We start from the raw sequence: 286591 nt of genomic DNA, 5'->3' as shown, positions 1-286591 counted from the left end.
TGATGTTGGGTTTGCAAGATAATATTACTGAGCTTGAAATGAAAATGCATGCTCATTCAAGCAATGTTTTTTGCCCAGAAGTGCCTATTATTTGGAACAAATCATTCTCAATAATATTCAGTATTTAAATTAACTCCTAAATTTGATATGGATAACAAACATTCTCCAGATTGGATCATTCCTGATGTGTGCTTCTCTTGCGGCCAATATGTCTTTTCATTGCGTTGGCTCAATTGAAATTCAACGGGTTGTCAGCAGAATATTGGGCGGCAAAGGTACACTCCGAGCCAGCCAACTCTGGTTACGAATTGCTTCAGCATTTCCCCCAAAATAAATTGAAGCAATGTATTTGACTCCTCTGAAGTTTGCAGATGATGCAAATGTTTTGCTTTGCATTTTCCTGGGAAAAAAAAGTTGATCAAATCGGATAAATCTACTTAAAAAATACTGGTACTTGTACGTAATTACTGAACTCATAGCAGAATACAGGGTTAGTTGTTCCACTTGGAGATTTATACATGGAATAGTGATGCAAGTGACTTGAGGACTACATGTTTTTCATACATATATCAATATGGATGTGTCAGCAAAATGGTAATTAGTGATTGTTGACTTTAAATGAGAATTGATATTGCGCTACAGCTAATCGTAACTGTTAACTGTTAGCATAGGCAATTTTTGATGGAGGATAATAATGAGTAGTTGTATCCTTTTATTGACAACAAATTAGTAGTTGTATTCATGTTCAACCTAAGTAGATTATTTTTCAAAAATTGTTGGGGGTGCGGGGGTCAATTGCTCGACTGTTTGATGGAACAAGCAATAGGATAATCAATTTTCTAAAGATTTGTTGAAGGCAGCCTTACTTTGCACAGTGTATTGTCACTGTCAGACTTTTTTTTTTTTTTTTTTTTTTTTTTTTTTTAACTCAGTAGTTGGATACCAACAACGAAGCGGGCAGGTACTTGAATAATTACTGACAATTCGATGTCATAACGCAGAAATCAGATTTGCCTTTATAAGTCTATTTAATGCAAATAATACCTTGTTAAATATCAGCGGACCAGCTTGAAACCATTATGTGTTAAAACAAACATCACATGGCTACAGTGCTCCTTAAAGCAGCTATTACAGTTGTTGCCATGGCAACCACAGATCACTTGCTATGGCCCCTTAAATATAGATGGACCAGCCTAATTTTTTTTTTTTTGGTCAAACCTAACCTAATTTTTAGCTTCAGTGACCTTTGAAGCATATTTTTGTTTGGAATTGATGTTGAAATCCTTATAGGAGCCATGATGCTTCACTTGTTGTTGCCATGGCAATCCCTGCTTTTTAGCATTCTTTAATATTAGTGGACGAGCCAGGACACGTCTTGTAGTGAAAAAACATCAGCGTTAACTTCACTTTATAACTACCAGTACTTTGATCATTAAAGCAGATGACAACAAGTTTGAAGACCCCATGTTCAACATATTTGCTGCACCTAGTGTCTAGTACAATATTTACAGTATAGTGATCAACAAAGACATACAAACCAAAATGAAAGCTGGGTGTTAATTTGTGGATGGGTCAGTCGAGTGAGAACAAAGACAACTGAATGTTTTTACATGTGGGTGCAAAAGAGGGAATAATGACGCTATTACACGCCGTAGCGCAAAACATCCAAACAGCTTGAAAGCTTGTAATCGTGTCTTGGAGACCTCTCGTTAAAAGCTGTTTCCATTCAAAGGATTCCAAAGGAGTTCCGCATATTAAAGGGGGAAAATAGAAGCACACGCACACACTATTATTGCTGTCTGCGTCGGGCTTATTAATGGCCGCCATAGAACGGTCGCCTCCCTCCTCCTCCGGGTTTGCGCGACACTTCATTTTACGCATGAGATCTCATTGCTGTCTCCGGCGAGACGGATGATGTTACGGCAGAGCGCAAGTCATCAAAAAATAAAAAGTATCACCCACTGCTTCTATTCACCAGTGTTACTGATCAACATTCAATTGGGTGGATGTGTCTGTCATGGAAAAAGGCACGAAAAACTCTCAAGGACCAAAGTACAAGATCAAACAGGAAGTCAGATATTTTCACTGAAAAAATTCTGAAGGAACTGACCCCAAAACTTAACAGGAAGTCAGCCATTTTAGTAGCCACATTTGATGAATTCCAGAGCTCCTTCTTTGACGGACTCCGACCACAAAATCTACCCAGATGAGCCTAAATTGGAAGCGGGTACCCTGAAAATAATTTAGTGACACCAAATTACAAATTCCCGTGTCATGATAAAGTTTGATCACCATTTCTGGGTTTCACCATGATGTCAAAGCATCACAAATAATGAATTGGAAGACCTTTCGGCATCATGGCCTCCTGCTGCCGGGGCCACTCTAATGGCATCTGTGAATGAACATCTTCGTTCCCCAGAATTCCCTGCACACGTCAGCAGAAAATGTGCAAGCAGCGTTACTTGTCAAAGCGTGTGAAAGCAAACGGTCGCGACGGCTTCTCTATTCTCAGGAATTAAACTCTTGCGAACGATGCTCACTTACTTGGTTTCATCTAATCCACCAAGTTTGGCGGCGGTGCCTCATGAATGCAGAGGGACAATTCGCAAACGTTGCGGTCGATAACAATGTCATTAGTGCACTATTAGGTGTCAGACCCCAGATGCGGACTGTTGTTTGAGTTGCTTTGCTTAAACAACAGTCCTCCCACTTCTTTGCAGTTTCACTACGCCTCTGGGCTGAATTGGATTGTCACAGTTTGATAGGATGCGAAAGAGACCAACGTGTTATTATGTTATCATTTTATATGATTTTAATTTATGGTCTTGTTATTACGGCAAATAGCTATCAAGTTCTTCCAGGTAAAAATATATGTATTTTTGCCTTTTAATGAGCATTGTCTTCTAAATCTGGCTTAGTAAAATCTCCTGGAATCTTTTGAAAGCCCCTGAAGGCAGTTTCATTTGGCAATGAAATATTTGCTAAGACATTTCAGTCCTGAGTGGACCCAATAAAAAGTATCAAGAAGCCATTCTGGCAGAGACACAAAATAAACATTTGTTGTTTTGCCCATTCAGGTAAATTCGAATTTAGACCCCAAAGCTAATTTAACAGAGCAACAAAAAATCTGGTCTATCATAAATTACATCCATTAAAAGAAGCATCATGATGCAATGTCTGGGAAAAAAAAACACATGATCTCGGTTAGTTTACTTCAAAATGAGCTATTTCAGGGTAACCATTTCCAGGGATCAATCATAGACACAGTTGTCCTTGAGATTTTGCCCGATTGCTCCAGGATTTAACCGTCACACTAGAAAGGCACAACATCAAGACAGTTTGGAATTTTTATCTTTGAGTGTTCCTGGATCATAACAGCAAAATTGAATGATTTGTTACAAAGACATGGTCTGTATAGAAATTATTAATCGCAATAGTGTGTGAATTGGCTATAACAAACACAGCAAGTTGAAGTTAGATAATAATGTGTAAAACATTCTTGTGCCTGAGGGCACACCTAAGCATTATCTCCAGAAATAAACTTCATAGAATTAACACAAATAATAACCTCACACTGTGTGTTCGTGTAATAATTTCCCGAGGCAAGCATTGGCGGCTAATAAGATAGCGGCCAGCGCTCCGGACGTCTTTGTTATAGTTGCTTCTAATGATCCATTCCAGCTTCGCTCGTATTGTTACTACATTACATGCACGTAGGCAGTACAGGCCAAAAGTTAGAATTCAACTTCTCATTCAATTTATTAAAGTTAATGGACTACTACTAAAATACAAAACATGTTTTCTGAAACTGTATTTCACCTGGGCATAAGTTTCCATGTGTTCATTCATATTTTTGATGCCTTCAAAGAGAATCTACAATCAGCCATATAAATACAGAAAACGGGTTAGCTGCTCGAAAAGTAGATCTCAGGGCGAAAAAGTTTGGGCACCCCTGTAATACATGGACTGAGTAGCAACTGTAACAGGTCTACGTTTGGGTATTTTTACCAGGCTTCTTGTTATAAAGCACTCGGTGGAAATGCTCGTTCCGTCAGCATCTCATTGCTTTGTTGATGGATCGTACCGTTTTGATAAAGTGTAGCAATTTATTCGTATCAAGCTGACAGAGCTGAATATGTTTTTATTACATTAGGCCAGCTAGCTCAGGGATGTCAAAGCCAGTTTGGTTGTGGGCCAAAATGTACCTGTAGGTTCTGACGGTCATTATACTGAGAAGTCAAATCAATTTTAGTTATGATCGTCACATATTTACCTACTTTTGAGATCAGAGGCCATTGAAAAACTGTTCCAAAGAGGGATTGCGAACAGAAAAATGCTTGTTGTTGCAATGCAATTGTTTTTAAAGTTGAAGAAAACTTGCAAATTTGATATGTTCATCAGAACCTTGAAGTCCTGATTATCATTTCGCAGGGCCACACAAAATGATGTGGCAGGCGGGATTCAGCCCCCGGACCTTGAGTTTGACACATGTGAGCTAAATGGTTAATGACTGTTAAATTCCAAATAGTTTAAGATGCTGCATGTGGGTGGTGTTGCCCATAAATTTTTTTTTTTTTTTTTTTTTTTTTTTTTTTTAAGTTTCACTTTGCAGATTTGGTCGGTATTTATATCATGAGCAGTGTCTCAAAAAAAGCCTCAAGCGGTCATACCCCACCCCAGTATATCCCGAGTAGTCCCCCCCAAAAAAAACGAGACTGGAAGTCTGTCGTTTTGTTTTGTATCAGTTTATTTTTCCCTTTGCAGGTTTCCTTCAATAACTCCAACTAGATATTTGGTGCCCCCTACTGACAAAATGTATAATTGTCCAAACTCTTCCCTGCTCCTAGTTTTTAAATGAATCTTAAATCGAATCCCAAATATAAAGGTTTGGGGTACGATATCGATCACGAGAGGCAACATCTTCCCCGACGATCGTTGCATGTGTGGTCGCGCTCGGGGGTTCATTGCAATTCCAGCGCCGGGACACGACTCACCGCAGGCAAGATGAAGAGCGCTTTCGCTCTGAACCGCACTGCTACTCTGTTTCTGTCAGCGACAAGGGGCGGCACAGTGGCTCAAATAAATCAAGAGCTCACCGTTTTGTAGTGAGTACCGCGCCCGTATCAGGTACCAGGCTGCTGGCACGATGGAAGCGTGGCAAAGGCGGCATTAAACGTAATGTCATAAATGAAATGTCATTTTCAATATGGACTGCAAAACATTTACCATCATCAATTTTTTTCAGTAGCCTGAACATGTAGCAAAAAATGTACATTTAAAGCATCTTTAAAGTTGAAATGTTAGTTTTAAAAACGTTATTCCTAGTTAAATGACAGTTAATACCACTTCATTGACATTTTTTTAACTGTCTCCCATTTGCAAATCAAATTACTTAATAATTTGATTATCTCTAAGTGTTAATGAAATCAACCAATAATGTTAATGGTTTTCATTTCAGTGTCAGACAGTAATTGAAATAATTGACTAAACAAAAACAAAAAAATCTAATTCAAAGTTATTTTAGTAATACTAATAAAAGTATTACATAATGCCACTTAAATTTTAAAAATTACATTTAAAATGTGTTTGTTTGATAATAAAACCCTTTTTATTACTTTTTGAGGTGAATGTAAAACACTTTTGAAACGCAAACATGTAATAAGACCCAAAAGACCCAAAAGAGTATTATTTATTATTTCAAGAACTGTTTGTTGTTTCCCATCACTTTGACGCCTCCCAATTATGGCTCCCCTGTGCCTGTCTTTCAAAGTGTTTTTCTTTGCTGCTGTTTTCCGAGCATGATGTGGAAAATTGCCTTCATCATACGCCCTTCCTCATCTTCAACACTGCCCTCTCCCCTCCTTTCATACTCGCCACCACAAAACTCCCCTTCAGACGACTCTCTTTGTGTACGTTCCACATTGCCGGTGTAATTCGCTCTATCCGTCGCGCTTTCATCATGCCTGGATGGGTAATTTGGTCGAGAACTCCAAAGTTTCTTCTCTCGGGTCCCGGAGAAACTTCCGTCTTCCAAACGCACGTGCAAGCATGCACACTCATGCACACAAGTCCACTCGCTGTCTTCTCAGCATCCATTTTATCATTTTAACCATTTAGCAGCACAAATTCATATTGAAGTCCCGTTTATGATGTTTTCTTAAAAGAGAAATGAAGAGGTCATGGTCATTGTTCAAGGTGAATTTAATGTGTCATGATGAACTGTAATTAATTAGCCTTAATTCCACCATCTTGGTAAATCATGCAGTTTTACAGTACTGGTAATCTGTTTGTTTTTTGTGTGCGTGTGCTTTATATTATTATTTTTCTGCATACCTTGATGTTTGTTGGTCTTCATGTATCATCACACAAGGGAAATATGATTCCCCTCTTTTCATCTGGTAAACACTTGGAGTTTAGATGTACATTTTCATGAATGTTTCTATGTGGTTATTTAAAGATAAAATGCACTTTTTTTTATTGCCACTAACAATCATATACAAATACCATGATAAACGTTGTATTCATTTAAAATAATTCGTCATTTTGTAATCGTTTTATATACGTAACATTATTATTTAGATTGATGTGAAAAAGACCAAGTCTATATTAAAGTCTAGTCCAGTCCAAAATCCAATTTAATTCCAATGTAAGGCAAGAGTTGCACGTTTCAACAATGATTACTTGGAATACAAGTACTATCTATTACTGTGGTATTTACATACATCTTAATATTATACATGTTTTACCCAATACTGTGGTATTTTTATATTTCTCAGTATTATAACCATTTGTGTAATATAATAATCCCTCATTCGAACTGGGGACCTCAGCATGCTACACTAACACATGAATACTACCTGATGTTGCTGTGTGCATATTGAAGCAGGAAAAAGTCAACGGTAAATCGTCAACGTGAGAGAAAATCATAATTGAGTTTCATATTGCATGCATGATGTTGCGTTTGCGAAGAACATGCTGCAGATGGCGATATTGGTGCACAATGTTGTATTCTGTAAATGCGCAAACGTCCCAGCAGACTGTTATGGCTGACTTTTTACAGTCAACATGAAAAAGCTTGTGATGGTTGCCATGGGAACGAACAGATGGTACCAAATGGCAAGTGCTCACACGCCAGTTATAACTCTTGCTCGATGGGACAGAGTTGGCAAATGCCTTTCATGATTTTTCATTGATCCTTTTAATATTGTTTTTATTTTGTCTTTTTTTTTGGTGGATGGGTGGGGCTTAGTAATATTGAAGGTAGCATAATAAAAACTTACTAGATGTCATGTTTAATGTGGAACGGATTCTAAAATAACTGAATAGAGCCGCAGGAGCCAGTTGAGTTTGTTCAGGCATCTACGGTAGTTGGGATGCCACCCTCACGCTTCCCTGGTGAGGTGCTCTGGGCATGTCCCACCTGGAGGAGGCCGCGGGGACGACCCAGGACACCACCGGGGAGAGGGAAGTCTGTCCATTGATATTCTAATGCAGTTTAATGGACTTTTAAGTTTCAACATGAGAATAGAATAGAATGGAAGACATTTTTAACATCACATAATATCTTTTAACTTTAGTAATGTGTGCGTGTGTGTATGAGCGTGTGTGTGCATGCGTGCCTGCATGGGTGGTTGTATGTGCAATGTCTGCAAAGTCTCAATGAAGCCTGAGTCAGAGTTTTTAGGCCAAATGATGTGACTCCACAGCAAGACCAATAACAGAAAATGAAAATATGATGGAGAAAGCCACGCAAAGTGTATTATTTGATGAGTTTCTGTACATAATGCAAGTTATGCTTGATTTATGTATACACACACACACCCTTGCATCGACTTTGTATGTACGCTGAAACTTGGCGGCTGCCATCTGTTCTCACCAGTCAAGCTGTCCTGGCAGCCCCTCAAGACAACACTCCATCAACACACACTTTTAGCACACTAACGCAGACACGCACAAAAACGCATGCCAACACATGAAGACATTATCATTGATGTTCATTGCTTAGCGAACAAAGTTGTGATTTTTAGCTTATAAAATCATAAACTTCTCAAACTTGTTTTTTGAAAAGATAGATATACATCATGAGTAAGGAACTCCTGTTCCTCAAGGGCTACATCCTGCCTATTTTCAATGTCGCCCTCACCTTTCACACCTGGTTCAAATAATCAGTTCATCAGCAAGCCCTGTGGAAGCCTGATAACGCTCCTGATCAGGTGTGTCGAAAGTGAGACACATAAAAAACAGGCAGGATATGGCTCTCGAGGAACTGGAGTTCTCTACCACAGATATACTGTACATTATTGTATGCTTAGGTGTTACTTGGCTGAAAAAATATTTTTCAATGGTAGATCACTGAGCAAAGGTTGATAACCACTGCTTTCCACTGTTGATGATTTCCATGTTGTCATGTCCTACTAACTGTAGTAAAAGATGTCTAAGAGGATCCACTATCAAACAGTTTTATCCACCTTGGAACACTATAAATATTTCGATTCCCTTTTTAAAGATGAACAAAGCAGGAACAAGACAAAACGACCAATGAAATTGGATGAAGATTAACCTTGTCGCGAAGCAGTTTGCAGGATGTTATGGAGGTCAAACAGTCAATCGAGAGCGAGTAATGAGTCTGGTTTCATTATCCGTTTAAAGCCGACATTGATGAGAGCCAAGTGATGTCTTTGTCTGTGGTCAGCCCCTAGATGATTTAGGGTACGTGCCAGACAACAAGACATGGGAAAATCTTCAGGCATTGTGATGTTGTCAGGTTTTAAGTTCTGTTTCTCAGCTTACACATTACCGTAATACCACTCAATAAATCAGTGTAATTCAAGTTTCAAGATTGATTTAGGATATTAAACAAAATTTAGGGTCTCAAACATAAGTTTCGAGCCTCGGTTGTAGAATCAAAGTCGGGTCTAATTCATCTTTCTTTCCAAATACCACACGCCACAAGCACTTTACCACTTGGCCTTGATGCGAGTGGACTGTGACAGTCTTAATGTGCACCATTACCTGTATGGCCCATATTCCATTGTTGACCCGCATCATCTCCTGTCATGACTTTAACGAGCTCCTGAACGACGACATCAGACTTAACCTTGCTTGTCCTTCCGCTTTCTCCTCCTCTTCCTTTAATGTGCTCCATGTGCATCTGCGATCTCTTTCCACTTATCTGTATTTTCTTTCCAGCCTCTTCCACATCCCACTTTTATCTCACGCTTCATGCAGAGACTTGCTTGAGGCTCTCAGATGACCCTCAGACAATTCAGTGCCTCTCTGTCTTTAAAGTCAAGAGTGGGTACAATTTATGGTTTTAAAGATAGGGTTAAGGTTTCAGGTTTAAAGCCAGGTTCTGTCACTGCCACTATGCTTATCAAATGTTGCGCTGTATCCTCATGTTATTACAACGACAAAAAATGCAAAACACTTTCACCATTACATGTTCACTGATTTGCAGCCTCAGATTTTGATGTGAAGCCTTGTTCCACTTTAAGGTCATGACACCTTAGAGGTTTTTCACTGTAGTAAAGTTCTGGGAGCAGCTGTTGATGACAAGCATGAAGACACTCACACACATGCATGCACACAAACATACACCTGGACCACATTAGTTTTCCAATTAACGTCTGTCCTCTTCATTTTCCCGCGGCGACTATCAGCCCTTTCTCCGCCTAGATTGGTCAGGCCAGACGGGAACAGGTGGACATTTCCTGTTGAGTTTTCCACTCAACGTTGGTGTAACTCCTTTTCTTGCCATGTTGAGCTTCTGCTTCCCCTGTGAAATTTTCTCTTATTTAATTATTTAAGCATTTCATTTTGACCCTAAATTATCAAGGTAAGGCTGATTCTCATTTATAATGCAGCTTTGACATGGAGATTAATTAATAGAACCTATTAACAGGTAGATGAATGAAACACAACTGTCTCTCTTGTGTATTAACGTGGATGGGGACATCCAACGAGAATTTGTTTCAACTACGAGCCACTAACGTAATGCCTACCTTCTGTGATTACTTTTGTGACGTGAAGTCTTGAAAAACATAGAGAACATACAAGGATGGAGCAACGATTGAAAGTAATTTACGTCCCTCCTCAGACCGGGTATTTTTACAAAGCTGAAACGTGCAGAAGCGTTTGATCCATCAGATACCTGTTGCTTCGTCGCTGGCTTTCCCAGGTTGTCCTGAGTATTTATAGGAACGAAAACATCCAACGATAATTTGCTTCAACTATGAGAAATGATAAAGGTAGATGTGTTTTACGTCTCAACAAATGATGATGCTTCTTTTGTTCACCATCTTGAGAACGAACCTCCAGATGTCCAAAACGTCTGAAAAACATCCGACTGACTTGGACGAAACATTATATTTTGTCCGTCATTTGTACTGCTAAATAATGTGTGGTGGTAAACTCATTTGATTCTTTTAATGTCACATTTAGGGCTCAATACTGAAAAACGAAGAGAGGGAGAGCATGTGAAGTGAACTGACAACTCCCTCTCTTCGTCTCACTTTCCTCATCTCCTCAGGGTGCCACCATCTGTTCCCTCAACACATGGAATATGTATGATTGCCCTTCTCTGCACCCACTCTTGTTACCATACTTTTATCACCATCATATGTATTTAAAAAAATGCATACATGGTGTACATTGATTTTCAGTGCCTTAGCCTCAGTACCCAGCTTTTTACTTCTGTCATACAGCTAGTATGTCACAATGTCACTCACACAGAGCACTAATCTGAAATTATCAGTTGCTAATTAGATCATCAGGTTACCAGTTGATAAGTACGTTAGTACTTGTAGTGACTGTAGTTGCTTAATTTGGTCAAACTGAAAATTACCAAAATGTCTTAAAGCAATGCAAAGCACTACATTTGATGTTAGCATTAGCATGCAGTAGCATTCAGTCAGCAGGCAGCAGCTTTGTCACATCATCATCAGATGCAGCAGCTTTGAAGTGGCATGATATCTTATGTAACTGCTACAGCACTATTTTGATTCCATTAGCATCCGTCCTGGTGTTGCTCTCCCGAGGGGATTTCCAGCCAAATGATGACACAAATCCTTGCATTTAAGTTGCGCTGCTTGTGACACTGTTGTGGTGTGTGCGGTTTTTTTTGCTTCTCATCTGACTGCTTTTATCTTTTTTTTATACACTTCCTGTCTAGGCACAAATCTAAAGCTCTAAATCCCATGGGATTTGCAGATGCAAATGTTTGAGAAAACTTAAGTATTCATTTAGTTTGCTTACTTCGAATTTTTCCATCTATACATCTGTGTGTCTATTGAAGTTCGAATTTCAAACTCTAGTCCTTGTTTGAAGCCTTAACCCCCCCCCCCCCCCCCCCCCCCCCCCCCCCCCACGCTTTAAACCCTTTCTTGAAGTTTCCAACCATGAACATAGCTTAGGACCCTGAATGTTTTGTTTAAAACACTGGCCTAAAACCTTTCGTTCAAACCATGGCCAATTCAATGCAGTAAGACAAGGCTAGAAACTTTAAAACCCGAACCCATATTTCAGACATTAACAATGCCTTGAAACCTTAATTTGAAACATGAATTTGGAAACCTAACCCATTTTTACAATTGCTTAAAGAATTTCCTTAATTAATAACACAGATTTAAATGCTTAATTTGAACCACTAATCCTGTCTTTAAAGCCTATGACCCATGGCATGGCTCAGTCGCTAAGTGGCCGTCTCCCAACAGAGGGTGTGGTTTCAATTCCACAACCATTGTGACTATGTCGAAATGTCCTTGAGCAAGACACTAAACTCCCAGTTGTTCCTGATGCTGCATAATCTGCATGTAATTGAGTTGTCAGTGTAAAGTGCGTTGAATATCTCAGATAGAAAAGTGCTACATACGTGCAAGTCCATTTAGCATTTACTGTCATCGTTCTGTCAAAACAAGAACACAGTGAATTTGAAAGGAATCCAGTCAGGGTCAATAATACAGCCAATGAGCTGAGTGTCTGGCACCATTTATTTTGAATGATGATGATGATGATGATGATCGGTCTTCTTTGGTCTTTATCTTTGTGACTGCTTATCAAATCATGTGCATGGAAGTAGTACATGGTGTTATTTCATGTGAGCAATTTTTGACAGAGATTCTTACATTTTCATTTCCAGAGGAATGACCTTAGGTTGGAACATTCTTTTTTTTTTTTTAGCGTTCTGCCGGCACGGACATATTTTGGCACTTTTAGCGTCTGTTTTTTCCTTTGCCTGCCATTATGACTGCCTAGCTGTCAAGCGTTTCTGGGCGTCGTTTCAAGAAACGCAACTGGCCCGACGGCACAAACCAAACTGTGTGTTTGTGTGTGCGTTTGCAGCTGAGTTTTTTGATTTTTTATTTTTTTATTTTTTTTACTTCTAATTGGACCTTGATTCGTTCCCATCAATCTCCAATGGCTGGCTCCCCTGCTGCTTATTTGCCAGTGTGAAGTCTGACTAAACCCTCCACAGCTGATGACCAGCTGCTCTTCCTCTTTCCTGACCTTCACCATGAGGATGTCTCTTAAATTTGTAAGGACACTGCACTTTTTAAATTTTCTTTAAAATCAAATCATTTCCGAATTATCTGTTTTCATAACGGTAGCTATTATTGATAGCTATCAGATATTGTGTATAGAAATGATTAAGAGACAACTCATTTTGTCAGAACTAAGAGGATGGTTGTAAACTCAGAGACTTGTAAAATTTGGGTTGAAGCCTAACTTCATCTGTTACCCTTGAGTTCAAACCTGATTTAAAGTCCTAACCAAAGTGAGAAATCCTAAATTGAAACTGTAAATATTTATCGTTACACCCTACTTCGAAACCTTAACTGAGACTTGGAGTTTTGCATCTCCAAAGTGTCTTGAATACATACTATATATATATATATATATATATATATATATATATATATATAAACCCCTCTTTCGACCCAAAACCAAGGTTTGAAGCAAATACAGTATATGGCGCAGTAATCGTGGCTTGAAACCATACTTTGAAATGGTAACCTTGACAAAATTCTTTCCGAATTTTAAATACGGTTATTGTGTAGGTATTGACAATAGAAGCAGAGGTCACTCTTGTGTAACACATGCTCTTTGATCAAGCAGCGCAGTTTCATTCCATAAGATCCACAAAGGCATTACTGTATTTGTTGAGTTTGGTATGAAATGCCATCACCTAAGCGAATCAAAGAAGGATTGTTGAACGTGTACTAAAGTTTCCCCACAGAGAAAGAAAATAGAGGTCACAGCAGACCAAGAGAGGACAGAAGACAACAAGCCTACAGTGCGTTGGCAGGGAGCCGTGCCAGGGTGCCCTGGGGTCTATGGGCGAGCAGGGACATGGCAGAGCGCATGGCGATCTATAAAGTTTGAGCTCACGCCGCAGGAGAAGAGAGGATGCACGTGAGAAGACTGGAGGAGGAGTGGATCAATGTGACTTCACGTGTGAAAGTCATAAGATGAAGAGATGAATACGTTTCAAGAAGATTCCAATATAACAACAAAACCTTCGCTCCATTACTGCATTAGAAAGTATAATGCACATGATTAGTTTAAATCCTTTATTTGGGTTGAAAATGAGCATTAGATCAGCATTAGATGTCAAGCCTGGGTTATACTTTGAAGCAATTTTTTCAAACACAGGATTTTAAAAGACATTAGAATTTGGATTCTATATTTAGGTTTTATTGTCTTGTTTATGATTTAATTAGGTGGTCAAACAAGGGTTCAAGTTTCATTTAGGCGTTATAAACAAGTGTAAAGATAACTGAACCCTGACATGTACAATGGGACTGATGGGGCGGAACCGACTCGAAAATCCACAAAACAGTCCCGCTCCAATTACAATATTATCTATCAGACTAAATTATTAAACATCTATTTGACCAGTGGTTCTCAACCTTTTCTGCAATGATGAGCTTCTTGTGAAATATTTTTTAGTCGGGCACCCCCTAACCAGTGCAAAATATTTTGGGTTTTTAAAAATAAATAACAAAAAAATAAAACAGAGTGCTGTGCATATCATATCTGATATATTACATTTTGGCACTACATTTAATAGTGGTTTCTTTAGATGTATTTTTACCAGAAGATAAATCATGCATTATCAGATGTCTTATTTCGGTCACTTCTGTTGGAAAATTGTGTCACTAACAATGCACTTTAATATACAACTCCAGAGGCATATATGACACAATTTAACATTAAGTTTCTTCGTATTCCAATTCATGTGTTCTTTATTTGAAAACAAAAATGTTTTTTGTTTTTTTTGTCACAGCAACATAAAGCAATTAGATTTGCTGATACCTGCAGAAACCTTTTAAACGCTCACATATTCCCTAATGTGCTTTCATGTACCTCCGGGGTACTTGTTGAGAACCACTGTCTTAAACTGTTTGAGAGAAAACAAACCATAACTACAGTAATTAGGTCACTTAGGCAATTTTCCACACAAAATCTAAAAAACATTCCAACGTGCTCACACATGTCGAGTCCTAATGCAGGCAGTTAGCAAATGTCGGCACTTTGATAGTGGGGAGGCATCCGGACGTGTTTGCCCTGCGGTTTGGATCCTTGTTAGGAGTGCAGATTGTCACCGTGTGTTTGTGCATGTTTGAGGATTTTCATCTCTGGTTTTTAGTGGCTTCTTGTTTTCTAGTAGTTCTTTAGAAGTAAGGTCTAAGATTGTAGCAGTGTCATAAAAGCTTTACAGGCATGCAACATGCTATAAAATGTTAGAAACATCTCATAAAAGCTATAAAGCTCCTATGCTTGATTTTGGGAACAAGTGACTATCTCACTACTTTTTACCAGAAAGGAGAAAAGCTTTTAAGGTGTTCTAGACGTGATTCCTATCTATCAGATGTTTGTGTTGCAATAAACCTTTGCATGCTCTTTTTTTTTTTTATCTTCTTGCGTCTGTCAGAAAATGTAGTCCTCAGATCATTGCAGCTAATAGGATTAAAGTCAAGAGAAGTCAGCAGTATCCGAGCATCACGTTTCGGAAAATGCTCGCAAAATCCTCTGTCACTCTTCCTCCTTGCCAACGACACTTCATGACATGGAGATGTCAAGGATGTTGAGGGTAAAAGGACAACACCCTTGCATGAAACATCCAATAACTTGCATACAGTACCAGTCAAAAGTTTTGAAACACTCTCTAAAACTGCGATTTTCATTCTTTAAACGTTCCCTGTAGATTAATACCGAAATCATGAGTATTATGAAGAAATATGGCTGGAATTATTTGTGGGAAAAAAAAAAATGTTCAAGCAGATTATTTTCTAACTTTTTCAACATAGGCATCTTTTTTAGCTTTATGATGAGCATAACAAGTTAAAAAAAAAATAATACAGGCCATCATAATCTAGGAATATGGTGCCCAAAAGATGAAGGTCGTTGGTTCCTCTTGCCACACTTGTGATCAAAGTGATGATGATTGTATGGAGGCTTTGCTTCCCTATGTGGGTTGATGCTAGCTTCCATCCCTGAATGAACTCTATGATCATCTTCATTCAGATGTGGTGAGTCGGTCTTATCGTTAAAGTGTGTCACCAACGTAGGCGAGGGACGCGTCTGGACGTCAGCTTTCATACGGCGGGAACAAAAGAGCACTTTGTTTCAACGTCATATTGGTTCCTACATGCTTTCCGCCTCCTTCGTCACTCACTGAGTAGAACATTCTTTAACATCATAACACATGATTCATCACCTCCTTTGCCCCTCTATAGGTTTTGCTCGGCTTCTTCCGTCCCGCTTGGCCAGCCTTCCGACTCGACTGGTGACGTTGCTGAGTTAATCACTTGATGGCGTGAGGGTTGAGAGGATACTTATCTTCGGCCTACGGTGACAATGGCAAGTCTCACGTGTCAGACTTTTGTGTATTTGTGTCACGCACGTGCCAAAAGGATGCTGGGTCACACTGTTTTGGCTGAGTAGCTTGTAGACCCAAAGGACACGTGGTTAATTAGCGCCACAAGTTACTTATAAATAATAAACGATTGCCGCTTCGGAAGCAAGTGATAACGGTGCTGAGTTGGGTATGCAGTAATATTCAAATTGATTGACTTTCAACAAGGCATTAAAAATATGTTATCAAAAAATAATCTCAGTGCTTTGTAGTAACCCACCAGAGCTAAGGACAACCATGTGTGTATCATCAGCATAATAGATTGTTTTTACTATACAAGATCAGTGTAAGATCACCTATTACTTAGGCAGACCGGCTCAGAAATGAGTGCAGCATGCGTTTGATGTCGTACTCCTGCATGCCATCAGCAGCGAGAGTGGTGTACATTTCCTCCGCCTACCGCCCATAGACAGCTGGGATAGGCACCAGCAGGCCTATGAACCTAGTGAGGATAAGCAGCTCTAGAAAATGGATGGATGGATGATAGATGGATATTTTTCTATTTTTGCAGAGTCTAAACAGAGTATAATTTAAAAGTAAAATTTTCACTTGAAAGAGAATACAATATTTTGAATAAATTCTAGTGTGTATATTTTGCTTTTTAGACTGAGGCCAAGGTTCTTTTAGAGTAAAAGTAAGTGATTAAATATTCCGTGGTCATTGTGCATGTGTGCCCTATGATGAAATAATGAGCTAACAATCCCACGATTAATTTAACGTAAAATCTGTTTGTTCCCTACTAAGTTTAGAGTCTTTCCGTTTCCAGATTGTTGCTATCCCTCGGCTGATGTGAATAATGCAGGCGTCTGGTCACGTTTCCACATTTTCCTCCTTCAGCGTGAGTCACGTGACTTACATCGTGTTCTAAAGCTTTATGTGTGTATGCATAGCTTATGGAGTCTATCCATCGCATAAATCCAAATGTGTTTTCTCTAATCCTCTCATTGCACATTCAAGATCATCAGCAACATGACATGGGGTTGCTAGGTTTTCTTTTTGTTTGTTTTACGTGAAAGAATCCAAACACCATTCACATATTAATGCCATGAGCATTTCGTTATTCAACTCCACGTCTTCACTTTTTGTTCATCTGTGATTCTGTGTTGTGTGTAAGATTAAGCAACAGGGTGCATGTCAGGACAGCTCCTGTTTTGTTTGAGGCCTTTTTTTTTTTTTTTTTTTTTTCAAATTGATGTGCAAAGAGGAAACAAATGGCTCACATCGCTCCTGCATCTGTTCACTGACGCCCTCCGTCTGTCTTGGCAAAAGCAGCGAGACAAAAAGGGTTTCCACATTCTAAGCATGTGCAGACTGGTGATTTGTTAACGACTAAGAAGGTTGTAGCTCCAGCACTGCAACGCATAAAGATGAAAATCATCATAAAAGGTTTTTGACAGTCAGAATCTGAATCCAATTTTAACATGGTAGTAATGAACATGCCAGATTCAATAATGAACATGTCAAAGTCCGTAACGTCACAAAGTTGAAGGAATCGACTTTAAAACAAGAATCCACATTACGATAAACGTCATCTCATTGATTTAACTGGGACTCCATCATAGCTGTGTTAATGTAGACACATAAATGGAATTGACACTAATACAGAAATAAAGTAATTGGCACTGTAGCCTCTTAGCATGAATGCGGCTAACAGTTTAACGTCAAAACAAGAACCTAACTGACATGAACCCTGTTTTTTTCCTCATGACAACATGTCATGAGAACAATCTAAATCTATAATAAAATGTAGAATGTAATTGATGTTAGATCTTGTTTGTTTTATCTTGTAAGTCATCAGGTGAGTTAAGATTCTTTTTTTGCAAGCATGCTAATGCAAAATTGCGAACACAGATTGTGTTTGCACCTGTAGGTGGAATCCATCTCACAATAGTGCATGTTTGCACTCTTGCCACCACCTTCCATTTTATCTAGCAGACATGTTAGCACATCTTCTATGTGATGTTTGATTTGTTATGTTTATCATTGACCTTCTAATCCATTAAAGTACTCTTTTCGCTTCTTTCCTTTTTTTTTTTTTTGAGTTCCCAGGTGCATGGGAGCTCCCACGAATGTGCGCCCAAGTCTGACTGAACATGAAAATGAAATATGACGTTTTATTATGGTGATAAATAATTAAAACAAATGGCAGGCTTTTGAATTGTAAACATTGTCCAATAAATGTCAAAACAGGAATGTTTTTTTCTCTTCACTGCCTCTGTATTAAAGCAAAAATGCTTAGTAACAAACATTTTGATACTTGAAGGGGTAATTAGTTGCTCCAGGCTTTTAGAACCACCCACTTCCTTATGAACACCTCAGCAACTTTCCCACACTCCGCTTTTTGCATACCTCTCTTTTCTTTGCCTTCCAGGGCTCTAAATACATGTCAGTTCCCATGAAATATTGGAGATCATTTGATTATGATTTATGAATATTCAGAAAAGGTGTGTAAATACTGCAAGATGGGGGCTGAAAGAACACGGGAAGCAAAAAACGTCCCAGACCCACCTACATTAAGTTAGAATCCACAACATAAAGACAGTAAAGGAGCCACACAATGGTATTTTAAATTTTCCACAATTAAATATACGCATATAAATGATCAAACCTTTGCTTTGGTACATTGGTAAGATGAAACGATCGGTATATAAGGCATACTGGATTATAAGGCCCACCGTCACCACAAAAAAGTGTTATAGAATGTAGAATGCACTACACTTTTGACCAAACCAGTAAAAGCTTCAACACACAGACCAGTGGTGTAAACAGGCAGTTCAAAAAGCTGACGTAAGCGCACAGAGACATGGGTCGGGATGCCTCAATGTCCGCAGTCGGACTTGCAGAGGCGGCTAATTCTTTCTTCAAAGGAATATTTTATGTCTGAAATTTCAGTAGCGCTGCAGGCTCATAAAAAGCTTTGATCAGATAATCACAGACTTTTAAGTAACAAGCTTTTGACTCAGCCATTTCAGGATGTTTTTGACACACAAGATCATGAGATAGAAACATGTGTTATCATGCGTTAAAGGCTTTTCTCATGGTCTTAGTATTTTTGGAAAGGCAAGTAACTTCTTAAAATGTCCAAGGGAAATTGCAACCATTTTTTTTTGTTCTTAATCCTCCCTTTTTAACGGAAAATCTCCATCACATGGACATTTTGATCATTTTTAGGGCTCTAGGAAAGGCAAACTTTTCTTGCCATCATAAAATTGGATAGATTTGTCTATTATGAGTCGACCTACAAAAAAAAGCCTCATGGATCTCTGCCCAATAAAACAAAGAAAGTCTAAAAAATTTGCTTGAAGCAGCCATTTTTAGAACATTTTTGCTATTTCCAAAAATGTTGAACCCAGTTCCTCATAGCCACATCAAATTTGGTAAGCATGAATATCCTAAGAATACCCACAAAAACCTTTGATGAATCTCTCACTGGAAGGCTGACAGTTTGGTTTGCGGTAGCCTTCTGAGGGTCATTTTTGTAATCCACTTCAGAGACAATCTTGTCCTCAACCAGTTTTACATCACTATGTGAAATTTGGTCGTTGCATTTATTATGGGTTGACCCACTAAAAATGTTAAGTTTGCCCATTAAGACAGAAAGTCTGTCATTTTTTTTCAAGGAGACCATTTTTGACTCATTTTGACCTTTCCCTTTCAAGGAAGGCCCTTACTACTCTCAGTACACAAAGTAAGGTCCATAAAAAGTATGTTTGGATGGGTCTGCTGTGGAAGAATGAGTCCATCTGACAACTTAAGATCTCAATGGATGACTAACATTTTTAGAAAAGATAAACACTCCTTCTGCTGCAGTGTCCTCCAGGGATTCACATAATCACAATACAGCTGACATCTCTCAACCCCCCCCACACACACACACACACACACACACACAAAGTGTGCGCACATACACAAAGGTAATGTAATGGTGAATACACAGGCGGACAGTTCATGGTCACTGGTTTGAGTGATCACATGTTGTGTTAACGCATACACACATGCCTGACAGAGGAACCAATGAAGGCTGTGGTCCGAGGGTCCCATCTGTGAAGGGTCAGAGTTGACCTTCTTCTCAGGGCTATCACTTACAGGTCAGTGATGCTCTTATTGCAATCACTCCACTGGTGAATATGAACACTATCATTATGACCATACATTCCCATCTGAAAATGGATAAGATTAGACAATTTAATTAAAGCTAACTGCTCCAATGACTGCTGTTTTTGTAACGTATTTGATTGCCAGTTGGTTTATATAATCTTAATTTGTATTTATACCTATTCAATTAATTGTGTACAAAATGAGGCGCAATATGAGTGTTTTCTGTCATACATTTCATGTTTTCTCATGAAATGGAGTCAGTGTCCTCGTTGTCTCTCCTGCGTGGTGATTGGCTGTCTGGTGGTGCATGTTAATGAGCAGAGGGGGGCAGCAGGAGGCTTTTAAAAGCAGCAGCCAAGCAGGCGGTGGGGTGAGAGTGTTGTTTGCGTGGACCTCTTCCATTACAGACCTACCATCCACTCCAAGCTGCCAGTGGCGCTTCACACTTTTGACATCTTTTTTTCTCTCTTCTTTTGCTTGCAGTGTTTGAATTTTGGATTGGTTGAAGACATGCTGCGGTGCACAGTAGTGCTGCTTTTGCTGGTGGTGGCCTTATATGTCCTGAGTGCAGAAGGTAAAAATGAATATGTTCAATTTTTGTTTTATAAACACATGTTACTCTTTTGTTTGTTTTGTTTCTGTTTTGATAGTTTTTAGGGGTTTTTTCCATACAAAAACGTCCCCAAATCTTGCTACTCAACTTCTTGCGTGTACAAGCCATTTAAACATAATTGAGCTGATTTATTTAAATGCATAGCAAGGGAATTGCTGCATAGAGAGGGTGACGCAGGGCAGGTTTAGAAGAGAGGAAACAAAACTCATGGAATGCACAGTTTGTTGCTCACTTCATTTTCTGGGAGAAAATGCTTTGAATTACTAGTTTACATGTAAAAGTTGATATTTGATTCATTATTTCAGTAGTGAGGCATGACCTTATTCGTATTTAAATACAGATCAGCTTTTCGTTAGAAGAAAATCATGCTTGTCGCGTTTAGTCACAAAATTTGTAGTTGACCCCTAAATGTTCGTAGTTATCCTCACCCCTAGTTAACTGTTTTTTTCCACTCAACAGTTGTCGTTTGCGGCTTCAGTAGTGAGACAGTATTCCACTAGGTGGCACTTTTTTTTTTCAATTGTAGTTCACACAGGGGGCAGCACAGGCTGACTGGTGAGCACTTCTGCCTCACAGTTCAGAGAGCATAGGTTCAATTCCAGCTCGTCCAGACCTTCTTGTGTGGATGTTACATGTTCTCCCCGTGCTCATGTGGGTCCTCCCCAGGCACTTCGGTCTCCTTGCACATTCCAAAAGCATGCATGGAAGGTGTATTGGACACACTAAATTGTGTGATGTCTCTGTGAGCCCTGCGATTGGCTGGGAACCAGTCCAAGGTGTCCCTTACCTACTGCCGGAAGATGGCTAGGATAGGCACCAGCAAGCCAGCGACGAGGAGCGGCGATTGAAAATGAATGCATGGATAGTTTAGTGATTTGTAATCACTGACCAAAGAAAATTCTGCTTATAGGAAAGTTGCATTGAAGTAATTGTTTCAATTATTATCTCAGGCAATAGTCAACTGCGTTTTTTTAAATTATAATTTCATTACATTGAATAAAAGGTTTTCATTGTCACTGGCCAAAAATGTTTCCATTATTCTACACTATTAGTGTGTGGTGTTAGCTTTGGTGTTAGCTTTTATTTGAGTATTTTTTTAACTCAATGTTCTTTTTTTAGGTGGTCTTTTTTTTTCTTTTTTTACATATTGTTTGTATGCATTTACAAAACATTTGCAGCTATCCCCTTGTTTCTCAGTTTGAGCAGGTCCATTTATTCCGCTTCCATCTGTGCAGCAGTTATGGCTCCTTCGCTGATCCCTATGAATTCTGTTCCCTTCAGTTTTATGATGGAATAATATTTGTTGTTTATGAGATGTATATACCATTTGAAATTTCAACTGCAAAAAAAAAAAAGCGCAAAATCCCCTCTAGCTATTACATGCTTACTATAACACATATTTGATTGGCCTTTGTTGTGAGGAATATGACAGCTTTATTTGAGCGCGGGCTGATGGATGTTACCAACCTTGGCACTCAACCCCCACCTCATCCAAAATAAATTCATTTTATTAGGCACTCACAAAATAGCCAGGGAACAGACAGCCACGTTCCCTTGAAACGGATGAATACTGAAGTGATATGAATGTGATGTCGGCCTACCTGTATACGAATAAGCAAATTATTCAAAGCATAACGCTTACAATTGTAAAGACAATTTATTCATGCAGATCAAAAATATCGATCGGCAAGATCGATGAAGGGTAAAACACATGTTTATGAATCAGAATAACATGACACAAATGTACGTATCTTTTGTTGTGTTCGCGGTTGTTTCTATAGCCTACAAGTGCCGGTGCACCAGGAAAGGACCAAAGATTCGCTACAAGGATGTGCAGAAGCTGGAACTCAAACCCAAACACCCCTACTGCCAGGAAAAAATGATATTGTAAGCTTTTTTCTTTTTTTTTTTAAATCTCTTTCATTCCTGCTACAATCATCTAGGATGGCAATGGCGGGGAACTACAACTGGGCCGGAGGATGGAAGTTATGTCAGCTTGACAAAGGCCGGTTGCATAAGACGTGCTCTTGGCTTCTACCTGCAGGCCAATTGTGGCACACGATTCATGAAAAAAACAGGTTTAGGTAGCATTAAACTTAATGAAGTTTAAAATAAAGACAAATAATGCACCTTCTTAAATACTTATAAACAAAGTCACACAAGTGGAATTTATTTGTATTTTGGTTATCCAAGGGCAAAGTGCCTGAAGATAATTACTTTTTATTCATGATTTTATGGATATTTACCCCCATTTAATGACTATACAGGAAGAAATTTGTTGTTACAGGGCTTGAGTAAATCAGCAAGGTTGTTATAAAGATGAACAATCAAGGGCTTTGCTTGTAAAATGCCTCAAGTTTTATGATGACTTTTATTCACATTTTCACCTTGTAATATATAATGTTTACCTTTTTAGAGGAAAACGTGTTAGTAATACTAGGATAAAGGTGAACAGTTGTTGAAAATGCTTGCTTCTTTAGTAAAACAAGTTACTTTAACCTTAACAGGAATGATAGTGATTAAAATAGTCAATTTGCTTGATATTGATTAGCATGGTGACCCAAATGGAATTTAGCTGTTGTAGTGTTCCAATCAAGTCTAAACTGCATAAAAAGTACATTCATATTCACATTTATCAATATTTTAACGTGTCCACCATTTCACGACAATCACAAAATGTGCATTACCTTGTGAATTAAAAAGTCCTCTTTAATAAGCGTGCATGATATCTAAAAAAAATCCGCAAAGACATCAAGTGTAAACATGCATGGATTCACTTGTGTGTTTCAAGTGCCCCTGCGGTTTGCTCGATTAGCATGTGACAGGGCCACCACCTTGCTGGTGCCCAGTGAAAAATGAGTCTCTCTGTGGGTTTTCTGGAAAGGTGCTAAAAGAGGGGAAAAGAAAGAGAGGGGGAAAGGGGGAGAGAGGAATAAGTGTCTTTTTGTTGATTTTGCAATGGTTTGGTTCACACGTCTTGTTTGGGCATTCAGGTTGACCCGCTGCTTGACGCCAACCAGAGGGGCCTGAATCTTCCCTCTTTAGTGTTTTTTACCTCCCATCTTCAAACTTTAAATAGGATGTATTATGTTGATTACATGCATTAACTCAATGGCACAATGGTGTGTCTGATGTGTGTGGATTCGCCACAGGGGGGAGGTATAATACATAAATGCATAATGCCTGATAATACCTGATAATATGTGATGATAAATCTCTACTCCTGCCAAGTAATATCAGATCTCTTCCACAGAGAATAAAGAATAAATAGCTCTGAGTATTGTTATATCATCTGCCTATATATGTTGCTTTACCATGTGTTCAAATGTGTATTTCTAAAATATTGATAACATTGTGACATTAATGCTGCATTTGTTACATCATTTATGACAATAGAGTGCAAGCATAAAGCTAGTTGATTTTTGTGAGCTAAAGTTAGTTGGAATGCTTAGATAAACAACTTGTAAAATTCAATGGCACCATCAAGTGCTTATAGGGACTATTTGTAAGAGTTTGTCAAATCTAGTGGTGAACAAAATGAATGCAATTGACTTTGAATCACGCAGACTCAGGTGTCCCAAGAGACCATTACTTAAAAACTTACTCCTACTACACTACATTCCAAGTGAAACAAGTGAGCTTCTTATTCGACTGGGCATGACATACGTAATATAGACAGCGATGCACATAAGTGGTACACAGGTACCCATGAGCGACAAAAATCACTGATGTGTAATCATTTTCTCTTGATAGAACTTTTATTTTTTATAGCATTGAGTTACTGTGCGTCTTTAAATGGATTCAATTGATTTTTTTGCTCACCATTTGATGACCCTAAATCTTACACATTACCCGTTAGAGTTAATATTAACCTATTAAGCCAAATAAAAAATGGCTGAGTGATAGCTTGTGTTTTACAAGTCAGCTCACTCAAATATTAAGATACAACTGCTCTCTCATGTGGGAAAGGAGGGCCACTGTCTTAGGTGGACTTTGCAGCTATTCATTGCATGCCATTTTTAATAATGGACAATGTCCACTATGTCCATTAAACACTCACCTGTTGTGGGTGTGTCAGAAATGTAAACATGCCTCAGTAAATTATGAGGAACAAAAGCACTCTTATAGGCACACACAAACACACATTGCTGTGATATCCCACTGCAGAACCTAAAGGATCCGGAAACTAGTTGCAAAAAGCCTTTAATCTGATTCTATGATCAATGGCTTTGCCTTTTTTTCTTTTAATTCAAAAATAAAGCCTATTTGTCTCCAAGTCAACTCATTTAACATTCATGGCAGTTGGATGGAGAGTCCCAGGGCATGCTGGGTGTTTTTCCCACATTTCTCTCTCCCTTTGGCCTGAATGTGCCACATGCCAGGCAGGAAGTTACAAGCCAGCCCGACTCATTTGTGGAATTCCATTTGAAATTGTTTAGCGTTTTGTTATGTAATGCAATAAGCGACTTTAATGTCAGCCAAAGAGCGGACATATCTCGCTTGACGTACAAAAGAAAGAATGTTCTCAAGCTTCTGTGTGAGTGTGTGTTCTGTGCAACTGAACGAAACACAATGGCGCTTTTGCTAAGCGGCCAATCATCAGCATGTTGATTTGCTTGTCTCATAAATAGTATGTTTTTAACTTTATTTTTTTAATCATTTCATAACATTGGGGCAAATTCATTAACGTCGAACAAACTAGGATTGATATGATACATTTAGAGGTATGCATGTCTGTGCACTGCATAGAAATACAATGTGATCAGCTATTATAACAGACATGCAGACAATGCAATCAGATATGCGTTTATAATACAATACAAACAAAAAACAAAAACAAACATGGCACAAAACGATATGTCACCACACAAAGCAACTGGATACAATAGAACACCATACCATTTGACATGACATGCTTGCACATGTGACTGGTACACATAAAACAAAATAACTATCAACCAATATATTTTCAGTTGCATAGCACTTTTATGTAAAAAAAAAAAAAAAAAAAAAAAAAGCAACTTAAAGTGATTTTCCAAACAGTATGTACTGTACATTAATCTTCCACATTTCTTGGCAAATTCAAACCAATTCAACTTCGGGTTTCACGTTCTGCATTTCAACAACTACTTTACATTCCTTCAATGCAATCAGGCATTGTCTGTTCATCATTCTCATGCAGTTTAAACAGAAATAGCATGCACTTGATATTGAATCATGCATTTTTTTTTACCCCCTTTAGTGTGACAATGGAGAATGTGGCTCGTTTCAAGGGCCAGGAGTACTGTCTGCACCCTAAACTGCAGAGCACCAAGAATCTGGTCAAGTGGTTCCACATCTGGAAGGACAAACACAGGTTCACTTTTTTTTTTTTTAATATAATAACATCTTGCAATGTGTCATTTATGTGCATAAATTGCCCACCACTACCTATCCAACCCCATGCTCTTTCAGAGTATTTACATTTTAAGTACAATACAAGTAAGTACAATTCTAATCTCTATCATCGACGGCAAAGATCCAACTTTACTAAGATGGCTGTGAATGAGTTATGAGATTGCCCGTTCTGAATGAAATGGAATCGAAATTGTTTCAATGCTTATAATTATGAACCGCATAATTGATTACACTTTGCTTTGTAGATATTTTTTTAAACAAAAAAAATCTATTTTAAGTTTTAGAAATAACAATTATTAGAGTTGTAATTATTGAATTATTGAATGGAGTGGTTTTATTAAAAAAGGACATTAAAATGCCACAAGCCAGTACCCCCACCAAAGAAATGTGGAGAGAGTAAAAGCTTTGTTTATATGATTGTTTATTTTTCTAACTAATTATGCAACTTTTTATTAGCGGCATTTCAATCTAATCGCTTTCCTTTTCCTTGCAGGGTTTATGAAGCCTGAAATTTATCTTGGTGTCACCAGAACAACAAGATATTTTAAGTCTAAATGAAAGAAAACAACAACCACCAGGACTGTTTATGATGATGCAAATATTTGCAGTACATCATCCTCCTCTGTTGTGGAAGCCATCAAGAGATACATTTAAAGTTACATTACTTTTTAATCATGTTTTTTTTTTTTTTGTCATACAAATATACCTGAAAATATGTACAGTGTGCATTACTCCTGTTTTGTATGCATTTCAATGTAAAGTGCATTTTGTAAACATTGTTGTCTATTAGCAACTTTATAGTGTCATGTGTAAACTGACAGCATTATAGTTGTTTTGATATTTAATTTGAATGTTTTGGGGGCGCGGTGGACGGTATGTTGACATCACTTTTGAACATTAATCTGGTTGACAACACACTTTTGAACATTACTCTGTCTTCACAGAATAATAAACACAGCAATAAAACGTCCAATAACAGCAGTTTGAGTGTGTGTTTACGCTAAAGTGCTTCAAATAATTTGTCCACTAGATGGGAGTGTAGAGCTACTGTAGTCTCACCGTATCACCCCCCCCCCCCACACACACACACACACACACACGCACACACAAACACACAAAAAAAAAACTGCAAAAATTACAAAAAAAAAAGATTATGCTTACGGTTGAAATACATAACGCTTAAGGCAAACCGAAGTTTAACAATTCACTAAGTTGTTGCGAGTCCATTCAGTTTGTAAAGATATTTGGGTCGGAGTAAAGAAAATCTACAAGTTACGATATACAATTTTACGATGTAACCCTAACCCTATCCCGCAGCAAATGTAGAAATTTATTCAAAGTACATGAACGCATGATTACAAAACTGAAAGGGAGAAGTTGTCTTCAATAGTCAAACGATAACGTGACAGTGGATGATTTATAATGAGATTGGAATCGAACTTTGCTACCACGTTGATCTCAAAACAATGGAAACAAATGGAAAGCATATTTTTGTTTGTATGTTTTCAGAAAGTGATCTGCTGCTTCGTTGCATATCAATCCAGAGAACCGTCAAACAAAGCAAACAGTGTTTTCAAGTGTGCCTGCCCAAAGTGTGACGTCAGCGACGTGGGCATCCCTTTTGCGCGATTCGCGATTGTGCTAACAAACCCAATCAACGTTTAATTTAGTCACTTTCGGTCCTTCATAAGAAACGAATCGACTCTAGCGCAAATATGAATTCTCGTCAATAATAGTGGGTCAGTATTTGGCAAGCTGCCCCCCCCCGCCCCCTTGCGCTGCTGCTGAGGGAGGGAGGGAGGCGGGGTGAGTACAGCTCTGTCCCTGGAGGGGTGTGTGCGAGCTCAGCGACGACTTGCAACGGCAAAGCGGGCATCGAACAGGGGGCCGTTCCAGTGTTTTTTTGCAGGGTCTTGAGTGCTATGATCCCGACGCGTCGTCTGCAGTGCCCGCTGTGAACCTCCGCATATTTTTCTTCGTCATCCAACTCTCAGACAGAAAGCGGGCCATCCGGCGAAAGCAAGCCGGAAATCGATGCTCCTCGGCCCGCTTCTGTGCCTGTTTTGACCTGGTAAGATTGGCTTTAGCTCACGATGCTAAAAGCTTAGCTTCTGCGTTCCATCGTTAAGGCTAACGACGTCAAACGCCTCGTTGCGTTCCGGGAAGTGTTGCGCATTATCTTTAAATTAACGTCTAAGGTTTCTGTATTTATTCAAGCATTTGCTCCATGCTTATTATATGTATAACCATTGGTTTGTTAATTAATCCGGCTTGTATATTGAAAGCTAACTGCTAGCTAGCGGCTTGAGGAAAAGGGTTAAAGTTCGTTTCATCATGTCTATGCAGGAAAGCAAAACAGGAAAACATGCCGTTTAAATCAACATGGCAACGCCGATACACATTTGGGAAAATGAAGTGATTTAACTGTTCGATTTTTCTCAAACAGATGTTTTTGGCGTTTCCTGTGCCTTTAAACGCCATTTTTGGGGCTGTTGCACCTGTCACATTTTAAGTTTTGAAATGCAGCTTTCACTTGCCTTTACATGGGAACAATGCTATTAAATTTTGTTCCTATCGATGTGGTGCGTTTTAGGCCCCTTTCATTTGCAGTATTAATGATTTTAATAAATGCATTGGACAGTACTTGACACACTTTAAAAGTCAATTGATTGTGATTTAAATCGGGTGTTTTCAGGTAGCTAAGTGCTAGCTTGTGTTTTTTTACCTTTACTGGGCATTTAAGCAGAATTTTTTTCACCCATCCTACTAGATTTTGTGTGTGTGGGGGGGAGAGGGTTCTAGTACGGCAACACAGTACTTGTGAGAACCTATTTGGGTGTTCTACCTACAATGTGAGGACATTTTAACGGAGAACATTTTGGCCGGTACAGTCTACTGTTTGCAGGACAGTATAATAAAACTAGACTGTTTATTGTTTTACATGTAATCAAACGTCCTGAAAAAAACGGACATCCCTAATAAACACAGAGAACCAAATTATACATTTCCACTTAATTATGAACAACCAAGTTTTTGACAAAATGTTTTTTTTCCCCGACCAAAACTGTGCTTAACACACTAATACACACTACTGTACTTTTTAGAATGATTAGTGACAGTTTAGACAACTCTGATCCCTTAAACTTTGGTCTGTGAGACAAAGTAAACTCACAACCACAGTAGCAATCTCGCGATCTGAGTCAGCCTAAAAAATGATCAGTTCGAATGCAACTGTGTCAGACTGTCAGAATCAGACTTTCGAGTCATTTATGTCTATTAAACAGCCTTTGAAAAGTAATCAGGCAGGGTGCTTTGCCGCTTATTTGTGGCACTCAAGCGCTGCTAATTTTTGCTGGATAACGCTGAATCCACCACTAAAGCCTTGCGACAGGCACTGTACAATGCAATGTCAGCACAAGTAAATTGGTTTCTGAATTGGCGATTGAATATGATTTCGGAACAGCCTTTTGTTTATATTTGGATTCAAGAGAAACAGTTTGCACAGTGGTGGCTTGAACGTGAATTCAGATCGTTTTGTTTATACTGGGACTCAAGCAACAGTCTACACAGTAGAATGATAAGGCATGTCAGGTGTTAGGCACACCAAGGCATTTGTGTCCATATATTATTTGATATGTTAAAGTTTATATTGAAGTGGGCATTCTCACCGCATTTGTGGTGTGTTTCAGTCATGAAGAGTGCATTCACTTGTCTGCTCCAACAAACTAAAAAACTGCCAAAAGAAAATAGATCTTATGCTGTGCAGAGACGAGAAACCCTGTGATGTCATAATCTCGCGAGATCTCGTTGCACAAAATCTTTCCTTATCCCTAAAAAGTACACTTTTAATTGACCTGTTTATGAGTTCAGTCAGGTGTTTCACAGGCAGATAATTGTAAGCTTGTGGTTTATCTCAATTTCAGGAGAAAAAAAAATTAAAAAGGGTAGTCCAATATAATTCCCCCAACATTCATCTAGTGTGTTAGCTTTTGAAGTTCCCTAAACATTAAAAGCATCATTTTGGTTACAATGTTAGAAGTTTAATAATAAAGGTGTCCCCTGACGTTATCGTGGCGAATATTTTATTCTTATTGTAATGATGATCATTACTTCCAGGTATCCCTTCGCTATTCTGGTATGTGTTTGTACATGTACGACCCAAAGCTAAGGTAGGGAGGAGTAATCGATTTTACAAAGTTTCACAATTTTCATTTTTCACTTGCTTTAACAAGGTGATATGTTCTTTTCTTTCTTATGACTATGGTTATGTTATTGCCAATAATCATTCTCCTTTTCTGGAACGTTCCAGTTTGTTGTGCATCAGCCAGGGGCAAAACATGACTGAACAGTTTAATTCCTGCAATTAACTCTAATTATGAAGAGCATGCCAAGGTTCACTTTCATGTCTTGACAAAAGCCTCTAACCCCACCCTCTTTTTGATTTTTGTTGCTGTTTGTACTGTAGACCTGCGTGAGGATATAATAAACATGATCAACATCGTCTGTTATGAAGTACTTGTTCCATGATACACTTTTCAGCCTTACTGCCCGACCTTAACTTGGGCTTTTTATCAATTTGGCGAGGGTTGATCATGTCCTCATCTCAATAAATAAACATTTCTTCCAAAACTGTTGCTTTTCTCCCAAATAAAGCTAGTTTTGGTCTTCACGTTTACTTAACAGCAAATGCTATTTTCACAGGTAAAACCCCAAGTAAAAAACATGATTTTGTGCTCAAAATTTCTTCCTATGCGCTTGTGATTGTGGCACAAATCTAAGAGCGTAATGCAGCTCCTACATACAGCACATAGAATGCTGGGGGGGGGGGGTTCCTCTGATCACCCCATTCTGGAAACAGTATTTGTTAAATCATGTTCAGTTCCCACATAGAACACAGCTACTGCCTGCTCTTGTCCATTGTTCAGTTGTCCCTTTTTGGTTCACTAAAAAACATAGATCTCCATTTTCTATTCATCCCTGATTTAAAGTCACACATTTTGGGTTTCATGTTTTCCATCGCACCGAGACAATGTTTGCCAAATAATGTTTCTGCTGATTTTGACGTTTTTTGGGTTACCATCACTTCTACTTAAACCACAGAATTCTTTTTTTTTTTCTCTTTTGTCGATAAGAAAAGTCGCAATTTGAAAATGTCCCCCCCAACAGTCACAGTACACATGCAATGACGCGGCCTATTCTTGCCACCTTCCCATCTGAGAGGCTGACATTGTTTATTGATTTCCTCTCCATCACTGTCTCATACAACTGTCAGTTGGAAATTTCCACACTCAGTGAATACCGGCAAGTTGTGCCCTTAAAAACAAATCCCATCATTCTCAGGAAGTCCTGCCGCGTCTCAACTTTTTTTTTTCTTTTACTCCGAAGGGCCCCTCCACTCTATTCCAAACTCAAATAACACTGTGCTCTCCCTGTCATTTCCATCAGTGTGCCAAGTGGCAGATTGACTCTGACAGTGCATGGAAACAGTGACTTGACACAGAAAGTAACCAGTAACCAATTGCAAAAAGCCTGTTGACAATAGTAAACCACTCGTGCAAAAGTCAATACACACGGCTCTTATCCATGTCCTTTACATTTGTTTTGGTTCTGAATTTGAGAGAGACCTGAACGCACAGCCAGCCAATTAAACGTTTGATTTATTAGTTATAACTAATATAGTTATAACTAATCAGAATCTGACTATTATAAGCTTGAGCAAAAAATATCACGGTATCGCAGTATCATGGTATTGCCCTGTAGTGTGAACATAGTCCTGTATTTCACAAGCATGGACATTGGTCATTTCTGCTCATAAATGTTCAAGCTTGCTCTTTATGTCTGATTTCTGTAATTGTTCTCCAGGACATCCTTTCAAAAAATGAAAATCTTAATGGATCTTTTTCTGGTTAAATAAAGGTGTTAAAAAATTGCAGTGCTCACCTGGGCATTGTTTGTTAAAGTAAGATTTTTATTTCACAAAATTACCTTGTGGGCCGAATTAAACCTCTATGCAGCCTGGCCCGTGGGCAGTACGTTCGTACACCGCTGTGCTAATGCTTCAGTCTCTGTTTACAGTGAGGAAAAATATTTGGGGGGGGTTCATATCTCTTTTGCATTATTGGAGCAATAATGTTTTGATGGTATAATGTTATTTTCTGTCATGATTTTTAAATGTTGTTTTGAATGTTGATTTCATTTTTTTTTTTGGGGGGGGGGGGCAATTCAAATAGTCTTATGAGTAAAATCTATTAGTGTTATGAATAAAAAGTAGGTGTGCTGGCCATCGGAGAGACCCTTCGTCACACGCTAATCAGCTTTAGCCCACTTTAGAAAGGTGTCATCTCATCGCGGCTTAAAGTTTCCATTCTGATATTGCTTGCCACTTTTGATTACAAACGTTTTTGTATGACGTGTTTTTGTCCACTAATTCAGTGATGCTAAGAGCGACTGTTAGGTTGCTTAGTGAGGAAAATTTGCAACAGTGAACTGTGGCACAAATAATTATGGGAGGAGGTTGATGTTGTTTCATTCCATAAGACAGATAAGATCACTGTCTCATGGTTTTTGGATGCATGCATGGCATTCACAGATGTACCTGCACCTGCCATGAGCTCATGTGTTCTCACTTCTCCAAACAAGGAAAGCTACATGTTTTTAATGCCATGAGCTTAGTGGCTTAGTGTACATTTTGCATTCTTTCCAAAACAAAATCTCATGAAACAATGATGCAGGACTGAATAAATGGAAAATGACCCAAAAATGGATGCTTCAAACTAAAACTGTGCGCTAACTTTGTCATGTTCTCCTAACTTATGTGTAGGTCAATTCATAGGCATTCCTGTCAAATGTTTAGTTTAAAGTGAAACTGTTTTGTGGTGCAGTTTTTCTGTTGCTTGATTAACCTGGTTTTGGAGGCGTGTTTTTCAAGTGAATTTTAAATTGAAATTTGAATTTGAAAATTAATTCTCAAAACGAGCCTAAAATGTGTGCTTCAAAACAAAAGGTCTGACATCGAATTTGGTTTAATGCATATTTAAATCTACTCATATATATGACAACCTAATTTCACATTCTTTCATAAAACTGGATTCAGGCATTGCTAAAATTTACACCATTGCTGCACTTTCTTGGTTTCTATGTGACATTCGTTCCTCAACCTTCTTCACTTTTTTCCCTTTTATGGCACTGACTTTCTGCCATTATTGCCTTTTGTCAATGCCCCTCATTATGCTGAAGGTTAACTTCAGTAATGTGGGATTAAAGATTAGCCGGCACAAAGAGACCCGGCTTTATTCTGGACTGTTCGTTACGTAGCAAATCCCGAAACATTTTAGTGGCACTTTTTATTTCTGTGATTTTCATTCAGCTGTTGGAAGTCGGCTGTTGGCTCCACGCTTTGCCTGAGTGCAGGGACAAAGGTGAACCAAAAGTTTAGGTTCATCACATTTTAAGGGAGTCATCAGTAGTATTCATTTGGTCTCTGGATACTGTTTATTTCACATTTTATGGAGCCTTTGGGTTTCATTTGTTGGGTCAATAGAGGACTTTTGGTTACTTCTACTAATGGGATTTTCACAAGCTTTTAAAGTGTCTCATTCTTAATCACTTTGCTACATTAGCATCCAAGTTGATATATTGTGGCTGCAGTGGCAGCTGAGTGCTTTGCATTTATGTGTTAGGCTAAACATGAGCTTCTACGTGGTAAGCAAATTTACAAAGAATTTGTTTCACTCTACCTTTTAAAATTTAAATTGCATTCAGGTCTTCCTTCTCCTGAATTTGCCCTCCCTTCCACTATAGGAGCCAGTTTTTATGGCAAATATGATAACAGCCTATCGGTGCCCAGTTTGGGTTGTGTTCTCAAATACAAGAACCTTGATTCATAAAATGGATCTAATCAGCATACAGAAAGAAAGAAAACATTTTAACTAGGACCAATTAATTGATCGCAATGAATCTGTTAATCTGATTTGTTGTTGTAATTGCACCTGTTAGCCTAAACATCTGAATCTTTGCACAAAAGAAATAAACTACAAAAATAAAGTCCAAACAGCTTCTTGAGTACGCCTTTAATGATGTCCGCCTTTGTTGTTGTTACAGATCTGCGTTCCTTATGCAACAGAGCATATTTGCCATTGCAGATATCAAGTCCAGCATCTTAACTGATTTTCATATTTGTCTCCACCCTCTGCTATTATCTCTTTTCATTTTCTCTTCCCATATACTCTTCTTTCCCTTTTCTAATTTATCTAGCTTGAAAAAGGAATCCTGCAAGAAGGATTAGCGGTCCGTCAATGAGGAACTACCGGCTCATCTTTTGTCACAACCTGAAGCAGCCATAGATGGTTGAGTGCTTCGTTGTCTAGGGAGGAGCGCATAGGACACATTTTCAGTGCTACACGGTGAGTGCGCACACAAAAGAGACAATATTAATGTAAATAGTAAAATGACAAAAAGTTCATTAGGACGGTTAATTCACACATTCACTGCTATTGGCAAGTATTACAAGTCACATCGCATTACATAAGTCAATTACATTTTTTTTTTCCCTATCGGGATGGGTTGGCGGGAAGAGGGAGAGCTTGCTATTTTACTTAAAAAGAGGGACTATTTAGTGTCATTGTAGCACATTAGTCAGTGCAAAGGATTGCATTTCTAAAAAACTTTTTTGTTGCATGTCTCAACTCAAAAGCTGTTTTTCTTTTTATGCATGAGTCATAATGTCAGAAAACGGCATCATTTGCGAATAGACAGCTACAGCTGTTTTCTTTAATGCAAGCACGAGTCGTTGAAAAACGTTTTGAATTGTCCCGTTGACATGCAGACCCATGCATGCAGTAAAGACCTATTAGTAGAGCTATTAGTGTTTTTGGCCAAATTTTGTCGGTAGCCACCAATGTGCAACTTTGACTTCCAGACCTGCCCATGTAGTAGAATAAGGCATGCATATAATATTAAATAGCATTTTATTATTTTTTTCACTGTAGTGACTGATTTCCAACATTGAAGAGCACAGGCTTTGATTCACCCACTGCACTGTAGTAGTGACTGATATGTAGCGTTGCTTTTACACTGTTTTTTCTTCTTTTTTTCCCATTCTCCTAAGACGTGAGGTCTTGGTGTGGTTGTGGTGAGGAGGAGGGGGGGGGGGGGGCACCATGAGAAAGAGTGCATCTCAGTTGCAAGGCAACGAGGGCGGGGACCCAGCTGGCACCGCCCGTGTATTTGGCGTGCCCCTCGAGGAGGTGACGCGCACGCACACGCTCGGTGGTCTTGAGGTCCCAGCACTTGTCAAGGACATTGTGGAGTACATCGAAGAGCATGGTAAGATATGTGCACGTACAAATTGTATAGAGGGTTACAGTTTACTTTAGGGTTGTAGCTAACAATTCTTATCTGTTAATAATCAATCAAAGGATTAGATCCTTGAATGCAAAGGATCAGATCCAAGAATCCAAAGGAAAAATTCATGCAAAGACGTGAAGTTGTCTTTCGGGAGGTCATAGTCGTGCAAACAGGAGGTGTATTCGAAATACCTTGCACTCGCAAGTTTTCAATCCGTAAATTCTACACAATTTAGACGTACTCATGCAAAAAATGTTCAAACTCAACATAATCTAGTTATACTCACAAATTCTTGAACACACATATGTTCTTTTGACAGCGAACTTACTCCATACAGATTGGGCCTTGAATTTGAATAAAAAACGTAATAGTCATGGATATCACCGCTGGTTTTACCAGATGAAGTCCCAAGGAACTTAATGGCCCCGGGATGAAAACATTCTTGCGATTTTCCTTTTTCTTGTGATCATAAAGTAAATATTACAACAAAATATAAATATTATACCACTGAGTCTTCACCTTATGACCATATGAGGTTGTATAACAAGTCTTAAACGCCCCGCTGGCCTTTGCTAGTGCGTGAAATTGGCTGCTGCTGTGAGTCAGGAAGTTATTCAGCCTGTGAAAAGGCTTTAATCTCTTATTTAGTGTGTGCGTGTGTCTTTGAGGTATTAGCATCAGCTTAACATCAAAAAGATCTCTTAAAAAATGGAAAATGGCTGCACTTGAAGTAAAAGAAGTTAAAAAAAAAGTTTAAAAAAAAATTACATGACTGCACACAGTACATCTCACACAAAAAGAGCCACAATCCAAAAAACTGCCATGGCACACACAGACACTATAGAATTTATATCAATTAGAATTTAAAAAGCAAAATACTATCTGATGCTAACTAACCCCCAAAGTCTGTGTCCAAGATGTTGTGTAATGTGAGTGTTCAACGTGTTATCTATTTGTAAATATAAAAAGTAAAAAAAAAAAAAAAAAAATCTTTGTTGTATGGCTGCAGCTATCGAGTGTTTTAGGTATTCAGATTTACCGTAGGAAATGGGAATCGAATAATCAGTATTGAGTTGAAAAATAAACTTAATGGAGAAAAACAATTATAAGCAATCACAAAACAAGTAACATTTGCACATCATCACTTTTTAGTCAACATGATTTGTCAAAAGGTGATCAGTAGGAACAGCAACTGTCAATTTTCAGCATTAAAATGTGCAGAGTCATCTATCACACCTGCCTATATGGAGCACTTGAGAGCTGCTAGCTAGTGACTAATTTATGCTCGACGCAGCAATAATCAAGCCTGAGACACTGGTAAATGTAGGTAATAGGTGCCGTACGTCAATGTCATTGTCAGCATAATCAAGTCGTTTGTTACAACATTTGCGGTAGAAATTGCACCATGACATGCTGCTGGAAACAACTTTAAAATAATAAACCATACCAAAGTAGTTGTGTCAATATTTGGTAAACTAATGTTTATTTTTAAGTTGGCCCTCTCACTGTGTGTCGGGTGATTGCCTTGAAACATTTTATTTGACATGTACGCTCATAAATGGGTATCAGTTGCAAGAAAAAAGTCTAGAATTTTTTTTCATCTGAGCTACTCAAATCATTTAAGGAGTGGTGTTAGCCTTACCTGGTTGATTAAAATTAGGCTTGATATCCTGGCACGAATGATGGGTTAGAAGTGTCTATTTGACCCTCAGTCTCAATATTTAAAGTTGATGTATCAGTTTGGCTAAAAAAACACTTTATTTTTCCTATGGACCAGTACATTGTGTGCACACTGGATGCAATGTACACGCACACTAGAAATAAACAATAGGGCTAGAAATAATCCACAGTAAAAGATTTAGTATATGACGCATTTGGGCACACAGTCTAATGCAATTGTTTCTGGCAAGTCTTTGGCGATAACATCCAATTTGCACAATAAAACGACTAGAAAACACACGTGCCACAATAGACTTTGAATGACACTCATTATCAGACAGAAAAGGTTGTTCAAGCAAGAAAATGTCCATTCAAATTTAATTGACCATAATAACTGCTGCTATTGCTGGCATTCTGCAAAGTCATCCTGTCCTCTGCTAACTCAGCCTGACAACTTCACCAAGCCGACAGACATGAAAGAAGCGGCCTTGTGATTTTGCACCCCTTAATAGGCTTCATGTGTCTACCTATTGTGTGTTGCCAGGTCAACTGGACTTGGAGGGACTCTTCTTAGTCAATGGCAATGCCGAGCGCGTGAGCTGGCTGCGGCATCACTATGACAGTGGCGAGAAGGTGGCGTTGGACAAGGAAGCGGACCTGGCATCAGCTGTCAGTCTGCTGCGACTCTTCTTGCAGGAGCTCCCCGAGCCTGTTATCCCTGCGCCCATCCAGGGATCCATTCTTCAACTTCACCAAGGTGGGCCTCAGATTTCAAGATAGATTCATAGCAAAAATACTCAAGGAGACAAGAAATTAAGGTCCAAATGATTAATCAGCTGGTAGATGAAATCAGCTGATTTGATTGACCAAAAAGCAGTCCTTCTGCATTATATTTTGCCAAGCCCCCCGGGCAAGAGAAGACATTCCCAAGTGCTAGCTTCTGCGGCCAGGGATCAGAGCACCAATGTCCCCGCCTTTTGGTGATTGAATGTGTTTTGATGAGGCACAAATGGCAAACTTTACCTCGCAGGCTGCAATATGAAACTGCTTATTTCTTGCTCGTACTATTATGCTCCCATTTTTTGCCATTTATTTGAAACTGCCACCTTGTACAATAGGGGTGAATAAAACACAAAAGACTTGGCTAGAAATAATTCAGTCAGTAAATCAAACATGCACTTTTGTAGTGGTGCACATTGACACGCACTTCAGTCACCTTTGAAGTATGCTATTTACTAGGTGAGAGATCCAGAAAGATGCGGATTAATTTAAAGGGCTTGATACTCATGGCTGCTATTGTTAGGGTCTTCTTCGGCCTCTTTTCCTCTCTATACTCTTTTCATCTCGCAAAATAATCTGTTCCAATCCTCTTGATGGCCACAGGGGACTATTCATTCTCATGTCAAATTCTGCCTTTCTTGGTTTATTTATTTATCTGCATTACGTTTCACCTCGTGTCAACTTTACAAGATTTGTCTATCTTTGTCTGCTTGTTTTCCCTAAGATATTTGATAAAAGCACAAAAAAATGTAGGCTTTTATTATTAAACCTCTTAAACGGAGTAATTGCTGGCTTTCCTGTTAAGCAATGGGACTAAATTAAAATGTGCACAGTCATTTACAGTCCGTGCTTTTGTGTACAATAATCACATCCTCTTCCTTCTCTGATTCGCATGATGTGTCTGAATGCAGAATATAACAACGAGGACGAGCTGTTCCGCAACCTGAAATTCCTTCTCCAGCAGCTTCCGCAGCTCAACTACGACCTGCTGCGCTTCCTGTGCCGCTTCCTGGCCAGTGTGGCGGCGCTCCAGCGTGAAAACTGGAATGCTGGGGCACTCGCCGCCGTCTTTGGGCCTGACATCTTCCAGTAAGACGCTCATCCTGAAAACACACACAGAAACCTTCAGTCGTATATTTATTTGATTTTTTAAAAAGTTCACCTATCTGTGTAAATTGTTCAAAACTTAGGTATCACTTTGTATATTTTTTTAAATGTGCCTTACTTGGAAAAAAAAGTGACCACCACAAGTTACTTCTAAAACTGAGTGGTTAGAATATATATAAAATGTGTTTTTTTTTTTTTGTTTGTTTTTTTTAATGGAAAGGTTGAAATTGTCAAAGTGACGTCAAACCTTTTGTCTCAAATATAACAACGATGGACATCACAATACGCGTTCTGTAAAGATGTACAATAAGTTCCATATCATATTGTACCTTTTTATCTGACTTAAACTATTCAAACCTTAACTACACATCATCATCCAGTAACAGAGCTAGCTGTACTATTAATAAAAAAATGCTGTTTTCTTTGGCACATGCTTAGTACAGTATTACAATATCAGTATAGAAATATTGTTCACTTGTGAACTCTTCCAATGAGGTGCTTTTTGAGCAGTCCTCAACTTACCCCAATTTATTTTTTTTGGGGGGGTGTGCATCAAATTCCAATTGGTAGGTGGCAAAAAATATTCTATTGTCCCTTATTCTTGCACGCTGTATTCTTGTGCTTCTATCCATGAGCAGTCTGTCGACAGAAGGCGAGGACCTGCGCAACCAGGAGTCTGTTAGCCGGGTCCTAGCTGAGCTGCTGGACAACCAGGAGGGCCTATTTGACTCAGAGGACGATGACGTCTCCACCACCAACGACTACAGCTCCATCACTGAGCAGGTAACAAAGTAATTCGCCTATTCGTTACGTAAGGAGAGGTAGCGAGAAATAAATTGTCTGAAACTAAGAGGGAGAAAGATTATGGTTGTGTAGAGGTGTACATTATAGATACAATCTCAGCCGCTGCACCGAACATTTAATCGGATGAAACATAGAAGACTCAAGGCCTAGACAACAAACAACATTATCAGCATTCATTATGAAAGACACACGATCGGTATCTGGAGAAAATGTTTGATAAAATGATTCCTGGGTTGCTGTCATGTGTTTAGAAGAGGGCAATGCTGTTGCTCCCAATGAGTAAATTTGGTTATGTCATATCAAGGTACTATATAACCTGCTGAGTAACATGCACAGAAGTGCATCGGTTCTTCGAACTTCTTTAAAACTCACAACAAAGCCATGTGGACTTTAGTGACCTGGATTGGCAATTGAACATGATTTCAGACTACAGTCTGTGAGTCAAGTTAGTCATTGCTGCTATACGTCTCTGAGCCAAAGTGTTAGTGTCGTTATATTATTTTGAATGGTAAGGTTTATTTTGAAGTTGTCACACTGTTTGGTGGCGTTTTACTGTCTTGCTGAGCATTAACAGGTTAGTATATTCTACTATGCACCCAGTCAAAATTACCAGCCAACAGAAAATAAATCTTGTGCTGTGCATGGACAAGAAATCTCATTCAATCCCTATTATTTAGGGATTAAACCATGTTGTTTGGGTATTTCTTTCTTTCTTTATTTATTTTTTTTGGTTTGTTACTCACACTGAATTTGTTACTTATCAGCAAGTAAAGAAATACGTGATATCAGTGCTCCGATGAACTTTGTGTGACCCTTTCATCTTGTTTTTGACTCAGCAAATAATGTAATCACATCAAGCATGATGCAGTTGTGTTGCACATCTTGAGATGGGTGAGTCATCCTGATGTGAGGCTGCACTCTGGATGTGACCGTGCAAGAATCTACTGCCAGCCAATGAATGTGGCTGAGTGGCCCTGTTGCCAGGGTGATACGGGAGCAAATTGGTTACGCTGTTAAGACTAGACCAAGGGATAAATTGAAAACAAGGAAAAGAAATTGAAATCTACTACCTAATGGAGAGCCACCAAGATGTCTCGTTGGGGCGGCAGGGCTCAGTGGTAGAGTGATTGTCTACCAAACCAGGCATTGTGGGTTCCATTGTCCTTGATTTTGCATTATGCAAAATCTTAGTTCCATTACTCTCAAAGGGAAAGAAAAGGGTTGAAAAGAAGCCATGTCTGAAAAGGATGAGAGAGGAATGAATCAAAGTGGGCATGCTGTTTTCAGCAATACTGTACACATTTCTGGACAGCCAGTACAATAAATGACATTATGTAATGTCTTTATTGTACATAAATGAAATTTCAAATGATTTTTCAACTGTTACAATATATGTATATTCGAAATGATCTAAAGAGGTTCAGTCAAAGCAACAGCAGCATTCGTTTGAATTTGTTGTTTTGTTTGTTTTTCCTATTTTGTGAATTGAAACTATTAGAATAACGTTCTTATGTTACTCCATTCTAGCTGGTTCATAAAATACTATGTTGCTGAAAATATTTTTTTGTCATTTCTATTTTTAGATCCCTGTGTATGATGGAAAAAAAAATATTATTGTCTGCTGTATTCTTATATTAGTAGTCATTCCTGAATTTAATAAGTGCTTGATCGAACATGTTTGGCATCATGAAGGTGACGTTTTTTGTGATTCATCAAAATTAATGTTAAAATCACCAGGCCCAGGGTGTACATTATATAAAATTACCCATCACTCATCCTCGGATTTTTCACGCCATTTTCCCCCTCTTCCTCACCCTCCCATCTTTTCCACCTGCTGAGTGGATGAGACTATATTTAGATGTGTTATGAAACTGCCTCGGTTGCCTTAAATGTCACAGCTGAGTTTACATCAAATGAAAAGGTCGTTTAGTGTCATGAGGTGACATAGCACCCTCACAGTTGGGGGGTTGCATTGTAAATTTACATAACATCATAATCAGAATGTTTGCAGCATGACCTTGGGAAGTTGTTTTTTTTGTTTGTTTTTAATCGCGTATTTGCCACAAATAGAGAGGAGCTAATTTACAAAAAAAAAAAAAAAATCTAACTAGCCATTTGTTCACTGCTTGGTGATGTTAGTTACTATTGCATAGTCACTAGTTTGTTTAAAAAAAAACAAAAAACATTGACTAGTACGTTTACATCTATTTTCATGTTTGTGTTCAGGTCACAGAGCTGCTGGATGATGAAAAATGCGAAGCGGAATGTGAGGAGCTGCCCCAGGATTGTGAGGACAGTCCCTCCTCCTCAACTTCACCGCAACACACCTGCTCCAACGACCCGACCGACAGGTGAGTGTTTCATGTTGGGGTCATCACTTTCAAAACACCTCATGTCTGGGTTTTAGTTGAGGACAAGGTATGTCCTTCAGGAGAGGGCCAAATGTGTTTCATTGCTCGCATTCAGTCCATCATTAATCTTAGTGACTCATGCCCCCCCTACCAATGTTCTCAAAATTGCCTACTTCATCAGACTGTTTTAACGTGTGACTAACAGGCCAGCCTTGACATCTTAACAGAGCGTGCCAATTGAATGATAAACAGAAAATGTAACATTCTTGTTTGATACCCATCAGAGGGAAAGACTTTGAGTTTGATTGACAGTTTTTAGTGGTTAGGTTTGGAACAAATCTTGTTTTATTGAGTTCCAGAAAAAAATAGCCAATCAGTCAATCCCTATTCTATAAGCGTATGTATGACAGTGACATCAAGCATTAAATTCCAGCTTTCATTTTCATGTCCTTCAATTTTCCAATGGTGCCTCCTCCTTGTCCATTGTCCAGTTTCAGTTTAAATTAAGCTGTTGGTGCAGTTTTAATCAGTTAAATATTACATTATTTAATCAAGGAATTTTTTGGTGTGTTATTTGGTTAGTTATTTATGTTTGTGGGTTGGTTATTGTTTATTTTTTGTTTGTTGGTCGCTCGGCCATTTATGTTGGTCGGTCGTTTTTGGTCACTTAGTTAATTGGTTGGTTTGATAGTTCGGCCCTTACACAGGCATTTGCTTGGATAGTCAGTCAGTCAGACCCGAAGTTGGTTAAGTCGGTTGGTTGGAATTAAGTGCGCTATTGCAGTTGAAGTTTGAGGATCTTTTTCACTTATCACGTGCTAGAGTCTGCTTTCAATGTGTGTTACCATCTAGCGTTTAACTGTGGTTGCTGGCTTTTTGTGACCACCCTTTCCCATCATGCAGACTGTTTGGCATAGTTTGGCCTTAGCAGAAGTCTTCACCCTGCTGAGTGACACTATTTATTTATTGCATCATATAGACTGCAACAGTTGGTCGGTCCCAGTGGTTGCATGACGACTCTCACGTACGTCAGATAATAAGAGTCTTGTCCAGGCACGGCTACTTGAAGTTCCTTCTATAGGCACCCAAGATCTGATCAGCTGATCTCCTCTAAGATGATTAGTATTTGCTGCTACACCCAGACCAAAGCGCATTACGCATATGACACACTTCACACCTTTCCTAAGTCATTTACATGAAGACCCACAAAGTGATAAGCACCGGTCACAGATACTTGACAGGTACACGTGCATCATTTATTTCAAAGCACACGTTTGCAGAACTGTCTTAGAGTTCGTCTGATGATAAATAAAAAAAATTAAAAGGTCAGAATAAACGATGGTAAGATATCAAAATTGCATCTAATACTTATGGCCACTGTATTTGATATTCAACTTATGTTACGGCTGGTTGTTTTTTAATACAAAATAATAGGGGCAATTAATTCATATAAAATATGTACACATAGTACTTAATATATTAAAGTAACAGACAGACATAAGATATTTATTTCTCTGCCTGAAAAAAGTCATACAGGACAGAATTGATTAAACGTAAATCATATACAAGTCAAATTAAATACGCACCAAATAATTTCTGAACATTGAGAAATTGGTCTTAAATTTTAAATTGGATTAAAAAGTCTTAAATAATTAAGTCAGCCCCCCCCCCCCCCCCCAAACATTTTAGTACCACCGCCTGTTTTCAAGTGAAGACAAATAAGGACAAATCAATAAAAATATCTCTCGCCATTAGCTACGCTTCCACAAGAGTGGTACTATGTCATACACCGGCAAGTGCATAGTGCTGTGAACTTTTATCATGTTTATGTGCAGCCTAGAATTTCAGTTGCATGTTTTTCTGGCCTCAGCACATGCTAAAACTAATAGGGTCTGAAGAGGGAAAAAAAAAAAAACGCATTGTGTATTGGCTTGGTCGGTCCTGTGTTTGATAGTAGGTTGTGGCCCACACACACAGTAGTGTACTGGCAACAGGCCATCTGGCCAACATTTGTTGAACCCAAGCTTCTTTTTGTTAAATTGTTTTTCATAATAAAAAATAAATAATAATAAAAAATGAGTGCAGCACATTAAATTATCAATGTAGTTTTGAGCCTTCCCAATTTTCCAAACTTATACATATCTGCAATCTGCATCAAATTTTAATTATGCCTTCCTTGCTTTTTTTGTGTAATCCTGCAAACAGACATACACAGTTGATAACATATCCATCCTTAGCCGAGGCAATAAGGGGGAGAGAATCTTTTCATGCGCCTGCATGTGTGTGTCGGTTTCTAATTATTTTTGATGGCCTGCCGTGATAGCTTTCAGGGAGATTTAAAAAATTGCACATCGCGGTCCACATGGTCTGCATCTTTGTGGGGCAACATGGAGGATTTGCGCAGGTTTTCATGTCGCAGCTGTATGCATTTTAAAGCCGCACTGGCCAGACACTTCGGATCTTTGCAGCTCATGTGATTGTTTTAGTTGGTATTAAGGTTTGCGAGACGAGCCAGCAGGGGATTAATACTGTAATGTAGGCTTTGGAGGGCCGCGGTCGACATTAGCAAAGAAAAATTAGATCACTGTTGACCTGCCGCTTGAGGATAAAGTGTTCTGTATGTATCATTGCTGTAATCCAAGGAGGGTCATGGTCACTTATAGCAGTGCAAACACACAAAAAAATCATTACTAGATTGTCACACCTCGCATGGGGGTGGTAAATAGCAGCAAAAAATCTTTTAAATTTGACATACAGTTAATCTGTGGCTGCACTAGACAAAAAAAAATTAACACGTAAAATGACAAAATGGAAAAACAATATTTTAGATGATCTTTTCTAGCTTTTATTTCATTGTGCATCTGGATGTGTTAAAACAGTTCAGGACAAAACATATTTTGTATGTACCCACCCACTTTACAATAAATTGGACTCTCCTGAAAAAGAAACGGATGTATTGAGCAACACATCAAAAAGGTTGAACAAGGATATCAACAGCAGTTAATGACAGGAACATTTTGAAAACTGAAGAAACACAAAAAGACTCGTTATTCACATCAATGGCAACTTCCATATAGTAAAGTTAAAGATATCAATCCACACTCTTCAATGAAAACCTTGGTAGAAGGCATATATACAAGCCATACCACAAGATGCAGGGTAGCGTTTATGAATGATTTCGTCTTTATTTCGGTTGCGCATGGTGGCGGCAATGACAGCTCATATTAATGAGGTCCAAAAATGGTGTGTGTGTTTTTTCTTTCCCGAGGAAACAAAAATCATTTGGTGTAAAAAATATAACTTTTGTCTCGTTTTCATATCAGCGCACAAAATTGACGTCTCCTTTTTAGCCGCCACTGACCTTCCCTCTGTGGCATTCTCGCAGATCATAAAAGAGGCTGTCAGCAGGACATGTGAGCTTTCGGCTAAGTGTGATGACACCCGACAAATGTCAGTGCTCGTGCCAAGGTCACATCTCAAAAAGCAAGAGCCGCTACTCTCGCTGATTATTTACGGGCACGTGGAACCTCGAAATCAAGCATGCGAATATATGACTATCAACATCTCAGTGGGCTGAGGTCATCCAAGTTGACCTACATCTGCTTTGTATGTCAGCGTATAGGACGCGCAGACACACTCCACTCGGCTATTTAAATATTGCACAGCGCATTTGATAAGAGTAGAATGCTCGGGTGTGACATAGCATTTCCACTGGAGGGACTCGATCAACTCTTACCAAATGGTGAACAGACAAAATGGATCCTGTATGTTAAAGAAACTGCCACTGTAACCTTTCTGCAGCCATGCTTAAAGATCTGTGAGTTAAAGCAATTGTACAACAAACCTATGTAACTACAGTTTTAATTGTTTTTTTAAAATTGCAATAGTATTTTTCCATAGAAAACAAGGTATTTTTAGAAGTAGTGTTACAGGAATTAAGGTTAATAAATTATTGTAAAGTTTGCATCTTCATAAATAATAGGAATCAGGGGTGTGTTCAGTACCACAAATTTTCAGACCGAGACCAGTACTCAACTCTTGAGTAGTTACCGGTACCGATACCACTCGTACTTTTGATACACAAAATTTCCCAAAAATCAATGACACATCTTTTTAAAGACAAACCGATTCTAATGTAGCATAAGCCGTAAAAATTCATGAAAGGAATGGAATTTCTAGTCATGGGAAAACTAGTCACATTATGGAAAAACCGCTTTAAATACAAATATCTTGACTATAATGGCCCGATATCGGTACCTGGTGTTGGTACGCACCCATCCTTATTAGGAATAATAGCATTTTGGGGGGAAAGAAAGTTGCGCTATTACAAAAGATATAAGGTGGTGTTTTCTTTTTTTCTTTTTTTTATTAACACATTTTCACGTTGAAGTCATGTTACATAAATAGTCCTATATTTTGACCCCCCCAACCTCAAAAAAAAAAAGAGAGAATTATAAATATTTTGTTTTTCGAGTAATTAAGTTACCATAATGAAAGTGACATTTTAGAGAGCAGGATAAAAGCAAACAATATTGCAAGAATGAAAACAAATTGTATCTGGAAAGAAAAATCACTGTCTTACATTTATCATTCTTGCAGTTATTATTTTTTACTTTAAGTGTTAAAGTTTGATAGGTGATATTAGGTCATGAGCAGAGCATGTGTTTCTCGTCTTGAGTATGCCTCAACTCACAGATGAAATACTAGCTGGGTTACACGTTGCAGTAAAGCCAGATACAGACATCAATCTCACACAAACAGCTAAAAATAACCGGGGCATTGCACAAAGAGCTAGTAGGTTTTAACAGCTGTGTTGCCTTGATGGTGACACATCATATTTTCAGAAATGATTATGTGGTCACAAATTGTCAGATGTTAACATTTTTTTTCCATTTTCTTTCGGGAAAAAAAAAGTTACAACTTTATTCTCTAACAGGGTTGTCATCTGAGAAAAATAGGAAGGTAGGCTTTCAATATTTGATGTTATTTTTCAGAAAGAAAATTACAAGAATAAAGTCTTATTTTGGCAATAAAAGATTTTAAAAATTATCGAACAAAGATGTTTTTGTTTTGAGGACCCGTCCACATGGAACTGAGTTTTAATGTATCTGTCTGTTTTTTTTTTTTAAATGAATAATTCCTTTCTTTCATTCTCAAAGCCAGCATTGACTGGGACCAAACTGAATGAATATTAAAGCACTGGCCTTCCTGTGTGTAAAACACAGAGTATTGAATTTTCCTGAAACAATGACACAGCTGTCCCGCTTCTCGCCTGAAGAACACAGCCAACAGTGACAACAATGGCGCAATACCGATTTCATTGTCGCTGCAGAAAAACCCGAACATTATAGGTCTTTTCCAGCAAAATCATCACACAAATCCAGTTAAAAAAAAAATGTCTCCTGCATTCCTCGCTTGACATTCACCGCATTGTTATGAGTTTGTTTACATGGCACAGTTTCTTATGCTCTTTGTTTTTGTTGACTTCCTCTTGGCAGCATTGCTGTGCCACACAAGCCTGGAATATACAGTATTCAGTATGACAGTGTTTCAGCGTTTTGGTGTGGACATTGAACACACACATTTATTGAAATTATGCAGTGTGCGTGTTTTCTTTTTCTTCTTTAATATAAACTAATCCAGTGCTGTTTCCGTGCGGACGAGGCCTTAGTCGGACTCGTGGACGATGTGTGCTCCGTCTGCATGGCAACAGACGAAAACAGACCTCACAGTCAGTCAAGCTGCACACAAATGACTTGACTTTATTTCCGCACGCTGGATGCTAACAGTCTATTTGTGAAGTGTGAGAGCAACTGATATTCACATGCAAAGGTGAGAGTCTGCGGCTGTTTGTTATTCAAAACAGTTAGGCATGAAAACGAAGCCTCACAAGACACGGTGTGTTTATCGCCATGTTGTCAACTGCAGCGGGGAATGGCGCTTCTGTTAATGTTGCGTGTTATCGACTTGTGGAAAATGTCATACGGTGGAACATAACCCTTACAGCAGTGTTTTCCAACCTTAACGAAGCCTCGGTTCATATTTTGCATCAGCAAAATCTAATGGCATGCCGCTACACAAGAAATAAAACAAGTGATACCAGGAATTCATTTTGGAAATCACCTTTCCTGTTGAAATGAAATAAAATACCATTAATTAATTTCCTACATTTGGGGTTTAAATAACCATTGGCTAAATGGGTTGTAACACTGTAGCATTAATGCTAGTTGGGTAGGCTTGTGTTTGGCCTTTTTTTTTAATTGATGTAGGAATATGGTATCAAACTTTAATCAGGCAAAATGAACTAGTTTGTTTGAAAACACAATGTGCCAGAGGTTTGTTGTGTGAACGCTGTGAATTCCCCCTTTTTAGTAATATTGAATATCTTTTCATTCCGCAGTATTTTGGCCTTGAGTTTCTTCGACATTTCTTCACCGATTTAAATCATTCCAACCTCAATATGTTCAGAATATCTATGCTTCCTGGGTTATTATTTTTCTCATTCCTAACTTTGTTTGGCACAGTTCAACATTTTTCACTTCTAATATTCATTTCAAATAGGGAATTCAATTTTTTATTTGCACTTGTCCAATGATTCCACATTTCATATTGACACATACCTTCCTGTGACAGTTTTAACGTTCTTCATAAAATTTGTTTCAACTTTGAACTCTATAGCTCATCCATACCACTTTTTTTTTTTAAATTTCAGTCAAAATCTTTCTTTTTTTTTCCCCCTTTAATTTCCAAGTCTTTTTGGCAGATTCAAACCCTTCCAATTTAATTGTTCATCTCATGCAGATTACAATTTCACCAAAATTTCTAAATGAAAACAGATAAATTATTTTGGTTTTTCTCCTTTCTCTACATTTTTTACTAATTCAAATTTTTCCAACCGTAAACTATTTAACTACCACATTTTTACCTACATTTTTTGTCATGATTTCAAACTGAAACATTTTGACCTATTCAAAGGTTCCAACATTAGATTATTCAACTTGTCCTTACTACTAGTTCCCCTTGCATTTCTATATCAAAACAAACAACAACAAAAAATGTCAATTCCATATCCTTCAGTATCTTTCCATATAATTTTACATTATTCAGTCTAATTCCATATAATTCATAATCATTCTGTTATATTCCATAATTCCATGCATTGCACATCATTCCACGTGATTCCATAGTTTTTTTGTTTTTTTTTTAATGAAAAACTTGGCTGCAAAATAGCTTCCCGTCACTCGGGTACATGTTATACAATACTTACTTTCACTGCACTAGAATGCATGCCATATAAAGTTTCACCATCGTAATGAATACCGCGACATGTGGTTAAGATGCTTAATTGATGGCTGGTGTGAGGGTTAACAAGTGATATGTAGGTCAAATCATGACCACAGCCTACTGTTTTTCTGATCTACTTAACTGCAGTTAATTATTTACTTTTGGAACAGAAGCAGGACACTAAAAAAGTAGCTGAATGGACAGAAAGTGAACTTACTAAAGCATTAACCGACGTGCAACTAGATTGACTTTACTCCTTCTCTTCGCAGTTGCGCGGGTTCAGTGCCCTTGGATTGAGACATTGAAAATGCTTGCGACACTGATAGCTCAGACAAGCTGAACATGTTTTGCCTCCTGAAGTAGCGTCAGTGTAGTAACAAGATAGTACAAGTGTTCCAAAAAATTTGACTCGTTTACAATTCATTTACTATGGATAAAATTGTAAACGGCAGTCGGTTTTTGCTTGTGAAACTTATCAGTGGAATTGATTTATTTATCAATCCCTTCAGTTAAACCAACGCATTGTAAATATTTGAATGGGCCGCAGTCCCAACAATTTATTTTTTTTTGAATCCCTGTTTAAGGGATGTATGATGCTTATTTGTTTTTGTCCGTGCTTTGCTGATCGCTGATTCATTGCGCCTGTCAATCATTCACTGCACTTCTGAGTGCTTGTGATCAAGCGGGAACAACTCTCACCCAGTGAACCCCAAAACTCTACCCCTGCCCCGCGACTGTTAGCCCTCTCTTCTGATTGGCTCACACAACTGGAGGTCCCTCCTCAATTTCCTCAGTTCCTCCCACTTAGCCCGCTGGTGGTGTTGCCTGGTTACATCAGGACTTTACTTGAGCAGCGCCACCGTCGCGGCTGGATGTAGGATGCGCCTGGGTGCTGCTCTGAAAACAGCAGCTGGATGTTGTTCAACCTTCAGGAGGTTTGACAGAGAAGCGTATTGATGTAATAGTCCGCTCGGGTTTTTTTTTTGTTTGTTTTTAAAGAAGCTCTGCGTGCAAAACGTTAACAGCAACCATGAGGATGTCCTGTGACATGCTGCTGCAGAGGTAAACACGACAGGTGCATAATTCAGGAATGAATGAATGTGGCATTAGGCAGTTATTAATTATAAACCGTGAATGCAAAGTGGATTCTTTTTTTATACTTGCCCAGGCCCGTTCCGTTCTCGTCTCCAGCACGTTAAAGATTTACATGTTCTTTCCTATTTGGTGCATTCTTTTATTGCTTTTTAGTTGCTATTCGCCTCTTTGAAATGTGTGCATTCATTTTTGAAATGAAGGATTTATTGTAAAATAAGAATGTAAATGTATTGACTGAATACATTTTATACACATTTAAGAAGTTTTATTTATTCAATAATTCATTAAAAAATACAATTTTATAATAATAGGAGCGGCTTCATGTATAGTTTCCCCATTAAATGTCTTTTTTTTAATGTAAAAAAAAAAAAAAGTTTACCATAGGTTTAACAATTCATATAGGGAAATGTGTTAATTAAATCAAGTCTAAAATGAGTTAACACAATTTATATCATTATAGTCTTTCAGTGTGTTCTCTGTTTATTTGTAAGAAGCCATTTTGTAAAATATGCAGTATACATTTAAATTTGTCTTTTGCCTTGTAGGGGTGACATGAACCCCTGAGTAATTTGAGTTCCTTGATTTTAATAAATAATAGTAATGTGTCACTGTATAATTATTGTAAAATGAGCACAAATTCCTAATTATTTTTACATCCACTTTTCTTTTTAAATGCTTTTCTTTGGTGTGGTCCATCTGCCCAATTTCTAAGTTAAAATGCCTTCCCCGTCTTGAGTCGTCAACACCTCACATGCAGCTAGTGGATCAGTTTATGACGTGTTTGCATGTGTCCTGGTCATAATTGCTTAACTTGCTGACAGCAGCACCTTCAGGGTCTTGCGGACTGCTCACCAATTCATTGCTAACGCATACGACACTCTCGTACTGTATGTAAAATCAGTACATATTTGACACCTCAAGCTGTTGTTTTGTTTTTGAATCTACAACAAATACTTCTCAGCATGTGGAGATTGGTGCTTGTGCTTATTCAATAAAACGAACACAGGACGCCATCAGTCGTCTGTTCGTGGCATCATGCCTCTGCATATTCATAAGTAACTTTTAGCCAATTTTGCGTTTGTGTGTCTGTTAAATACAATATCGGTGCAGTGTTTTATAATATATCTATTTTTTAGTAACATTTGTTATGTAAAAAATAGAAGCATCCCTGGGTCCCCTGATATTTTCTAGATAAATCTTTGGCTAATAATTTGTATTTTCTGTTTATCATCTGATATTTTATCTTTTTTTTTTCCAACCCCCCCCCCAATCCTAGACTAACATATCTTTGTCTTTTGTACTATTTTCAGTTGTTTTATTTTACCAATTGTTTTGTCCAGCTTGATCTAATAACAAAATATCTCACTTTTTATTATCTGAACGTGCTTCATGTCGCATGTGTCTCTATTGGCATTGGAAAACCAACCAAAAAAAAAAGTCATTCGCGCCTTCATTTCTTTCTCAACCTCACACTCACAAATACACTTGAGTGTGTACTTGAACTCATGCACTGCTATATAACATCTCTGACCTTGTGGCGTTACGTAAATGTACTGCCCTGGAATGTGCCCTGGTGGGCTTTTGTGAGCATCCACAGCTATGTCTCAGCTGTGTAGAAAGAACAACTGCGCAAATGTGACCTCTGTAGCAAACATCACACAACCTCATATCGTATTAGAAATACAGTAGCCTAAATAAGAATGTGTCTCCCTAGAGTGGCGCCACTGACTTTGTATATGCCTTCTCACCCTTTGTGAGCATCCTTGTAGCCGTCCTTACTCTGTTTCCTGTTTTGACTGACTTGCACGCACATACTCGCCAAGGTCGTTTCATGTCTGTGATGGTAGTCCAGGAGAACAGGATGTTCTAAGAGTGTCTTCTTGTTCTTCTTTCTGCAGCGCCCATCTCTCCCCTGTGCCCATGCTGCCTGCTGACTCTGCAGAGTGAGTATGCGCTCGCACACATACACGTACACACACAAAGTCTAATCAAGGTACACAGCAGTACATAGCTTTGGTGTATTAGAACCCAGGGTTATGTGGAGCTTTGTTGTATTTTTCATCCGTGTTTCCCTCCTGTTTTTTGTCATGTTTGTTGTGTGCTTTGTAGTCCCGGCACCCCTTCATTTTTTCTATATCTACAATATCTTAAATGAATAAATGAACCTGTGCCTTCAAATCTTAGTTATTAGACGTGGTATTGTTTTCACTGTTTGAACCAACCTAGGAAGATTTGCGTCATCAATTTCATCTTTCGCTCATGTCCAGGAAGGTTATAGACTATTTCATGTTGGTCAGAGTTCTTGATACCATTGCTCACAGTTGATATAGGTATACCAAGGGCTTTGGTGTCGGTCTTATAACTGTTCGAGGCCTTGTGTTATGCAAATTATCCCTCTTCTAATGTCCTCAAGCAGTTTCTTTGTATTTTTTATTTCAACAAAGGAACAAGGGATAACAGGTGACTTTTTAAAATATTGATCTGTGCACAGACAGTTTATCTGAGGTGTTTCTCGTTTGTGATTTACCAAAAGTGAGTCTCATTGTGATTCTACACTGATTTACAGGAACAGCTGCCAATACCAGTGACACAGCATGTTTTAATGTTTTCTCTTTTTCTTTGTTTATTGTTTAACATTGTTGTTTAGCAATTCCCTCTTTGTGGCAAAATTAGGCTCTCTATAGAATTAAAATGATTCACTTGACCCCCCCCCCCGAAATTCCACTTCACGGTCTTTCCCTGTTCGCGAGGGGGGTTTCCGTTCCCATTAACCACGAAAAAACAGGGATTACTGTATAAACATATACACATATATACATATGCATATATTTACATGTGTGACACAGAAGAGCATTGTCAAAGATGCTAAGAACTTGTGTTAAAGAGATGTAAAAACAGCAATAAAGGTTTTGGATCAGAAACTAAAATAGTGAACAAATAATGAAGCACTCACATGACTTGTCTGCGCATTGCGTGGGGAAGCCCAATCTTCATTATGTCAGTCTTTTCAAATACAGGCATTTGGTTCTTTGCAGAAAGCTGCGTAAATAATGTTTTAACACTATGTCCCCATCAAGTGTGCTCAGCTTCTGCCGGGCCTCAGAGCTAAAATTAACAAGGTGGATGTTAAAGAAAGCACACCAAAATCTCAGTAGGTCTTAAGGATCAAGTGTCTCAAAAAGATATGTGGTGGGACGAACATTGTACCCTTTTACGGTCTGGCTTGGCTCCTTCTTTAACATCAAACGGGCCGGCATAAGAGGAGAAGTTCATCACGTTCCCTAAAATTCTATTTCCCCTTTAGCAAAATGACACTGAAGACATTTTTCAGACTTGTAACTTGGTCAAAACATTGAATATGTGCTGTCTTAAAAGGAACTTCGACTATGTATTTGAAAGTGCAAACAAACACAGAAGTTGATATGTAGGCAGACCCAAGCCAATTAATGTAACTTTAACAAAAAATGTTTAAGGGAACAAATGCAATCTTAACACCTAGTGTAACACAAGTTGTAGTGCATATGTTTAATTAAAAACCTGTAAGACATTGGCGTGTACTGTAATGATCTTTTTCATACCTGTAATGCTTAACACGCAATGTTATTAGCAAGTGCACGTTATATAACACCAACCATTCATAATACCTGAACTACAACATACAAAATGAGTGTCGCAGCACATGTCAATGTAACACACCAAATGTTACTTGTAATGGCACAAATTCTTCCAAACTCTTCTAACGCTAAAAATGCAACAGATATGTAGCTAAGAATGCATGGCAGCCCACATTCCGCAACAAATTGACAAAAACAAATCAACTGATTTGCCATTTATTGTTTCTCCAGAATCATCGAACGAACCATCAGAGCAGCGGTGGAGCAACGTTTCTTTGATCTCAAGTCCTCAATTGACCAAGACCTTAGCAACTTTGACAACCAGCAAGGGTGAGCGATCGAACACGACTTGAGACACCAAACTTTGTGTGACGCACATTTTTTTTTACCCTCTTGGCCTCCTTTCAGTGATAAAGCGCAGCCTGCCGGTTGCCATGGAGAGCGCCTGCAGAAAGCAGACCAGGAAGACACGCAGGTGAGAATAGAAGTAGCCTTTGACGACTTTATCTTTATTCGAAAACAAACTGTTAATGGCTTCTGCTACTTGTTCCATCCAGGATGCACTGGGTCCCCCAGAGGAGGGTTTAGGAATGGAGCTGGACACCGTCCGAGATGATGAGAACAACATTGACGCCGCCAGGTAGGAGATCCATTTCTGCTTTGCATCTTTAATGCTGAAAGCACTGAACGCTTCTTCTCATGGTTAACATCATCCACGTTTACAAATTGCTTAGCCACGGATAAGCAGCCTTAGGAAGTAAACTGAACAAAAAGCCACTTATGTCGTCAATACACGTTTCCTTTCCATCTGCGGGGTTTAGCTTACATGCCAATTGATTTGGCTCATGACAAAAATGCATTTAAAATCAACACGTCAGATGGTGTGACTCACTCGTGATGAGGCGTCATGGCTGCTGTGATCACTTGGACATAGGCTTGGTTGATTTATCAATTCCCCCTCCCCCCGTATTAATTTGATTTGCTTGTTACAGACTATTTTAAAAATAATAAAATCAAACCCTCCCAATTGCCGAGGTGCTTTGCACTCTCACAAGCTTCCGTAGCTTTTGACTTCCTCTTGTTTTCTTCACACTTGCGCCAAACAGAAGACTGATGCAACATGGCTATGGCTAAAGAAAGTGAACCTTTCTATCTTCAGTATTTTGGAAGTGTTTTGGGTGTTCTGCGACTAATGTGGAGCAAGTACCGCTGCAAGGTTTGTTCAAAGCCATTTGCGATAAAAGGCACCCGACCGCATTATGTACTGTAAAATGTCAAATTTGTGAAGTGAACAAACCGCGTCAAGCAACAAACTGCCTCCAAAATGCATCTTACTGAGAAGGAGTCCTTCGCACAAGGAAGCACGTATGATAAGAAAGGAACACAATGGAGAGATCAAGCAGTGCAAAAGACTGGGGCTAAATTGTCACATGCAGCTCGGCATTCTCTTATTTTTCTCAGTTTAGTGGTTTTAATCATTTATTTTATATATGTATAATCTCATGTTGTTTTATATTGACACTCAATGTACTTCTAAGCTACTGAGTTAATTTGGTTTGATCTTATTTTTTGTGCACTCTCAGGGAGGACAATCAGCCTGCTGACACAACGAATTGTGTAAGTTAAACTCATTCATGTAACATTATATAGTGTAAAACGTAGCACCGCATGTCGCATGCATAACATACTCTCTCTTGTGAACAAACATGTGACCACAACACAGCAGAGTTGTCATGTGTGCTACTACAAATATATTCCAGTATGATACACGTAACACACAAATTGTTGCCTGCATAATGTCATTCCACAAATACAGTCCGTAACATGTGTAATACAATCAGTTAGAGATTTAACATAGCATAAAATGTCAAGTAAAGCACATCTTCTCTTGTAGGACTCTTCTTCATGCGACCAGAATGCCAACACCAGCCAAATGTCGAGCAATGGCCACACCCCGCAAATCCAGCTTTTCCCTGACCACCAATGGGATGGTACGTGACAAAAATATCAAATATCTCATTGAAGAATATAAGTCTTTGAAAAAAATGAGGCTGTATTTCAAACAACTGCTTAGTTTTGCCTTCACTAGGTCCAACTCTTACAGGCCGTGACAAGTTCATTATTTTGGGTGCGACACCGGGCCGCAGACACTGAGCTACAGATACTTAGGCTGAAATAGAGGAGTAATACTTGTAGCCAGACATTATTACAATACTCAACGGCATGTAATATTTTTGTCTTTATTTATTTTGTCTGCTTAAAAACCACAAATTTTACTCCAATTTCCTGAGCAGTTGCGACCATTTTTATGTCGAATTAGTCCTCGACGCTTGACTTATGCATTCTAGATACAAACACGTTTTTACAGCTACCCAGAAATGTCCCAAAATGTCATATTGCATTTACAATTTCAAAGTTTTGAGGACTAGCCACATCTTAAATTACATAAGTGTAGTTCTCCATTCTGCCTCAGCCGTCCCGAGCAGCACTGCTCCATAAATGCGTCTCATCTCTCTCTCTATCTTTGCGACTCTCTCCTTTCTGCGCCCAGTTTGTTCTTGTACTTTTGTCTGAGCGTCTCAGGGCGTACAGTATAGTTCTTTGGATAATTTATTTGTTTTCATGCAAGTACACTTTATTTTGCATGACTGATAATCTATAATGGTGATTGCAGCACTGCAAACAATGATAATGGTCATGGTAGGAGATGACAACTATGCCTTCCACCTCACCTGAGCAGTAGGGGTGTGCCAAAAAATCCATTCACACAAGAATTTGGATTCTAAATGACGATTTAAATCATTATCAATATTATTGTTAATAAAGACATCCGCCCGCTTCCTGTCAGCTTCCTTACTACGTCCTGGGCGCACTGTGCCATGATGTCGCCATGCATCCCGCTCTGGAAAGTCAAGCCAAATACTGTCTATAGTGTACCATAGTGTCTGATAATGCTCCCGATATGCTCAGGGTTTAACAAACGGGCACACGTTTCATGCTTTGCCCAAACTCGCAATATAGCTTTAAAACATTTATTTTCACAACTTGTCACTTCAATGTACTGAGAAATATGAATATTTTTCACATATTTTGGCACTGTAATTTACTGTGAAATCACAATGCATCTTGTTCTACATTTTTTAAAATTCTTGTTCATATTTTTTTTTATACAATAAAAGTTATATACGGTATTTTGTAACTAGCATCAAAGAGCAACAGCTGTCCACCTGCTTTTTTGTGGGAAAGCCTTGTTCCTAACAAATCAAAAAAATCAAAAATCAAAAAAAAAGATACTTATGTGAAGACAAACCTATGTCATTCTATCTTGCAAATCAGACTGAAGCAGTATGATAAATTTTTAATTGAATCAAACTGATAATCCATATCAATCAAAAATCAATTTTAGAGACTCCAAATCGAATTGTTTGACACTCAAAGAGTCCCACCCCTACTGAATGGTATGCAGTTCGTGTGCTCTAAATCATTTATTAAAATTTTATTTCACTTTTTTTTTTAAATAAAATGTTATGTCTAGACTTCCATTTTATGTCTGGAATTCAGCTTACAAAGAGCCTTTTAGAACCCATTATTTGGGCAGGAAATACCCAAACATATTTTTGTGGTGTGGCCCGTGACACAAGACATCAGTTTGGGTTTTGTGAACTAAAATAATGAAATGTATTAATTTGAAAATTCAAAGCTCGTACAGATTACATGTGCGTGTATTATACTGCCCCCATGTGATCATCACCAAGAGCCACACAATTTCAACATACCATTGTGGCAGAAATACTATTGAATTATCTGTTTAACCCTTTTGTAGTCATTTTTTTTTTTTTTACTGTTCGGTTGAAGCAGTAATCGATTTCATTAAAAAATATTTATGCATTTTCCTGAACTCCAGCCGTTTGCACTAGCCGCAACCCTCGTGTCCAATTTGACTATAATTTTTTTGTGAAGACCCACAAAATATAGTTTTCCATTTTTTTAAAGCTACCTATGCTAGTGACATATAGTGACTGGCAGGCCAGTTAAAGTTAAATGCTTTTCCACTGCCGCGCTTATAGCGTTAACAGTGGATCGTGCTTTTGCATTGACGGAATGTTTCCGACCGATGGAGCTCACCGTTCGTCTTCTCCTCCTCTTCCTCTCCTCTTCCTTCCATCCAAACAGCAACTCATCATAATCATCATCATCTCCACCTCCCTCCCATAGACTTCTCATGTATGCACCTGCAGAAAGAAGGCCAAGGTAAGTGGTTGTACAGAGTGAGACCCCACCTCTCACCCGCCCAACGCGACTTAACCCCTCCCCCGCCCGTCCCGTTTTCCTCCCGGGAACGTAGCGAAAGGGCCTCGATGGGACTTTGGCGTTCCTGGCTTTTCTTTTTTCTTCTACCAATGGGAGATTTTCTTCTGCGTGCCCTCTAACACTTCAAACTCTCCCCAGCTGTCTTCACGCCAACAATGTGTAAGATTTTGCTCCGCTCGTGTCCTCTCACAGATCCGGTTCCGGCCTTCAAATCGTGGCAGGATGACAGTGAAAGTGGCGAGGCCCAGCTGTCCCCCCTAGCGGGCCGCATGGTTCCCCTCCCGCTGTTGCCCCTGGAAGAGGATGAGGGCGGCGGCGAGGGTGGGCGAGAGGACGCCTCGCCCTCGTCCTCCCGCTCGCACCCGCACGTCCTGGCCCGCCGCTTCTTGGACTTCGGCGCACACGGCACACAGCGCTTCCTGCTGCAGGACAACGACGCCACCTCGCCCACCAAAGCGCACAGGTAGAAAAAATACAGAGTAAAAGAAAAAACTAGGCGTACCCAAACCATATCACTTGTTAAACTGATCCACCCATAAGGTGCAGATAATTGAATGTACTAGCAGTTTTGCTCTGAGCTTTTTCTTGAGCCGAACGCGTTTTCTTCAGGCCGAGGAGAGCGTCGTTTGGCTCAAAGGAGGCGCTGAGAGGAAGTGACTCAGTGACACACCAGCTCAACAAGAAGCTTCAACACCTCAAGAAGAAGATAAAGCAGTTTGAGGAGCAATTTGAGAAGGAGAAGAACTACAAGGTACAAGAAGAAATGCAATCAGCAAGTAGCACCCAAAATGTAAGACATATGAGGTAACATAGGGTGCAGCTGGAATGCTGGAAAGCCTTATGCTAAACCCCCTGCATATTCACCATTGCACTTGTTTGCATATTTTACAGTGAAATTCTTTTGGTCTTTCATCAAGTGGATGAGAGAAATGTAGTAGTCGGTGTGATGATTACTGACTAACACACTAGTAGCTGCCAGCGACGCTTGTTTGCTAGCTGGCTGTGCTGTAAGTAGCACCGAGCTTGTGTCGTGCGTCGGTGACGTAAGCGTGTTGCGACACGTCCAGCCAAGCGAAAAATGTGTTTTAATCAGGTACAACATGCACATTTCGATCATTTTGAGTCTTGGTTAAAGGTTTTATTCCAGTTGAGGAATATACACATGATCAGAACAGAGATCGGGTTCATTTCGATACATTTATTTGATATTTGGCTATCCTCTGTTACAATGTAACTAACGATGCATTAAGCGTAACGTGAAAAAACAAGCACTCTGTTCCATTGTGTTTGCAGCCCTCTCATGGTGACAAGGCAGCTAACACCAAAGTCCTCAAGTGGATGACGGACCTCACCAAGATCCGCCGGCAGATAAAAGGTAGGCCCGCTTCACATGTACTTGTGTGTGTGTGTCGTATGAGCTACGAGTGAGTTGTGGCATGGCCACGCACACAAACGCACGCACAAGCACACATGCAGACACGCCGCATGAATGCAGCACTAACCAGTGGCTCTCACACATCCACCCATCAGTGGGACGTCTGTGAACCCCATCTGTGAAATTGCAAACATGAACTTGTACCATGGACGTCCTCGCACCGGACGTGTGGCGCCCAATCTCGCCCTCGGCGAGGCCAACGCTCCCTCCCCCCGCGGAGGCGGCCGAATTTGCCTTGTGAATAACCCGAGAACCCGCTCTCCCGCTTTCCTCCCTCTCTCACCCCCGACCGACCCAGGACGCCAGCAACACCTTTTTCCCAGGAGCACGTTGAGGCAGCAGGCTGTGCTCCACTCACACAGGCGCCACCCCGCGCCGCCCGCCCCCACGCCCCCCTCCCATTGCGCACTCGCCCCCTACTCGGGTCCGTGTCACCTCAGTAAGTAGCAGCGTGCCTGTACTGTAAGTAGACGCGTCCACTGTCAGGTGGCATTGTGAGAGCATCCCGCCCGCTTCCTTCATGTGGACATGTGCTCCGTGTGTGTGTTTGTGCGCGCGCATGTGACTTGATGTGTGTCGTATGTTGTCATTCGTGTGTGGTTACAGTTGTTTTTACCTCAGCAATGATGTGATTCATCAGTCCTGCACAGATTTGTCCGTATTTTCTGGTATCATGTCTTTTTGGGTTTTCCAGTCTGGTTTATTATTCGAAAGTGTTTTTTCAAGGAGGCTTAGTATTGGATTCTGATTGTGTGATAACCATGAGCAAAAATAGCACAATATTGAAATTACAGCTCTTTTTATTTAAACAAAATATAGAACATTTGGTATATTAAGAAACGTGTACTGCGTTTAGTACAATTGAATGAATAAATAACAATCTTTTAACATTAATTGGGATTGCCAACTAGTAAGCATAGGCAAATTTTGTTGTTAAAAAAAATCCTATTATTGGTTAAATAAGTAGTTATAGCCACTGACTTCAACAAATGTTCAACAATAAATATTTTTTTTAAAAAGGGGAGTGGTATGGCGGATGCTAATTAGATTATTCAATGGAAAAAGCAATAGGCTAATCGATTCGATAGCGACAGCCCTAGTTGCAAAGTTAGATTAGCCAGTCAAGCTTGTTTTAGGATTTCGAGTGGATAGCTTAGGATTTTTAAGACCGGGTCTGTATTAAAGTTGTGTTTCCGGTTGGGTTGTAAAGGTTGAAGTTTGAAGCCAAAGTGTGGGGTTCAAAGCCTCTAGGTTGGGTTTTGGGACATTTTTAGGGTTGAAAGCTATAGTTTGTAGCCTGGGTTTTGGTTTCAAGCATGGCTTAGAGTTACAAATGACTTTGAAACATGATTTATAATCTCAAGATGGGGATTTGAGTCTGGGTCAGGGTTTCATACCAGTTTGGCCCCACCAACTAGAAGTGAGTTACTGAGTTCTCTGTGTGTGCGTGTCAACGTCGTGTGTTGCATGCGTGTCTTACATGTTAACATTGACATGATGTCGTCCATGCGCGGTAGACGTCAAGACCGCCTTTGTCGTCGTTTCCCTCCTCCCACACGGTCTCGTCCTTCTTCTCTGTCGTGGGCGCAGACGCTAAACACCGTGCCGAGAGCGAGCTGGGCCCTCAGACTCGCCCTCGCAGCAACACGCTGCCCAAGAGTTTCGGCTCCACGTTGGAGCAGGCGGCGGCGCCGCACCCCAGCCGCGAGGAGACGGTGGAGCTCATCCAGAGACGCGTGAGCAGCAAGCGGCCCGAGGACGGCTGGCCTGACGACATCAAGGTGAGCCACTCATTTAGGATTCCTCTTTGTGATGGGCTAGTGTCACGTGAATGAACAATGGGTGCAGATCCAAGTGGGACAGGGGATTTGAGATCGGCTTGTGTTTATGTGGTTTCTGTGTATCTGTCCTTAGCTGGTACGCCAAGCATATTGTCATGAGGACAATACTTGTCCATCAGTCCTTGGGACCACTTGGTGGGAGGGGGAATGGAGATTGCAGTGTCGAACAGGATTGGTCCTCCAGGGGAAAGGGTCTTGGTAACATTTGTTACCTTAAGTCTTTAGCATTAGGCTGTGAGTAGGGCTTGAATTAGCCAAATTAGCTAACAGTTCTTCGAGACGAGACAACAACTTCTCCACGGTGACAAAACATTTTGCGCGATTATGCTTCAAGCGCTTCCAATTTGCAATTGAGGTCGCATGTCGCGCATGATGACTTGACGCCGCGGTTTTGTGCCCGCCGCAGAAGATGACAAAGGAACAACTGTCCAGCGAGAAAACCGTCCTCCAAAAGAACTTGCTGCACTACGAGGGCCTGCACGGGCGACCGGTCAGTTCACATACACGCTTGCTGGTCGAGTCGTCTGCCGCTCGCTCTAAAGTGTGTCCTCTTGGCGTGTGGTGCCAGGTGACGCACGAGGAACGTCTGGTGGTCAAGCCTCTCTATGAACGTTACCGTCTCATCAAACAGATGCTCAACAGGGTGACCATCACGCCTGTTACTGTGAGTATGCCTGCATTTTTTGAAGCTGTGCAACATGACACTTTCAAGATGTAGTCAAAGGACCGATTTATGGTTTTCGTAATCGTCTAAACAAAAACAACAAAAACGATTAAGCAAATCAATGCTCCCTTTCAGACCCCACTAGCATTAGCGACAATCTCATGTTGGCACGTTGTGTCCCCCCACAAGGTGTCTCCCTCCACCAAGAGGCGGAGCCAAACCCTTCAGCCAATCATAGAGGGAGAGACGGCTCACTTCTGGGAGGAGATCAAGGAGGAAGCGGAGGAGGAGGAGCGAGCGGCAGGAGAAAAACACGACAAGGAGGAAGACAAAAAGGAGGAGGAAGACTACAATGAAGAGGACGAAGAAGATGAAGAGGAGGAGGAGGAAGGAGAGAGCAGCGGAGGTGAGATGCAGAGTTCAGAGGTCATCATGGCCATGGAGACCAGCACCAGCGCCGGGGGCTCCATGAGGACCAAGATGGCCGAAGGCTCCGGGAAGATGGCGCTCGACCTGAGGCTGTCGAGCTCCAACGCTTCGTCCATGTGAGAACGCGTATGCGCAAAGGAGACGGGAGACAAGATGGTGACCTCACTTCCTGTCTGTATCCCTTTTAGGCCAGAGCTGCTGGAACAGCTGTGGAAAGGCAGAGCAGAGAAGAAGAAACTTAGGAAGACCATCCGAGAATTTGAGGATGAATTCTATCAACGGAACGGCAGGTAGCCTTTCAATCCATGGATGTGCTTTCAAATTGAGGTCTAAGACTTTGTTTTTTTAATGTAGATCATATTCCATCTTCTGTCATCAAATTATCTATCAGTGGTAGAATATAATTTGTATCTCTCAAAAGTATTCATTTTATTAGTTATGTCAGTGGTGTTCAAATTCTTCTGAGTGCCTCATACAGAAAATTGGAAAAGGGCTGTGCTATTTTTTTTTTTTGTTTAACTTACCAATTACTAACTCAGTGCTTCTCAAATGTTGGTGCAAATGACCCCAAGGTAAAGGCTTTTTTTTCTCATGTGAAGTGTAATTGCAATAAAACATTCATAAATTGTTTGAAAATCATGAATATAAATTATACATTGGCCCGTCACGATGTTTTTTAAGAGATTAAACCACTTAAACACAACAATAAATAAGATACAAATCTTTATTTGTAGTTAATATTCATTTTGTAATAGGATTCCACTTCAGCGTTTGTGAGTGCATCATTCAAAGGGAATGGTTTTTCCAAATCAACTGCAGTGCTTGTTTCGGCCAGCAGAGGTCACCAGCTGCTTCCTAAAATGACTCAATTTTCCAGAGGCTTCCTAAAGTGACTCCATTTTCCAATAAATTAGCCATAAATGACCCACAAAACATTTGAGCATTACTAAAAATTTCCATGCATTATCCTTAAGATTGAAGCCTGATTTGGCTCCTGTTTGGCGTTCAGCTAGTGTTTAATCTGGCCATTTTTTTCTCTGCTTTTCGCATGCACGGCGCAATTGACTCGCTCTGATTGTATGATCTTCTGACTTTGGCTGGTTGCTTGATGTGACGTCATCTTAATTTGCATATCCGGATCCACAAATGCAAAGGATCAGGTCCGCGAGAGTCGCACTCATACGTACTCACATGCGTACGTCTTTCTGATGGCGATCTTAACGCCATGGGTTTCAAGCCTTGTTTAGTTTTCCTTAGCAAGTCCAGGACTCGTTCCCGTAGGAAACAATGTTTATTAAAACACAACATTAATATGTTGCTCCACCGCATTACTAATAACCCTTCAAAACAACGCTAATGAGTGATTTCTTTGCGTATTTCAACGTTGCTAGGAACGTGCAGAAGGAGGATCGCGAACCCATGTTGGAGGAGTACCGAGCCTACAAGAGACTCAAGGCTAAGCTCCGCCTTCTGGAAGTGCTCATCAGCAAACAGGACTCCTCAAAGTCCATATAGACACACACACACACACACAATCTTCACGAAGGAAAAAAAAAAAACTTGAGCAACTCTCACTGTTGGATCGTCAGCAGCCTCGACCAATCACTGCTGCTCAAGTAGCATCCGACCCAAACCAAACAGAGCTCATACGTCACCGGGGCCTCGAAGAGCTGTCGCTCTTGATGCCTCGGGACCTTTTACTTGTCCTTTTAATACAAAGTTCAAAATCATTTCGTGTCTTTTTTTCTTCTTTTTTTTTAAGCTCCTCTATTTGCAGTGGTGGTGGTGGTGGTGGTTTCCTGCCGGCAGGTCGTGTGTGGAGGTTTTGGAAAGCGTGCAAAAGCCAGCGTTTTGTAGGCAAAGGTGTATTTGTGTCGTCAAGGTGTTTAAAGGGGGGAAGAGAGAGAGAAAACTAACTTATTTTGCACAGCGTTCTTCAGAATGCAGCCCTGTTGGTGTGTTGTAAAGATGAAGCACTATATATATATATATATATATATATATATATATATATATATATATATATATATATATATATATATATATATATATATATATATTTGTGTGTGTGTGTAGCCCTTCACCACTACAACACATGTATATGCACGTGTGTACATACAACCACGTGAAGAATGTATGTCAAATGTTTAAATTATTTCACGGTCACCCCCTGATGTCTTCGTTTCATGATACTTGTGACACCTAAGGGTTTTTTTGTTTTGGTTTTTTTTTTATCGCTGTAATTTTTTTTAATTATTGCTGTAATTTCTCATATCTGTGACTTGTTAAGTGTGCGATGGAAGTGATTTTTTTTTTAATCTAAAAGTGTACAAAGCAGCTTTAGAATTTGCGTGTGCACATCTGTGATGTCCAGTGATGTTTCAAATTTAAAAGGAAAAAAAGCTTGCATGCTACAACTTAGAAACAGATCCAATGTTTTATTGTTTCTATTGTTTGTGCCATAAAAGAGCAGCAATAATAAAAGTGTGTGAACGATCTACACCTACAATAATTTCTTTTTTTTCTACATATGCAGACAAAAAACGGTATCCTAGACAAGGCCATTGCATGAGTAATCAAATTCAATTTGTTTATTTGCATCATCCTCATGGCCACCGTTAAAAAACACCCTTCACCAGCAGTTTGGGGGCTGCAAAAAAAAAAACGAATTTAGAATTATCTTTTGATCACGTCATATACGAAATCTGCTCAAGCCATTCAAAATTGTCAGTCCATCGGTGTATTTTTGCACAACCTTCTGCCACCACTAGAGGGCGACATTTTACTTGTTTACTGGGCCGTCCTTCCGTCAGGCGCTGGTCTACTTGTCTGCACTCATACTAATTCGCTTTACTGTTTTAGTCCTTACATTTTAAGTGTACACCATGTCTGTCGTTCTATAGTTACAATGCAATTGAAACACAACACTGTAATTTAAGTGTAAAGTTAAAACAAAGGGTTTCAACCCATCATGTTTAATATATAGGGGACGAGTGCAATTAACAATTATGTCCACTAGACGGCAATATCATGCTTTGGAGTCGACTCCAAAATGAACTGAATAACTGAACTGAAACACTGAAATGCAATTCCCCGACAGCGTTATAAAATAGGTATAAAAACAGGTATAAGAAATGATAAACCGCAATGTTTTTAATCTGTATATGTTATTTAAAATAATCTGAGGCACAATAACAAATGTACAAAGACATCACATTTGACACTTAATACAATATGAAATCATAAGCATAGATTTTCCAAATATACAGTGCATTTTGACACCAAATGTTTTCTCTTATGTTGCCAGTTGTCTAAATACAAAAGTACAGCATTTTTTTTTCCTTATTGGCACACTTAAAATGCTCTGGACCACCATTTTTTTTTCCATCAGTAGTGTGTGACACGTCAATGCGCCTCTCACCTGATATGCATACAAATATTTGTTGGCATGAGTATTAAAAATACATTTCTTTACAAATATTTCATGTCCACATGAATGAGTGCAAACGTGTTGTTGCTGGTGGTTGGCAAGTTGGCACCGCTTGTGTCGTCCGTCCTGAGAGCCTGAGAAATGTGTGCTTGACACCAAAGTGCGCATGTGTTGCTTGGGGGGGTTGGGGGACATCCTCAGCGGTGTAAACAGCGACTCCATCAATCCAGATCAATGACGCGGGACGAAATTCCGACTGGCTCTTGTCGAGCAGCAAGCTGAGGGGCCTGTCTCTCCTCCGGCAATTTTACACGCGTGTTACTCTCAAGAAGGTTTGTCGATGACTGCAACTCCTGCACGGGGCGACAAAATGAACAATAGAATTTTAATCCTGTTTGCGGGATAGAATCATTTCAAATGAAAGAGAATTAATTGATGCCACGTTGTCAAGTTCAATTAAGGAGGGACAACTGTCAAATGTATTGCCATCCATATATAAATTCAACACCTCGGGCTGTCAGTCAAATCATTTTCAAATTGATTCATCCTATCAATTAATGAACTGAATAATTGATAGCACTGATTGAATGTGTGTTGACGTTTTATTTATTATTTAGTGAATGTGTGCAGAGATTCAAGACCTGTTTAAAGTGGACTTGCTGGATTTAGTCAAGCTTTTTTTCACCAGTAAAAGCCTCATCGAGTTCAATAGATGAACACCACATTTCAAATAAATACCAATCATTGCTGGTGGGAAAATGATTGGCAGATGTGTCAAGTTTAATACACAAACCACACAATACTGATAGCCCCTCCTGTCAAGTCGAACATCTCAAAAAAATGCTTGATCAAGTTCAAAATGGTCTCTGCGCCCTACGTATATGAAATAGGGTGAATAGATTCACATTTGGCTATTTTCTCAGTCTTTACGAGCTGGAATGACTTTGGGTTCACAGCTGTGCATTATCAAGAATTAAGAGCTGGAACGTTTGAGACCATTTGAATATGAAGGTAAATCCAAACTTTTTAGTATTGAAAGGTGCGCCTCACCGGCATAGCTGCGTCCGTTGCTCATGTTGGTGGGGATGAGGCTCCACTTGTCTACGGCCGGGTCGTAGAACTCCACGGAGGAAAGGTTGCACGAGCCGTCGTCACCTCCGATCACGTAGAGCAGCCCGTTGATTGCGCACACGCCTGAGAAACACACGAATAAGCTACAAGGCTACACGCTCATGTTGGTTGGTGTGCTAACGTGTCCGCTGACCGGCGTTGCGGCGGCACATGTTCATGTCACAAACGGGCCTCCACGTGTTGCTGGGCGGGTCGTAAACCTCCACGCTTTTTCTGACGAGGGGTCCGTCGTGGCCGCCGGCCGCATACAGCTGACCTCCTAACACCCCCACACCTGCAAGTGCAATGTAAACAAAAGTCAAATTACAAGAATAATGCAAACAAATTTGTGGCTGTATCAATAAAACTTGGACACACATATTAGACACGAAATAATAAATAAGAGCTAAAACTAACACTCATTCGAATATTTATTATGTCAAACTGTTTTTTTTTCCTTCTATGATTTGGTTGTTGGTTTGCTGTGGTACATGTCAGAAAATGTGGATCTTCATTTCTAAAATTAAAGCCGATGTTTGCAAATGTCTTTTGAATCAACACAATGAAAATATTCAAAATTAGAAATATGTTTTTGCTTTCTACAGCAAAAAAAATATGAGATTTCCTGTTGAGTGTATTTGGATATTTTTAGGTCACAAATTGATTATTCGACAACCAAAAATAATTAAATGAAGCCATTGCTGGAGAAATAGCGTGTGAATGCTGAACTCGGAATTTATGGGAGCATGTGCATTGCTTAAAGTATACTAAAATAATAAAACCAAATTAAAATTTTTACTTTGAAATTCTGGAAAAAAACAAACCAAAAAACAAAAACACATCCGTATGGATAAGACGAACAGCTTCAAGTTGAAATTAGTCAAAAAATTGGTGGAGTAAATATCATAACAATAATAATACAAATAAAGGTAGAGGACAAATTATGAACATTTTGGTAACTGATTCTTGGTGAAAAATGGATTTACCGGTTCGAATAATTCCCTAATTACAGGCTTTGGGATTTGAAAAGCGCACTGTGATGTGGATTAGAGTATGAACGAATGCATTTCACCTGCCCCACTGCGTCGCGTGCTCATATCAGCCACGTAACACCACTGATCGGAGACGGGGTCGTACTCCTCCACCGTGCTGAGACACTGACGGGACGCCCCGTCGTAACCCCCCACCGAGTACAGCTTACCTGAGAGGCACGCTCGCACTTAGGTCACGCGATCGCCCTTCTCTCAGAGAAGCGTTCGTACCTTCGATCACGCCGACACCAACGCTGCTTCGCCGCGTGTTCATGGACGTCACGTACGTCCATTCGTTACTTTTTGGGTTGTACGCTTCCACCGTGGACAGACCTGGAAAGCAGACGCGGAGACATGACGGTGGATAATCGTCTTTGTCTCTTATGACTTTTGATGTCCAAGAAGCGCAACAGTCCGCCCCGCGAGGTGTCTGTGTACCTATGCTGCCATTAAAGCCCCCCACGGCGTAGAGCAGCCCCCCCAACATGGCCGCCCCCAGCGTGCTGCGTCTCTCCTGCATGCTGGCCACGGGGCTCCACTGATCTCTGGCGCCGTCGTAAATGTCCACCGTCCTTTCGCGCAGAGAACTGTTGAAGCCGCCCACCGCGTACACTCGACCTGCTAGCGACACCACGCCTGCACGCGGAGAAAAAGGAAAAAAGAAGCTAATCCTTATTTTATAACAAACTTCTCACGGCAAAGAGAAAAAAAGACTTTCCCTGGGGTCATCAACGCCCCTCCTCGGGGGCCCGCCCCACTATTTGAGAAGCAATTGATCTTTGTAATGTCATAGAGATTTACAAAAAGAGAACAAAAAAAAGCAAGAATCAATTATACCGATTTCTTCTTGTGTCACCATGACGACCATAGCTCTCTCTCCCAAACACACACACACACACACACACCTGCTCGGCAGCGTCTTGACGGCAGCTCCGCGACTTGGTACCATCGATCTTCTTGGATATCGTAACATTCCACACTGCGGATGGCTTTGGGAGCCTGGCCGCCCACCACCATCATGACCTGATCACAAACACGCGCACGCGCACGCAAACGTTAAGATACAGGGACATACATAAGGTCGCGCGTGGGAGCACCTTGGGAATGCTGACTGGCGTACGCGGTCGCGTCCTGTCCGTTTTGATGAGGTGCCTCTGGTCGGCTGGAAGGAGGTGGTACTTCATGGCCTCAATGAGGAAATCCTTGCAAGTGTTGTTGTTCTTGATTAGGGACTCTTCTTCTACTATCTGAAAAAGGACGCGGTCAGTCGTGGGATCGTATTTTTAGGCAGTATCACCCATCTTTACCTGACGGACCCTCAGAGCCGCGCTTGGTTACAGCCGTGTCTGAGTGTGTGGCCGTTGCATGGACATACCTGAACCAGGTAGTCTCGGGACAGCAGTGGCAAGCGGACATGCTCCATCAATTTTGGCATGTGCTCCACACGAGAGACTTTGTCGTGTTTGATCCACCAGATCATCGCCTCAAACACCTACGGGAACCAGCAGGGGGAGATTAATAGGAGCATGAATAAAAAGCAATAGAAATTACAGTGCAATCAGGTTTTCAAGTCAGGGTTTAAAGCATGGATGTTTCTAGACCAATTTGGGGGAGGGACTTTAAAACTGAGTCCTAGCACACATAAAAATTCAAACAAAAACAGCTGTGTATCCTTTTTGAAACAACCTAAAAATAATCTAAAACCACAGAAGAGGAAGAGCAACAATAAAGAAAAAAAGGTTGCAATTCTGAATTTTTTTCCCACAATTTCATAAGTCAGAATTTTGGAGTTAAAGTAAGAATGTTCACTTTACTCCGAATTTTCAATTTAAAGTTTGAATTTTGACTTTAAAGTGAGAATCCTCGCTTCCGGTTTGTTTTCTCAGAATCCAGAACTTAAAGTAAGAATTCTCATTTTTTCGTATTCACTGGTCCTCGTCCTCTCCTATATAAAAACATGGGTTTTGTGAAAAAGAAAAAAAAAGACAAATAAAGAGTCATATCACCCAACCCAAAAAGCCAGGCTCTATTTTGCATGTTTTTTCACCTTCTCCTCAGTGGACACGGTCAGCTTGTCGCTGGAGAACAGGCTGCAGACCTGCTGCAGAGACAGGGACGCAAACTCCTCACACTGGACCACCTCTGAAAAATGCTGCTCTGTGAGGCGCAAAAACAGGTGATCATTTCAACAAGGCTAAAAAGAACAGCAACACTTGAGTATTTTTAATTAGTGCCCAACCAATATGGATTTTTCATGCCGTTTTTGGTGAGAAAAATCCAAATTACCCATTATCATCTGATTAATGTAAAAAATGGAGAACAAATTAAATATAATGTTTGCCTATGTTCCTCCGTCCTCTGGAAAGTCACGCATGGCGACACGACGCATAATAACAAACAACAAAGGAAATTTAATTAATTTAATTGAAAGCTTGTTGTCTTTTGTAAACTTATATGACGCACAAATGTGAGTGCACCATTTTGTACTAATATTTCTGCCGCCTTACTTTCTAAACAGATCAACAACGGCAAAATGTTGTATCAATGGTGCAATATGAAGAAGATGATGATGGATTCTATTATTTTAATCAATTTTACTGTGAGCCGCCCAAATAATAATGTATGCAACAATACTAAATAACAATTGCTAGTGGCAGTAGAAAAAAAAAAAGTCAAAGGTCAAAGAATGAGCAAACCCTTCTATGAGCGATAATGCACCAAATTCCATTCCTGCCGCAATGTTTAAATGACATTTTGCAAGTACTTTTGAGGCATTTTCAAAAAATACTTGTCCTTTTAAGATTCCATTTGTACGCACGTAAATGAGCTCACCGGCATATGCGTGAGCCTGTCCGACGAGCTGCGTGCAAGTGTGCATGTCTGCAAAGGCTCGGATGCCCAAGCAGTTAGATGGATGAAGCTGAGACTGCAGGAAGTCGCAACAAGCCTGCCGCACATCCATCAGCTGGAGAAGACTGGCGGCTGGCAGCAGAACCTGGCGGGGGACACACACAAAAAAAGCTCTTAGCAAAAGAGGCACAAGAGGTGCTGCTGCTTCAGTATTTCAGTCATTTGCATTGTTGTGATAGCTCTGATTTTGGAAGTGAAGGGGTCTTTCCCTCCAACCGACTTTTATTTTTCAACTTTGAGAAGATAGCTCCAATGTGTCCATGTGATATTCAGGTGTCCGGTTTAACACAACTCGCCCGATGACCGGTAAGGCTTCTCTTAGTGTTTTCAAAATTATGCATTGTGGGTACAGTGACGTCAGCGAGAAGTGTCTCTGTGACGGCAAGTGGCGTTGGTGGCACACTCGTGAATGAGGCTCACAGCTAACAGGGGGAGGATTTCCTGTCTCTCTCCATGTGCTCCCTTCCTGAACTAATAATAACAGGAAGTGTACGGACGTGAGTGCATATGTGTACAGAGCTGGAATGAGAAGAGAAGACGTCAGTGGGGTGTTTTCAAGGTGAAAAGTAGTTATCTGTACATGTGAGTTAGGAAAATGTATGCGATATTAAGTAGCATGTCCACCATGATCAAATATAAGACTATGATAGAACTTTACAGGTTGCACTTCTTATGTTGACAATGTTAATAAAGTTCTATTTTAGTTGTGTTCAGATTTGCCTTTAGAATCAGCAACTACATACTCAGTTCAGCACCTGCATTTTTTTTGTGGTTTTGAGAGTTAAAAAAAATCTTTTAACTCCCTTCAAATGAATTTCACTTAGCATCAACTACACATGAATTTCCCCTATTTTAGAGCACACCTGGTCCCTATCTAAGAGACCTACTGAAAGCCAGAGTCGACTGTAATCATATTTTGGGCATTAAAAATTATTTTATTTATTCATAGCAAATATTCTGTGGATGTATGCATATAGTGGCAGATATACTGGATACCACTTCTTTTTATTCCGCAATATCAGTATCCGCACTGGCCATAAAAAAAAAAGAAAAATAAATAAAATAAAAATATAGTATGAGTAGAAGGGCCATATTCTCACGTGGCACATATTCATTAGGAAAAAATAAACATCACCATCCTGCATTTTACCCACACAAGTACAGCACAGATGAGCTTTTGGCTGGTCGATCAGGACAAAGCATGCTGCAAACTTGAAAAAAACTACACATAATCTACATGCTAAAACATTAAAAAAAAAAAAAACTATGAAAACACTTCCCTTTCAAATTTATCATCCTTAAAAACAGCTTAAAGAACATAAACATTTGTTCCATAACTCTGGCTAATAACCCTGAATAAATTGGCTCTACAGAAAAAAAAAACCTGAATAGAGTAAATTATGAATTGCGGAATGGGTAACAGTGAATGGTTCACTCAATTACCTCACCTGTACATTGTCCTCCGTGACTTCAATCTGAGCCGTGTAGATGTAGTCCACCAGCATGGAGAGCGTGGGGCCGTCCACCTCTCCGATCTCCACCTGCTGGGCTTTGCTCTCACTCATGTCGCCTACACACGCGCACACATCAGTATCGAAGCACGCGCATGCACAAATCAAATAAGGTGGCCACCTGTGAACATGGCGAAGAAGTAGGGGCTGGAGGCTGCCAGGACCACACGGTGCGCTGCCACCATCACACTTCCCGCCACCAGCTGTACATCACACAGCATCTTCTTTCTGATGGGACGCCCAAGATGCAAGTTCTTACAGTTTGATGTGGTGTGGTGATGCATCCGATTTAATACCAATAAGAATGAATCAATAGGAGAATTTTGTGGATACCCTGAACCAAAATGAAAAAGTGTCTTGCTTTTTTCAGGCATGGCTTGAGAGTTAAGACTTTTTCATGGGCCTACTCCTGATAAACATGTCAAGCATTTATTGAATTTCATATTTTCGAGAGAACTCGCCAAGGCTACGTTTTCACATTAATGTAAATGGACAAAATTCTCTCATTTTGCTGAAATGTCTCAAAATAGCTGACTTCCTGAGTGTTTAAGCATGGCTTCTCAAGTTTTTTGTGGGTCTACTCATGACTGATATGCATTTATATCACCAATTGAACCTGACATATTTTTCACTTTAACGAAAACAATTTTAGAATGTTAAACCAAAAAGGATGCTACCCCAAAAAGTAGATTAAAACATCAACATACCCTCTGAGGTCATTCATGAGTTGGAAGGCTTTCTTCATGTGCGTATGGTTAAAGGTCAGTGTTCCGCCATTTACTGCCATAGATCCCTCTTCTCCTTCTGGTTCGGTGTGGCACCTGAGAAGCGATGGGATCTCCAAACTGGCGACGCATGCTCTGGAAAAAAAAATAAAAAAATCAATGATTTACTCTATTTCCAAAACCGGTGACCAGTGGTGTTGACTATCTGAACTGCAAGTGATGAGAAATCATTTTCAGAATAATATTGAATAATGTTTGCAGTATATTAGATACTCTGTCAAGTTAAATCGGAGCTTAGGACAGACTGTTAGGAGGATTGTATTTTCGAGAATTATTGTAGAATAAAAACATGGACGTAGTGGAGTGGGCAGACTTCCTTGCGTTTGACCAAACTTAAAAAAAAAAAAAAAACGTGTGCGATACAGTGGGGGCAATGCATATGCGCAACTAGCATCTGCCTCGATGAGTCTCGAAAAAACTTTGTTACTTTGATAATAGAATAATTTATATTATTTCCTGATCCAATACCCTCTTATTTAATACTTTTCATGTAACATTGCAGCATTTGTCAACACTGAAGGAATTACTGAGCTTTTTGTTAATTGAATCACTTGACAGTGTAAGTTTTTATTATATCAAAAAACGACTATTTAAAAATAAATACAGGCAGACGTTTAGGTCAAGTTGAGCAGCGTTAGCATGAAGCAAATTTACATTCACCACGAGCTCCATCTGACAGGAATTGTTGTTGATCGTCTTTACAACGTTGGACGGCTCTTAGAAAGCAGTTATTTGGCTATATGTGTCCAAAACAGGTGAAATTTAGTGAGCAACGAAGCATATTAGCTCACATCATCAACATCAACAAAATGCTAGCGTATTCGTGGGAGGATGGGGTATCGAAAGGCAGACAGGAAGCTTGTTTTCTTTGGAACGTTAGACATTTGATCTGCGAGTACGTAATCATAATGGCCTGATGTGGGTGTTATTTTAAAAAAGTACAAACAAATATACAAATTAGAAGAAGAACTCACCCTGGCGACACATCATCCATCCTGGCGGCGTAATCACGCAAACGCACTACCACGGGCGCCCACAGCCACAAAGATCGTCTATTGCAAATGTGAAACCACTCCGGCACCTTAAATAAAAGATGCGTACAGTTTTCTGAAGTAAAAAACAATGTTTCGTCCCTAGATAATTTGATGGCTAAATTATTTTTCATGATCACACAATACATATTTTGCCATTTTCTGTGCACAGAAAAGGTCGTATGTGCCTCAATGAATGAAGTAACCACCGAACATGGATCAGCCAGAGAAAGTCACATGACCAAGTCCGGCGTGAAATTAGAAATGAGAAACTTGCAGGTAATACTTTGTGTCCTGAAAACTAACTTCAAGGCAACTGAATAGCTACACAACTGCGTTACCATGCAAAATAAATGAATTTCCTTTTCAATTGGAAAGCGAATGTGTAATATGATCGATAAAGAATGAATTCAGTACTTGTATTTCAAGTTTTCCACTTGGAATTTATTTAATTATGGTGTTTTCATGCTTTTATTTTTCTACTTCTTCCTGGAGAATTTAAAGCTGACAGAGCTCCTGTGGATATTTGAGGATAGAACATTAAGATTTTTTTTTTAAATCAGGACTTTTTTAATACATGACTTGCTGAGATTGCACGTCTTAAAATGATTTCCCAGTCCAGAAAATTACACAACCTTTTCTAACCAATACGTACATCAACCTATTTTGTTGAGGGATTAATTCGCCCTGAGAAAATTACAATGCTGGCAAACAATTCAGGGTGTCCCCGCCTAATGCCATTAGAGATGGGATAGGTAGCTCTATAGAAATCGGATGGATGAAAAATATCAGGTTTCATCCCCCCAAATAAATAATTTAGTACAATTTGTCATGTGTTTTTATTGACTCAACCTTGAAGCTACCTGCTTCTCTATCTCAAAATGGCGATCATCAAAAAATGCAAATGCTGCCCCCTGGGCAGCACTCGTGACACTGCACCTTTCAGAAACTATAAACATTTAAAGAAAAGAGATTTTATTTTCCGAACATTAAAAACTTTAATAAAACCAAACTAATGGGTATGCTAAACAGGATTTCATAACAGTTTTAATCGACACACAAAAAAAACAGGAAGAAAAAAGAAACGTTCGCCTGCTTGTAGGAAAGGGGGAAGGGTACAAAGAAAGTTTGGCGATTTCAATTACCGCGAAGTGTGGACTTAAAAACCCTGCGAGAACTCAGGAACAAAAACAAAAATAAAACAAAAATCATCGACGCGAGAAAAGCGGTGACAAACGTGTCCACGCGGAGCGAAATGACATCTTTTCATCAATAATTCACAATTCCGTAGTAGCAGTAGCGTCCGCCAAGAGGAAACAAGCACAGATGGAGGGTGTAAAGGGGGTATACTCATTCATTCGGCGGGGGGTGGACATTCCCCCCCCCCTAGCCTCAGTCCATGGTGGTGTGTATTCAAGTTCTCTGGAGGCCTGGACTCCCCAACCCCCCTCCCGTGGCCGTATCAAAAGTGGAGGGAACTCTAATAGCCGCCCCCGTAGCCGCCTCCTCCTCCCCCCCGTCCGTAGCCGCCTCTGCTGTACGGGGCCCCGCTCCGGAAGGACGAGTAGCTACCCCCCTTCATGGCGCCGTAGCCGGAGTGCTGCTGTCCGTAGCTCTCCCCGAAGTCCCCGTTGCTATACCCGCCACCCATGCCGCCGTCGTACTCTTCATAGCCGCCGCCGTAGCCACCGGCACTGTAGCTGCCTCCGTAGCCGCTGCCTCCGTAGCCCCCGTCGCCGTAGCTCCCGCTGCCGTAGCCACCTCCTCCGCCGTAACCGTCGCCACCTCCATAGCTGCCGCCGTAGCCGCCTGCCCCGTAGCCACCGCCACCTCTTCCTCCGCCGTAGGTCGACATGCCTCTACCGCGACCCCGGCCACCGCCTCGACCGCCACCAGCGGCGGACATCTCCTGCTTGCTCATGGCTTTCTTCACCTCCACCTTGGTGCCGCTGATCGTGTGGAATTTGGTGAGCGCCGCTTTGGAGGCAGAGTCGTTGTCCATGAAGAAGACAAAGCCGAAGCCGCGCTTCTTGCCGGTTGTCTTGTCGGTGATGATCTCGGCCTTCTCTACCGTGCCAAACTGGGAGAAGTAGTCGCTGAGGTTCTCGGCTTCTAGGTGGTCCTTGACGCCGCCGACAAAGATCTTTTTGACGTTGGACGACACGTCAGTGTTGTTCGCCTCCTCCCGGGCAACGGCCCACTTGATCTCCACGCTGCGGCCGTCAACGACATGTGGCCTGGACGCCATTGCTGCGTCGGCCTCCTCAGGCGTCGTGTAGGTTATGAAGCCGAAGCAGCGGGAGCGGCCTAGCATCTGGTTCCAAACCACCACGCAGTCGCTGAGCGCGCCAAATTGCTCAAAATGAGCGCGGAGGCCTTCCTTGGTTGTCTCCACATTCAGGCCTCCAACAAAAAGCTTTGTGAGTTTAGACGACATGACTGCTTTGAGCAGGGAAAGGTGCGACGAACCGTCCCTCTCCGTCTTCAATGAGCGACCGGCAGGGCGGGCCGTTTGACTCCCTGCCTTTCGTAATACGTTGCGGGCGCTGATTGGTCAGATTGAATACAAGGGACGCCCCCGTCGAGGCGACAAGCCAATAGTGTTTAGAGCTACAACTTGGTTTCGGAAAAAAATGAGTTTTCTGCTTGTTTCGGTTATTCCAAGCGGTTCCGTTTTACAGTGCTTTCTGAACTGTTACGCCGCACACGTGTTTGCTTGATGGCCAACTTTGACCATATTTTCCCACCTATTTTATGTTTACTTTAATTACACTCAATCATTGATCAGCTGTTCTTTTAGCCCTGGCACTGATTCATGTGTTTGGTCATAGGTTTTACAAAGCACTTCCATTGAATAAAGTCATCATCTTTACATTAAATCAACAATGCAATTACTGCGCTGTCAATCTTGGCAACTGGTCATCCACTCTTAGGGGAATGTGCCCTAAAAAATTAAACATGAGTTTTTCCAGAAAGGTTTAGACCCCCGAATTACATTGCGACAAAGCATGATCTTCTACTTCGTTATGCACACACACAGTCACACCACTTAATCGACTGTAGAGAAATGTATTTAACATAAGATTGACCTCACAGAACAGACCCCCCCCCCCAGTGTAAATAACTTGACATTGGGATATTGTATTGGTCATAATTTATTCATAAAAAAATAAAGTCAGTAAAATAAGAGTGTCCTATGATGTCAGATCTCCTTGAACAGCGTAATCTGTAACACAAACAGTGACACAAATGACATGATTAAAGGCTTTCACCGAAAGAGATTACATCAAAATGATGCTTATTCACTTCCCATTTGAATCCAGATTGTTAAATTTCAGTCTACATTCATAAGAGTAGGGGGAATTTTTTTTCAAAAAGCATAAACTCACATTATGTTTGATGAAACCTTAGAATCGGTGTTAATAAAAAAACGTTTTTTTTAAAATAAATCTAAATAAATTACATCAAAATGAAGCTTATTCACTTTCCATTTGAATCCTGAAGTCTTTTTTTTTTTTTTTAAATAAATCTGCTTTGACCTTAATAAGTGTAATGCACCATTAAGTATCCTGGGCGGGAAAACAGACTTCACCTGTGAAGAAAGTACCAAGCACCAACTGGCCCGTCCCTTTACCGGCACATTCAGGGCGCCCGGCTCCTTTGTCCAGGTTCCCATTGCAACCTGAAGGGGAAAGAAAAAATAATACGAGTAAGATTGCGTGCAAATCGACATTGTGTCAGGAGACACCAGCACGCCACCACTTTGTTGCCATATTTAATTTTAAATGGTGGACAACATTCGGATCCCCTCCCCCCCAGTAATTTAGAACCTAATTTAATCACCCACCCGCCCACAATGGCTTTTTACATAGGTTTTAGCTAGGATTAAAGATAATATATGCTTCCATACATGGTTGACCAACACATAAATAAGACAGGTTGATTTTACATACCTAGTTGGCTGGATGTGGATATCCTAAAGAGATATTTCAGACTCCTATCACAACCGACCCCAGGTAATCAACAGGGTCCTGACGTAGCCTACAAACAAACTGCTACGGCTATTTTGGCTGGGATAGCCTACTGGAATACGTGTAAGAACACCTAAATGTAGGGATAATCAACAGGAATGAGCAAAAAGATAATAATGTCCACATAAGAGATGGTATAGATTCATAAAATGTGAGGTAGTTCATAAATCACACGGAACAAATAACATGGTCAAACCCTACATAGCCTACATGCATCGGCTTTGGGCAGACTTGTATATATATTTTTTTTTATACACCCACCTGACTTTAAAACTGGGAAAAGAGGCCCCGTGTAACTACAAAGCTGACCTGTGGATAAACTTGAGCAAAAAGTAAAACTAAGCTATGTGGTGTAACCTTTTATTTAAGAATGAGCATACAGAATGTGTCTTCAAACAGTAATGAATGGTTCTCAAGAACATGAAAGTACACAGCATACATTTGGGATAGCTCTACAGACTGAACGGGGGGAAAATTACAAATTGACGCTTACTAGCCAAGACTGCTAAAATGAAAGCGTAGTCTGTTTTTGGGGCACAAGGAGGTGGGGAACAAAAAGGGTGCCACTCCCGCCATCTTTACTTGGGGCAGACGTGAGAGAAAGTCACAAAATAGCCTCGTGACAACAGCTACGAAATAAACTAACAGCTCAGAATTTCCTCACGCCAACACGCTAGAAACAAAAAGGCCATCTAAAATATTAAAATAAACATAAAAAACAAGCCCACATTCATTTTTTTTAAACAATGGGTGAACGCAAAGGGGTCTAGCGATTTAAACCTAAGCTTACACGCGTCGGGAAATGATACAGGTTTTGAATCCGTAGTTCTTTGCTAATTGTTAAGTGTCCTAGTTTGTTTTAATTTGGATCTTTTTTAGGAAGTGACCTTCCTACCTGTTTGGGGGCTTTGAGGTCTTCATTTTGTTTGTGGGGGGTCGACCCCCATTACTGAGTTTTGACTTTTGACGTCCAAATCCGGGCTGGAGGTATCATCGGGATGCTTGGAGGGCGATGTTCGGTTAGGTGGAGGGAGTTTTCCTCTCAGGTCTAGTAGCCGCCGTAGCCCCCCCTGGGGTAACCGCCACCACCGCCGCCTCCCCGCGTGTAGGGAGACGGGTTCCGCTGGCCGCCGAAGGGTCCTTTCATAGGACCGTAGCCGGAGGAATGTTGGCCGTAGCTGCCGCCGAAGTCGCTGTAGCCGTTGCCACCACCGTAGCCGCCACCCTGATCGCCGTATCCACCCCCATAATGTCCGCCGTAGCCCCCGTAGCCTCCACCGCCATTGTAGCCACCGCCGCCATTTCCGTAGCTGTAGTTTCCGCCATAGTCGCGGCTGCCGTAGCCATTTTGACTCCCCCTCATGCCTCGGCCGGGCCTTCCTCTCGGGGACATTCCGCTCCTGTTCGCAGCTTGCATCTCCTGTTTAGTGAGGGCCTTCTTCACTTCCACTTTGTGTCCGTTGATGGTGTGAAACTTAATCACAACGGCCTTGTCTGCGGCGTCGTGATCGGTGAAGTACACGAAGCCGAAGCCTCTCTTCTTCTTCGTCTCCTTCTCGGAGATAACTTCGGATTTCTCAATTTGGCCATACTGGGAGAAATACTCACTGAGATGATCTTCTTCGATATCGTCTTTCAAACCGCCCACAAATATTTTCTTCACCTTGGCGAGGGCCTCGGGTTTGTTGGCGTCCTCTCGCGACATGGCCCGCTTCACCTCGACCGTGTTGCCGTCGACTGTGTGCGGCCTAGCGCTCATGGCGGCGTCGGCCTCCTCGGGCGTCGAGTATGTGACGAAGCCGAAGCAACGGGAGCGCTGGAGCTGCTTGTTGACCACCACCACGCAGTCGGTGAGCGAGCCGTACTGCTCGAAGTGCTTACGGAGGCCATCATCGTCGGTGTCTACGTTGAGGCCGCCGACAAAGAGTTTACAAAGCTGGTCGGCCATTTTTGAAATCGCGCTAGCTGCTAAATACCTAACACTTTTTACCACTGTGCGGTAAAATCTCAAAATGGTGGCGAGTGGAAGCGACGCAGTTGTATTTATACTCGTTCTGAGGTGACGTCACAACCCCTTCGCGCTTTAGGGGTACCGCCCATTTCTGTTGATGTCCATTTATCAAGACTACGCGTCGTTTAAATGTTGAAAGCTAATTCGATTAATAACTTTTATGACGACTAAACATCAATCGAAAACGCACCCGTGTTCATTTTGATATGCTTAACATAGCTTGACTTGGTCTATAAACGCTTAAATGACTTTTATCTCTTCATTGAAATACTAATTCGACACTTTAATGCTTGGAATATTTACAGTGTTTGTGGAATATGAAATAAAGGTTAAAACTCAGCTTTCCAAACTGTAAATAAAAAGTAACCTGCGACTATTTACCAGAGCAATTGTGATGTCATATTCAGTCAACAAATAGTAGTCAAATGGCCACTCCCCAAATCAGATAAAACTAACCCTTTCCGCAACACTACTTTGAAACGCAAAACTCAGTTTGAAATTTTACGTCACAATAAAGCTCGTAGGCTTGGAATCCTATATTGAAACATCATCCGTGTTGAAACAAATTTACATCCGTCATAGAAGTGTACGTACTAATGTTCAACAGGTGTTAGAATGATGAGTCCTTGGAATAAAATTTTCTCTGAACCCTAAATATACGAGTAGCCCTGGTCTGGACAACAATGTAAATGTTCTAAAAAGGCTGTAAAACATCCTCAAAGTAGTTTGAATACAGTGTAAAGTTCAATTCAACTGATTTTATTTGCATGGGTTTGAGGTTCCGGCTGCATTAGCATCTCTATGGCATGCGTTGTCATGCCCCGAACCAAAGTTTCAGGTTGGAGACACAGCAGACGTCATTTCCATAAAAACAAGCAAGTGATGATCATGCCACACCCTCAAATCATCAGAGACAAAAAGATGCCAATTCCAAAAAAAAGGCTAGATAAAATATTTGAGGCATATTGATGACAAAATACCCATTTTCAGCTAGATCTAAGAACAGAAACACAGACAATGGCCCAGTCTTGAAACGGGCTCAAAGCAGCAACTCCTGATTTGTCACAGTCCTTCAGTCAGAAGACTAAGTCTGGTGTACTTCTATGTGGTGGCGACTAAAAAAAAAAAATATTTTATTTCATGCAAAATTTTGTGCTTAGTGGTTTACCAATATCGATCTAAATGTGGGGGAAAATGTCAGATTCCTGGTTCTGTACAGCCAAATCCTTTATCGTTCAACAACAACACACGGTGAATGGAGAAAAAAATATTCATCTAAACAATCATTTGTATCAGTTTGGGTCAGTAGTCTTTGTTCAAGATTTTGGGACCCTTGTATGCTCCTCGGTGCAGTTAGTCCCATGACTTTGTTGTGGAAGAATAAGCCCATCAAAATACCTCGCATGTTAACGACAGTTAACGACAGCAGCTTTTGTCAGCCTGTGTCTTTACAATTCACTCCCCACTTCAATTTGGAAAATAATCATGCCCAAATCAAAACTTCAATAGCTACTCATTTTGATTTCCACAGATGTGTGTATTGATTTACTGTTTCTCAGTGCTTGAATTGTAAAAGACATTAGGGACCTCCTGCACTTTTGTCCACTATCATCTAACGCTTATCAAGTTAAGCCGGATGATGAAAATGAAGTAAAAACCTAACCTAAGGCCAAAAAACAAAAAAGGAAGACCAGCCTCATCGTCAAAGACACTTGTCATGTTAGTATGCAACAATAGAAAATAAATGAGTGCTTCGGTGAGTATGGAAAGGAGTTGAACCATTGGCAAAAAACAAACTTGTTTTATCATCATCTCCCCCCATCAATGATGAGTCATCAGGAGCTATGAACAATACCTATCTACTATTTACATCTGTAATGCAGTCCTGGTGTGGCTTTTAAAAGAGGTGGTGGGGTTGAGAGGCAACAATGTAACCACGTAAAATCATCCACCCAGCAATAAAACATACATTGCTACCTGGCGAACGTTTGTCAATCTAATCTCTGGACACCAGTCGTGAAGGAAGCATCCTGGTGGCTGCGTCATCAAATGACCAAAGGAGTGAATGCAAGGGAGGTCTTAGGGCCACGAATGGGATTGTAAGTGTTGTGATGGAGGAAAGGGGATCTTCTGGCATTTTTCCTGTGTTGTCATTACGGCGCATGATCACATGATGTAGACCTTCTCAGCCTGAGAGAAGCTGAAGACTTCTTTGGTTCTGGGGCAAACTACTTTGTCGTCTTGACGGATGGACAGCAGGGACTGACAGAAAAAGACAAAGGAAATTTATAAAAAGTTTCATTTCAAAATTCTGAAATGAGCATTCTAATAATTTTTAAAACATAAGTGGATGCACATATACGTGACCTAAGGTCATCAAAATTGCTTACAATCGATCGTACTTAAAGTAGCGCTTTTTTTTCTACAAGGAGATATGAAACAGCTCACAACATTCATAAAATCAGAATTATTGGCATCTAAATGTTCTTAATCATTCTAATATTTTCAAGTTGTGGCGTGAATATTTGAACATGCATTTCGATGACTGTACATTTTTTACGCTTGATGTACTATATTTAAATATTGTACCTCTAATTCTTATTCCAAAATTACTTTGCACCAGTTAGGGGGTACTCAAAAAAATCATTCACAGGAGAATTAGGAGGAAAAAAGGGGTGAAAACTACTGCTCTAATGTACCCATCATAACTGATGTAGGATCTTTTATACCATATTTACATTATATCTGTTGCACCAAGTATTTCTAATGTAGCATTTTGACCACATAATTGTCAACATGTTGTGTGTGTACACACTCACATTGTATCCATACACATATCCGTTAGGCAGCATCATGGGGGGGTTGTTCTCGTTCATGACCTCACCGGAGATCTTGCACACAAGTCTGGAATTGGCACAGTGAGCCATGGGCAGAGGCTGTGCCAGCTTGTTTAAAGATTTGCTGCACACAGGACAGTCGGGGTTTTTGGAGGTGCCATCCTCCTTGTAACACTGACTGGAAGGAATGGTTAAGGTTCACACTTCTTTACAGTAGGTGCAACTTAAATTGTCTGGGGAAGCATGATTTTACCACACCAATAATGCACAAAAAAACAGAACTAACAAGTGTAAATTTTAAAGATATGCAGTAAGTGAGATACACACACCAGGAATCCTATAAAGACACCGTTTTGCATTTTAGTGTCAGTAAAACACCTGTTTTTGGCTCCTTCATTCACTCTCTGTCCACTTGGTGTCAGTGCTACATTCTACTGCATTTTATCCGATTTGAGTTTGAGTTCTCATGAGTGACGTAGGTGTCAGCAAATTGGGTTGTATAATTGGTTCGCAGTGTAAAGCAGTCTTCATGTTTTAAAACCATTTGCTCAATAAAGAAATTGGAAGTGCACCAGAGTCTGGAACCATCCTTGACCTCAACCAAACCACACACTTCACAAAAAACTAAACAAAAAAACAACAACCGAAAACAGACTAAAACCTACATGCTTTCAGCGTAGTTGAGCAGCGGAAGGATACGGCGTCTTGATAGCTGACAGACCAGCCTGCAGGGTGATTGTGAACACAGAATTGTTGCCTAGCTGGTGCAGTCGGTAATTGTCGTACCGGAACTGCTGGATCAGCATCTTCCAGCGGGCCGGATCTAACAGATCCTGTGAGCGCCACAAGGTTCTCACGTGAACTTGGACCGATTTGCATGGCTCATCTGTCCATCGTGTGAGTGGTACCTTATACGGGGAGATGTGTGTATCTGAAGGAAAGGCCAACATGCCCATCACCTGCCGCACTTCGTCCAACTGTCCCCCCTCGGCTTGACTGAAGTGTTTCCTCGCATGTCTGAAAGGTAATTTATGTGGTGTTAATAAAAGTGACTTACACTTGATCGGACAATTATTGTACCTGACAGCATCCATTCGTTTGTTTTGTCGGATGAGCTCGATGAACTCCTGAATTCTCAGACTGAACTCCAGGCAACTCTGCACAATCAAGGGAAATCAAATCATTGCTGTGGAAATATGACATTAGTGACCCCTGGTGGTGAATTAGAGTACATGTAGTGCAGGGGTGCTCAATGCGTCGCTTGCACTCTACCGGCCGAGAACCTAACTATTTTGATCTCGGTACACGTTAAAAATATAATTTGTCACGGCCCACATGGCTAGTAAAAAGTGAAAAAGAATAGGTGCCACTACAACTAATGTATTTGTTTGCATACTGCAGAGCTTTTCTAAATGCACAAGGGTTTTATTTATGACTAAAATAAAGACAATTTCTTTAGAAGCACCTTTTTTGTGTGTGGCTCTCCAAAAAAAAATTGTATATTTATAAATATATTTCTAATATTTTCCTACCCTAAAATGAAAACGCAAAACCAACCTTAAAACCTTATTATGAAATACTAACCTTTGCTCATAATTGTAGCACATCTTTGAAACTCCAACCATGGCATTAAACCAGATCTTAAAGGGACACTGTGTAAGATTTTTCATTATGGACAGCAGGACGTGCTGCATTTACCATTGTCCGTAGCTATAAAAGACATGTCTTTTAGCTGAGGCTAACACGAATCTCATTGAGTTATGTGTTACATGACATAATTGTAGCATGAACAGTATGATTGTCCGACAGTAAGATAGTCCCAATTACCTTCATCTTGCGCAGGCGGGACTTGTTGTCATGGCACCAGGCTAAACAGGTGGCTGTCTCTTGCCTCTCCAGGGATTCTTCTACTTCTTTTGCTGTGAGGAACATCTCAATGTTAACCAGATCCTGAAAAAATGAAACAAAGATTTGATTATATACAGATGACTGGCAGGGAGCGTGTCAAAACAAAATGGCTGACCTCTATGCCGCTCTGTCGCGCCAGCTTGACGGCCGTGTTGTAGTAACCGCAGCGCAGCAGGTGCTCCACCATCATGCGGTCCATGCGCTTCTTCTTCCACAGATTGACAGAAGCTGGCTGGTCACTACTATGCTCCTTCAGATGCTCGATGCGCCGCTTGCACAACTTAGCGCTCTCGTCCTCCGCCTGAATGGACTCTGCGGCCTAACAATGAAAACAAATTAAGCAGGCATATCCAGAGGTGGGAAAGGACTACTTTTAAGTATTATTTGGTACAAAGGTAACTTGATTTACGAGCAGCTGTAATCTGTAATCAGGGCTGCACGATGATGGCCAAAATAATAATCATGATTATTTTGGTCAATATTGAAATCACGATTCTTCATCATGTTTGGTCAAACATGTCTATTTATTGCCTTTTTTTATTTATTTATTGCAACACAGCTAACTTACTTGCTGAATGCAAACCAATAAAAAAAAAAAGCCTACTTAGAACCAAGCACATGGAGCTTGTGTCCCTGACCTAACCTTTCGTTTCAGCGCGCTGAGCTTCTCCACCACGCCATCTAGCAGGGACACCACAGAGTCCACCACCGGGAAGCTGCTGAGCGTTTTCTCCAGCTCGGCTACCACCATGGTCACGTGACTTGTCTCCCTGTCTATGTTTTTCTGGGCCGCACGAAAGCGCTTGTTCAAAGTCTCGTAGGGGACCTGAGGAATGACAAATAGAAAAAATGTGAGCAAGTGGAAGCAGGCCATGAAGAAAAAACAAAATGGATGTCAACGATGGAACCACCTCCAAGTGGAACACTATAATGATCACATATATGGTGCTTATTTTTCTCAACCTGCTCCTTGAGAATACAGCCAAATTGTAATCATTCAATGGCATGGATGAGATGACTGAAACAAATTAAAAAGCTCAATTTGTGCATAAATGTGCACCAACATACACACAAAGTATCCTTCGAAGAAATGACATTGAAGAAATATCTCGGGCATTGAATAAGTGGAAAACATTTCAAAGAAAGTGATAAGTGATATTGCTTTGGACTAACTGTATGCAAATCTGCTTTTAAAACATCTCGAAATGGACACAACACATTTTTTTTCTCCACCTACTAACAAGTGTGAAAAGCAAAACATGTTGTATCATTTAGAATTTCATGGAATGTTCCTTCCCGTTTGCGTCTGGAACTACTATAAGACAATGTAAAGCAGCCATATCATTTGGGGAATGAGGATTTAACAAAAAGGATAACCCAAAGAATAAGAGTTCTCAGGAAAATATTTTAGCAAGGTTACTAGCCAAAATTAGAATCTTAGTCCAACATTACATTTTCCGTTTTAGCAAAACTATATAGCCAAAATATCACTCACTGTAACACACACCTCCACCAAGGTTAATCAAAGTGGGAATGACACAATGATTAAAAAAAAATCTATTCCTACAATCTTCACCTAAGATGCACACTGTGCTACCAATATTAAAGGAAAAATCATTTAAAAAAAAAGCTGCGTATATAGCCTTATTTTGGAAATGTTTGTTTAAATATAATTAAATATATTAAAATCTGATTTAAATTAGCCCTTGCTTGTTTATTGTGTACACTCTTTCATTTTTTTTAATAATTGGCCAATAAATATGACTGATCTTTTTATTTCCACATTTTCAGTGTTCTTGTTAAGTATAATGTCCATTCCTTGACAAATAAAAAGGCACCAAATCCTTCAAAATCACCCACATCCCCAACATACCCCTAAACCAGTCTGTAAATTAAATTGCCCTGAATGAAACCAATCCCAGGCGCAAAATGTTGGGACCCTAGATCTAATACAGTAAACCTTTACTACAGACAATTTATGTCAGCTTTTTGCAATCTTTCTTGAGCAAAAATACATTTTCCATTGAAAAAAATCTCATGGCACACCACCAAGCAAAAACGCTACCAAGAGCAGATGAACAAGTTAATGATGCACCTTGTACAATGCAATCAAGTGGAAGGTCATTTACTTGTTCTGTTTGTCACTACTTGTCACTGGTCGATAGCTGTACAAACATTAACAGATCAGAACCTATCACTGTACACAAGGGACTTAGCAAATGAAAGCAACTGACACACACATACAAAAATGTTTGTAATGGCATTTTGATGCCACAACATGGTAGCAAAAAACAACAGAAGGCACTACTAAATGAACCCCATCTCATCACTTCAATATAATTAGCAGCAAGATGACACCATATCAGCATTTTTATATTGAATGTACATTTAGCCTGAGCACAAAGTTCGTTTCAAGTTGAGGTTTTCAGTAAACAACAGAGGAAAGGCGCTCTACCCCGCAAAATACGGACCATAATTATGCAGATAAAAATGTCACCCATTCACATTTTTATGCTTGGCAAAGGTCAGTCTGGCTGCACCCAACACATATTTTTAGGATTGTTTCTATTCATTATTACAATGAATAATCAATCCCAAAAAGTATTTTAAGGTCACATTATGAAACAACACAAATGCAAAATGTGCATTTGAGGAACATGTATTATTTTTGTCCACATGGCATCCTCATGCACTACACAATAATTACTTGTGACTTTGAATGTGTATGATCGTCACTCACTAGTGACTTGAGAACCAGCAAGTGTACAGTTGGCTGCTGTGAGCGGGTTAGAGGCCGTCTGTTCACTGACTAGCCATTTGTGTACCTGAATTTAGAGCTATATAAAGGACCTAGGCTGCGAGGGTGAGTGTCATTTCGGCCAGCCTTAAGCTTGTAAAATAGGGAGAAAGGGGCTTGCAGTAGGCCCTTACAAAGCTTTTGGAGTGGGCAGAAATGACCAGTTGACTTTTGCAGCACGGTTCGGCCCCTATCCTATTCCACATGCTTTAATCCAGCGAATGAGCTAGGAACACTGCATCAGCATTAATTCATCTAATGTCTTCATACATGAATCGACCTGTTAAGACACTTGACTTCATTTAATGTATTCATACATGAATCAGCATGATGAGAGGCAGACTGTAACAATGCCACAAATAATAACTACTCCGGGCGAGCTGTATCAATACAGATTAGCAGCTGTGACGACATTTTTTTTTTCCTGCAACACGCCTGAATATGTGGACCCACATGCCTTCCCATTTGCTGCCACTTCTCGACTTAAAATGGATCCCATCATCGCCATCCCCTCCTGACTGCAGCATCGACATTGTGCACCCACCCAATCCTTCAACATAGCACATACAAAGGCTGATTGAACATGTGATACCTGAGGTTGTTCATGAATTGCTACTCACGAGAGATCCAGACGTGTGCGCGGAGGATGGGAGGAGGAAGATGATGATGGGGGAGGTAATCCGGGTTTGATGTCGCAGCGAGAGAGAAGAAGAGCGGCTGCTTTCATTTCCTCTCACTGGCCATTTTGGGGGGATAATTCGCGGAGGACGGGGCTCCCACTAGCCCCCCTAAACCGAAGCTCTATTTGCCACACTAGCCCCCCCTAACCCGACCAACACCGGTGATCTCAACAGATCTCCTTTTCAGACGGCTCGGATTAGTACGCCTTGAACAAGCTTGAACTTCGAACCCAATCTTAGAAATGGTTCGACCGCGTTGTGGTTCGACTTCCAGCTTGACTGTCAACACGTTACAGGGTGACGCCATTTTACGACAAGTAACACATTCCACCCCGTCGTCCATGTTGAATAAAGGGGGACGCCATGTTACACTGACATGACATTTTAAAGTCTTTATTGTACAATTTAGTGAACACTGAGTGCACACAAGCCTGTCATGCGATATATCGACATCTGTTATGTGGAGGAAAGACGAGCACTTGAAAGCTGGGCAAAGCTATCTGGGCTAACGTTGATAACCCGTCAAGATGGGTGTCAAATTCCCCAGGAATCAAGCGTCTCTCTCCACCCCCGCGGCCACGTCGTGATAGGCGCCGGGTGGTCGCTCGCCGTCACCCGGCGTCGGTTGTTTACCTTGAGCGTGGGGTATTCTTGGACTTTAAGAGCCATGGAGAGTTGAGACGCTGTCTCCTGCACCGCCATCTTGGTTTTGTGCATGGGGCTTTTAACTGATGAGGGCTTGTTTGTGTTTTTTTCTCTTGTTTTTTTCTAACGCGTCAGCATGGTCTCGTTTACTCGCTACCGCCGTCTAGAGGAATGGTGGCAGCACTAACACCGGAGCGCCAGCATTACCTGTACATACAATACACTACTGTAGTTCTTTTTAGACTTAAATTCAAATTATCTTTCAGTAATGGAGTGTATAACCAAGTATTAATACATAAAAATATCGTTCCATTTTAAAATAGGTCTGCATCCGGAAGTTTCAAAGTTTACCACCCATTTTTTTTGCAACTTTTGTGAACCTTGACTTGAAAACTTTATTGAAAACAATAATTTTGCCCCAAAACGCTTACTCTGACTTGACAACTTACTTTGAAATATGTATCTTGACCTTGACTTAGAAACCTACTTTTGAAACACAAACCTTGGCGTGAAACCTTAATCAAGGAGTCAAAACTTGCTTAAAAACACTGCATTAAAAAGCATACCCCTTGATTTTAAATCTTATTTTTAAAAAAACCCAATCCTGACGTTAAAACCTACCTTGAACTATAATCCAGATTTAAAACCCTCCTTAGAAACCCCAAATGTGCCTTCAAACCATACATTAAATCCCTAGACCTGGCGAGAAATCCTTCTTTGAAACCCCAAAACTGAAGTACAAATCTTGTACAAAACCTTAACGCTGACTTGAACTCATTTTGAAATTTTAACCCTGCAACCTAACACTGCCTTGAAACCCTAATCCTGATGGAAACCTCATTTTGAAACCCCAACCCTGATTTGAAGCCATCTACTGTACTTTGAAGCCCTGAAATGTACTCAAAACCTTACTTTGAGACCTCAACTTAGCAAGAGGAACTTGTAATAGCTTTCTCAGTATGACGCTGTATTACATTTCTACATGAGCATATTTAACATGTCATTAGTCCGTGTCTGTGTTTAAATGTGTGTGTGCATGTGTGTTAAATGTGGATGTGCATGCCTTTGTGTGTGTGCGTGTGTTTGTGTGCAATACAGTGCAGCCATGCATGCCTGTAATTAGGCTTTAAGTGTTCCTGTCAGCTGTTTTCCTCAGCACCACTTACGAGGCGGAGGGTCTTCAAGATGGGGAACCATAAAAGAGACAAAGGGGGAGGTGCCTAATCGTCTGCAGGTGAGGATGACTGCAGTGGATGCAAACACACACACACCATTCAGTATGAATGATGCGGTGTGTATATAAATCAATATGACGCATCCACTTTGGTCTATTCTGTTTTTCCTCCATGTGTTGTGCAGCAATTTTAGCCTCTGCATAACCAGCCCCTTTCAGATTGCTTGTAAAAGCAAAAAAAAAAAAAAAGGGGGGGGGGGTGTTTTTTTTGTTTTGACTTTAATGCTAATATGTTTTCACAGACATAAAAAAAAACTATCTCTTGAGAGTCTTCAAAGAATTGAGCAAGAAACCTTCATGCTTTAAGATCAAATGCAGTCTGGTCAACCGACAAAACAAGCGCGCACTTAGTATGACCTGGATATTAACCACTTTATGAAATCATAGTTTTTATTTTATATTTATACATTATAGAGACGTTTTTCTGTCTTGGGCGGTTTTACGACATTGCCATTCATTTAGTGAAATAAATTCATGGAACAAATTAAGCTAGTAATAGAATACTGCTACTTTAAAGACAGCAATTTCTTACCTTTCTTTTTGTAAACGTTATATTAATATTTTTTTACGGACCTCCAGGTTATGGCTCGCAGAGCCAATTTTGAGAATACTGGATTACGATGCCATTTTTAAAAAACGTGTTTTAATGGATTCAATACGACTGAATGTTTGCCTGAAAGTGTTGCGGACAAGACAAGCGGGTTACTTGCATTAGGTTTCAATCGGAACAAGTTGGTCTTCCCTAACAACTGCTTTGCATTGCGCAACTTGTATTTTTTTTCAGCTTCGGGAGACAAAAGATGAGCTTTAGCTCTGCCCCTTTTCTACTGGTTCCTACACACACGCACGAACCATCCATTTCACATTCTTCTTGCACTGCCTTGCTACCACAAACAGAAAGGGAGGGATTTGCTGTAGTGGGGAAAGGAAAAAAAGGAAGGGAGGGGGTGAGGAAGCAGAACGGAAGGGCTGAGAGAGGGAGAGTAAAAAGAGAGAGCGAGGGGGTAGCACATGTGTATGCGTTTGTGAGAGAGGGAGGCGAGGAAGCCGCCGCCATATGCCGAGTGGATCCTACATGTGAAAACCATGGGAAGCTCACATCTCCTCAACAAAGGCATGCCTCTAGGTAAATGTGTTTGTGTGAGTGTGCGTGTGCTAATATGCGTGCGCGCGTATGCACGCCTCCCTTCCCCCTTCTGACCCCCCTTTCTCCAACACTACATTATCTTGCTTTGGCCTCGCAAGAATGTGTGTGCGCGTGCGCGTAAGAGCAAGCATGCTGTGTCGGCGACAGAATTGAACAAGCGTGCGCACGCATACACAGGTGGCTGAGGAAGACTGTTCTAGAAAGCGAAACAAAAAGACGTGCGTTTGTGTGTGTCGGGAGGGGGCGGGGGGGTTGAAGGTAGAGCGGGTTTAATGTAAAGGCCCAGCGCGATTTACTGGGGGCCACCACATACGCCCCCCCTCCCTTGGGGAGGCAGAGTCCAAGGTCATGGGATATGCCATCCATCACTTTGGGCTTAGGGAAAAGCAATCGATAAATCAGGCATCAAGCAGCTGAGATTTGATTTAGTGAGAAAGCGATGATCCAGAGCACAAGCTTCTTAGCAATAGCTCCATGACTTAAACTCTAAGATTGGCTTAAAACCTCCACTTTATACCTTATTTTAATAGCATAACCCTGATTTAAAACCCTAACCGGTTGACAAATCCCAAGATTTGGAACACTAATTTTGTTTTGAGATCATAACTTGGATTTTAAACACCAACTGAGGTTCAACAGCTAATTTTAAATCTCAATACTGACTCAAAACCCTGACTTCAATTCCTAACCCTACTTTGAAATCCAAATTGGAACCCTAAACCTTGTCTGCAACATTAACCCGACATTGAAGCCCGAACTAAGTACCCTAACCCTGACTTGAAGCTAAACAGGTTTTAAAATCCCTGATTTAAAACACTAACCTTGATTCAAGACCCTCATTTCATACTGTAAACCTAGTTTGAACTAACTTAGACAACAAAGTCTTATTGAGGCTTGAGTCTCCAATTTGGAAATTAAATGTCCAATAGTTCCCCTTTCGTACTCCTAAAATGGCCTGCATTGCCTTCTGGATCCCCAAATACATATTTACCCGAGGCTCAATTAGTGTTTGGAAAGCATGACACCATTCATCAAAAACAAAACCAAAAAAAAAACATCTGAAGAACTGAGAAGCTGATAGTTTTTCTTTTCTTTATATAGTATGGCTAGCCTGGGCCTGCACTGTGGCAGACTAGTTAGCACAGCCACCTCACATTGTGTGTTTTTTTTCTGGCTCTGGTCTTTCTGTGTGGGATTTGCATGTTCTCATGCCTGTGTGGGTCTTCACTGGACAATCCGCTTTCCTCCCATATTTAAAATATGTGCACTGGAGGTCAATTGGCCACTCAAAAAGTGGGTGTGTTTGTGAGAGTGGATGCTTTGTGTGCCCTGTGATTGGTTGGCAACCAGCTCAAGGTGAACACTGCCCAGTGCCCAGTGACAGCTGGGATATGCTCCAGCATGCCCGTGACCCTTATGCGTATAAGCAGTCAAGGTAAGGGATGGGTAGATGGAAATGGCTTGCCTTTATATCTTCTTGCCAGAAGCTGAGCGCTATTGTGTTTGTTTGCATCTGGCATCTGCATGAAGGACAATTTTTCCTTGCCACATCATGGCTCACAGCCTCAATGTATTGTGGATTTTTAAAGCTTACATTCATTTTTTGATGATGGATATTTCACTTTCACACAAGATTTTGCTGTCAAATTTCCACACATTTACTAAGATTACATGTTAAACTGCAGCTTCAAGTGAGTTGAGCTGAGTCACCTGCTAGACCTGGTTTACAGCCCTTGGCCGTTGATAGCTGTGGTCATGGTTTTGAGTAGTTAGGTCATTCTCCTGTTGATTCTTCATTTAGCGTGTTGGACAGCACATGGATGTTTTCAACACAGCAGAGATGAGCACAAGCTTGATCTTCAGATCAGGTTTCACGCTGGAATCCGATGTCAGCGATAAGAAAGCAATGGCAGGCTGAGATTGTGCTGAGCTGGTGCCGTGCTGCGAGCTGCCTCTGCTGTTAGAAGACAACAGCATTTTTTTTTTCTGTCACTAATTTGGAAGCAGTGTGCATGAAGTCATGCAAAAATGTGACTTAATGCACTTTGATTACAAGTGAAGTCCTCTTTGTAAAAACGGGCCTATTCACAGAATTTGATATTTGGCTTTATACTTGGAATCGCCAATCCCGGATTGAAACACTCACTCGTTTTGAAAGCCCAATTCTAAAGCCAAACGCTTGAATCCCTACTTTGAAAACTTAACCCAACTTTGAGACCTTAATTTAAGCCCATACACTGACATAAAATGAAATTGGAACCATCCATTCATCCTTAATCTACCGCTTTATCGAGTCGTGTCAAGTGGGAAGCCCAGACTTATCTCTTGTGACCACATTGCAATGATAAACTATGACCAAAACTCATCAAACTACTTCCCAAGCCTGCTTAGTACAACACATGCTATGACTTTAGGACATTGAGACACTCATTTGCAATTTGACAGTAAACATATCCCAGGATTGGCAAAAAAAAAAGCCAGTCGAAAGTAGACATTTCCACAACTGGTATTTTTCAGCCAAGGACATCAGACCACAAGAATGAAGAGTCACTTTTCCATTTCAAATATTCTCCCTACAAATCAGATTCATCTGAATATATGAGGGAAATCACCGCTTTACAAAGTTCTTGGCGTGTGAGCTCTTTTAAACAGAAAAACCGAGCCATCTAACGGCGGAGGAATTTGTTGGGTGTCCTCCATCTGAAGGACACGATACAGTTTTAGATTCTCTGGAAATTAGTCCAGTGGAAAGTTGGAGGAAAGTTGTTTGCATCAGGTGTGGAAAATGCCACAATGTCAGGAAAATATGATGACGGCTTAAGACCGCTTCAGCGAAATTCAGTGTGGTTTAACTATGATTGAGAAAACCCATGAGATTCACTTGAACTGAGCTGTGGCAGAGAAGTGTCAAGAAAACTAATAAAAAGCCGCGTGAAAGGGGTTATTCAAATTGATGATATGCATCTTATTCTCAGAATGTGGGATGAAAAAGTAGTATCATTCTTTATACCATCCAATAACAACTACTTTTCAACATTTCTGGTGTGTGTTTTAGGCATTCGTCCACCTATCATGAACGGACCCATGCATCCACGGCCCCTGGTGGCCCTGTTGGACGGGCGAGACTGCACAGTGGAGATGCCGGTCCTGAAGGACGTAGCCACAGTGGCTTTCTGTGATGCTCAGTCCACGCAGGAGATCCATGAGAAGGTGGGTCACTACACAAGAGAAATTATGGCACATTAGGTTCTTGACTTTAAAAATAAACTGCACTTATGGTACAATTAACATATGACATGGATAGCATTGCTATGCTTTTATTTTGAAGTTCTTGCCGGAAGCACAGTCACAACAACACTCAACCAACTGGATAATCGTTGGTTTCAAGAGTAAGCAGAGTAACATTGTGCTGTTCTGAAATCAGTCACACTTATTGAGACTTTTTTTTTGATTGGTGGTTTTGTTATTTTCCTGCTTTTTGTTCTATGTCATGCAGGCAACTAAAAATGCTAGGCAGTCGACCAGTAGACTATGGGCCTCGCATGGAGCAATCCGCATTACATCATCATTTAACCACAGTCATTTCAACTTTTTTGAGCCATCAAGCGACTTTTTGAGGAAGTTTTGAAAATTCTGGAAACGGACAATTCTGAATCACCATTCTCCAGACAGAAAAAAAACACTACAAGCTAATTCAAACATTAAGGTGAAGTGAGTGTCCATAAAGATGTTTTTTTTTTTTTTTTCCACAAGTAGATGGAGTGTTTGATCAAAAAGCCATCTTTGTGTATGTAGACGTGGAGATTCTGAGACTTCCTTCAGAACACGAGATATTCAGCCTTTCTTGTCCACATTCCAAATGGAGTCAACATCAGCTACTTTAACAATACAATCAATTAATTACATCAACTTCATAAAGATTTTCACTGGTGGAGGCAGCACTTTGTCACTGAGCCATAAAATTACACATGTGCAGGACTTAGACAAAACCCCACTAGAACAGGATGGTCACCTCTCTGCATCCAGGCTGCAAATAGAGCTACTACTTGCTAATTTAATCGTGAAGGCTTTATTGGATTTTCACTTCATTACCAAACCACTGAATCAGATTTAGTCTAACATGTCACACTTTAAAAAAAGTTTGGTAAAAAAAAACTAATTACGGACAGCTGGAGGAGGAGTGAAACCACCACCGTCTAATTTAACCATACTTACCTGAATAAAGGAAGGCTCCATTTATGTAGTTTCAATTGGAATTTCACTGGGCGAGGCATTACTTCATCACAAAGCCACCTAATGTGTCTACTGTGTGTAAACTTCCTGCATAACAGGATGTTCAACTCTCCACATCCAGACTGAAAATGAAAGAATCACAGGCTCACTCAACCGCAATCCTCTTTAGAAAGTGATCTCACGGAAAGACATGATAGTAAAGTCACATGTCAAGGTAAAGAAAGCTTCACCACCAGGCCACAAAAATCCACTTCAACAAATAAGTGTAGCAAATATGTGCATGTGGTGCATGTGACAGATACAAATGTGAATACTCGCCATATATTAACTACAGTAGTGATGCAAGCAGCCTATTATGTGCCACTTTTTAGAAACTAACAAACTGAATTTTTGCTTCCATTTAGCCCCATCATCACTTGAAAATGGGATCTTCAGACAGGATAGCTACCAAGTCATAGGTGGAGGATTTAATGTGAACCAGCTATTTGCAATTTTGCATCCAAACAATCAAAAGTAAATCTCAGATATTAAGAGACTAACTCAAAGTCACGCTCGATTGAGGGTCAACTACTACGACTACTGACGACGCTACTTTTGTGAAAATGCATAGCAGGGTTGCGTCTCATTCTGATTGACTGTCAGATGTACTTTCTTTCTCTCTGTGCGTGCTCAGTAGGTCGCAACATGACACAAACAGATGGCGCTCTCGTCAACTGGCCGAGAAGCTGTCGCTTTGACTCGCTAATTGAAACGTGTGTCGTTGACACCGCGGCAACACCCAGGAGGAAGATAGTAGAGGCCTGCAACTACAATGACAGGGCCAGACAATGAATATCCGACATCTACGTAATCCTCCATTCATCTACATTATCCTCCATTTCATTCTCTTGATGAATCCACGCTGATGAGCAGGCCCTTGTGGACTCTTTTTTTGTTTTGTTTGTTTTTTTTTACTAGACGCAGGCTCCTTCAAAGCAAAATGGCTATTTCCCTGTTTGATAGTTTGTCTTGCGTCTCGTTATAACACGTTCACCCAAGTTTATATTGATTGGTGAAACTGCTGTTGGGCGCTATTTTTTTTTTAATTTAGTTTTTTTTACAAATGTTGATAGAACACTACTGAATAAGTCCCTCTCATCAATAAGACAGGAGAACATCATCATCTGTGTTTTCATGATGATATTCAGGCAGTGCAAACAACTAATAAAGGCTGTTGTATTCAAACGCAAGATATTAAGACGGTGCAGGCAGCCCATCCATTTATAGAAATACATTCGTCTGCTTCCTATTTTATACTTAATATGGCCCTGTACTAATACTGGGCATTCTGTGCTCGCAGGTGCTGAATGAAGCTGTAGGGGCGTTGATGTATCATACCATTACTCTGATGAGAGAAGACCTAGAGAAGTTCAAAGCCCTTCGCATCATTGTGCGCATCGGTAGTGGCTATGACAACATTGACATCAAATCTGCAGGAGAACTTGGTGAGCCTTTGGCACCCTTTCACACTACTGTTTTTTTCAATCAGACTACCACGGTATCAAAGAACTGTTTGATGTTTAACATCTGACAGTTATTTCTTGTGGTTGTGGGTGGTAATCCTTGGAAAGCTAGCCTTAAAATGACATTCAGTTCCAAATGTATCTCCATACGTAATTCGTGGACTGGAGAAACATTCCAAATTGGCTCAGACACAAAGAAGTTTTAAAAATATATTATACGCATTAAGAAAAAGTTGACCAAGTCAGGGGTGTCAAACAGTTCAAATGAAAATGTCCCCCTCGAATCTGTGCCTGAACCATGCGTGTGCTACCCTTTTCTACAGGAACTTCTCTTGTAGGTGCACGCAGTGTTGCAGTGGCGGTCACAGAGATAGATCTGTTTTTCGGATTTGGTCACGTGAAGGTCGTAAGCTGAACTGTTAGGCACTGTGATATAATTTTCAGATTGTTTACGGCAAAATTGATTTGATAAAAACAGTTGGATTTTGCTGTTTAATTCATATTCCACAAACACACAGTTTTGATCAGAATGGCGTGTTTTGACACACGTACAAAAATATAATCATAGGGAACATTTTTGACATGACTTGCCTTTTAAAATGTATCGCTGTATGATATCCATTCAACGGTTATATCCAACCAACCATAACAATTCATGGACAACAGGAACAATCCAAATCTTGGTTCAGATATTTTCTGCTTACCCCTCCAAAGATTGGGATGGAAGATAAACTTATTTCTCTGTGACATTCCATTTAAAAGTGATACCGAATTGTGCATCTCTGATTGCCAGCTCAGGTTTCCATGAAGCTGTAGCTAAAATATTCTCCTTCTGTATTCCAACAGGAATTGTTGTGTGTAACATGCCAGCTGCCTCAGTGGAGGAGACAGCTGACTCTACGATGTGTCACATCCTCACCTTGTACCGACGCACCACATGGCTCCATCAGGTCTGTTGCTTTTGACTTAGAAAAACATAACCCTATATTCATATGGTTACTCACATTCTGTTATGCGTTATAATAACAGGCTCTCAGGGAGGGCACACGGGTCCAGAGCGTTGAGCAGATTCGTGAGGTGGCTTCAGGAGCTGCAAGGATCAGAGGGGAGACATTGGGACTGATTGGACTAGGTCAGTCAGGGCGAAAAGCTAAATGATGTACATTGAGCTATAACTATGCCCAGCTACAAAATATGCAAACAGTTGATGACACCCCCCCCCCTTTTTTTTTTCCTCTCAACACTTGAAATGTAGATAAATAAATAAAAAAAAACTATCTGGGATTGAACATTAAGCCTCTTGAAAGATGTGTAAAAATGTCTCTTTTGGATTGAATGTGTGTATTTAGGTCGAGTGGGCCAGGCCGTAGCCCTGCGAGCAAAGACGTTTGGCTTCAACGTCATTTTTTACGATCCCTATTTGGCGGATGGCGTGGAAAGATCCCTGGGCCTTCAAAGGGTCACCACGCTACAGGTATTCCTTGACAACATTTGGATCTCGGTTTATTTTTATTTTAACCCGATGTTTATCTTTTGGTTATCTCCTCAGGATCTGCTCTTTCATTCTGACTGCGTATCGCTGCACTGCAGCCTGAACGAACACAACCACCACCTCATCAACGACTTCACGGTCAAGCAGGTGCCTAACCAGACCTTGATTTCATTTCACTTTAATTGAACAGAAATGTGAGAGGACGCATGGCGCCGTGTGTTTTCAAGATGCGTCAGGGGGCGTTCCTGGTTAACACAGCGAGAGGGGGTCTGGTGGATGAGAAGGCCCTGGCCCAGGCTCTGAAAGATGGAAGGATACGCGGCGCTGCACTTGATGTTCACGAGACGGAACCTTTCAGGTAATCCACTCTGGTTGGTTGTCATAATTACTTGTTACCTGAAAGTATTTACTTAGTATCTGTGATTTGAGCACTTTAAATAATTCCAGTGTGTCAAATCGTTGTGATGGGAAATGGCATTTAAGATTTTTGTCAAGTAAAACATTATTTGCCTTGTGATGACCAGAAAGTTATAGATTTTATATAAAATTTTGATGACATTTTAATGGTTCAACAAAGTTTTGTTTTGATGTTTCTTCTCAACCTAAAAAATAACACACAGGCGCTGCAGGACTTTGAAGTCTTTTCAAATATGCTGCTTGAATTAATGCACAGAGACTAGATTTGCAATGAAACACATGATCATGTTTTTATCTTCAGGTTTCATATTTCATTCCACATATTTAATTTACATCTCATTTCAAATAAACAAGCATAAAAGAGGGAATTTGCGGTAGCGCTCGCATGTTGCACTGATTTGTCACATCAGTAGGTCACAAGAATGACAACATTGACATTGAGGAGGGATCAAAACAAGATTCTTTTTATTTTATTGAGGGGTTAAATCATTGTTTTAGGTCGCTTAATGTGACTCGAATGATTTTTTTTAAACATGCTTTTTTTCCTACTAGATTTGAGTAAGTAAATGTTTCATTTATTTTTCTAAATCAAAAAAGAATTCTAAATTCCAGTGGACCTTTGCATACTCATGACTGTGCATATAATTTATCAGCTCTACTGTGTTTGTTTAATAAAGTAATTGGTTAAGTATAATTAAATGAATTATACATAATAAAATGAAACACTTTCACATACCTGCTTTGTTTTTTTGTTTTATAATTAACTTTCTCATCATCGACATTAAAAAAAAAATGTGGCACTTGAACATAAATGTTTTCGCCCCATTATCAAATTTCACACTGTGTGTTTTTATTTTTGTAGTTTCAGTCAGGGTCCCTTAAAGGACGCCCCCAATCTGATATGCACCCCTCACGCCGCTTGGTACAGCGAACAGGCCTCACTGGAGATGCGAGAGGAGGCGGCAAGGGAGATCCGAAGAGCCATCACAGGTTAGGGCCGCCTTGATTGCCAGATTTCTAATTAACGTGTTCCATTCCAAAATGATTCCGTCTGTGTTCAGGCCGTATTCCGGACAGTCTGAAGAACTGCGTTAACAAGGAGTTCCTGACTCAAAACAACCACTGGACGACAGTCGAGCCGGCAAACATCCACCCGGAACTCAACGGAGCCTACAGGTAATGGCACACCGTGGACTGGTCATTAGGGGCGTGCCAAAACTTCGCTTTTCACCAGCTGTTTGTTTACTACGATTTAAATCGATATCATGCGTCCCTAAATCGATATTATGCATAAAATGAAATCGATCCGCTCCCTTTCGCTACGTTGGAGGCACGCTGTGCCGTGACGCCCGTTCTGGAAAGTATAGCAAACAATGGAGGAAATTCAATTGCCCCAGGCCGCGAATGTGCGTGCGACGTTTCACACAGTTGCTAACAAATAAGATTTGACTGCCACTGATCTACTGATTGTGCAAACATTGAAAGAGGCTTTTCCTTGTCGGGGTCCCAAACGTTGACGCCGTGATACATATTTTGCCGTCTTCCGCAATAGAGTTCAGTCATGTCTTTTTTTTCCTCTTTCCCTCACAGGTGACTATCCTTGTTCTAATGCACTTTTATATATCTCATGCATGCATGTGAAATAAATGCGCTAACACCAGGAACAAATAATATAACTGAAAGCAAATGGTTAGTTCCACAAAATCTACTTTGAGAAAAAAATAAACAACCTTTTTTTAAACCCGTACATTGGCTAGAAACCCTTAAATCCTAATTCAAAGCCATAAGCCTGGCCTTTGCAATGCTAATTTTAAACTCTTAACCCTGGGGCGAACCCCTGACTTAATACCATTATTCTTGCTTTAAAATGTCATGCTTCTTCTGGAGCAAATGCCTAACCCACTCCTCTCCTTTCTTCCCTTTATAGGTACCCACAAGGAGTGGTAAGCATGACCGCCGGGGGCCTCCCGCCACCCGTGGAGGGCATCGTGCCCAGCGCGGTGCCCGTCGCTCACCCTCTCCCACCGGCGGTCGCGCACCCACCGCACACACCGTCGCCCGGACAGAACACGGTCAAGCCACCAGAGGGCGACAGAGAACAGCATCCGAACGAGCAGTTGTAGTCCAAAACCACAGCGGGAAAACAAAAGTCCAGTAAATAACTACTGATTCCAAAATTACAAGACAGTAACACCCGGTCGCTTGTTGACACTCCAAAGAGAGCCAAGAAGATGACACTGATGGTCAGGAAAAAAAAGGAACAAAGAGTTTGGATGCTTATTTGTGCTAAGACTGAGAGAAAAATAATCATTTTGACTGTTGTGTGTCCAAAATTTCCCTTCAGTCTATTTTTTATTTCCTGTCATTCATTGGATGTTGGAGCAAAAAAAAAAAAAAAAAAGTAATAGAATCCGAATCTGAAATGAATGTGCGTTGTACAAGTGGGCAGTTATTTTAAACCAGTGTTTCCCAACCTTTAAAGTGTCATGGCTCAATATTTGATCTGTGGAAAATCTTACGGCACACCGAAATGAAAAATGTCACAAAAGGTAGATACAGTGGTACCTTGACTTAGGAGTGCCCCATTTTACTTTTTTTTTTTGAAGTTATGACTTAAATTGTGACACACGATTTGAGTTAGAGCCGCTCAAGATGAGTGAAAAAATGAAACACTGTATTTAGAGTATGGTAATGCACTCAGTGTGGCAAACAGAGCAAATCGCTGATGCGCTTTCAGCTTTTCAGATGGGAATATCAAGTTCAGAATGTATAAAAACCCTGCCACGATTTGGCTTTAGCCACTGGTCTTTTTACTCAACTGGTAGGTGGACTGCAGGTTTTTACTTTCTGGACCTAGATTTTTTTTTTTTTAAATAGAATGTGTTTTATTATAAATTGGGTTGCTTAAACAATCAATTGAAATACTAAAAATAAATATCACCAAAATTTGGATTTAAGAGTACAGCACTTAAGCCCCCCCATTTATTAAAAAAAAAAAAGGTGGATTTGAAATTTGAATGTGTATACAGTAGATACTTGCTGTTTGTCACCATAATAATCTATACACAGGCATTCTTGGTAACTTTTTTTTATTTAAGGGAGAACATATATGTGGTTTATCAATTTTGTAAAGCATTTATAAAGCCCTAAGCATTTATAAAGCTGTAAATAATGGATTTTGTTATGCAAGAGCTGGCCTGGTCCCTGTCCGAAATTCTAAATCAATTTGTTGGTTTTGGTCTACATGGTCAGAGGTTTTTGGAGTGGACGTGGACAGAATAATGGCATTTCTATTCATTACAATTGGCAATATTTATTCACCTTGTGCGTGAATTAAGATACAAACTCAGTTACAGAGTAAATTCAACTTGAATGTCAAGGTACCGCTGTATAATTGAAATAATGACCTTGTCTTGTTGTACCCACAAACATAAATTCTCTGCACATGTTTAGTTCAATACATATCGTTCAATACCATTCTGCCATCAAGTGGAAGCACATTTAATTAAGTTTTCTGCCCACTGTACATAGTCATCGTTGTTGTAAATAATAAATGGTGAAAAAAAAATGGGAGGAATCAGGGTGGAAAATGTTCACACCTGATGATCTTTTGTGGCATATCAGGCACAGAGGTTGGGAATCACAGTTATAAACTGCAGGCTGTGAGATTGCCGGAAAAGCACGAGATTAATCTGTGAGATTTTTCTTTTAACAAGCCACCCTGAAAAAGAGGCAGCTTTTTTTGCACACCATCTCAGGAACTTCAGTTTCCGCAGCTGGTCTACTGTTGGCTTCTTTTCCTGCCGTTTAGTGCTTCTTTTTGTTGTCCTTGAGAAAAGCTTGCCTTTTTTTTTTTTTTTTTTTTACAACTTGAAGTGCTTGGGTTGTTTGCTGTAGTTTATATGGAGCGTGCAAATATCCGGGATCGCACGGTTGTATAGGTGGCGAAATGCTACGCTTGTCATTGAATTAATTTTGTTGTTGTTGGGAAGATGTGAGGTGATGCACTAGGACTCCGTACTGTAGCAGACTTCAATGTGTACAGTTAAACATGTACAGTGCCCCCCACCCTAGCCCCTTTGCGGGTTCACCTAGCGCAGTCCTGTCCTGGAACGTATTTATCATGGAAATCTGCGCTTCATAGCAAAAAAACACATCCTGGTCTGAAACCAGAACCCTTGTTCGAAACTCGATTATCCAGGCTTGAAACCCTAATTTGAAATGCCAACTTAAAATGCTATACCTGCTTTGAACCTCTTCTTTTCCGTGATCCGGAGCTTCTACTGTCAATACCACAGCTTTGGACTTCAGCCCTAGGTCCGCTTCTTTGCAAAATGATCCAAATCATCTGCTTCCTACCATGGTTTCACACTTTAAAGCCTTTTTATGAAGCAACCGAGTGAATAGCACAACGCTCCCTTTAACATTTCATGATGGGTCCTTACTAAGTGTACCGTTTGGCCACCGCCGTGCTCTTTGTGTCCGTATGTGTATATACCGTGGTGTTGTTTTTCTGCCTGCCTGTGTCAATGTGACTTGGTTTGTATCTGTGTCTAAAAAGCGGCGCTGTGAGCTTGAGAGCTGGGTTCCTGAAGGCATCGTCACCGAGGATGTGTTCACATGCGTCAGTAGAAACGAGCTGGGGTGCTTTGCTTGTTTGTTTGGCCGGTCAAGCATTGAAATACATAGACCTGGTCTAAGTTCATCTGGATTCAAAACTATACGGTCACTATACTATTCATGACTTCTTTCTGCCCTTACAATTGGACCAAAGTAACATATAATGAGGCATTTTCTACATTTGAAAACCACCTAAATTGAACCAAAATGACCCACAGCACCTCAACCCGCGCCCCAATTATTATTATTTTTAAAGCTAATTTGAATCGGACAACGTGAAATTTGGTAGTTATGTCTGTCACGAGTCAACTTAAAAAAAAAAAAAAAGATGCTAGGAATGGCACATTAAATTTTCCATTTTAAGAGCATGTTTGCCTACACTGAAAAAAGAAAGAGTCTCATTTACCTCCATCTGACAATAATGAATTTAGCTCATTTATAGCAACTTGCAGCACTAATTGTCATCTTTAGAGTCCCACAGATTACACATAAAAAAAAAAAAAAGCACAGTTGAATTTCCCAATCTGGAAGTTTGTCCAAGTGACGGTGCTTTCAGGATCCCACTCCAGAGCCAGCATTTTAAGGAGTAAACAGTTCACTGTTGCCTACCCGTTCTCCTTCACGCCGAGGTAGCAAGCGTAGCAACCAGGGATGGACATTTCACATAGACATTATCATTTTTGTTTCATAGCCAGAGATGAGTGCCAAGTTCTCACTGGTCCAAAATACGAAACGTGTACAACGTGTAGGGACTTGGGGATTCTGCAAGGGATTCCTTTGAACTACAAATTCCTCACAAGATGCCTGTTACCTTTGCTGTTTCCATGGAAACCATCTCAAAAACTCTTTGTCATTCAAGAACAAAACAGCACTTTGAAATTCCTTCCCTGGTAGTGACACACAGTCCACTGTTGCCTACCTGTTTGTCTTCTCTATGGTTAAGTAGTAGGTGTAGCAATATACAGTACATATATATTCTATATTCTACAGTAAATATTATTTTTGGTCAAAAAACTTGATGAAAGATGTTTGTGACTGTATGCATTTGTATGAATTATTTTAAAATGAAATAAAACCGTGAATGGTGATGTGGTTTGATTGAAGTTACTTTGTCAACTAAAACCAGATTACAGACACAGTCGGAATGATCTTGGCCTTTCTGAAGTTACAGGCTGCAAGGATAACAACCCAAAACACTTAACTTGCACTGTCAAAAGTGTAAAAATGTCTGGTTCTTCATCAAACCAAACATAATTTTCTAAAATACCGCCTTTAACCCTCGTGCGATATTTTGTACAATCCTGGTGACAACGAGTCAAAGTTCAACATGGCATGACCACTCAGTTGTCACACCGTTAGGAGTGTGCAATCCCTTGGTGAAAATATAGTGAGGATAATGTGGAAGAATATGGCAGAAAAATACTCAAAATACTGCACAAGAGTTAAAAGTGGCATCCGTTCATCTATCATTTTAACCACATATCCATACGAGGGTCAGGGGCAAGCTGGAGCCTATCGCAGCTGTCTTTGGGCAGCGTACACAAATGAACTGAATGCCAGGGAAATTGAGGGTGTCCAATATATGTACCCTGCATGTTATTGGAATATGGGGTGGAAAACTGAAGTGTACGGAGAAAAGTCACTAAGAATAACAATGCTTTCACCATTATTATGAGATTTAACCTTTTTCCAATCTATTGGAACAAAAAGGAAGCTTAAATAATGGGTGTTATTTATTTCTTGATCCTTGGAGTATTATACTAATACAAGCTATGCTAAAAGCATGTCATAATGCTATTTTAGACACCCGGAAACTAAATTTGTGAGGAAAATATCCAAACATTTGACACAATACAGAGTTACAGTTTTTTCGTTTAAATGTAAATATAAATTTTATGTTAGGAAGTAGAAGATCCACTAGAGGTCACTAGCGGCTACACTGTAAGCAGCCTTGAAATTCATGTCATCTGATTGGCAATATTTCTTTTTACGTTGTAGCCCAAACTATCCTGTAAGATGTGATGTAAAACATTTTGTTCTTTGGTTTTCCATTATACAGTCATGCACACATTTATGAAGTCAAAACAAACGAAGGTGCACAACATATTGACTGAATAGTAAGTTGGTTTGTTTTGGGGATGGTTTAACATGCAATCCATAAAGTTGTTTAGTGTACCAGAGACACATTAATTAGATAACAGATGTTTCATTAGAGTGAGTCAGTAAATACAGCAACTTGTTTCAAGGCTAATACTATGAAAACATCAACAACAAACAGGCCCTTAATGAAAGGAAGAAATCATGTTGTGGCCCCTTGAATGGCTCACCTCCACCAAGGTTACTTCAATTTACTAAGAAAGGCTGACCAACAGCTGGAAATTCAAAATGTTTTTCAGCTGAAAAAAAAACCTTCTGCGAGTGAAATGGGAACCAGATGCAGGGAAAGACTGGTTTATTTAGCATCTCCAAGGGGGTAACGTGCAAGGAGGCCTTGGAGGACATCAAAAGCTCAAAACCAAACAGATGGGACAGAAGATCCATCAGAAGTTAGCATAAGGGATTTAAATATCTCTATATGCTGTCAAATAACCATTACCCATGCACAATATTCAACAGGTTTGGAATGTGAGAAGATGTGAGAAGGTAATTCTAAACCTTGCCTCTTTACATGAGGAAATTATCACAAAGCTCCCTTTAAGCAAGGCACTCAACCATAAATTAATGGGTTTTCAACATCTTTTACCATTGTTATGGAGTTCTGGCTTGAAACATCCAAATGTTTAGGATGAAGCCTTTAAAATGATGAGGTGGGCGGGATCTGGCCTTGAGTTCGACACCTAAACAAAAATGTTCTTCAAAACTGGGATCAAACCAATTCAGAGTCATTGGATCAAGACTTGACAAGGAATATGACTAAAATGACTAAAATAAATGTTCAAAAATTCTTTCATCCCTTTTAGTTTTTCTGATTCTTAAAACTTTAATCCACCCCTAGTGCTTCTGTTATAGCATCCCCAAACATTGAAATATTTCAAAGTGAGACTGAAGTTTGAGCGTTCTTACATAAAAGTAGCATCAATAGATTGACAAGACCTGTCGAAATTATATTTATTACCTAATAAAAGATTGTATGACAATTTTACACATTTTAAGGTCTTAAATTCCAAATATTGGACGTAAGACTTTTGGGGGGATGTTTTAAGACCCGGCAAACAAAAACCTAATTTTATATGCCGAGGTGAGCCTCTGAGTTACAGTCTAGGCCTGTAAACGCTGGCCGCCAAGTCCATTGGCAGTATTGGCAGGTCACCACGGCAAGTAAAAGTTGCTCTACTTCTAAGTTTACAGACCTCCAGTAAGGCCTAGGTAGGAAAAATGTGTTATCAAGCCAAGCCAAGCATCATTAAATCACTTCATTAAGAGGAAACAATGGCTGGGTGGATGCTGAGTGCTGGGAAATCATTTTTCCATCCAAAATGCTTCACAGAGTTACCCAAATTAAAAACTTTATTTAGCGCACTAAATCTCTTTCGCTAAAGGTGACCACAAGTTATTTTTGAGATTGTATTCATAAAGACTTAAAGGGGCAGTCAATTTAAAACTTTTCTTTGAATGAATGAGCCCTCACTAGACTAAACTGACATTGTGACTGTAACTATGTTAGTGGAATATTAAATAATATATATTCTAATATAAATGCACCTATTTGTAACCATCTCCGGTGGTGGCAAACTTGTGGCTTGTCGTGAGCTGAGCCCTCAGCAAAAGTGATGCCATTTTCAATGGACAGTAAAATGTCCGCCCCATGAGATGGATAAAATAAGGTGCATTTTGCTGCTTAATCCATAGTCCACTAATACAATACTAATCAAATACAATACATTGTTTTTAGATTGATGAACGTCTTTTTTTTTTTCTTGACTTCACCGCGAAGGAAGCATGGGAAAACAAGAATCAACTGCCCTAGCTTTTCTGTAACAATGCAGTGTCAACAACCTATAGCAAAAAATAAAAACAAGCATGGACCACCATTCTTGTGAAAGCGATGAAAACACTCCTACTTCAATTTAACAAACCGAGTGGTGACAGCTTCATCCTAAACTTCACCTTTTTGGTTAATGAGTCACACTGCCTGCATTTAACAAGGTAAAAAAAAACACGAGACCAAAGTGAATAAAAAGGTGGATTATGTTGTTGTTGCTGGCTGCCAGTCAGGTCACGTTTTCCCCCAACGTGTTGTGTGTGTGTCTGACACAATTCTAGGAAGGTGCTGACCCACTTTCAGCTGCCAGGTTTCTGGGGTTTCCTGCGTTTGATTCTGCCCACGTGCATTTAGGTCTGGGAGGAGCTGAAGGATGATAGGTGACAGATGCCATGCAGCCCACAAGTACATAAACACACAAGCAGTTAGGGTGGATGTCAGTGCTACACGTGGATTCTAAATTATCAATAAAACGAAATGGCTTTTCCATCATTCATTATGATTGGAAATGAACTTAATGAACTGAGTAAGTTTATGACGATGTTGTATCATTGTGATATAAACACACTGTGATACCTTCATTTTCGAAAGCCACAAAATAGATTTTCTCGAGTTTATTCATTCCACTTTGACAGTGACCACCCCTGGGACGGCCCATCTGTTCATCATTATGAACCAGGATGTAATCTTCTAAAAAACAAACTCAAATGTGTCCAACTCTGACAAATAGGTCTACATGTCGGTGGATAAATTTCCACGTGAGTGCCAAGTATAGATCAGTTGGACAAAAATATAGATTGAGATTTCTTCAAAACTCTTCCTAAAGGTCTCTATTTTCATTTTCCAACAAGAAAATGATTAAAATTAAAGTTTAGTTGAAGTGTATGAAAATGAGGATCAGTAGATGATGTGCATCATTCCTAACAATGTTTTTTATCAGATTAGCAAGCCAGCGTGTCATCAAAATAAGCCCAAGATCTTCACTAAAAATGATGATCTTTCTATAAACGTAAATTACTAATGAAAGTCAAAAATACAACATAACGCTATCCTCTAGGATGATACCAAACAGAAGCATGACTTACGTATGGCTGTGTTCTTTACATTGTTTTCGTCATGGGTTCCAGACACTGGCAAATGTGATGAATCATTTGAACCATTCATCCGCAAGAAAGATGGTTACCAGTAATTGTCAATTTCGGAATATCTTTCTGTCTGTACTTACTTTTAATTATTCAGGTTTTGTCATAAATATGAGGGTGAGCCCCTTCTTGCTTATATGCAAGCACAGAACCTCCCTTGGGGATTATTAGATTCAGCTGAAAAGTTTTGAAATGCCAAGAGTATAATAATCCATCCATCCATTCTACAGCTTGATCCTAGGTCGGGTTGCGGGCGCAGAAGTTTCAGCAGGGAAGTCAAGACTACCCTGTCCATGGCCACTTTGTCCAGCTTCTACAGGAGGATCCTTAACTAACTCCTCTCAACGTGGGGGAGCAGAGGCTTGACACTGAGTCCCTATGGATGACCGAGCTTCTCACATCCCTAAGGGAAAAAGTCCAGACATCCTGTGGAAGAAGCTAATTTCAGCTGCTTGAATTGGGAATCTCAATCTTTTGATCACGTCCCACAGCTAGTGACCATAGGTGAGGGCAGGAAAGTAAATAGAAAGCTTCACCTTTCAGCTCAGCTCTTTCTTTACCACGACAGACTGGTACAGAATCTGAGGCACAGCCGTCTCATTCTATCCTCACTCGAGAACAGGACCCAAAGATACTTAAACTCCTCCACTTGGGGCAGGACCTCATCCCCTGACCCGGAGAAGGCATTCCACCCGTTTCCTACTGAGGACAATGGTCTCAGACTTGGAGGTGCTGATCTTTATCCCAGCCGCTTCAAACTCGGTTGCAAACAGCTCTGGTGAGAGCTGGAGGTCACAGCCTGAAGACGCCAACAGCACCACATCATCCGCAAATAGCAGCGATGCAATGCTGAGACGCTCAAACCAGACCTCCTCAACACTTTGGCTGCACCTAGAAATTCTGTCTGTAAGGGTAATGAACAAAATTGATAACAAAAGGCAGCCTTGGCAGAGATTAACCATCAATGAAAATAAATTCGACTTGTCAACCAGGACAGCCCTAAAACATCCAGAACCTTTAGGAAATCCGGGAGAATCTCTTCCACCCCCGAGGCCTTGGCACCAAGGCGTTTTTCGACTACCTTGGTGACCTCAGCCCCAGAGATGGGAGAGCCCACCTCAGACATTCCAGACTCTGCTTCCACAGTGGAAGACATGTCAATGCAATTGAGGAGGTCTTTGAAGTATTCTGCCCATCGTTTCACAACGTCCTGGGTTGAGGTCAGCAGTGCCCCATCTCCACTGTACACACGGTTAATAGTGCACTTCTTCCCCACCAGAATTTCCTTCAAGTCATTCAGAACTTGTTTTCCATGGCCTCACCGAACCCCTCCCACAGCTGGATTTTTGCCTCGGTGACCGCTGAGGCTACAGTCTGCTTAGCCAGTTGGTACGTGTCAGCTGCCTCCGGAGTCCCATAGGCCAAAAAGGCCCAGTAGGACTCCTTCTTCAGTTTGCCGCCACAACAGGCACCAACAACCTTACGGCCACAACTCCGATCACGGTCCACTCGGACTCAATGTCCTTGTTCGGGACGTTGGAAAAATTCTACCTGAAGTGGGAGTTAAAACTCCTTCTGACAGGGGACTCTGCCAGGCATTACTAGCAGATGATGCGATTCGGTCTGCCAGGTCTGATTGGCATCCTCCCCCTCTGAGCCAACACACAACCAGGTTGTGATCATTTGTCAGCTTTGCCCCTATTTTTACCTGTGTGTCCAAAACATGCAGCCACAAATACAATGATAATGATGACAGGATGTCAATGACAAATGAATTGCCAGGGGCAGAGTGACCGGTCCATTTCATGATGTATTAAAAGAAAAAATGAGAGAATCATTGTGATTCGATCATTGTGATTTGTCTTACCTCCACTCCATAACGCACAAAGTGCATTGAAGTGATTAAAGGTGTTCCTTTTTGTATTACATTGCCGGCAAAAAAATGGGTTGAAATGTCAAAGCATTTGACACAGGCATTTGGTGGTTGACAAGTAGAGAAACAATTTTCCCCCTTTTCTAATCCGACTGTCATATTTCTACTTAGCACTTCCCACATTCATCATCCTAAATTCATTAAATGAGAAACATGAGAGACAAGAGCCGGCAGTCGATAATTTGCAGAGCATATTGTGCTGCTAAGTGCTCGCACCTATGAAAACAAACTTCGGAACATATTACCCGTCAAGTCATCATCGGAAATTCAAGGAAGGAAGAGAAGAATTATAGTGTTACGGTAATCTCATTCACCGTTAAATGAGATGAAAGCTATTATAATGTTTTGGGGGGGATACATTTTAAATGTAAAGGAATTTAACAGCCATTTAAAGTAAAGCATATCTTGGTTCTGCCTTGAGACCATTGACTCCATACAACTCATAGTATAACAATTTGCAGCCCAAGGGAAGACTTACCTACGTAACTGTTGCTAGTATTTAGGTGTCTCTCTTTTTTATTTCATTTCAACGTAAATACACACAGCTTGTTCAATATGCAGGAACTTAACCAAATTCCGATTAATTACATCATAACATTTCATAACATTTATCTATCATTGAGCTAGCCCACAAAACAGTATTGCCAATCAGATCTTGTTTGCTATATTTAGTGTCTTTTATAGTCACTCTAGCTACCATTTTTCCAAAAAACTATTTGCTAGTTTAATAACCATTACAAAATCAACAACAGGAGTGAACCCCTTTGTAGAATGTAGAATTTTACAGATGGATAGTGTATACACCCTGGCAGCCCATACTTTTTCAGCATGTGTGATACCTATAGAACAGGGATCTGACTCGGCAAGTGGCTTTGACTTGCTGAAACAAAGTCCAGATAGATTTTTTGATAGTGAACAATAAAGACATTTTAAGTGGTAGCACATCATAGATGGCACTTTACTCACTTGCAATTAGTCCACTTTGCCATGCTGTGGCACAAATGAATAAAATAAATGCAGCTACAAGAAAGTAAAAAAAAAATTAAAAAGTCAGATTTTTGAAGAATCCAACACAAAGCATTGCATAATTATGTAACTTTCAGTCATGTGGACATCAACTAGATTCTATCATGGCTTCATTCCCTGCATGCTAACCTTCTGCAGAACACATTTAGAAACAAAACTCACATTTTAAACAAGTAGCACGGAAAATGCAAAACTGATTTCCTTGCATGCCGCAAAAGCTATCCATCTTCGTTTAGAAGTGAAGTCAAGCTGTCTTCTGGAAGAATGATCTCACTTTCACAATGTCATCGCCATTTAACAACGAAAATATTCTGAGATGGCCTCACACATTTACACCTTTTTTCCGCTCTGAATTGTAAGCTATATATTTCCTGCGGTGCTGAACCATATGTGTCTCAAGAGAGTCCGTGTTTGCTTAAGACCGCTGCGATGCAATTGCAGCCTCCCTTGTCTCTTCATTTCCACACGCTGAGTAAATCATCAGCGTCATCGCCTGAGACGCTAGTCGTACAGATTGTTTTCTGCTGCTAAGATACAGTATCGAATGGCCTATGCAGGGTAAGGGTGGACATACTGTAGTATAGCCTGTGGTTTCCATATGGCCTATTCTGTTTATTATCGGCCTTTTTTATTCCTAAAACGTGTGAATTAAAAAGTATTTTATTTTCTTATTTGCATTTTAGCTGTGGATTTTTTTGACGAATCACGGACTTGAATAATGATGGCATCACAAAGGTGGTAGAGGCGTTTACTCACAAATCAATGATTGTGGGTTCGATCCTCATCCATGGTTGCCATGTCAAAGCACACATCTCATTTGGTAAGGATTCAGTCCCCCTGTTTGGTCACAACTGGTTTTGAAAAATAAATGCAGATGCTTGAAAATGTCTTTTTTGAATTAAACGGAAATCTCAGTCTGCTTTTCATTGAGGACTACAGATTGATTGTCTTCAATCGGAATAGAATGGGATGCAGTTTCCAGGTCGAGAATGAGGTCCTGCTCCAAGTATCTCAGGGTCTTGTTTATGATTGAGGGCACGCCTCCCCGGTGAGGAGTTCCTGGCATGTCCCACCAGAAAAAACATCCATGCTCAAAACTGAACAGGAAGATTGCCATTTTGATTTGAAAATCCGATCTGAGCTCAAATTTTGACCAAATCTGATCAGGGAATTTGCTTAGATGAGGCCCGACAGAAAGCTGGTATCCATAATACATGAGTAATGTTAAACTGAGGAGATATTTTGCTGAATATTTCAATATTGGTCAGATTGTGCCATAAAAACTTGACAATCATATCCAGGAATCACTGTGATGCTGAAAAGGTGGTGCAAAGACTAAACTAGAAAGAAACTGCAATGGGTAAAGCGATACAGTGTATTGCTGTTAGATCATGACCTATAGCTTGTTCTATGCTTATGTAAACCTTGATGCTCAGCAAAATGACTTCCTGACTTTAATCGTAGAAACGTTTTTGAATCATCTTTTAAAGAATATGTTCTTGTGATGCCAATGGCAAGGGGAAGAAAAAGGTATAAAGAGGGGATCCAAAGCCATAATGCTGCTATCCAAGGCTACCGCTCCAGCCAAAAAGATGGCCAACCCAATAAAGGATGTAAAGCATGAAGGCCATTCAAGTTTGAACGAGGCCAGAAGAAAGGCAAAATAACAGAGTGCTCTAACAGAAGAGTAAGCGCTTTGCCATTTCACATAGTTAATGTTTGCGGAAATCAATTTTTACGCTATGGTTTCTTAGCAGCTTAACATGCATTACTCATGACTACGATTATGTAAGAATCATAAGCTATATTTATTTGAGATTGAGAACCTAAATCGGACCTTTCCTGGATAAATGAAGGTTAAATGAAAAAAAAAATCCTTCAAGTTATGCTATGATTGAGTGACATTTTATAGATAGTGCTGACATTTCTTTTTTGTATGTTAGGGTTGCCATTGATAGCTTGTGACATCAAAGATCAATTTTAGCTAGGCTGGCAGTGAATAAGTTGTATTCATATTTTGTTTGTGGAATATGAATTAAGTGGCAAAATTCACTCATTTGTAACAATGTGAAGCAGCGGCCATTTTGCCATTTCCGAGATGATGACAAATAGCTCAGGCTGAAAAAAATGTGAATACCTGGATAGATAGAATACCTGGTATTGAATTTCTAGATTTCTTCCTAGGATGAATAAAAATAGCGGCAGCTGGCTTGACCGCCTTTTCACGTGTAAGCTGGCTCAACCACATTAATATTCTGGCAACTTTATCTACAATCATGTCACTTTCCTTGAGCATAAGATATAAACCACGATCAGTTGTTTACTTCACCTACAGTACGCTGAAAAGAGAAACTGATGGCTACTGGTTCCAGAGCTGCAGTACTTCCTGTGTGAATGAATCTGTCTGAAAAGCGTAACATTCGAAAATAGAACTTTGGAAATACAGTATGAATATAACGTTTCGAGTCCTTTCCAGAAAATGCCACATATGTTGTTGTTGTTTTCTTTAAAGGGTTGTCAACATTTTTATCCTATTTTTGTTTTAAAAATAGAATTTGAAAATACAGATCTAAAACCGTTTTTTGAATTTTGTTATATATAGAATGAATGCAAGGTCAACGGACCCATAATCATGGTTTGAACAAAGTAGCAAAAATATCATTAGTTAACATTGAACAAGGAGAGACCATATCATATTGATCCCAAAATAGCAGATAAAATTTGGGGAACACTAAAAAAAAAAAGATATGGCTACCCCACACCACGCGTACCTAAGTATTCATCTGTACACTTTTTTAGTTGTCGCGCTACTTCCTCTTTTGAAAACATATCCGACAAAAGTACTGTACTAGAAAATTGATTGGTCTTTTTTTGTTTTTTTCATGTTGCGTAGGGACGCCATAAATCACGTCCTTTATACCTCCGGTCAGGGGCTCGCTATCTTCCTACATTGTGGGAGAAGCGCATGATGGGAAAAACATGATGGGATCACGTTTGAGTGGCTCGGAGAGGACGAGCACGCGGAAGAAAAGCGGGAGATTTCGAGGCACCAACAAAATGAAAGAGTGACAAACATGATAACTCTACTTATTTTGTGGCTACGGAGTGATGTGCAATGCTGTGATGTCACGCTATTGACCATAATTTCCTCAAATACACCAGTGGCCCTCTAACAGACATAAAGGTATTATATTTTTTCCCCAACCTAATACAGTTCCTAGTTATTTTCAGAAAAGGCCTCAGGCGTTTCTGACTAAAAATCCACAGAGTATAAAACAAAGAACTACATTACAAATATTTTCAGTTTTGGATGAGAGTGTCATTCCGTCTCTTGCCTTTGTTTTGTTCTAATATCAAATCATCATTTTATAACTATACAATTTAATGTTGTCCTTTTTAAAAAATAATAATGAAAACGTTTTTCCAATGATTGCAGCTTTCATAAACTTGCCAACCAGGGGCTGGGTAAAGCTGTACTCATGGCACAGGCTGAAGACACATCAAATAAAAATACCCCGCCCCAAGTTGTCCGAGGTCCCACCTCGACCGCTGACTGATCGATCATACCCAACATTTTAGACTCTTGGATTTACAATGCCTAGTGCAGTTATGGTATGGTAATGGTGATGAGCGATTGTTTTGTCAAACAATATGTGTATCTGCACATGTGCCACATGCATCAGAAACATTGCCAACACACAAATAACTCTACAGCAAATGATTATCTACGATATTAAGATTCTTGCGCAAACATGCTTTGAAATAAACTTAGTCGTAAGTATCAGTGTCCTTGGTCCGTCAGTGAACCACAAAAAGCAAAGTCAGCAGTTTCCCCTAATGGAGAATTTATACATGCTGTGTTTTAATACTCTGCAGTCATAATACTCCAACCAGAGCTTGCTTACCCATAATTCTTGAGATATAAATCACCTACCTCTCGAAAATCTCACATTGGCTCACTGGGACCGCTGGGCTCGCTGTGATTGATGGGCCAAACTTTCGACGAGGTTGTCCGCTATGCCAGCGTCAGTCTGTTTCGGCAGAATTTGGGTAATGTATCAGGCAGTCGCTTAGATTCAAAGGATCTCTATGCAGTGCTGGAAAACTGCACAGTGCCCATACATAAACACGGTTACTTCATTTTGTATGTGTCTATATTCTTTGACAACTTTAACTTCTTTAGGCACGTCTGCCTCACAGTTCAGAGTCCTAAGTTCAATTCCAGCTTGTGCAGGCCTTCCTGTGAAGTTTGCACGTTCTGCCCATGCCTGCGTGGGTTCTTTCCAGGCCCTAGCTTACTCCCACGTCCCAAAAATCTGCATGAAATGTGTATTGGACACTCTAAATTGGGGGTCATCAACCTTTTTCAAACCGAGAGCTTTGGTACTGAGTGATATGCAAAGTCAATTTTATTGACTTTGACTATACGCAAGGCTACCAGTTTACGTGAAGACACCGATCATGCTAATGATTTTTCACATTAATTAAGGAAAAGCTGTAGTAAATACTGTATGTAAATCAAGTGTAATATGTAATGTAAATCTAATACATGTATACTTATTTGTAAGATGCATAGAAAATCACCAATGTTCTATCTCTTGTAGAAAATGGATGGATGGATTTTACTTCTTTATATGAAAACAGGTTTCTGCATGGTGTACTTCTCATTTGGTCAAAAAATATTTATTGCTTTTTCACCTCTGCAAATGATGATAACAGTTGCTGGGATCTGCCAGTGATGGACAATAAATTTGCATGTGAGAGCTCAAATAATGACCTCATCTGTCATGCATCATTTATGTATTTTTCCTTTGTCCACTGGCAAAATGTTTATTTCTTTCTCTTATTCAGTTCACAATGTTCAATCATTTAATCAAATAAAAATATCAAATTAAATATAAACCACTTTTCATTGAAAATACATGTAATTCAAGTGCTTCACACAAGTCAAATCAGCTAAAATCAGCCGACTTGTGGCACACCCCCATATCCACACACACGCACGCACGTGTACATACGGAGAAGGGGTCTGTGTGTTAAAAAAAAAACAAAAAAACAGCACGTGCTCTGTGATTGCTCCCACACAGGTGGAAATTACTCGGAAATCGGATGATTATTAGGCCCCAGCGATACGTTGGTGGAAGTTGAGAGCATGAAGGCCCATTGTTACCACCAGCTGTTAAGACTATCCAGTATATATACTGTACATGCAATGTGCATATAACAGACTTTTAGTACATCTAGTATGGGAATGCAAATGTGTCCAAAAAATGTGGAACATTCATGGTGCAGGTAGTACAGGAGCCAAGTAGTTAGCGCACTTATTTATTAGAATTTTATCTTGAATTTTCTCTTACTTCAATTGACTCTTATTTCAAATCAAAGCAAACAAATCAGGGGAATATTACTAATATTATTACACAATATTAGGAAATTATTACACAATATTAGGAAAAAAAAACTAGTGTCTGAGGTGAAAAGCAAACGAAACAAACGTATATGCATATTTCCATTTAAAGTATGCTTTCCCAAATAGTTTAAAAAAAAAAAACGAAAAACAAATTGGAAACGAACACTTCTTTGTGTTTTGAAGAAAATGTCAAAAGCTGAGTCACTTTGAGAATAATAAAATCTTTTCATTAGATTGCGACTTTATGCGTACTTCCATTATGACGGCCTGACAATGACAACACTTCCTGTCGCCGCAGCAACGCTGGCGTCGCACCAAAAACAAATGCTGTAAAGTTGTTTGGAGCCAAGCATTCGGTTAGAGAGGCTGGCGGCGGCTGCAGGACTTTGTCAGACTGGCGTATTTTGAGATTTGACCTTCAAAAGAGTGCCTATTTTGCTGGCTCAGTATTTTCAAGATTGCTGCTCAATGATATCACTTTTTGTATTCAGTAGAAAGCTTTTTTTTAATTTATTGAAGGCAAGGAGAACAGCCAATGTTGAGCATTATCGCCATGACACGTGTGTGGTGTGATGAAAATGCTATGAATAGCTACATTGTATGTCATTAGAGCCATAGCTCATCTGTAAGAACTTTGGGTTTTAAGACAAAGGGTCATAGGTACAATTTGAAATGGAAGGAAGAATAGCTAACAGGTTTTGGAAAGATTATAGTTTGCTTTCTAATTATTTATGAGGTGTCTTTTGCTGAAACCATGTAGCACTGTTTGCATGCTTATTTCTATGCAACCTAACTTCAGCAATTTGATTTTTTTTTGTTTTTTTTTGCTTTGTTTCCCTTCCAAGTATTGTGTCTGCTACATTTTTGTTTCGTGCTTATGTACCTAGTGTTAAAGTTTCATGATTGCTTCTTTGCCACTTTTCAGATAGCATCATATAGTATAGTGGCGTCCTTCTATGAAGAGTATACATGGCAATAATTAAACGATGGAACAATTGAATCATTTGGAACAATTGATTGAGAAAGTGAATTGATCTTTTGAATGTTCGAAACACTTCTCCCAGCTACATCTGGTGGCTAATTATAAATTATCACATTTAGACAAAACAGTGTTGTCATCTCCCCAGTAATGAAAGTAAGACTAGTTTACAAATTGAGTCACCTTTAGGTTGGCTATCCTTCTATTATCTGTACCCACTTATTCTCACTAGGATCGCTGGCTTGCTGGTGCCTATCCCAGCAGTCTTGGTGGGTGCTGCTGTTTTGGTTAGAAACGTTTGGAAAATGGGGCTTCAATTAGAGGCCAATATGTGGCAATGCTGTGCTGTATACACAATACTACAGTATGTCAGCTACCAAACGAACAAATCAATCTTATGAAACTGGAGGCGTACTTGAAAGACATTTAATGCGACAACCAGACGAAGAGATGACGTGTCAAGTAAATCAATCTCCTCCCTTCAGATGCTTACTGTGCTCGTTTGTCGGCAATATCACCTTTGATGTTGACAGCACGCCTGTCTGCCTGCCATAATGTGCAATCACTTTCTCCTCCCACCGCCAAGTTACGACAGCAACGTGCATTATGGCCCAAGACCCTCCTCGCATTTCCTGACCCACATTCATGAAAGCATCTCATATTTTTCATGTATTTATGACCTCAAAACAACACAGAACTGCTCCGGATACAAAAACAGCACATTGACATCAGGTCAAAAGTAATATCAACATCAGATAAATTCTGGTCAGTGGTAGGAGGCAACTAAGTACAAGTACTGTACATAAATACTTAGCTACAATACTTACATTTTCAAGTATGTGTACTTTGAGTATTTTTACTGACACCTTGCTACTCCGTATTTTATTAAAATAGCCTAGTTAAGTTCTACGGGTGATGAAAAAAAACAAGATTGGGTCCACGTTCGGTAGACTGGCGCCAAGGCACTTGGCATAAAAATCAGTGTATCTTAATCTTCATGATGGGCCAAGATTAATAAAAGTAATTGAAAGTACTTTGGCAAATAGATGAATTATCTCCATCTTGACTAATGTGATGTTTACATAAAATTGTGGATGCCGTTCAGCTGCAAAACCGCTGTTCTGATTCATGTAATGGCGCATGTAAACGGAAGATCAGATCCCATGTATATCACGTCACATGTAAACAGTTGATGAGTGACAAAAAAAAGTATCCATGTAAACCAGGCACCTCACACCTCCCTCCCTGATGTGTTGAAAGCAATAAAAGAAGGAATTAGTAAATTTTCTAGATTTGAAGAGATAGATTACTTTCTAGCAATTTTCTTTCTTGGAAGACCATATCAGAGCCATTATACATGTGGGGTGGGGCTTACAGTTGTGTAGTAGAATACTACAATACTGGGAACCTGGGACATTAAGTTTAACTTCCACATTCACTTTTTGGTACATTGTATGCAAAGTTAAAGTGACCGTAAGTCACGCGACAATAATGGACAAAAGTACAAACAATAAATTGTGGAAATCTTAAAAAGCAGGTGATTGAGAGTCATTGATGGTGGTGTATGTGTGTGTCTGTAGGTGGGTCAATGCGTGTTTCACAAAGAAACGTGACCATATGGAAAACATTAGATGTGGGCTGAGTCAGCATGCTGGCATATTTCTGTGTTTGCACGTGAGCGCAGAGTTTTGTCTGCCACCTCTAGGCACCGACTTGAGCCAAACACCACACCCGGCCTCCGAATACACAGATGTACACACACACCTGGATGAAAGATTACAAAAAGACATACACATACACACAAGACTTGAAAGGAGATGGAAGAGAAAAAAGCAGCTGCTATCGTGGCTTCCTGTTGGGGTGGAAGTCAAACATCGCACACTGTAAAATGGAGACACAGAATCCTCTGTCCACATGGAAGGTCTGCCTGGCTCAAATGTGACACACTTTTTAATGTTTTTGGAGGGAAAGCGTTGGTCAAAAGTCTTAAAATAGTCCCACTTAAAAAGAGCCAGGTCATGCCATAAAAATATATGTATTCCCAATGAGTGTGACTTTAGAGTCAAAAAGGAAAGATTGAAAAACTGGTCACAGACTCAAAAGTAAAAAATATTGCTCCAAATGAAATCATCTTCAAGCCAAATGTTAGTAGCATCCTTCAGTGCACATCACAGACTTGTTTTATCTATTTATTTAAGTCAGGTTTTCAGTTTTTAGTGTAGTTTTCCAGCTGTGGTTGATTTTGTGGTCTGTTTGACTTGCATCCATCCATTTTCTAGAGTCCCTTATCTTAACAATTGTCATTCAGACAGTAATTTCAGTCATCTTTGAATCTTTCATTGGAGAACTCAAAGAACATTATTTGGCCAAATTGATGAACAATATTTTGAGGCCATCCATCTACCTGTCCATGTTGATATCTGATTTGTAAAGTGTCTTAAAAATCCCATTCAAGTTTTAAAAGTGTCTGAGTCTGTCAGGAAATTGGTAGTTATTAAAATTGTATTAATGTGTGCATTCTCCATATGTGTGCATTCTCCATAATCAATGATTTTATGGGGAAAAGACACAGGTGGATATGTGCTGGATCTTCTGTTGTGGCTCTGCAAGATCTCTGTGAGAAAAAACACTACTGATTGCAAAGACAGTTGTATCCCATTTCCATATCTTTTACATAATCCATCCAATTTGCCAATCTGTACTGTAAGCATTCCCATTTGCAAGCTGTGATAAAGATTTTAACCCTAACCCTAACTCTGTGGTAGTTGACATAGCTGTCCTTTGTGAAGCTGGCTAAGGATCAATTAAAAAGATGATGTGACATATTTAGGATGGGAGTGGAATCAAGTGGAAGGGTGAAGGGGAAGGGGTTGAGGGAAGGAGGGGATTAAGCTCCTGAAAAAGCATAAAAAGGTCAAATCGGACTTTGGAGCTTCGCAGTCACTTTTGCCGGCAGCCACAACCACTGCTCTCCACCCCCCTCCTCTCTCTCTTCCTCAGCCTTCATTCATCAGGAACCCTCTGCAAAAGCAGTGAGTATTCAGCAACTACTGTATCTGCACTCACTCACAATGCATGCTGAGAATATGTATTCATGACAGCAAGAAGAAGAAGAATTTGTGCAGACTGAACAAGCAAATCAGCAAGTTGAGGATAGACTGTGATGAAGAAAATGTGATGTGTGAAACCTAGTTAAATGTGTTTGAAAGATCTACAGTATAGTGCTCAGTAACCAATGAATTATGGTAACCCACACAATGTTTGGAAGAGGCAAAACACCTGACTAATATGAGCCATGAATGTGGCAAATGTTCATGGGTTGTCCACGGCAAAAATAGCAAGTAGTGTTGCATGTTGCAAAAAAAAAAACTATCAATACTTTGAATATACAGTATGCATTTGGGAATGAAATATCAGTTATACTATGGGATTCTGGGCACTATATAGTATCGTCAATAGTGTGAACAGCAGCAAGAATAGGCATTATACTGTATGTCACAAAAACTTAAATATATCATTTCTACATCAATAGAGCATTTAGACTCATAAAAAAGCTAAGCTATTTTTGACGCTGTCCATTTCTGTTAAGACTATTCTTATTGTTTTCCTTAGTTCCATTCCCACTGCCTAATGATCATGGCTGCCTCAACAAGCGTCTCATCCACCAGCGAGGTCTTCCTCCGCCTCGTGGTGGTCACGATGCTGACGTTGGGCCATGATGTCCATCTGATGCCTGTGCCAACAGACGTCCCCCTGTGTACTGCCTTGGAACCAGCCCAGTACAACTTGACCTTTACTGGCAAGTGGACACGGGCGGCATTCCCCAAACAGTATCCTGTCTACCGCCCCCCTGCGCAATGGTCCAATCTTGTAGGTGAGTACACTAAAAAAAAACTAACAGTATGTTGCAATGCAGTATATTGCTTACAACACAAAGAAGTCTGTCATTCGGTTTGACCAATTTCCAGTTCGCCTTCAAAGACAAACATTCTAAAGATTTTGTCTGATCTTACTAAATTAGAAGCACATACAACAGATGGTAATTCAAAAAGAGTTTATATTTTTGCTTTGGCGGAAAGGTTTCAAGACCCGCAGTCAAAATTACATATCTATTTTCTTCTTTAGGTAACTCTGCATACTCATTAAGTCTATTATTTGCCACTGAGTGACTTGTATACGAACCTTGTGAACAACCATTAGGGCTAGCCCGAGGATAAGCTGAAGTAACAAATGAGAAAATGAACACGACCGTGTGAAAAAAAAGCAATGAAAAAACTCAGTGGTGTAATCAGATCTCATTTTGTCTGCACCCAATATGAGAAAACCATCTGAATTCCTATATCCGATATAGCAACAGAATACAGTGGGCTATTATCAGGGATGAAAGTCAACTGAACAAAAAGAGACTAATGTCAGCTATCATGTAAAATATACACGGTTGTGATCCCACAGCCTTTTCTCTCTCTGCCCTTAGGCATAACCCACAGTTCTGACTACCACATGTGGCAACGTAATGGTTTTGCCAGCAACGGAGTGAGGGAGTTCACGGAGAAAGGCGAAGCTTGGACACTCATGAAGGAGGTGGAGCAGGCCGGGGAACAGATTCAGAGCGTTTATGGCATCTTCTCAGCTCCCGCTGTCATTGGAGGCACCGGCCAGAGCAGTGCAGTGGTTGAGGTCTTTGCCAGACACTCTTATGTGAGTCACACACATACCTGGGTCAGGGATTTGATCGGACCCTGTCAGGGGTCAGCGTATGATAGAAAACAGCGGACTGGACAAACCATTCCATTTTCCTTCATTCTTTGAAGATTGCTTTTTCAATAAACGGCAAAGTAAAAGGACCGTCAACAAATAAGTGGAGCAACCTCAATGCAGGTTACACACCACAAACACTGCCACGAAAATAGCTTCATTTCTTTTGAACAAGAAATACACAACAAAACAAAGGTAAAATAAAGAGGTGACTTTGACGTTTCGAGCTGCTGAATAACGTAAAGCTTAGCAAGAGCAGGTGGGTTTAAATTCTAGTTAGGGTGATCAAAATGTTGGGAGATGGGCCAGGTTTGAAGGCAAAATCTAGGGAGAGTTAAACAACATAATCCTTTCATTTCATTTGCAAATCAATTGCCTGAATAGCATAGTACTTCATTACAACTATGACCTAATGTGGTGACCCTTCTCTATTTTTCACTTCTTCAGCTGTCATTTATTGTGCGCCTCGTTCCGAGCCCCGACTGGTTCGTGGGAGCGGATAGTGTGGACCTGTGCGATGGTGACAAGTGGAAAGACAACGTCTCTCTGGAGCTCTTCCCCTACGACGCTGGGACAGACAGCGGATTCACATTCTCTTCACCCAACTTTGAGACAATGCCACAAGACAAAATCACCCAGGTAGGACATTTAAACATGGGCAACCACATCAGCCTAACATGATCATTCATGTTGCTGGCATTTTAGATTTAGGTTTTATACAAATTTTGATGGGTTATTTAAACTTTAGCTTATGGCAACAACATCACTTGAGAACGCAAAATGTAGACCCTGCTAATTTAAGTCAATTTGATCATTTTCACAATTTCTTCAGTTGGCACCATGGAATGAGGCAGGCTTGAATGTACCCACAAAAGGCAGTCATATTATTTATGTAAATCTGAGTGAGACACATTTTCTTCTTTTCAAGAGTCCTTCAAAGAGGAATTGTTCTTTGAAAGCTTGTCTAATTGCTACCAAATCTCAGCTACACATACTCTACAAAACAGATGGGGGACACTGAATTTAACATGATACTCAAATAACACAGTCACCAGGCGTCTTCATTTTTCCAAAGTCATTTTTTGTCTTTTCCATTCGTAGATAACCTCATCCTTCCCCAGCCACCCTGCCAACTCCTTCTTCTACCCCCGCTTGAAGCACCTGCCACCCATCGCCAAGGTTACGCTAACCAAGATAAGGAAGACCAATCAGATCATTAGCCTTCCAGAGGAGCCCACCCAGTCCAACCTCCTGCCAACGGGGAATGAGATTGAGGACAACTTCATAAGTAAGTCAGAGGAGTAACGAGTCACGCATGGTCAGTATTTTTGGTCAAGTGCTGTTACGCACAAATTGGAAATCATGGAGTAAAACAGTCTATTAATATCATGACTTCAAGGCAAATGTACAGAGGTAAAACAAAATTTGTTGAGTATGAGTTCATGTTAGGTATACAGTCATTAGTAAGCCATTAAACAACTGTTATGTAAAAACAACAAAAAAATGTGATGAGCCTTCTTGATTTCCTTTTGAATGCACCAAACCTACATTATTTTCTGTTAGAACTGAATCTTTCAGATGGTTTTACTTGTCAGCAACAATTCAAACACTGCGACCAACATAACAATATATCATCAACAGGTGTATGCCACATCTGCAAATTATAAGCTAACGTGTTCTGCATAACCACAAGTGAAACAATGTTAAGGGCATTCTGACCTGCTCAGAAGGATTTGGGAGGATTTAAGGTCAGCACTAAAACTCAAAATCAGAATTAAGGGGGGGTTGGGGGGGGGGGGGTGGAGTTAAATCTGTCATTGTGGAAAAGATTAAATCTTGGGGAAAAAAGTGACAGCGATGATGTGGGTCAACCACCCAAAATGGGAAGCAAACGCTTATACTTCAATGGACTACTATTAATGAGCGTAAGCTCTATTCAGCGTCCGTTGACTCACAGGCAGTTGCTGTTTAAGAGTCCCTGGTGCACGCATTAGGAGCAAGCCAAATCAAAATTCTGAGAAAGATACAGAGCCTTTTGGAAGCTAAGCCAACCAACCACACAGCGGTGCCGTTGATGTAGGAAGTGAAGGCTCATGAGAATCATTTGACTATAAAAGGCTGACTACAAATGGTTTAAACAAGGAAACTGCAATTAAATTAAATGACAGGTTTGTTCTACTTGATAAGATGTCAACAGTCAGGCCTCAACATTCAGAAATGTGTTCAGAGTTTACACAACAAAAACATCTTACAGATATTGTTGATGGTGTCCAAACAATTCCAGTTCACTCTGACCCACTCAATAAATCTGACAACACTGTATACGCATACTAAGCCAGTTTGCTGTCTATGAAAACATCTTTGGTAACTATTACAGCTCTGAACAGGATTACTGAAGAACAGATTTAACACCGAGACATGTTGTCACACTCTGTGGTCCTGTAAACAGCCGATCAGCAGTTTTTAATCATTTTTCAGTTCCTGCAAACAGCCCCCAAGGTCTCATCTATAGTATTGTCTTTCACTTATTCCTAAATATTCCTAGAGGGTCTGGAGGATGACATTCACAATCACCTTCTTGAACTACTTTCTGTGTAATATATTCACAGATGTCAACCAATTTGGGCCAGGTTTTACTGACGGTATTTCATACTTTAGGCCACTAACGTCTTCCCTGTGGCCTTTATAGACCTGCAATGTGAAGTCCCGATGCAGTCTAACAACAGGTCATTCATCCTTCAACGCTGCCTCCATACCTCAACTCCTCCTTCTGCTTTTCTACATTTAGCTGAAATAGTGTACTCGATCTCACTTAATAGATACAAAGATACAGAGCAGTGGATGCTGACACTACTACACGTGTTTACTGTTAAAGTTTAGTCTTACAATTTCAGATTTAATTGCAGACACGATGCATAATGGAGTTATGTCTAATCTTCCCTTTATAGTTGGGGTTAAGGTTGTGGTGTTGGTTTACTATTAGGGGTTGAGGTTGGGTCATGGTTTAAGGTTAGGATTGTTGTCTTGGCTCTTCTAATTGTTCCCTTTCATAGCTACAGTATGGTTCAGAGTTAGGGTTAGATTGGTGTAGGTCTGTGTTAAGAGAAACTTGTATTATTTCTCTTTCAGTCCAATGTACAGAAAGCGCCGTCGCTCAGTTGTCAACAGTGCTTGGTATATTGCCACCTGTGCCTACTGTGTGGGGGCGTTTTTGACGACCGGATGACGCAATGCCATTGGTGCCAGTGATCAAACTGGTTTTAAAATTTCAACGCTAAGGTACCTAGGGCACTTGATGCACAAGGAACAGTGCCATCAGCGCTTGGGAGCAAGGCACACCTGAAGCCAATGACGCAACGCAGATGGCCCCTTGTTTGCGTCGGCTATTAGGGTTAGAGATTTGAGTTAGGTTTGAGTCGTGATTGGGGGAGGGGTCAGTTCTATTATCTTCAAATTATAGGGTTTGGGTTTCGGATCAAGGATCCTAAACACAAGAGGTTTGGTAGGATGAGGCATTAGAGTTTAGGACGAGGGTATGTTATTTGGGTGGAGATAGTGGTTTACGTTTTTTTCAACTAGGTTTGAAGATTAGGTGTTGGGTTTGTTGCTACAATTCTCCTTAAGGGTTAACGTTTAGGATTTGAGGTTAGAGTCAGGGGTTGGATTTTCAGGTAAAGTGATAGTAGTGGGTTAAACCTTGCTAAGAGGTAAAGTAGTACCAATACAACTCCAGTGCTCCTTATAATTAAGTTCTTTAACTGCTGAAATTAGAGAAGATCAGAAAAATGGAGCACAGACATCTTGGCATACCAACATCAACCACCTGTGTACTACAGTCTACCATTGTGCTTGGCAGAAACGCCGCTGGACTGTGAGGTGTCAGCATGGTCTCCCTGGGGATTGTGCAAGGGCAAGTGTGGAGACACCGGCCTCCAGCACCGCACACGCTATGTCCTCATGCATCATGCGAACAATGGAGCACCCTGCCCCCTGCTGGAGGAGGAACGGAAGTGCGCACCGGACAACTGCTTATGACTAGGCCTGGAAACAACGCAGGAGAAGAATCAGAAGAATGGCAGAGCCAAGAAAGACCGAAAGGAGCGACAAGGGCGTAAAAAACGCCGGAGGAGATACAACATCAAAAGGTCCGCAGTTTATTTGCTTCAGTCGTGAAATGGGACTGCTCCTAAGAGAAAAAATAAGCTTCTAATAATTCCTAAGGGTAGATCGAAGATCAGTGAAGAGGTGTAGTTTGGTATCATCACCATTAGACACTGATTCAATGTTGCGGGCGATCAAAAAATGGCATTAGGATAAAATGAACAAAAGAACAGAATGTATTTAATTACAGGATTTTACCCTGTCATGTATAAATATGAGTGTAGTCATGTGTATTCTTTTTGTAATTCTATTAAGGTACAGGTTGCATTCAGAAAATATTTTTGTACAAAACAATACACCAAATATTTATAAAAAATGTGATATCTTTCTTGTCAATAAAATTGTGTTGATACAGTGGTGTTTTCTTTGATATGGGAGTGAGACCAAAAATGTATTTAGTATTTGATTTATTTATTGAATATATAAACACAAATTTCATTGAAATAAACACAACCTAAAGTAAGATTAATTCTATTTGGAATAAGATTGCAAGCACGATCAGCTAACATATAGCACATTTTCACTATGTACCCCTTATCAAACTTTATCTGGTTTATCCAGATTTCAAAACAACAGCAAAAGCCTTATTGACATTAATTACCTTTGCATGGTAAGCTAACATAGCAGCAATGTAGCATAACTGCTTAATGAGATTTGATAAACAATAATAATAATAATTACAATATACAGTATATTTTCAATAAACCAGATAGCAGGACTATTGGGGCACTTTATACACTGTACTTCTTGTCAAACACGGCAAATGGACTCAAATGCCAAATACCTGTAAGTATTTCATCCAAATCACAGCCCATCGTGAAAAATTAAATGGTCAATAGCCAGACAAAAACGGGAATTGATACTTTTGACAGATTCTCCCAAATGAATATGTATATAATGTAACTTGGAAGATTTTAAGCTTTAGTCCTTGCTAAGATGAGATGCATGAGTCTTTTTTTTTTATTTGTATTTGCGATCTTATGCAAACTTGCAGGTTTGAACCAAACATCATAGTACTGTTGAAGGCAGTATTGGAATTCAAACTCAAGCCACATGCCTATAGGTATAAATCAACCACTTATTCTGTATTGATTGTATCTCACAAGAGTATGTGTAAGCCTTTGAATTGTGTGACCAGAAAACTAGGCATAGGTACTCCCCAACTTTAAAACAAATCTACCTCACGAACTTTGAAATCACACTTGATGTTGCTGCACATCGAACACAGTATTAGATAATCGCATAATGTCCAAAGCAGACACTCTTGCAACTGTGACAGAGAAATAGGGCTTATTTCCTGAATGATACCGGCTGAAATATGTAAAACAGACACAAACGTGCATACGCTTCACCTTTCAACACACTGGAGGAGACAGATTAAATACCAATAGCACACATCTGCTGTTTGAATGATGACAGATGGGGAAACGAGCGAAAGGCACAATGAGCGGACGCATGAGGAGTGTGGATACGATTTCTAGCTCTTGAAATTTCCTGCATACTTTCTTTATAAATATCATTAGCTAATGTCATTGGGATATACCTCAGTTCCTCAAAACCTCAGCTGCTCCGTGCGGAAGTCATTTCACAACCACCACCACCACCCACCCCCCACTTCTCACTCTCTTGCACCTACAGATATATATACACACAAAAAAAATCTGAAGAAATTATTGCTCATCGATCATTGTCACCAAACTATATATTGTAACAGAAAACACCAGAATTTGAAGCTAAAGTTAACGGTGCATCGTAAACATAGGTACATCCTTCATTTGGGGAATAATGGTATATTGTTTTGTATTCAGATTACATTTCACTGCCACATGTACGCTGTAAAAAAAAAAAAAAAAAAAACAGTAATGCTCAGCCTCTAGTATCTCATGGGTAGCTAGTGCTTTAGCAGTGAATGAGTAAAAAAAAGTTTAATGATGTTTTTTTATGAATGTTTAATACCTGTACGTATGAGCTAATAACGTTATTCATAAATAGACTTAATGTAAAATCTGCCTAGGTTGTGTAGAACATGAAGCTAATACAGCATATTGTTGTATGAATGACAACAGGTGGCCATAGTTTAATTGTACCATCTCCCATTTAGTAGAGGAGCACTTAATGGTTCCACCCGTCACTATATGTCAAAGACAGACAAACATGACTTGCATTAAAAAAATACATTACCATAAAAAATGTTGGCTCACGCATGTGAGATTGGATCATTTCTCAGAGCAAACTTGAATTTTTCATGATGCACTTATGTGCCATAGCACAGTGATTGGGAACTACTATCTTACTACCAAAAAAAGCAACAAAAAAACAAAAACAAAAACAAAAAAACATGCAAAGTCACAGCAACTCAATGAGAATCTAAAACGGAAAATTGTACATGAAGACATGTTGTTAAAGCTTTTTGGAGGACTTTTGGAAACTAACAGTCGGTGTTGAGAACATCAATTATAAAGATACCAAAGCAATTTGCATTCTTGAAATGGAATTCCACAAAACCTAACCCTAACCTATCTTGTCGATGGTGAGTGCATGCAACTACTGAATAGATTTTGACACATGCACGATCAACGGTTTCAGATTTTGGAACTGACAGATTTATCCTACTTAAACATGGCTGCCAAAGAGTATATTGATTTCGCATTCACACCAAGTTGTGGGAGGACATGGAGATGTGATACTTAACTTGAGTGCGAGGGGACAAGGACAACTTTAGCAGATGTTCACTTTGAGAGGAAAAGCTATTCTCTGTGGGCACGTGGGTGTTAACATTATAAATGACCTCATGTAAGGTGAGTATGCTGCTGTCAGTCACCTAACCTGTTGAACAGTGTGGGTTTTCAGGCTACTCTATAAATCGGAGCTATGTATGTCAGTTAAAGAGTCTGGAAATCCTCAGTACAGTATAAAACACAAACTCTGCGTCCGGATTAATTATTTGGAATAAATAGCAAAGGGCAAAAAACTAACTGAGCAGTCTAAATCTGCAACGTGTTCACAGTTTGCAAGGTACAATTTATTCGATTTCACTGATGAAAACAAATAATTTTTTTATTAAAAATATTTGAAAAAGGTTGGCTTACATGTAAAGTTAATGGTCCGCATCTTCACACAGTAATCAGTTGCCAACCTATAGGAATTAATGTCAGTAAAAATGTGTTAGAATTTACTTTTTTTCTGTTAATTATGTAAAAAAAAACATTGGTGGTGGCCCATTTGGTGTATATATATATATATATATATATATATATATATATATATATATATATATATATATATATATATATATATATATATATATATATATATATATATATATATATATATATATACATGTGGTATATAATTTAATAAGACAAAAGTGTTTAGCTAACTATTAAATTACACAACATAATAATTCTATTACTATAAGAATCATTAATAAATGATTGCTTTGATGAATATAAAAATATATACTATAATAATCTGGAAAGAGACACGTGACCCTTATCATCACTAAAATGAGCCGTCGTGGTTTTTTTTTTTTAATGTTTGATTTTTTTTAAAATTGAAAAGTCTTCATACTATACATATTGTTTAAGACAAATATTATTGCACTACTGTAACAGTGGTTTGGAGAACATTATCCAAGTCACACTTTTTCATCGATGATAAACATTAATATTCACAATCTTTCTTTTTGTTTAGTCACTGCCAAAATGTCATGTCTCTGTGGTTATTCTTATGCAACTTTGGCATCTGTGCATGCTGGTTGTTGTCAGCACAGTCACGATCAAATATGTGCCTCTTGAAATGCAGATAGAGAGATTAAAAAATTAAATAATATTCCCATTCATTGTGGCAATGCTTTTACCAACAGTGTAAATCGAATGTAGATTGAGACTTTACTCATTGATTGAGACTTTACTCATTGATTTAACAAATGAAAATCTTCATTTTTTTCTGGAGAAAACACGATCCTGATGAAACATTGGTAAACTGCTATTGGCTGCCAATTGAACTCGTCATGCAACTTGACCAATGTCTCGTCAGGCAGAGCAGCACCTGTGACTTTCTCACACTGACTTTCTATACAGCCCCACTACCTCTATCATAGCCACGCTGTGGACTTTGGAAAACCCATTCGTTATTTACAGGCCTTTTTTATTGGACCGGCCTAGCCAAATTGTGTTTAATAGGCCATAGCAAACTGAGAATGAGGCTGCAATGGGCCGTCATCATCCTGCAGGCTTACCTAACAATGGCAACCGCCATGTATTTTGATCTGGGCGAGCAGCAAGAGCGATGCATCATCGAGGAGATTCCCGAAGACATGATGGTGACGGGTGAGTTCTGGAGACGGGATAAGCATGAGCCAAAAACAATGGACAGAGGACCTCAGAGAACAAATCAATGTGTCTTGTAAAATGCTATGACTTATGGCAGGAGGCTCAAGTGAGCATATCTCTTCCCCCTCAGGATATTTCCTGTTGCAGCCCTGGGACTTGAAGTCGTCCACCCACTCACCACACCTTGGCGTCACTGTGACCGTTAGGGATCCCAACAACGAGGTACAGTAAAGGAAATTCTTGAAATAAATAAAAAGTGCCTTAAAAAAAATCCTGATTTCAGACTTTTTTTTTTTTTAATTATGTTGATATGTTCTAGACTAGAGCATCAAATAAACTTAAGGGTCATTCCAGAATTGGAGGGCATTTTACGTCAGTAAAAAAAAAAACTGTTTTTAAAATACAACAGTCTGGAGTACCCCTAAATTTAAGTTTGCTCTTGTCCCACACCCTGAAATGACCTAAGAGAATCTCAAATGAAACAGTTCAACTGGAATTTCAATTTCTTTTTTGTATTATTTGTTTCATTGCAGTCTCATGCAACTGTGTGTGCACTTGTTTTAGTAAACAGAACGTTTCAAATAATAAACATTATACATGGAATGTGTGTCCCACAACATGCATGCAACCCTGTTACCATTGCCTTTTTAGCATGGTAGAAGAAAAAGAAATCAATCAGCTCTCCAGCAGTCTTCATAGGTAGCAAAGACAAATGGGTCTTCTTTGAGCATTCTAGTGTTAAATGTATATTATGAAATTTATTGATGAGGACATTTTGCTGACCCATCATGTAACTATAATTTAATCAAATCTTAATTTTTACAGGCAATGATTAAGTGAAGGCAATTGTGCGCAGAATTGACGTGGATGTCACTACTTTTCAGACAAACCCAAATTATTCCACAATGTCATTTTACAGCCTTGATCCAAAATGTAGTAATCTCTTACCTCAAAATTCTACACACAATACCCAATTATGACAATGTGAAAAAAATGGGGACATTTTTTTAATTTTGTGTGAAAAATCTTTTTTTGAAAAATCATATGTGTTAATATCTTTGTTTATGATCCACTTAACCCTAGGTTTTGATGAGCAAGCGCTACGGCATATTTTCAAAATTCACCTTCACGGCACACACGTCTGGTCAGCACCATCTCTGTTTCCAAACCAACTCCACCAGTTTTTCCGTGTTTGCTGGAGAACGTCTGGTACGACCTGCAAACACACACAATGACACAAGGTTTCATTTTTAGCTTTTTTTTATTTTTAAACTACCAGATTCTTCTTGTGTTTGGCAGAAGTTACATTTGGATGTTCAGATAGGCGAGCATGTTATGAATCCGACAGACGATGGAACCAAAGACAACCTGAAAACACTGGAAAATGGCCTGCAACATCTCATTGAGCAGATGGTGTTTATCACCAAGCAGCAGGATTATCAGCGGGTAGGGCTGGGTGATATGGCCTAATAATGAAAATTCTACTTTTTCTTCACTAAAATCTGATTTCATTAGATTTTTCCTCCCTCTGACTTATCATAAAGCTAAACAACATTTTTACATTGTTTAAATCAATGTTTTTCTCTTTATTTTTTGTGACACCAAACAAGCTTTAAAACTGATTTTTTTTCCAAGCAAGACTTTTTTTTTGGCAACAATGATAAATTACACTGATTTCCACAGAAAATTCAAAATACATTGCTTTGTTTAAAGAGGTTTGTAAAAACCTTTACATTGCCATTCAAAATTTTAGGGTATTTAAGAATGTCATTCCAATCCCTTAAATATTTTGAAAAAACAATAGTTGTTGGAAAAATTGGTACATGTATCAACAAAACTGTAAATTGGCAATTCTACTTTTGTAACTTCTGTCCTTTCTGTTGTTCTATAAGCAGACGGTCAGTGCACGCCAGCTGGGACACACTGACACAATGGTAGCAGCCAAAAAAAGTTTGGTTAGAAAATAAAAACATCAAAAACTTGGATTACTATCTCAATCCTCTATTTAACATTATAGAGCAGCTGATTGGATCACACTGAAAATGCCTATAACAATTAGTACTCCAATGAAAAAATGCTTTTTATTCGACACTATTTATTGTTCATATTTATTGAATATGCACCAATCGGAGCAGCACTTCCAATTTTGGTGCATACCTGCGGTACAATCACTATAAAGACTTTTATTCTATTCTATTCTTTTCTATTCTATTCTATCCCATAAAAACTTGTTGTTGTCCACAGGAAAAGGAAGAGGCCTTCCGTCAAATCAGTGAGGACACATACAGTACAGTGTTGTGGTGGGCTGTGGTGCAAACCATCCTCCTGCTCTCCGTCGGTTTCTGGCAAATGAAGCAGCTCAAAGATTTCTTCATCGCCAAGAAGCTTGTCTGATCACCATCTATCAATCACAGGAAAATCATGTTGTCATCTACTTGTAGTGCGAGGGTTGCTTATGATTCTATAACTTCAAACAGGACTACCCAATCTTGAAGTTATTTGGTTCTTCCTAGAATCCTTTAGCATTGCATTGATATACTGTAGATGAGCTAATGTTAACAAACACAACGAACATGAAATAACCTATTGTGGATTACCATTTCATCAACTCAACAAAATAAACTTGTCAATAAGTGTATCTGGAATGTTGTCTAGCCTGGCCAATTGTGTCCAATCACCAACTGAAAAGTTGGGCCTTTTCTCAATAAAACGAATGCAGAGAAAAAGACGCGTTCTTTTGAAGAACGCAAGTTTCCTGTATATTGGAATGGCAGTGTACATGTTAACCTCTCCCTAGCGACATTTCTCTGATAGCAGCAAGAAATCAATCTTGAGATTATTTTATTATGAGAAACGGCTTGTTGTGCAAATTGGCCGTTGTGACGTCAGCATTTGAAAGCTTGCTCACGGGCTTAAGTCGAGAAAAAAAATATTTTACGTGCACGTTTCATTTCACCTTTGGTGGTGGACAGCTACTCCACAAACAAAACAATGCATAGGCCTATACAAAAATTAAATCTCACAACGGCGTAAAAACTACCTATAAATCAAGGCAAAACTGATCCCCACATTGCATTCATAAACAAAATATTACTCAGCCAGCTATTCACATTGAGAGACGCTGTTTAACTAATATATCCAGTGAGTGGTTTCCCTTTTGTTAATTTTGATGAATGAGTACATGTAAACACAATAGGCTAAAACAATAATATATATTTTAAAAGAAAAACGAATTACTACTTTATAACAACAATAGGATCGTTACCGTAGCAGCATACCGAATGTGGGTGGTTAACTGATAGCCAATGTTGATAACGTCGAACGTTGACGATTTAGCGTTAGCTTAGTTTGAGCTCATCGAATTTCAAAAGCAACAGGACGACCTCCACCGTCGTTATTAGCTACAGAAGAGTATGTCAAATTTCATTGAAAAATATTGTTGTTTTAAAACGTTTGAAACGAGTCAACATACATCGAAATTTAAATCTTTCCAGGGACGTTAACTGACCAAACACGGCGGGTAATTAGCGTTAGTGGTTAACAAGTTTGCTGTTTTTCCCCTGTCGTCTCATCAACAGGAAAGCATTCGAACATGCCGCACTGGATTCACTGCAATGCCTGCTTTCTTCCGCCCTCGGCCGAGCGCCGAATGGCCCTCACCACCTGCGGCCACATCATATGCAGCGTTTGCTACCATAACGGTAAAGTAATAAACTTCAGGAAAAGTGTTTGGAAAGTTCGAAGGCGTTGGAAGAGGAACGTTGTTGGGCCCTCACCTGTGCGCCTGTAAGCGAACCTTCGGGTAAACGGAGACCTCTGTTGGACGTATGATTATATTACAACAATTTGGATTTTTAGCACGAAAAGTAATCTGCAAACAGAAATTTCTTCTGCATTCTCCTCTGAAACATCTACTGCACTCATGTCCTTCCTCGTTAGATTAATCAACTTTCTCTTTCTATTGCTCCATAAATCCCCTTTCTATCCTGAACGTTTTGGTAAACAAATCTAGGGGTACCCCTTTAGAAAACAGGATGTTGCTTATTCTCAATTCTAGCAGAGGTACAATTCATTTGCTCATCCAGAAATCTAAATTGTTTTTGAGATTTTAATCCCACAGTTTAGTGTCCACAAATTAGCAGTTTGTGAGCATGTTATGCCTATCTCATGGCCTCAAAATAGTATAATGTGGCCACAAATTTGTGTTTCATGGGCTCACGTTGGCATTTTGTGCTTTCATATGTATTTGATTGCAACACATTATCCCATTTTTTTTTCTCATCTCATTCATATTTTAGTGACATTTCCTTCAAGTAATCAAGGCAAGTGTATGATCTGCAATGACAAATGTCAAGTGTGGCCACTCACTGACCAAGTAAGTACTACATCAACGTGTAACTTTTGACTGGAATATTACACCTACAAATGTACAATTGTTTTCAAATCTATATTTGTTTCTTTCTTTCTTCATTTATTTGTCCAGAGTCGCCCAGAAGTGAAGGCCTTGTTTGCCAACATCAACCTAACGGCAGATAAACATTTGTCAGAGATAAGAAACGTTTGTTCATTCATTAATGATTCACATCTATCGTTCATCTTTTATACATAATCTCAGGAGTTTATTTATATTTCATATTGCAATGTATGATGAAACATCCAATGCAGACAAAGAACAACAGTCAAATATTTTATGACACTTTCTAATCTATAGGGGTTATCGCATGGGAAATAATCTAAATACAACATTAAGCATCATGACCACACCATTTACTGTACGTGCAATGTTAGTATGAACATTTTAACAGAGTTAACAGAAATTAAACCTGTGTATTAAAAATGTGTTGCCATATAATCAAATTAAACCACGCTGAGCAGTATTTAGGCAGACCTAAGTTCCGCTAGTTTTCTCTGCTTGTTCTCTCCAGGTTGTTGCGTTCCAGGTCAAACATGGTAGGAAATTATTGTCACACTACCAGAAACAGGTGAGAGACCATTCTTTCACCCAGCATAAGGGCTCTTTATATGTTTATTCTCATTTTGTTTTATATCTTGAATAAAATAAAACAGGATGAGAAAATGGAGGAGGAGTGGCTCAAGATGAAGCAGGAAATGCAGCAGATGGCCAAGTGAGTCAAATCTACTGATACAATCGCAATGAAAATAATTCATGAACTTTGTTTTTGCTCATCACAGGAAGCTCAATGAACAGAGTGCCTACATTGCTAAGTTGGAATATTCACTCCAGAGGTACTTGTAACACCTTAATATTGATAGATTTTGCAGAAATGCGGGATAGGAACATTTTCACGTCTTTTTAGTTTAGTTTTATAAGCAAAAAAAAGATCCTCTTTATCCAGTTATTTTCAGTTCTGTTTTTAACCGCTCGGGGTCACTATTGTCACATATACACTATTTTTAAGCACTTGTGTGTCAGAAAGAGAGCAGAAAAAATTAGGCTACACTCGTCCTGTCTTTTTCGTTTTGTATAGCTATAGTTTTGTAATTTAACATGGTTTATTAAAAATAATGGTATGGCAGCTGGCCAAGAACTTTTTTTTGTTGTTCCTGAGAATTTAAGAAAAAAGAATAGTTACAAACAGTTAAAGCCAGGTCACACTGACCCATGAAATGCCGGTAGTTTTTCTTGGCGCAACCAAGCAAATAATAATAATAAACCGAGAAGTGCTGTAGAGAGATGTTTTCCCCCCCAAAACACTGCTGTGACGAAAGGGGTAATATGTCCCAGGGCCATTTTGTTCCAGGGTGAGACGCATCATCCAAAAGTAACAGAAATCTCAATGAACATACAGAACGTACACCATTATAATATTTATCACTCAAAAACTCAACATTTCAGTCGATCAGAGTTATAAGGCTACTAGCTATGCATATGATTACAAAATATAAACCTTATGCAGAGTGTCAATTTTACCTGCAGCATAACTTCTTTTTCATCTTAAATAAATTGTTTGAAAACATTATTATTATTTTTGACAGTGCTTAAACCTTATTTTATGTTAATTTGTCACACAGCAATAATATTCCTGGGTCAAATTGACCTCTGTTTTTTTCAAAAATTCAGAAGTGTCAAAAACAGGAAACAAATCCCACGAATCAGTATTGAATCCAATTGTTAATATTCCATTTTCATCAGTGCTTATAGTTGACTTCATTAGCCCCTTTAAGAAATTTGACAACATGAACCTATTTTCAACTCTTACTTTAAACCACATTTGTTTAACCTTTATATGGGTCATTTTGACCTGCAACAGAAATGAGGTAAGAAAGTTGGCTAAAATCCCAGATTTCTTTTATTTAATGTCATCATCACCCATTTGTGATCAATAGCATCATGCTGAATGAATAAGTGCTATTCTGCCACTTTTATGTAACCGTTTTTTGTCTTGCGCTACTACATTCACTGACCTTGCGCACATGGCAGCGCCTCACAGTGTGGTCTTTGTGCGCCACCCTGATAATCTCGGTAAGCATCTTCCCGCTTTGTCTCCCTCTGGAACGCCATGTGGGTCATCTTTTCTTCCTTTTCTTTGCAATCGGGAAAAAAACCAAGAACTTAAGGGTAGGAGTAATTTCACGGCCGTTATTGCGGAAGCTGACATTCAAGACTAATTTTACAATTGACTTTGTGACCCGAGTACTCTTGATAATTGTTTGACTTAAGGGCAATTCTATTTCTTCAAACTATATTCTGTGCTCTTCCTCCAGTTTAAAATCAGCTTCGATGTCCCAGATGAGACACAGCTCCCAAAGCTCGCAGGGACAAGGTAGGCATCGACTAATGATGCCCATTATAGTGAATCACGGGGCAGAAACCGAAACGGAGAGTTTCGAACACAGACCTCCATACTGTTAGGTGAGGTGCTCGCCACTAAAACGGTGCTGTCCAAAACTCTGAAACCAGCCAGAGATTACATTACAGTGACCACCCACATAGAGTCTTAGTCACAAGGATGGCAGCTCCTAATGATAATTGTTGTAATTACCCAAAGAATACAAATGTCTTTAAAGCTGTCAGGAGGCAATTTTGCTGTTTTTTGTGATAAGTGCTGTAGTGTGTGCGTCATTGTTCCTCCTTTGCTTCAGTCCTGCAGAACCCGTTCAGCTCTCCCCTGTCACTCACCAGACATTCCTTGTCCGGCAGCATGTGAGTGCCATGAACCCGTTTTGACAGGACACACACAAATACACGCACACACACTCGCACTCACAATCCTAGCCTCGCCTGGCGTCTTATGTTAGCTTTAGCCACTGTAGATCTTTGCTCTGCCCTGCAGCTATCTACACACACATGCACACACACACCTGAACAAGCGCAGCTCTGCTTGGCTTTAGTCACCAATCCCTATTGGGTTTCCAGGACCCCATCAACGCAGGCCTCCATTGGCCGCCCGGGTTTTAACAGCGTAAATGTTATTTTATCCTGCATGACTTTTCGATACTCTCGCCCAAGTGAAAATTTCATCTGTGACCCATGGCAGATATTACATCAGTCAACAACTTTTTACCGCAAGCCTTGCGTCGGTGTTGTTACCCTTTTTTCATTTCTTTGTCTCATGTAATGTACATACCATTTAGCGGTTGCACCCCTCAAAGATTGCTATTACTTTTTATGCATTCCTAACAACGATGCATGGAAACCCATGTAAAATATGAATGTTTAAAATATATTTTATGTGTTGAAAGTCACAAGAACTGTAGTACATATTGCTTTGTGTTTCGGGGTGCCTTGTTGCTAACGAACTTGCTCTCTTTATCACTCTCTGAATCCCCCTCTCACTCCCCCTCTCCACTTTCTCACTCTCTCTCTTATCCTTAATGACCCGAATTGGATGGACATGTTTTTTCAGAAAAGCCGAAGCGTCCCATGCACAAATTTAAGCAGGGCCTTGGCCATTTATGTTCTAAGAAACGATTTGGGTAAAATTACCCTGCTCTTACTTTTTGAAGCACTTGGATGAAGGAATTTATTCAAATTGCAAATTGGTATCCAAGACAGATTGGGGACACTAAATTGGGAAGCTTTTTGTCTACCCTCTTTAATGTGGGCAGACCATGACATCAAAATTGAATTATTTTGAGAAATATGAAGTGAGAAAAAAAATGTCTGTGCCATCTAGTGTGGGGGAATGCATGGTATAAAAAACCATCGTGCTGTGGGTTTGCAGAAAATTCATTTTTTTAAAAAAAGGACGTCAATTATTCCTGTTCATGATGTTGTGTCTCATGTTCAGCAGTGCTGACAACATGGACGAGGATGAAAGCCTGAATTTTTTTCGAAAAGTAAGGCTTTATTACTCACATTCTTCATTTTGTGCTGTCCTGAATGCATCTGCTAATACTTTGTCACGTTGTGTGCGTCAGCCTTCAGGTGCGCCCAGATTGTCACTGATCACTTCACCACATAATGGACGCACTCGTAAGTACTTTTCCCGTTTAACATGCTAGAAGTCACAGTAATGGCTTCTAGGGAAGATCCTATAAAGCAGGGGTTGCAAACACACAGCATGCGGAAAGGGCCCAAGGCCACTTTTTTCTCTAACGATTCAAAAGGTTGCCATAATGTTACTTATTATATTTCCAGAGAGGATAAAGATTATATGTCACTGAGTATTGTTTTATCTGTCTATGTATTGCTACCATTTGTGTTCAAATATCAGTTGCTTAAATGGTCCAAAAACCATGATTACAGATGCTTATGCTTAGCATTAAGCTAATGGTCATTTTTATGGCAATGTTGTTCAGTTGTTTTAAATATACAATGCTTAGTTCTCTTTATGTTTAGATTGACCAGAAACTTCATATGTAAGTGACAATAAACAGCTTTGAAGCCTCTGTTTTGATTGATTGTTCACTCATCTACCAATCTGATGCTCATATTAATTTAGCAATTTTGTTCATTCAACAAGTTGACAGTTCTATTTAACAAATGTATTTTCAATTTTGGGCGGCTCAGTGGAGCAGTGATTAGCATGTCCGCCTCACAGTTCAGGGACCCAATTTGAAATTCACCTTGTGTGAAGTTTGCATGTACTCCCAGAGTCCGTGTGGGTTCTCTCTGTGCACTCCGGCTTCCTCTTCCGCACTCCTAAAATATTGATGGCAAGTGAATTGGACACTCTAAATTGTCCTTAGGTGTGATTGGGTGTGTGAATGGTGGTTCGTCTCTTTGTGCCCTGCAATTGGCTGGAAACTACGCCTACTGCTCAGGCAGCTGGGATAGGCACGAGCAGGCTTACGACCCTAATGAGGATAAGCTGCAACAGAAAATGGATGGATTTTGAACGTCAGGTGATTGGCCATCTCTGCTATGTTATCTTAGGTGCTATTTGCTCTGCATTTCCTTGCAGGCACAACTCCTCATCGGAAGTCCAGCCAACTGGCCAGTCGCTCCAGATACTCGGCCACAGTCACGTAAGTATCTCCTTCCAATTTTTCTAATACCCATACTGTATGTATTATGATGATATTCTCACCTTGACCCTGCTGCTTCTCAGACGCTGCCCGACAACGCCAATGACGCCCATTATGTCATTTGGCCACGTGTCGGGTTGGAATACACCCATCTTCGAGCCTTCCCAGCCCTTCCGGGTGTACCCCCCTCCCTAAAAGCAGATGCTTATGATGACTTTTTCCACCTTCTCGGAGAAAGGGAGCGTACCTGCACCTGTTCTATTCACACATGTAAACTGGGATTACATGAACAATAAATGCAGTTTTACTGCCTTTGACACATCAAAGGAGGCCACGTAATTTTCTTTGTGTGTGCGTGTGCGTGCATGACCTCAGTTGTACAAGTGAAGGCAAAGAGTAAAAGTGTAGAAATAGAAACATGATATCAGCCTAAGTCAAGGCAGGAAGGAAAAGTTGATGGCGGCAGCAGATTGATGCGCTCAGACACGTCCTCCATTTCTTCCATAGTCCTCACTTGTCAGCCAGCTGAATGGTATCTATTGAAGGAGGCTCAGGTATGACTGTGTGTGTGCGAGTTCTAGGTCTGTGCATGCATGCCATATTACGGCTCTGTGTGTGTGTGTGTGTGTGTGTGTGCATGAGAATCTGAATTAAGACTATTGTGGAGAGTCAGCAGGCCTGATCCACCTGAGCGTTCCGTTTCCTGTTTTTTAAGGTCCACTTAGCGAGAGTGACTCCCACAAGGCACCGTCAGGCTTACTTATTTACAATACACACAGGTATACACACACATAAAGAGGTCCAGAAGATTTGGGATATTTGGTTAGTCATTGGAAGTGGAAAAAGGGAGATAGAGTTTCGCCTTGGTTCTAAAATATTTCAAGCTGAGAAAGAGGTGTGTCCTATCCCTAAACAACTAAACTAATTAGCGTCCCCCCTGTGGAGGTAGTTGAAGATGGCAAGATTTATAAGAACTAGGCAACATATGGACAAAACTATCATTATATGGCCCACCGCGAGCAGTCCTTTTCAATTAGTGGGGGCCCGGGGGGCGCGATTCGATGCTGGAAGAGGGATTGGTATGTGCAGGGTTTAGAAACCGCTGTCAATTTATTTTCTAAGTCACATTGATGATAAGGTAATTTAGAAAAAATAGCACAATGTTGTATACCTTTAGGCTATTTTTTTTTTTTCAGATTCAGAATAAGCTGTAACCTTTTGTAAATGGTAAAAAGGATACTACTGTATTTAGGGTGTACTTATTTCATAAATAATGATCTCATTTATAGTCACAGCAGGTGGGGGGTGAGAAATGTTTTTTTCTTTCCTGGGGGGCTTTGCAAAGAATAATTGACAAGCACTGACCTATAAATCACAACGTGGCATGACCACTCCTTGTCACTCTGTGGCCACACCCACACTTAGAGTAAGTTTTTCAAATCTGATATTTTTCTGCCATTTTTAAATGCATGCAGTATTCTTCTTCCACTCGACTACTGCCAGTTATATTACATGCATCGTCATATTTACATTTTTATAGAAAAATACAATTAGGTTAGTTTATGAAACCTGTACTATGCCATGCCCTCCCTCACTGAGATCTCGTGACACTCTGGCAACTCCCTAAAAAACCTTTGGAACCTTTGAGGTTCCATTTTACTTGATTCCTAAATTGTGTTCTTCCATGCCAAACTCAAATGGGTCCAAATCCGTCAAAACGATTGGTTGAATTGTTGAGGTGTGTCCCAAAACTTTTGTCCCAATAGTTTTTTTCCCCTCCTTTTTTCTTTCAAACTCCTAAAACTTAGATCCTCTCACACAAAGACCTTGTCACTCTCGCTCTCCCTCTATGCCATACACACATGCCCACCCGTGCGCGCACACACACACACACACACACACACACACACTGACACACACACACGCACACACACACACATTTCACCTCTGCATGCCTCCAGGCTGTACAAATGAGCCGGGCCCACTTCAGAGAACTAAAGAAAACTATTCTCTTGTCAGTCGGAATTATTGAGCGCCATGTTCCCACAGCGTGTGTGCACACACACACATACATACACACACGCACACACCTCCCTTCTTCCTCTCAGTCAAGTGTGACTGAGAGAAACTTGTCTCTCCTTAATGTGATCCAGATTTCACACTTTGTCACACTCTGAGTTGGGAGTGTGTAAGCGTAATCCCCCAGTGTGGGCAAGACGTGACACGGACCAAATGATTTCACAGCACAGATATTTGTCTTTGGATAAAGATATTTATTCTTTGACACTTAAAGCATGTCAGGTGTTGATTGTCCATGTTGTGGTTAAATAAGCTCAGTATGTGGAAAGTTTTTAAATGAGGCTCATAGGTCGGATGTGAGCTTTGAAACTTGTGGAAATTAAATGTGGGCTTTTTTTCTGCTGATGCCTATCAGAAATGTCTACAAGCAGCAGGCGGTGGAACAGCCTGAGCTGGTTGCCAGCTAATCGCAGGGCACACAAGGACGAACCAGTCATGTACCCCAATCATAAGCGCAATTTAGAGTGTCCAGTACTCCTAACATACCCCGGGGGGAAGAACATCCTAGCTCCACGGGAAAAAAAAACCCAAGACCACACTGCAGCAACGTCAACCACTACGTACCTTTTGCGCATGTGTTTGATGTTGCGTTTGATGAAGCAATAGTCCCTCTTTCTACAGCGTGGTGTGCATTTTGCACAATGTACAAGTCTGACATCACGTCTGTAGCTTTATTTAGTTGCAAATAAATAGACTGCGTTCGATTTCGCTCACGATGGATCTGCCCAGGTAGTTATTACGTCGAACACCAAAGTTGAGATGTGAAAAAAACCGAGAGAAATCATGCTGCTCTAGATAAAGGTTTAGCCTTTGTCACTTCTCTCACCTGTCTCGTAAAAGGTAACAGCGTGTGTGAGCTCATGTGTTTCTATGTGGCAGGAAAAAAGTCTCCTTGTAGCCACGCTGACATCACTCAAGTATGCATCAGACACTAGGAGAGCGGGCCTCTAGAAAGACAACAGTCTGCCTGCTTGCCTTTATGTGTGTGTGCGTGTGTGTGTGAAAAGGCCTATTCAAGTGCATATGTGAGTTCACATCCTCACCTGTTCCTCTTTGACCTGTCAACCTCTTCAATTCACATATTTTTGCTCCTGAAAGTACATTGATGTGTGTGTGTCTGTGCTCACCTTCCGCAAACTCTTCAAAAGAAGCAGATGTGAATGTCCGCATCAAATTTTATTCCTGGGTAGACCAAAGAGGGGAAAACAGTCATTGGCGGTGCAAGAAAGATGGAAGTCCCACCCCCCCCTGTTCACTTTTTTGTTGTTTTTGTTTTGCTGCTTCTTTTCATTTGTTGGCTTTGTAGCCCAGTGAAGGATTTAGCGCAACCACAGGCAAGTGTGTGTGTGTGTGTGTGTGTGTGTGTGTGTGTGTGTGTGTGTACATATCACTGGGCCTTTGTGCATTAGCGCATGGGCTATTTCCATAATGCAGTGATGCCCAACCCGAGGTTCAATTTTCGGCGAGAGAAGAAACAGCCCCCCCAACACCAACCCATCACTTTCCACAATTTACTTGATGCGTCTCTTCATGGCTTTCTTCCTGTTGTGTGAGAGTGCATGTGCGTGCGAGTCCGTCATGGTGGTTGCCTCCATTGAGCACCTGAGCGACGTTCCTTTTCTTTGCTGTGAAAAGCTCTTTGGACAGCTCCTCTTCTTCAGCGAGCACAGCTGCTGTTGACTCAAACACACAAGAATCTCCTCAGTGACGACATATACACACACACACACACGTTTGTTTTTACAAGCACACAAACTCACACCACAGGCATCCTATCTAAGTGGGCAAATATCGAGATTTCAACAAGGGATAGGGTTTCAAAGGGGAATTTTTAAGCCTCGGTTTGGTTTTCAAGATAGGGTTTGGGCTTCAATGTTGCCTAGTTGTTGTGAGAATTTTTTTTGAAAAGTGATATCAATATGTTGTACTTCATTGCTGAAATTTATTCCAGAGTTCAAATTTTAAAATGATCACTTTATAAAAAAAACCTCATCGACCAACAGTTCTCAAATGGGGGTGCGTGAAGGAAACTCAGGGGGTATGTAAAATATTAACAGGATTCTTGTGGGTATCTTCAAATCTTATTTATAGTTGTTTAATACTTTGACAGGGAAAAAAAAACATTCTTTCAAATTAAGAGTAAACTAATTGTAACATGTTTATACAGATATTGATTGTCATTATTGGCTCAATTTTCTGGAAGATAAGGCAGAAATAAAACTGATGATGTTACTTCTGAAGTTGCTAAATAAAATATGCCTCTCAATACCACTACAATTTTGGTTCTAAAGTTTGGTTCTGTTGTAGGCCTTTTTTTGAAGGCCTTGAATGAGGCTTTTTATTCAATTTAGGGGATTTTGAACGAGGGCTAGAGGGGGTTCGAATTCAGGTATAGGGCTTCAAGATGGGGTGAGGTTTCACAATGAGGTTAAATGTCACGTTTTATGCAAGGCTGTTGAATTAAGGTTTCAAGTCAAGGTTAGGGTTTTCAAGTAGGGTTTTTTTCTGGGTTTTCTTGGGCTTTTAAATTGAGGTTTCAAAGCCAGAATAGGGTTTCAAGATTTATCTTAAAAAGCATAAGGGGAAAAAAAAAACACCATGCATTCCATCATCCTCTTTGACAACTGGGCATTTACCTCATTTGAGCAGCCTGTCAATAATATCAAAAAAATTATGTGACTGACATTGGAAGACAAGCATCCTCATCTTTTGAAAAGACTACAAACCTGATTCGAAGCATGTGGAGGTCTGGATGGTGTGACTCTCTCCAAACGGACGACAGAGCCAACGGCAGTCATATTTCAACCACGGAAACTCGTGAATCAACTCCAGGAGAAAGAAAAAAACCAGACCGACGAAAGACATAAAAGTCGCGTGGAGTGCAATGACTCTCCCGAGGTGTCGACACCTTCGACGTTCTTACCTCGTGCGGGATTCATTGTTCTCCTCTTCTTCATGTGGACCGAGAAGAGGACGACGACGGGGAGCAGATGTGCTGGGTGAACGTACAGCGTTAACGTCTCCAATAAAACGGAAAATGATTTGCGGAACAGGATGAGAGGGAAAGCGTTCCCCTTTGATTTGTGCGTGACGCGCCATAATGATCAGTGACAGGCCGCAGATGACTTGTGCAAAATATCAATGGACAGATGATCAGACTGGATCGCTCAAGACCAATAAGAAATGTTCATCTGGCGCACAAAAATAATCACAGAAAAGATGGAAGCCGATCAGTCATGAAAAAAAAAAAATGTGAGAGCGCATGTGCCAAAAGGGTTTCAAAATGGGGTTGGGTGCCATGATTGCAGTTTTAACTTGGGGTGTATGGCACAGGTGTCAAACCCAAGGCCCGTGGGCCAGATCTGGCTCACCATATTATTTTATGTGTCCTGCAAAATGCTGGTTTGACTACAAGTTTCTGGCTAAAATACCAAACTTTCAAGTTGTCTTCAACTTATAAAACTTTTGGGGAAAAAGCAAGCATTTTTTATCCCCAATCCCTCTGTTGAAGTGGTCAGCCTTGGGCAAACCACTTAATCGCCTTAAACCCCAAACGGCTATGGAAACAGAGATAGAAGCAACATCAATTATCATCCGAGACGAAGAGGAACTAACTACTTCAGGGTTTGAGAGTTGTGCATTGTTTTAAGGCATAGTTTGTCTTTCAATTTTATTTTTCAATTCAGGGTTTCAAAACTTGCCAGTAGGGTTTCGAATAAGGATTGTTAATAAGGATGTTTTGAAACTACGCTTTCAAATTGTGGCCTGTTTTAGGAAATGGGAAGATCAAAACATGTAAAAAATCAACCATCGTAATGAATTTGATAAAATCCAGATTATAGGGCATGTTTAGATTAACAGAATTTTTTTAATGGCAGCAATTTATATCCAATAAAAGTCAACTGTACAAGATTGTCCATACAATGAGTATCCATCTAAATACAATATCTTACAATGACATGCATACTACAATTTATATATATATATATATATATATATATATATATATATATATATATATACACACACACCCACATACACACAGACAGTACATACATATAAATTTACAGCATATGCATGATCAAAAAAATAAACTCATGCAGTATAATGCCCAAAGAAAATAAATTAGAATTGCAATGAACTTTTTTCCTAATCTTAAAACATTTTAAAATTGTTTTTAATCTGGGAATTTGACTATTTTGAAATAATTTTGAAAAAGTTTTAATTCACGTACTTACATACCAGCGGTAAGTGCACATTAACACATTGGTCTATAGTGAAGGCAGTCCTTTAGCTGTAAAAACAACATGAGAAAGAATAACGCGATGTGAGCACAATGTGAATGCATGCACTCTGTTGCCAAAACATGAGGTACAGCTGAGCTGAAATCCATCACCAAAAAATTGAGAAAAAAATGAATTAATGACAACACCAGGATATGAAATTTTGTTGGAAATGGGTGGGAGTGGGTGTCAATAAATTTAGTATTGCCCATTTTTCCAGTAGAGTTCTTTATCTGTCCACAATTAAGGTAAAAAAAGCCACCTCAGATTAACACCAGACCTGCAGTATTTTTCAAACATAACTTTTTTGTGGGTCTACCAAATTTCATGTTATTAAAGGAAAACTGCCTTATAAAGCAGATTAAAGAAAATTCAACCAATCAGTCAATGTTTTACGGTGTGTCGTCAAACTTTACTGGCAGACTTCAATCAACCTTTTTTTAGAGATGACATTTTTAGAGTTGGTGATTTTGTGAGCTGTATTTAAAAAAAGAAAAAGAAAAAAAAAATGGTTAGCTTGATGGTGCACCTAATGAAAAGGCCACAGTGTGCTTTGCGGTGTTTAGCAGCTTTGTTTCCCACCTACTCTTCCTCCCGGAGAAGTGAACCTTTTGTTGGCGTTATCTTTAACTACACTGACCTCAAATTATGACATTACACTCACATTATTACATTTATACAAAGACCCCCGGGGGTAAAGAGGCATGCTAAATGCTATATAATCATATCTGACTATACAAAGGAGATGTTTGTTTGAAGAACAGAACATCTGTTTATTCCTCTATTGTTAGCTTTTAAAAAAATACTTTGAGAGACTTTTGATTGTTTAAAAAAATCTCTCTTTACATTCTTCATTGTGGTCCGACATGCACTAAAGTTCCTCTGCTGCTAACACTGGTAGTGAATGTGCTGGTGTTGGTGCACTTTGCCGTCAACGTGCGAATGCGAGTGCGTGTGCGTGTGGATGTCATGCGTGTAGATTTTGGGGTACAGCTTGACAGAAGTCAGCGGCTGATTCTGGTGGGCCACGTAGTCCTCGTAGGAAAGGACCTCCTTGTCGGCGCCGGGGCACGCTCGCTCGCGGCCCGCTACCGGGAGGCGCTGCGAGACGGGGAGGGCGGAGGAGGCTTGCGAGGATGATGTTGATGAGGAGGAAGAGGAAGAGGGGCAGGTGCGTTTGGACTGGCAGAACCAGAGGAGGGCGGTGCCTAGAACGAAGGCCACGCCCGCCGGTATTCCGATGATGACGGGCCAGGGCAAGCTGGGAGACGCGGCAGGCAAGTTGTTTTGTTGTTGTTTTGGAGCTAAGTTGTTTTGGGGCTTCGAATCTGTGTGCAAGCAATCAAGAGAAAAGTCACACAGGAAGCTGTGAATAGGAATGAAATGGGCATTTGAAAATCCATTTTTTTTAGGGAGCATGGCTTCCTGTGCCTTTTTGGCAGAGATGGGTATTTTACATTTTTTTGTGGACCCACTTTCGTCTTTGTGGGATGGTCTATTGACCCAAACTGTAATCATTGGTCTGTCGCTTCGCCAGCAAAATATTTAAAAGTTCAATCACTTTCAATCAAAATGTCACTTTTGTCACACCCAAAAAAAGACGCTCCCCAAAAACATTGAAATCACATTCATCCTATTGATAATCATATTTCATCATCTTCTAACATTATGGAAGTAGACTTGGGTTCGTACCTGGCAGCACGGTGAGGTACGCGCTCCGGATGCGGTATCCCATGGTGTTCGCGCCAAGGCAGACATACATGCCGGCGTCCTCCTTCTTGGCACGAGTGATCAGAAGCTTGTTGAGGTACGAGCCGTCGGGTCGTGACCAAACCTCCCCCGTAGGCAGGACCACATAGTGATGGTGATCCACCTGCATGAAAATATACAGTATACTGTCATTCATGACCTTCAGAACCATAAGTGGTCAAATCAGGCATTTTTTTTCCTTTCATGACAATGTTTGCAAAATATTCATAAAGCAATGCGCTGCAAATTAATCTTGAAACCATAATATGCTAGGTGCCGCCAAAAATAATATGGCTGACGACCACAATAAGACTGTTAGTGAGATACTCATGATTATTAATTATGTTTAATATCATTTTAAAGACTTATTCACTGCCGTTCCTGTAAAATGGATAGTCAACATCTATAGCTGTCAATGGCAGTGAATGAGTAAACAGGACAATTTTAGTTTCATGAGCTTTCATCAGCTTTACCGGACAATTTAAGTTCAAAGATAAAATCCCTTAAAGGAACTCATTCACTGTCAGTCTCAATAGATTTTTCACATCTATAGCTGTCAATAGCAGTGAAGGAGTTAATTACTATGAAAGAATATTCATTATGATGAATGAAATCAATTAAAAAATTGATTAAAATATAATGACGACATTAGTCATAATACCTCTTATATTATACTATATATGGCTTGTGATTTTTTTCCAATTTTAGTTTTTGGTTAATATTGATATTTATTAATAATACATTTTTATTGGTATGACTTATTTATCAGAGGTTTTTTATGCACATTTGTTTATTATTCTTAATTGAGTTTAATTTTACAGCACAAACAATTTTACATTGTGTTTTGCTTTGTGAATATTTTCATTTAGATTTATATTTAATGAATCATTTGTATTTATTATTTCTGTTTTCTATCATGTTTCATTTAATCTGACTATAATTATTTAAAAATGCATACTATAATTTCGGATTTTGGAAAATAAATTAAATGTTAAATAAGAATACTTTCATTTTTTTTCTATTATTTTCAATAAATAGGTTACTATCATAATGTGTTATGAATTTATTTAAATTTTATTTTATATTAATGTAATTCATTCTTAATTCATCTATTCACTTATTTTATTTGGCAATATTTTACATACCAATATAATATTTTGTAAAATGTATGATGATTTTGTTTGTATTTATAATGTCATTTAATGTAACTTAACAATGACTCTTTGTATTTCATCTACCGTCAGTATTTTCATTCATGTTCAGTTGAATCTAATTAAAATTGAGCCTTCGAAATGCCATCAGATTCCTGTGATGTCACTCCACACTGCACAGTACGTGTAGCGCCCGCCGTGGCGTGGCGCCGTACCTCCAGAGTAGAGTTGAACTTGTTCTCGTCGCCGACCTCAACCCGTTTGAGCCATTGGATGACGGGCTTGACGTCACTGTGCACTTTGCACTGGAAGGAGGTGCTGCCGCCGTAGTCCACTGTGGTGTTGACCGGGTGAGTGCCCGTCAGGACGGGCATGGAGTTGGTGCGTTCTGCCCGTATGCACACAAAAAAATAACCTTTTTTAACAATCAACTGGTTTTAAATAGACCCTGTATTGACAGATTTACAGTAATCACTCTTCTGTGAGAGTATTTGTGACATGTACTGCGTTCCCATTATCTTACGACTCGGTATTGCTGCAAATTCGTTAACTGATCATACTGTATTTCGAGCTATCTTTGCAATGTAGAGTTTGCACATTTCCTGCTCTGAATTTAAAAAGAATGAGAGGAGCCACTTTCATTGGCCAGGAAGCAAGTCGGCTGTGTTGACTCCCACAGTGGCGCAAAGACCCCTTTCTAACTACACCAGTCCACAAAAATACTAAAAGAATTTTGCGCTAGACTAGAAAATAAGACACAGTGATCAGTAAGTTAATGCCCTTAGGGGAAAAATAAATGGTCTTTCCTACAAATTTGTGGTTTGTTTACCTTTATTTTAGTGTAAGTATATTCTCTGGAATTACGCATAAGAAATACGATTGTTTATCGTTATCTTTGGATTTTGTTTAAAATACATGGGAAGAGCTCCTCGAAAAGAATCATTTTAAATTGCAACACTAGGGAAGAAAGGCAATTTTTTTTTAACTGCCACACACTGACTATCATTTATGCTGTTCATAAAATTATCTGTGGAGTACGACTCACGTATGACTTCCAATTTGTAGGTTGCGTTGATGTGTCCTGCTTGGTTAGACACCTGACACGTGTACTTCCCACTGTGTTCTGGGGTCAGGCTCTTGAGACTCAAAGTCCACTTCTTCTTCCTGTCCTCCTCCGCGCCGCCATTTTCGTCATTGCCGTAGTGCAACGGCCGTCCGTCCTTAAACCACACAATATCGGGCCGAGGGTTGCCGCTGGCTGCGCACTTGAGACGCACGGAGCTACCCTCTGGCCGGGCAATGACGCGCTTCCTCATCTTGGCTGGCTGGGTGAAGCGCGGACGCACTGAGGGGGGCAAACACAGGCAAGGGTGAACCAAGTGGGGACTGAAATAATGAAATCCCTGCCCAAAGTTTTTTTTTAGCGTGGAGACAAATCCTGTCAAATTATATATATTATAAACACTGACATTGGCTGTACAGGGATCCAACACCTCGTATAAGGCGGTCGAGTATCCCATACACCCCACACAACAATCCAAAGGATACAGTCAAAAACCTTGGCTTTGCCGGAACCCATTAGCTAAATAATGCGTCCCACAGACTAAAAAGGCCCGAGAGGAGTTCGTCAGCTTTTCGGCCTCTTTTGCCGCAGACAGATTTAGGATTTAAAGCAAATAGTTTATACACCAAAAAATTATTTCTTCAAGTAAATATTACAAACACTGCATTAATATCTGAGATGGTTTCCCAAGTTGAGAAAAGGTCAAGAATTCCCTAGATTTTGCATCTCCCTGCAGCCACACATGAAAACTTCTTGTTATTGCAGTACCGTGTAAACAAGCAGGCGGAAAGAGTTATGTGACACGTTCTTATAAATGGCTCTCCACTGGGTGGGATCGCACAACAAACATTCCCGAAAAGGCTTTCAAGTTTTGCCCCCTTTGTCCCTGTCAGCTCGTGGAGGAACGCTACCGGGCTGCCCGAAACGATCTCAACCAGAAGGCGGGAGGAGGAGGAGCTGCGTATTTAGACATAAATCCAAGAGGGAAAACATGCGAAAAGAGCTCCAAACGATTCAAATGCAAATAAAACACAGCGAGAAGCAATGGATTGATGTTGCAGAACATGAATTAAATCAAAGGGGAGGTGAGCAAGGAGCAGATGGAAAGGGAGGTTCACGGCGAGGTCAGAAATAAAACATGTGTTTGAGTGATTACGTCATCATAAGAAGGCATATGGCCTAAATAATTACACATCTAGAAAGCATTTGTTACGGCCTTTAATTCGACATATGACTTGATGAGGACCGAGGCAAATATATTTTGGGCATTTTCACTCGTAAACTTTGACCTTAGTACATTAATGTCATAGGCAATTAGAAATAAAAACGACACAGCCAAGCAAGTGAGCTACTTGCTAATGCAATCGAGTTTTGAGACAGTTTTTTGGGGTTTGATTAAATTGATTGTTGCAGCTATTGACTGTTGAGCTCAGCCTTTACAGTTTGGCAACAGACAAATAAAATATACATACCAAAAACACACACAAGGGCAAAAACATTCTAATGTATTGAGAGCATTCCTAAATAATGGATGGGAAGGAATATTGAGAAGAAGTCTTTAATCTAAATATTTCAGCCCATCCCCAGAAGCATTATAGGGAGCAAAGTTATGCGAAAGATGTTTTTTTTTTTTTTTTTGTCATTACCTAGCTTCCCCGCCAGTTCTGGAACATATTCTGTGTTTGCTGATCCGGCTTGGGAATCATCTGGAATGACAGAAAAACAAACAATATAATATAAATACTTAACATTTTGAGTACGTTAATACATTTTGACAACAAGCAATAAAAATCTTAATTTCATCAATTCTAACACGTCATCATTTTGTTCATTCTGTACAGCATACAAAAAGAAACATTTAAAAAATGTATATTTTTTAAAACAAAAAAATTAAGTGGAAAAAGTAGGTCGAAGTCAAAGCTCAGATCGATAACAGTATAATATATTGAGTGCTTGATTTCCACACACATACATTTATGTGTAAAAAATAAACCACATTGAGAAACTACAGATATAATAGTAAATATTACAAAAACATTTTAAATCTCACACCAGATACCAAAATTAAGAAGAAAAAAAACTAAATAACATTAATAGTAAACTATTTCCTGTAACGAAACAATAAAAGCAGGATGTACAAATAAAAATGAGGAAAACAAAACCAAGTAAAAGCAGAAAAGTAAGTTGCAGTTGAGGAATCATTGGTTACTAGAAGAACAAATACTCTCACACACACACTCACACGTATACACACAGTGTGTCCAGCAGCTGCTTGCACGCCTGGAAACATGAATACCAACTCTCCAGTGAGTATGTGTGTGTATATGTGTGTGTGTGTGTGTGTGTGTGTGTGTGTGTGTGTCCAGGGGGCCAGTATTTTCCTAAAGGGTCATGTCCTTCCAGGATTTAATATAGAGACACTGGATATGTGGACACAACCTCTGTATGAATGTGTGTGCATGTGTGAGTTTGCCTGCGTGCGTGTCGGCGGTCTCAGCGCAGGAGCCAAGGGCAGCCACCATGACGCGACTTAGCGGCCTCACACAGAACCACCAGACACAAACAGCAAACATTTGGACTTATTTGTTTTATGGAACTGAAACATGCGTGCTCGAAAAGGCAACCTAAGGTCAGCAGGCCCCAAGGCGCACACTGCCGAATAATAGTAACATTAATGATAGGGTCTTAGCAATAAATGCTCAGGCCCAAATGATAAAAACGATGAAGAACCCTAGGCAATTTCAAGAGGACCTACGCACTTCGCATCACATGCTCAGGCGTTTCACTTCCTGGTTAGACATCCAACCACCGAAACTCATATTTCACATCCTCGTTGCGCATGATAGGAGCAGAGAAAAGTGCGATGTCATCAAGAAGACGACAAAGTGGTGCTAAGCAGTAAGACGTGGGCAGCTTTTCCTAAAGCGCGAAAGTTTTTACAACGCAAACTTGTGCTTCGCCAGCATGTGAGCGGATGAGTGGGTGTGTGTTTTCAGGTGAGCTCACGTCAACATGAGCCTATAAATCCTCATCTAATCAATTTTCCACGCCTTTTTACTTATGTATGAGCACATCTCCTGTAGACTAAACAATATGCTTTAGAAGAAACATTCAAGGGGTTTTTGTGACGGTGTGTGTTAAACTTGAAGCAGCAGAGTTTTGTATTTCCTGAAGCCGGTCGTACCAAGGTTTGATCGGATGCCACGAAGGAACTCAAAGCACTAATTATGTCCACCTGTGTGCTTGTGTGCGCGCACATGACATCATCAACACGGCGTCAAGTACCAGCAAGAGATCTCAAATTCCCGCCTCACTCCCTCCAAATTTGAAATGATTTCCATTTGTGATGGTAAGTTCACCACACTCCCCTGCTTTGGGGGCTGCAGCATACCCTGGAGAGTTAGAACAAAATTAGCAAGTTGCACGAGAGACATAAAATCGGTGATGACATTCCTATCATAATACAAAAAAGTCTCAAGGATCCACTCCGAGAAATGAACAGGACACCGGTTTAGTCTCGAGCTGTCAAAATAAATCAAATTATAAACGAATCAACAACTATTAAGAATAGAGTAATTGTCTGAAGCCGTTTTTCTATATTGAAGCTGAGAAACAATTTGTCAGCCCCTCAAAAGTAATTGTTTTTTTTTTGTTTGTTTTTTTTAGTCATTCATTAAAACAGACCATCTTTTCAGTTAAATCAATACATTTGAAAACATGTGTTTTCACTTCAGAAAAAAATAACTGCACCTGTAGCTGAATCAATTTCAAAAAGGTTGTCGAGTACAATATTCATCCCTTCTGAGCGTTATGAGGAAATTGTTTATTTAACGAAATAATACCAAATAAACTATAATTGGTTGATAAGCAGTAAATGGGGAAACATGTTTTGAAATACATTTCCGTGCAAAGTAAATATTTCATCTGATTAGTCAATGGAATAATCAATTCTAAAAGTATTTGATAATACGGCGTTGTGGGGCAGTAAGAGAAAACCTAGAGGACCCATAAATGACCAGGAAGTCTGTTTTTTTTTGCTTTGGAACACTGATTTTCAAAGTTTCAAAAAATCTGAGAAATTTGCCCAAACGCCCGATCGACATGAACTCGGATGGATTTCATCATAACGGCACATGAAAAAAAATCTAAAGGATTGTCATTTTAGTTTGATGAAGGCTTTAATGCTCAAGTGTGCCTCGATGGGAAACTCTTATCCAATAAAGATTTGGGCAGAGCATAGGGTCAAGTTTCATGATTTAGAAAAATCACCACAAAGAAGGAACAGATTATTTGAAGTAAAACTATACTGTAAATCTCAATCTGCTTTCCTTGCGTCTGACCCCGACGTACCCGTAACAAGGCATGAAAAGAAAAATATTCCCTCTCGGGGAAGGATAAAATATCCTTGTCCGTTACCGGGTGCTCGTGTTTCAGTGGCCCTTCCTGAAAAAAGTGTTAAGAAAGAAAGACCTGCATTGTTTCCATGTAACAAACCTTTTATTCTCTCGTCCGCGTGAGATTGTGCAAATACACACGGGTGATTAACGAGCAACACTTTTATGGCAGACTCCGGATCTGTTTTCCATCACTTACTCACTCGTCTCATTTCGCTCGCTTGAGCCAACTTCGGCTCGTTTACGCTTGGCCGAGACGTAGCGATAATATTTGCAAGTACGTGTGTGCAGGAGTTGTGTGTAACCGCCGTACCGTAATGTGCGTGTAATCACATTTATGGAATGCGTAAAAGAATAGAAGCGAAACAAAAGGCGCATGAAGTGATCTGTAATTGTGGTCTTCAAGTCTTAAACAAAACCTCAAGCAAGTTGCGTTGGATTCAAAATCAACAAGACTCACGTAAACATCGATCCGAGTAAAATTCCTCGCATGGCGATTCCTCGAAATGATCGTCAAACCTTGATGCCATTGTTCGCCAATGTTAGACGGCATAGGTAAAGGAGCTTCACAAGTTTTGGATTGCTGCTTCCAGTTGGGGTTACTGTGAGTGAACTTCAGCACCCGAGTTCAACAAAGTACAAGCCCAGCATATCCTCAAAATAAGTGTTTCAAATAAAAAATGCCAACTTCCTGTTAAGTTTGCATTGGATTTTGAGACTTTTTCATGCAGCCTGTCATGATGGACATGTCCACAAAGTCCATGTTGATTCATGAACCTGCTGTAAGGGGATAATTTTGAAATTTGTGCGAGGGGCCTAATCGACCTTGTTACTACTGACCAAGAGGACAAACTCACCTGTGTAAATCAGTCAAGAAAAACTGCTTTATTCTGATCATATGGATTTCAGGGTTGCAGGAGGTCAAGTGAGGCCTACAATGAAGCATTTTTTTCCTTTTAAATGTTTTAGAGTTGGTCTCATGACAAGTACGTGTATTCAGAAACAGCATCTTTTATTATTTTCTATGTGGATTATGTAAAATTTGATCGGTGGGATTTAAAATGTCTTCCAATTCTGGAAGATCCACAAATGATGATCAGTGGAGTTGGCGTTGGAGTGTAACTTTTTAAATTTGTAAATGGCCAAGCTAAGCCACAAAATGCCTGCGTCAAACCAAAATGTTCAATGTCCTTCAACTGATGGACTTTTTAGGTGCGTGTGTGTGTGTTGAACCCACCCCCACCCACCCAAAATAAATACATTTTTACCAGGATACATGCACTTGCAAAAATTGGCTTGTTTTGGCATGTTGAGGGCCCCCGAAAGAGATTATTCAGTCCACAAGAATGATAATAAAAACAGTCATTCTAAGAGAACCCAAAATATGATTACCCACGTCATGCAATTACTTCATGTCCGCTACTCAGGATGGCTAATAGGTGGTGTGTAAGTGTGTGCATGTGTAAGTCTTGTTAACACATGCTTATTATGTCATTACTGGCAAACAATACCGAGGCCTTGATTCTTTAACTTGGCAGACCAACATTGTTCAGCTAAATGGAACACATACTACTGGGACTATATATGAAATATGACATATGCCAGGCATTTTGTGCATATTTCCTTGTAAGCTTTCAAAGGACGCTGAAGATAGTGTTCCACGTACATACATGGTACCATTGGAAGAATATTCCATTGTATTTAATAGAGTGGTAAATCCGATGCAAACATTTTATAAAGCTATAATCTTTTCATGGCCGTAAGAGATTGACGCTACTGTTTGAAGGAAGGCAAACACTGTACTTAATTTATCAGTCTCTTAAAGAGTTATCTTAAAGAGTTATTCCGTCATGATTAAAATAGTATTTGGGGGCATTGTTCGCTGAGTATAATGTACAGAGGATCTGTGGCTGAAGTTCACATGCACTTTTTTGTATGTGCAAATTAGTGCCCTTGGTGCCCATTACTGTGCATGTTACGGGGGTGAAGAGGATGCACTGATTTTATGTACATATATTTAGACTTTAGCACCAACCTCAAACCACACGGCACTATAAAAACTCATGTCACGTCCCAAAAATAGATTATGTCGCCGGGATCAAAGAGATTCTGCACCCTCAAAGTGATGCCTCCCTTTTCCCATTGGAAAGGTGCTAATTTCTTCATATATATATATATATATATATATATATATATATATATATATATATATATATATATATATGAAGAAATTAGCACCTCCCTAAAAGGGCCTGATGTGTGTTATTACAGTGCACTTGTTTTTAAGCATGCAACTGCATCTTATTCTAGTTCCACGTCTGCATAGATGCCATCTGTCTTATGGAAGTGTGCATGTGTGCCAGGTGCCGCCAGTGTAACTCAAGCGCACATCAAGGCAGCGGCGTGCTCTGATGAATCAAACAATTTTTCACGTCGCAGCCACGCGCACGCCGTCTTTGAAGCACACATACACTGCCGTACAGTCGGCTCAACTCCTCATCAACGCCCCATTCCTCACTCCTGCTCTCCTTCACTGTAGCTCCTCTAAGCCTCATGGCAGCCCCCCTAATCAACAGTACATGCCAAAATTTCCCACATCCCTTTTAACGTCATCCCTCACTACTTTTCTATGCTGTGTTTGAGGAAAAATACAGGCGATTATTGTCACATGTAGGACACCTTTCAGTGCTTTGCAGAATAGGGTCGATCTCAGTTGTATAAAAGAGCAATTTTTGGAACAGCACACTGCGCTTGTGCCGCGACCATGTTACCTTTGCACAAAAACATGATCGGTAGAGTATACCTTTGGGAGACAAAAGTTAGACGAGTTTAATATCCTACGCTATGTAAAAACTCGGGAGACCATTGTTCCAGGTAGGATACCGGTCAGTACTTTGGCAGAATTTTCCTGAGGTTCCTTCGATGTTTCCATAGGTAGGTCTCTTGGCAGGCTCTCTGACCATTATGGATGCTACAGAATTAAGATTTTGTGACACAGTGGTTCGGTAAAAAGGTGGAGCACGCCCCTGCAGTTTTTGGTGGTACTGCAACAATTGGTTGGTAAATGTTAAAGGACAAAAAGATTCTTAGACAAGCGGTGGAGTAGCAGAAGAAAAAGAACGGGGGTTGCTCTTTGATGGACGCTGACAAAAGTTTGTAAAACTTCAAACGGGGTCCTTTCTTTCATCACTCTGCACTCCTCACCCTCTTCTCCAGCTTCATCTTCTTGGCTAATTGTCCACTGGAACTGCCTCAGTGGAGGAGCAAGGCAGCCTACACAATAAAATCAGAACACTCAAACCCTGCACTAATGAGGAGAAAACTCCTTAGGAGGATGAGAGACTCTGTCAAGAGGGAGGACCTGTTTTTGAGTGTGTGTGTGTGTGTGCCTGTGTATGTGTGCGCCAGAGCGAAACGAAGTGGACCTCTGTTAACAGCAAACACCTAAACATTTTGTTGATTTTCTTCTTAACGGCATGCATTATATCTTAAAAACAAGCACATTAAAAACAAGCCAAGTGATTTGCAGGTTAGGTTTAAGAGCAAATTAAACTGTGACTGTAAAATATGTGTTCATTTAAAAATAATCTTTTTAATTGCATGACTTATAGCACAGGTGTTGAACTCCAGTCCTCAAGGGCCAACATCCTGCATGTTTTCCATGTTTTACTCTCCAACACAACTGACTCAAATGATTAAGATTATTTTCAAGATCCTACAAAGTGTTTTGGGAAAAACACTTTCATGTTCCAATGGTGTGCGTTGTCTACTAATCCCTCACTTTCATCCACTTTGATTACAATTTGAACCTTTTGGCTGCTGGAAAATGAAACTTAAGACCTTAATGAAGCTGTTTTTGTAGAAATCCTCAAATGGACATTATAAAAGAAAAATCTATTTTTGTCAATATAAAAAAAAATGTGTGTCATGTTCTCTATTACATTTGAGAAGCTTTTACTTTTTGTACTTTGTTTCCGCCAAAAATATACCTCAGGGCTATTCCACGAAAGAGGTTCAGCTGAGGGATTTGTTGCGTGTGTGCGTGTGCATGCGTGTGTGTCACTAACAATGGCTTAACACATCTAATCCTCCAGGCTGCATAATAGCGACTAAGCTGTCTATTCAAATGTACATGCTCTGATCAGACACACAACCCCATTCCACATCTTTGTCTTCCTTTTTTTGGGGGGTTTTCTTCCCTTTATTCATCTTCCATTTTGTTTACTTGTAAAAGAAGAAAAGAAGTACCACAGAACATCTGCTGAACATTTCTAACCCGACTATATTTGAGCATAAAAACAAAGTGTGGGTGAGTAAGCAACTGTTGTGCCACTGAGCAGTGTACAGATGTGATCATCAAACTTTGCCGCCATGCTCCGACCGCACAGAATGCGAAGAACTCAAACCCAATTTAGCATCTTCAGTCTTTCTAGTATATGTGGTTTAACTTTGGAGCAATCTGACACAAACTCGGACAGACGGTGATCTGTCATCTTCAGGGGACTTCTGGAAAGTGCACACAAAAAGTGACGAAAAATGGCACATTTGAACAAAACGCTAGACTTTCTGAGTTTTTTCAGATATTTTGAGACTTTCTAGTTGGTCTATTTATAATAAATATGACTACCAACTTTGATATGGTTCAGTGAAACTGGCTTTACAGGCTGAATGATAAAAAACCAAACTAAGGATTTGCTGAATTTTGCAGCGTTTCACGAGCTTCTCCTCGATCCTTTCATTCTCATTCATCTCTTTTTAGTGGGAGGAAGTTTTAGTTGAGAGGTCTTGAGAAAGTGCACAACAAATGAATTTGCGAAGGACTGGAAGGTATGTGGCTGAGGGTGCTCAAGTATCTTCTCTCATTTGTGGCTCTCTTAAGAATGCTAGAAGGTGGACGGAGATGAAGATGCCCTTCTAACGACCACCTTGAGTGTCTCCTTCAAAGCAATTGGTCAAAATTTTATAATGGTTTATGATTGAAAATTTCAAATCAAATGCTGTTGCGTTGCCGTGTTGTCACTCAACCAGAAAAGTATCTGTATTGGTATCAATTATTCAGCCAATCAATTCTCCTGAGCTATTGCCGCTAAGCCATACATAATATGGTCTTAATGCTGTCTTAAACTTTCCCGACATCCTGGGGACGACTCTTTAACCATATCCTCTTTCTCCACTTGTTCTAACCTGAATTGATCCATTCCTTTACCTCCTTCATTCAAAGTATTTAACGCATTTATTTTGTCTTACTTCAACTAATCTTCATCCCTCCTCTTTCTGGGGCAGACTCCACATGTCTAAATGTTTCTTCATCTGCTCCCTGCAGTTTACAAAGTCATCTGCAAAGATCGTGGTCTATGAGGATTACAGTTTAACCTCATGTCAGCCTCTCACCGTGGGACAAATAAAGGTTAGCTTAGATTATTCATCCTAACAGGAAGTTACTCATCCCTGATGCAGTCACATCTCGACCTTGAAATCCTTGGTCACAAGCACAAAACATTTTATCACAGAGGTGTCCAAACTTTTTTCCCCGAGGGCCACATGTAGTAAAACAGAAACACACAAGTTTTTTTTAACTTAAAAAAAAAAAGTAACACAAAGGATAAATAAAGCAAGCAATTACACCTTGCCGATAATGCAGATAGGTTTTCACAAAACCAGGCTAATGTCGCAGAGATTAGTTTTGAGTTTTGAGAAATCCATTTTGGGATTTCTACAAAAACAACAACTTAATACTTCTTAATTCTTACGTAGTGCACGAAGCATTTCAACTGCTAAATGTTACAACAATTCCCACTATAAGGTTTCCTACTGTATTTGCAGTGTTTGGATAGTGACAGTATGTTGATGTTCCGGACGTGTCCCAGCTCGAACCGTCCATGCTTTGTACTATTCACCTGATGACATCTCCTGCGGAAGCTGAAAAGGAAAAAAAATCCATTCTTGACCTCTTTTCTTCTTTTCTCCCTGCCATGCCTGGAGTCTCTGTTAGTGGAGGTGAAACGAGGCAGAACCAAAGGATGTGGGACAGACAGGCGTGAAATGGAAGCCTGAGCCCCCTCATCCACCCATGGAAGCGTGTTGAGTCAAAACGTCCACATGTATGTGACAGTGTGCTATCAACCAACTTTGCCTCCATTCCACTTGCGAAAACATCTTTTGAAATGCGACTCGGCTTGCAGACTTTGTTTCATAAGAGCCAGCATGTTTACATCTCGCCGTCGTCACTGTGGCTCCAGGATTTCCGCCCGCGGACACCGTCTTTGACCCGATATAGGGGCCTCGTGCCAATTCTGACACCAAGACTGCAACTATATTAGCTGATACCAATTTCACCCTGAGCTGCTGCCAGGGTTGGTTAGGAGCTGGAGTCAAAATTGCCACAAGAACCACTTGAGGCTGGATAAATTGATGCTAGATAGGCATCAAATCTTTGCAGGTTCAGGTGGAAGGAACCAAGCCAAAAACCAAGATGAGAAAAAAAAAATTAAGAATCAAGACAACAGCCAGACAAACTAAGTCAAATATCTGTCAAAAGCAGTCAATAACCAGGAGCCAAGTAAAAGAATAAAAGTCAAGTTAAAATAGTCAGAACCATGTCAAGAATCAAGTAAAAACAAACAAACAAAAAGGTCAAACTGGATAAGGAACATGTTAAGAACAAGATAAAAGCCTGGCGAAAGATTAAAAAAAAAGAAAAACCACAAAAAAACAAACAAGCAAAAAAACAATTTAAAAAAAACACACCATGACAAAAACCAAATGAAGAATGTCAAGAATCACTCAAAATCCATGAAAAAAAAATGGTTAAGAACTAAGTAAAAATAAATGTAAAAAAAAGGCAAGGATCAGTCAAGAATCACGTCTAGAACCAAGAAGTCTAAAACTCACATCGAGCTCCACAAATACCACATCAGCCCAGTCCTGGTCTTCATGTGCCTCGACACAAGTCCAGTATAAATTCACGAAATATCTACTGCAGCTTCCTTGCCTTTTGTAACCAAAACCTAAATTTGTGCTTAGCCGAGGCAATGACAATCAATGCCATACTGTAGTTACAGTAACACTTACTGTAAATATACATGACAAAATTAAAGTGTGTGTGTGTGTGTGTGTAAGGCCTCAAGCAGTTAAACAAATGCGTTTGCCCGCTGCATTTTTTTGCCATTAGTGAGGCAGCACTGCATGTAACCTGAGCACAAGAATTTTGCTATACATACTAAATACACACGCACACACACACATGCAGTAGAGAGTGGTCCAGATGGTCCACTCAGCTTGTTAAGAGGTGAGTGTGTGACAAAGTGAGGTCGGGTTATTTGAGCTGCTTTCTACACACGAGGTAATCACATACACTTATATGTTTGTGTAAGTCATTATAAACATATATCTGTGTGTGTGTGTGTGAGCATCACAAGTAGAGCCGCACAAGCATGTGTGCGTGTGTGTGTGTGTGTGTGAGACTCAAAGCAATTAGCTTGCAAACCTTGGCCACTTCTACATCCTTTCCAGACAGGCAGCAGATATTTCAATTAAAAATGAAGAAACTTGAGAGTAGGGGCAAAAAGAAAAATGGATAAAGGAGGTAGATAACTGAGGAAGAATGGAAGTGGAGACAGTGGGACAGAAGGTCTAAAAACCTGAACATTTGCTGGGTGGTGGATGAAGAGAAACGGAAGGAGGTGTAAAAGAAAGTGATTCGGAGGATTGATAGATATGTTTGAGGGATCGAAGACAGAGGTAAATAGCAATGAGATCTTGATAACCTGAAGAATTGGAAGGAATGCGTCAGGAGGAATGGTCTTTATTAGGTTGAAGGAACTAGACACTAGCCTGAGATGCACATTATATCTTGGTTTTGAAATAAGCACCAGAACTTGTTAGTGAGGTGTTGTTTTTTTGTCCGACCCAATCCACCTAGTGAATGAACAAAAACATACTGTACATAGAGCACATATGGGGACTAAAGACCTGGATAATAGAGTCATGATTGACAAGGAACAAGGGAACTGAGAGGAGAAGGAACTGAAAAGGGACAGGAAATGGAGGGATTGAAAGAAAAAACAAAAAAGAGATGATAGCAGAAGAAGGGACAAAGGAACTGGATTACTGAGGAAGTTTGGACATAGGTACACAGGGACAAAAAGACAAAAATGTAGATCGTAAAGATGTGGAGCGCTGATCTTCATCTGCAACCTGATCGCACATGTTGGATTTTTTTGTCCTGTGAACAGCTGCAGTCTGACTTGGGACGGCTTCGGCTGGAAAAATCATAAAGCTCTAACTGAAGACCAAGGTAACGGTTCTTTGGGGGACCTGCAGTGTATTCTCAGGGCTTCTTTTTTTCACGCGTTATCTTACAGCCTCAATCCAAAATCGAAATCATTTCTCCTCTTGTGGTTGCACTGATTATGGTCAAATTCTTCTCAAACGGAGAAGGTCGGTATGACTTCTCTTGTCTTTAAGTCAGGATGAAGACTTTTAGCATTCATGTCGCAATAATTAAAAGCACATGTTACAGATCAGCTGCTAAATCATCGCACGCCACACACGCGCCAAGCTGCTTCCTCCCATTTTTTTTCCCCCGCACCATTTCCCATCGCCAATCCAGACACATTTCACCATTGTCAACACGTCTACACGGGACTAGTTTGCATTCATCACCATTTACTTGACAAGGGAAGTTTTTTTGTGGAATGCTGTTCATACACATGGCAAACCATAAAAAAAACCCTGTTACAATAATCCTACCCAGAATTCTGTGTCCAGTTTGGAGAAAAGCTCAGTAATTCTAAAGACGTTATTCAGGTGGTTATCTGGTATAAAATAACACTATATAATAGTACACGTATACACTAAATAACAAAGCTGGAAAATCTAATAGATGTTGAAATTACAACTGAACATTAAAGAGCTGACACTGAGCTGAAATGTTGTGCAAATAATTAAATTGATGAATTAGAGAATTGAAGTTGGAATGTTTTTTTTTTCCCCCATGAAAATGAATTTTGTGAATGAAATGACTGGAATTTTACTTTACAATTTGGGGAACTTGAGGAATGTGCGGATTGTTAGAATAGTTTCCAAAATGTTCTGAATGAGCTAAACAGTTTGCAGTTAGAATGTAAACATAAGAAACTTTGTAGTTGAATGCAACATTCACTTGAATGTTACTTTGAAGTGGAAAATGCTGAATTGTGGGAAAAGTGGGAATTTTTGGAATGTGGGTAACACTGGTGCCGCAGATGTCCTAAATATTCTCTTCAGTATTCACAAAACAAGAGCCCGCCATGTTTCCAACTGCACACATACTTCCAACAAAAATGCCTCTCAAGCCAAGTGCGGTATAGCAGCAGACATCTAGATGCGAAACTTATTATGAGTCACTCACGTTAATCATACGATATGATTGATGAGAGCTACAATGTGATCTGAATGAATTCTTTCCATTTGTGACAAGATACCATTCACACAAACTATTAAGCCATTAAATTCAGTCCAAAAATGTGTTTTCAATGGAAAGATGAGAAACGACAACCAATGAGCAGCCAAGACAGACAGAAAGCAGCTGTACACCAACATGGCAGCTGTTGTCCCACTGAAACTCCCCAACACCCACTACCAAAAACACACACACACACACACACACACACACACAGAACGTGTGAATGGGTTGTGCCATTTGCAGCTAAGATGTTTACATCATTGATTCCCAATCAGTGTGCCTCGGCACATCTAATTTCAATTAAGTGGTCCAAAAATTAGCATGTGCTACAAATAAATGCATGCCATTTATCTATGCTAGTATGGTGGTCGAAGTATAGTACTAAGTAGAATAACTCAGTGTTTTTTTAAATGTAAAACTATATCTTAGCTCAATAAAGTTCGTAAAATTCTAAGCAAGAGTACAGTAATCATTACATATGAATACAAAAGTGAATTTAAAATGTTCTCGCTCACCACTTCAAACGTCAGGGTGATAAAAATACACGATAATAAAAAAATAGATACATATAGCACCATTAATGAGATCAATTGTACCAAAAAACATTACAACAGAAAAAAAAAGGAACACAATGGCACAGCCAACTAGAACAGACCAACTTGACTTATTTTTTTGGGGGGGGTAAATCAAATCAATAGAAAAGCTGGTATGTGTGTGCTGACTCTTATTTAACACAGCCACAGCCACTAGCATCTTTTTCAACAGAGTAGCAAGTGAGATTAAAAGTCACAACAGTGGTGGGAAAAGTTTGAAAAAGATTTATCTTGGTCTATTTTTTTAAATGAAAAAAGCCTCCCATTTGAACAGGGCTGTTTATAATTTCAAAGTCTACTGCGCACTGCTGTTTGTGTGTGATTTGCTTCAGACACGGCAATTAAAAATGCAAGACATGACGTCTGCTCGGCGGTGACATCATCGCTGGGACGCGCCCACAACACGACATGATGCAACACTAATGTTCGGGCAACATAACCGCACAAGTTGAGCCCAAAGCCCTGTCATTGTTGAAATTTTTCCAAGAAACCCCTCATAATCCCACATCCAATTAAACATAGCAAACATGTGCCACAGAGATTAAAATATTGCTAATGTTTGGAAGTGTTGATAAACACATCCCAATCTCCAGGTTCCCTTCCACTCACCGATGATGATGAGGGTGTAGTTGATGCTGACGCTGCCGAATCCGTTGGTGGCCTTGCAGACGTACGCGCCACCGTCGTCCGCCTCCACCTCCTTGATGCGCAGAGCGTGCTGCAGCACCCGGAAGCGCGTCCAACCGCTGTTGATGTGGCGACCGCCCTTGGTCCACATGATGAGAGGTGGCGGGTCGGCTTCTACCGGGCATGGCAGCTGGACTGTACGGCCGAGGCGCACACTCTGCCGGTGGGACACGCGTGCCGACACCCTGGGCGGACCTGGAGGTTACATAATTGAAACATCTACATTAACTTCAATTAGTACTTGACAGAACTTTATGTGTTAGCCTTGGATGCTCTGAACGCACTGCAGCACGGAGTTCCACAGGGTTCAATTTTTGGGCCTGGGCTGTTTTCATTGCATTTGCTGCCCTTGGGTTCTATCTCAAATAAACTTTTAAATTTCTTCCATTGCTATGCGGTTTACCATCAAGGAAAAACGTTTACCTTTTATAAAAAAAAGTAAGCGTTTTTAAATTTTGACAAATAGCATTTGGATCATTTTCTTATTCAACAAGGGGCCGATAAATCACATTGTTCAGTGAATGCATGTAATTTATCTTTCATGAGATAGGCATGTCTGAACTTGCACTACATTGCCGTTTTTTTCTTATCCCAGTTTGTTTCTTTTATTTTAAGCAATCTGGATGATACCTAATGGGATACAACCCAAAAAACCTAAGACGACTGACTATACTTTAGTAATGGTGGATAAATGCACAAATAATATCAAAGCCCAAATCTACGTATGTCAATGTACCAAAACCTAGGAAAAAAACAATTTCTCCCGAGATTTTATTGTACCCATAAAACCTGCTCCCACAAAATGACGAAAAATCGAGTGAGTCCACTCTACTTGGCCCGTGTCCTGTAGGGGGAGCCGACGTAAAATTGCGTACAGTGGCTTACAAAAAATTCAAAGAGAATTGAACAAATGGTGGAATCTTAAGGAGTGAGAGCGTAGGGCTGGGGGGAAAAAGAAAAAAAAGGGAATGAAATACAGCAGCAGAGCAGAGGACAGGAAGAGAAGGAAGCAGGGGAGGTTGGGTGGCGTCTTCTCACGACTTCTTCAACAATGGCCGACCACGCTGACATATATTGCCGACTAAAAAAAGCATCCAAGCTGGGACTCAATCATCACCAAACTCTCACTGCTTTCCAAAATAGCTCAGTGTGGGTGTGTGTCACAATATTAATGAGCAAATACAGTGTATACCTGGCTTTAGCTAATGCTAACTTTAAAGTTCCGCTCACTGCTTTCCTGTTTTTTTTTCCTACAGCCCTCTACGTCACTCCCATTCGCTTTACCATCTTCTATCATGCTTCCAACAGATTGAAATCTCATTCCCACCGACAGCCCCCCATGCCTTAACCGCCCCCGCCCGACTCCCCCCTTAAACGACATGACCCTCATGAGACTCTTCCTCCATATAACTCCCCTCATCCCGCTCATTCACACTCTCCTTCTCTGGCCGAGTCGTATATCAGCGCTTTATCGCGCCGGAGTGATTTATACACGTACACCCTCACAAACACACAGACACACACTAAAGCTTCGCCGGGGCAGGACCTCTTGGTGAACCGCCCCGTTTTGGACAGTTAACCTCTCCCATTAGTGAAGACTAGAGCCGCAGCCGCCTCGAGGGAATCTGATGCCCTCCCACTTTCTGCTCCAGTGTACATACTGGAACGTTTCAGGCAGTGATATATTTCATTTTCAAAGAAAAAAAAGAGAGTGTATTTTTATTTTAAATGATCTTATCTCTCTTTAACATTTAAAACATTTATTTTTGAAAAAATGTCTTGATACACTTACCTGCTTTGACTGTCCTTAAACAATGCCAGACCAAGAATTTCTTTGACGCACCACTCCACATTGGATTTTTCCAATGTTGAATTTTACATTTAAGATTTTATCTCAAAAAGCGTATTATTTACCGAGTAATACGTTTTACCAACATCTTTTGTAACTGTGTGAGTTCAGGAAATGAAATAAAGGTGCAGTTGCCTTTTACAACTTTCCAGTCTGTTTAGTCCATTTTGGTTTTATATTCCTTTTCCATGTGACATCCTGCAGCACCTTAAATGATGTTTGTGCTTCAGCAAGCGCCTGCGTAATGTGTGTATGTGTGTATACACATCTGTTTTTATGCGATATTGTACAGCTTGGCGGCAGAAGTGCTATTGTCACTTCCTTGCATTTTGTTAGCCTTTTAGCATAGTTGCCCATGTTGGTAATGTTTTTGAAAACAAGACAAAGCACAGCAAACTAAACTCCATTAAAACTGTGAATTACCAAGACCTGAATGACTGAGTCAGAGTATGTAGTTCTATGTAGAATAAATATATATTAAAAAAACGCGATCTTAGCAGCACAATACAACATTTTTTAAATCAATATTGTGACAATATGTTAAAAATGACCCAAGCAATGATTTTACTAGGCCAACAATCTAATAATAAAAGTATAAAAATACAATGACTGCAAATAAATGATTAAAAAATAGTAACATATATGAACGATTGCATTAAATATACAAAAAAAAAAGGTTTGACATTTAGTCCTCGACTATCTGACAATGTCCTTTTATCTTGGGATGGAATTGAAGTCTGAGAAATCAGCGGGTGAATGAATGGAGCTACATGGTGGCCCAATTCCCCAGTTACACCAGCAGCCATTACAGTTAAAGGACAGTGTAAAACAATCTAATTCGTTTTTTTGTTTGTTTTAAACACAAAATTCAATCCAATAATTCATAATTTCGTGAAACCCTTACATTGTGGCTGGTATGATCAGTATGTCATCTTATTGCCACTTATCACTGAATGAGTTATAGTGCAACAATGGCCAACCCTTTGAATAATTTCCGGCTCTGCTCTTTGTGCTGATCTCCCAGTTGTTGCTGTTTGCCTGTTGCAAAGTGGCCATAGATGGAAATAAAATTTAAAAAAATAAAATAAATGTTACCAATGTTCTCATTGCGCTAAAATAACGACGAAAGACAGCTGACTTGGAAGGTTCCGGAGGGTCCATCAAAGCACTGCTGTTGTTGGCTGGGAAACCAGACGGGAGTATTGTTTTTTTCTTTTTCTTTTTTCTGCACGTGTATGTCAAGGAAAAAGGACAACTTTCAAACTATCAGACCGGAACATTAAGTCAGGCACAATTTGTCTGTTTGGGAGTTTGCACGACTGCGATTGGCTGGCTTCCAGTTTATGGTTTACCCCGCTTCTCCCCCAAAATAAGCTGGGATCGGCTCCAGCACATCCATGACCCTAGTGTTGATAAGTACGTGAACTAGGCGAGCACCACATTAGGGAGAGATGAGGAGTTCAAAAGAACACTTGGAATAATTTAGATCATTTGAATCTACTGGGATTTTCCACCTCTGTTATAGAGTGGTGTTGTTTGTATGCTGCAGACTCTATTTACTGCCACCTAGAGTATGCAACAATATCGTCAGACTGCACGGGAAAGCCGCGCCAACTGTTAAGTTAACGAAGTGCTGTAACAAGAAAGGCACTTCTGTCTGTGAGGAAAAGAGTACTTAACTTACCGTTTCTGTTAATTATGTCATAAAGTGAAATGCCTGAGGCCCATAATTTAGTTTCATCCTTGTACGACAGTTAATAATGTCATTGTAAGTATTAATGGGAAGGCAGAATTGTTCAATACAGCTCACATATTGGAAGCTATGAAGATTGCAAAAGTGTATCTAATGAAGTTTCCAGTAAGTGTGCATCTGTATATACTGGACGCATGCACACACATTTGTGCATTATCTTTTGTGCGTTAAGTTGTGTCATTAAGTTGTTTCCTTAAAAAAAAAAAAAAAAACACCCACACGCCTATGTTGAGTGACAGCCACGCATTAAGTTGTCTCCTAAAACACACACACAGGTTAACTGCTACTTGTTAGTCCATTATGACGGCGAACATAAGGCCTGAGGGGGAGAGGATGTGCATGTGTGTGTGAGTGTGTGTGTGTATATATGCATGTGTAGGCGTGCTGTTATCCCGCTTACACTAAAACACACAGCCCGAATGGCTAACACCTCACGCAAGTACAAAATTGGTTTCCAGCTCGAATGGCATCTTATAGCGTGCCAGTCTGTCATACCTGTCTTATTACACAGAAGGCAAGGGGATGTGAGAATGAGACTATTCACAAGCTGAATGGATTGGAAATAGACTATAATTTAAGCAATCACGTCACACAGTCTCTTGCCTGTGTCATTGGCGTCTTATCACACAGCCAAACTATTTACTGAGTTACTGTGTGCTTTAATCTTTTGTGTATGGCTACTCCCTGTGTCTGCGCATCAGTTTGCATCTGTGTCAAATCAAAGCCTACATTCTTCCACTTGTGTCCAACCATGGGCTCCTCACTTAGCTCATTCGACCTGTGTGACACCTCAGCATATGTGCTAGTTTATCCGAAATGCTTTTACTGTGACAATCAACCACACTTTGTTTCACCTATGTCAAATTATCAGCTTCTTGTCTGCCATGTTCCACTTGTTTAAAACGATCGGCTGCTTGCTGGCGGCAAGGGTGAAAAATGAATCAAAAAGAGGGGATATCACAAGTTAGGGAAAATTTCAAACCGAAAAAAAAAAGACAAAAATAATATTTAATTTTTGCAGTGGAAAAGGCATAACCCAGCAAAGACCGTCTTGACATAAGGCTACATTTATACTCTGTTTTTTGTAAAAATCCAGCCAAATTGCGACTTTGTCCTGAGATTGACTTGTACTAAAAAAAATACAGTACTCAAATAGTTGATGGAACAGTCAATTGGATAAGTAATTTTAAAATGTTACTGACAGTTCTACTACCTTGGACTATTTGAGAGAAATCACTCCGTTTTTTTCTTTTTTGATGTACCTGTTGCCTGATTAATTTTACTTGTGTCTTACCATCAGCTGTAAATGGTTCCACCAGAACATTTAGCAATCGCTTACAATATTTCTACCTCTGTCCTACAGTCATTTCCTGTTTGCTACTGTTTCACCTGAATATTAAAATGAGCTCCTCGCCTGTTTTACTTTATCTGAGTACAACAATCTTCCCCCTGCCTTTCTCCATCCACCATTGCCTAACCACCAGCTCTTCACCAATCTCATTGGACCTAAAGATCCCTGTACTGTACATACCTTAATGCATCAATCAGCGTATGCACTGTAGTAATCTATCCTAACTGTAGCTAAAGATCAGCTTGACCTTTCCACCTGTGTCTAAGTATCCTGTCTGTAGTGGTCCCCTCGCTGGCTTAGAAGTTGAATTCTGGATATGGAACCTGTTTAGTGCATCCTGTCAGTGCGTCTACAGACAAGAATGTGTTTGTAGCGGTCGCGCCGACCTTCAACTTCCAATTGCAATCAGAGCATCCTACGGCAAGCGGACGCCTGTGTACAGACTTCAATAGCGTTCCAAATAGAAAGTATCCAGTCGTAGCTAGTCGTAGACTGCTTTTAACTGTGTATAGGTTTTTGTGTGTGTGTTATCAAGCTAGTGTGTTTGGTTTGCATGAGTGAGTGAGTGTGTTGCTGTCCTCGACCTGACGTTTATCAGTTTTTCTGGAGGCAGACGCTATTACTCATTAACACAAGTGATAGTGCACACACATACACAAGTGCAAATTCACATAGCACCATATGGTACACGAGCATACGCACACACCCACACAACTTGTAAACACTCACACACTAGTACATACCACACACATGTGCAAATGCACACACACGCACTTGCACACACACATTAATACACAAGCAAAAAGTACAGTATTCCCTCGCCACTTTGTGCTTCACCTTCTGCTGCTTTGGTGCTTCGCTATTTTATTTTCCAAAAGACCGCCACTTTACAGCAGGACCTATCTAATATACTGAAATAACACTACCAGCACACTCAGGCTGTTAGTGGCACTCGCCACGCTCTGATGCACTATGTTGGAAAAGAAAATACATTTTGTGTCCAAAAAGAGACATATGCCTGTTCGGCCTCCGTACAATGGTTAGGAGATCATTGGGCATGGGAAAGATGTCTGATGTTGTTACCATTTTATTTCACATGTTGATATAATGGGGTGATGCATACAATGTAGTGTGGTAGCTGAGGTCAATAATCATCAAGGAATAAACTGAGATTTAAACAACAATAACAACAAAAAAGACTTGTTTTGTATAAGGTTATTGTCAATTTTTCTAAAGCCCAGATTAAGCCTAAATGTGTGGGGAAAGTTATTATTGTTCACAGAATTGTATTTACTACTTTTTTGTCAACCTTAAAAGAACAACTACTACAAGACTCAGGTCTGTGTGACTGTGTAAGGAAGATTTTGTTATGTTTTTTAAATAATGACAGGAAATTTGCAGGAATACATTAAAGGGGGTGATGGTGATTCACTGTACTAGTAAATCTTACTTATTCACCTGTGTGAGTGTGCACGCACATGTGTGTAATACGTGTGTGCATCTGGGTGTCTAAGAGTGTTTTCTGGTTGACTGGGTGGGGAGATGGACATTCCAAGCATGCACCCAACAAAAACACACACACGCAAACCCACCACACACACTTACACACACACACACCTACACCATGCCCACCTCCCACATTCCTTGAAAATCCTGAGCTGTGACTAAGTGCATTTGTTGATCTGCATGTGTCTTGTCCTAATCTGTGACTGAGCCCCAACCTCTAGGTGTTCTCAGTGTCTTGCTGAGGCTAAAAGCATACAAACAAAGAGTGGCTCTTTCGTCTTATGAAGTGTCACATCAGATGATGGCTTCCTCTCATCTTTACATCCCCCACCTCCAACTGTGCACGTATTAGACTCGTCATCCTGAACCATACTACATGTACACTCTATGTCAATAACAGTCTTCTGAATAATCAGTGGATGCAAACACATTCACCCAAACATGCACACACACGCACACACACACAAATCAGTCATCAGGTCACTTCTATTTGTCAATGCACTAATGTATCTGCTTCAAATCTCTTTTTGAGATGCAAAGTTATTTCAGAATGCATGAACATTTCTGCATTACAAATGTGGATGAGAAAAACTTAAAAGCACTCAGCTTTGAAGTTTGGCTTATTTCATGATGAACTCTTGGGGATACAGTGCATCGTAGTAGACACGATAGCAACACTGGACACCAAAAAATGCCATATTTGAATTGATGATCATCTTAACTTGGAAACTCTCCTATTCCATGTAGCAGCATGATTTATTGAACAAGTCTACTGGGAATTCAAACACAAATGTGGTCAAAATGATTCATAACATGGAGTTCAAGTGAAATTTTGGAGGATATTTGTTGATGACGGTTTCCAAATGCATGTTTTTGCATTGTACAATCTGACTCAACAGCTTTGCTGATCCCCCCTAGCCCGCCTTTTGCCTTGTCTAAAAGTCGCCACAAAGAACCCGCTAATGCGCATAAGTGGCCGTGGAGATTACGTCCACAGAAGAATGAATGAAGGCTGGAAAAAGAATGGGGTCATTGTGTCTCACAGTGACAACAACGCCGCCAGTACAACACGGGGATTACAAGCAAATGATAATGAGCCCAGCACTGTGTGATGGGCTAATCATTAACACGGATCAAACACCATGTCCACCACTACTACAAGCATGCTTCTTCTGCTGCACATCTGCTCAACTTAGTAATTAATCAACCAATTGACAACGAGCCAAGTAAGAAATGCCCATCCAATGAACTGAGTAGCTAGCAAGCCAACCAAGCATATCAACTACCAGAATAAATGACAACCCAAACAAGGAGCAACTACCAGTAACTGGGTTCAAAAAATTACCCAAGGCATATTTTCTTGCCCTGAATGCCCACCCGTTATTTCGTGTAAATGTCAGTAAAACTGTCAAGCCAGTCCCAACAGCAATTGTAAATGTGCCACATGACAGATCTTGCTACAGACCAACAAAACACACAAGACACAACAATCTAACGGACCAAGTAACAAGCCTACCAAGCAACTATGCGACTACTCCACCACTGTGACAAGACAATTAAAAAACTTACCAACAAAAACAACCAAACCACCACGCAGCAAATAAACCTAAGAAGCTATTTCTAATCGAGAATGCAAACAACCATATTTATTTGTACAACGTTATCATAGCCTTACTTTATTGATTCGCTAGGAAAATTACCTTATCCTTATGGAGAGACACGTCGCGTCCATTCTGGATCAAGTTACCATACGATGTTTCCTTGCACTTAAAAATCCTCTACAAACTCCAGTCCTCGAAGGCCACTATCCTGCACCTTTTCTCTCAACCACAACTGATTCAAATGATTGCGATCGAATTCAAATTCCTGCAGAGCTTGCCAATAAGCTAATAATTTGAGTCAGGTGTGACAGGAATTCGACACGTATGCTCCATACTGTATTTTGAAATTATATAAGATCAAGACAAACCGTTATTTTATTTTTTTATAACCTTTTTTCGATTGATATCTTCCTTTGTAGTGTGGCTGGGTTCTCGCAAGCGTGATGGAGCCTCCAGTTCAGCTTCCGCTCCCAAATATGGTTTCATGACCTAAAATATTGTGCGTCAATTGAAATTTGGAATTTTGCAACGATTGCAATAATTGACCTATCGATCAAAGCAATGCAACTTAGCACATGAAAGGAATTTTATGGTGAGGTGACCAAGGAAATAAAAAGGGTTTGGTGGCTGGATATGGCGCCAACAGAGCTGTGGCCTCTGCGGGCCCACCAGCATACACCCACCCCCACATCTCTCACACTACTCTCACATTCCCCCCGTGGTGTGGATTCCACATCAGCAGCTGGCACTGAAGCTGCGAGGGTAAAGGGAAAAAGGATTTTGGGGGGTGGGGCTGGGATGGCGAAGGAGGTTTGCACATGTCAGCCATGCTGTGCCACAACAATGACAAGCAGCTTCTAATTCTGTCAGCCACGACTTATATTTGACTTGAGGTTTGGTCTTTACGGGAACACAACCGTACTGCAGCGTGACTGCTTAGCGACAAACAAAACCCCACAAGAAGCTTACGGCAGACATGGCTCTTAATAAGTGAATCAATAGGGTTGGATTAGAGTCCTTACGAGGAAGTTAAATTGAAGACACTTTTTCAAGCTGCTTTGGTCAAATTTAGGACTAATGATTAGCTAAAAAGGCAGATGGGCTCAATAATTTAAAAATCTCACATTTCACAGTGGTAACACAGACAGGTTATACTGTATATATTAATGCAAAACTCTATAGCTAATAAATTACATTAATAAAATTAATATAATTTCTAATCATTTAATTAATTAGCCTTACCCTAACAAAATCCGATTCCAAGAAACCCAAAACCCATACTGTAAAAGAAAGAAAAAAAAAAAAGTCTGAACTTGTAGAGTCCACCAAAATGGTCCCCACAAACAATAAAACCCAGGACTTAGTCCCTATCATGCAGCAAAAAACAAGGGCACGCACACACGCACTGAAACCACAAAACTATTGACATTTTGTCGAGACTTGTCAAGTGATTTTTGCTTTTGTGTGTGTTGTCCAGTGGAGGGAGAGAGAGGACTACACATATAAATACATGCACAGACAGGAGAACATACTTGTTGTAAACTTATGGGACAAAACTAGTGGGATCAGTAGTTCTCAAAGTGGGGTTTTTGTGTATCTGTAAGCTATAAGCTTGGAAACACATGCACAGGGCCTGTTGTGGGTAATGTGGTTTTTGGGGGTTATGAGGTTGGGACAGAGTAGGTGGGAATACAGAAATTTTTATACTGCTCCATTGTTTTTTAGAATATCTGTCACAACTTAAAGCAGCAGCCGCTAATGTTCATGTTCATAGTTGACATCACGAGCCTCCTAAAAATATCAGTTGAATTCAACATCTACGTTTCCGCTGTATATTTGTATGGAAGTGTGAAAAAAACTAACGTGTAGCGGAAAAACGGCAGCAAACTTCAAAAGAAGTCAGAGGGCTAATGTAAAAAGCAAATGTTGGCCCCTTGGACCTCAACAGCTGCCATCCAAATGTGTGTGACACAATTTTGACTTTTATTTAAAAGATCCCATTTGCTACTGATCACGACTAATGATCTTGAAGGCTGTGGAGCAAGACCACAATTCGTGAGCGATATTTGACACAATAAGTGCTTTTCGTTTCCCTCTTTCTGCACAGCACACTTGAATAGGCTTTCTTGAACCCGCTACTGAAAGAGGGTGACCTAATGGTTAGTACCTCGGCCAACAGAGTTATGATTAAGAAAATAGACATTGTTAAAAAATATGATTTTAAAAAAGCTTGTAAATACTGCAAATGTTTGATTCTGATTTAAATGGTGCCACCTTTGCCTTAATTTTAAGCCAGGAATATAAACCCTGCACTGTGTCAGAAGGCGAGTCGTTCCCTTATAAATTGGACAACTATCCAGCTGAGACGGTCAGTGTGAAAGGGGTTTTCCTGGTCATTTGGCCTCTTGTTTGTTTTCTCCCGCTGTTCTGCGTCCTTCCTGGCTTCTAGCGTCACTTCCTGCCTGCCTCCCTTTCACGAAGAAGAAGGAAATGCCCGGCAAACATCCCAAACAGCTTAATCTGATCTACTCATCTATGGCCCCTGTGTTTACTTTTAGTCTCGTGGCTGCACGCCGCCTGGCTGAATGCCCCTTTGTTGCGGCGAGAAAAATCACCAATGGCAAAATCTTGGTGGCTGCTCCTTGGTGGTAAGCGTCTACGTGTGTGCAGCGGAACCTCGTTTGATTTTTTTACTGAGGGATTTCTCACCTTTTTCGGTCCAGTGACTACTTAGAGGGGAGAAACCTTTCCAGTCCTAATGCCAGTTAAACATAAGTAGGCTATGTGAGTAAAAAAATATTTAATGTAATTTTCAAATCGAGGACTCGAAAAGTGCTTCACACAGTTAATAGTAACAAAACCATTTAGTTAATGAAAGAAAAACTAATCTTATCAAAGTTATACAACAATCATTTTATTACAAAAACTATTGTGAGTTCCCAATAATGATTTATATTATATTACTTACATATAAGGAGAGTCCATCGTCTTAGCAAGGAAAAGTAAGGATTTTGTGCACACTCCTGGTTATAATTAACATTGTCTTGTCTCAAGTGGGCCCCCCTGGGAGGGGTGGGGGGGGGGGGGTATAATACAGGGAACAGGCTTTGCTTTAGCTGTGTGAAGTGTAATTGCAAATCCATGGCACCAGGTGGTGCTGATGCTATCATTGTCAAAGTATGTCTGGGAGTTATAAACATTTTAAATTGCTTTAAATTCACTTTAATCATTAATGTGATTTAGAGAAAAATCCGTACAATATTTTACACCTTTTTCTTTAGGTTAAAATGTTAAAGATATTGGTGCTCCTGCGTTAATGTTCCAGATTAATTAACAATTTTTATTTATTGATTTACATAATATACACTAACAGGAAAACAAACAGACAGTCATGTATACACTAGGAGAGTTAGTGACACAATTAGAAGCATGAGTATTGGGACACATTCCACCTTCCTGGGATGTCACTGACCTCTGGCTGCACTACATATAAAGATGAACTCCAGCAGCAGCAGGTGAAACAACACTGACATCATCGCTGAGGTTTTCAATGTCTTCGACCTAGACGAAAAATAGTTATTGTCAATAAGCTTAACAATCTTCACCGTTGTAATTTGAGTTGTTATCAAAATATTATATTGTAGTTAACTTTTTATTGAAGTATGATTTGTTTTCTTCATACTATAAGTTTGTTTATTGCTTGAAAGAATATCCCCTTGAGAAGCATAATTGCATCATCATACCATAAAGGCTTGAATTGTGGAATGTTGCTTTTAATTGAGATATTTCATCTGTATTAACAAATCAACATTTTCATCATACATTTACATTTTCTTATATTGCAACTTTATTTTGATTATACTGTATTTTTCATCATGATAATCCTCTTTTCGTCTTAATTGTCTCAGTTTTTTAAACTTTATTCTCATACTTTTTTCATTTTGTGTTTTTTTTTTTTTACTTCATAGCCTTACAACTTATTTCTATAACATAACTTAATACTGTAATAAGTCATCTTTTTTTTCTTTTTCCTCTGGTAAAAAAAAATACATTTTATCATAATATTTATTAGTATTTAGACTTTTTTGTTGTTGTAATGGTACTTTTCCCTCATAATATAGTTACTGCATTCTTGTAACTTGTAAATTACTTTTTCTTTCATCCACCAGAACTCTTCAACCTTTTTCTCGTTTACATTTCCACTATTTGTGATTTTAGTTTAGTCCCAATACTCCCTGATGGTTAAAAAAAAAAGGGGGGGGGGGGGGGGGTGGAAATAAAGAAAGACCAGCAGATACATCTTTTGTCATTTCTCGACCTTGTAGAACAAACCACATGGTTTTGGTAGGATGGTGTTTAAATAAACCTGTCAAAAATCAACTGATATATCATAAAACTACAACATATATAATTTATAGCTGAATTTATTACATCCACCTGTCCAGTAAACGCATGTATCTCTTTTTTCCTGTGATTTGGCTTCTTATCGGACCACTTTATAAAGGCTGAATTCGTATTTTTAAGGAACGTGGTTTTATTACTGCTCTTTAAATATTTAATGGGAAATCTGCAATATCAGTCATACTCATAAATCACACACACAGAGACCATTCTAATTGTGATTTACACTTATTACCTCTTCAGAAGAACAACTAATAATGTAACATTTCGTCTTAATGATATGCTCACAAATTTGCTCACCATCTTTTAATTAGACTTTTACTGTGCTAACTATACGTTTAATTTTAATTATATATTTCCTCGTTAAATCTATTGTGGGATTCTGACATTAATTTGTTAAGTAATAAAAAAAATGGTAATGCTTAACACAAATTGAATTCTTTAAGTGAGCCACCTGTTTGAAATTAACAAATAACACGTTTTTACACGCAGGCCAATATTAAGAAGTGACACGTGCAAAGGAATACAAAGTGTATGTATAATGCCACTTACTTTTTAAAAGCATGTCCACCAGCCATTAGATGACTAAATTGACTAATCCTTTTCCCCCAAGCAATAACCGATCGAATAATGACGTCAGTGGCTTAATCCAGCAGTTTGATGCGCTTCTTTCCTCGACATATATCGACTAACGGGAGAAACAACGAAATTCAAGATGGGTGTAAAATAAAATATTATTTAGTTAAAAATCAGAGTGAAAGGGATATTACGTTTAAAAAAAATCGCCCCCAGTGCAGCTCTATTCAGCGTCCTTCAAACTTTGAGCCGCAGGCAGAAAAACAGAGTGCTCCTCTGGCCCAACTGCCCCGCCCACGCAAGAAACTTTCGTCCAATAATAGGAGAGGCCAATCAACGTGGGCACTGATTTGGGAGTGCCCGGGCGCGTTGGGGGTCAAAATTGGAGCATCTTCTTTGTCAAATATAGACGAAAGTCACTTGCATATGTTAGATCTACAAAAAAATAGCTGCAAATATAATTTTGTTTGTAGAGAATATGACTTTGATGAAGAACGATTTAAACTAAATGCACAAGTGTTCGTGTTAGTAAACAGGAACAACAAATTAAGCAATCCCACCTCTTATTTTGTTTGAATAATAATGAACAAGAGCGCGGATGTTTAATCTTTCACTATACAATCATTTGACATTTGTGAGGATCGCTGGCTGAGTTCAAACGCTCGAAAGGATTGGTGGACAAATGTTGCCATCTGTCGGTCGCAAAGCTATACGACACATTTATAGCCAATTATGCTCAATATTTTATCTGTTTCGCCTGAAACTTCAACGGGCTTTGAAAGTGAGGGACAAAAATGTAATAACGACACATTCGTAACCACATTTCAATCTTTTTTCCCACGCTTACACTGTCTTCTAAGCACTCAGACACAATCAACCTGAATACATTACAGAGTTCAAATTATGCATAAAAAAATATTTACAGTATTGGTAAAATCGACCAAATGGAACAAATAAATAGAATTGAAAGTCCTCTTCTCACACAGCTCATAGGTCACTTTATTTGGTACAGATGGCCAATCAAAAGGGAGGTATTTTTGTGTTATTGCAGTATTAACAAAAAGCAAAAAAAAAAAAAGTGTTGTTTGTGAAAATTGTAAGTGCATGTCAGAGTGAAGACATATCACCACATGTGTGTTCATTGATTTCACAATGCGCACCTTCGCGGTAATTGGGACCTCCCATTGACGACAGTGCCATGCGCACTCTGAGTACCATATCAAAGTATTTGCACACACAAATCAATTTAACAATTGTTATTTGGCTGAAGTTTGAAGTGTGCTTCATCACACGTAGAGACCTGTTCCAAATATTTCAGTCATTCATTTGGTATAAAGGAGGATGATAAAACTAGTCAAATGTGATCTTTGTACTTATTGAAGTGGTCTGCCTTGATTATTCACGTCTTGAGGAATTCTGGGCCGTCCGTCAGTGCATTCACACTCCTCTTTGCGCTGTGTGCCACTGGTGAGGCACCCAGGACAGCAGGCAGTGTGCCCTTCGGAGCGACAAGAGGGACAGGAAAGCACCAGCTGGCAGCAGAGGCGTGTGGTGCACAGCTGGTAGTGGTCCCAGGGGCATCCACAGTACCTGCAACCTAAAGAGGGATTCAGGTTAAGAGTCATGGTGGGAAAGATAGGGCAAACGGGGAAGGGAAAAGTCAGACCGCTCACCTGCTATGACATCATCATTAGATGAGATGGCGTAACGCTCGTCGAAAACAAAGAGCTTCCCGCGGTAAAAGCCGTTCGGGAAGCATTCCAGGTATTTGTGGATTCCGCCTTTTAGCTGGTAAACTTCTTTACACACGTTCTACAAAAACATTATGAAAAGATAAATCCCCTTAGCCATATTAATACTACATGCGTACTTCAGATAATCTGTTTCATGGAAATATTTTTTGATGAGTTTAAATATTGATAAATATTATAATAACAATAATGAAATAATAAAATGAAACAAAAGAAAAAATTACAATAAATAAATACAATACTACAGTATCTAATTTGCCTCCCTGCTTAGTCTCCCTCACTCATGTTTAACTGCCAAACACTGATTGATCCATGCCAACTCATGATAGTACATAGATACAAATGAAAACAACCCCCACCTCCCTAAAAACAAAACAAAACAAAATACTCACTTTAGAGCGGAGGTAAGCAGAACCACGCTCGCACCGGATGCCTCCGGTGCAGTACATGAGTACTTTCTTGTCTCGGAAGAGCTCCAAATTTTGGTCCACATAGTCTGGAAAGTAGCTGAACTTGCGGATGTCGGGTGCCAGACAACGTGAGAAACGACCCTGATGGCGGAAGAGTATTTTTAAACAAAGCCGTACAAGTTGCCTGATCGGTAAACGGAGGTCATTACATACAATTTTACTCTCGTAAAAGTTGCGGCAGTCCAGAAGGACGGTGTCACTTTCTGAATTGGAGGACAGCAGGGCTTCCACCTCTTTGTGAAACTCCTCTGGCTCCAGATGAATTCCTGAGCACCGAAACAGGCACACGATTTAACTAGGAATATAATTGGCAAATAATTAATCGTTTTGAATTTGATCCCTGAAACATGGGACAAAAAAGTTGGGAAAGAGGCAACAAAATACTGTTACATCTCCCTGTCAATATTTACATAGTTATCGTGGCAACCTAGCATCACATTGACAGTACCTGCTAGTTTGTAAGAGAGGACGTCAGGGTCTACTCCCATCGGGACGATTTCCTTAAAGACCCCCACCTTCAGCTCGCTAAAACACTCAGGACCACCATCGCTCGACTGTGCACAAACACATACACGCGCAAACACGCACACACACACACGCATGCATACACACGCACACACAAACACACAGTGGTGCATTAAACAAACAAGAGCCTGTTCAATTTTTATCCTCAAAGCAATTTTACAGCACTGCTGCAATATGGTTGGCTGTATAAATTGGTATTTATTGGGTATTTAATTGTCCACTGGTGGTAAAAATGATGTGCTGTATATTTAATATGTGATGCCAACTGAGAAATTATTTTTAATTGTATTATTTTATGGTAAATTACTGTATTTTTTGTGTAAAACTATATTACACTATTTTTCTTGTTACACTCAAAGCATTGAAAAGCGGATGGACATTTTTCAGTCAATGCCAAATCAAAGCAGTATGCCCAATAAACAGGCAAATTCATCTATGAACATTTGCTGACATAAATTAGACGTTGTTGTATGTTAAATACCTTACCTTAAAATCTTCTTTACTCATGAGGAAAAGAGGATGTGAGCACATTGCATCCACGTAGAGCTCAGTGGCGACACAGGTGCCCCCCACTGTTCCGTTGATGCCCTCTGTGGCCACCCGCACCTGAAGGACAACACTTAATTGGCTCAATGGAACAGAGATGGAAAAGAACTCACATTCTAACATGTGTGCTATTTAGGGTTAACAGTAAGTTGGTGGACTGAAAGCAAAGTTATCCGGTTTTAGCAATAGAGAGTTTGAAGCTATTTTTTTGTAGAATTTTTCATGAAGTGAGTTGAAAGGAATTCGATGTCATGCTATCACGCTCTCATTGGAAAATCAATAACGAATATCTATTAGAAAAAACTCGTAAATCAAGTCACTCGTATCTTTAGGCACCGCTGCGCGCAAAAATTAAGTTTGGTAGAAGGGGGTAAAAACAACTTTCCACTTAAACTGGAATACCTTGCCAGTTAGATGAAGGCGCTGGCATAAATCTCTCTGCCAAGCGCAGACAATGTCTGGCTGCTCTATGCGACAGTAGCGATAGTAAAGCAGAACTTTGCCAGGGCCCCTGAGCGGAATAAGAAGAAAGAGTTAAACTGAGACAAAAATCGCTTGTAGCAAGACTGAAAATGTGGCTACTTCACAAGCTGCTCCTCAGGGATGTGACTAATAATGTCCAGCATCTCAGTGGAGAAATCCATGGACAAACTTTCATTGAGCAGTTTGGCGTCATCTTTTTCCTCTTGCTGTTGGCTAAGCATGTGCTCGTACTGGACCCATGCCACTTGTTGGATTTCTCCTGCATGCATCTTGGCAACATGCTGGTGAATGGTGGCATGCTCAGCAAAGGTATGGCCACAGCAATGCCAGAATGGGCTCTCAATTGCCTCAGAAACAGCTTTCTGCTTGGATGCCACGAAGGCAGCGAAGGACTGAAAAAGAAGAGTTAATTCTTTGATGACTACAACGTACATTAAATACCCACCTATCATGGTTGGCTCTTGAGGTATGTACTTATTTGAACATTTTGTTTTGTGAAATTTATCCTCCATAGCTGACACAACACTCTCACAACTGGGTCAGTCGTCATTGGTGTCAATGAAGTATATCGTCATGAAATAGCTAAACTAAGAGACATATACTTTGTGTTATGGGGGAGCTAAGTTCAGTCTGGGCTGTTGTCGAGTCTTCGCTGAATGTGCCTGTGTAGCTCTGGAATATTTTTTTTAAATTACATTTATTTTTTTGAGAAAATGCTGTATGAGTTGAAATTATAGGTAACTGATTTGAAACCGTAGTTTGTGGTATAATTACTATATAAATTTTAGGCGAAAATGAAACATTCGTTTATTAATAATGTGTTCAGTGGCACCCACAATTTAATGTTTACAAGTCAAATCAAATTTATTTACAACCATTTTAAGGTTTAGCTCATCCATAACTAGTCAAACATACATGCAAACGTGTATTATGCACTGTGTGTATACAGTGTGTACAGTGCAGCTAACAAACACAAGAAAACACGCTGAGTGCACAAAACGACTGCAACGCAATTATAAAATGTGACTGAACAAGATAGCATGACTTGATTTATTGTGTTGTTCACTCAGTAATTTGCAATTTGCTTGAGATTGGAGCTTTAAGACTAGTGATTGAAGACTTGCTCATAAATGAATTTTGATCATCTATAGTACCTACCTTCCTCTTATGGAGATTGTAGAGTCTTCTGAGCGACGCACAGAGATGTTTCTCATTTTTTAATTTGGTTTTAGGCGAGCACGCATTTTCTGGTTCCAAATATAGAAACTCGGAGCAAACAGAAGTCATTTTTATTGGGGGGAAAGAGCAAACGTGTTTTTAATCCACGGAAACAAAAACAAGTTCAGACTTGACAGGCCGGAAGGAATAAGAGAACGCACCATGTGTCTCACTTGAACGGGCCTAATAAAAATATAAAGTATCTATAACTAAAGCTATTTGTAAGCTTAAGGGACAGTGAAAAAACAATAAAAATAATTAAAAACAACTCGATATATTTTCAGGTTATTCTAGAAACATAACATGAAAAGAGTGTATGTCTGGGTAATTTGGGGGGGGGCTCAGCATTGAGAAATGTAAATATCAGGCCGGAAAAACAAAACGGTTGCACCGCCGGATTTGTGGTTCATTTAAATAGGAATTGTTAAGCAAAGTGTTTAAATATGTATTGGTTTGCCATTAACACATTAAATACATTTAATTCACATCTCATCGAATAAAATAACGAAATTGAATGATATAGATTAAGCAATTTTAGGCTTCAGATCGACCCATAGAGCTGACAAAAGATGCATTCACCTCGCTACCGGAAGTGTGTCACATTGAAATCGGCCGGCTAAGCTATGCTAGCCTTATTTGTTGCACCTTACCCGCTCATGTCGGAGTTGAATTGATACACAAAAGGGCGCCTTTTCCCTGTTTCAGTCTACGGTAATTTCATTTACCCCCATTTTCACTACTCACGACACGACGGGTTAATCATGTCCAGGAGACGACATAGCGACTCCTATGACGGTAAGTTTGACTTACGTCGTCGTTTTTTCCACGTTGGGGTAAATGAATTACGGCCAAGTAGCCCCTTGGATTTGTTGTTCGGCGACTGCCTGCTGCGCATTGTTTTTACGAATCACATTTGAATGGGAAATGACAGATAATACTCTCAAAACACAATTGCTCGTCTGTTTTTCTTGCGTGCTGACCCGTCCATGTCGTTATACATTAGCTAGCATGTTTTTAGCATGTGAGTTAGCTACAAGCTGCAAAGGAGGCAAGCACGTTTATTTAATCATTTGTCATTTTTTTTAAATATTCGTTTCAAGAAACAGCGACTCGATCATCGCCTTGCATGAGCTTTGAAAGTACAATGTGTAAGATGTAGGCCGTTTTTATCCAAATGAATTAATTCAATGATTGTAGATTTCAAAGATTTGTAAATGAAAGTGTTCTTAATGACCAGCAGTATCTTTTAAATATAATCGTTGGTCTAATTATCGTTCAACTATATTACACGGGGGTGGCACTTCTCTGGAGGATACCATGTTATAGCTACAGACATTGGTAAATGTAGCACTTTCTGCTGTCCTTGATGAATAACGGTCTAAATTTTACACATTGTCCCTTTAAAAATCGCGAGTTGTATCCCCACTTCAAAAAAGTAAATGTTTTTAATTACATATATGAAATACTCAAGTACTGTAATTCCCAAACTATGATATGGTGTAACTTTACAAAGTTGTAAGGACACAAGTCCACTTGGATGTACAGTAAGTACACACTAACTCAAGTCCACTAAGACATAAGGGAGCCAGACCATAGAATTTGGTCAAATGAAGGTAGCACACCAGTCCATTTGAACAAAAGATGTTAGGATGAAAGTTGCCTCCTAGACGAAGAACACAAGTCCACTAGGACACAAATCTTTTGGAGCACAATTAGACTTTTGACAAAATTACACTGGGGCACGAGTAACAAGGGCTTTGTAGTTTTGAATGGCTATATGTTCAATGTTACATTTGGTTGCTCTAATGTGATCCAGGTGGCCAGGATCACAAGAGGAGAAGAACCTCTGAACCCACCGAGATTGAAGACAGCCTGGAGTCTTTGATATGCAATGTGGGAGAAAAGGTAACTCTGATGCACATCAAGTAGAATTTTGCAAGCCTTCTATTAGGGCTGGGCAATTTCAAACACAATTTCTGTTTGGCATGAGTGTTAAAATAAACAAGAGGACTGCGGAAGCTCATGAGGGCTAAAGGTAATTAAGCAAACAGGGGAGGAAAATAGAGATTTTATTATTTTATTCAAATTGTTCGTAAAAATTAAAAAAAAAAAAAAAAAGATCTATTGGCCAGGCCTACCTACTATACACATTTTACCTTTAATTAGCTCGCTGTTGTGTTTTACCTCAGTTTCCAAATAGCCTATAGTTTATGTCAAGGGTGATTTTATTTGAGTTACTGTCACTTTAGAGATTTAAGGAGTCATTTATGTTTTAGAGGGCACTGCAGTAGAATATGAATCGCTGTAATGTAATCTTTGTTTGGGCAGAGCAAGTCGTCTTTGGAAAGCAACCTGGAGGGGCTGGCCGGCGTGTTGGAGGCTGACCTTCCCAACTACAAGAACAAAATCCTTCGTATTTTATGTGCGGTGTAAGTAAAATGACTCGTCTCACAAACACATATTCACAGACACACACACACACTTTGTGTAATTATTGTATTGGCTATCTCTTGTCCGTAGGGCACGCCTCCTCCCCGAGAAGCTGACAGTGTACACCACGCTGGTGGGCCTTCTCAACGCTAGGAACTACAACTTTGGAGGCGAGTTTGTGGAGGCCATGATCCGACAGCTGAAGGAGACTCTGAAGAACAATCTCTACAATGAAGCTGTTTACTTGGTAAAATTACACAACATATGAGCATGTTGATGACCTTTTCTTCATTGGCTGTGATTACATGCTGTCAGTAATGCTTTCAAAACTCGACTATACTCAAATACGGTCATATTTGGGTTTTTAAAAATATGAACAAGTCTACTCAGTTACCGGCTTTCTACCCCGAATATGTGTGCCTGTACTGTATATGCGTTTTAATTACCTCCTTTGAACCGAACATTGATTTGCTTTCCGTGCAAAAATCTTGGTCTTTTCGATATAGGAATACTCTATACCGAAACTCAGACGCGGCATAAAGCCACACTTTTAGACCGAGGCACAAACTGTTTACACTATTGTGGTGTATGGCACAAATATAACGTGTTTCATTCACAGAAGAACAGAAAAAGCAGAAATGACATGTACTTGCATCATGACATTATTTGTATGTTACAGTTTTGATCGGAGTAACACGATTAACCTAATAGGTTTTTCCTAACACATGTAAATGGGGACATCCTGAATGTTTCCGCAATCGGATTTTTTTTACCTTAACCCAAAGATTGACTGTATGTAATCATAGTCATATTAATGCATCTCGTTTAAGGTGCGCTTCTTGTCTGACTTGGTCAACTGCCACGTAATTGCCGCTCCATCTATGGTGGCCATGTTTGAGAACTTTATCAGCGTTATGCAGGAAGAAGATGTACCACAGGTATTTTCTTAAACATTGTCATTGTCACACTGTACTGTATGTGGGTAGTCGATATGGATTCATAAACTTGTTTTGTTTGGGTGCAAAGGTTCGGTCCGATTGGTTTGTGTACGTAGTGCTGTCCTGCCTGCCATGGGTGGGCAAGGAGCTCTATGAGAAGAAGGATGTTGAGATGGACAGACTCCTCAGCCAGATTGAAGGCTACCTCAAGTGAGACTTGACTTGATTTTTTTTTTCCAGGCTGATGGAAAATTTTTATTGGGGCTTTTTTAAAAAAAAAAAAAAAATCACTGTTCAACTGTTGTGGACCTAATAACACATTTTAATAATAATTGTTTTTTGTGCGTCCCTAAAGTGTTTTGCAAACCTCTTCTTGGCTTTTCAGTAATTTACTATCCCTGTTTGTTCTTAACCTGATACTCTGAATGATTTGTGTATCTTCTACCTGTTCTTTCAGGAGGAGAGTGAAGACTCATCTCCCCATGCTTCAGGTGTGGACTGCTGAGAAGCCCCACCCTCAAGAAGAGGTGAAAAAGTTGATCTAATTTCAACAACGGCATCCACAAAGTTTTTTTTCTGTCACTAACACCCACCATGTGTCCTGGCAGTACTTGGACTGCCTTTGGGCGCAGATCCAGAAGCTTAAAAAGGACCGCTGGCAGGAGTGGCATATTCTGCGTCCATACATTGCCTTCGACAGTGTCCTGTGCGAGGCTTTACAGCACAACCTGCCCCCCTTCACACCGCCGGGACACATGCCCAATGCCCAGTATCCCATGCCCCGCGTCATCTTCCGCATGTTCGACTACACCGATGCACCCGAGGTAAGCCATTTTGGCACGTGACTGCTTTCAAGCTCGACCATCTCGAACGGGCTGCGTGTGACATCACGGCACTAGTACGGAGGCTGACAGGAAGCATATTGATTTCGGTTTTATTTTATTATCGATTTAATGACCTTTTATATTGATTTAAATTGTAGTAAATGAGAATTGCGAGTCTGATTAATCTTTTTTTTTTTTTTTTATGCTTTGCACACCCCTACTATTTAATGCCGTTACCACTTGACATTTGCTCTCAAAGTAAACCTAAACATATAGATGTGCAGTAAATTTAAAACCAACCAGCAGTACCCTAAGGACCATTTTAAGCCTGAGCCTATTAATTATCCTTAAAATGCTTAACCACAGTTCAACATTGTTTTCTAATGCTGTCACCAGCTGACACGACAAATAATAGATTTTTATAAAATGTTTCATACTGTAATTTTGTACTGTAGTACATTTAAATTGTGAAGGCCCGTCATGCATTTCTGCGCATGATTTATAACAGTAACCATCTGTCTTAGTTGTGAAACACTAATCCTTTTTTAAATGTATTTAGTATTGTCTTGTGTGACTGCTTTATGTTGCCATCAGGGTCCTGTCATGCCCGGTAGTCATTCTGTGGAGAGGTTTGTCATCGAAGAGAACCTGCACTGCATCATGAAGACTCATTGGAGAGAACGCAGAACTTGGTGAATCTCTACATAGTTCCTTTATACACCTTGTGCTTGTTGAAATCCATGTATGTATATGTGTGTGCATGTGTGTATGTGGTGGTACTTCAGCTTATGACCCGACTTAGTTACAAGTACTTTATATAAAAAAAAAGACAGCCAAATGCTCACTACTAACTTTTATCTGCAATTTCAATCAATCAATCAATTTGTAGAGCACTTATCATACATAAAAATCAGACTGAGTCTTGAATACATAAAACCAAAATGCTTCATATCATAAAAGAAATCCAGCTTCCGCTGGATTCATTCCAACAATTCATATTCCAACAAGCAGACCGTTGCATGCACCCGCATACACAAATAGTTTAACTTTTTGTTCAGGCAGAGCAAAAATAAAAAGAATGAAAAAAAAAAAAGAAATACGTGAGGCAAAATCACCTAAGGGGAGCTTTTCCATGTAGAGAGGAATGATCACCCAGCCACACCTCTCAGTGCTAAAGCACCCTATTGATTTGTTTTTCATGTAGTTGGAACAGATTAACAATGTTTTGTTTTTTCCACTAAGAAAAGATCATTTAAGATACAGTTTTTTTTTTTGTTTTTGTTTGCTGGTTTGGTGTAGATTCTTGGTCTTTACTTGTTGTTTTTCTGGCAGCGCTGCCCAGCTGCTCAGCTACCCCGGCAAAAATAAGATCCCGCTCAACTATCACATTGTTGAGGTATGCCTATTTCTTTGCCTTGTTTGTTAGATGCAATCGTGTGTAACGCTTTTTTCTTATTAACTTAAGGTGATCTTTGGAGAGCTTTTTCAACTTCCCTCTCCACCTCACATTGACGTAATGTACACATCACTGCTGATTGAACTTTGTAAACTACAGCCAGGCTCGCTGCCACAAGTCGTATCCTAAAAAAATGTCAATGTTTTCAGTTTTCATCCATGAATTTTTTTTTTTTCATTCTAAATTTGTGGTTGAAGCAACAGCGACAAGGGAATTCAGTGAAATAAGCTTGAAAAATAAATAACGAGTACGCCGGAGCTCCAAATATTGAATGGACATTGGATGTTTCTTTAACTGAGTGCCTCAGTTGGCCCAAGCCACAGAGATGCTCTACATGCGCTTGGACACCATGAACACCACGTGCATTGACAGGTAATCCAAGTCTCCTCCTCCCCTCCACTGGAGGGCCACACCCATATATTTTTCTGTCTCACCCTGACCATCTTCCCGGTTCCAGACTCATTAACTGGTTCTCCCACCATTTGAGCAACTTCCAGTTCCGATGGAGCTGGGACGACTGGTGAGCCAAGCTTCTAAACGTAAAGTGTGGATTTTTTTGTGTAAACTGGCTTCATTGACCCATTGTTGTTTTTGTAAAGGGCTGATTGTTTGACATTGGATCCTGAAAAACCCAAACCCAAATTTGTCAAAGAGGTTCTGGAGAAGTGTATGAGGTATGATTTTTTTTTTCCCATATTTGAATAGATCTAATAACAATATGTTAGGGGTCTTTAAACCGCCAACGTGATTTAATTAAGATACAATCGAGGTTCACACATAAAGCGACTAAAACTTAACGATCATAGAGTTGGCCAATAAATCAAAATTCAGCTGTGATTTTTGCCTATCACTTTCATAAAAACAATACATCCACCCGTTTTTTTATAGCCACTTATCTTTAGTAGGTTTGGGTGGCTGGCTGGCTGGTACCTATCCCAGCCCTCTTGGGCCATTAGGTGGGTGACACCTTGGACTGGTTGCCAATCAATTGCAGGGCACACAGAGACAAACAGCCAAACACACAATCAAATCATAAAAAAACATATTTCTATAGCTCTGAAACACCACAGTCTAAAGGGCTTCACAGGTGGAATGAATATGGAAAAAGCCAGAGATTCAGCGGACTTCTTTTTAGCCTGCAGGGTCATTAACAAACATTTTGTGACTGAAGTTGTCGGAACATACGATGATATATTAAGTCGACGACATACGAAGGAGCTAATTTGAGTCGAATTTTAAAAGTAATTAACAACACCTTAAAATGCTCAGGTGTACTGGAAGTTTGACGCTAGACAGTGTCCTGTTTTAATGGTGACGGGATATGTTTGTTTTGCAGATTGTCCTACCACCAAAGGATAGTGGAAATTGTCCCACCGACCTTCGCCGCCCTCATTCCCGCCGAGCCCATATTCATTTACAAATATGTAGAGGAAAGCGCTTGTAAGACTTTTTGTCTCTTTTAACTGCCAAAAAGCTCTGAAAAATGTGCCATACACTTGGAATCATTCACACTTTATTTTTTTCCTCCTTAGCGTTGTTGCCGGGTTACCCCGTCTCAGTCACTGTCTGCAACGCCATCAAGAATCGAGCGTCCAATGAGGAGATTCTTACCATTCTCAAGGATGTGCCCAACCCCAACCAGGACGACGACGATGGTTGTGTTTTGTTTGTTTTGTTTTTTTTGTTTCCTTTTACTTACTCAACATATTTTACATTGTAATGATTTATGTCAGCTGCTTATAGCTGAACGTGGAAATCATTTGAAATTTATGCTATTCCTCTTCTTCCTTTTGGCAGATGAAGGCGAGAGCTTCAACCCGCTCAAGGTGGACGTTTTCTTGCAGACGCTTCTTCACTTGGCAGCCAAATCCTTTAGCCACTCGTTCAGCGCCCTGGGAAAGTAAGTTCACCTCAGATCTTTAAAAAGATGAAGCTCACGAAATGCTGTGTTTGTTTTACAAATTTCTGAGATCATTTTCTAAATATTGGTTGCCGCACTGTTCTTGAGAAGGTCAAAATATTCGTGACGGTCCCGTTATCAAGGATATTTAAGCATACACCAACTTTCCAAATGTTTTTTTTCTCTGATTTTTATGTAGCAATACTGTGAGGCATACTTCTTACGACATTGTATTATCACAGCATCTTAATTGTCAGTAAGATTACTTATGGTACCGTTGTTTTTTGTTTGATGGCTAAGGCTGGGAACACTGGGCACACTTGATGAATTCTGTACTTGTAAAACATGTATTGGGGAAAAAGCCTCCCCACTCGTTGAGGTGCGCTGTTCTTCCCCGCAGGTTTCACGAGATCTTGAAGGCCCTAACGGATAGCGACGAAGGCAAACTGCACATTCTCAAGGTGGTCTACCAAGTGTGGAAGAACCACCCGCAGGTTAGGCGCTCACCCCATCAGTTTCCCGTCTCTTGGCGGGTGTCGGCTGACTTTTGTCAATCCTTCAGATGATCGCCGTGCTGGTGGATAAAATGATCCGCACGCAGATTGTGGACTGCGCCGCTGTGGCCAATTGGCTTTTCTCTCAGGACATGGCTCACGAGTTCACCAGGTATGCACAGAGTCCATTTTCTCATCCAGTCCCACGTGTGAGAAGCTCTACAAGTTCTCTCTGCCGCCTTCACGGCTAGGCTTTACATCTGGGAGATTCTGCACTCCACCATCCGGAAGATGAACAAACATGTCCAAAAGATCCAGAAGGAGCTGGAGGAGGCCAAAGACAAGTTGGAGAAGCAGCAAAATAAGAGGGTTTGTCCTCTTCCATTCAAAGAAATTGCAGAAACTCTGTTTTTAATTTCTATGTGTATATAGTAGTAGACATATCTGGTATCCTGGAGGTACAGTAATGAACATTCCCTCTTGACAAGCGAGGCGAAGCACATGTTTATTGCAGTAGCACATCTACGGTGGCCAACAAAACAGATTGTGTTGATGATGGTTATTTCAATATAACTTAACATCACTAGTTAGAACATATTATAGCCCCATTTAATGATCGCTATCTTAACCAAATCATCCATTGAAGCCACACAAGCTGAAAGTCACAGATATAATATTAGAAAGAGCGGATAGCTAATAGGAGTTTTAGGAATAAAAGTTTTACGTGTATCTAATGAAGCCATGTGATAATTGATGGAATACTTAACTAAAAAAAAAATGAAATTGCTGCAGCCCTAGCGGGTTTTCAATTTTCACTGTCTGTTCCCAGCAGCCACTGTCTGCTGGATAGGTTAAATATTTAAAAACAAATTTGCGGGTTGATCTCTTATCGATACATTTTACATAGGACTACAACTTGAAAAAAAAGCTGGAGAAAAGCCTGCTTTTTCAGAGTAGTAGAGTGGGAAAGCCTCGATTAGTTTTTTTTTTATTATTGTCATCGTATTATTCAGTGTTTTGTCTGTGCCTTCAATACGGTGGGGGGGGGGGGTATTGGAAGAAGTGTCAGCTGTTAAACTTTCCTCTTCCCTGACACACAGCCGAAGGACAGTGGCGACGAAGAGGACATGGAGAAGAACAGCGAGGACGAGGAGGGCCAGCTGGAGGAGCAGATCGAGAGGCTGCAGGAAAAGGTGGAGTCGGCCCAGAGCGAGCAGAAGAACCTTTTCCTTGTCATCTTCCAGGTAGGATTCTTTCATGTTTTTTTTTTGAAGAATAAAAACATTACAAAAACATTTTCTAAGGACGTTAAGGAATAAAAACCTCACCTTGGTTTTACACGCTTATAGTGATCTTTTAAGAAATCAATCACAAGTTAACGTGTTTACTCTGCAGCGCTTCATCATGCTATTGACGGAGCATCTTGTGCGCTGCGAGACGGGCAGCGTCAACATCAGCACGCCTTGGTACAAGAACTGCGTGGAGAGGCTGCAGCAGATCTTTCTCATGGTAATGCACACACATGAACACACAATGCACACTGGTGAGGGACATAAAAGTACTCACGCAAACGGCTTGATTCCTCGTCAGCACCACGTGACCATCCAGCAGTATATGGGCACGTTGGAAAACCTGCTGTTCACAGCTGAACTGGACCATCATATCCTAGCAGTCTATCAGCAGTTTTGTGCCCTTCAGCTCTGAAAATCCTCCATTTCCAGCTCTTGCATCAAGAATTCCCTCAGCCATATAAATACAAATTCCAAAGCCTTTTTTTTAATCACGCCCTTGATGGACTCCAAGTCCCACTTCAACTTTTTTTTTTTTTTTTTTTTATATATATATATATATTTGTTTTAGGTGGAATGGAAAGGGAATTAAAACTCCTAAGTCCTTTAAAGCAGATGTGTGTTTGCTTTTTTAATGAAATGTGACAAAGACATGTTGGAAATACATCTCACATCGTGTCATTAACTCACGCTTTCTGCTCATTTTGATGCTTTTCCTTGAAAGGAATTGGCAGTGTAGTCAATAAAATGTAGGGAATGTTTTTTTTTTTTTTTTTTTTGGTTTTGAACATTGTTATTTTATTATGGTAATTGTTTGTTTGGCAATTAATTTTACATATAATGTAGGGTGGACCACAATTAAAATCTTTACATTAAATGGATAAATCATAAAATAAAATAAATTATTTTTAATTATGTTATCCCATTGACAACCCCCCCCCACCTCCAAAAAAAGCCATCAAAAAACATTAAAAAAAAAAAGGGAGATACACATTACTGAATGCCAAGAAGGGGAAAAGGAAGTATGGCATTTTATGACAATTTTATTAGATTAAAAGAATAAATTGTAATTTTTTAATTACATTTTTATTTTTCAGATACTTACAAATCCACAAAAGCAATGTAAAATTAATGAAACATTTTTCTCTTTTTTTTTTTTAATCAAAGATGTCTCTTTTTAGACTTATATTTTCAGTCATTGTAAAAGCTTTTTTCCCTAAAATTTATAATGGAATGTTTAAAAAAAAAAGACATGACATATTTTGGGGTATTTTTAAAAGTGCAAATCGCTTTTTCACACTGGTTTTTGGTCATCACAGCACCATTATTGATCATAAGTAAGGATGTCCCAAAATGATTGGATTTCTGATGTCCAGCTCCCAAAAAATCTTCGATATAGATATTACTGCGCTAGGCTGCAATGTCGACATTGTATTGTAAGTGGAAAAAGTTGCAATGAGACATCATCAGAAGGTCAATGAAAAACACCCAAGTGGTTGCCAAAAGGTTAAAAAAAACAAAGTGTCTCTTATTCTATCATCATGGCTCATGTCTCCACGATGGCTGGGATGGGAGTGTCGGCTGCGTTGTCTTGCGTGCGCCCATAGGTGGCGTCCTCCTCAGCTTCAATGCGTTTGTAGCGCGTGCGGAAGACCATGATGAAGACACACGTGAAGGTGGTGGTCAGCACTGCCAGTACCATCATGGGCACTGAGGGTTGAAACAATTAAAAAAGACAACAAAATACTTTTAAATATTAATGTAAAAATCCTCACTTGTAGACATTTACAAATGTATGAATTATATAGTGTTAAAAAACACTTGTTTTACTACAGTTCATACAGTATACTTTTCAACATTTTTATAGTACAAGCTGTGTGTTGTCCTACAAAAGGTCTATTTGTTTTGGTTATATTTCAACTGTAAATAAGAGAAATCGATTCATACCGAAAGGATTTTAATTTTATACCACATAATTGTAAACGTAAAATATGAAAGCAATTTTATCCAGTATCTAGAAAAAAACATATATGTTCATGATACGTTACCCTTCCAGTTCTGGGGAGCAAGCCCGCATGTCATGTGTGGTGACTCAGCCACAGGTGTGGCTAAAGACTGGAGGAGGACAATGTAGACGATGGAGAAGATTTGTCTACAAAGATAAACGGAGGGGGGGGGGGGGGGGGTCAGGCACCCGCACCTCAGTAGTTGTTTCCAAGAACCGCTTTAAAAGGATTAGTAAAGTTTGAAAGAGACTCCTCATGAAGATCTGATTTGGTACCCTGATATGAAGATGAGTCCTGCTGAAGTGGCCTCTCCCACCGGGTAGGAACATTCCACAGACAGCTCCATCACCACCGGGTAAATGGAGAAACCGAAGAAGCCAAAGAGCGAGCACACCGTCGCCACGGCGATGCTTTGCTGCTGCATCAGACACACCTGAAGAGGATTTTGTATTTAGACTTTGTGCAGTAAACCCCTAAAATCGGAAGACTGGTGCGTGTTCTCACCACAGAGAAGGCGATGCCCGCCAAGGCAGAGATGGCCATGTTGACCTTGATGGCCTCTGTAAATTGTTTGGTTTTATCCACAAAAAGCCCTAGTAGGGCGGCTCCCACGATGCCAAATACGATGAAGAGGGCAGCGCACAGGCCCGCAAAGTCCTACCGAAAGGAGTCCCATAACTTACCCGGAATTAGAGTCCCTAATATGACCTCAGACAGGTTTGAAGACTCTACATTTACTTTATTTACATAATGACACAAGATCGTCTTCAGCGCTTACAAAATCACAAACATCACGCGGGTTAAAAAAACTAAACATAGGTGACGTGGTTTGATAAAACCAGGCATTTTGCCTTTTATTTGCACTATTACTGAGATCAAGCCTATTCATTTGTGCCCACTATTTTGTTCATTTTGTCACAACAGGGCGGCGGAGTTACAAGCATCCCACCAAACACATCAGACACTGAAAGGGCAGAACCTCCGCTACTGGGCAGACTGACTGTTTGTTAGCTTCAATGAGTCAAACCATCACAAACAAAAGTCCACTACAGCGGACCCAAATAATAGGCTCAAAGTCTCGAGGACTTAAACATTTTTGACGATACTCTGCAAACAGGATAGAAGAAGACTCGGTACGCTTTTGCAGTAAACATTTAAATAGTAAATAGTTATTTAACGAGAGAATTGCCTGGCAAGTAACTTAGGAGAATTTGAAGGTTCAGCCTTGCAAATTATTTTTGACTTTATCCTTTATGACTTTAAACTATTTACTTTTTTTATGATATAACTCTTGACTTTAGCCTCTGCGGCACAATGGTCCAAAGTCAAAAGGAGTCAGGAGAACTTTACGGATGAGCAAAGAAGAAGACTCACATTCGAGTAACCCTGCACGCACAAGATCTGGTCCAGCAGCGTGCTGAAGCACGTGAAGACACCCACGCCGGAACCGAAGCACAATAGCAGCACCAGATATGCTCGGTTCTTCAGCAGCTGTGCGACGCAAAACACCAGAAATTTAGCATTGCGCAACACTAAATCTTCTCGACAAAAAGCATGTAGAGGCACGTCCCTACCAGTTTGACACCTTGCACGAATGGTTCGGAGGTGGAAAATTCCGCGCTGGCCGACGGTGGCGTTGGCGGGCCGCTGCTGCGTATGCCCACCGTGGCCAGGAAACAGATCAGGCAGGTGGGAATGGAATAGGCTAACATCTGGAGGAAGCAAGGTGACTCCTTCATATGTAGTATTTGTGTGCGTGCGCATGTAAGTAACTCACCAGTACTGGGATGTGATCTGATGTGCGTGCAACCGCAGGCGATACCAAGTTAGCCACCAGGATGCCCAGCGGGTTGGCTGCGGACGCAAATAGTGTGGGGTCAAGCGTGTTGTCAAAATAAAAAGAGTAAGCGTGGATGAAGTGCAAAATATTCACTATTTTTGTTTAAAAATAGATTGTATTCAATGAGAAAAACAGAGCAGTCATTTTAATGCCGTGACACCGTATTATTTTTGCTCATGGTTATCACGCCGTCAGAATCTAATATTGGCCCACGTCTACGAGAGGTGCGGCAAAACCTCACCCATGGAGGCCAGCATGTTGGCAGTGGCCCGTTGGTGCTCCGGGAACCAAAGCGCGGCCATCTTGGTGGGCGTAAAGATGATGAGTGGCTGCGCCACCGCCGCCAGTGTCTGGCCCATCATCACCAAGCTGTAGTTGACATTGAGGCCCTTATTTGGCGGACTCCCTATTATGCGAGTAACACCTCCAAACATGTTCAACCACGAGCCCAGGATGAGCTACAGACAAAATACATAAAAAATAGTTTGAATAACAGTTGATGCAGCAGATAATGAAAAATACAAATGAACTCATTCAAAATTTATGAAAGAAAACTGTAGAACATTTAAACAATGGCTTAATGTGTGTGTCCCAAGCCAAAGCGCTAACCCTTAACCAGAGTTAGGGTCTTCTAATTTCATGTCTTTCTTCTGCTCCAGAACTTGACCTTGCCCTCCCACTCACAAGAGGAATTCATCAGGTTGTACCAAACATTGTCAGTGTCAGTTTTAGGGTGTGATTGGGCTTTGTGTCCATCCGCCAACAGCTCAAACACAATTATTATTATTAATTAATTTTAAACAGTGTAACTGTAGAACCACAGACATGGTATTAACTTTAAGTCTAACTACAAAACAGAAGCAGAGCAGCGCCTGACAAATGATGGACCAGAAAAAAATAATTATTTTTTTGAATGTCAAAGGTCGCCCTCTAGTGGTGGCGGAAGGTTAGTCAAAAATACACGGAGGGACTGATGAGTACAATTTTGTATGGCTTGAAAAAATGACGGACCAACGATGTTGGAAAGGGGGCAGGGCTCTGACGAATGATGGACCAGCAAAAAAATGGAAGTTGCCCACCTCAATTCTCTCGTTCTGTGTGTAAAAATGCATTGAATATTTTTTTAAAACCCTACACAGGAAATTTATACTATAAAGAGTAAAACTTCAGAGTGAAAATTTACGCATGGAAGCGTAAACTATTCAGAGATTGAATCCAAATCGAAATTTTAATTTATAGATCGGGATCAAATATTGTTTCTTCAAAGTAAAATGTAGTCTAAAAACCTGTTTTGCAGAACCATGATATTTTTGTCACAACATCACATCTGGCACAGAACTGTCAATGCTGTCTTTTTCATTGATTTAGGTTACAATGAGTGGCGCAGCAGCCAATAAATATAACGACAGCTTCATTACCGTTATACGCAGCCCAAGCGTGTCCAGCATCCAGGTGGTGGCAAAGCTGAGCGGAACGGACACCACCATGAAGACCACTGACAACCAGTTGATGTCTGTCAAGGTAACTTGTAGGTACTGGGCAGACTGGTCTGCCACTGGTGCAAAGGTTAGCCATAACTGGGAAATAAATGCATACAAATAATGATCAGTGAAGATAACAAAAAAATTACTTAGCATAACATAGCATTCATTGCCAGCTAGTGGAACCTCTGAAATCAAACTGGAAAAAAAAAAAAGGTAGTAATTAGAGGACCGCTCTTCCTTCAAGTAGTGAAGTTATTTATTAATTTTCTTTGTTTTTTTTTTTTTTTTTACTTTTTTTTTCAAATTATTTTAATTCTTTTTATTTTTAAGGGCTACAAAAATAAACAGACGTTGCTAAAAGAAGATAACAGAAATAGATATGTATCTGTAATAAATGCAAAATATGCAAATAGCCGGAAACAGCAAACGTAAATACAGCCATTGGGGGAATGCCTCAATGTACCACTGCTTCGCTGGCCATAAAAAGGTGTCGTAGATATTTTTATTGTTAAAAAAAAAAATCCTGTTCTAATGCATTGCCGAGGTATCGATTAGCTATAGGGAGATCCTCAAAATCAGTTGACTCAGACTGGGACTCTCTACTTACCTCATTGAATGACGTAATGATAATTCAACGTGTTATCAAAACAAAATACGAATGAATGAGATGCCTTATAAATGATGAATTGGATGTTTCCAAACTTCTAAGTGTTTCAAAACTAACTTTTTTGTGAAGTTTTCCAACGGATCCCTTGGATCTCCGCTACAGAGCATGCAAGAACTGTTCATGCTGGCTGAATCATGAGACACGAGATCACGTGAACAAAAACGAGGAAGTGAAACCGTACTGTATATACTGTACAAATATGATAAAATTATGATTAATCGTTTAAATTCAACCGGCCAAACCAGTACAAGTATTATAATAAAAAAAAACTTTAATTGCACAGTTTCCTCTGCAATAGGATCACAACTTCATTTACATTAAAACGTTTATTACAGGGTGGCTACGGAATCCCTATCGTATTCAAAGCAATCAATATCATTTTACAATAGAAGTGCCCCATTTTACTAGCATAAGTGTATTTTGACAACATTATCTAATCTGAACTCTGTTTGATTTCCCTCACCGTGGCGTTGGAGCAGTTGAGCAGGCACAGCACCAGGAGGACGAACCACCTCCTTTTGTACACTTTGAATTGAAGCAGCTTCTTCAGTTCGTCGTTCGGACCAGAAGCCGACGACGATGGCGATGGCGATGAGATGGCAACTTTAGTGTCGTCGTCCTCCACGCTTTCCATCGTTGACGCCCGGCTGGCTGGCTGAAAAGCTAATACTCGCCACGCCACATTGTTGGTCAACTTTTACTTTTTCTCTTTCGATTGTTAAAAAAAACGACACGTCACGGGTCGAAGTCCGCAATTAAATGATTGATTTCTCAACCCAACAAGCAACTTCGATTCCGGCGAAGAAGGCTAGAAAACAACATATTCGACGTAATGCAAACATCACTCGTTCTTGTCAATGGATTGACCGCAAAGATCTTCTATTGACAGATGATGTTGAGAGCGACGCTCGGCTGGGCTCAACAAATGGTCGCCTTGTGAGGTGGGTTGGCAAAATATTCGAATATTAGGGAGAAGTCCATATTTTAATAACACGTTTCATAAATTAAAAAAAAAAAATCAGTTCACCGCACACAAAGTATTTCACTCATTTTTTAACTGTAATGGTTCTGACAGAATTTTTAACCCAGTAAGCAGTGCTTTTTTTTCGCAACCCCCTCCTACTCCCCCAAAAACAAACAAAAATAACTTTTCGTACCCCGCACTCCCGAGGTGAGTATATCTAAGATCAGTATCTATAAAAATCGTACACGAAAACTTTATCATTTTATCATAATCATTTTTGACACCAGAAAAAGGAGGCTAGAAAAACAACAATCGATTTGATGCAAACATTACTTGTTCTTGTCAACGGATTGACTACAAAGATCTTCTATTGACAGATGTGATGTTACGAGCGACGCTCTGCTGCGATCAACACGTGGTGGTCTTGGTACGTGGGTGCCAAAATATTCAAACATTGAGGAAAATTTGTATCAAAGTGAAAATTGTATGTTACAACAGTTCATCAAACACAAATTATTTCACTCATTTGTTTCAACTGTAATGATTATGGCAATATTTTTTGTTAACCCTTTAAGGCTCTGATTTTCACAGTTTTTATTCATGTTTTACATTTTTTTTAATGTTAATTTGTTTAAGTCCAACTTTGAAGGCTCCCTGTGACCTGATCCTGTCAGCTAATTATACAGGGGAAAGAGTGCTGATTTAACAATTCTGCAGAAAACAACATTTAATATACTCTACATAATATGAAAATGTCTCAAAAATAAATGGCAAGAGAATGGATCCTCACAAAGTTCTGTATTAAAATACATGAGGAGGAAGTGGTAAATGAAGCTTTAAAAGGTGCAAAAATGACATGGATGAATGCTGTGAGAGGAGTTGAGCAGCAACCTAGAAATGATGTGGAGGCTTCATGGGGAGTGGACTGAGGCACAACATTTGGAGTCAAGCTGGTTAAAGTCCAAGGTGAGGTTCCCAGTCAATAATGATTTGTGGAGCCATGTCATTTGCCGGTGTGGGTCAATAATCTTTTGTTCTCTAGCATGGTAATACACTGGGGCTAGGGCGGTCTATATCTCTGTCAGAAAATTGTGCAGCTGAAGTTAAGCATATCCAGCATTTTGTTTGACATTCTAAGTCATATTCACAAATTATAAGTCATAGCCCTGGAAGAAATCTGGCTCAGTCTTGGTCATATATCTGCAAACAGCTCACTCAAACTGAATGAAAAGATAGAGGAATAGGAGCAATTTAGAGCAGGTGTATAACTTTGGAAATGCTACTATTTTAGGTGGGTACAAATCTAGGATGGGAAAGATAAACCACGTGATTTCTGCCAGCCATTCAAAATATCTTCATAGTTCACGTTTCAGTAAAATTAAGTTTCTGGAAATCAGGAAAAATGTGGACGCAGTTATGTAATGATATAGATTGTGTACATTTTTTGCTATTCAAATGTATATTGCTACTTTTCTAATAATTGATTTTTTTTTAATAAACTCCTTTCTCCCGCGTCCACCTAAGCAATGTGCGCATGCGCCGCGCTGCTCCGGGAGCGCTTGCTTCGGCCTGTTCCGCGGCCGCTCGGTCATTTTCGCCTCTTTGTTGTACTGCGAGTGGATTTAACTCGGATTCGCCCCAAAACCGAGCCGACTTCGGCGCTCCTTGACCAGGTCAGTCGGCACACGGCTACGCGTTGTCGCCGTCACCAGCCCCACTGCTCCCCTGGTCCCTCCAACCCGGCCTCGATGGACGGTTTCGGGTGCCGGTTCGTACCCACCTCACTCTCCTTCCTCCTCCACCTCCTCCTCGTTTTTAGCACGGCTTTCCGTTGGCTGCTACCAAGCATGCTATCCAGGCGTGATGCGTGAATGTGTGTGAGAACGTGTGCGTGAAGGAGTGTATGTGTGAGGTGTATGGCAGCGCCGGGCCCTGTAGTTTCACGCCGGCTTTGAAGAAGGGAGGAATGGGGCAAGTCAGGCAGGCAGGCAGACAGACAAACAGACCCGGAGCCTGGCCAGGATGCACGCGGTGGTTTCTTAGGGGCTCAGGTTCGTCTGGCCGGCGTGTCTCGTCTTGTCCTCTCGCTTCTCTGCGGTGTTCCTTCCGCCTGTAGGCCCGTCAACTGAAGTTGTTCTGTAGAGCTTCAACATGAGGTTTAGATTAAGCGTGATTGTTGTGTATGTGTGTACGTGCGTGCGCGCGCGCGGGTGGTGCACCCCCCTCGTCACCTCTCTTTTTTATGTTTGTTTGTGCTGTTTTTTTCATGCATCTGCTGCTGTTGTGCAGACCGTGATATCGTGCGTGGGGACACACATGTACACTGCAGCCAACAAGTCTGCATTTTTATCTGTTGTTGGTTTTGAAAGCTTTGTGATGCTCAATACTACTTTGACGTGTGTGCGTGCACAAAAGAGTTGCAAAAACGTTGTGAAGATTTCCTTTAGTTGCATCGTTTGTTTATATGTGAGCGCTAGTGCTTAAACAGCTTTTACAGGGAAATTGCAAATTGCCTACAGTGCACTATTACAGAAGTCCCCTTTCAAGTATCTAAACAAGTAAGTAGCTGTAATGAAGCAGTTTGGGTTTTACTTTCATGGTGTGTTATGAAAGAAAATGTCACTGATAATAGGTTAGCGTTGTTTTTAGCATTAGCCTCGTGTTTTCACCGTCTACCACCAGTAATTGTGTTACTTGTTGACCTTGCACGAACTCATTCACCGCCAGTTGTTTTTATATTGAAAGCCATATTAGGACATTTCGACTGATATTTCAAGAAGTACAACTTCTGTTTTAAATTCAATCCATGAACGGAAAGCGTAGACTCATCTTTCATCAGATTTAAGGTGGTTCCTAGCTTTCCTGGTGTTAAGTAAGCCGCTGCAGAACAAGGGTTTGTTTCACACAAAAAACATGTAGTGTCATGTAAAGACAACGGTGACCGTGAAGGTAATATTTAATGTATAGAAAGCTAAGCAGCTTTGAAATGGGCTGTGATTGATACTGACTCCCCGCTTGGTCTGCTCTTAATCATCAGTTAATTTTACACAACGTCCTGACAATCACCTCAGGAATGGTGGCATGTTTTCTCATGATCATGACACACTTTCTACAACCTACTGCAACACATACTCTTTTTACACAATGCATACAGTTATACGTATACTTTATCCTCTTGAGTGTGAGATGCTTAAACCTTTCCCACTTCCAACATGTTGTGATTTATCTCTCTCATAAGCAAGGTGACAAACTGAGATTCATCCCTTAGTCTTCATCCCCTAGTTTCCCCATAGGCTGTTCTGATCTCAAATCCAAAACAAAGCAATGTCACATCTACAACAGCGGTCCCCAATCACGGATCTGCAGCCCATTTGGGACTGTGCTGCACAATGAAACAGACCAAAGAAATACCGCTGTGAGCTATGAGCATATTTACCCATCGGACGCGGTGAAAATGTGCGTAACTTCAGTAAACCAGTCCAGTGGTGCCTTCTAACTTTGGTTTGCAAGTTGAAGTAAACAGAATCCACCAGTAAATTCATAAAGAAGCAATAAAAAGAACAATAATTACAATTAACCAAATTTACAGCAAAACGTGCAGCTGATAGCCCAGCCATGATGACATGGTGTCATCTTTCAAAGATGAAGCTATTTTGACGAGAGTTCATTCCAATAACTTTTGTGACACTAATAAGGACGAGAAAAAAGAACATAGAACATTATGGCACTGTGCAGGTATGTTGTCAAAAAACAAGGCAAGATACAAAACTGTTGAATTTGTTGAAGAAGTCCACCCAAGTGGTGAATTGAAAGGCATGTAAATGCGGGCATAGTTTGCAAAGCCAACCTACTTAAAACATTATCAGTTTATCCGTTACGAATTAGTAGTTCAGCCACCCGACCAAAGCAACAATCAATCGTATTATAATTTGATCATGCAATTTGCAAGTGGCAGTGATTTTAATGTTGTATGTAACATTATAACTCAACAAATCTACATTTTTCCAGTTACATTTAAAGGTATTCATTATTTCAGGGGAGTCCATTGGAAAGTAAGTAGTTCCCGATCCACAAAAGGAGTATGTGTGTCCATTGGTCCGTGACAAAAAAAAAAAAAATGTTGGGCACCACTGGTCTAGGGAACTGAAATTGATACAAAAAAAATAACATGGTGTAGGCCACCTCCTTCCCGAAGACTGCTGGCAATTAAACAGCTGACCATTTGGTTGGATTAGTGGCTCTAGTACCGATTCTCTTGATTTGGAGGCTCAGTGATAGGCCAGTCCCTTAAATTAAAATCCAAATTCCCCACCAATCTAATCTCCCTTTGCAACAATCATGTTTGGTCAAACGTGTCTATTGCCCCTTTTTTTAAACAAGCAGTGTAAAACAAGGCTTCAAGGCTTGATACTTACAAATAATACTAATAAACTAAAATAAAGTAATTATTAATCAAAACAAATGGCACACATGGCAACACAGCTAGCTTACTTGCTGAGTCCAATCCCATGAAAAATAAGCCTTCTTAGAACCCAGCACATTTGTACTTTTAAGCAAATTTTAATCAATTAGCAGTCAAAATATAATTTTCGGTTATTTCAAACCAAATTTATTTCAGTTTTATTTTACCTATCGGAATTTTTTAAATGGGTCTCAATTGACAGCTAGCACTGTAAATATTAGGAATCAGGTGACACTGGTAAATAATAGTTAAGAGTGAGAATTTTGTTTTTCAAACATGTGGGAAGCAATGCCCCCTAGTGCCCCTAGGATGACAGTGTTTGATTTGACTTATAATTAAAAAAAAAGTGCTGGACTTTTTAAATATTGATATCGCCTTGGATCATCTTAATTAATCGTGGCAGCCAATATCGTGATTGCGATTAAAACTCGATTAATTGTGCAGCCCTACCACCTAACATTGCAAATAATTGATTTCAGTTATGCCTGCCAAATGTGGCAGAACTCACTATTAGCTTAAGGAGGAAATTACTTTTTCACATAGGGTCACATCAGTTTGTATCACCCCGTCTCCCCACATTCCTTCCTGCCATGGTATGGTAAATGAATTCATCATTTAGATACAACATTTTTTTTGGGTTGCCTCAGTGCGATGTCATTATTGGTTAAGTGCAAAGAAACAGAACTCAGGAAATGGGCAGATACTTTCGGCACTTTTACCTGCCAACTAAACAATGACCCTAAGAACACAGCCAAGAAAGTCAAGGAATGGCTTCAGGACTACTCTGTGAATGTCCCTGAGTGGCCCAGCCAGAGCCCAGAATTGAAGCGATCGAACATTTCTGGAGTGGACTAAAAATAGGTCTTCACTGACGCTCCCCATCCAACCTGATGAAAGTTGAGGGGTACTGCAAAGAGTGAAACTGGCCAAAGATAGGTGGGCTAAGCTAGTGACGTCAAAGATTTGAGGCCGTAACAACCTGTAATGGTGCATCAACACAAGTAGGAAAACATAACTTCAGTTAATAAACATCTCAGAATACAAACGGGGTCACAGACTGAATTATGTTCGAAACCTGAGGTTCCACTGTAATAACGTGCTGTAGCTGTGCCATTTTTTTTTGTGGATTTGAAGTTGAGTTTGATTTAGCGTCTGCTGTAATGGTTCAATATTTGGGAGGACGAAATGCTAATAGCACAGACTCATCATCGAAACATTTCATTGCGTGAGTCTGTACATTTTGGGGCGGGTAGCTCCGGTGGGAATCCCCTGAAGCTTTTAGCATAAGTGCAAGGGCACAGCTAGCTTCCCTTTTTGAATCTAAGAACGAAAACATGATGCATTGAGCACGTCGGTTACCAACAAATAAAGAGGGAAGAGTGAGGCGCTCGTACAACAAATATACTCTATATCTACAAGGAGATGGAGATTTACTGTCTGTATATAACACGCCAACTGTTATGTTAGCGCTCTATCAATTCTCATTTAAATAAAATGACATAAAATATTGACTAATGTTGGAACTTTTTATACTCAGGTTTGCAATCTGTTATTTAGACAAAATTGAGATGAGACTAGCTGAATGCAATTGGCCAATTTGTTTTTCCCATCACAAACGTGTGAATACTCACACTTGGGTCAGAGCGTATGTGCGTGTGTCTGAAGCCTAGCCAAAAGCTTCCTTACAAGAAAAAGAAGCTTTCCTCCTCCTCCTGCCTGTGGCAGAGCGCTTTTACTGCAGGCCTTCTTGGGTGTGTATGTGTCTCCAGCTGGACGGCAAACTACAGCTAGGCGAAACACTCCAATGGCCACAGGCGGATCAACAGGAACTCTTTTGTGTGGCTGTGTGTGTTTGTGTGTGTGGTGTTTTGGCACTGTGGGACTTGTTTCATATTGGATCTTTTTAGTCAAACATGCAATATTACTAAAATACATGCTATATTACTACTATTTCTACTCATTTTCCTACTGATGACGCAGCATCAGGAGAAACCGGGGGCTCAGTTTCTTGCTGCTCAAGGACACTTCGGCATGGTCACAAATGACGACGGTTGGGGAATCTAACCCACAGCGTCTCGGTTGAGGGACGACCACTCTAACAATGAGCCATGCCAACACAAATCATGAATAAATGGCCAAGCAATGAGCCTATTAGAATTTAAATTACACTCACAAGTGTATGTCATGCACAAATATGCCCATGTGTAGGCTTGTTTTGTTTTTTTAGTTTATATTTTTCGGGGCCCTTATGAAAAACTGGTAAGGAAAAAATTCGTGTGAGTAGTTTTACGGCATGTCAATGTTTTATATGTTTATTTGTATAGTAGGCCACCATTAATATTTAGAGCCATTCTTGCCACAGATTGTAGAAAAATAAATACATAAATAAATACACTTAATTTGAATGTGGTTCTAAACTTTTGAATAAATTCTTTTAAAAGCCGAACAATCCATTTTTTGTTTTGTTCTGGTGCTTAAGAGCCATGGGTTGGATAAGGCAGATGAAATGACAAACTTGTCTTTTTCTTTTTAATTTCCCTTTAGGCTCAGATGAGAGGCTCTCCATGATGTGGAGCTAACGCCACCGGCTGCTCAACCTGCAGGAAGAGACGTGGACGCAGCAACATCCACAGCCCACGCATGGCGGTATTAGGGGTGAGGTGGACTAGCTTTCTAACTTAGGAAAAACACAAAGAAATCAAGGAAATAAATAGATGTCGTTGTACCTGTTACTTTTTTCGACCAATGAAAAAATATGGAATCACTCAATTCTTTGAAAGAAAAACGTTCCCAAGACTAACACGTATACCACATTAGATCTGCTTGTTAATCAGGAGTGAGCGCACCTTGCAGAGCACCAATCTTGGCCCAATCTTTAGATGTCAACTGAAACAAAGGGAGGATTACCAAACTTCAGTGTTGCAAAAGATGTTGGATGTTCACATTCAGCTGTCTTTTAACATCTGGACCAAGTACAAACAACATGGCAAGCTTGATAAAGGGAAGCAAACCGGTCGACCAAGGAAGACATCAATGCATCAAGACCGAAAACTCAAAGCAATATGTCTTGAAAACAGAGAACGCACAGCATAACAAATGAGTAACACACGGGAGGAAACTGGAGTCAACATCTGTGACTGAACTTTAAACTTAAAGGAAATGGGATTTGCATACAGCAAAGTTAAACAAAAGTCATCATTAGCACATAAACAAAAGAAATCAAGGTTACAGTGGGCTAAGGAAAAGCAATTGCGGACTGTGGATGACTGGATGAAAGTCTTATTCAGTGATGAATCACGACTCTGCATTGGCCAAGGTGATTATGCTGGAACTTTTGTTTGTAACCATTACAATAAGATTTATAAAGACTACTATCTGAAGAAACTGGACCAAGTCACAGTTTCCACTGAGAGATCTACCTGAAGAAAACATGCAGATTTTCACAGCCATTTCACAGCCACAGTAGCCCAGGTACAATCGTGACCTAAATACTTTGGAGTCCATTGATTGATCCAAGACAGATTCAAATATGCGCACAGATAACTAGGCAAGCCACGATTAACCAGAAATGAAGAAAATGAAAAAGCTTTCGCTTGCACAACCTTCCTTTGATGGACTTGGAGTAAATATCGGCTTCTGGTTGATGCAATATTCCAAAACAGTCACAATACAAGCACCGGGTACAATAATCTTCCACACGCTCCATTGTTTTTGTTACATATCATGTACATTGTTCATTCTCTAACGTCGCAGTTAACATATGTCACTGGCAAGGTGAGGCATGGCTCCCTGGTAATGACTGAGGCCATGGAGATGGAGTTCATTTTATTATTTGAAACGTTTTTTGCATTGGTATTTTCAGGCAATATTTGAATATCTGTGTTCCTATTTTATACAGTATGCTGTACTGTATTTGATTGATGTGCTGTTAAAAAAAAATAGACAACTAATCAGAAGTTACTCAGCCCTTGAGTGTTTTTTTTTTCTGTTCTCCTTGATCTGCCTATAAACCTGTCTGTTTGTCTCTTTTGTTACCTAATTGTCTACTGTTTGTCTCTTTTGTTACCTAATTGTCTACTTGCCCAAACGTAGCAACCACATTCACTTATCTTGCTTATCTATGAGTGTGGTGTAATTTATCAAGATTGGCATCATTCTCCCCTCTTCCACTAGATGGCAGTATTACTGTATTGTTCCATGCAGAGCCTTTTAAGATTCTGTTGCCATGACGACAACCGGGCATCTTATTAATATGATCTCATTTTATTCTAACTTGTTTCTGCTGCAGAACCCCGACATGCTGACGAGGAAGATCAAGCTGTGTCACATCAACGCCCACATCACGTGTCGACTGTGTGACGGTTACCTGATAGACGCCACCACTGTCACGGAGTGCTTGCACACGTGTACGTATATACATACAGACTCACACACACACACACACACGTACAAATCCTATTTGCGTTCGCTAGAGAGTCCTCCTACTTGAAACAGCCTGCCCAAGCATCCCAGTGGAGTCTTTTCAAAAGAGACATTCAGGTCACGTTGGCCCACTGCAGCTGTCTGACTGCAATAAAGCGCTCATAAGAAGGAGTGTCTCTCTCCTGGAAGACAGGTCAAGTGTAGAGAGGCTTGATGGAAGAGAGTTCTAAATCAGCAGTTCAAATCTGTCACCAAACTGACAAAAGGAGAGGTTTGTTTGTTAATGATATGATATTGACACATTTACACTATGTGCATGATCCCTACATACGTCCCATTACCTTATGAAAGTTTTGGCCCGCCTTGAACATTCTGACCTTTTGCTACATTTCAGGCTTCAAACAAAAATATATAAAATTGCATTTTTTTGTGAACATCAAGTGTGATACATTTGTGAAGTGGAACAAAATTTAGACAATATTTTAAACTTTTTTTATTTTAAACAGTTTTTTACAGAATAAAAAGCTGAGACGTACACACAATAATTATTCACCCATTTTTCTGTCAGCGCAGTCAACTAACTCCAGAAATTGATTTCTGAATGATCCAAGGTTGACCTAAGTAATTGACACTGATAAGAGTTCATCTGTGTGTCAACTAGTGTCAGGATAAATGCACCTGCTCAGTTGTGGTCTTAGAGGTTTGATAAAAAAATATTTAGTAGCCAACAACTTCATGGAACACACAAGGCCGGGATAAAGCTTTGGAAACGTTAAAATTGGATTCGGATATAAAGACTAGTGCCGAGCACCCAGTATAAAATGCTGCAAAAGTGCCGGCAAGATTCCGCGAGTCATCTTTCGAGATATTTTAGCTTTCAACTCCACCTGAAAAGTCTTTAGATGGCAATGTTTCCCACATGTTTGCATGACAAACACGTCTGCTTTTCTCACCCTAATATATTATTTGCCAGTGTGAAATGGTGTTGTTTCTCACCTGATTCCTAATATTTAACATGCTAGCTGTCAATTGAGACCCATTTAGAAGAATCCGATTCGTAAACAATTTGAAAAAATTTGGTTTGAAATGATTGAAAATACCATTTTGACTTCTACTTGACTAAAATTTGCTTACTATTTATAAGTATCGAGCCTTGATGCCTTATTTATACTTTGCTTGTTAAAAAAGGGCAAGAAATAGACATGTTTGACCAACTCTGATGAATAATCGAGAGTTCAATATTGACCAAAATAATCACGATGAATATTTTGGCTATAATGGTGCAGCCCTACTTACTATACAGACACTTTCTTCATCTATTGCAAGCTATCCGTCGGGAAACGTCTGTCATGGACCACGCATTCCTAATGTGGAGTGTTTCAATTCAGTGGACAGACTTGATCATTTGTGTCGAAAGCATGGTAAACGTACAATGAAATGTCATTTTTGGCGTGTGCGTGCAGTCTGTCGAAGCTGCCTTGTGAAGTATCTGGAGGAGAACAACACGTGCCCCACGTGCAGGATTGTTATTCATCAGAGCCATCCACTGCAGTACATCGGGTGAGTGATGCACAGAACACACACACGCGTCACAATCTTATACACGTCACAGTAATATACACGGTCATGAACTACACTTCACAAGTTCGAGATTTTGTGAGAGACTCACTGCATGTCATACATGTGGTATTTGTTTCACTTCAGAGGTTTTGGAATGGGGAGGCAATTGTATTGGGGAGATGCAGTTCATCAAGGGCATTAGGCTCTTTTTCCTACTGTAGTATAGCTTGTCAACTCTGTCAGTTTACTGTATTGTTGTGAACACAATATGCTCTCCTCTTGGCAGCCATGACCGAACAATGCAAGACATTGTGTACAAGTTGGTACCCGGACTTCAAGAGGGTATGCTTGCACTTTTCAAATGGATTTTTTTTTTTTTTTTATAATAATATACATATAAATACCAATATAGATAATGACCATGTTTCCTCCTTTTGGTTCACCAGCGGAGATAAAGAAGCAGCGGGACTTCTACCAGAAATTGGGCATGGAGGTACCAGGCGACATTAAAGGGGAGCTCTGCAACATGAAGACGCATCTAGACCAGCGCAATGGTAAAGTCCAGTGTCATCATCCTCATCTTCATTGCGCCATTGAATCAGCACCCCACACAGAATTTGAAAATTCTACCCCTAAATGCACTTTATTTTAGCAACATGAAATTGAATTGCAGTCCACCATAAGTACAGCCATAAAATAATCTTAAGAAGCCATGTCCAAATAGGAGACCCGCCAATTTGTTGTAATGCGAGCATTTTAATGTAATTCGGCCATTTTTCCTGGGGTCCTTAAAAGATAAACTCTTAGTTGTGAGTTCACCCTATTGCTCTTAAATTTGCACCTTATTTACAAGAGTGATGTGAAGTGTTTTAGCTTTTGTCTTTGCATGTGGGCAAAACTTGGTAGCCAAGTAATGCATGTTGGAAATATTTTATAGTGTCACGATACACTGCAGCACACAGCATCTCTGTATACAACAGCATTAAGATCAAAGCAACATTGGAAGAACTTGAATTCTTTTTTTTTTTTTTTTTTAAGCCAATCCACAGGCGCGGTGGCTTCACTACTTTCGAGGGCGGTCACGCTCACGGGCCTAATCGCTCACTTAATCCCTCACTCTCATTCTGCTAATTAATGCGTGTGGCAAAGAGGGGGAGGCAATCTCATATCCTTGGAGCGTTGCACACACAGACCCACAACTCAACACCTACACGCTGTAGAGAATATTTATATTTAGGTTTTTTTTTTTTCCCCTACAACTGTAACATGGCATCTCACAGTCTCTATGCTAATCTACTGCTTGATGCCTGCTTATTCAAAGTGTAAAAACACTTACATGAGCGGACACAAAACCCTCTGGAATTCCCATGTCTTTTAAAATGCTTTTATCTACCATTGAAGCCCAATGAAAAACACTTATTTCCAAAGCAGGATAATTTTAAAAAGGAGTGTTTGCAGTGTAATGTTACAATAAAATACACTATAAAACATTTTTGAAATGTTTAGCAATGAAAATCTACTGTTGAGTCTGCTATAATAGCAAGTAGATTCGTTAGTCAATGTAACATATTAAAGCCTGCCTGAATGTCTTTAGTGATTTTAGAGTAGCCCCCCGAGACCCAGCCTATTCATTTGTGTCCAAAGTAGTGGACATTTGGTTTTGGTTTCTTAGATCTTCTGAATCATTTGAGCAGCCCTACTGAGTCCTGGTGTAATTATCTTTGCTATTTTGCAGAGACAAAATTGCCGGCGCTAATGTAAAAGTTCTTACATTAGTTTGTTTTTTTTTCTCTATTTTGCTCAAGGTAGCTACTCTTCATTTGTCAAAACAAAGTAAGGGGGACTAGTTCGAGTTGGCAACACTCAATCAAAACAAAGTAAGGGCAGCCAGCTCTTGTTATCACTTGAAAATAAATTAAAAGAAGGTTACGGGTAATCAGCTTTTGTGTTCTCTACTTCGCTTGAGGTCATCAATCTCGGGTTTGCTAATACAAATGTTGGTTTGTCCCAAGGATGCGTGGTTCTGAAATCCAAGTAATGACAATCAAACTCTGCACCCCCCCCCCCCCCCCCCCCCCCCCACACACACACACACACACACACACACACCTTTTTCTTGGATGTTTTCTACTCTATTCATTAAAGCAAAGGAAAAGTAGTCAGTGTTTTTTTACCAGAACAAATTTAGGAGGTCATCCGTTAAAACAAAGTAAGGGTTCTGCGCGCCTCAGTCAACATTGTTCATTAAATCTAAGGTGGTCATTTCCCTTTCTTGATCGAGATATGGTTCAGTAAATTAAAATAAGATGGTATCTTGTAGTGTTAATTTTGAAGTATTTTGTCACATATCTCAATAGGTTTTCCCACCTTACAAGATTCTTTTCTTTGTCTTCAGTCTGAATGTCTGTTGTGGGAGAAATGATGTTCCTCATTAACTCTTATTTGAGGACTGTCCAGAAAAGAGAACGGTCGGCAAACATAACACCATGCTAACTGCAGGCGACAGCCCAGAAGCGCAGCACTGCACATAATTAAAGACTCACACCATGCTCCTACACAGTACCACCAAAAGCCCTCAAAAGAAGAACATAAAATTCCTCCAGGCTTAAAAAAAACAGCTGGTGGAAATGAATCTAATTCAACTATTGCTCACAGTGGAGCGCTCTACAAGTTCTCTTGAGAGTGATGCTTGCATTGAACATGTCTTCTTTTATTATCACCAGCTTTTATTTGTGCCACTTTGCCAGAGGTTCATGAAAACAAAGCAATGTGTTTAGTTCTTGTTTTCACAGCTGGGCAAAAATGGGCAACATTTGGTTAATCAAAGTAAAGCTGGTCCATTCTTTCTTTTTTTTTTTTTTTTGCTAGGCAAGAGATCTTGTATTTTTGCTGCATTGCAGGAAGTCATCAACATGCGGTTAGATTTAAACAAAGAAAGGGGGTCTGCTCCCACCCTTAACATTTTGATAGACGTTGTTGTTGCTCAGTTTATTACAACAAAATCAAGACTGTGTTCTCGTTTCTGTTAGTTTGATAGAGGGCACTGATGCAGTTAAATAAAACAAAGTAAAGCCGGTAGCAATTATTTTTGCAGGTCATCCACACTTTGTTCATTAAAACAAAGTAAGGGTGGTCAATTCTTGGCTTTGTCTTTTTGATACGAGATTATCAGTCTGTTTCACTTCAACAAACTAATGCTGGCTGGCTGCAGGCCGTATGTTTGACATTCCTAGCCTAGGGAGTCAGTATTGTTTTAAGGAGTTTGATAGAGGTCAAAACAGCATATTCATGCTATGCAAACGAGTGTAGCGCAGTGCAGACCGAAGCAATCGATACATGACCTGACGTCACCTCCTTAAACTGGGGTAGAGCGGCTGTGAGGTCGTCTGAAGGTGATTTCACTGCTGCAACGAAAACAAGAGTGAGAGCCTCTTGATCCGCAATCAAGCAGGTTGACTCTAGAAACAGTCACCGTGGAGACTGCACGGTGCTCACTCGCACCGACAAACACTCGCACATCACACTTGGGTCATTCTCTCTGGGATTTTTCTATTATATACAATAAATGTGATACTGGTGAGATAACCTGCACAAAAAAGTCTACCGATGGATGGTCTGTTTCTCAAATTTCCGGCAGTATGTGAGACTTTAGCAGGTTTTCTGTAGGTCTCAGGAAATCTAATGTGTTTTAGTGTTGTCACTTTTCAAAGTAAGAACAAATGACCTAGAATACGAAACAACCTATTGCTAAATTGTGTTATAGTGTGACTCCTTTTTAAATGTTTGGAGCATGACTTCTAAGATACTTTTTTTGTGTGGGTCCACGATAGACACATTTACAATTTTTTAAGTTGTGAAGTGAAAGGGTGGACTTTTTCAGTTGGTAAAAATTTGGCAGGCGTCCTGTGGATATTTTGGGCTTGGCTTTTAGAGTCTTTTTTTGGGGGGGGTTACTTTATGATGACATATCCAAAGGGATGCGACGGATCATATTTTGTGCGCTTCTCATTAACAACCTGAATCAAATTGAATAAAACAAAACAAATGAGTTTTTCCCTTTTTTATTTCAAAACAGGAGACACTAAATCTGAGGACACAGCCAATAAAGAAGCAGGAGAGGAGAAAACAGAAGAAGACAACGACTATCACCGTAGCGACGAGCAGGTACGGATTTAGTTTCGACCGAGTGTGACCGCCAAATGACCATTTTTGTTGGTTATTTCCAATTGCCACTTTTTTTTCTTGAATGCCAGTGTTGATAATGAATAGTGGGCAAACGGCAATCGCGTTACAGTACTTGTGACATAATTCCTGGCGTGCTCTGGCAGGTGAGCATTTGCCTGGAGTGCAACAGCAGCAAACTCAGAGGCCTCAAGCGCAAGTGGATCCGCTGCTCGGCGCAGGCCACCGTCTTACACCTCAAGAAGTTCATCGCCAAAAAGCTCAATCTGACCTCCTTTAATGAGGTAAAACTAATGACATAACATATTTATAATGATATTTTTTTCTTAATAGTTTTACTATTACATTCAAAAACAAATGCAACAACTTGTATTTTGCAGTATGTATCATACTGTGAACTAATATTTGAGCCTTCATTTCAAATAACCCCAAAAGACTTCGGAGATGTTAAATTTCATATTTCACCAACACAATATAGTCAGTGTGCTGTGGATTGAATTCCTCTTCAAAATAATGAAAACACACACAAATCATGACAAAAAAAAATATATATATATTCAAATGTGTTTGGAAAAGGTCTTTTTATAACTCGTACCTCGTCTTTTAGAATTGTGATTTGGATAAGAATTGTTTTTCTTTTTCCCTTGCACACAGTTGGACATTTTATGCAATGAGGAAATTCTTGGCAAGGACCACACGTTGAAGTTTGTCGTCGTAACAAGATGGAGATTTAAGGTAATCATCTTGTGGCATTCTAAATTAGTTGGGCTCTAAGTGGGGATTTATCCCACTTAATCTATGTCTCAATACAACTGTTTGTTATAGAACCCATCAATACTATAAAACACAATACGATAGTGGTTGCAAGCATCTATAATTGCAGTTCAGAATACAACTACTTTGATAAGTTAGGTCCTTCGGGAAAGGCTAAAAATATATCTTGGTGCAATGTATAACAGAAGATTTTTCATTAGCGTTCCAACTGGTCGCTACTGAGAGGTTTTTTTTTTTTTTTTTATAGACACAATTTCTCCTTCTTGGAATGTCTTCTTGTTCTTAACAATGAGGTGACTCACCCAGGACGATCATTCAGTGTTGGCTTTTGCTTTTGAAGAATGTTGAGGGGAACAAAAGTTATGTTTTGATTTCAGTCTTTTTTTTTTTTTATAAGACACACATTAAAAAAATACATAAAGCACATATGAACACTGGCCCCCATAAATTGCTTGCTGAGTTGCTTGTTATTTTGAATAACATACTGATCTAAAGATAAGAAAACCTTCAACTTGCAACTTACATTTCTTTGCTGGTCCCACATTTGTCAGAGCCCCACCCCCTTTCCCTCCTTGTTGGTTTGTCTGCAAAACGGGCATTCATTTTTGCTTTTTGGGGTGCCGCACATGCCTACCAATAGGCCACGGTCATATGTACCATTAATTTTATTTTTTTTAATTTTCCACTCTTGGTGGCGCTACAGAGCCATTTTGTTTATATTGTTTGACAACTGTGATTTTTTTTTTTTTTTTTTTAGGAGAGGATAGTAATAATAATAGTAATAATAATAATATATGGTGGTTTCTGCTAACATAACACAGAAGTAGCCGCTCGGACCCTAATAACAGAATGCATCATCATCTGGTCCAGTTCACAATCATGATTAATCTGGCATGGCAAATACATGAAATGTAAATAAATTCATTTCATAAATGTATTCATGTCACAATCGACTTGTTTTGCAACTTGGAATGGATTAGTAGCAGTTCAATTCATTTCAATTGGGAACACCTGCTAACTGTTATTTTGTTTGCTCCCAGAAATCGCCCCTCCTACTCCATTACAGACCCAAGATGGATCTGCTGTAGCTCAAACGGACACTTTTTTTTTTTTTCTTTAAATGGTCTTGTCGTTCCTGTCCCGGCGTGCTGTTCTTAACCAACGTATGCAAAGACGATCAACCAGCAGCAGCGAACAAACAAGCAAACGCCACAACAAAACCACACTCGACACAAAAAGCCAGCAGCTCGGGGATATACCACAACACTGGCTGTTGTTCCTTTTTTTTTTCTTTTTGTGCGCTACATCCAAGATATGAGGAGAGAGACAAAAAAACAAATGGAGATAAATCATATATTTATACTTTTGTACAGTTTAAGAAGAGACAAACTTAAAAAGACACTACACTGGTGCTCTGTTTACATGCAAACGAGATGTCGGGCGGGTGGGGTTTTACATGACCGTCTTTCGTCAACGGAGGATGAAAAGTTTTATATTGACTTCTTTTGTTTCGGGGTAAGGGGGGGGGACAAAGATTTTCTACGCGTATCCATCTTAAGCTGGCTTTGGAGTAAAATGTCTGAATGTGTCTTTCGCCTAGACCCTGCCCTGTTTTCCATCTAATTTGCTATTGATGATTGTCCATTGTGAATAGACTTTGTGTAGTAATTTATGTTCTATATATTGTACATACAACGTGCTTATAGGGAGCGAGCAGCGGAGAGTAAGAGAGACTTTTAGACTGTTCAAAACAGAGTGAGTCCAGAAGTGCTATCTATATCTGAAATATATCTTTTTTGATGATTATTTTGTTTTTTTGTGAAGCAGGTCTGCAGCATAAAAGCTCCCACCACGTTTCCTCAGTCCCCTGATGAATATGAGCAACAATTCTCTCACTCAAATTAAGACTGAATTTTTATCTTTTTAAGCAAGCAAGCAAGAGTGCTAAATTTCAGTTTTTTTAAAACTCCTCTTACCTAATGATCCAGCAAAGATGCTGCATCAAATCTGGCTGAGAAAATCCTGTCCTTTGCTGTCTTCTAACACAGCAAAGGTTTTGAAATCCGGCTCTCCTCATATGACTGATATGGCTGTTTTGTAGAGGCGCTATGAAAAGTGCAAATGAAGGCATCAATTCTGGCATTTGTCATCCTCCTTTTTTCTATTGGCTCAGCTAAGGGTAGAAATGCTATTATCAAAAGCCGCAACTCAAGGTCTTGCAATATTTTTTTTTTTTCTTTGACATTGAACCAATTAAAAGGGAGATTAAAAGCCATAACTGAAGATTTGGCATTTACCTTTCTATATCTTTGCTCAGAAAAACAAACAAAGGAACTAAATGCTGGCTTAAAAGTTGTGGAAAAAGATTCTAGCGTGTATCAGACTTTTTTGTCATAGCCCACCACCAGGAAATGCATGCGTGATCAACAACTGCCAACAAAAGGCCAGACGTTTTTTTTTTTTTGTTAGATGTTCACCATTTGCTCCAGAATCTGTTGATTCAAACTTTTGCTTGATCTCTGTGAAATCAAAATTGACTGGCTTCATCTTTTGCTATAGAGCCAGACGAAGAGGATGCATGCCAGATTTTTTGCTGCCTCAGATCTGAGTCTTAAAACACTGTTTTGCTAGGTTTGCTTGATCGACAGGCCTCCCTTAGTATTTTTTGACACAAATGCCCTGTAAAATAGCTTCATTAAGACCCAGGTTTACAAAATGTCCTTTTTAACATTGAGCCGTTTTAAAAGGACAAATACCAGATACTGCGTTACGGCTCTGATAGAGCAATGTTGCGGGGTCTCGATGTGAAATAGCCCTTGAAGGCCTGCTAATTGAATCCTCTCTCACGTCTTTTGCAGCAGAAGTCCATTTAGCGACACTTTTAACCCTCTCAACACAGCCTAGCTGAAATCAGTCTCCAGATTGTTCTTGACTGTCAGGTATTTTCTAATCAAATAACTGGAAATTAATCCTAAGAAATGCTAACTAAGAACAACTCCATTTTAGCTTTAAGGATGGAGATGCTGTTTTTTTTTTAAGTTTGCGTTTAGAGACCATAGTGACAGCCAAGCAGCGGAGTTGGACTCTGAAACGTGAAACAAGGTGCTCCAAATCAGTCTGTCTAGTTAATTGTTCTTTTCACTGACAAAATGGCACATGCATTTTTGTTGTTGTTGTTGTAATTTTTCTTCTCGCAAACAAACAACTACGTGTTCATCTGGTGCTTTCTCTGGTGCTAACCCCTGTTGGAATGTGTATCCCATACCTCACCCCCCTTTCCCTCCCGCAAAAGAAAATTTGCTCCCTACTGGCTTGGCGTTTAGCTTCACCGGTTGATTGACAGGCCATCCGCAGCACATTCATCCGGAGACCTTGCAAAAATGGCAGGAGCAGAGGTTTGGCGTATCGGTCTTTACCCTTTGACACAAACACCTGCAAGAGGGGATTAGATTTTGCAGGATTTCTTATGGTCACCTAGCAAAAGAGATAGTCGACAGAATTTGACATTCATTTAATGAGCCTAATGAAGGGAACAAATGGTGTATTTTCTGTTATGGCATAACAAAGATTGTACTGGGTCTCAGTATGAAAGCAAAAATGTCATCCTCAGAACCATAACAGAGGCTCTGCCATTTATTCAATCTTCACCTTTTACTACAAAACCCGCCAAGGGCATCCATGCCAGATCTTTTAAGGTTGTGATGTGGCAGTTTTCTTTTTCATTCAGAAACCCTGCCGTTTTGCCGCATCCGAGACTTGACAGAAAATCGAATATCCAAGTAGCTTTGACTTTCATTGCAGAATCGCCGTAAAGGAAAATGTTCTCTAGTTTGTTACCGTCCTGATGTTAACATTTCCTAAGATCTATGTTCTCTTACACATAGACCCCACAAAAATGCAGCAATTGACATGCTATTGCAAGATCCAGCTTTTAAAAGGTCTTTACCTTTTGACACTGAGCCCTGTGAAGGAGATATGTCCCATCTCTTATGTTATGGCACCATTGTAACATTTTTGCAATGTCTGTTGGAGAGACATGATATCTAATGTGACAATTTTTCAAGGAAGATAATGTTGCACAATTATAATCGTAACATAAGATTCATTTTTTATAGTCTAACTTTTATCGCAGAACCCAGCAGAATTTCCAGATTTTGAGTCTCAATGAAAACAGCTAAAGAGGGCCTGTCAATCAAGCACTGTTGCATAATCAGCTTTTGGGGTCGTTCTCGCTCAGACTTCGACAGGCATTTTTGTTTTATGATTTTTTTTTGTTTCAATTATTTTGTCACACTCTAATTCCTGATGTTCATGTTGGTGTGAAAACAAAACAATGCGTAGTTTTTTTCTTCAGGTTTTATGAGTGAAGGACAAATGTGCAATATGGCTTTTCATGTGCGTTTCTAGTCAGGTCCTCAGGTCACAAATTGCCTTCTCAGCGTTCGCCCTCCTAACCCCCCCCCCCCCCCCCCCCCAAAAAAAAAAAAAAAAAACCACGTCACTCCACCCCCCCACTCTCCCCTCTGCCTACTTTTTATGTTATTTATTGCGGCTGTGTAATGAAAGTGCTTTCCATGGCGACCCAACCTTTTGGAGGGGCGGGCATGTAGTCATGAGTGGGTCCTTAATTTCTGATGTTCTTTTCAAAAAAACAACAACACAGAAGCTTTTGTCCAAACATAACTGTGTATTTAATCAATAAATGCCTTTAAAAAGCTGCTCTCATGTCTTTTTTCATACACAACACAGCAAAGTAAGTGAATGCCAGATTTAGGGATTTTACTGTGCCATAGGTAGCGGTCTATAATTTTTACACAGACCCCAGCAAAAAAGAGGTTAATGCTAGCTCTTCTGATTAGTTCATTTTGCAGGGCATCTGCAGGAAAGAGCAGACAGATCATTTTTTGTCCAGTCTATCTCTTTCATGCAGAGACCCTGCAAAATTGCAATGGCATAGCTGTAACCAGTCCACATTTTAGCAGCTTTTATTTTTCTCACACAGAATCCAGCCAATGGGATGTACAATCTGTTGTGGCAATGTTACAGGAGTCATACAGAGACCTAGATAACGAGCTGTACGTCTGCCATTAAGTGGTCTTTATCTTTATACACGGTAATGAATGTATATATATATATATATATATATATATATATATATATGAGTTGTATTTATTTATTCCGTTTGAGTTATTGTACATGTACAAAATGTTGTTAAAGGAGTTAAGGGACCAGAGTTCAATTCCTGCTGTCTCCGACCTTCCTATGTGGAGTTTGCATGTTCTCCCCGGGCCTGTGTGTGTTCTCTCCGGTCACTCCGGCCTCCTCCCACATTCCAAAAAAACATGCATGGCGGGTGTATTGGTCTCACTAAATTGTCTCTACGTGTGATTGGGTGCGTGAATGGTTGTTCCCGCCTACTACCCAAAGCCAGCTGAGATAGGCACCAGCAAGCCTCCGACCCTTATAAGGATAAGTGGCTACAGATGATGGTTGGATGAGTTGAGTGTGTGGCTACTTTTTCCACCTCTGGTAACTGGGTGTGAGTCAAGAAACTGCTGCAAATGTTTCCTGATGACTTTTTCCTTGCACTCCCACAAGCGTTTTTGTACAGGCTCGTGAGTGTGGGCGTTCAAAGCATTGTTTTCCAGCCTCGAGAGGTGAACCGACCTCCGCGAGCTAATTAGCCTTAACGTGAGGCGAGCTAATGAGCGGCGCTCATTTGGCCGCAGATTAGGCGCCGAAATCGCGGCAAGCGCCAGCGCGGACGGTCACGGGGAGGCCGCGAGACTGACATTGATGTCCTCAGGTGGGGCTTTTTTTCCCAAGACACCTGCTGATCCCGTTAACCGAGGAGACTAATTAGTCTCCGGCAGACACCGCAGAGGGCATCCCAGTCACCGGGCTTTTCTTTTTGTATGCTTTAAAGCTGCGATTATTGCAATTGGGCATCCCATGCATGCAGAGTGCCACTGAAGCAGGGGAAAAAAAACACCATGGGGGACCTCAAAACAGAAACCTAAATGGTGGCTAAGCAAAGATTTATTTTATTAAATACTAAATTAACAAGCCTGCTAGTGGGTGGTCCCATTAGCAACACTAGCCAATCTGGCGTCCGAGGCCAAATTTGATTTGGCGCCTACCCTGCGTTGATGATCGGCATATGCTCAGCATTGTTTTTCTTTTTTTTACCTTTTGTCTGTAACTCATAAGATGTCACCATATTTTAAATGTCAATTTCAACTTGAAATTATGTTAATATTATAAATATTACCCTTACACTTGAAAATACTGAAGTAAAATGATACTATTTATCATTATGATCATTTCAAATTTAAATACATACTTACATTGACAACTCAAGAAAATCATTCAAAGTTAGCTTCTTGCAAAAATTTGTAACAATTGTACATTTTCTTTTATTGTTTTGTCGGATGACCAAGGACGATTACGCAACCATTACGCACACTGCATCTTAAGCCTTAAAAAAAGAGATTTTTTTTTTGTCATTTTGCTTCACATTGAGAATGTGTTAGCGTCTCTCGGTGTGATGCAGTGCGGTTGCACACCCACTCGTTCCTTTCTACTACCCCCCTCCACTTTCCGACGATCCGTCAAACACAGGCAAGAAAAGACTCTTGAAATAGAACGCATGGCACATGAAATAATGTAATTGAGCATTAAAATGCTTCTTTATGCGCAAACGCATTTGGAAAAGGGCAGGCAAGGTAGGTGTTGACCTCCACGCTTGGGAAATGGAATCAGCATATTATTATTTCGAGCAAATGAAAGGCATGAGGGGTAAAACAGATGATTGGATTATGGTGATGGTCAATTCATGGGCATGGTCACATGGTCATGGGCGCCCCAGGCTTCCACAGAGTCAAATTAGACATGGAGAGGGCTCCCAATTTAGAAGCCTGTTACTGCGCTTTTTAACCAGCTGTCATTTTTGTGGGCAGGCTCAGTTGAAGAAGACATTTTATATTTCTTTCTTTGTGTTGTCTTCATACGTATTGTCATTTTGTATGTGCACCTGTGAACATTTTTTTTCCTTCATCAGTATTTCTATTTTTTATTTGAATATTTATTCATAGTCTTTCTATAGCAGATACGAGTGTTCTATGTTATTTAAATTGATGTTTTTAGTATTCTATAGTAGCAGCGGTAGTAGTTATATTTTTGTAGTAGCAGTGATCGTAGTGGTAGTTATTGTGTACTCTTAGTAGTTTAGTCTAGTTATAGCCATCAGATTCGGATTGAGGAAACCTCATTGATGTCGTTCGTCATTTGATTTCTCTGAGTTCAAAAGCATTACGGCTATCATTCATTCGAAACACCACAAACTCTCAACTTTCAATTGTTAGCGAATCAGTTGCACTTAATTTGTTACTTTGTACATTGACATATGAAGAAATTATTTGAAAAAGAAAAAAGAGTGCCAGAGTAGGATGCTGAAATAAATAGACAAAATGAGAAAGCACAAACCACATAATTAAAATTATTTGCTTGCTTGCTTTATTAGCCTGAAACTAAAGAAGCAAAAGATTTGTGGTAGCGATTGGTCTTCTTCAGGTCAGCAGTTAGCGCCACTTTGAAGGCAATGATGTGAACTTATTGGCCAAAGCATTGTGGTTTCTGCACCACAATTTTTTGTTGTTTTTTTTTTTTTTGTGGTAGTAGTTGTTAAAGTAATAGTGTTAGTGGTGGCCACCATTTAGTAGTAAATATTGTAATAGTATTAGTAATTGTAATAGTAGTCAACATTGTATTAGTAGTTATTAGTAATAGCAATAATGGTAACTGTGGTTGTCATGGCTTCAAATATAAGTATCAGTAGTAAAAATAGTTGTTGTTGGAGTAGTGGTTGCAAACCGTTATTGTGTTCTTTTGGGGCTGATGCTGGGCATATAATTGTTATTTTCCTCCCTTCTTACTAGAGGTGTGCTCCAAAAATTGATTCATAAAAGATTCAAGTGTCCCATTCAAGATCAATATAAAATGCATCAAAATGGATTTGGTAAATAATTTAAAAACATAAAACAAATCCGCGTAACCATGCCAGACGTGCACTACTGAGGAAGAGGCTTCAATGTAACACATCGTGTCACATCCCAGCGATGTTCTTTCAAGGGCAACCTGTAAAATTTTTGCAATCCGCTCAATGAAAAGAAAACTTTGAAATAGCAAGATTTTTCTCGTCATTGTTTTATCTCACCTTGTCTCATTCTTGTGGACGCAATCTCGTGTACAGCAGTAGTATTTTTATTATTATGAGTATTGGTTGTAATCGTAGTTGTGCATTATAATGTGACAATGGTCAACAATTTGCTATTGTTCTGCACGTGTCGCATTTGGCGTGCATCCATTATTCATACATTCGAGTCTCCTTGTTCAACATGCATGCATATGTTTAGTTAGCTGGCGCTATGTCTGGGGGGCGTTGATTCTATAAGCACTTCAAAGGCCTTCTTCAAGCTATTTGCACTGTATCCTATGGATTTTACACATCCGCATACTGGTGACATATCACCAAGGAGCTTGGGATGGCTTGTCTTTGGCGCTCGGCCATCCCGCGACTGCATTGCAAACGTGAGGCTGTGTCGTATGTCAAAGCTTTGGATTCATTTCAAATTTCTTCACATTCGTTTGGCTGAAGGGAGAAGTGAAAGAGTGACTTGCCGCAACGGGATCTTTTTCGGGCAATGTCAAAGTAAGATATATATTTTTTTGTTTTAATACAATTTTATCCCAGTAAAACTATTGACATCAACAGGTGCCTCTTGTTTCTCTTCTTTACCTGTTGATTTTTTTTTTCCCAAAACAAGAGCTTGTTGTTTAACATCAATGGCAAAATTCCGTTGATTGAGACTTACGACTGATGGTAGAAATGTGTTTCTCATTGGCACTTAGTGATGACAAATTTTTATTTGAGGTCTCATTTATTGTCACTGCATGAATTCTATCCATATTAAACACATCATACTTATTGGACATAGTGTGGATAATGAATACAGTATAAGCCAAGGCACAAATTTATTCCTATTGGAACTTGACTTCGGTCTGTGCATCAACGGGACAAAAAAAAAAACAAAACACACACACACACACATGAGCCAAACATCATTAAGAAGTATTCCAAAGGTCAGTAGTGTGGGTGCGAGCGTTCAGCTTGTCTTGCACCTCGTTAGCAGGTGTACCTAATATTGTGGCCAGTGTGACCTTTTTTTGTTGAGTGGTGCATGCGCTTCTCCCGTGGCCTGCATTTGGCCAAAGCCTCTCTCATTAACACGGATGACATTTGGACTTGCTCTATGTGTGTGTGCCGATGCTGTCTGCACGTGTGTTTGTGTTTGAGCCTATGCACTTGTGTGAGTGAATATACTGAAGGCAACTATGCTCAAGTCAGTCTTTGCATGAAATGACAGCACACAGAAGCAATCAAAATGAAGAGAAGATGATTAAAACACAGTGTTTCAGTGTATAAATTCAAAACTTTGACTTTCAACAAAACACAACTTTAAAATCCTAACCTGTCCTCTAAACCCTACTTTCAAAGTCCAAACCTGGCTTGAAACTAGCCTCAGTTTGAAACTCATAACCCTGGCTTGAATCCCTACTTTGTCTTCAAACCGTACTTTGAAACCTTGCTTGAAAAAACATGTTGAAACTCTATTTTGCTTGAAAGCCTTTCTCCTCCTTGTCATTCCTGTCCCCCATTCACCTTGAACACAACCTCCCTGTTGCCCCTGGAGACCCCACACGGTTGCGGACCAATCACTTGTGCTTCTGGTTGACCACCTCTCCTCCTTCTGGCCTTCTCACCCCATTAGCCAGCTAACGCCAGTGTTGAGAAAATCAATAACGTTCCGTCAGCTGTGTGGTAGTTTGTCCTCACGCGGGGAAAAGTCTGAGCATTGTAGATGATTTGACGAGCTAGTGGTCTCGCACACGCACCCACACGCACACATGCATGCACACGCGTGCACACACGCACACACAGGCACACAAGGTTTTTATTTAAATTGGGTTGCTAACCAATACAGCAGCACCCAAGGTAAAAATCTCTACTTCAGTTTGATTTGCAAACCAGAGTATCAAAAGAAAACAAAATGCCTTTGTTTTTGTTTTTTTATTTTTTTATTAAGTTTTGGTTTGTAACGAACATGCCTTTTCACACAAAAAACGCATGTGGACAACTGCTAATTTTTTAAGCTAGCTACAAACGTTGTAGCTTTTATAGTATAAAATAATATGAGATTAAAACAAAGTGGATCTGTATCATAAAAAAGATAGACAAAGATAAGTTATTTCACAGGAATTTCATTACCAGCATTTTATGTAAAAAAAAAAAAAAAAAAGTGTTGTTGAAATAATTTTTAAAACTATTTCTCAGAACATTTATGATAAAAAAGATATGAAAACAAACGTTTTCAAGTGAGCAACTAAATTGAGAGTATGGGCAAAGCATGAAACATGTCTGTCTACCTGCAAGGATATTGTAAGCGTTATCAGTCACAACGATGGTCAAAGCCCCTTCGTTAGCAACGGAGAGAAACATTACATTCACATTTGCAGCCGTGTGGCTTTCGTAAGTCACACGGCTGCAAAACACAAACACTTTTTGTTGTTGTCGTTTTGTCTTGGGGGCTGGAACGGATTATTGGCAGATGATTTGCCATATGAGTTTTGAGTTTGAAGCATGGTCACGTAATGAATTAAACATATGTTGTACTCTATATATATTTTTGTTACATTTGTATTGAATAAGTGCTGTAAGGAGGGGATGCATGGCATTCCAAATCAATAAGGATCCTGGCCTAATGTGGAGAAACCCCCACGCATTTTCCTCTCTGAGCTCCCACGAGCTGGCTGTGGGAGGCTAATGCGGCGCTAATGTGGTTAGCGATTGTTTTTTTAAAGGTCAGTCGGCAAGTGCCAGAGGAGGATCATATGTCGCCCGCCACCAAGCATCAAAACATCAGCGTGCAGCCCCCTCATCAGCACACCAGGGAAAAAAAACAAATAATTAATCCTTCCCGTTACTTTAAAATAGGGATAGGGAACGCCAGTTTCTGAAGAGCCCTATTTTTGCCTTTTTTGATGCCTCCCTTTTCCAACACATGCTGATTCAAATGCTCAGATCATCAACAAGCTCTGCGCAAGCCTGATAATGATCCTGATCATTGAATCGGATGTGTTGGAGGAAGACATCAAAACAGGCAATATAAAGCTCTTGAGAAACCAGAATTACATACTTTTGCTTTATTGTGGGTAAAGTGTGGCTGTTTTTTTTTTTTTTTTTTTTTTTTTAAGTACTAGGACGGGCTGATTTGAGAGCCACAATCCAGCCTGTTTTTCATTTTTTTCAACCAGCATACCTAATCGCGTGATATTACAGGAATAAATACTTGTGATTTAGGAAAATAAAGCAGCAGAATGAGAAAAAGTCATTCTGAGATGAGGATGGTAAACAATCAATGACATTTTTCACCATGGAGACTTGCAGAAAATTAAAAAAATGCTCCACGAGACCCCTTATCCTCCATATGTTCGATATTATCATTCACTAACACACTTGATCAGAATGTGTGTAAAAAAATGTGTTAGATAATAATCTTTAATTGAGTCGAATAGGAGTCTTGGTTCAGACATTCTCCCTGTCAATAATTCATAAAATACAAAAAAAAGTTCACCTTTGCAGATGTACTGGCACTCAGACACACAATAGATGCGCTTGTGGCTAAAGCAAAACTTTTGCAGGGTTTTCAGTTTCTGGACCTGGCTTTCCATCCCTGGCAACAAGTACTACTAGTAACACGGCCCTGTGAGGAGCATCCCATTTTCATCGTCATCATCATTTTGTCACCTGTCATGACTCCTGCAGATTCTGAAAGGTCAAGCCCATGAGGCCATTACACAGACACACGCAGTAAGTGATGCCTGATGATGTGTGAGAGTGTGTGTATGTCTTTTTAAAAAAATGTACATGACATTAAAATGACACCCTCTGCTTATTGGTCTCTGATGTGAATTGAAAAGCACTGGCGTAGCTGAGAACAAGAAGCAAAGTGTCATATTGAACAGGTCTTAAAAAAGACATGTCACAAACAAATCCCGAGAAATGCGCCATGAACACGTACAATATATACCCGGAATGTGCCATGAACAAATCCTCAAAGACACAAGATTAATTCTCGATGCACCAGCCCTGTCCTAGCAGATAAAAAGGACTTGCGATAGGCACTATGACATCATAGCGACCAGGAAGTTCCCTGTACCGTCTCTACACCGCCCCCATGCAGAGTAGCCCCCATTATGCGAGCACTCAAGCCAATTTTTAAATCCGGTTTTACACTGGAGTCAGGGAGAAGAGATTTTTCATTGTTATCCAAGTAAACAAGAATGTTTCATTTATTAGGCAGAGTGGTATATTGAAAGTCATCATGTTTTGACAATCTATGGAATATTTTTGAATATTTTTGAGTTTTTTGTGTGCTTTTCCTTTGATATCACAAATCAAAACGCTCAAGTTAGTTCAAAATTTCCCCCAGGGGTTAAGCTAGACACTTCACTTATTGGTTAGAAATGCTGCGACCCAAAAAAACTATTATTTAAGAAGAAATTAAGTAGTTAATGTGCCAAAGGTAAAATGTCATAATTTATATGCACATATTTAACTTGTGAAAACTTTAAATACTGTACCATGATAACAGGTCCTTCACCAAATCCTCAAAGTGACATGAACACATCCTCAAAGATGCCATAATCTACCTCGTCGAAGGTACACAACTATACTATACAGATTGTGCAGTAAAAATGACCATAGCAAGGAGGTCAAGTTCTCAGCGCATGATTCACCGTATGGTGTAAAGGTTATAGAAAGCTGACATTTGGCATGCTGACATTGAGAAATGCCACGGTGACAATGCGGGTGCCTCCATGCTGCCGCCGCCTCTGACTCTTTGATGTCAACACTGCTAAAGTTGAGATGCTGTAAGAAGATGACAGGGCATAAGGCAACTGCTTGCTAGTGTAGTGGGGGAAACATAACCACAAAGACATGCTTGCATGAAGCTAGTCACCCATCCTTTGCAAAAAAAGGGAAAAATGGTCTTGCATTTTTTCTTCCTTTGAAACATATAGTGTGGTAATAGTACATAGTAGTTATTAGAGATTTATTTAGAGCGATATTAGTGATTATTTTGTAGGTTATCCAAAGTTCACCCAGCCCCATACCTACTCCAAAATAGATCTGGAAAAAAAAAAAAATCAATCTCTATCAACTACTAAGCGCTTGTGTTCGTTTTCCTTTACTTTCAAACCTGATTTTGAACAAAGCCATTCACAACATTTTGAATCTGTTGTAAAAATGTTCAACATATTAACAATTTTGTAACGGATTTAATAGAAAAGTAAAATCTGGTACCTTACTAATAAATGGTCTAATAATTAATGATAAATAATAAATGATTGGTAATAAAGTCCCTTACTATTATATACGTACTTTACACCTTACTCTATGAAACAAGGTCTCCAGTATAATACATGATTATTGTTTGTTTTGTTTTGTTTTAGAAAAATTTAGAAAAAAAAACATGCTTTGCCATACCTGGTCATTAATAACAAAAAAAAAAAACGTTTATATTACATGGTCTACCAAATGCCTTCACTTTACATGTTTAAAAAAAAAAAACACCTTAGTATACTAACCTTAGTATATACACCTAGCTATATGTCATTTTTTTCAGTTAAAAAAACCTTACTCTAGTTGGTGATTTTTTTCCAGTGGGGGACGGGGGCGGGGACTCCCACCTTACCATAGATGCTCATTGTTTTGTTTTTAGGAAAAAAAAAAAAACATTCTTATTGTGATGTCTGTTTTTGGTGCACAATCAATGAATATAATTATGAGTCTGTATTTGATTATTAAAAACAATAAGTATTGGTAATATAAAATACGTAAAGGCTATGCAAGTATGTTAAGCGTCATCCTTCATGTATGAAACACTATGAACGGAAGAAAATGCTCTCCTCTTACACAATACGTAACTGCCAGATGGCCCTTGAAGATTGCAACCCAGGACACACCATAATGAGGTTGTTTATGGTCAAGGGCAAGCAAACGCTCCATTATGTTCAAGGTCTAAGATAATGCCCCATTACGTCCTTATCTTTGTGCAATACACATGTTCGAAATTGCATTTTGGCAGCGCTTTTGGGCCGCTTCTTGTACAGTAGCTAGTACAGCCGAAACCAACCAGATACCAATAACTACAAATGTCCAAGATGGAATGACCAAAGACCAACTATGATATCGATACAGCAAAATGAAGACACATTATTGAGGAAAAAGGAGACCTTGTGATGTCATTATAATCGAATTATGGTGAGATGTTCATTATAACTGACTCAGAACAGAACAGAGCCTTCATCCAAAATGCGTTGAGGGCGGATTCATTGTCCAAAGCATCGGCCGTCTTGTCTTTTGGTTTATTGCGTAGTAAAATTATCAGTGTATTCGTTTTGAGACCTTGGCTCTCTGTTATTCCTAAAAATTCAGCTGAGATGACTCAATTGTTGGTGTGAGCTTCAGTCCTTACTATATTAAAAAAAAAAAAAAATCGGATTGATTTTTGCTAAATCCTCTGTCCAAAAATGAGATACAACCCCTTGCTCTATAAAATGCACTAATTATTACATAATGCATGATTTAGCACAAGTCACGTATGATGTGAGTAGTTTAGATTCAAAAATAGTTTGAACCCTCTGTGTTGTTGTTTTCACGGCAAGTCTCATTAAAAACATTTAATACATTTGGGAGTGCGTCGGAACTTCAAAGTAACACAAACTCTAATGAAAAGTTAATTTATCAGACTGATGAAATGAGAGAGCGTAGCGCATTAATAGAGGCTAAATACAGCTTTGGTTGGAAGGCGTAAGCAACATGAAACCAGCGAGCTATCCGTCGAATCCATCCAGTCGCAATACATTTTTATAATTAATGCAAAAATATCTGGACGTAAAACCAGTTGGCAAGCCCGTAAGCCCCACCTTGGGTTGCATTTTTATTGATTTCCAGGAAAAGGTTGGAGGCCAGGCTTTAAATTCAAGAAGAGCTTTTTTATTGCAGAGATTTATTGCTGCCACTGTCGTGATCCTCAGAATGATTTGTTGTCAAGCGACGAGGCAGCTACACGCAAACAGTGCCGCAATCACGGGCTGTCATTTCCAACCCGCGCGCTCACTTTTTGCAATAGATTGCTGCTTTTGCCTTGCAGTAATATTTGGCCCCATCAGCACTGTTGGAAAAAAACACGGATGATTTTTTATTTTCCCTGCACAACGCAATCCTCTTGCTACTCTTCATCGTGATGCACAAACCGTGCTAGGTTTGCCATCGACATCCTCCTGCATGTTCTTTCCCCTAAGTGCTCCTGTGCCAAAGAGCGATATGGAGTCATCGTGGCTGACAAACCTGCATCACATTTCAGAGGTCATGGGTTCGAATTTGGATTTCCTATGTGGAGTTGGCAGTTTTCTTCCGTTGCTACAACCCTAACCAAAGTAAGCTCTTACAGAGAATGGATATATACATATATATGTTTATATTTTTTTTACAAATTTGAGAGGCTACAATTTAAATAGCCCCTCCAAAAGGTCAGGGATTGGTCAAACCTTTCGTGTACGTTCACAAAAGATTCTTATTGCTAGTTCATTGTAAGTGGCGCCATTGGCACACGAGAGGTTATAAAATAATGTGGTTTTTTTTTCATTTTTGGTTTTAAAAATCCCCCTTGGTGCTAAATAACAAGTCGGCTCATGAGTGATTCATGCGGGCCCGTTTGTCCCTGTGCCAGTTTAATTAAAACGATCAATCTGGAACACAGCGGCGGGCCCTCATTTTGTATTAATAGAACACTTGAACGCAGCCTGTGTGGCTTTTTGGGGGAACGGGAGGGGGGTTCAAAACAGAGCATTATTGTTATTATAAAACCTTTGTGTTCCGAAGCAAGATTTGATTTTTAAACCAAATTTTCAAAACGGCCATACAAAATAATAATTTATTTTATTGTATTCACAATTTAAAATCCATATAAGGTAATTGAATACAGAGAACAAATGAAACGAATACACAATGAAGGCATATTTAAAGACAGGTTTGTCTTTGTTGTTTTATATTTTTTTTATTGGGCTGTTTGAAGATTTATTTTTTCCTTACACAACCTGAGGTTTTCAAAACAAATAGGCGAGTTTTATTGAATATTCTCAATTGTTATTGATGTGTACTACAAAAAAAGTATTCTAAGCCTCTAAATCGTTCTTGATGTTTGGAAGAACTTGCACTCTAGTCTTGTCCTGTGTTTTGCCCAATGAAAATGTTTGGTTAATGGAGATAACTATTGGTCATTAAAAGACTTTGATGTTGGTTATAAACCTACGCTGCTTGAGCTATTTTATTCTTAAATCTTTAAATGTCTTAGATCAGTAAATTGCGACCGACCATTCACATTTTAGTGGCATGCTGCTTAAACTAAAAAATATACTTTGACATGGTCTGCAGTGCTATTTTAAAAAATGAGAAAAATGTTTGATGGTTGGCAGCATTAGAAGTATGAAAGAAAATATCATCACCTCAGCACCTTTGACAGAAAGCCTTGGCTAATGAGTTACATTTTTTTGGTAATATGTTTTGCTTGCTCGCTTGCTTGATTTTTTTTTTTTTTTAAGTAGCCCGTGCATCTTTCTATTTCTTAATATGCAGCCCTCAGAGGAAAATGTTTGCACATCCCTGTTTTTGGATGTTTGCTAGATGTTACTTACATGTTTACAAAAACACCTACATAAGGTTAATTTATGTTTCTAAATTGTTTTTCATGTTCACAAAAATCAATTACCATAGTTTTGTTTTTGATGAAAAATCTGACTATAAGTTACTGTATGATAGCAAATGCTTCCACAAGTGTTTTAGCTGCGTGAATGATACATACAAATAAAAGTATACTGTGCTGTAATTATTTTAAGTTAGTCTATATAAAAGTAGAAGAAGAGGTGTCTGTGCCGTCAGCTTCATTAGCAGTTTGAAGCTTTGTCTTCTTTCTCTGAGTTGCTTCAAGAAAGGAAACCTTCTTATTCTGGTTTTTAATGAGCAGCTTCTACAATAGATGTCCCCTGTACAGCTGACAGCTTTTGTCCTTGCAGAAGGAGGACAAGGTGGAGGAGGAGGGCAAAAACAAGGGCAGGAGCGGAGAACTCACCAGAACTTCACATTTGACAAGAAGTGCAATAAGGAAGTAAATTTTGCTCCCAGGGTGATGGTCAGTGATGATGATGAGGTGGCAACCATTTTAGCTCCAGTTACCTCTCATGTGTAACACGCAGGCCTGTTTTTCAACTAGCTTACAAGTGATAAAACATTGTCAGAATTAACCCCTTTCTAAGAATTTTACCAAAAAAAAATATAGTCATTACATGTACATTACATATTGCAATTAGTTTACATAAAACTATAGTTCTCTCTTAAATATTGTAAGAAATCATTAACGTGATCCGTGTCTTCATATAAAAGAATTTAATATGAATTAACCCACAACAATAACATTATGACAATACTTTGAGCCAATTCGTCGTTTCCGAAGTGTGTATCAAACCGGTAGCTGCTCGCCCTTCGTATTATTACTCTGCATCAAAGAAGTAGCTTTCCATTTCAAAATAGCTGGTTTAAATCATGTTAGCTGCTGTAAACACTATATCTAAAATAAACTGGATATTTACAATACTAGCAAAAGTCGAACACAATTATTAAGGTATTTTTACTTCACGCTGTAAATAGTAAGGCGTCCAGAGGTCATCTACAAAATCTGCTTATTATCATGCAAATGTTCATGTTCCCCAAGACGTGGTTGTAATGAAGTAGCACAGCCACGTCTGCGGGCGTCAGGCGTCTTCTATCCACCAGCAGGCGGACTCAATTACGCCTCCGTCACAATGAATGAATGAATGGAATGGATTTGCCTCATCTCCCCCGGCAGGGCGCTAACGCAGTTGTTGACGACACACTATCTCAACCCAAAATCTCGATTACTCCTGGAATACCAGCAACAGATCTGTCACATAACTGGCTTGTTATTTTTATGATTTCTTTTTGTTCTCTTTACTAGAAACCAAATGGAAAATTAGATCCTGTCTCAATCCTGTCTCCTAATACGCAGTGCACATATCAGAGGTGACGTAAAGGGAGTTTCTGCTAATCTTAGCCACATTAGCATGTTCGCATACAGACAGACCCATTGCCTGAGCCCAGACTTAAGGGGTGTATGTTGACACTCATGGTACATATAAATAGACGGCATCTTGACTACGTCCACGTCACAGCCGTATTGGATGTGGCACTTGAAGATATTTGTGAAGATGCTCCTTGAAGATATAGCACGTAGCCAGATCTCATGGAATTAATATCGAACGTTCGCTTCTGATTGCGTTATGTCATTCTAAACTTAATTTTACTAAGATTATTTGCCTTTCTTGTGGCAAATTCAATGGCTAGATACAATATCTGGAAAGCTGCTCAACAGGTGCCTGCAGCATAATAGAAAGTGATCTTCATTTTAGATATCCAAAGGGTTTATGCTTCCTTGGGGTTCTTTAATTAAAAGGGTTCCAAATGGCTCGTTTGTCGCAAGCATTAATGTAATATGTTGCTCCTCGCATGCCAGCATGTGATATGCAAACACGTAATATAGTAAAATAAGCATTGCCTGTGATTAATTCTCATCAAAATTATGATGGCATCTCCCCTTACTCACATCAACCTTTGAAAATATTAGAATGATTGCCCCAAGACGTATTATGGATTTCATGACGGTGGCGTTTTTAACGCCATCCATCCATCCATCCATCCATCCATCCATCCATCCATCCATCCATCCATCCATCCATCCATCCATCCATGTGTCTCTATGTGTTAGGTGTGTTTTGGTGGAGTTTGCACATGTGTTTAAATGTTTGTGAACAAAGTCTGCTTTTCAAGTTGAACAAACTTTGCAGGGACAGTGAGGGCAAAGTTCAGGAAAAAATGGTTGATCTGAGGGCAAAAAACTTGCTCGGTGGTCATTTTAGCCATGGCGTTCACTGCGGCAACGTTGCTAATTTTGTGCACTGTAAGCGGTCTTCGGGCTCAACCGTTTTTCATTGATGAACACGGTTCAGAGCAGGACAAAGATGTTCTCCTGCGCCACTTGGTGGCACATGTGGACAAACTGGAGAGGGACGCAGCTGAAGCAGGTCAGTTGACGAAATGACACATCAGGTCAGTTGATGAGGCGAAAACCGTCCCAGAGACCGTGAAGCTCTTCGTTGTGATGTGTGTGCAGCAAAACCACCGGTGGCCTTTGCGGCGGCGCTGGTTACATCAACGGAGTGGACCCACCTGGGTCCATTCAACACTGACACCACCCTGTTGTTCAAAAATGTGATCACCAACGTGGGGAATGGCTACGACTCCAACACAGGTGAGGATGTTTTGAATCGAACCAAATTTCATCTTGCTCCGGGAAACCTGCGTTTGTCTTTGCGGATTACGTTCGAGACGAGACAAGCGCAACGTCCGGCATGGGGGCCAAAGGCAGCCCGTGGCTGAACTGTATTGGCCCGCAGCCTTTTATTGATATTTCCACTCCTAGTGCTAAAACTTCGCACTTCCCCTCCATAGGCATCTTCACGGCTCCCGTTAAGGGTCTCTACTACATCCTCTTCAACGGCAACGTGGGCAATTCGGGCCAATTAAACGCGGCTGTGATAAAGAACGGCATCAACATGTTCGCCATCTATGACACCAAGGGCACGTTCAGCAGCGCCACCAACGGGATGCCGTTAGTACTGGAAGAGGGAGACAAGCTATGGGTCACCCTGTGGGCCAACAAGAGCATCTTTGATCAGAGTCGACTCAGCACCTTTAGTGGCTTCCTTATCAAAAAAATATGAACACCACAATGTCTCACAGGAAAACACCAATTAAAAAAAAACGTACGCTAAAATCTATTTGTAGTAGTTGTTTGTGTGTATGAAAGCGAGTGAGAGAATTTAAGCTGAATGTGTGAGTAACTTTTAAGAAAGAAATTCTGTCGTCGTAAGAGTTCTTCAAGTCATATTTATCCTGCTTCTGCAGGACTGGTGTGAGAGTGCGTGATATGCAACGAATGCTTACAAATGCATCAATGAAGGAAAATAACACTTTGCCAGTGTTCATGGTGAGAAATCAAAGTTAGAATATGGTTAAAAGCTCCAAAACGTTTACTTTTCATAATAGAGCATAATAGGTACTGACCTCTTAGCTGAAAGCTTGAAAGGGCTGCTGCCAGTCGACACAAACGAGGCCTTTGGGCAGACCGCTTTGGTGCACCAAAGCACTACTTAGAGCACTGATGGCTGAATGTGTGTCAATTAAAAAACAAGTCAACTGATCACTAGTTACTTGCTAGCCTTCTCTTCACTGAATATTGACTTAAGGTCATTGATCCCTTTGGATTCATTTGGGCTGTGTGAGTGTGTGTGTCTCTTTGCGTTTGTGTGTGTGTTTTTGCTTGTGCATGTGTGTTGTTCTGTGTCAGTGAAGCCATCAATGTGATGCTGGTCCCCTATGGTTTTGTTCATGTCTGCTCAGCCCTCAAATTTCCCCTGAGGACAAATTGTTTAACCTGCAGCATGGCCAACAAGCTCACAACTCTGTGTGTGTGTGTGTTTGTGTGTGTGCGCGCGGGCGTGTGTGCATGCTTGCGTGTGTGTGTGTGTGTGTGTGTGTGTGTGTGTGTGTGTGTGTCACACACGTGTAGGTTCTATTTAAAAAATGCATTGACAGTAAATGTGCTGGTCTTATTATCTTTGAGGCCTATTGAATGATTTGATGAGTCCATTTGTTAACCTCTCTAAATACCGGATGATTTTGTGAACTCCCAAGCTCCAGTTTGGCATGTTGATAACCACTAACAAAGAAGAAATCAATGCAAAAGTTTTCTTTCCAATAATATGCACCATGCACCACCATTTATGTGAGCATGAGATTCGGATTAATGTTGTATTTGTGGAAGATGAGTTCAGCAGCAAAATTCACCATTTTTCCCTCATCTCAGGGGAGAGACGTTTTGTCAATGACCGTCCCTGAAAATGACATCACAGTCGCTGGGAGCTCGGGTAACAACCAATCTGGAGTTTCGAGCTAGTGTGATGTCATTTTCAGTCGACGGCAAAGGGCAAAGCTGCCGCCGTGGAAAGCTTTTTATCAATACGATTGATCATCAGGCATGCCACCATGCGCCTGGCGTGCCTGCAAGCCCTTTGAAAATCACTTAATGTGAATTAGTATTGACTGCCGCCCCCTCATCAGTGGAGGACAACGGCAGAGGAGGGATCAAACAAGAGTCAGCGCGGCTCAAGCTAACATATTGCAGAATAACATGAAACTGTGCAATTACAGGATGCAAACAGCGTCTTTGCTTACGCGATGGTGGCATGCTCGTTTCAGTGTATACCACATAATAAAGTAATTGGAGCTTCCTGCATGAAGCTGCCATGCTGTTATTTAGGGGATTTTCACTCGATTTTGTTGCTGCTGGAAAACACACTTGAAGCTGCTCTGGATCATATGACTTTGTTCAAACAAACACTTAAGATAGTTGGTAAATGTTTCCAATGTATGTGTCCAGCAGATTAAACTAAAAAACAACTACAAAAGAATCAAATTCAAGCTTTTATTTTAGCTGATTAAACTAAAAAACAAAACAAAAAAAACATTCATTTAGGCCAAGAAAAAAAACCAACCAAATAACAAATTCAAAGACCACTAATTAATTAGGAAACAAAATCAGCATATAAAAACCAAGCAAATAAAACATTTATAAAGTATCTACATTTTCAACTGATATATTGACCAACCAAGTAGCAAATTCACCCAATAACCAACTGGCTACCAACCCGACTAACCAATTAAACATAAACCATCAAGCTAAATAAGGAATAATGAAATAAATAGCTAAAAAAATTAATCTAGAATATTACATGATTTAACCCAATAACATAATATTCAACTCATTCATTAGAAAAACTAACAAAACATAGAGCTCTCAAACTAACTACCTACAGTACATAGCCAAATAACCGTCAATCCAACACGCAAACTCCCCACAGGAAGGCTGGAGCGAGATGGATTTGAACTCGGGTCCTTGACCTTTAAGGCAGACGTGCAAACCACAGCACCGTCTACTTACAACCAAACAACTAACTACCAACCGACGACCAACCTACTATCTAACCAAACAGCCAACTAAATTAAAAACCAACCAATTACAAGTGAATCACAAAAAACAAACAAACTGTAACTGAATCACAAAAACTAGCACATTATAGAATATTTAAAAAACAAATCAAAAAATAAATCATTCGAAAAATGTCTAATTAGTAAAGGCAATGATTGATAAACTAACTAGTATGTACAAGCACTAACTAACTAACTAACTAACTAACTAACTAACATGCACATCAATGAAACGCTATCGTGTGCATTTGATCAAAACCTTCAACGTTCGATTTGATGGCTCTGTCCGGCCATGTTGGGAGGGGGCGTGGACAGAGGTTGGGTTGTGGGGGTGGGGGGCGGTGAAAGAGAAGCGGGGTCGTTAGCGGGACGTTTCCCCTCCTCTGCTTCACTCTCCCCATCCTGTCACGGTGTGAGCCTCATCCTCCGCTATACACCACCTCCTCCTCCTCCTCCTCGCTTCCTCCCCCTCCTCGCTCTCCACTCGTGCAGGCAGCAGCAAGGACGTCCTCCTCCTCATCTTCCTACTCTTCCTCTGCCTTCTTCTTCTTCTCGTGCAGACGATGCGAGCGAGCAGCTGCTAGGACAACTTCTTCCTTTTCCTCCGAGCGGATAGCAGGTAAATACAAACGTCGTCCGACGGCGACGCTGATGTTGCGTGGGCGACGTGCGAGTGGGAGCTGTCCACTCGCGGCGGTGCTGAAAGCGCCTTCGAGACAGAGGAAGGGAACGCATGCACGCACGCACGCAGGCGGCGGTGTTTTTCCGCGTGCACGTTGCTACGGACACGCGCCCAACCCAGGGTAGGAGGGGGAGTGGCGTGCACGAACCGCTTTTACGAACGTGATGGAAACTTTGACCGCATGAGCTCGGCACGCGCACGCGCACACAGACTCACTCTGTACACTTTTGCCCCCTTTTAAGTCTGTTGGTGGGTGACCTGCGCACCCACACGCGCTCACACACAGGCAGAGGTCACAAACCGCCAGTAAGGGGAAAACACGCACCAAGCGCACTGCCTTTGATTGTGTGTAAATTGTGTAATGATAGAGTGTTATTTGTTAATACTGTAATTGCAAGTTAGCTGTTAGGAGGGTGCTGCTTGTGTGTTTGTGGCTCTTGTGCACGCACTACTGATCTGCTTGTGTTTAGTAGTTGCGTGATGATGTGTTTTTGATCGTTATTAGTAAATTTGGGGAAGACCGTGTGTAAATTTTTTCTACATTATACACTAGGTGTGTAAAATTTGTTTGGACATTGCGGAGGTGTGTGGCAATAGTGTACTGACTGTGTTGGTGTGTGTAGATGTCTTTTGAGCGTAAACTGCGTGCTGGTGGTGTACTGATTTTGTGCTAGTGTCATGGAGGACGTAAACTCATTATGTGTTGAGTGAAATTGTGTGATTTTTGTTGTTTTGAATTGTGCGTGGCAAGTGTTATTTGTTGTGTTATTTTTATGTTAATGTTTAATGCATTTAGTCAGTAAGCTGCATAAGTGTGTGTAACGGTTGTCTGACTTCTTTTGTTAATCTTGTGAAGGTTAAGTGATACCTGTCAGTATATCACGTGATGAGTTTGTTTTATTTTGTCAGTAAATTGCTTGTAGATTGTGAGCTATTTGTTAGGACGTTGTGTCAAGGTTATTTGTTATCTTTTTATGAGTTGTGTAAAATGTGAGACGTGTAATGCGAATGTAAAGTGTGTAATGATTGTATTGTGTGTGCAACTGCTGTGTGAGTTTTGTTGAATTATGTTTGTGCGTTGTGAGATATTTCTTAGTAAGTTACGTAAAGACTGGGTTTCGTATTGAATTAAATTGTGTGAATGTTGTGTTATTCATTGGGAAAATATGTTACATTAGTAAGCAGCGTGTGTGTTATAACCTTTTGTTGGTCAGTTGTGTGAAGCTTGGGTGTTATTTCTGGAATGGTGTGAATGCTCTATGATTTGTTTTTGAATTGTGTGACTTATTTGTGTGACTTATTATACAAAATTGCCGGGGTGTTGTGTGTCTATATGAGGATATAATGTGCCGTGGATGTGAGGTAAAAGTGCACCAATTGTATGCTCATGTGTGTTAAACGTCTCAAATGTGTGAAAGTTGTGCACGGATATCATGATTTTTATTAGTTGTATACCTGAAGTATACTGATTGTGTGTTGGTGATGTGTGAAAATGCATACTAGTTGTTTGTGGAAGTTATGTGTGAATTTTGTTCTTTTGAATTGTGTAAAGGTTTTGTGTAAATGTAGGTGAGGAGACTGTGTGAAGATTTTATATTATTTGTTTGCAAATTGTTTGAGGGCAGGTTCTGTTGTGTATTTAGATTCGGAAAAATTAAAATATTGTGTGCTCATTTTGAGTGAGTATGTCAAATTTGTAAGCTGGTTGTATAGATATTTTGTAGTACTTGTGTGCTGGTGTATGTTTGTTATTTGTTGGTTGTTCATTGAGTGTAAACTGAACTGTTGTTACGTGTAAATTGTGTCCAGGCTGAAGGTGTGTATATTTTGTGTGCGTGCAACAAAAAAGTTGTGTGTCCTAGTTTCTGTGGGCAGATTGTGCGATGGTGTATGCAGGTTGTGTGTGAGTCGGTGTGCCGGTCTGATGTCATCGTGCGAGCACGGTGACTGCAGATTTGGCACACGTTGTGTGCTGGTGCGTGTTCGGCTTGCGCGGTAGTGCGTTGCTGTGTGTGAACCGTTGGCCTCGATGGAGTTCAATTGTGCTGCGCCATTGTGATGAATCACAAAACAATCCATTCATTTCATTCATCTGTTTGTTTTTAGATCTCGTGACTTCTACTCGTCTGCAACCTTTGAATGTGACATTGCTCCAACCAGGCGGGGAATAAAAAGCCATCAGCATGAATTTCGTTATGAAACAAGCATTGGGAGGTAAGATTTGGCGTTTTTTTTCTATAGTAGCACACATGCAGCATGAGTCAGCAAATGTTTGCGAAAAGGATTTTCCTGTCAAACATTCGTGCCTTTCGGGATGTTGCCGCTCACTTATATGCATTGACATCGCCCACGTGCGGAACACTCGATGTGAGGGCTAGATGCAGGTAGAAAGAGTTTGGAAACAAATCATGGCATCAGCAGTGGATTTATTGCTTCTTTATATGTCTGCCAGTAGGAACGCTATCATTCGTTTAGACTTTGCTGTTTAACAGTATGCACTCAAGAAATCATGAAAGATGTCTTATAATCTTGCGTCTAGTGCTTCAAATTTGCTAGGAACTTGTCAAAAATTCTCAAACAAGTTCTTCTTTTAAGCACACCAAGAAAAGTCCATCTTCAAAGCAAAACGACCATTTGAGAATTTTTTAAGTGTCTACACATGAGAGACATGCAAAAACTAGCTGAGTTTGGAGTTTTGTTTTTTGTAGTAAACCATCCTTTTTAGCTTCCATGCTCCAGCCACAGAAATTATGCAAACGTTCAATAATTTTCTGTTGTCTATCTGTTTGGCGTACACGGTCAAATTTGCTCTCTATAAAAATAATTTGTTTAATAATAACCCAGTCACGGGTCAAAAAAGGATCGACCCAATATTTGGGTTCATTTCATCCAACTTTCTGGGTTGTTTTACTTAAAACAATCCCAATTATGTGTCTTCTTTACCAAGACAACCTCAAAAGCTGGGTTGTTTTGTGGAAATAAAAAACAAGAAAGTTGAGTTGAATTGACTTAAACATTGGGTCAGTCCTTTTTTGACCCATAGTTGGATTATGTTTCACCCACGTGTTTTTAGAGTGTAGTAAAGAAAATCTGTCAGATCAGTTTATCTTTGTATGACTGCAGTATATGAATAATATGTGAGTAAATTAGCATGGTCCAATCAAAATGGCAAACTTCATGTCCTTTTTCAGGCCCTTTTTCCAGATATTTTTGGTTGTATTCAAGTGTATTTTGAGATGTTCATTTACTTTTATTAATTTCTTTAGTATTTTGCCCAAGTCTCATCGCTGTAGTTTTTGTCACTGTAACTTCTAAGTTACCAAAATTTCTAAAATGTGTTTTTATTGGAAAAACATCTCAGAGGTGCAAAATGGCACCATCGAACCTAAATGGCAGAATCTTTACAAGTTTTTGTGTTTGGCTTCTAAAGAATTTAGTGTGTGTATTTATGATAAATTAGACACATATTCCAAATTCAGCATTGCTAAATGAAACAGGCTTTGGGGGATGAATTAAGAGAAAATATCGCCTGTAAAACGTGGTTATTTTTGTGAGTGGGAAACCCATCAAGCTAGCAATTTATAAATTCCATGAATAATAACGCAGAGAAAATGAAACAGGCTGCTCCTCATAAAGATGCCTTCTAATCTGCCATCTTCTCATTTGAGAACACGTGATGCAATCGCTCCCCCGGACGACTCATTATCATACGGCGGACAACTGGCGATCATGTATGAATATCATGGATGGATTTCATGTGTGAACATGTAAATGGCGAAGCCCTTTGTGCACCCTGGAGAGTGTTTGAGCGTGAGCATCCTTAGACTTGACTAACAGTGTATTCACTTGAAGTAGTACACAATTATAGGTAAGCCTTTAGGGAAAAGGTGAATATTAGCCATCATCACACAGTGAATGAAGAGCTACTCAGAGAGAAATGTGTGGCATTGGGGTGGGGTGGGGGGGCATAGGAACACAAACTTCCTAACCAGATACATACATTTACAAAAAATGGCATTTAAAATATGAATGAAATACGTACTGGCTCACAAATTGGAAAACCACGTTTATAACTGACATCCATCGAAATGCGTTGAAAAAATGTGAAGTGAAAAATTAACATGACACTTCTGAAAGCCCAGACACATTCTTCCCTCCCTCCAAAAATACTGGGGGAAAATAAGGCACCGGTTATTCGTTGCTCGCATTGACCGTCATCATGTTTGGCCAAAATTAATTTTTCAGATCCTTCCTTTCCATATGCCATTTTCAACTTCATGTGACTAGTATGAGGCCATGTTGGCGCAACTACATCAAACTTAACACACTTATTCCTTTTTCCCATTTTACACTTTGTAACAAAAACAAGTCATATTACACAGAAGAGACAAAATTTTCACAAAGAGTATGTAGTCACTTTTGTTACCAGCATTTAGATTTAGATTGATGACAGTGTGATTAGTCATGTACAGAGTGTAACGTCACTATTTTCATATGTGTGTCTAAAGTTAAAGAGCAAATGAACTCTGTAACAAGAAGTTGGCCCCCTTTGTGTCTAACTATCCGCGATGGAGTGTGTGGCGGATTAGCTGCAGGCAATTATGTCGGCCTCTTCATATGAGCTACCGGCGCACGGTCACACTCCATCTGCTCGCACCCGAGCCCGGCACTCGCATTACCGCCAAGTTTGTCTCCTGCTTCTGTGTTGCTGCGCGGGTCCTAGAAGTGCCGCGAAGGGGGGGTTGGGCAGAGCATCAGGAGTCCGGGCATGCACGTGAAGCAACAGCCGCTCAATCTTGTTGGTGACGACTGCAGTGCTGCGACTCTCGGTGCTGGAATGGAATGTCAAATCATCTCCGTTGTAAACTCTCTCACGGATTTATTAGACGTCTAGGTGAAGGCCTGAATCGTCTCTTAAATGCAGTAATGTATATGGAATAATACATAATACATACCGTGACAAAATGCCTTCCACAAACCGGATAATGGTTCGGTTGCCAGTTTGTCTCCCTTTAGAATTAGCTCGGAGGCCACTAAGCAGTTTTACAATTTTTCTCTACAACGGCAGTGTACTTACAGCATCCACTCGATTGATTATCACCCACAGATTACACCGGATTTTCTTTGTCAATTGCAAAAAAAAAAAAAAGAATTTAACATGAAATTAAAACATTGTCCATCCTATTTGACAAAGTTTTAAGTATGCTCAGATTTGGGTTTAGTTTGGCAAAAAACTTCTTTGTTGCAATCGTTAGCTATGGCTTCAATCACTGCTGGTTGTTTTGCATTTATGAAGTTGCTTCTGTGGTATGCATATAATGTACACTAGCATCAAAAGCTCAGATACAGGTCTAGATAGGGGCAAAAAATCTGAATTGGGTCACTTGCAGTGTATAATGTACCTAGCCAAAGCTGCAACTGGGTCTTTTTTGTTTTAGCCTATCAGGTTATGCCAAAAACAATGACAGCCAATAAATGTCTACTTCCGGGTGTATGTAACAGACCTTTTTTTTTTCTTGTATAAGCTATAAAAACAGTCAATTTCTAAAAACTGATCTAATCAACATACAAAAAGCATAAAATTAGAGATTAAAAATGAGGATAACGCGATTAAAAAACAACAACAAAGCCTTAACAAAGACTGAAATTATCAGGGTCTGACACCAGTATTTATTTTTCACAGTAGCTTTCAACAGGCGCCAATTACACTCAAATTTTTGGTCATGTATGAACACAAACTGTCGACTGACCAAACAAAGACTAAATATACAAATTGTTTAAATAGGTTGGATAGACTGGTCAATCTTGTGATTGGTTGCCGTTGATCTAACTTGCTGATCGATGATCAGCTCCAGAATCCTGATCTTAAAGCCTGGTATTAATGAAGCAAGAACGGCAGTAAACACCCATCACTGTTGTAAACACACTGTCTCTACTGCATGCATAAAACATGAATGTAGATTGGAACTGTATTCGATCTAATGTGCTTACGTGGTGGACCTCCTCAGACTCACACTTGTAAAGCCTTTGGCCAAATAGCTCATTTTGAGAAAAGTGGACAAATGACAAATAGATTCAATCTGCAAGTCAGGAAGAATGATGTTTGCGTATGGTTTGGACCGTGTATCCTGGTGTGTGTGTCTGTGAGAGTGTTCATGGTTCCCGTGGCGTCGTCGCTGGTGAAGATTTATCACCTGTCACATCAAAACTACTCGTAAAAAGCCGCCAACATCGGTAACCTCTGCAATCTGAGCTCCTTCTCCCTCTTCGGGCCTGGGAGGAAGGGGCGGAAGATGAAACGAAACAAATTGGTTCTTTATAAGCTGTTAACGGAGGATGTTTTGTCTCCTCTGACTTCCTCTGTCGCTCATTCCGGCCTTCTCCGCCAACTCATCACGTGCCATCCATCCTTCCCGCTGGTGTTACCCCCCTCCCGTACTTCTCTGGACCGTTCTCCCCACCCGGCACCATCCCTCCCAACTCCCCCTAACTTCATGCCTCCCTTCCTCCCTCAGCCGCCATTACTGTAGATCTGAAGGGCAAAGCGAGAAACCCTCAATCAGAGAGGCACCAGGGAAAATGGTGCAAGAGTGTGCCTGCTTGTGCATGTAAGGAAAAAGGAAAGATGTGTAAAAAAAAAAAACACATCATCGACAGCACACTACAGTGAACACAATCCATACTCAATCCTAATAATTAAAAACAAAAAGATTCCATTGTAAACAACGACAAGTGAAATCATTTCTTCCAGAATTAAAGGTGTTACCTTCATTAACTTGTATAAGTAATGTTTATAATAAAAATCCCTTCCACCCATGTGTTAGATTTCCTAAGTTATAGTCCGTCTAAAAAGCAATTAATACAACACATAGTGTTAATGATTGGTGCCTTGGAACAGAAATGACTGCATTTAGGAGTTTTTCAAGATACGATTTTTGTTGTTAACAAACCATCATTGTGTGTGTGTGTGTGTGTGTGTATATATATATATATATATATATATATATATATATATATATATATATATATATATATATATATATATATATATATATATATTTGAAGGCTGGCAAACTGTTGGAAAAAGGACCTATATAGAGCAACACACAGCGCGGTAATCAAGAGCAGCGGCATGCTGGGTGATGCGGACCACAGCCACAACAGCTTACTCAAACAAGCAAACATTGACACATGCTGTTTGAGTTTCTGCACACGTTTATATAGATTTAGATAGAGAAAAGAATTGTGCAGTCAACAAGCGAGTGTGCAGCTGTGAGCTGTTCCCTCAATTTCAACCAGCGTAATAATAGTAATACAGTACGATGTCAAAAACTATAAAACACACCTTAAGCACTCTCTTATGACTCTCTTGATGTTCATGGTGAATGAGAGTGCTAATAAAACATTTCATTTTTCAATTATTACATGAAAGCAACTGCTAAGGCAGTGTGAAACACACACACATACACACGAACACTTGCAAGCGATTCATTTTTTGAGTATGTGACAAGCAAAGGACAGCTGCTAGTCATCAGTTGCTAGTCAGCAGTTGCACAAGCTAGCTTACTAGCTATCTACCTCATAGTCGTCAATTATGTTAATTTCTAACTAACACCAAATTGCTAACTTTGACCTAAAAAAACTGACCTAAAAAGATGAGTGTGTGAACGCCGTTGAAAAAATACATACTACAACAGGAGAACAAACTGTGACTTGACTATGCGGCGAATCTTTCCTTTTGCTCCTTCTGGCCCTGTTTCATAAGAGCATGAAGTCATCTCTGCACAGACAAACGCTCTGACTTCTTGTGATATTTCATTCAGAGGATATTTGCACACAAGGTGGGGAATGAGGCACCCCGTGTGTTATTAATCCCCTTCAGCACGTGCTCACACTCTCCCAAGCAATTTTCCACCGTCTCGGCCAAGCGGCGCCCCAAGAAGGCGCCTATACCTTCCTGAGATAACACGACACAGGCTTTAAATAACACACGCTTCCCGCCGCCTTTCATCGAGAGAGACTTTTGCGCATGGGTGGCCAAGCCCAGCCAGGCCGACATTCAAATGAGATTTTTCACACTTCTACCGGCTCGCAAGAATCCCGTTTGCGGGCGCCAACATGGGGGAGCTCTGTTTTAATTCACTTCGGACGAACGGAGGCTGTCTAATCCCGATGAATTGATACACGGTATTGAAATCGCCTTCCCACGCCCACACCACCGCGGTCGACAAAAAAGCAAGGTTCTATCCTTTTAATGTTTGGCTGTGAGGTGGAAATTTAAAAGCAGAAGCCTACCAATAAATTAATTGCACTTTAATTACTGTTACATCATCAGACGCTCAGCTGGGAGCGTATCCCCGGTTCCTTGCTGCTTCCTCACACGTGGGTAAACTTTCCAATTATCCGCAATACTCAGGAGCTGGTTGGGGCATTAAATGGAGAGTGTGTCTTCAAAAAATGAAAAGGGATGCTGGGCTTTTGGGTGAAATTTCAGGAGGAAGCTCAAATGTACTCTTACCTTTCCTGGTGAACCTTGATTTGAACTTCTTTAAACTTTTGAATGCACATATTCAACTGCTCATTGTTGCAGCATTTTTCTATGCAACTTGCTCTTATCGAAATAGAAGCCGAAGCGTCAAGATGGGAATGATTTTGGCCCTATATGTTTGGGAGCAAAAATTATCAATTTACTGACCCCTGACACATAAATCCATCATCAAATATCAAATGAAGTTATTCACAACTATCCTGATCATTAATTTAGCGATCATGTTCAACTTAAAATAGTCTAAATGTGCAGAATTACATGCTCTCAGCAACAAATATCTCATGTGTGTTTTTTTTTCCCAATTGCTTGATCTTTACATCCATCCATGCATTATCGAACATGCAAACGCCACACAAGAAGGGCGGGGCAAGCTGGAATTGAACATGGGACCTCTGAACGATGAAGCAGACGTGCAACCCAGTCTTCCAACGTGCAACTCCGAAATAACGTTTTTAAAATGAGTCAGTGATTAAACAAAAGAATAATCGACAGATCAATAAAATCATCATTAGTTGTTAACGTTAATAAGTACTGTAGAAGTACATTTATTCCACTCAGTCACATTTATCATTTATATTAAAAATTAAGATGAATAAAAAGGCAAATAAAGAATTTGCTAAACCCTGCAAACAAACAAGAGCTCTAAATGTTAACTGGCAAAAAAAAACAATAGCCATACTTGACAGTTATGAGCCATTAAGTATTTGCGCTACCTAACCTGACATGACTAAAAGATCCGTTGGCATTAAAACACCAATTAAGTGGCAAAAAAAACAGATGGTAGGTTGCCATTTTCAGCTGAAGCAAAAAAAAAAACAAAAACAATGAACTGTGATGCAAATTTTACAATCTTATAAACAACATTGCGTTCCTCTTGAGTGACAAGTTCTGCTCCACCTGCCCTTAGGAACTACCGGTGTGAAGATGATGGATTACCGGTAATTGATAATGTACGTGTCATCTTTCATCTTGCCCCGGGGGCCGCGAGATTGCTCCGTGGCCTCGTCTTCTTCTTTTTCAAAAAGAAAGGTGATGAATGAGAATCTGACGGAAAACATGACCGCATCGTAAACACCTCTCCAAGATGAAGTTTAAAACGCTCTCATTATGCAGCAGATAAAATTGACTCGCACTTTGCAAAATGTCACTTGTCTAAGAAATGCTTTAAACTAAGGGAAGTCAATAATTTTTTTGACAATAATATATTCGCACACACATATTTGCACACACAAGTCTAAATGTGGCGTTCAAATGACTTGTGGAATTTGAGGAAACAGCCAAATCCACCCATTTTCATCTATCTCAGGGGTGGCCATTTTGCCACTTGTAGTTGACTGAACAAGGACATCACAATTACTCATTTAACAATCAATCTCAGCTCACCTGTTCTCTCACTTTAGTCATGCTGAGCTGTGATTGGTCATTACCTGAGCCCTGAGTAACTACGATATCAATTTGGCCGTCCTCAGAGATAAATAAAAACGCTGATTATGATTCTCAATCATACACCGCAAACGCAATATCGATCAGACATTTCTCGTAGTTGCTTAATAGATTTGCACACACTTTAGGAGTCATTTTCATCCAGTCCTCTCAGCAGTAATTAATGTCAGCTATGTTTAAAAAAAAAAAAAAACTTTGTGAAATATGAGTGACAGTATAGCACTTCCAGTTATCATATATGAAGTTGCATAAAAAAAAAACCTAGAAATAATCAAGAGTTAAAGAGATGTACACGACACTCACCCCGTGAGTGAATGTTTTGTTTTTCTCCTAGGTGTTATTGATGCATGATCCCATTTGGTATGCTGACATTCTCTAAATAAAAGCACTTTGTCGCAGTTTTTTTTGCAAATTGAAAGTTGAAAATGTTACTTTGCTCGTGCAAGCACAAGATTGATGAGGATATTCTAAAACAATAACAGCAGCTGGCGTCCTTCCAACTGCAGCAACGCTGGCGAAGATGCCTTCCGACATTCACACTTTAATCACATCAGCGAGCAGCCTTGTTTTTTTTTCCCCCATTACTTGTACCACGATTTTCGATACACACACAAAAGAACTCTTATTATACTTCCTCATTGTAAGAATGCATCGCAACCGTGAAATTAACAGTTACGGAATCCCCAGTAGATTTTCTCCGCCCGAATAATCACTTAATGGCTGTCGCAGTGCAGCTTAGGTGGGACAGCGGCTGTTTGCAAGGGTCTTCTGCGATAACCGTGACATGGGTGTGAAGTTAACACCCAACATACGTCTCCCAAGCTGCACTGGGAAACACAATTACAGCTACTCTACCGTAGAAGTCCCACTAGATTCTAATGTGCTGTGCTCGGCATGAAAAGTACAGTTATTTTCTTCTGACAGAATACATATGCAAGTAATGTGGTGCCTTGGGAAATGAATGACCTAACTGTTTTTTTTAAGATACAAATCATTCAGGCAACTTTTTTGCTTGGACTTGCTAGCGAAACGTGACAAGCTTTGTATGAAGTGAATTTACATTTCAGCTTTTCATTTCAGCAAATATTATACAATTAATCTAAAAAGTGGCTTCATGCTGTTTTACCCTGTTGGTGTTTAATCTCAAACTAGCTATCTACTTAATAGTCATCAATTATGAAAAACCATGCAAAAAAAACATTGACTTACTAACCTCGATAGTTGCTGTCTAGGGACCACATATATTTACCTGTAAGACAAATGATGGAGCATCACACGAAGGTGCTATAACAAATGTATAATCTATAACACAAGGCATTCAGTTGTACAATAAAACTGGCAAGACAACTGAAGGGATTGGTTATCACATCAGTGCTTGGTTTTCTTTCTTCTTTCTGGCCTTTGTTTTATGAGGAAAAAAGTGAGTATCATTTATTTTTTAATGAAGACAAGCTTATCTGTATTGTTATTATATACTTTGAGGGGGAGGCCTTCGTGTGGGTTTTGGGTCTGATAAATGTTCTCAGGGTCTGTGCTCATTTGCATGTATTAGCTCTAGCATTACCACAGACAATCCAAGTAACAAGCAGAACTGATTTAATGAGCGCTTCGTAGTTACACTATAGAAGTCCGTGTGTACTTACATTTCCATAGCTTCATTTTTGAGGTGAGCATATACTACTGACAGAATCAACTCAGGTAGCCTCCAGGGGCTGGACAGGCGAGTGAGTGACTGCTAGAGCGGGTTCAAGCTGGTCAGCTCAAGAATCTTGGTGCTGTGCGCCTTGTCGCTGCAATTCATAGGGGGAAATGTCACCATCATCTATTTTACAGAGCATAATTTGCAGTTGGCTTTACAGTAATGTCCACAGTAAATCCACCAAAATTATGTTACACCAGCTGCACAATTCAGAACTCTTATCAGGTCCCATCAAGTCTCATCTACTTTCTGTCAGCAAATTGTCAGGTGTGCTGGAGGTGTGCATTACAAAACGTCCCAGGTCTAGTGGAACACTCAGAAAGGTGCAGCACGGGCTGTCAAATTTGCAAATTACTATGAGTAAGATTTGCCCTGGGACTGAAATGAAAATATTCTCAGTTTAATGCTGAGCGCGTGTGTACCTATCTACGGAAATAGAAAAAAACCATTGGTCTTAGTGTTGTCTTGAACAAAGCATTAGGCAGTCACTAAATCCAAACAAAATATGTGAAATGCCTAGTCAATCAGCGAGTAATTAGTTGGGGGAACAACCTATATTGCCCAACAAAGATACATTTGTATAAATGCTAGTATTACTCATCTTTTGCTTAGTCTTTGTGAGAAAGAGAACACATAAACGCCTCCAGGAGCAGGTCACGATTTCACTTCTTCTAAATAATTGTGCTTGATACCAGAGCGTCAATCAAGGAGCGAGTATTTGGGCAAGGGCCTCGCTACAGACAAACACAGCGGTGACAAGCACTGCACGACGGTGGTGACGGCTGCACAGATTGACAGACGCTCATTCATCTCAGCACAGACGCCCGCCACCTCTGCGGCGGCTCTGCCGGGATGAGTCATTGTGTTTGCGCTGAATATTTGCACCTGCATTATGCAGCTACGCCTGCGTTGAGAGATTTGGCGTTAAACAGCCGGGATGAACGGATTGGAAAAACATATATGGGCGATGGGCTCTGCGGCCCAAACCGCAGTTTACTGTGTGACCTCTCGGGCTGGACTGAATATCGTTCAAAGTTAGCTGCGTTCTTGCTTTGACATATCATAAATTGTCTCGGGATGAAAGACCATCTACAGAAAACATTAAACTCAAGAGTGGTGTGCTGTGCCAAATTATGGATTAGGGTTAGGGTTAGGGTAGGTTTGTAGTTTACTACAGATGCAGTCTATTTCGGACAGATATAATTCCAAATAACTCTTGAGGGTTTTCAGTTTTAGGTTGGTAATGGTCACTGTTGCCTAAAATAACCTGCGATGACGTGACCAGTTTCCCCTCATTTGGCACAGCGACAAGAACTGGATGTCTTTTCCCTGGCGAGGGCTCAAACTCGGCAGCCAAGCCCAGCAGCGTGTTCTTGAAAGCCAGCCAAAATGGCCGCTCCCCTCGATATGCGCGCCGTTCGCGACGATGCATCGTGTCTCCCTCGCAGTCCCCGAGAAACAAACGATGCGATCGTCGCCTCCCTCACCTTCGGGGTCTTGTTTGTGGCTCTTAGGAGGGATGATGGACTTTCGCGCTTTCATCTATGCCATCGCTCAAGCTGAACCCGAGCCGCTGTGATCTTTTTATCTCTTAGGCGGTGTCGGCCTGGCAAATATGGCTCTGGCGGAAAAAAGCCTTCTGCCCGCTCGCTGGGCTGTGACTGATAACAGTCGTTTACCGCATTGGTAACGTTCTACCTTGACAAAGATAGTCACCGATTGCTTTCAGAGAGGTATTTGGATCACAATATATGCTTGTGGTTTGCAGCAGCGTACCACTGCACTGCGTCATTTTAAGCCTTTCTCCTCCATACACTCGTAGAAATAAATACATTTACGGGAGAATTTCATTCGACATTCTCTAAATGTTTGAATGCCCTTGATCTACTGGCCCAATTTCCAAGGATTTTCACTTCCATGTGTTTTTGTTATCCTTCAAGTCTATTTTTGCAACCCGCTAATGACACTCTCAGCTCACTGGACATTTCTCTATGACAACATCCTGTTTGAAGCCTCTGCTGTTCGGCCTCTTCTTGGACTTGTGATTAAAAACTGTGAACAGAACATCATGGCGCAGAGGACTATTTACAGGAAATAACAATTCTAATTGAAACAGGTTGTTTTGGGGTCAACAAACCCCTGCTGGGAATATATGCCATTCCTTTCTGTCAGATAATAGCAAGTGCAAAAAATACTGAAACCTGATATAACGAGAGCAAGATAAAATACGTTTATCTGTAATTTAGTCTTGAGGTTCTTTCATAATTTACCCAAAAACCCTATACAGTGGTTGTCTTGGTATCCAAGATCAATTTTGTTCTGTAACCATGCCTGTGACGCAGTCAGACTTTTGTCCTTTTGCTATCTGAAGAGGCTTGCAAACGCACTAAATCAACAGTCAACACCTATTTTCATATTGATAAAGGTTGCATCCTATATGCATGCACATGCACACACGTATTTACACACACACCTAGTTTCTTTCTTCACAGTTACTCACGTTCTTCTTTAAACATGAAGAAATCAATAAATAAAAAAATATACTGCGGAAAGTTTAAAATATCATGATATGGGCCCTTTAAGTTTACTAGTCGTTAAAGCAAGTTGACACGCTGTGGAAGAAGTCTTCGGTAGGTTACTGCATGAACATTTTTACAAGTGTAGGGTGCAAACATACATTTAACTACATTGATGTGCCAGGGAGGTTTAGTTTGACAGACTTGCATTGTGTGGTTGCCATGACCTGTAAGTTTTCTTGAGTGGCATATACTGTAAAGGTCCAAGGATACACATACATGACAAGGCAGTGCAGAAAAGCTTTGCAATTCATCACCCATCTGTTTGAGAGAATTCCCTAACCGGAGTTTGACTAGGCTTGATTCCCTGCCAGATCTTGGCCCAAGAAACCGCCAAGTTCCGGGTGAAAGAGTTATTATTTAAATGAGTTGGGCCAAATATTAGTGGCAAGCTTCAAGACACATTTAATGATAGAGACAGCAAACCTCTCGCATTATGAGAAGGCACACATTCCACTATGTGTATGCGAACGATTGAAGCATCATTTTTCTATATAATGCCCCCTTATGAAAGCAAATATTAAGTTTATGAATGTGGTATAAAGTGCATAACTGTGAGGTCAATTTGGGATGACTGCTGTTCACAGTCCCGCTCATAAAAGGTGTTAATAGTCTTCACTTGGCTTCGCAGCATCTGATTTCAACCCCTGCAGGAAGACTGTATGCGAAGGTCCGAGGTCAGGATTTTGATCACTATTTCTGGGTTGAGGTCTAGCATGAATGTTGTATCAGGGAATGAACACGTTGTTCTTCCCGAGTCTAAATCCTCCCTGTGTCCTGCTGCTCGTCATATGCCGACTATCCCGAAGAGATGATTGTGTGGGTTCCCATCCCTGCAGGGCCAAGTCATGCCGAAAATGGTGTCGTGATGTTACTTGTTTCTCACGGCGGAACCGTACTGTTGCTTTGGAGGCCAAGTGCGTGTGGACCATGTGGTGGAGGGAAGGTGGTCCATGCAGGAGGTCCAGGGTCCACAGGGCTGCTGGTAGAATGGTGATGATTCCAGCAACCATCTGTCTTGTGAAAATGAGGTCTCCGTGGAGGATTAACTCTTCATTTATTTTCAATACATTCCACTCTTGTACCAGTTAGGCCTGGGCAATATACAGAGCTTTTCGATTTGTTAGAAATTTTTGTTAGGGACAATTTTAATAATAATAATAATAATAAAATCAATATTCCCTCATGAGCTTCCGTAGCTTCCACCTTCCTCTCCTTTCCTTCACACTCACACCAAACAGAAGGCTAGCACAGCATGCCTGCAGCTAAAGAAAGCAAACCATTTGTTTCTAATCGTCATTGGTCTGGATGACCTTTGGGTTTGCGGCGACAGACGTGGAGCAAGTACCGCTCCAGGGTTTGTTAGAAACCCCAGGGAACAAAACCCTACCTTACCCTGAGCACTCGTGACTGTCAAAGTCAGAGGTGAGCAGTCTGTCAATACTGATGGATTGTTGGTGGCGAGCTTAGGTTTTACTGGTGCACTGCTGACAAAAACATTTTAAAAACGTCCAAAAGACCAACAAAAATGTAGATTTCGTTGTAATGGTTTGTCACCTTATTCAGTTAAATCGATTTTCGGCTTGAAATAAATCACAGACCGATGATGATAGACACACCAAAAAGAAGAGTAAAACGGTCACCTCTGGTCAATGTTTCCTTGAGGTTCTGAATCTCCAGTTTCTCATTGTCATCCTTCATTTCTAGTAGATACTCATCTCCTCAAAGCAATAGCTTTCAAATGTTCCAAAAACATCACATCATGTAAACTAATAGTCTAACCTACAAAGATCTTCAAATGCTGACAGAGCTGTGTTGGATGAGTAGCTCGCTTTAGGATATTTCAAAATGGTTATTGGGCTACTGGAGATCGAACTGACAACCATAAAGCTGCCGAATGACCCATTTTCTTCATCAAAGACTATAAGGAGTGATGCATTTTTTTCCCCCCAATACAGTATTCAGGGATTATTCTTGTATGTCAGGGCAAGATCCCTTTTTGTTAATGAATGAAATCCAATCCAGGATGCTCGAGGTAGCCGCGATCCAAATTAATAAGCATATATTTGCTGGCACTCTTGCTGGTTTCAACAGATGTTCACTCTCTATTCTGACACAGTTTGATGGTTTCCCTGGCCTAAATCTTGGTTGCCATGGCAGTCACTCCCTTGAAGTTCGATTCCATCCCGCCTCTCTGTTACTTATCAAAGGTCCGCTTTACTCTCAGGAGAAATGTTGGGCTTGTTTTACCCACTGAGCGTTTTACATTTCTGTTTTAGTGGAGCATTTATTATTCTGGGCAGGAGTTTGCCCGTCTGTCTCCCTTCCCTGCAAGTGTCTGAGCTCAGGTGATTGCTCCGGGGAGATGACTCACTCAGTCCTGAGGCTGAATTCAAGCCTTCAAAGTTGTGTGCTGTCCACGTCCAGCTCCAATGTTTTTTTTTTTTTTTTTTTTTTTTTTCACGGCTCTGATGGCACTTTCGGAACAAACGCATGCACTCTCACAGCTTTTACATAGGTGGCGATTTGCTTTCGAAGAGTTGTGTTTGGAAAGTAGGGTAGTCAAACATTAATAGGGAGACACACCTCGAAACAACTGTGATTTGCATATTTCGCTTTGACGATGTAGCCTCCTGAGATATTTTCATACACTTGATTATGCATAATGTCATCAGGTAAAGTACCCCCCCCCCCCCCCCCACACACACACACACACACAAACCCTAACCCTAAAAGGGAAATCAATCTCCAAAATCTTTACAATGTTAGGGTGAGTCTAAACAAGGTATTAATAATAATTACGTATTTCATCCATGTTTATCCATCTCACTAGCGCGGTCAATTTGTCAATTGCTATAGACCGAGGGTCAGCAACCTGTGGCTCCGGATCGTTTAAGAATATATGAAATGTCAACATTTCTGTCAACAAAGAGTTGTGTTATAGTCTGAACATGCATTTGTTTTGGTGGCTGTTGAAAAAAGAAAAAAACTTGAAGTGTTTGATAAGCCATGGATTCCAAAGGGAAAAAGAGAGATGTTGTGAAATAACAAAAGCATCTTACATGCCCGATGGTGAGAAGTTGTCCAATGATGTCCAAAATGGAATCACATTAAACGGGTAAGAACACAATCCTGTCATAAGCAATTATTCAGTAACACATTTTTATGAAGGGATTTCTGATTTTTGTCAGTTAATATTTGGAATCTCACAGGGGGCTATTGTTGTGTTTTGTTGCTTAGGTCCGAAAATGGTGTTCCATTCTGTTGATGTTGTTCTGAATCCTCAAAATAGAAATGACCAAGAAAATCAGATTTCTTGATTGTATTTCTAAAATTTCATCAAAGCAACAAATCATGATACATTACACACATACCTCCTGATAAACTGGGGTTTGAGCTATGAACTACTTCTTCTTATTAAGTTTTTCTAAGACTGACTCAGTTCTTGGTTTAATCAAGACACAACTAGACAGCAGCAACATTTTAACTGTGGGAAAGCAATGGGAAGGCCTCATCTCTTTGAATTAATCCACAATCAATCTTAGATGGTTGGCAGAACTCTCATTGATCCATTAATTGACCACTTGGTTCCTGTCAAGATTGCCAATTCCCACAAACATGCTCTTGTAGAAAGTTCTCAGAAAGATGTTGCAAAGGGGGAAGGGATGGGGGTGGGGGCACAACATTTCTATCACTGTTTGTTTCCTGGGCACTTGTCCTAATCCATATAATATAACAAACCGCCTCTTTGTTCCAGTGTGTGCATACAGCATGTAGACAGGCGCAAACAAAACCTAAAGCTCAATTGCTGACGTCCAGCTTAGAAAGCAGAGGATGATACGTCCTACACGAGGTGCCAAGCCCTGCAAAAGAGAGCGTCTCGGACACGGAAATGTTGCCAGCTGACACAATGGAGCTCTAATTAGTTTGCAGATGTGAGGCGAATGGCAAACACCTCCATTTTGGGTGGGGTGGCAAAGCTAAATGCGTCTGTGGCAAATTCGCTGCACATAAGCGTGAGGATTAAAATAAGCATCCTTCTCACTTGTGCAAACACCTCAACAACGCCGGCAACATCTCATCAGCACATCAGACGGAATGTGCAATGAGCCTCGGCACATTAAAGCAACTGAGAAGAAGGAAGAAAGTTTTTTTTTTTTTTTAAATAGGTGACGAATCCAAGGCTTCATTTCACATCCAGCATTCTGTTTGATGAACTTCTGATAGCACATTTGAGTTACTAGATTGCAAATGGCAACCAGGGAACCTCTATGCTTTCTTTCTATCTTGAAGAAAGCAAGGCTCAATTAAAACAAATGAAACAGGTCCAGAAGTCCAATCAATAACCAGAAGCACTCAAATTAATCCACACAAAACAGGTGCACAATGTTAAAGGTCATTGCCACCTTGCGCAAAATAGGGAAGCGACTCTCAAGTATTTTTAGAATAGAGTTTCCAGATTATTAACACATTGATTAATCAAGTAAATGGAAATCCTCAAAGTCAAACCCCATGGCTCACTCTAATCATGAACAGGCGCAGAACATAGTTATGTCATGCAATCAATACAATCAATCCGCATCATCGCTACTTTTGGCCCCCATGGTGTAAAAACGACAGGCAGAGACAGAAGCGCCCATTCTGCGCTAGACTGATTATGAGCGAGCGCGGTCTGCTCTGTTATCATGGCCGCCGCATGCTTCCAACATCAGTGGCACTTTTTTGTACGATGAAACAAAGCCAGAGAGAGGTGTCTTATCGGAGCTCATCTACCAAGTCACAATGGCAGCGAGCAAGCTGAATGGGCGACCATTGTGAAGACGACAGTCGCTTAACACACTGACTGTAAAGTATGTCAAGTTGCAAAAAGGCGCTCTTAAATCCAGACGCGTTATTCGCTATCATGAAGCTCTGGCTGCTGCTTATATGTGCATAGGATTCATCTTACCAGCTGTCATTCAAACAGCACGCCCATGAATTCAAATACAGCTTGCCTTATACAACTAATACATTTACAACTGAATATTAATCTCAACTGTTTGTCTGACTAATGCTTCTATTCTACTAACCTTGTTATCAACCTACATCTAATCAGAGGCATTCATGTTCCAAAATATATACAGTACAACAGGTTTATTTATGTCACCAACTTAAACATCCATTCTTAAATAAACCCTGCCAAACCAGTCAGGTTACCCAGCATACATTCAATCATTCTTCTCTGATCTAGGGTAGGGCAATAACCATACAATTTCAATTAATTTGTCATTTTGAAAACCAACATTTGAAAATTTGAGAAGTCAAAGTTTTGCACAAATGGTCGATTTTACAACATGTGTTTACCATCGTTATGGACAATACTGACTTATTGTTAGGTTAAAGGGACACTAAATTCATCCAGCAATTTTTCAGCTGCATCAAGCTACTATTTTGTTCATACTCAATTTGATGATGAAATCATTTTTCATGTACAGTTAACTACATTACCAGCCCAGAGGGAAAAAAAAATCATATTTGATGTCTATATTCGTCAATAGCAGTGAATCCTGTTGAGCACATGTGATGCCTTTTTTCCCCATAAATTATTTATTAATACATTTTCAAATATATTTTGATTAAATACTTTGATAAAATCAAAAACCTTAAAAAAGAGATTTGATTTAGGCAATAATCACAAAGCCCTACTTTAACCACTTCATCTATAAATCTATAGATATCCATCATACCTATTTATCTATGCATAATCTGCAATTGAAAAGAAACAAATGCATCATTAAAAATGCATCTCAAAGAGTTGTCACTTAGTCAAAAAGTGTGATGAACAAGAACGAGGCTCATTTACAATTCAGTGACAATGTCATGCTAATAGTTGAGCTGAGAAGTGTTGATTAGTCAGTTCCTTGTGTGAGTCCGGAGGGGAGCAAATTAAAAAAAAGACACATGTAGGCAAGCATCTGTACATTTTGTTTGAAGTAAATCCAGAGTGGCATCAGTTGAGCGACACCCTCCAGGTCGGAGTTAGCCTGCTAAAAAGCTGGCACGCTCGCTGTTCTCGGGGGTCACCTGCCTCTGTCTGCCAACCACCAGGCTTCATTTTCCGACACAAGCATTCACGTCCGGGCGAATAAACACACACAGCATATTTGAGCTGCGTTAGTTTGAACGTACTGTATCTCTGAGCTCCTAAACACATCGTTCTGGGCAACTTGAGCTGGACAACGAATGCTGGCAGCTGTGGGCGGGATCATGTGATGTGTTAGAAAGCACAAGTGGGCCTTAGGCTCGGTACAACTCCAACTGTGTTTGTGTAAAGCACTCATCTGCGCTAATATGTAAATAACAGTCCCATAGGGATACATTGTATTTATAGTCTTCTATTTCTACTGCATACAATAGACAGAAACAATGTTATTACAATAATCCTGATGCCAAAGCCCTGTCTAAATTTACACTAAACGTGTTTGAAGTATATTCAAAGGAACCCAACAGTACAGTTTTTAAGGCGGTCCCAATTATGGCTTTTTGCCATTCACGCCAGGGCTCGCTTGCTATCCCCCGCAAAATAGCAGGGGAGTATATCCTAATCAGTCCCAGAGTGAGTAATCGACACATTCTGGCAAATTCCCGCTGGGTCAGGCTGCAATATGCATAGTTTGTTTTAAATTCTGCAGAAAATCAATGATATTTGACCCAGCTTGTAACTTGGTTTTATTAAAATATTACTGATGCTTTAGGCAGACCACTGACTCCCTATCTTTGTTACTAAGGGTGTCACCAAGTCATATTAACTTAGTATCTAAAGAAACAATAGAAATAGCACCCTGACTATATTACCCCCTGTCTGTTCAAAATAACACACGAATGGACCATAACAGTCTGACCCTGATCAGATTACTGTACAGCACACTCAATAAACAAAAAACAAAACAGCTAAAAAGGCAGTTTACAAAGAAGTCAGTTTTTTGCAGGTGTTATTCTTACTTTGATGTCAAATTACATTTGTTTTTGCAGCGACACGCTGTTAAAAGTGTTAGTCAGACATCTGTTGCTCAGTGGAGAACAAAGCGCTGTTGTGTTACCACGGTAATCTCTTGCGATGATTACAGTATCATTTCTCCCACAACTATTGCTTCATCCATCACTTGACTTCTCTAGAGGATAACAATTGTTTACTTTAATCCTTAAAGTCATGGATAGCCTCAGAGAGGACTTTAGTACACCAAGCTGTGATGTGAAATGACTGTACTTTCTGTCGACCAGAGAAAAGCAAGTGTGACAGGACTGAAGTCGGCAATTCTACTCTAACTTTGGACTTGACTAATATTGATGAAAGATTCCATTCGGATTTGAATTAGTATTCATTGATTTTCCACTTAAACCAGTTGTTCTTACCCTGGGTTCGATTGAATCTTAAGGATTCGGTGGAGCATCCGCCGATATGTTGTGAGATCATGCACTGTATTGATTTTGTTCTGTGAACACTCACTTTGGCCTTCCTGTATGGAGTTTGCCTGTTCCTATGTCTTGAATTTGAAAAAAAAAATGTATTTTTTTTCCTAAAGAAGCATTTGCTGAATGTGCATGTGAAACTAGTGGGGTTCAGTACCTCCAACAAGGTTAGGAACCACATGCCACCATAATTAAGGGATGCATCGAAATGAGTATGTTGGCAGACACCAAAGATGAGACACACCTGGCCAAAAATGAAAATGTCGAGGAAAGAAAAAAAGATTTTCTTATTTTCACACATTGCCTTGTGGCATCCAATCAACTTTAAAGTCACAAGCAGTGTCTTGCATGGATCTGTAAAGAATTAATAAAAATGAAATAAGATCATACTATATACGTTTTAAAGGGTATTTGGAGGGGACTCCTTTTAAGGTGCTCCAATTTTTTATGTTAAATTTGTGATAGTTATATATAACAAAGCCAAGTTTATTCCTTTTTTTGATTTATTGGCATACCAACCACTAGAATGGAAGACGGAAGGAAGCCTGGTTGTTAGAATAGGTATTGCCAACATAAATGACTTGATGGACTGTTTTTGTAATTAAGTAAAATGTCAGAATAGCCGCATTCCATTATTGTTTTTGATAAACCTTTTATAGATTGATAAGAAGCCGTTATTGTGATTGACTAGCGGTTTCTCAGTGTTCTTAATAGTGACTGAATATGATTTTTCTGTATTGGTGGTGTGTTGATGTTGGCCGCTCTGATGTGACAGCGATAAAAACGGAGTTGAGAGGACTCAGCAGCCACTCGACTAACACAGTTACGAACAACTACAGCGATTGCATTTTTTGTCCATTTGGTATGTTTATTTTGGTGTTCGCAACATGCCGTTGGCCGACACGATGTTGTTTGTCTCCCTTGGTAGGTTGTTGTTTTATTTTTATTTTTTCCGGCTTGTCCGTATCCTTAGGAAAGAAGTGGAAACTCTGCAGTGCTCTTTACTCAACCCGCTGAAATGCTTTACAACAATAGTTGCCTACCAAGCAATGCACACCTCCTTTTCCTGTGTGCCATATAGGGTTATTGTCATTATTGTTATTGTTGTGTTTTTATTGTTATTGTTGTATTGTTATTATTATTGTTATGTTTTTTTTTTTTTTTTTACCATTTCTGACCAAAGATTGTCGTTTGCCAAAAATTCAGTGCATCACTCATAACACTAGTAAGCGCTGAACATCTGTGTACTTGGCGTTCACAAAATGTTGAGTTTGATGGCTACTGAGGGTGAAATCCTTCATTTGTGATAGGATCTCTAAACAAACTTCAGACTAGTATGCATTTAAGTTCATTGAACATACATTTTGTTTCCTAAAAAACAACTTTTTCTTGACCTAATGCACTCTGTCTTTATATGGGACGCACAACTACAGTCATGCGGTTGGAGTCTCTGGTGAGTGATGTCTGCCATTTAATAGTGATCACTCTTACTACAATTTAAGACTGTTGAGCTGTACAAAACATTTTAATTTTCAGAAATAATTGAGGGCCACTCTGAGTGTGGGTCAACAATTGCCCAGCCCTGACTTGGACTAACATTTTTCAGGACGTGATCTCCATTACACTCTTCTACAACCACTTCTTTTGAAAGAATGCCATTTAATACATGAAATTACTTTGTTTTATTATTAATGTATCTGTTACTTATGACAATTATCAAATTAATCTGTCTTTGATTCGTTCCCCTTCCAGAATGCCTCTTCACTGATCTCCCCCTTTGTTGTGATTGTAAATGTTTTGCGTACATTTCCATTAGCGATGCTCTTGAGAGGACCTAGATTCCCACCATTAAAAGCTCAGCGTGGGATGCGGGTCTAATAATACCTGGCGGCGTCCTGGCTGACCTTGCCTTGACAGCCTCCTTTTATACTTGCCTACCGTTGAATGTGTGTGCTTGCCAACTTGGCCTGATTGAAGAGAGCAGAGCCGATAATGAGGCAGAGGTCGCGTCAGGACATACTGCACACAAGTCATCCTCAGTCTAGAGAGGGCGTTTTGTTATTATTAGCATAATAAAAAAAACGGTAGGTAAGATGACAGTCTGAGAGACAAAGAAATGAAGCTGATAGTTTCACTAAAATGTACAAATACAAAAATATCCCACCAAATATTCATAATTAGACAGGAGTGGAAAAATCTTATTGAAATATTCATAGAAATAGAAACCATCAATTTGACTAAAATAAACAAATATTATGTAATCATTATCTAGTGGTTAACATTGCTCAAAAATTGCAGAGTGTTCCCAGTTTTGTTTTTTTTTGTTCATCGCAGCATTTCACACATGTCAGAAGACACTGAGCTGGATTCTCGCTTTCCTTCTTGACCTTCTGAAAAGACGCTTTTGTGTGAGCTTCAAAGTGGTGAAGGGGGTTTTCTGGTCGACTCGTGAACATCAGAGAACTTTTAGAAATATTTCACCATCAACCCTGCTTGGAATGTGGACCATGAGAAACCACAGAGGGAATGGCATGCTGGGATTTTTCTCTGGGCTCCGTCGCATTCAAACATAGAAAACAACTTTTTTTTTTGTTTTAAATATCCAACCCTCATCATTTATTCATAGACCAGCAAAGCCTGAAAAGTGGAATAAACAGCATGTTTGGTGCTGAAAGTTCACTTGAATTGTTGTTGCGAATGCTTCCATTATGCCAAAGTAGAAACGAATGTGTTGAAAATGTGTTAAGGTGAAAAATAGATTGTGCTGTCACCATCAGAGAATGTGTTATATTTATTTGAGGTAAATATCTCAAACGCGTTAACCAGTAACACCAAGGACAAATAAAATCAAAGGAAGCAAAGCACAGAAAAAGCACTTGTGGAATGGACATCAGCAGTAGTATATTATCAGTAATTATCACCAAGACCGAAATACCCCAGATGTGATGTAACTAACAGCAATTATAGTCAACAGCATAGTGTGGTGCAACAAAGAAACCATGAATGTAGAAATAAGTATCTTTCATAAAAGCGGGACATGGGAAACAAATACTAATATCTATATCAAATTGAATTTGAAAAGAAAGCATAACACTGGTGTTACAAGTTGCAAAAATCATTACACACATCACATACAATATCAATACAAAGCGAAATATACACCTGCAGGATTAACAACCAGTAGTGCCAGGTGATCAATAATGAAAAAAGTACAAACAGAATACTATACTCCCGTATACTAATACCAATAGATGTGAACAAAAAGCAGTAATGGAAGTCTGTGCTTTCCACATCAAGCATTTGAAATCGCCAATAATGATTAAAAACAGAAATGCATATGTAGAGTCCGTTGCCTGGGCGACAAACAAAAATAAGTCAGTAACAAAGCAGAGAGGTCAGAGGTCATTGCAAATGCCGTGGTGGAGGATGCTGATTAGGCTTATGCACATACACGCGTACACAAAAAACAAAGCAAAAAATCAATAGCGACACACCGCTGCGTGTTTGATAATAAGAACGAAAGCGAGCCGGCGCTCACCGTTTTATTACACTCCGTTACATCATTAAAATGGAGGCTGCAGAAAAGAGTTATTCCTCCTAATAACTGTCACCACCGCTTCCACGGCAGAATAAATCACAACGCACGCGCAGGTGACATGGTGACGCTCTTACTTTTCTTTCATCGCGCATTTTTATTACAAGGACGCCACCGTGTAAATATTTGTCTCCTTTCTACGACTTCTTTCACACGGCTTTCATAATTCACAACATTAGGTACGCCCACAAAATGAGAGCTATTTGGTAGTTACCAGAGCAACATGAGAGCAACGTTAGAGAGAGCTATCAGTATCACACTCTTCAGTTGTACACGGCTACAAACGAACACCAGAATTTCGCGTTGATTCCTGTAATCTCATGTAAAAAGCATTCAAAGTTAATTATTCGTTTCCTCAACATTTTACCCAGAAGAAAAATCTTCACTTAGATCATCGCAAGAGCGAAAATCAAAAATCGTACTTTTTCCAAGGTCTCACGCCCCTCGCCTCCCCCTATACTTAGAATTAATTCCTTTAACTCATTATTTTTCAATCACAATTATTACAATATTATCTGTGATGTGTTTTCACATAATCAGGCTTATGTCTCCAAAATGCGAATTGAGTTACTCATATATTCATTCTACTTCTAAACTAAATTTCTTATCTAATGATATAATACTACTAATAATAGAGGTAGCTCTAAAATTGAGGATGTTACAACAATTTAAATGTTGTTTAAAAGTTGAAATCATTAGTTTTGGGGGAAAAAAAAGGTCAAAACCTTTTTTTTTCCCCCAAAAATAATGCACATTAGATAATGCACATTAATCTTTCAATGGTGCATTATCTACTAAGCTTTTATTTTTCATACACTTTGATTACAATTTGAACTTATTGGCTGCTGGGAAATGAAATTCCAGACATTATGGAGGTATCCCTTCAGATCTTTTTCCCCATCAGATTACGCCTTTTTTATTAACAAAAATGATAAAATAATATTTTATTTTCCTTTAGACAAAATACTTTTATAAGATTGTGTTTTCTTCATGAAAAAAATCTGACTTCCCATAAGATTTGGGGGCCATTTAAACAACAAAAGAACTTGCAGCATATTACTTCCATAAAATCAGATTTATTGCCAGCTTTTCGCCATGATAGCAAAGCCCATCAATCGTAAATGCATTATGTTTACTACCTCTCTCGATAGAAACGCTCCAAATGTAAAACAGGAAAGCGCAGGCTAGCCTCTTGTTGTCAGTCACATGATTGGTTAACGCGGCCGCCATTATCTTTAAAATCACATTTATCCTGCGCGATGGATGGGTGCCCCAGGGGAGGGGCAGGGCAGGAGGTTGAGGATGAAGCCCAGGTGATTATGCGTGGCGGGAAGCCACACATCCGCCGAGTTAATTCGCCGACCGAGCCTCTCCAAAGATGGATTGAAAGGGAGCCGTCGGCATTAGCATAGAGAGGCTGCTGCGGGAATTGGAGTCAAAGGCATAACTGCGGGGGGACAAGGGTGTGTGTGTATGTGCATGTGTGTGCTCATATTGGGGTGTTAGGGATCAAAGTGTGAGCATAATGCGATGAGAGAAGCTAAGCGTGTAGCTAGCTTAGCTTCTGCTTCCTTTCCACCATCGTTTCCACAAAAGGTGACAGACATTATCCTCTAAGCCTGAGCATGCGTGCTATTTCTGCAATATTTCACATTTATTAGAAATGAGATTTCTAACAGAAATAAACATTTGAAATGGAGCTATCTGGTGTGACGTTCAGTCATTTCGTTCTATTATCCAGCTGTCTTTTATGGCATTATTCACGGTAGGGCACATAGATATATCTATTTTTATTCCAGGATGCTATTTTCTGTGGGACAGTTAATGGGATCTTCCCAACTACTTGCTTTTTGTGGCATTATTCTCGCCTCAAAAGCACACAAATTTACTCTGTGAACTATTTGGGCCTACTGCATACAAACCTAATAAACTCTCAAGAAATTGTGACTGTGGTAATTCTGTTTAATAATTGGCCCAATGTATACTGCCAGGAATCAATCCATCCATCTAATTTATGAAAAATAAAGACTCTTATCTTTCTTTTGGCACTACCCTGTTGAGGAGTTGAATCCGGCTCCAGAAGCAAACAGGACATGGCGCTGGAAACGTACCGTAATCTTTATTCACAAAAACCCAACATAACAACAGCAAGCATTGGTAAATAAATGTGGAAACTGAATCACAAAGAAACTATGAGAACTAACCTTGAGAGCTTAGTTTTTTTTATACAAGTTAACAAGTTTTTATAACAACTGTAGGCATCTTTTACTGATGTAGCTATACTGTGGGTCCACATAAATATATTTATATGATATATATACTATACGACCATCTTGTGGCTGGAAGCAAATATTTTTGTGAGTCTATTTAGTCTAGTTTCTCTCTTTAAACAGAAATAAAAGTGGTCATGCATACAGTGGTCGGTATTTGCAGCAGTCCATTATGATGGGGTAGCAGGTGGTGTGTTAACAGCGTGCTCCTTCAGGCAACCCCCCCCCCCCTTCTTAAGGTAATTGTCTTTCCAAGCTCATCCGCCTTGCCGCGCTTTGGTTCGGCCCACTGAGCTATGAGGCAACGAGAGTAGAAATGACAGGCTGCGGTGTACCTGCCGTTTGCTGTCCAGTCATCGGCGACTATTTTAACGTTTGTTTCCTGTTGCTTGTTTTGTATTCTTATTTGACTTATTCTAAGTCAGATTTACCGGAACCTCGTGGTACAAAATGGAAAATCCCATGGCCGCCAGCTACTGTGTGCGTCCAACTGATAAGCTGAAAAAAAAAAGCTCTTGTGGGATGTTAAGAGCACGCTCCAAAACGGGTAGCGCTTGTCACACTTAACTCGTACTATATTGGGCAATCTAATGAGGTTCAATACAAGAACAGAAGGAGTACTGCAGAAATCTTATATTGGATGTCCAACAGTGTGTTAAAGAAGATGTATTATTCAATTTTCATACAAATGAAGACGGTTTCCAGCAGTCAAAATAGCTCAAGGATGAAGAATTACAGTAACCATCTCTAAACTGCACTGTTTAAATCAGACTCTCTGTTAAAATATCAAACTCTTAAATAACAAACTGGGAATAACCTACTATTAGAAGAAACAGGCACAGGACTCGGGAAAGGAGGACTGCAACTCACAAAAACTTCACAGTATCAACAACAATGACCTGAAAGGCACGAGGAAACTAATACAATCGAAACTGAAGAGAGACAGCAACGAATACCTGGGAAAGACACAAGTGGTGCAGGGAACTGATTAGCTGACAAGGGAACAGGTTGACTACAGTTGGATACAATTAAACTAACAAGGCACATATAGTCCACAAATAGAATTTTAATTAGAGTGCCAATGTTAGACTCGTGGGGCCCCAAACAACATAAACATAAATCTTGACTTGACTTCCTCTATTATTCTTCAAAAATTGCTTTTTTTTTCCTCTCCCAAAAATTACTGTTCTTATAAGTATCAATTTTTCTCAAGCAAATATGACTACGGTAATTGTATATGCCTGTTTATACTAAATTACTCTTTTGCCAGATAAATTGTGATTTTTCTTGAACTAACACTTTGATGTCATTGTGGGAAAAATGTTTTTAAAAGATATTAATAAAAAGGACTCTATTCTTTACTTGTCTTGGCTCAGTTTGATGCCAAGTCACAAAGTCTTTGGGTTAATAAATGTGATGGACGTTTTCTTCCAGTAGCCATTAAACTGCTGGTGGCTTGTGAAGCGCAACATTCAGTGCTTTCGTTTGTATGTGTGCGATCGGCCTTGTGGTTGACGCGACCTCCATGGTGATAAATGCAGTCTGTGACTTTGTTTGTATGTGTGTGTGCCATTGGTGTCTCGTAATTCTAGTGGTAGGAAACACCAGAGTTATGCTTGTCTTTCTTTCCCCTGAAATCCTGTGAGATATTTTGAGGTTGTGTGTTGCTTGTCCCCTTCTTTCTTTCACAATAGTTAGCTGACTGAATGTTCTGTTTACTAGCTGGAGAAATGAAAGAAAATTAGTTTTATTCTCGGATTTCGTCTCCCTGTACTGGTATAAGATATGCTTTTGTTTCTTTTATTGCATGCCATTTTAACTTGATGGCATAAAATGTGATGAAACATCTCCAATCAAATACAGCTTGAAACAGAAAATATTTCCCTGGGGAAATAATGTAAATGGAAACACATTTTATGATAAGAAATAATCATAAAACATTCATTAAGTGTACAATTGAGTCATGGCTTTTTCACGCTTCTAGTTTTACATGTAAAAAAAAAAAAATCATCTTCAATAACAAACGAAGAGTTTATTGCTGATCAGACTTTGAACAAGTACTTTCATGTTATGTTTCCTGACTAACTTAGAGCTTATAAAAGCTTACGTCAAAGTGCAAATTGCACGTTATTATTCTCAAAGTGCCCCCTTGGAAAATACAAAAAATATAACAAATGAAGAAAAACTTTGAAATTCCCTGCACCTTATATCACCTACTTGTGTGTAAGTAGACAAGTCATGCAATAACAGTAGAGTAATCATTACATGGTAGTTATTCATTCAAACTGGCACTTTTTGCACAATTGAGAAAAACAGTACGACTCGGAATAATCCAGTTAAAAAAGTCCATGGAACACTGGGTCACACGGGCATGTGCGTAGTTTCTCACCAGTTATTCATGATAACCATCACCTTGCACAGTAGAAATAACCTGCACCTCGTCAAGTAATCCAGAGTGGGGAAAGAAGTCCTTGAAGAAACTTTGGCACATGTCGATTCTCCCCCAAAAAAGAGCTCATTAGCACAGCAACTGCTTTTTCTGCCTTGGTCTTATTTGAGCTAAAGACTTGTTAGCTGTTAGCTCGCTGTGAGGAGGAGCAAGTTCCAAAAAGCTTCCAGCACAGACAGCTCAGCATGATAGAAAAAAAGTGACTCAGAGCTGATTTCACTTGATTTTATTTTATTTTTCCCCCCTCCGCATCTTTTCAAGGTCTGAGGCTCACAAAAACTCAGCGTGGGAGTCGAATCGCACCCACGCGCCTCTTTGAGAAGCACCAAACGGCTTCGACCTTCATCTGACTTTGAAAGAGTTGCCCAAAAAGGAACATTGCGGCTCGACAGCTTCATTTGCTTTGATTATTTATGTATTATTGTAACATTACTTTTTAAGCTTTCAGAAGCAGTACCAAATTAGATTATTTTTTATTGCTGTGCAAAAAACTTAACTCCATCAAATGTTAAGGTTTCCTGTCTTCAAGTATACAAATATTTGGTTAGATTTCTGATCCTTCACAATTCAATGTCACCTGGCTCAGGCTTTTAAAATTTAGACTTCCATTCTTGCATGGCAAATGTCCAAATTTTCCACTCAAATCCTGTAAGATAACTGAAACCTCCCTTGTAGGAAGTTTTAACCTTTCACTTTTCTAATTGGACGACACAGAGCCATACTGTCACTTTAAGCCTAAATCACGTCCTCATCCAAGGCCCATCTTCTTTAGTCCGTCCTCCAGAGAGATGTCCTCATGTGGTCGCTCACCCAGGAAACCTGCACTCTCATCATCATTCACAGTCATAACACACACAAACATGCGCAACAACATAGATGGCAATGAAGTACATTTTGTTCTTATTTGGCTGGATCAGCCACACACACGTACACGCGATCCAGTGCGTATATCCTCACAGTTCACGTTATGTAAAGTCTAATCCTGGAGAGTGAGCCGACGATCCATGACCATCCACACTTCTTTGCGGGTGCTTTCTGGTACTGCTGTGCTTTCAACTAAGCAGAGAAAGCAATATCCCGCTTTCGGATCAAATGACTCCCCAGTTGACCGCCAAAAGACCATTGAAAGCTGAAATGTCCAGCGCTCATTTTACAGCAGTCATAGAAGGACCAGGGACTTAATTCTCCATTTTATTTGACTTTTCAGACCATTTTACGCTTTTAGCCTTGCTCAAAGTGGGAAAGTTTTCCATTCACTGTGCAACAAATCAAGCATACTCCATACCCCCCATGTCGGCACATCACACTGGGAAATTGGCAGAAATACACTGCAAAAACAGTTTCTAATTAAGTACCATCTGGGCATGCGTGAGAAGTAATAAACTTGCATTCCATAGGCGCCAGTAGTCACAATTTGTCATTGTTTGAAAAATAAAAAACAATCGGAACGATCTTTATGATATAAGAAATGTAAAGAATGCATCCTTCTATCTTTGTTGTTCACGATGAATTCCCATGCGAAACAAACCTGCGCGCTTTTAACACAGTGTTATTGTGCATTGATGACATAAAATCCGGTCTAATTTACACCATCATAACGGGGTCATCTTATCGCTCTTCCGTCCGGACAAACATTGTATTTAAGGCTCTCTTTTGCTTACTCATAATTCCCTTTCCTGTAGTGTCTGACTCACATGATAAAAAGACATACAAGCCACCTATGATGGATAACCTTTTTACTATAAAAATGAATGGTTAAAGTGTGAAGGAAACCATTCAAATTGTGTTTCTCTTCCCGTCTGCCTGACTGCAGAATAAATGCTACGTCTCACAATGGCACCACAACAAACTAACACCTTCAAGGTTCCCGAAACAGTCAGATCCTATAAAACCCTTGCAGCAATCTCCATAACACAGCTGAAGGTTTGCTACTATTATTGACAAGCATCCCATCCTCCTGTTTTCTGAGTTTGGCAGTGTGATGTTCGCAAACTGAGTCGTGACTGCTTTTGAATCTTGAAAATGACAAGAAAGACCTCATATCAGCCATAACTATTGTTACTTCCATTTTAACTTATCGGTCTTGCTTTGGTAAGTTTCTTCCTGCTTTTTGCTGACATTCAAATACTGGCTCTATATGTTGTTTCACTGCTACCTACAGTGGTTGTCATGGCAACCCCCATGTCAGTACGAGAGGTTACAATGACCTTGATCTGCAACTGTTGCCACGCGGAGGAAAGACATCAAAGTATCCTTCGGGAATTTTCCCTAACCCCGTTTATCGCTCACTAAGCCCAACCATCGAGAGCTTGTCACTAAAAACCTTCATCAACCTTCAACATTATCCTATTTAGCGCAGCGGCACCATAAAATCGCCTTATCAGAGAACCCTGTGCCTTTAACATCCTACCCAAGAAAGCAGGATATTGTCATGACTGTGTTGCATTCACACCAGTCAGAGATGACTTGACTCCTGTTTTCAACACAACAGGGCAGGACAAGTGAATGTCAAGTATGAAACTTCACAACCGCATCCTAGCATAATTTTATTTCCTTACACATGGCTAAGTTGCATCTTCCGCACTGGATTTGGAAGTGACGGCAGAAACCTGCGCCCAGGGTGTGACTAATGAGGAGACTATAAACGTCAATGCTTTCGTAGTAAAGCTTGTAAACCACATCTTCCAAACATTAATTTTACAGGGTACTTTTTACTCATCCACCTGCTGTCTGGGTCTACAACAATAGACAGCAATATGTCTGGCCAACTAAGCAACACAGACTTTTGTACATTCATGTGGATGGACAAGGACAAATATAAACGTGTTGTGGATGAGAGTTTCAGTTAGTCCCGTTGCTAGCTTCGATTTTCCTGATTGACACTAGTCATAAAATTCATACTTTGACTCGCCTTTCATCCAATCGTAGTTGACTACAAACATCTGAAGACATTCAATCCCTATAGTGTCAACACACTAACTCAGGAGGTACAGAACACTATTTGTGAGTCAATATTTTTGTCTCAATGTTGTTTATACAAAAAAGTGGCACAACATTGAAAGGCAGTGTGAAAGGGGCTACTGTCAGGAATCAGAACTGGATTTTTTGCCCTTTAAGGCAAGTGCTCTTAACTTTTTTCAGTGATTCTTCAAACTGGAGAATATTTTGAAAGATCCCTTTGTAATTATATTTATTATTCGAAGAAAATAGCACTATAAAGTATTCTACTTTATTAAATGGAATATAACATAGACAACTATTATGTTCATGACAGTGTGTCAGTTTTTTGTATTGGTATGAAACAAATATGAAAATCACATATGTCAGAGCCCAAAACAAAGCTGGGAAGGAGTAATTGGTTTAGTAACTTTTTAATTGGGTCATTGCACAGTATAAAATATGCTGTAGTATAATACCACATAATTTATTACTTATTTTTTAGACCCCCAGAGCTAATGAGCTACCTTGCCCCAGTTTGATAACCGCTGCTTTAAGGTATGATCTATGTGCGATACTCCATGGAACTAATAGTGCTAATAGAGCCCAAGTGACGAAGCATTGGACCCCTTAATGTGTTTTTCCGAGAGCTTTCCAACTAACGCTACCGCGGGGGTTCAACCACCTCCCCGTTCCTTCGATCCGCTTCCTCAATTCCCCCGTTGGCGGCATGGAGGGGATGGGCCGGGATTCTTTGGAGAAGGACGTCCTTCTCTGCGCTGCCACACAGAAACTTTGTCGCCACAAGCTAATTAGCCTTCGGATTAGCAGAGCGGAGCTTCGGAAGAGACACTTTTCATGGCACTTGAAATATAAAAGAAGACAGCGCTCCCTTTGTTGAAATTCTTTAGTGAATAGAGGACTCATCGTAGGACTCATTATGTAACATGGGCCTGAATAACTGCGGCTACTTTGGTTAGCCGCACAGTTCAAATTAGATGAACTGTTATGTAAATGATGGCGTTGTTGGATTTAATTAAGTGCACGTTTTTTTCCTGATGGGACAAGATTGGTGGGCTGGTGGATACTGCTGTTCTGGTTAGCAACAGAGTTCAAATGGGCATGACAATTGTGTGCAAACGTGGTGGTTGTCTATGAACTGCGATGCTTGTGTGTACACCTTATTTTTTATGCTTTTTTTTTGCCTCTGTTGAAGGAGGCACTCCTTGAGGCAGTGAGAAAACACATTTTTACATATTTATTGGTATAATAGATTAGCATTAGGATGAAATGTCTCACTCTTACAGTAGACATTTCCGAGCCCACGCTGGCATTAAATGACATTTCACAGTGATTGGCGGCGCTAATTAGTTGACGAGAAAATGTCACCGCGGTGGATTGTTATTGCCTGCTGAAATGTAAAGCGAAAGTTCTACTACGAGACTCATAAAATCTGCAAATGAAAAGTTTTGAGAAATCCCCTTGAGCAGCAAGAAGCAACATTAGGCAAAAGTTTTCAGCCCTCTTCAGCGAATTTAATTTTAGCCCCGAGTGAAGTAGGAAGCAGCATGGCCTCTTCCTGGCATTATGAAATTCTAAACATTTTGTACACTTGCATATAAAAATATCCACCTACAAATTGCCGTTGGGGGGTGGGGGTAAGTGAACGAATATACAAAGCCAAATTCAGCAGATCGTTGTTGAGGGGATCTGAAAACTTACAGTGAAAATGTTTGTCACAACCAGATGTATAAAAAAGGCCCAAGAATGCTTGGCAGAAGCTCAAGAATAAGTCGGCCATGTTGGTTAGAAGAAGGCATTTAAGAGAAATTCCAGGGCTCACACACGGTCCAATTCAAAATTTCATGATCATATAGAGGATCCATCATGACAAATTAATCTTTAGTCAGTCATTTTAGGTAGAAGCAGCAGGCCTTTTACAGTGACAAACCTGCCAAGAATTTGCCAAATGAGCCTTGGTCAGATTCAAATATCTTACACAGCCGGGCAAAATAAAATTGGTGGGTGGATTCCCCCCAGATTCTCCTGTTCGTCCGTGACCCAATGAAGATAAGAGCTTTGGAAAACAGATGGAGAACTCCCGTGTCTCGTCCTTACGCGTTATTTGCAAACGTGACAAAGTCCTTGACGTGATCAAAGCCCCTGACGACACGGACATCGTCGGAGTTCATTAATTAGCCGTCACCCCGCCTGTTTGACGATGGACGGGTGCTTGTCCCGGCCTGTCAACACTTCGCCTTCCAAACGGCAGCTGGGAACCTCCAGGTCGCCGCCGTCTCATCAATTTTCCCGCCTCAAGCAGATGGCCACGTCCGGTATTTCCTCCAGTGGCGAATGTGGGGCTTGCCGAGCAATTTTCTTTCTTTCTTCAGTAGATTTTCTCCCGTGAGATGGCGAGGTTCGCTTCTGGTTAAAATCAATTTTTTTCCGGTGCGTTGAAAGTAAGTAGAGAGTGCAGGTGGAAGGTTGGCGAGGTGCCGTTGTGGAACCGCTGGACTGGAAAGGGTAGCCGCAGTGACAGCGTACACATGCGAGAACACACATGCAGACCATCTGGATTAGTCTGGGGGGTGGGGATGGGGATGAGATTTCAACTTACACCTTCATTTTCCAGCAAATGTTGCTTTTAAGTGCTTCTGGCAGATACAATTTTCAACATTTAGGAGTTATTGTCCTTTTTACAAGCTGACTTGAAGAGCATGCCTGCCTCACAGTCAAAGCTTCTGGGTTCGAATTGATCAATTTTAGGTATCACTGCAAATTTATTTATATATATATATATATTATATATATATATATATTTATTTATTTATTTTAATCGGGAAGCACAGTGTCACTTATTTTCATTACATGTACAGTAAAAACACTTTTGAGTACTTGCCAATTACTAGTACTAGACCTTGATGCTCCCATCACACCTTTTCACAATTTGGGTAAAAATGTGTTTGATTTTAAAGAAATACCTTTCCAAAACACAAACTTATCGTAGACGTCATAGTATAATATACTCACACATAACATCAAATATTATTGTCAAAAATATAACACAAGAACCTTGTCTGAATATGAAATACATTTCTTTCAAATACAACACATCCCAAACACACGGAATAATCTAATTCCACTTGCCCGGAAGCAATATGCGCCGCTTCTGTTGTGTGTGCCTTGGCTTCCAAGGGGGATGTGTGGTGCACACATGCAGATAGAACAGAGAAGATTTGATGAAAACACACAAAGAAGAACACATTTTAGTGTCAGAGTAAGAGAGATATATCCCTGTGAGTCGTGATATATCATCTTTCTATGTTGGTCACTGCACCATACTGTTTTTGTTTGTATACCATATTTCTTACTGAGGATTTATACTGCAGCATTGCAGCTTTTTAGCAGCCTTTCTAAAGCGTGTAAGGTATCATGTCTACTGTGCGTCAAACGACGTGGCCAAAACCGGCTGGAATGGGCCTTAGTCAAAATATAAAAACATAAAATAAAATAAAAAGCAACACAAACCTGCTATATGCAGAACTATAAGCCTTGGGAGGATTTAAATAAAAACTGTGACCTCTGCCCAAAATCAATTTGGTGGCAACTGCAGTTCGTGTGATGTCACCGGTCGACACTATTATTACATGTTTAGCACATCTAAAGAGCCAAGAATGGAGATCTGACGATGAGACGAGCCTCACAATTGGTCTCATCAGCCCAATTATCAGAGTCACTTTCAGCCTCTTTGTCCTCGTGTCCTAACCTGAGGTCCAAGTGGACGCTTTGCATGAAGGGATGCTAATCCCCTCCGGGAGACAAAACGGCGATCAAGCGAATGAGTAATAATTTAGCGCTGCCACTTTCACCACATCCGCTCACCTCTGCTGTCGGGCACTTAAGCTTTGGTTTCAAGTGACGGCCTTTCGTGTCTGACTTTAAGGACGCTTAACCATCTGTGCTCTATGCTGGCAGTCTGTGTCCATCTTCCTACTTTTTATGAACCAATTTAGCTGTGTTGTATGAAAATGTAAGATTTTGTAAGTTTCAACGTTGGCTCTTTAAAAGTACTGTAACAATAATGATGTGAAATTCTACCTTCTGGCTCCATCATGACCAATTTGGGCCAACTGAAATGCCTGAAAATCACATCCGTTTTTATTTTATACTTGTACACTGACAAAAGTGGCCTTGAACAATGGTAGTAAAATAAAACAAGACCTCGGGGTAAAATTATACACTGCTGAGCTTAATGATTTAAAATAACACATTTTGTCTCTCTTACACTTTTGCAGGGGCCACCAAAGACATGGGCAAAATGCTGGGCGGCGAGGAAGAGAAAGACCCTGACGCCCAGAAGAAGGAAGAGGAGAGGCAAGAGGCGCTGAGGCAACAAGAGGAAGAGCGAAAGGCCAAGTATGCCAGAATGGAGGCTGAGAGGGAAAACATCCGACAGGGCATCAGGGACAAGGTATGGAATGCAGAACCTGTACCACTCTTGCATGTAAAAACACTCAAAAATAGCTAACTAAAAAGTGCAAAATAATATTGTTGATTGGTTTTTGTCTGGTAGATACAGTGGGTATAAAAAGTCCACACCCCAGTTCAAATGCCAGGCTCATGTGTAACAATACAGTATTGGAAACACTCACATTTAGTTCAAACATTTCAGAACATTTTCCACCACATGTAAAACTTGATTTATATTTTCCAAGAAGAAATGAAAATGTTCCACTCAAATAATGTGGTTGCACCACTGTGTGAAGCCCTGCTATTTGCAGGAGGGTCCACGAAGACTGAAAATCCCATTCAAGATTTGCTACCCACACCGCATAAACTGAATGCATGAAGCCATAATGGCTGGTGAATGCTCACTTTTTCTCATTTCAGCAAATAGTGTCATAGCTGACTACACCATTTCATACCATTCGCTACTCTGAAGTCGGTATTACTTGTTATTTTTCATATGAGTAACACACAGAGGTGTAGCAGTTATCTCAATATACCCAATGCTTGACTTTGTAGCAGACTTTTTAAACATTCGTTCCCCTTGTTGAGTTTTGTAAGAGGCGAGAGAAAGAAACAGCCCCAAAGATGACGTCTGGGGCTCGACCGAGCATAGCCATCGTCTCTTCAGGCTCTTTGAATAACTCTAAAAGGCTGCCGAACGAGACAGATGGCAGGCAACAAAGAGCGCAAACATGGCGGCAAAAGGCAGACTAGCTGATACCCACAAAAAGAATCCTCAAAGTCACCACTGCTTGTTAAGTGACTTTTGGGGGGGGAATATATGAGCAAATTTGCGTTTGCAATAAGGAACACAAATCCATCCATCCATTCATCCATTATCTTAACCACTTATCCCCATGAGAATCATGTGTATTTTGGCAAAATGGGAGGTCAATAATTGTGATTTCGGTGTCACAAGTGACATTGACGTTAAGCGTGCCCTCAACAAAGAAGCTTGACACTTATGAGGAATTTGCAAAATGGAGCACAACTATAGGAAGAATGGAATTTGAAATCTGACAGTTGGGTCGGAGGTGGGATTCACTGTTAAAGCGCCCTAATGTAAAATCTTTCACTCTAATAGTGAATTTACTACAGGAAAGCCAAAGGTTGGTCTCTGGAGTAATGGAGTGGCAAGTCTGACATAGATATCAGATTCACCATTAGGGCACCTGGAAGAAAGACACTTAACTCCGATGGGAGAATTGTTACAGTATCAAAATACTTGTCTCTCTGGAACAGTTGATTGCAAATTCACGCATAGGTGACGCAAGTCGCTTTTGCCTTCCGCAAGCACAAAAGAAGAACGCACGAAAAGATTTCGGATAGGCTGTCGAATTGGAAGTCGCATACAGAGGACACAGCGATTTGATGAAGTGCGGCATTAGTGTCAGAAGTGGGATTCACCATTTGCGTGGCCTTATGACTCTTTACGCCGGAGAATATGTGAAATTAGTCAACCGTAGCTCTGCTCAATAAACGTTGTCAAACACTGCAAGAGAAGATCACTAACAACAGGCTAACAAGGTCCTAGTGGTGTTGACATATCATAAAATATAATAACCAGGGAGGATGCCATAAAATACAAATAACTAGGGATTTGGTGAGTCCACCAACCTATTAGTGGTGTAATTTAAACTCCATGTAGCAAAGAGAAAAAATATATATATTTATGCACTGTATTGAGATTGCAGAGGGTTGCCTTGGGGGACTCCAATGAATTGCAAGCAAATGGCGGAGAAGAAATGCTGACGAGCTGTTTTCGCCGGCAATGATTTTAGTCTAAGCGATCCCCGGACGACCCCGCGGTCCGTCTGTAAAAACACACAAAATGCGCCGCCGCTCATCTACGCAGCAGAACGCCGCACCGGTGGTCTTCCTCAAGGATATTTATTGGCCTCGGAATCCCATTACAGGGAAGCTGCAATGAGGTCACGGAGGAGTTCATCCCATTTTCCGCGTCTCTGCCTCCAGATCAAGCGTCGTGCCGCCCGTTGACCAACTGGCCCTCTGCAATGTGCGCCTCAATGGCCTGCTGCATCTATTAGTCAGGGGCCAACTGCTAAAAAACTTGTTAAAATACAAGTTTTTGTGCCATGTTACCATAGGAGCAACATAGATAATAACATGGAGGGTGACTACTAACCTACTAACGCGGCCTGTTTTCACAAACAACATGTTTGCGAGTTAACCATCTGCTCACTATTCTTGTCTGTTTTTCCTCACAAGGGACTTGAGCATGCTGGAGTCTATCCCAGCTGTTTTTGAGTACACCCAAACCGGTTGCCAGCCAATCGCAACGCAATGACAAACATCCCTCTCGCTGTATCTGTGCAGTACGGCATCAAGAAGAAGGAGGAGAAGGAGGCGGAGGCAGCTGCCGCCATGGAGCAGGCCTCGGAGGGCAGCCTGACACGCCCCAAGAAAGCGGTGCCCACCGGCTGCGGCGAAGAGGAGGAGGAGGAGAGCATCGTGGACACGGTGATGAAATTTATCCCGGCACCGCTCATGGATATGTTCAACAAGAAGTAACGCAGCTTTGCAGATGACCACCTCCTCCACCCTTCCTCCCACCTCCTCCTCACACTCTGCTCTTCTTCCACTGCTGCGACGTGGCGTTATGTTGGTCACAAAATGGCTAATGTCATGTCACGTCAATCACGTATTTATCCCCAAAAACAAACATCATCATAATCACCCCCATCATGCCCACTTTGATTTGTAAATTGCCTACAAATAATTCTATATAAATATATAAAATATGTATATGACATATAACAAGATGGATAGATGAGTACAAGCCATATTTGTAACTTTGAAGACAATGTCCAAATATTTTTTTTGTTCTATTATGTTAATATTTGATACATGTGCGGAAAAAAACTGCTCATCCCTGTGAGGTAATCAAGAAGTGATTGTTATTGATTTTTCTTTTCTTTTCTTGGCATGCAGTGAGATGTTGTGATGTGACGTGTTTGATTGTCGCCGCCGAGCGAAATATTTGAGGCAATAATTGATTTTTTTTTTTTTTTTTTTTAAATCCGGTTTGTTGACTGTCAAATGTTCTTCCACATCAGGGTGAGAGGGGCTTTGAGAAAATCCTCAAAATGACCCAAAATTCGTCTCTGAGCAGTAAACGACTGTCGTCGTCGTTTTGTGGCTCCCAAGTTTTTGCTAATGTTTTGCTTTTGATCATAAACAATAAATATACAAAATAAAAGATGCTTCATAAACATCAAAAGGTTACAACTGCCGAATATACAGTGTCATTCAACAACCACACCTCCCGTGTCTGTTTTTGCTAGGTGGTGAAATCTGCAAACACAATGTTCAATGTTATATGTTTGGCCAAAAACGTAGGCTACGCTGTTTTTGTCATTCGAAAAAAAATCAACATTATACATTGATGAGTTCTGTAAAGCAAACACAACTGTTTTTTTAAGGTCAAACAAGTGTGCTGTCATCAGTTGCCTTGTCCTTGCAATTAGCAATGATAGATCTCTTTTGCATCTTTCCATGTTTGTGTTGCTTAACTTTTTGTTTTCATAGTACAAAAATGCAACGACACAGACACACGTAGGTTGTTTAAAGCCCGTGTAGCATATTCATCGTAACGTTATTAATCACTGGAAAATATAACAAACGTTGCACAAGTTGGAGTGTGTTAAATATCCAGTTAGCCTTGTTGTTGTTTACAAAAAAAACATTTATTTTTGGATGGGAGCATCAAAAATATATAAATATAACAGAAATGGTTTAAATGTGTTTGAACATTATTGTTCATTAGAAAATGGAAAATGGTAAACAACATTAGAGGGTCATCAGCTGTGGATGTTCCTCAGCGTCTTGAGATATTCCTGAAAATACTGCCAAGTTTGTTATTCAGTTTTGTTTACTTATAACCCAGTATCATATTTATAAATTTGAAGCCAGTGTAGAGTTCACTTGATGAAGTTATTATTGGTCAGGAAAAAATTTGCACATCAGATGGGTGCTAGAAGTTGATCATTATATTTTATCTTTATCGCTTCACGACATTCCGGAACATTGTCCCCGAGCCACTCGAAAATCCTGTCAGATGTTTTTGTGTTTCATCTCCATCAATCCCACAAAGTATTTCAGAAACATTCCAGCTATTACAGACATTCCGCTAAGTTAGCCTTGTTATTAGCCAAACCTACTACGCAATTAGTCACAAAAAAGCAAACATTTTGAGTTTGACTGTGCTTTTGTGTCATTATTTCTTTCAGTGTTGAATCTGAGCAACAATCTGGCTTGTGTGTGACAAATTGTAGACGTTAGAAGCTAAGTGTCTCAGTATATACTGAATGTTGCATATTCATGCTAGTTTCAATGAGCTAAAAACACAGAATTGTTTTGAATTTGAGCACTGGAGTCACGTCCAGTAAATTCACTGTGCTGGTAAACTGCCCTGGCTAATCTTCAATAAGAATGCTAGCAGCTATTTAGCGACAAGAACCGCACATCTGCAAATGACGTTATCAAGTCAGACCAAAGAATAATGTTCATCGTAGTAGTAGAAAGCTGTAGTAGATAACATGCTTTTTAACTTTTTTCCTGCATATCTCAGGTGTCGCTTGTACCTACGCTAGCCTTCTTCTACTAGCCTCATTAGCATAGCTCGCTAACATCTCCAAGGGCCGTGACATACTGCACAATCATCGTTTACAGCCCCACCCGAATTCTTACAAGCTACGAATACTGCCCCTGACAAATTTCTACAAATTACAGAGTGCCACGCTCTTATCCCTCATAGCCTCGTTTGTTAGTATTGCTAATGGACCACTGCCACTCAACAAAAGCCTTTTTCTTTCCACGCATTAATTATCATAATAAGTAGGCCTAATAGAAAAAGAAGCCACTTAATACTAAAAGTACTCTGTGATGTAACTTGAATGTAAACGTCCAATGTTTGTACACCTCTGTTGTCTATACTCGTGGATGCTAAAGTTAGCGCGCTAATCTTTTGTGTTGTCTCTAGCTGGTCCTGTTCCTGTCCTCTTGGTAGCTGGTGATTGTTTTAATTTTTCATTTTTTAAATATACATGTTTTAAATGCATATTTAAAGTATTTTCTACTGAAAGGTTTATCACCATCTTTCTTCTTCCTGGATGTCTGCATGCTATGTGGTGTGCGATGATGCGACTATAAAGCGTTTTTGATGTGTGATGTTATGTGTTTTTACCTGCCTTCCCCAAAGCGTCGCTGTGTTAGCCTCACTTGCATGCCCTCTGAGGACAGATATTTTAGTCTGGAAACCTTCATGCAAAAAAAGGAAAAAAGATACTAAAAAAAATGGAATCACTGCACACTCAGAGAATAAAGTGATTTCATACAACCATTTTGCGATGTCTTGGTATTTTTGGAAACGTGGTGAAAATATTTGGTCCCTATAATGACCAACAAAAGTTGTACTCCTTGGAAAGGAAAAAAATCTGACCCTAACAGTTTTCCTGTTTGACATGAAATGGTGGGATGTCTATCATAACAGGATTCAGAAAAATGTCCAAAATGGAAGAGGGAATGAACAAATTACAGGGCTTGCACGTGTCTATTACAGCAGGATATACAAAAGTATTAAGGATTCATTTCTAGACTAAAACAGTAAGTCAGCCGTTCCATCTGAAGGAAAAGAAAGATTTAAATTAGCCCCAAGCACCATTCCCACCAACTGAAACAAAATTGACTGGCTATGTTTATCACAACACACTAAAAAGTCATTACAAAATAACTGAAATTGACCGGGAAGTCAGCCATTTTGGTTTAAAGCATACACTTTTGGCACACTGCGAAGCCCATACTTGAAATTCCGACAAGGAAATGTTTCTATATCAGCCCAAATTGGACGCAGATTTTCTGCACAATTCTTCAGTCATCGGCGCAATTTGTTTTGACTCGTTTCATTGTCAATGAGTTCTAACAGATTCTGTAGTCGAGCTTCTCATTTGCGTACTCCAGCTCGCCGAGTGCACTCATGTTTGCCAGCAGGAAATGGAGGTTTAGATTGACGCCGTTATTGCACCTAGCTGAGGGAGCCTCACGGTAACCCCCTTGTGCCTTTCACACGCACTCGACAATACTCGAGCTGCACTTGACATCCGTTTGCCTTTGACGTGGTAAATCGTGTTACAAAGTGGCTTCCAAATGACAAACACAGGAAGCTTTTTTTTTTTATCACTGAATAGTCATGCATGTTTTCCGACTGGCTCAATGGCAGTTTTCTTGGATTGTTATATGAAAAAAGGTAAGTTTCTTGCACCTTTCAAACAAACTCTCATAGCTGTTTTTATCGTCGGTTTTTAAATTATTGGTACATTTATTAAAAATGTGAATCGTTCACTCACGAGTCAAAGCGAAAATTCATTTGAACACACATATTCAAAACAAGATGTTAACATGACAACACAGTAATGTTAAATCATTGTAAACAGCATTTTGCACAGTAGTGAAGGAGAATATGCGACCACATTTTGCGCTGTTTCATTGTTGGGCTAAAACAGTGCCTATCAGTTATATTTTGAAACCCCGCCCCCCAGAAAAGTGAAAACCACTTGCTGCGGTGACAATAATTGAAATTATTATCTAGGAAAATTGTATAGATGCACCCCAAATTGTTGATCTTTTTTAACACTAGCACCAATATCGTAAGCATTTCAACATGAAAAAAACAAACAGCAGATTTTTTTTGTTTGTAAATAACATTAATCATTATGATTTAGAAAAGAAAATGTTGTTTAAAAGTTTATAACTCCCATGCAGACTTTGACTATGAGAGCGCTACTGCACCATGTGGCACCGTCGATGGGCAATACACTTGTTTCGAGGGTTCTAATTCACAAAAACCCTCAGACCAGCTTGCTGTCATTGAATAGCCACACACCGTATGATAATTGCAATTTTCAACAATTATCAGTGAGTGAAGCGCAAAACTGTGACATAGCAAAAATGGAAAATGGAAGTGCTTGATTACATTCCAGATGATCTGCATTGAGTACCACCTTTGTAGGATTCTGTGTGAAAGTCACGTCTTGTGCCTCTTTGATCTTCCTGAGTAAAATTGTCATCATCATCATCATTCATCAGTGAACAGACCCTCATACTGCATAATGTATTCCTCTACATGATTTATGTGTATGAATAGTGCAATGGGGCAGGGGAAGTATGAATTCTTGATGTTCCTGCATTGGGATCACAGAGGAGTCAACGGGATGTTTTGCTCGGCTATAAATACTCAAAAGTTTCCTTGGGGGAGGTCGCCACACACTCCCAAAAAAAAGAAAAAGCAACATTTTGGCTCTTTAAGAAGACAGAACAGCGAGAAATCGCGGAATTAAAAAAAAAATTAAAAAATAGAAACAAAATATTGAGATACCATAGATACTATCATTTAATTTAGTCGACTAAAATAAACTTAAAATAAAACTTAATATAGTTTAAAACATTATTTCTAATTAATGTAGAAGTATTTCTATCATGTGGTCAGTGACATAAAACATATGTATATTTTGCAGTTAAGAGGAAGAACCTATGCCATATTTATGGCCTTAAAGTGAAATCAATAAAATTATCTTGTAACCCTGATTTTTTTTTTAAAGCTGTGATAGATAGATAGATAGATAGATAGATAGATAGATAGATAGATAGATAGATAGATAGATAGATAGATAGATAGATAGATAGATAGATAGATAGATAGATAGATAGATAGATAGATAGATAGATAGATAGATAGATAGATAGATTTTAGTCCAGGCTTTATTCACATCCTGTCCCCACTTGCCAGCAAAAAGGCAATAAATTAAAACCCATCAAACAAAGCCCACATGACTGTAATTGCTTGAAAGACATTATTCATAGTTAAATGCTATATATAACTTAGTAATGAGGATAATAAGCATGCATATGTATTGCACGTCACATGGTTGCAGTAGTCCAATCACCTCACTGCACATTTAATTGTGGTGGTTTATTTCTGGTCCCTTGGTGATGATGATAATCCATCATTCCACTCATATAATCACCGTCCAATGCTTCTTCCACACGTTTTCCATGCATCTTCCATGATTGGGTCTATTCGTAAGCTTCATCAGTATTCAATGGCGCCATGATTACAATCAAATTTACCATCACCTAGGAATCGAATGTTGCATTCTTTATGCCGAACATTAGCCGAGCTGTTTAGTTCAATTGTGCAAGGCGGCAGTTATCTTGACTAAATGGCAAGAGGAGCGATTGCTTCTAACATGTCACATACAGTAGTTGCATGCATGTGACTAAGTGTGCAGTGGGTTTAGTTACTCTATTGTCTAAGATGTCACTTACCTTGAATAGCGGTATTGAATATTTTTGCACTCAAATTGAATGTAATATTGATAATTATAAAGTACGTCAGTCATTCACGCAGTATACATCCATATATAAAATGGGCCATTATCAGGAACACAGTTTGTAAACGATTGAGATCGTGTCTTAAAGATACATGGCTGGTATGGAACTACATTTTCTTTCTGCTGCTCAGCCATTCGTTAAGGCAGAACATAAACGGAGAGAATTGTGGCACTATTTCTGCTCCAGACAGCTAACACTTAGTTTATGAGGTTTGTTTTAAAAGGCTGCGTGCCAGACAAAAAACCTTGTGAACCACCCCACAATAAAGAATATGAGAGATTTATGATGGAGAGGAAAATACAGTGTCATTCTTTTAGAGCTGCTAGCAGGTACTTTCTGGGTGTAGAGAGAGAAAATTTGAACTCTCGATGTCGATGGTCAACTTTGTAATCAAGTAAATCCCGTTTGCAAGCATTTAGGAATGAATGCATGACGGTGTTTCGAACCTCTACATGTTTTGACAATCTATTGTAATTTTTAGCTTCCTAATGTTTTTTAATGCTTTTTGTTAGATGTATAATGCTCAACGGCCAGAACAGACACTGGCGGGTTTTTCAAAGTGACAGATCTATAATGTGGTAAGGAAATAAGTAACAAGATAAATGCATCAATTTATGGTAAAAGGAGTGCATTTTGAAGTAGGAGGCCGTTACAGAAAAACACAAAGTAATAACAAAACAAAATGCTGACCAACTGGCAAAATGGAGACAAGGAGGAAAAAGTAGTGACTAAAACACTAAGGCAACATTCTGGAAATCAAAGGAACTAGGAGCTGGTACAGACACAAGAAAGCTGCAACACATACCTCTGGCCACACCTAAATAGTCCCCTGATTAGAATGGGGAGCAGGTGTGCGGCCAGCGGTTCCACCTCCTAATCTGCAACACGGGACAATAGATTAGGGACACCGGACGTGACAGACACAAGGGAAAGAGAAAAATTAAACAATTAAACACATGAACAACCCAGAACGTGAAAAGACAAATCAAACCCAATAAAAGCCCACAACAGAAAACCCAGATAAAAACCCACGCACAAAAAATACCACCCAGAAAATAACATTTTTAGCATTTAGTCTAAGAGTACTGTTTTAGAACTGATTTATCCTATGTTTCGACAGTTACAGATTTTTGCCTTGTTCGGCTTAGTCTTTGTTTTTGGCGTCACCTCTGGCCACTATTGATAGTGCATTTTGTGGTGAAGAAGGTCGGTGTGGCGTCAGTTGGGGCAGTTGCTGTCAGTGGTACTCATTGCTCTTTTTCTTTGTGAAATGTGACCCCACGAGTGTCTG

The 286591-nt window shown here is 39.9% G+C and overlaps 17 protein-coding genes and 2 long non-coding RNA genes across 30 annotated transcripts; 11 read left to right on the top strand and 8 right to left on the bottom strand.

The window, feature by feature from the left end:
* Positions 1-12061: 12061 nt before the first annotated feature.
* Positions 12062-17936, top strand: LOC148413669 (uncharacterized). Its single transcript, XR_015867604.1, has 2 exons — positions 12062-12532; positions 15738-17936. It is a non-coding gene; the product is annotated as an uncharacterized LOC148413669 (long non-coding RNA).
* Positions 17937-20368: 2432 nt separating this feature from the next.
* Positions 20369-27005, top strand: cxcl14 (chemokine (C-X-C motif) ligand 14). The gene is made up of 4 exons (XM_088430564.1): positions 20369-20588; positions 22409-22514; positions 25870-25983; positions 26518-27005. The coding sequence occupies exons 1-4, from the start codon at positions 20525-20527 to the stop codon at positions 26531-26533; spliced, it is 300 nt and encodes a 99-aa protein (XP_088286690.1). The 5' UTR covers positions 20369-20524; the 3' UTR covers positions 26534-27005.
* An 825-nt stretch (positions 27006-27830) lies between these two features.
* fam13b (family with sequence similarity 13 member B) lies at positions 27831-65243 on the top strand. Of its 4 annotated transcripts, none has more exons than XM_088430916.1 (24): positions 27831-28095; positions 34278-34426; positions 35131-35348; positions 37573-37785; positions 38720-38897; positions 39554-39698; positions 41946-42070; positions 52348-52392; positions 54295-54393; positions 54472-54538; positions 54621-54703; positions 55647-55680; positions 55958-56054; positions 58237-58314; positions 58567-58837; positions 58984-59125; positions 59668-59749; positions 60108-60248; positions 61400-61590; positions 62060-62140; positions 62219-62314; positions 62504-62859; positions 62932-63033; positions 64135-65243. In XM_088430916.1, the coding sequence occupies exons 3-24, from the start codon at positions 35183-35185 to the stop codon at positions 64256-64258; spliced, it is 2916 nt and encodes a 971-aa protein (XP_088287042.1). In that variant the 5' UTR covers positions 27831-28095; positions 34278-34426; positions 35131-35182; the 3' UTR covers positions 64259-65243. The 4 variants fall into 4 exon arrangements, with proteins under 4 accessions (XP_088287042.1, XP_088287041.1, XP_088287043.1 ...); XM_088430915.1 differs by having other exon boundaries at positions 62057-62140; XM_088430917.1 differs by lacking the exon at positions 58237-58314 and having other exon boundaries at positions 27832-28095; positions 62057-62140.
* A 632-nt stretch (positions 65244-65875) lies between these two features.
* klhl3 (kelch-like family member 3) lies at positions 65876-74561 on the bottom strand. The gene is made up of 15 exons (XM_088430919.1): positions 74495-74561; positions 73443-73595; positions 72857-72963; positions 72673-72794; positions 71147-71309; positions 70362-70471; positions 69690-69806; positions 69412-69561; positions 69220-69337; positions 68753-68950; positions 68546-68647; positions 68356-68484; positions 67438-67578; positions 67224-67367; positions 65876-66526 (listed from the first exon to the last, which is right to left on the bottom strand). Exons 1-15 carry the CDS (start codon positions 74512-74514, stop codon positions 66498-66500), a joined length of 1803 nt encoding a protein of 600 aa, XP_088287045.1. The 5' UTR covers positions 74515-74561; the 3' UTR covers positions 65876-66497.
* An 814-nt stretch (positions 74562-75375) lies between these two features.
* Positions 75376-77057, bottom strand: LOC148413665 (heterogeneous nuclear ribonucleoprotein A0-like). The gene has a single exon (XM_088431874.1). It carries the CDS (start codon positions 76986-76988, stop codon positions 76032-76034), a length of 957 nt encoding a protein of 318 aa, XP_088288000.1. The 5' UTR covers positions 76989-77057; the 3' UTR covers positions 75376-76031.
* A 1871-nt stretch (positions 77058-78928) lies between these two features.
* Positions 78929-80608, bottom strand: LOC148413664 (heterogeneous nuclear ribonucleoprotein A0-like). Its single transcript, XM_088431108.1, has one exon. It carries the CDS (start codon positions 80528-80530, stop codon positions 79631-79633), a length of 900 nt encoding a protein of 299 aa, XP_088287234.1. The 5' UTR covers positions 80531-80608; the 3' UTR covers positions 78929-79630.
* A 728-nt stretch (positions 80609-81336) lies between these two features.
* On the bottom strand, positions 81337-89538 carry maea (macrophage erythroblast attacher, E3 ubiquitin ligase). Its single transcript, XM_088431107.1, has 9 exons — positions 89449-89538; positions 85982-86164; positions 85454-85657; positions 85258-85380; positions 84511-84587; positions 84339-84447; positions 84130-84263; positions 83413-83608; positions 81337-82855 (listed from the first exon to the last, which is right to left on the bottom strand). Exons 1-9 carry the CDS (start codon positions 89530-89532, stop codon positions 82760-82762), a joined length of 1206 nt encoding a protein of 401 aa, XP_088287233.1. The 5' UTR covers positions 89533-89538; the 3' UTR covers positions 81337-82759.
* A 2137-nt stretch (positions 89539-91675) lies between these two features.
* Positions 91676-105193, top strand: LOC148413662 (C-terminal-binding protein 1). The gene is made up of 11 exons (XM_088431424.1): positions 91676-91820; positions 94897-95051; positions 97414-97558; positions 98423-98526; positions 98606-98708; positions 98926-99050; positions 99126-99215; positions 99296-99426; positions 100348-100475; positions 100547-100661; positions 101413-105193. The coding sequence occupies exons 1-11, from the start codon at positions 91781-91783 to the stop codon at positions 101606-101608; spliced, it is 1332 nt and encodes a 443-aa protein (XP_088287550.1). The 5' UTR covers positions 91676-91780; the 3' UTR covers positions 101609-105193.
* On the bottom strand, positions 93129-133043 carry LOC148413660 (uncharacterized). 2 transcript variants are annotated; one of them, XR_015867602.1, is made up of 6 exons: positions 132952-133043; positions 131734-131831; positions 116123-116219; positions 98581-98666; positions 94924-95059; positions 93129-93798 (listed from the first exon to the last, which is right to left on the bottom strand). It is a non-coding gene; the product is annotated as an uncharacterized LOC148413660 (long non-coding RNA). The 2 variants fall into 2 exon arrangements; XR_015867601.1 differs by lacking the exon at positions 93129-93798 and having other exon boundaries at positions 94459-95059.
* Positions 121529-127764, top strand: spon2b (spondin 2b, extracellular matrix protein). The gene is made up of 6 exons (XM_088431711.1): positions 121529-121609; positions 122190-122451; positions 123052-123275; positions 123780-123971; positions 124434-124620; positions 127189-127764. Exons 2-6 carry the CDS (start codon positions 122208-122210, stop codon positions 127365-127367), a joined length of 1026 nt encoding a protein of 341 aa, XP_088287837.1. The 5' UTR covers positions 121529-121609; positions 122190-122207; the 3' UTR covers positions 127368-127764.
* LOC148413659 (transmembrane emp24 domain-containing protein 11) lies at positions 131567-134463 on the top strand. The gene is made up of 5 exons (XM_088431431.1): positions 131567-131824; positions 131958-132049; positions 132911-133036; positions 133127-133273; positions 134072-134463. Exons 1-5 carry the CDS (start codon positions 131695-131697, stop codon positions 134219-134221), a joined length of 645 nt encoding a protein of 214 aa, XP_088287557.1. The 5' UTR covers positions 131567-131694; the 3' UTR covers positions 134222-134463.
* A 398-nt stretch (positions 134464-134861) lies between these two features.
* rnf212 (ring finger protein 212) lies at positions 134862-141529 on the top strand. Of its 5 annotated transcripts, none has more exons than XM_088431427.1 (13): positions 134862-134968; positions 135406-135528; positions 136126-136202; positions 136311-136385; positions 136753-136809; positions 136895-136953; positions 137021-137074; positions 138554-138612; positions 138932-138992; positions 140080-140128; positions 140210-140264; positions 141196-141259; positions 141343-141529. In XM_088431427.1, the coding sequence occupies exons 2-13, from the start codon at positions 135420-135422 to the stop codon at positions 141452-141454; spliced, it is 831 nt and encodes a 276-aa protein (XP_088287553.1). In that variant the 5' UTR covers positions 134862-134968; positions 135406-135419; the 3' UTR covers positions 141455-141529. The 5 variants fall into 5 exon arrangements, with proteins under 5 accessions (XP_088287553.1, XP_088287554.1, XP_088287552.1 ...); XM_088431428.1 differs by lacking the exon at positions 134862-134968 and adding an exon at positions 135101-135238 and having other exon boundaries at positions 140083-140128; XM_088431426.1 differs by lacking the exon at positions 134862-134968 and adding an exon at positions 135101-135238.
* A 5694-nt stretch (positions 141530-147223) lies between these two features.
* On the bottom strand, positions 147224-179990 carry fgfrl1a (fibroblast growth factor receptor like 1a). The gene is made up of 8 exons (XM_088432232.1): positions 179717-179990; positions 178236-178324; positions 166626-166898; positions 153231-153290; positions 151567-151866; positions 150737-150909; positions 149314-149494; positions 147224-148949 (listed from the first exon to the last, which is right to left on the bottom strand). Exons 1-8 carry the CDS (start codon positions 179740-179742, stop codon positions 148510-148512), a joined length of 1542 nt encoding a protein of 513 aa, XP_088288358.1. The 5' UTR covers positions 179743-179990; the 3' UTR covers positions 147224-148509.
* Positions 179991-180572: 582 nt separating this feature from the next.
* On the bottom strand, positions 180573-184855 carry tstd2 (thiosulfate sulfurtransferase like domain containing 2). The gene is made up of 9 exons (XM_088431670.1): positions 184674-184855; positions 183615-183907; positions 183435-183543; positions 182973-183092; positions 182410-182515; positions 182115-182227; positions 181884-182042; positions 181414-181552; positions 180573-181337 (listed from the first exon to the last, which is right to left on the bottom strand). Exons 1-9 carry the CDS (start codon positions 184800-184802, stop codon positions 181114-181116), a joined length of 1392 nt encoding a protein of 463 aa, XP_088287796.1. The 5' UTR covers positions 184803-184855; the 3' UTR covers positions 180573-181113.
* Positions 184856-185353: 498 nt separating this feature from the next.
* On the top strand, positions 185354-194678 carry ncbp1 (nuclear cap binding protein subunit 1). Its single transcript, XM_088431290.1, has 23 exons — positions 185354-185528; positions 186550-186638; positions 187062-187162; positions 187254-187410; positions 187994-188101; positions 188190-188311; positions 188559-188628; positions 188710-188925; positions 189520-189617; positions 190258-190321; positions 190391-190501; positions 190689-190753; positions 190839-190901; positions 190981-191055; positions 191718-191821; positions 191914-192036; positions 192179-192281; positions 192682-192775; positions 192844-192947; positions 193027-193144; positions 193876-194019; positions 194171-194284; positions 194366-194678. Exons 1-23 carry the CDS (start codon positions 185495-185497, stop codon positions 194477-194479), a joined length of 2391 nt encoding a protein of 796 aa, XP_088287416.1. The 5' UTR covers positions 185354-185494; the 3' UTR covers positions 194480-194678.
* Positions 194679-195089: 411 nt separating this feature from the next.
* Positions 195090-201186, bottom strand: slc49a3 (solute carrier family 49 member 3). Its single transcript, XM_088431291.1, has 10 exons — positions 200525-201186; positions 199329-199487; positions 198152-198368; positions 197848-197924; positions 197645-197782; positions 197445-197561; positions 196575-196727; positions 196346-196503; positions 196113-196216; positions 195090-195774 (listed from the first exon to the last, which is right to left on the bottom strand). Exons 1-10 carry the CDS (start codon positions 200693-200695, stop codon positions 195611-195613), a joined length of 1458 nt encoding a protein of 485 aa, XP_088287417.1. The 5' UTR covers positions 200696-201186; the 3' UTR covers positions 195090-195610.
* Positions 201187-202572: 1386 nt separating this feature from the next.
* On the top strand, positions 202573-220881 carry pcgf3 (polycomb group ring finger 3). 4 transcript variants are annotated; one of them, XM_088431292.1, is made up of 10 exons: positions 202573-202698; positions 208032-208142; positions 209776-209893; positions 211373-211469; positions 211756-211811; positions 211916-212023; positions 215545-215633; positions 215798-215935; positions 216306-216386; positions 217466-220881. In XM_088431292.1, the coding sequence occupies exons 2-10, from the start codon at positions 208128-208130 to the stop codon at positions 217511-217513; spliced, it is 750 nt and encodes a 249-aa protein (XP_088287418.1). In that variant the 5' UTR covers positions 202573-202698; positions 208032-208127; the 3' UTR covers positions 217514-220881. The 4 variants fall into 4 exon arrangements, with proteins under 4 accessions (XP_088287418.1, XP_088287419.1, XP_088287420.1 ...); XM_088431293.1 differs by having other exon boundaries at positions 202597-202793; XM_088431294.1 differs by having other exon boundaries at positions 202597-203076.
* A 14626-nt stretch (positions 220882-235507) lies between these two features.
* LOC148413652 (complement C1q tumor necrosis factor-related protein 3-like) lies at positions 235508-236458 on the top strand. The gene is made up of 3 exons (XM_088432238.1): positions 235508-235706; positions 235796-235933; positions 236134-236458. The coding sequence occupies exons 1-3, from the start codon at positions 235544-235546 to the stop codon at positions 236403-236405; spliced, it is 573 nt and encodes a 190-aa protein (XP_088288364.1). The 5' UTR covers positions 235508-235543; the 3' UTR covers positions 236406-236458.
* A 2655-nt stretch (positions 236459-239113) lies between these two features.
* LOC148413651 (complexin-2-like) lies at positions 239114-282253 on the top strand. The gene is made up of 4 exons (XM_088431760.1): positions 239114-239350; positions 241520-241627; positions 276678-276853; positions 279229-282253. The coding sequence occupies exons 2-4, from the start codon at positions 241597-241599 to the stop codon at positions 279421-279423; spliced, it is 402 nt and encodes a 133-aa protein (XP_088287886.1). The 5' UTR covers positions 239114-239350; positions 241520-241596; the 3' UTR covers positions 279424-282253.
* Positions 282254-286591: the final 4338 nt, after the last annotated feature.

This window comes from Hippichthys cyanospilos, chromosome 13 (assembly GCF_059441005.1).
Source record: "Hippichthys cyanospilos isolate Australia breed blue-spotted pipefish chromosome 13, RoL_Hcya_1.0, whole genome shotgun sequence".
Classification (NCBI taxonomy): Eukaryota; Metazoa; Chordata; class Actinopteri; order Syngnathiformes; family Syngnathidae; genus Hippichthys; species Hippichthys cyanospilos.
This window is presented reverse-complemented; position numbering and strand designations above follow the sequence as displayed.

What these genes read in the sequence shown, in the direction of transcription:
- cxcl14 (XM_088430564.1), top strand. Translation starts at nt 20,525, where the DNA reads ATGCTGCGGTGCACAGTAGTGCTGCTTTTGCTGGTGGTGGCCTTATAT. An exon ending in ATATGTCCTGAGTGCAGAAG is followed by an intron (nt 20,589 to 22,408) that starts GTAAAAATGAAT and finishes TTGTTTCTATAG; the next exon opens with CCTACAAGTGCCGGTGCACC. An exon ending in TGCCAGGAAAAAATGATATT is followed by an intron (nt 22,515 to 25,869) that starts GTAAGCTTTTTT and finishes TACCCCCTTTAG; the next exon opens with TGTGACAATGGAGAATGTGG.
- fam13b (XM_088430915.1), top strand. Translation starts at nt 35,183, where the DNA reads ATGAGAAAGAGTGCATCTCAGTTGCAAGGCAACGAGGGCGGGGACCCA. An exon ending in CAGACCAGGAAGACACGCAG is followed by an intron (nt 54,539 to 54,620) that starts GTGAGAATAGAA and finishes TGTTCCATCCAG; the next exon opens with GATGCACTGGGTCCCCCAGA. An exon ending in AGAAGGAGAAGAACTACAAG is followed by an intron (nt 59,126 to 59,667) that starts GTACAAGAAGAA and finishes TTGTGTTTGCAG; the next exon opens with CCCTCTCATGGTGACAAGGC.
- klhl3 (XM_088430919.1), bottom strand. Translation starts at nt 74,514, where the DNA reads ATGGATGATGTGTCGCCAGG. An exon ending in CCCGAGACTACCTGGTTCAG is followed by an intron (nt 69,562 to 69,689) that starts GTATGTCCATGC and finishes GTCCTTTTTCAG; the next exon opens with ATAGTAGAAGAAGAGTCCCT. An exon ending in CATGTGCCGCCGCAACGCCG is followed by an intron (nt 67,368 to 67,437) that starts GTCAGCGGACAC and finishes TGTGTTTCTCAG; the next exon opens with GCGTGTGCGCAATCAACGGG.
- LOC148413665 (XM_088431874.1), bottom strand. Translation starts at nt 76,988, where the DNA reads ATGTCGTCTAAACTCACAAAGCTTTTTGTTGGAGGCCTGAATGTGGAG.
- LOC148413664 (XM_088431108.1), bottom strand. Translation starts at nt 80,530, where the DNA reads ATGGCCGACCAGCTTTGTAAACTCTTTGTCGGCGGCCTCAACGTAGAC.
- maea (XM_088431107.1), bottom strand. Translation starts at nt 89,532, where the DNA reads ATGCACAAAACCAAGATGGCGGTGCAGGAGACAGCGTCTCAACTCTCC. An exon ending in CGCGACAGAGCGGCATAGAG is followed by an intron (nt 85,381 to 85,453) that starts GTCAGCCATTTT and finishes TCATTTTTTCAG; the next exon opens with GATCTGGTTAACATTGAGAT. An exon ending in GATATGTGTATGGATACAAT is followed by an intron (nt 82,856 to 83,412) that starts GTGAGTGTGTAC and finishes TTTTTCTGTCAG; the next exon opens with TCCCTGCTGTCCATCCGTCA.
- LOC148413662 (XM_088431424.1), top strand. Translation starts at nt 91,781, where the DNA reads ATGGGAAGCTCACATCTCCTCAACAAAGGCATGCCTCTAG. An exon ending in CGCAGGAGATCCATGAGAAG is followed by an intron (nt 95,052 to 97,413) that starts GTGGGTCACTAC and finishes CTGTGCTCGCAG; the next exon opens with GTGCTGAATGAAGCTGTAGG. An exon ending in CAAATCTGCAGGAGAACTTG is followed by an intron (nt 97,559 to 98,422) that starts GTGAGCCTTTGG and finishes GTATTCCAACAG; the next exon opens with GAATTGTTGTGTGTAACATG.
- spon2b (XM_088431711.1), top strand. Translation starts at nt 122,208, where the DNA reads ATGATCATGGCTGCCTCAACAAGCGTCTCATCCACCAGCGAGGTCTTC. An exon ending in GCAATGGTCCAATCTTGTAG is followed by an intron (nt 122,452 to 123,051) that starts GTGAGTACACTA and finishes CTCTGCCCTTAG; the next exon opens with GCATAACCCACAGTTCTGAC. An exon ending in CACAAGACAAAATCACCCAG is followed by an intron (nt 123,972 to 124,433) that starts GTAGGACATTTA and finishes TTCCATTCGTAG; the next exon opens with ATAACCTCATCCTTCCCCAG.
- LOC148413659 (XM_088431431.1), top strand. Translation starts at nt 131,695, where the DNA reads ATGAGGCTGCAATGGGCCGTCATCATCCTGCAGGCTTACCTAACAATG. An exon ending in TTAGGGATCCCAACAACGAG is followed by an intron (nt 132,050 to 132,910) that starts GTACAGTAAAGG and finishes ACTTAACCCTAG; the next exon opens with GTTTTGATGAGCAAGCGCTA. An exon ending in TGTTTGCTGGAGAACGTCTG is followed by an intron (nt 133,037 to 133,126) that starts GTACGACCTGCA and finishes TGTGTTTGGCAG; the next exon opens with AAGTTACATTTGGATGTTCA.
- rnf212 (XM_088431427.1), top strand. Translation starts at nt 135,420, where the DNA reads ATGCCGCACTGGATTCACTGCAATGCCTGCTTTCTTCCGCCCTCGGCC. An exon ending in ATTTGTCAGAGATAAGAAAC is followed by an intron (nt 136,386 to 136,752) that starts GTTTGTTCATTC and finishes TGTTCTCTCCAG; the next exon opens with GTTGTTGCGTTCCAGGTCAA. An exon ending in GAAATGCAGCAGATGGCCAA is followed by an intron (nt 136,954 to 137,020) that starts GTGAGTCAAATC and finishes TGCTCATCACAG; the next exon opens with GAAGCTCAATGAACAGAGTG.
- fgfrl1a (XM_088432232.1), bottom strand. Translation starts at nt 179,742, where the DNA reads ATGGCTGGTGGACATGCTTTTAAAAA. An exon ending in TATATGTAGTGCAGCCAGAG is followed by an intron (nt 166,899 to 178,235) that starts GTCAGTGACATC and finishes TGTAACCTCCAG; the next exon opens with GTCCGCCCAGGGTGTCGGCA. An exon ending in CTACACCCTCATCATCATCG is followed by an intron (nt 153,291 to 166,625) that starts GTGAGTGGAAGG and finishes CTGTCATTCCAG; the next exon opens with ATGATTCCCAAGCCGGATCA.
- tstd2 (XM_088431670.1), bottom strand. Translation starts at nt 184,802, where the DNA reads ATGACTTCTGTTTGCTCCGAGTTTCTATATTTGGAACCAGAAAATGCG. An exon ending in CCTGAGGAGCAGCTTGTGAA is followed by an intron (nt 183,544 to 183,614) that starts GTAGCCACATTT and finishes TATTCCGCTCAG; the next exon opens with GGGCCCTGGCAAAGTTCTGC. An exon ending in ACTTTTACGAGAGTAAAATT is followed by an intron (nt 182,043 to 182,114) that starts GTATGTAATGAC and finishes TTCCGCCATCAG; the next exon opens with GGTCGTTTCTCACGTTGTCT.
- ncbp1 (XM_088431290.1), top strand. Translation starts at nt 185,495, where the DNA reads ATGTCCAGGAGACGACATAGCGACTCCTATGACG. An exon ending in ACAATGAAGCTGTTTACTTG is followed by an intron (nt 187,411 to 187,993) that starts GTAAAATTACAC and finishes ATCTCGTTTAAG; the next exon opens with GTGCGCTTCTTGTCTGACTT. An exon ending in TGCAGCAGATCTTTCTCATG is followed by an intron (nt 194,285 to 194,365) that starts GTAATGCACACA and finishes ATTCCTCGTCAG; the next exon opens with CACCACGTGACCATCCAGCA.
- slc49a3 (XM_088431291.1), bottom strand. Translation starts at nt 200,695, where the DNA reads ATGGAAAGCGTGGAGGACGACGACACTAAAGTTGCCATCTCATCGCCA. An exon ending in CGCTTGGGCTGCGTATAACG is followed by an intron (nt 198,369 to 199,328) that starts GTAATGAAGCTG and finishes TTTTGTCTGTAG; the next exon opens with CTCATCCTGGGCTCGTGGTT. An exon ending in CAGATCACATCCCAGTACTG is followed by an intron (nt 197,783 to 197,847) that starts GTGAGTTACTTA and finishes TGCTTCCTCCAG; the next exon opens with ATGTTAGCCTATTCCATTCC.
- pcgf3 (XM_088431292.1), top strand. An exon ending in CACGGAGTGCTTGCACACGT is followed by an intron (nt 209,894 to 211,372) that starts GTACGTATATAC and finishes GTGTGCGTGCAG; the next exon opens with TCTGTCGAAGCTGCCTTGTG. An exon ending in GGTACCCGGACTTCAAGAGG is followed by an intron (nt 211,812 to 211,915) that starts GTATGCTTGCAC and finishes TTGGTTCACCAG; the next exon opens with CGGAGATAAAGAAGCAGCGG.
- LOC148413652 (XM_088432238.1), top strand. Translation starts at nt 235,544, where the DNA reads ATGGCGTTCACTGCGGCAACGTTGCTAATTTTGTGCACTGTAAGCGGT. An exon ending in GAGGGACGCAGCTGAAGCAG is followed by an intron (nt 235,707 to 235,795) that starts GTCAGTTGACGA and finishes ATGTGTGTGCAG; the next exon opens with CAAAACCACCGGTGGCCTTT. An exon ending in TGGCTACGACTCCAACACAG is followed by an intron (nt 235,934 to 236,133) that starts GTGAGGATGTTT and finishes TCCCCTCCATAG; the next exon opens with GCATCTTCACGGCTCCCGTT.
- LOC148413651 (XM_088431760.1), top strand. Translation starts at nt 241,597, where the DNA reads ATGAATTTCGTTATGAAACAAGCATTGGGAG. An exon ending in TATGAAACAAGCATTGGGAG is followed by an intron (nt 241,628 to 276,677) that starts GTAAGATTTGGC and finishes ACACTTTTGCAG; the next exon opens with GGGCCACCAAAGACATGGGC. An exon ending in GACAGGGCATCAGGGACAAG is followed by an intron (nt 276,854 to 279,228) that starts GTATGGAATGCA and finishes GTATCTGTGCAG; the next exon opens with TACGGCATCAAGAAGAAGGA.